At 41.1% G+C, this 286155-nt stretch overlaps 10 protein-coding genes and 1 long non-coding RNA gene across 18 annotated transcripts in view; 6 read left to right on the top strand and 5 right to left on the bottom strand.

Annotated features, from left to right (window-relative positions):
- The first annotated feature begins 24888 nt into the window (after positions 1-24888).
- cdc42ep3 (CDC42 effector protein (Rho GTPase binding) 3) lies at positions 24889-31483 on the top strand. Its single transcript, XM_082557978.1, has 2 exons — positions 24889-25580; positions 29640-31483. Exon 2 carries the CDS (start codon positions 29864-29866, stop codon positions 30935-30937), a length of 1074 nt encoding a protein of 357 aa, XP_082414104.1. The 5' UTR covers positions 24889-25580; positions 29640-29863; the 3' UTR covers positions 30938-31483.
- Positions 31484-80546: 49063 nt separating this feature from the next.
- Positions 80547-88867, bottom strand: LOC309720925 (E3 ubiquitin-protein ligase TRIM21-like). The gene is made up of 2 exons (XM_082558164.1): positions 88760-88867; positions 80547-84016 (listed from the first exon to the last, which is right to left on the bottom strand). The coding sequence occupies exon 2, from the start codon at positions 84013-84015 to the stop codon at positions 82360-82362; it is 1656 nt and encodes a 551-aa protein (XP_082414290.1). The 5' UTR covers position 84016; positions 88760-88867; the 3' UTR covers positions 80547-82359.
- Positions 88868-92482: 3615 nt separating this feature from the next.
- Positions 92483-94393, top strand: LOC309720599 (uncharacterized protein). Its single transcript, XM_082557657.1, has 2 exons — positions 92483-92940; positions 93827-94393. The coding sequence occupies exons 1-2, from the start codon at positions 92681-92683 to the stop codon at positions 94095-94097; spliced, it is 531 nt and encodes a 176-aa protein (XP_082413783.1). The 5' UTR covers positions 92483-92680; the 3' UTR covers positions 94098-94393.
- On the bottom strand, positions 93757-102906 carry LOC309720600. Its single transcript, XR_014280540.1, has 2 exons — positions 94845-102906; positions 93757-94701 (listed from the first exon to the last, which is right to left on the bottom strand). It is a non-coding gene; the product is annotated as an uncharacterized lncRNA (long non-coding RNA).
- A 10697-nt stretch (positions 102907-113603) lies between these two features.
- On the top strand, positions 113604-123093 carry opn3 (opsin 3). The gene is made up of 4 exons (XM_082557655.1): positions 113604-114063; positions 115942-116261; positions 121145-121396; positions 121930-123093. Exons 1-4 carry the CDS (start codon positions 113745-113747, stop codon positions 122203-122205), a joined length of 1167 nt encoding a protein of 388 aa, XP_082413781.1. The 5' UTR covers positions 113604-113744; the 3' UTR covers positions 122206-123093.
- A 106-nt stretch (positions 123094-123199) lies between these two features.
- kmo (kynurenine 3-monooxygenase) lies at positions 123200-149102 on the bottom strand. Of its 2 annotated transcripts, none has more exons than XM_082557653.1 (16): positions 149022-149102; positions 148540-148667; positions 148221-148290; positions 147980-148077; positions 147333-147422; positions 146543-146591; positions 145028-145115; positions 131937-132102; positions 131766-131837; positions 128887-129008; positions 128252-128399; positions 128121-128178; positions 127946-128028; positions 125867-125968; positions 125710-125769; positions 123200-124355 (listed from the first exon to the last, which is right to left on the bottom strand). In XM_082557653.1, the coding sequence occupies exons 2-16, from the start codon at positions 148600-148602 to the stop codon at positions 124209-124211; spliced, it is 1416 nt and encodes a 471-aa protein (XP_082413779.1). In that variant the 5' UTR covers positions 148603-148667; positions 149022-149102; the 3' UTR covers positions 123200-124208. The 2 variants fall into 2 exon arrangements, with proteins under 2 accessions (XP_082413779.1, XP_082413780.1); XM_082557654.1 differs by lacking the exon at positions 149022-149102 and adding an exon at positions 148899-149004.
- A 1970-nt stretch (positions 149103-151072) lies between these two features.
- Positions 151073-175147, top strand: LOC309720594 (insulin-degrading enzyme). 3 transcript variants are annotated; one of them, XM_082557650.1, is made up of 25 exons: positions 151073-151290; positions 153070-153254; positions 153832-154039; positions 154860-155029; positions 155800-155922; positions 157189-157301; positions 157489-157651; positions 157927-158019; positions 158159-158250; positions 158477-158557; positions 159428-159531; positions 160375-160477; positions 160574-160696; positions 161106-161188; positions 162781-162925; positions 163989-164099; positions 164188-164308; positions 165400-165491; positions 167603-167714; positions 169192-169359; positions 169584-169856; positions 170203-170264; positions 171956-172028; positions 172125-172192; positions 173088-175147. In XM_082557650.1, exons 1-25 carry the CDS (start codon positions 151205-151207, stop codon positions 173181-173183), a joined length of 3048 nt encoding a protein of 1015 aa, XP_082413776.1. In that variant the 5' UTR covers positions 151073-151204; the 3' UTR covers positions 173184-175147. The 3 variants fall into 3 exon arrangements, with proteins under 3 accessions (XP_082413776.1, XP_082413775.1, XP_082413777.1); XM_082557649.1 differs by lacking the exon at positions 162781-162925 and adding an exon at positions 162006-162150 and having other exon boundaries at positions 151076-151290; XM_082557651.1 differs by lacking the exon at positions 162781-162925 and adding an exon at positions 162006-162150 and having other exon boundaries at positions 151163-151304.
- Positions 175148-177309: 2162 nt separating this feature from the next.
- On the top strand, positions 177310-198151 carry LOC309720595 (insulin-degrading enzyme-like). The gene is made up of 25 exons (XM_082557652.1): positions 177310-177550; positions 178338-178522; positions 180411-180618; positions 181354-181523; positions 182358-182480; positions 183007-183119; positions 183228-183390; positions 183691-183783; positions 183941-184032; positions 184260-184340; positions 184479-184582; positions 185262-185364; positions 185461-185583; positions 185993-186075; positions 187267-187411; positions 189279-189389; positions 189478-189598; positions 190424-190515; positions 191127-191238; positions 192744-192911; positions 193349-193621; positions 194381-194442; positions 195809-195881; positions 195978-196045; positions 196716-198151. The coding sequence occupies exons 2-25, from the start codon at positions 178363-178365 to the stop codon at positions 196809-196811; spliced, it is 2937 nt and encodes a 978-aa protein (XP_082413778.1). The 5' UTR covers positions 177310-177550; positions 178338-178362; the 3' UTR covers positions 196812-198151.
- Positions 198152-198196: 45 nt separating this feature from the next.
- On the bottom strand, positions 198197-221269 carry marchf5 (membrane-associated ring finger (C3HC4) 5). Its single transcript, XM_082557656.1, has 6 exons — positions 220695-221269; positions 208321-208523; positions 202209-202339; positions 201945-202128; positions 201297-201463; positions 198197-199897 (listed from the first exon to the last, which is right to left on the bottom strand). The coding sequence occupies exons 1-6, from the start codon at positions 220736-220738 to the stop codon at positions 199781-199783; spliced, it is 846 nt and encodes a 281-aa protein (XP_082413782.1). The 5' UTR covers positions 220739-221269; the 3' UTR covers positions 198197-199780.
- A 426-nt stretch (positions 221270-221695) lies between these two features.
- On the top strand, positions 221696-263236 carry cpeb3 (cytoplasmic polyadenylation element binding protein 3). 5 transcript variants are annotated; one of them, XM_082557396.1, is made up of 12 exons: positions 221696-221849; positions 223196-223243; positions 223544-224451; positions 231230-231314; positions 240208-240264; positions 243496-243519; positions 244892-245059; positions 246599-246688; positions 254585-254703; positions 255773-255887; positions 256399-256580; positions 258746-263236. In XM_082557396.1, the coding sequence occupies exons 1-12, from the start codon at positions 221711-221713 to the stop codon at positions 258971-258973; spliced, it is 2163 nt and encodes a 720-aa protein (XP_082413522.1). In that variant the 5' UTR covers positions 221696-221710; the 3' UTR covers positions 258974-263236. The 5 variants fall into 5 exon arrangements, with proteins under 5 accessions (XP_082413522.1, XP_082413519.1, XP_082413521.1 ...); XM_082557393.1 differs by having other exon boundaries at positions 231230-231383; XM_082557395.1 differs by lacking the exon at positions 223196-223243 and having other exon boundaries at positions 231230-231383.
- An 8311-nt stretch (positions 263237-271547) lies between these two features.
- The window catches only part of btaf1 (BTAF1 RNA polymerase II, B-TFIID transcription factor-associated), an 18917-nt gene continuing 4309 nt past the window's right edge, over positions 271548-286155 (bottom strand). The window contains exons 5-38 of the mRNA XM_082556964.1: positions 285852-286051; positions 284617-284750; positions 284315-284444; positions 284166-284234; positions 283976-284065; positions 283773-283868; positions 283036-283212; positions 282662-282802; positions 282422-282546; positions 281901-282021; positions 281635-281739; positions 281276-281425; positions 280526-280668; positions 280213-280387; positions 279873-280076; positions 279198-279618; positions 278860-279044; positions 278605-278761; positions 278199-278308; positions 277870-278071; positions 277587-277735; positions 277034-277186; positions 276407-276528; positions 275824-275991; positions 275600-275677; positions 275364-275493; positions 275122-275263; positions 274878-275008; positions 274604-274726; positions 273973-274125; positions 273557-273768; positions 273294-273453; positions 272874-273044; positions 271548-272731 (exon numbers count right to left, since the gene is read on the bottom strand). Coding sequence (XP_082413090.1) covers positions 272585-272731; positions 272874-273044; positions 273294-273453; positions 273557-273768; positions 273973-274125; positions 274604-274726; positions 274878-275008; positions 275122-275263; positions 275364-275493; positions 275600-275677; positions 275824-275991; positions 276407-276528; positions 277034-277186; positions 277587-277735; positions 277870-278071; positions 278199-278308; positions 278605-278761; positions 278860-279044; positions 279198-279618; positions 279873-280076; positions 280213-280387; positions 280526-280668; positions 281276-281425; positions 281635-281739; positions 281901-282021; positions 282422-282546; positions 282662-282802; positions 283036-283212; positions 283773-283868; positions 283976-284065; positions 284166-284234; positions 284315-284444; positions 284617-284750; positions 285852-286051 — 5174 coding nt within the window. The 3' untranslated portion in view covers positions 271548-272584. The remainder of the gene's footprint in view (positions 272732-272873; positions 273045-273293; positions 273454-273556; positions 273769-273972; positions 274126-274603; positions 274727-274877; positions 275009-275121; positions 275264-275363; positions 275494-275599; positions 275678-275823; positions 275992-276406; positions 276529-277033; positions 277187-277586; positions 277736-277869; positions 278072-278198; positions 278309-278604; positions 278762-278859; positions 279045-279197; positions 279619-279872; positions 280077-280212; positions 280388-280525; positions 280669-281275; positions 281426-281634; positions 281740-281900; positions 282022-282421; positions 282547-282661; positions 282803-283035; positions 283213-283772; positions 283869-283975; positions 284066-284165; positions 284235-284314; positions 284445-284616; positions 284751-285851; positions 286052-286155) is intronic.

Below are 286155 nucleotides of genomic sequence, written 5' to 3'. Positions count from 1 at the left end.
GTAAGCACACTTTCTTGAAAACAGGGGTAATGAGAAGTTCCCTTGCATAATATGCCGTGGGAATCGCTACGTGCAGTTTCTTCCTTGCTCTCTGAAAGCTGTATTGTTCCTTAGCCCACAGCCTGCATCCAGTTACCACAGGGAACAAAAAGCCCACCTGAAACCCAGAGGCATGGTGGTGCAAAAAGGAGAAGAAAAAAAAAAAACAAAGCTTGGCCAGCAGCTCTGGGTTGGCCCCACAGATGAAGCTATGGCGATAAGAGAGGCGCACCCAGCCATGGCCTTGCTCCCGTCGGGTCAAAGCTTGGAGATGAGCAGATATTGTCAACGATTTTGTTTTATCCACTCAGCACGCATCTGCCAAAACTTTCATATCGCAGAATTGCCTTTGTGCACACACAGAAGCTCATCACAGCTGTCAAACAATATGTGGGAGAAATAAGGCATCGCTATCAGAACTGCACACACAAACCACAGTGTGAAGCCTCATTGTTCCCTGTCGGTCTTGTAGTAGGAGTGTTCATGTGCATGACATGCCTACCTCAGTGGGAGGAAAAACTTCTGTATCAGTTGCGTGCTGTGTTAACAGATAGTTTAAAGACTCATTCAGCCATGAAGATGTGGCTACTGTTGTGTAACAGAATGCACAACATCACGTTCGTGAGGAGCTGGGGAAGTCTAACTCACAGCACTACCTGATGACTATCTCAGCTGCAAGCACTCAGTGTTCTTATCCTCAGGTCTGCCAAGAGTCTCAGCTGTAGTGAATTAATGTGTACGTCCCCCAAGGTTAGAAAACCAACAAAAATCAACACAAACCTGTGAGTTGCATCCCAGTTAAACTGAAATTCTTCCTGCTGAAAGTCATGGTCCTGCTTGTGCGGGGGATTATGCTATGGTGTCTGGCAGGTTAACTGGGTTAACCAAAATTAGTTTTTCAGGCTTCATCTGTGGATGAAACATGAATATTTTTCCAAGACATGATCCCAGTTTAAAAGTATTCCCGTCAGTCTGCAATAGCGGCTTCCAACTGCGGTATTACTCAGCAGCATGAATAGCATTCCTGCATGTTTGCATGGCGAGCTGTCTTCCCTTTTCCCATTGCCAAATGAATCAGTGTCCGTTTCCTACATAATTTTGGCTTGAGCTGTAAAAGTATGCACAAATAATAACTATTTTTCTAACTGAATGCAGTCAAAGTATAGACGATAACAGAGATTAAGTGAACATTAAGTGGCCTTGAACTTCTGTCTCCTCATCATTTTCAAATTAATCATCTCTTCTTGCATTAATTTTTTTATGCTCTCTTTTTTTCTGTATGGCAGGTTAACCATAACCCCAGCATTTTTATGTTGATGTTGTATGGACATTTACATAAAATCCCAAGTCTGTTTTTTCTTTTGTTGTTTGATTGGATCCTTCATAAGCTGGTAAAATATGTAAAACTGCCACACAAGACATGACAAGCACAAAACCTTGTAATAAAGCAAATGTAAAAAGAAAATAAAAATGATAATAATAACAAAAAGATACCAAAAATAAGTAACTAGAAGTAATTTTTTTGTGTTAGTGATAAGTGACCTGCTCTTTTTAACTTAAAGCCTTGGAGGAGATTAAAGGACTGCAGCAGAGTTTAGTCTCAAGAGTCAACAGAAACACAATGTTTTAAAAACGTTAATTCATTGTATATTCAATTATCTTCAGACAAAATGAGTATTTCAGCTGTTTCCTGTTGTTTTCTTTCCTAAAAATATTTCTTGGTAGAAACAGGAAACATCATTTTCTCCCTTGTCTAATCAAACTCCCGTTCCCTTCTCTGACGGTCACTGCACCATGGTGTGGCAAACAGAAATAAATGAACTCTATGTTCTGAAACAAAAATTATTATAATTGCCATACCCAAAACTGTAAACATATTCTACCGAAGCCAGAATATATATTTGCATCCTCTTCCAGGTTCAGAAGCGAGATCCACCCAGGTCAAGTTTGGTAATGGCGACCCTGTTGGAGGATTAGCCTGTTAAAGCTTAAAATCTGAAATAATTGCCAGAAAATTTATTGAGCCATCTGACAAAATTATTTAAAATTTAAATTTACATACATGACTTTTAATTTGTAATTTATTTGTGATATCTGGCGGCTTGTTTTTTAATTGCTTAAAATGCAATTTATTCAGGTTTTCAGGGGGGGAAATCACACTGCTGATGTAGAAGTCTCAACAACTGAAAAAACCCTGTATTTATCAAATATGACACACTAGGCATTAAGGGGTTAGGGCACTGTCTTCACTTACCTGACTTGTCGGTGCTGTGCATGTCTTATATTAAGCGAAGTCACTTTCGATAGCACTCACCACACCATAATGTGTCAGATTGTTGCTTAAAGACTATACAAATCATCAATATGACATCAAAACTGCGTTTTAAAGGTAAACGTGTTACAGTTGTTTTATTAACTACACCAGTTTTCTAATTCATGCACAGTTTTGCAGCGTTTCATATTGGTTATAAAGTGAATTAGCTTGCGTTGCACAGATTTCCATCCTGGCCATTTATTTGGTCCAATGGCTTCTAATCTGATCGTTTCAAAATTCAACCAACAGCAGCTTTAAGGGGGATTTTGGGGTTAACAAGTTATGAATTCTAGGAAAACCTAAGACAGACCGATTGCATCGAGAGACCTCTCTGTGACTTTTGATTGCGTAGTTTAATGATTTCTTCCTTCCTTGTATCCTCCCCTGCAGTGACAATCAGTCATGCAATCGGACACTGAGCATTCCTCCAGAAGGAGATACACATCACTAGCAAATTTGTGGGCCAGATTTCTCTTGAGATTTTTGTCCACAACAATAAAAATGTTTATCTACTCAAAACATGGAGTACTTGGTAGGACTACATGATTGCCTAACAGCACAGCCAAATACAACAGCAGCACATAGCTGTCCTTGGACTTTGATCAAACCTCCCTGTCCTCTCCATTTACTATGTAAACACACAAGGTCATGACACTTATCTTCTGAGAGATTAATGCAGTCTATCAACAACATTTCAGCTGTCAGTATTTTAAATTTATGTATGAAGGTCATCCTGTGCTGTAAAGGGGAAAAATATGTTAATTATTTATCTCATTGAAATTACTCTGCATGTATGTAGTAAGCTAAAAGTCAGTGGTAAAATGAAAGTGAAAGTGCTTTTTTTTTCTTTCTTTTTTTATATGTAGGCAAGATGTGGCCAGAAGGTGGCGCCTAAAGAATTAGTGTTGAGATGCACCAGATGGACGAGCTGTGGATGAGGATCACTGTCAGGACTGGATATTTGATGCAACGGGACACATTGCTCAACCTCAGTATCCTCAGCAAGTCTTTATTTTAATAGAACAAACTAAGTTTCATCACTAGTCTCTGCTGACTGAGACACAACAGCCCTGTGTGGCTGAGAAGAGAATAAATCCAAGATCAAGATAATCTGCTCTTAAACACAGCCTGCACTTGATGTCGACAGCTCCAGACACATTATCCAGTCAGCATTTGTGCATGTCAAGGTGAGGACAGTATGAGTCATGTCTATCTGGTTACATTATGTCTGCTCTACTCAGGTAGACCAAAATAAGATAATTAGATATTATCAAGTGCAAATCAAGCTCCACTTACTGTCTGTACAAAACACCAAAGCCATAATGCCATGCAAGTCTGTAATGTGTTTTAAAATATCTTTTTTGAGCTTTTACGCCTATCATTACCAATATAGTAAAGAATATAGGAACAGATGTCAGTATAGCACTCTCCCAGATGACCAAATAATCCAAAATAATTCAGTGTCTAATAAAATCAACCACATCATAAAAAAATAAAAAGATATGTAGAACTTGAACATTTGGGTCGGCTGTGGATCAGGTGGAGCCATTTAGAAGGCCAGTAGTTTGATCCGAGATCCCATGTATCAAACACTCCTTGAGCAAGATGCTAAACCCTAGAGTTTAGCACCTTGCCCAAACTTGCCCAGACTTTAGCCTCTGTGCTTCTGTGTGAGAGAGCGGGAATCTTAGTTAAAAGTGTTTAGGTGGAAGTAAAAACACTGTATAAATATGTGAGTCTTTAGGTGAATAAGAATCACATTTATTCAATTGAGTAGAAAGTTGCTAAATAACCATGTTAGCTGCTAGTAAACATTACACTAACATCTAAGCTAATGTGAATGCTAATCTGCTAGCTGATGTTAACCTCGTTTGTATTACTAGCAAAAGCCCACCCAGGTTTTCACATTTTGTTTTAAAGAAGTTCCAAATTCCATATTTAGTGGTGACTTAAACATAATTCCATCATCGAAATTTTGGAGAACAATTTTTTTTGAAACACTTTAACTACAGTATACGCCAACGAGAACATAACATGAATGAATCCCAATTTTTTTGAACCACTAATGCGAGGCAGGATGGATCGAAGCATCCAAGCTTTTAGGTTGTTTACATCAAATCCTTAAACTAAGATCTGAATTTCACAGCAGAAATCACGACTCTTCAGACCAGGAAACATTTTCAAAAGCATATTGAAACTGTGATGTCTATGTTACCATGAGTCAGCTGGCCTCATAAAGTGTTTTGTCTCTATTACAATATCAGGGCTGAACATCTTAAAGCTTGCCCCTAAAAATACCCCCATAATTTAATAAAGGAAAAAACCCAGGTAAACTAGTAAAATAAAATAAAAAAGAAACTGTAAGATGTAATAATATAGCCTGACTTAAATAGCATTTAATTACACTGGAATCATGCCCTCAGTTGCAGACTGTACTATAGAGTGTGAACAATGAAATGAAGCCAAATACAGTGCGAAGCTAATAATTCAGCATGTGCAGTAGTCTCAGGAGACTCTGTTGCTTCAAAGAGCAACATAAGTTGTAGTGCTTCCTTGTTTTCTTTTAATCAATCTTTAATGATTTCATAAAAAATGGAATGGTCAATCTACTGAATTCACTATCACGGCAAGAAAGAGGTGAGTCGTACACAACATCACAGAGTTCACAGCTATTAATGTTGTCTGTCCTCAGTCGGTGTAAATCGTGCTTTCTATGCTGATGGGAATGTAGACACAGTATAAAAGGTAAGATTAAAGAAAGGAACTACAAAGAGCTTGTTTCATGTAGTTGCAAATGTTTTATTCATCTCACATTGAACTGCTGCACCATCCAACACTTTGTCTGAAATCTTTAAATCATTGTGTTTTCTTCTTTTTCCTAAAGTGCTGCTATCAGAGGACATAAAGGTTACATTCTAGTTCGCACTGGCCAAACCCATGTCAGACTTTCTCCAACATTGATCGTCACAACAATATCATTACACACTAGCAGCTAGGACAGTAAAAACTTTGATTCTTCTGTCTTGTGAGCTCATGTCCGGCCATAGTGAGATACTTTTAACCAGAGGATAGAAAATACATGAAAAGTGGCTCCCAGATGTGCACATATGTGGCCATCTGGGAGCAGTAGTCCAACCAGTAGTCCAACCAAGAGTTAAAGTAGCTCTATGAAGATTTTACTAGAGATCTGAACAAAGATTTAAAAATACAAATAATTCAATCAACCTCATCAAGAGAACTTAGAGAAAATAAGAAAGTGGCTATAGACAGAAAGAGAAGCAGGGTTTATCTGTACTTGTAGTCAGTGTTGACAGTGTTAGCCAGCAGCCAGAGGAAGCCCCCCACCCACCCACAAAAATTCCACAACAAGCAAAGACACTTCAGTCGGAGTCAGGACAAGCTGGACCCTAGCTGGAATGCTCAGTCACAGTGTTTCTTGTTTATTGGAATGCTAGCTGTGCTTCTGCCTGTTCTTTGTCACATATACTAAGCTGAGGGTCATCCTAACCTACAGTTAAGCTGGCAATTATTCATACGCCTTCCCTGTTTTTATGTATTGTGAAACAATGTCTATCCTTTATGTTTATCTGCAAAAATATATAAGTAATGGTGGTACAATAGGTATAAACACTTTTTTAGTTTTATTGACATCGATAATTATCCTCAAATTTTAAGGCAAAATACAAAAATTCTTATAAACGTCACAACTTCAAAACATTTTAGTTTTGATTAAATATCTAAATTTCCTGCACCATGATTCTAAAATCACATGTTGCCAATATATCAAATGTTACTGTGATAAAGACTGAGGAGCTCAGTGTTGACTTGAGGTCAAGATTTTGCTAGCCCCCATGACGCTACGTGGATTCTCTTTTATAATTATTTATTTATGTGTTGTGTTATGTTGGTCTGTTTTTGGTTGTCTGTGTTTGTTTTGAAAATGTGGATGAATGACTTATTTACTGCAGACCAAATATTCCTGTGAACTAAAGTAAGTAACCTGAACCTTGTGACTGCCCATAAAGAGGTTCAAAGCTAAAACACGGCTGCAAAACGATTCCAAGTTCACAAGGCTACTGTACAATCCATCATGGGAAGCTCAAGAACACTCAGACACTTTGAAAGTTCCAGGTTGGAAGTTCAAAGTGTCCCCAGTCTTGGCATGGAAGTCATTAGCAATCCAATAACCACTTCCAAGGCCATCCTGAAGAATCTGTCAAACTAGTGGATACAAATTTCAAGGGCTACACTTCAGTGAACTCTTCATTATGTTTGTGCTCAAGCCCATGCTTCTGAAAGCACATTTGGCATTTAGAAAACAGCGCTTGGAGAAGGGAGAAGCTTTCTGGTTATTTATTTTGTGGTCTTAGGAAACAAAACTTGAGCTTTCTGGACACATGGGCACAGCCTTTGTATGGAGGACAAAAGCAAGGAAGCATGATGGTGGGAACTGTGGTCAAGGTCGAATGGATCATGATCATGACCCTTGAAGAAAGTGCAAGATATTCAACCTCTAATCTGGGTTTATGCCGTAACTTCACAGCAGTAAATTCACCAATAATCGTGTGAAGGTTTAGAAGTGGGCATTTCAAAGTCCCGACCTCAGCGCCAATGAAAAGTTGCTGAAGGAGCTGAAATTCAAGGCCTTCAACCTAACTCAGCTGGAGGTCTACGGCAAGAAGGAGTGGTTTAGGATACAGGAAGTTAAATGCAGGATCATGGTTATGAACTACAATAACAAAGTAGAAGATGCAATTAAGCAAAAAGAATATTCTATTGATTGCTATGACGGGTATGTGTAATTATAAACACTGACATTTTGCATTATTCTTAACTGTCCATGTTAAAAGTTAAAAAGCATTAAATCGTACTATTCTACTATTATGTATTTGAGCCCTTTGGCAAATTAATTAGGTAAATGACAGACACTGCTTCACAAAAAACAAACAAGCAGGGTATGAATAACTGCGGGCTTAGCTGTATATTCTGCCACTCGCATCTCGCTTCTGTGAAATACTACTTTTTATGTTTGTTTATTGTACTTTAAAACATTAGACATGACCATATCTTGGCCCGAGACAGTTTTAATCCCAAGGATTTCACTTCCTCCTTAGGTAAACGTTAAAACAAATGCTTGTGTTGTGCGTCACTTTCAAATCCCACACATCTGCATCCAGATTTACTCATGTATTTACTACTAATTCCACATCCCCACGGATAAATCATTAAACACGAATGAGAAGAATCTCTGGCACCGCCTCTCAGTGGCTCTTGGTGACGCTGATTCATTGGCCACAGGTTTTTATATCACAATACGATGACTTAAGAGACTATTGTGAAATGATGAGTGTATTTTTATTGCATGACAAATATTCTGACGTGACTTTTTATACTCTTTTATCAAATTTAGTCCTTTAAGTTTAACAGGAATTAGTAATAACGTTTTTAAAAGAATCTTAAAAAAATAAACTCTATGCTCAGTGAATCTACTGATGGTAAAGTAGTCAGTTTTTACTGCTCACCCGCTACTATTGACTTGTGATAGCATCTGATTTGCTCATTTCCTGTGGGCAGACAAGTGACCGCGCCACATCCTAGAATTTTAGCTATGTTATCAGTATTTTAACAGCAGAGTAATGAAAATAAGACTCACATAATTTAACTGTAACTTGGGCGGTGCTTCCTTTTTAAAGGATCATTCCGAGTCTTACTTTCCATCCTTCGTAAAAGCTTTAATGACACCGTACTCGCCAAGTTGATAGCTGACACTGGGAATGTGGTGATACTGTTAGCAAAAACACGAGTGACATGAAACATGATCGCATAGGTTCAAAAACTAACCATCCGGTTAGACAACCGTATCTAAAAAGAAAGCAAGGGCCCAAGCTGATGATTGCCAATCACTGATTATCATCTAACTTTGAGTTTAACTTTGACCTCCCGTACTTACCTTCTCACTTACTGAGAACAACATCATGACAGAAAAAATAAGACTTCAGTTACATAAAGCAGATTTATCCTTTAAACCTTTGGGAGATGCTCGTGCCAGCTTATTGTAAACTCCGGCTAGATGACTTTGTTTTAGCGACGCCGCAGTCCCGTAAATCAGCTCCCTAACCATATGTTGGCAAGTGGAAATTAAAAAAAAAAACAAGATAAACAGTAAACAATGCATCTCCTCCCCCTCCTCTCCTCTACCTCCAGTTTCTCATGTTTTTCTTGCTCAGGCTTTATTTGTGTGGTTGCTGAGTGAAAGCCACCACAGTGGCAAAGAGGCCCAGAATAGCCGAGGGTGGGGAAGGCCAGTGGACTTGCATGTGGGCTGCTGAGCTGTGTGCTCTGTAGTGTCTCTAAACCATCCGCTGGCCTGTGGAATGGAGGCTGCTTCCTCATGCATGCCAGTGGTCAGAGCCGGGCCTACACACCCTCAACTATTTCTGTCCTCTTCTCTTACTCTTTTTTCACAGACTTACCTCCTCTTTCTTTTCTTCCTTTTCTGCCTTTAAGGCTTTTAAAATATGTGAAAATGCACTGGAAGCATGCACGAGGATGAAAGGTAGGAGGAAAATAGAGTCCGAGGGGGAAAATAACTAGATTGACTTTGCCCTCTACCCTAATTTCCACTTGATTTTGTGTCAGCCTGAACAGAAATAAATATAAATTTTCCTGTTCCTATTTTATAATTTATTATGAGCTAAATAACTTTCTGCCAAAGTTAGTTGGCTCATTTATTCCACATACTCTCCGTTTTCAACCAGTCCCATCTTATTTTTGGCAGCTGTGCTGTAATATAACACCAGTGACACAGGAATATTTATCTATTTTTTCCTCCTCCTGCTGTAAAATGCTCAGGAGAGGGAAACATTTAAATTTAAATGGAAGAAAAATATAGTCACCGAGTTAAATGCACAATGCTATTTCTAGATGTTAAAGAAACAGTAAGTGCTGCGAGGAAAAAGGATAAACACACCCCGTAGTGCCGTTAATCACAGCGTCGGTCATCAGCGTTAACGATAACACCGACATTCCTGGGGCGTTACTGCAGCTGATCACACAGTGATGTGGAGCTGATTAAGTCTAATTCAGTGACTAATGAATGTTTAGCTACCTCAGGGCAGCAAGAGAGAAATGCAAACCATTCCTTTTTGTTTGGTATCCGAATGTGTCGGCAAAGTGCGCCTCTGGAAAATATAAATTCTAAACAATGTAATGGCAGGCTGCTGGGGAATTTTTCATGCGTACAGAGAGAGGCATTGTTTCAGGGAGGCCTTAAGTTAACATTTGTTACTCTCAGGCTTTCTTTGCAGGCCTAAATGTGCACCGTTCAGCGACACAAAAGACCATACGAGTGAAATATTGCCTGTTTGCTTAGATGCATTCCAGACACCTGGTGAAGCAGAAACGCACACACATACTCGACACACAAGAACGTGTCGACTGAAAACCTGTACAGAACTTAAATTGCTGCTATATCTCCCACTCAAACACTCTCACTCCCTCTGTCATCCTCTTTATTCACAAATGTATGCACAGGCTTACTGTATTTTACTGGTCTGGATGCACGCCAGCCGGGCCCACCGTATTTCTAAAAGAGTGCATTACAGGCATGACAGACGGACCGTAGAGGCCCACTCATTGTGGGTTAGTAACCTGAATTGCCCCTGTTGTCAAACCCAACACATTTCAACCAAGAAATGAAAAGAAATCCTGTCAGAGAATAACTGAATGTCAGGCACCAATGCCATGCCCTCACATCTCACACAAACGCTGCTTTTATATTTTCATATATAAATGTGTAACTTTGAGAATGCTTTTTTTTTTTTTTCCATTCTTTTCTGCAAGAAACACACAAAGACAAAAAACAACCAACTGTTAACTCACATACTTGTGCACATAAGAATGTCCTTGGAGTAGGATCCTTTGAAGGCCAAGTGAGGTCAAGACTGAAATACAGGCTGATCATATAATACAGCGAAATAGTAATAACAAAAACATGTGCAATAAAATATTCTCTGTTCTCTAGAAAACTGGGGTGGGCACTGAACAGAGTCTAAAGTGACAGCCATGCAAAAAATGTAGTCTTATTGCAGTGCTCTGGGAAGAGTCAAAGGAGGAGTTTTTGGGAAACCAATATCACAGAGACTTCTGGGATTAGCTGTCAGCTCTGTGTGCTGCTGTACAAATGAAAACTGTCTTCCCAGAAAGTCATAAGTTTGCAGCAACAGCAGAGACTTTTCACAGGTAGCAGAACAAAAAGAGAAACATACGACACTGAGTTGAACCCAATCGTAGAACATAGTTTTATCCCTTATAGTCCTTTTGCCAAGAACTCATCCATAATCGCCTCACCAGTATCCTTAATCCACACTTCTTTAATGTGGGGAGAAGAGGCTGCCAAAGAAAAAAAGACCAAAGGACTGTGAGATTCTTCTTGTTTAGAGGGAAGCTGAATATTCAGAGACCAGCTGGGAGATCTTTTATGGTAGATAGGGCCTTACAACCAATGTAAAAGGTTTCTTCCTGTTAAAGTTTAGCTTTTCGTTCCCACTGTCACCAAAGCACTTTCTTATAGGGGGTTACATGAATGTTGGGGCTCTCTGCTTTCTTTGTATTATTGTAAGGTCTTTAACTGACAATATAAAACACCTTAAGGCCGCTCTTTTTGTGATTTGGCGCTATATAGATAAAAATGAATTGATTCTAAAAAAAATGATATTTTCAGAAAGATGTTGGATGTGAGCAACATACAAGGCAACATTTATTTGTTTGAGCTTCAGAATCTTTCCAACATGCTCTCCAAAAATATGTTTAAATCAATATTTTATTTTCTAAATAGCATTGAGGTCTTTTTTTGGATTGTTTTTGGACAATTTTTGTTTAAATGGGCCAAACATTTTGAATGACTCATAGTCACAAAAAGATTTCCATTTATAGCGACGTACAGAGCCGCCAAAATTGATTTTCACTGAGAGAAACACATGGTCAGTTCAGACACTTCTGTATATCAGTGGCCGTAGATTTGGATTTGATGACAAGCCCTGGCTCCAGAAACTTGGTGATAACCAAGCACAGATGGGGCAGGTCAGATATGTCTTCCCACATGATTCAGCCCTGATATTGGGATGGCGGGGACCAACACTGACCTTGCACCCCCCCCCCATGTCAAATACATACCACATGGGAGAAGTGTAGATATCCGTTTGATCAGCCCTGTGGGGGGATTTGATTCCCAGATGGGGATGGGGTGTTTCTCTGTCTTCAGCCTTTGTATGACCCAGCTACCATGGGCAGAAGAAAGCTGTTGGCTTGGACTTGAGCCTGACTCTCATCCTTTTAGAGTTTGGTTTTCCATGACTGATCTGACTTGTAAGGTTAGGAAGGTGCTGCAGTGGAACAAAGCAGGATGAAAAATCCCTGCTAATCATAGCAGAAGAACATAAAGAGTGGCTGAGCAATGGTAACAGATGCATGTGAAAATAAATGTTTCTCTCTGCCCTGGCTGAATAAAAGGTTACTTCATCATCATCCATTGTTTTGCAATAAACTGTAATAGATACAAAGTCACTGTCTGTCCGGAGACAGAAGACTGGAGTCTGATTTGATAAAAGAAATCCCAGACTGTACTGTATGCAGCTATCTCTAATATCACTATAATTTATTGCCTTCTAAATCAAAGCAACATTGTATAGGGCAAATGCTGTAGTACAGTATATTGCATAAGCCTTACCGATAAGCCTCACTCATCTATCATGTCTACCTCAAAAGCTCTTTAACAGAACAAAAGTCTTTACTTTTCCAGTAGCTTTCAGCCTAATTAGTCTTTAAGGTGTTCATGCCAAAAATCCTGTAAACTACTATTACAGTTTGAAGTGATTATGAGTCGTTTTAATGTGTGAGTCGCTCAAAGGTGGGAAAAGTACCAAAGAGGAAAAAGAAGTGCAATTTATCACCAAAGACAAACTTAGTAGTAAGTAAATAAGTCAGTAAGTGCTTTACATGACTAAGGCCAGGATTATACATCAAAGGCACGTCATAGTTCCCGTTGAATGAGGATATATGCATAACTGTTGTGAAACAATCTGCTCATCACCCATTGATTTGTAGCTGATGGCTGTTCATTGGTGGACAGTCCAGACAGCAGTTTCCTTTATAAGGCTTTGATCCTACAGCAACACTGGGAACCTCGGATTGCCAGGGACAAAGGTGTATTCTCTGACCGGTTAACCGACTGCAGGAGGTTACAAGCTGTTGCTGGGTGTAACTGGTCAGAACACTGACTTGTCTGCAAACACTTGCTAACTGACTGCTAAGCAGTACTGAAAGCTAAAAAAATCCAAGGAATTTGATATCAAAGTAAAATTGTCCCTTACCATGAATCCAAAAATTTGCAACTTTTATTTTGAAGGCAAATGGTCTCTATTTTCAGTTTATGTTATACTCTTTTTAGTTTCACTACAGCTGTAGTAGCTGGCAACAAACTATAGGCAACTGCAGAAATCTACCAGTGACCAAAGCAATCACAACTAGTTTCACTTACCAATAGCCAGCAACCACTCGCCAACCAGTTGGGGAATATATATTTTTCTCTAGTGACCAGTGATCACTAGCAGGACGCTGACTGGTCTCTAGGCCTGTAAAACTAGAGCTTTAGCAATACATTTCACACCACCAGTAACCTCAAGCAACAACTTGCAAGCAGTCAAGTAACACTTGTTTTTACCTAAATACCGGTCGTTGTCAGGTGGTTACCAAGCAGGCTCTAGGCCTGTATGGCTGGGGGCTAACCATCTGCTATCCTTCACTCTCATTGGCAGTTGTTTCAATCACTTGCTTCAAAGTTGAGAAAAACTGGGGACTCACCAACTTTATATCACCACTAATTCGCCCACTTTCACTTGAAGTCACTGAATGTCACTGCCACGTCTCTGCTAGTTGGTTCCATCAGGTTTGTTGCATTTTAAGGCCCAATGAGTGTTTTTATCTGGTGCTTGTTACTATGTTGCAACAACCCTTATCTTTTCCAACTTTTCTCCTCTGACATTATTCCAAAAGGTAAACTATTTTCAGCTGAGAGTCACGTGGTTTAAAGAGGGAAAAGAAATCTGCTCTGATGGCAAGTTTACTGAGGACTGTCAACCTCTAACCTCATCTGATTTGTTTTGAAAACAGATGCTACCAGCACAAAACTGCTGTTATAGTCAGATGTAGCAGCTAAATGCTAATGTTTCAGTGCTAACAGGCAGATCTTTAGCACATTAGCCAAAGTACACAGCAGAAAATCTTCTTTTTTTTTTGGATACCAAAGTTTAATCTTGATTAGTTCAGTTATATCAACCCTTCAAAAGAATCAAACAATTCAGTTATTATTTATATTTGATAAAAGAAATCCCAGACTGTACTGTATGCAGCTATCTCTAATATCACTATAATTTATTGCCTTCTAAATCAAAGCAACATTGTATAGGGCAAATGCTGTAGTACAGTATATTGCATAAGCCTTACCGATAAGCCTCACTCATCTATCATGTCTACCTCAAAAGCTCTTTAACAGAACAAAAGTCTTTACTTCTCCAGTAGCTTTCAGCCTAATTAGTCTTTAAGGTGTTCATGCCAAAAATCCTGTAAACTACTATTACAGTTTGAAGTGATTATGAGTCGTTTTAATGTGTGAGTCGCTCAAAGGTGGGAAAAGTACCAAAGAGGAAAAAGAAGTGCAATTTATCACCAAAGACAAACTTAGTAGTAAGTAAATAAGTCAGTAAGTGCTTTACATGACTAAGGCCAGGATTATACATCAAAGGCACGTCATAGTTCCCGTTGAATGAGGATATATGCATAACTGTTGTGAAACAATCTGCTCATCACCCATTGATTTGTAGCTGATGGCTGTTCATTGGTGGACAGTCCAGACAGCAGTTTCCTTTATAAGGCTTTGATCCTACAGCAACACTGGGAACCTCGGATTGCCAGGGACAAAGGTGTATTCTCTGACCGGTTAACCGACTGCAGGAGGTTACAAGCTGTTGCTGGGTGTAACTGGTCAGAACACTGACTTGTCTGCAAACACTTGCTAACTGACTGCTAAGCAGTACTGAAAGCTAAAAGAATCCAAGGAATTTGATATCAAAGTAAAATTATCCCTTACCATGAATCCAAAAATTTGCAACTTTTATTTTGAAGGCAAATGGTCTCTATTTTCAGTTTATGTTATACTCTTTTTAGTTTCACTACAGCTGTAGTAGCTGGCAACAAACTATAGGCAACTGCAGAAATCTACCAGTGACCAAAGCAATCACAACTAGTTTCACTTACCAATAGCCAGCAACCACTCGCCAACCAGTTGGGGAATATATATTTTTCTCTAGTGACCAGTGATCACTAGCAGGACGCTGACTGGTCTCTAGGCCTGTAAAACTAGAGCTTTAGCAATACATTTCACACCACCAGTAACCTCAAGCAACAACTTGCAAGCAGTCAAGTAACACTTGTTTTTACCTAAATACCGGTCGTTGTCAGGTGGTTACCAAGCAGTCTCTAGGCCTGTATGGCTGGGGGCTAACCATCTGCTATCCTTCACTCTCATTGGCAGTTGTTTCAATCACTTGCTTCAAAGTTGAGAAAAACTGGGGACTCACCAACTTTATATCATCACTAATTCGCCCACTTTCACTTGAAGTCACTGAATGTCACTGCCACGTCTCTGCTAGTTGGTTCCATCAGGTTTGTTGCATTTTAAGGCCCAATGAGTGTTTTTATCTGGTGCTTGTTACTATGTTGCAACAACCCTTATCTTTTCCAACTTTTCTCCTCTGACATTATTCCAAAAGGTAAACTATTTTCAGCTGAGAGTCACGTGGTTTAAAGAGGGAAAAGAAATCTGCTCTGATGGCAAGTTTACTGAGGACTGTCAACCTCTAACCTCATCTGATTTGTTTTGAAAACAGATGCTACCAGCACAAAACTGCTGTTATAGTCAGATGTAGCAGCTAAATGCTAATGTTTCAGTGCTAACAGGCAGATCTTTAGCACATTAGCCAAAGTACACAGCAGAAAATCTTCTTTTTTTTTTGGATACCAAAGTTTAATCTTGATTAGTTCAGTTATATCAAACCCTTCAAAAGAATCAAACAATTCAGTTATTATTAGCAGCTTTTCACTGAAATATGCTGTCCTGCTATGATCATTGCTAAATTACAGCAACATAAGGTCCTTTATTTCATTACTACAAGAACCGACTTTATGTTTAGGTATTCTTCTGGCTCTGAGCACTCAGATCATTCCAGGACATTCATTAACTAAACCTTTAATCGAGAATATTGGATGCTTACAGGCAACATTAGATCATAATTAGATCAGTCAAATGGGTCAGAAACTACTGATTTGTTAACTGGAAAGATGCAATTGTGAGTTAATTATCAGCGCACCTTCCAATCAGAGTCCTCTTTGATGGTCTCAGTTGATACCACACACGTTCCTGTATCCAAATGATCAAATGCCCTTCCAGCTCTTTTCTGGCCTCTGTGTCACGGCTGTTGGCACACACTCAGTTTGACTGCACACGCTCGGTGTCTCAAACCTTCTGCACACGCTCACTGGCTCTGAATACAATAAAGGCTGAGGTATCCCTGGCATTTGTGCAGCCCCCACATCAGCTCCCTCTCTGCCTCCTTTTGACACATACTAGAGTTTCTGAGGCGCGAGCCGTTATTACAGGCCTCCAGACAATCCTTTCTGAGCTAATTTCTGTCTTTAAGCTGAGAAACGCAGAGTATGATACTCTGTGCGGCATGTATTGTTACATAAAGTAAAGGGACACCTAAATAGAGGTGGAGTGGAATGTCAGTCAGAGGGATTCATTTGGTGTTTAGGTGTCAAGTTGAAATACCTGCGGTGTTCCTGCCTTCTGGCAACAGGTTTGGGCAGGCAGCCGCATCTATCACCAGACTCAGCGCTTAAACTACAGAGTCGACGTTACCTAAGAGTTACAGCAGGTAGCATTTCAGAAACACAGTTTGAACATAGACAAAATACTCATCACTGCATGTTTTCTCAATTCAACAAACAATCAATAAGATCAGCACCAACTACAATAACCACCGTCAGAGGTCAGGGGAGCAGACAAGGGGAACAAGATTATGTTAAGCTCACACCATCTCCTTCAACTAGGCTACCAAGAGCCCAAAAGAGATTTATCCTTGGCAAAGTAACATAAGGACAACTGTAACATCTCTAAAGTTGGAAGGAGAAAAATGAGAGAAGCCTGACTGCACAGGGTCACCATAACAAGCAACACTGCTTGAATCCAAAGTCCTGGGGGTTTAGTCATCCTTCTTCCTGTCATCTCTCTTTTCTTTGTTTAGCACCAGATTTTGTTGCTTTGACTTCTTAAACACAATTTATAATGATGATGTGCCGAGTAACTTGCTCATGGTATTTTCATGCTATGCTATTTATACAATGTGATTTTGTGGTTTCTTGGAATTCAGACATTTTCTTCCAGAGTTAAATGGAAACCAAGGAAAAGCTAAGAGGACAGTGGAATACTGGATCCATTATCAGATGACCAAACACGCCGTGACTCCACATCTTGATAAGAATATTCTGCTCTGTATAAATGTAAAGTAGTCTGCTAACATGTTAAGAATTACTGTAGCATGTGGCCATGACATGCAGTGAATGACTTTATCTGATGGGTTCTGAAAAAAATAAAAATAAACTACAGTGATAAATTAGGCCTATTAGGAGAGACAGGAGTTCCACGCTGACTTAAATTCGCTGTTTAAAAGAATGAAATTGTCAAATTAAACCTATTTAGATAATAAGTACAGCAGATGGAGTCCTGGCTCACATCTTCCCATGCCTTTCTGGCTTTCCGTGCTCAGCGCTAGTTTGGAGCCAGTCGTGTGCTTTGCTGCGGGATGTGCGCCGTATGCGGAGCTGCCGCTAAAATGATCACCAAATGCATCGCCCCCCCCTAAAAAATCTCACAGGAATGTGTTTCTTATTTTTAAATAACAATAAAGCAATTCTAAAAGAAGCATGGATGCAATCAGCGCAATCAAAGTGATTCTAAGTCGGCAGCTGGGAACCTCCAACGCCTGTAATGAACCGAGCTTTTGGAGATAATCTCACCAGATGTTACGAAGCACATTTCTGTTGCTGGAAATGAAACCACACATGCTTCTATGTAAAGCTGATGAAAAGTGGCCAACACACACACACACACACACACACACACACACACACACACATGCAGTTATTCTGATAATGTAAAGTTCAGAAGAAAGCTTTTAGACATCATAAAAACTCATTATAATCATCTGTGTTATAACTTTTGCTAAATGTAATGAAAAACATAATTATGGATCAGTGATTCATCTCATCAGTTGATGCTTCCAGTAGCAACAAATAAATTTAATGTGTCAGCTTTAAACCGAAGCATTTTCCTCTTCAATCAGGGAATGTTATTTACTGAGTGAGCAGATAAGAGTTTTATAAATCAAACTCAAGCGACAAATGGATTCCCAGCAGGCATCCGAAGAAGCGTGAAGAAAAACAGGAAGCAATCATTCCATCAGATCGGAGGTAGCCCAGCAATGTTGGGTTTCAGCTGAGGACACTCTCAAAGTCGATCATGTAATACACTCCAGGTTCAGAAACAGAACTAAGCAGCTATTCACTTGTTATCTTACAGAAATGCTGAAGTTTTTTCCTGTTTCCCTTGTGACCCATAACACTAAAGCTTCACTGTCTGGGTTGATGCCACATAATTGCATCCAAACATCAGTTTACTGATATTATTTAATCACATTAGAATTATATAACCACTGCTGAGAGCATGCTCCAAATTCCAAGACTTTCCCAGAATCTGCCAGGAGCAAAAGAATAAAGATCTGCTGAGGACATCGTGTCTCCTAACCTATCTAAAGATCTCTAACAACACAACATGAGACATACAGTGAGTTTTGTTAGTGCTGGCATACTCCTCCCAGCCCCTCACCAAAACAGGTCGGACCTTTGCTGGCCTCAGCTTGACTTTAGCTGGTATTCTATTCAGCTCAACCCTATATCATATGGGCGAGGGCAGCCTGCCAGTTCTCATAGACTTAATAGTCCTTTGGCTGTGGATGGACCAGGATGTATGGTGGTGGAAACGGACAACCACAATCTGATTGCAAGAGGGTTGCCTGTGGCACAGCTACTGGAATTCCAGTGGGAAGACTCACTCCTTGCCCTGTGATGTATCGCTTGCTCTCTTTCCACGGATTCGATCCAGACATCAACACGCTAGCGTGGACGCGGTCAGATAGCCTAATTGTAGAAGAGAGAATATGTCTCTGCAAAGTTAAGAGGAAAAAGAGGGAAAAAAAGCTCTTCAACTACTCCTACGCTATCATTAATCTGACATGTTCAGTGCATTCCTGGAGTTACTTTGTGATGAACTGTTACATGAAAGTAAAATTACTCGTACATTTTCCCCCAGAGTGTTTTCTTGTTTCCATCTCCTGAAAGCTATCCTTCACTCTGCTGCGGTTTGTAGGACATTGTGCTGGTGGAGAGATGCATAAAAGTAATGACCGGAGAAAATAACATTAATTTCAGAGTGTTGGCAACCCAGCTAGAAAATAAAACAGTCATGCCCTTTACTCCAAATGCAGCATGACTGAAGTTGCATTGTGCAGTGGTCTGTTTATGCGCTACTATTTTAGCACCAGTAGGCCAGAAAAAAAAATTCTGTAAACCTGGGGTGATGAGACTTAAATTGTTATCCATTTTAAAAATGCTTACCTTCACAACTTAAAAAAACATGTTACATATTAAAAACATTTTTGTCTCTATAAGTCATCAAAAATGTGACTGCTCTTCTATTTGTATGGTTTGTTTTTTTCCATAGATTACCTTTTTAATTGTTATTGCATTGCTAATTCCAGTCACTGATCTGGACCTCTGAACTACGCTGTTGTCTTCGTTGGACAAAGACAAAAATTATGGTCTGTTCAAAGGTTTTTTACCAGATACAAAGAAATAGTTACTGTAAGTACGTTTAGGTAGTGCATAGCTTCAGATATTTTACAGCAAAGAAGACACAGATTGCACTATTTTAAGTAGCGTGTAATTACCTCTTAATATGTGCCTCACCTTGCTAACCGAACCAAGGATTTGGCAGGTTTTTAAAAAGGGACCTTGGTGTAAACCACCACACTATGAAGCCTTATTAACCTTATTAAAGGTGCAGGGTGTAAAACCGAAGCAAGGAGCACCTAATTAGAGCTGTGGGGAAGATTGACTGAGACTCATTGTAGGCTAGTTGTTTGAGCCTTGACTTATTGGACATAGTCATTTCACTTATTGTTGAACCAAAAACATTGATTAGTATATTATTATAAAACACAAGATGATCGATAGAAATACAATGCCGCTTCTTATCACTGTTACCTTACCTTATCACTGTGATGAACATGAACGATGGTTTCTGTAGGTGTGTTTTACATCTACAGAAGGTTATTTTTTGAAAATAGCCTGAAAATGAGTCAGACACCTCCAGCTCTGACCTGTTGCATTCCACCTTTCACCTTAAGCAAAGTTTGTACAGTTGCTAAAATAGACACAAAAGCTACCTCTGGTGTGTGTGGTCTGCTGTAATTCAGGATTGCACGTCACCCACGCACACTCAGAAAAACATTTTGGGAGCTGGCCACAGAGCAAGACAGTGTTTAGACTACCCACAATCCCCTCCTCTCCTCCGCTCGACTGCACATCTTCTGCAGTTGGAACGCTGGCCAGTGCCCTCAGGACTGGGTCCCTCCCTGTGTCCTGCCTGTGAGGCCGAAAACATTGCGAAATGTTCTCTGTCAAGATGAAAATAATGAGGACATGAGCACCTCTGCACTTCTGAGGAAAACTATGATAAGTACATGTTTGGATTTGTTTGCAAAAGATTTTGCTCATAGTTCTGGTATTAACAGTTGTGAAATGTGTTGACAAATGCCTCTGAGACCCCCCTCGAGGACAGAAGGATGAATGATATTGTTCTAGAGAAATATTTCTGCTATTTCAGAGTTGTTCCTTTTGGAAACTATCTGAGTGCTCCTTATATTTAATCAGGAAAAAGCAGACTTTCAAGTTGGCCCTGGAAACCGTATATCATATGTCTCTCATGGTTTGGATTATTATCTTACCCACAATATATGTTTCCATTTCAAATAATATGTCAAGTTATCTGCACAAAAGGAGCAGAAACATATGTGAATAAACATGACCTAATGTGAACTACTTCATCAGCCCTGCAGATCAGAGCAGCTTCACCCCTTAAATGCTGGTGCTTTCTTGACATGAACTATTGGCCTTCATGAAGATTTTCACTTTGCCATTCTCAGTGTTAACTTTATGCTTTTTTTTTAAACTATTCTTTGATTGGTGGGCTGAAAAACATGTTCTTTAAATTCAGTACACCTGCAGGTGACTTGGTGAACCCTTTTGGCCTAGATTTAGCCAAACAAACAGTTACGCTACCACCACGCTTCACAGACGAGATAAAGTGCTGATGCTCAAATGCATTATTTTTCCCTTCTCTAAAGACAACACTTTGCATTTAAACCGAGACGTTCTACTTTGGACTATTTAGGCCTTTTGGCTTGTCCATGTGATCTTTAGCAAACTGCAGATGGGCAGCAGCATTGTTTCTCTATCTCCTGACCTTTGTGGCATTGTAAGGCAGTGCAAACCTTCAAACTCACAGCTAAATTGGACGATTATGATGCTAATAAGGTTTCTGTCCTATTTTACTGAAGTGCAGCCTTTGATATGACAGATCGTGAAAGACTCATTCACCATCTGGAGCACTGAGTTGTCCTTGAATTGTTTCAATCACATATCCTTGATGAAAATTCTTCACCCAAAACTCTGATGATCAATAAAGAAACTCATTCCCCTGTAATGCCACTCTCACCATATGCAAATCTTCTTCATTAATATTGCCCCTTTGCTTCTGTTACATCCAAGATTGTCATTTTTTTTCATCTTTCTCTGTTTGTGTTTCTGTATGATTTATTTTTACTTATGTATTATGTATATATCTGTAATGGGTTGCTTGTTTAAATAGTTTCTTGCCTTCTTAATGGGGAAGTCAGGTTGGTACACAGCCGAAAGCACTATTTGACAACTGTTAGAATTCATATTATGGCAAGAACCAATCAACTAAGTAAAGAGACACTACAGTCCATCATTGGTTTGAGAGCTAAAGATCAGTCAGTCCGGAAAATTGCTAAAAGTTGTCCCAAATGTCCCCAAGTGCAGCCAAACCCATCAAGCGCTACGACAAAACTGGCTCACATGAAGACTGCCCCAGGAAAGGAAGACCAAGAGTCACCTCTGCTGCTGAGGATAAATTCATCTGAGTCACCAGCCTCAGAGCTCCAGTAGCAGACACATATACTGTTCAGAGGAGACTGCGTGACTCAGGCCTTTATGGTCAAATAGCTGCTAAGAAAAGCAACAAACAGAAGAGATTCACTTGGGCCAAGAAACACAAGAAATGGACACTAGGCCAGTGGAAATCTGTGCTTTGTTCTGATGAGTTCAAATTTGAAATCCTTGGTTCCACCCGCCATGTCTTTGTGCGACAAAGAAAAGGTGACTGCATCGTCTCTGCATGCATGGTTCCCACTGTGAAGCATGTAGGAGGAGGTGTGATGGTGTGATGGTGTGGGGTGTTGACACTGTTGGGGATGTAGTCAAAACTGAAGGCACACTGAACCAGCATGGCTCCCATAGCATCCCGCAGCAACATGTCATCCCATCCAGTTTGTGTTTAATTAGACCATCATTAATTTTTCAACAGGACAATGACCCCAAACATGCCTCCAGGATGTGTAAGAGCTATTTGACCAAGAAGGAGAGTGATGGAGTGCAGTGCCAGGCTGCCTGGCCTCCACAGTCACCTGACCTAAACCCAGTCGAGATGGTTTGGGATGAGATGGACTTCAGTGTGAAGGCATATGTGATACTACGTTATACAGCTAAAATCAAATTAGAGAACAGTGGCTTTCTCCTTCCAATCCATGCCCACCATTGTAATTTACTATCCTCTTGATGGCATCTCAAAAGTTATTACACTCTCATTAAGTGATATTTGTATTGTCGTCCACTATTAAGGAGGTTTACTGTAATCTTCTGTGTCCCTTATTTAAACACAATCTGCCTAACTGCGTATTAATGGAATCCAAACTCATAGTTTTGTACTTTTTGTAGGCCAGTGGACATAAACAATTCTCATTTTAAGTCCTCAGAAACTCCATTTTTTTTCTCCCGTCCTTAAACACGTGCTCTTAAAAACCAGGTTGCCCACTTACACCTGATGCTGAAGAGCACCTGAATGTCACCTTCAGATATAATTCTGATCGTGATATTATAATATTTTTTCCTTAATAAATGTTTTATTGTATTAATTTTATTTAATTTGTTGAACTCTTAACCTTAGGGGTTGTGTTAAGACTTTATGTTTTCGATCATATTTAAATATAGAACATCTCAAAGGGTTCACACGCTTGTTTGGCAGCTGTAGCATCACTTTAGTGTCAGTGTTTCGAATTGCATGCCTTAGAAGCTTACCCTCCCTTATTAAGCAAGAGATAACGCTGTTGCATTTACCATAATGGGTGTGAAAACGAGTCACATAGCAGCTAGAGGAGGAAGGGTGAAGGCAGTGGATGTGTCAACAGAGTGATGTGTTAACAATCTTAAGCTGTAAGATGGAAGAAATTCATCAAACACACCCAGTGTTGAACGTCTTACTCCTTGTGAGGTACTACAAGCAGCAGAGCGGCAGATATGTTAATATTCTGTATTCGTCTTTAAACCTTCATTCGGCAGACAAGAACAGGCTTGTTTACCTGACTTACGATCAGTACGTGGTGTGTCCGTTGGAGGAAAGTGACATCAGTGTAACCGTTCAGAGAGGACAGCTAAACACAGACGGAGAAACCAAACAGGTTTCACCTCACAGAGCCTTCTTGTTGAAGAGGCCGAGACACGAGCCAAAGCAGACCGAGGAAAATTAGTCTTGAACTGGAATTTCTTAAAAGCCTAATTCCACCCACAGGGTAACCCAAAACATAACTTGTGATGGAAAAGCAAAAATAAAATGACATGCATCTTCCTGGCAAATGCTGTATACTCAACAGAGCACGCTGTAGAGCACACTGTGTGCTTGTGATGCTGCCACTGGTTTGGAAGAAGACTATTTGAGAAAGGTAGAGGGGTAGAATACAGCGTTGTGTTGTGCAGTCTTTTCAAGTCTCTTTGACCAATTGTTACAGTATCCTTGGACTATATATGAAAACTATATATTTGGCTACATTTATTTATCTGGTTAGGTTTATTGGTCCTGGTATTAACCATGGTTGCCTGTGTCCCACTGTCATGACTTGCAGGAAGAGGCATTTTAGTACACCGAAGCCTTTGTTGAAGTTTTAATGTCTGCTGTTGAAAAAAAAGTCTTTGGGATGTCTTGCCAGAGGCTGAATTTCCCATCTCTTTGCCAATAAGAAACTTATCTTTTATGGGAAATTACTTACTGTTTCCTTTTTCAGCATGGTTTAATGAAAAGACAGGGTTGTGTGTTCTACTTACAGATCATGTGCAGGCCACACGGATGCCGCGATGACATCACCCTGGGGCGACATGACAGCATGACGCTAACAGGGCTCCATTCACAACTGCGGTTTAACTGGTGCTAAATAACGCCTGTGTAAGTTAAATAGAGGGTGTCTTTCAAACCGTGAGCTGGTCGCAAGCAGACGCAACCCATCTGCATTTAGTTCAGTGTGAGACTTTGCAAAGAAGTATACAAGGCTAGTTATTAAAATGCTCCATCAATCATTTATAATATAGCAGCAGGGAGAAAGCAGATTAAGGAGTAATGAGCTACCCAAGTCAAATTAACCAGGAACCACAAGTGGACTGTTTGCAGAAGGATGTGCTGCTTTATATTCCAGACAAGACTGGAATTGTTTTTTAAGTGCTATGACGAGATTTGAAGACAACATCAGACACACACAAGCACTGTCTGAGCCTTCAGCACCCCTTCCCTCCTCTACCTTCACTCGTTTTTCTTTTGTAATACAAGCAGAGATGCACACCTCTCCACCTCTAAGCTGTGCCAGTTACCAAGGTGATAGGGGTTTTATCCCATACATGAGTAAAACCTAAAAGAAATGGAAGCACAGGCAACAATACCTTGACTTTAGGGCATAATGTTAGAAAATGATCATACACTGCCTCATGTCTCTGTCTATGCACATTTAAAACCTTTGTAGGGAAAAAGAGCTGTCCTTGTGCTTCCTGTAAGTCTGACTGTAAATGTCCCCTGGACGTGCTGCAGTGTTGCAGCACTCTGCAGTAATTAGTTCAGTCACACGGTGTTGCCTCAGCCTGCTGCAATTTTTTTTTCAAAATGTCTATGCACAACATAAACAAATTTTTTTTAAAAAGGCACTGGAGTGCAGGCTTTCAGCTTGAGAGAAAAAATTGGAGAGTATGGGTGTGCACATGTGATAGACAGATAAGGTTAGAGAGGCTCTGGAGACAGCCAGCGTGTCTGCCGGCTATGTTAACAGAGGAGTTCTTATCAGATATGGAGAGACAGAAAAGCAGTGAGGGGAACGCAAACTCCCAGCGTATATCACGGAGGACTAATTTAGAAAGGAGACAGCCAGACATCCCCTAAGGAATTTGCTCTTCTCCACGCAGTGCTAATTTTTTTGGGACTGCGAGACCAGAGCTTGCGCTCGCTCAGCACCGCAGCTCCACCAAGAAACAGGAAGCAAGGATGATCCTCAAACACCGCAGAGCAGCCTAAAAAATCCCAGCTCGGGGGAGGAGAGAGGACAGACATGCACAGGTGCTGCTAGAGGGAGAGAGACAGCGAGAGGAGAGAGAGAGAGAGGAAGAAGCAGTGGGAGTCAGGGGAGGAGACTTGACTTGTTTCAGTGAGAAATCGGAGAGCAATTCCAAAACAGCTGTCCGGCAGACGTCCCAGTCGACAGAAGTGCAGCCTCGAGGCAGAGACGTTAGGGCAGTGTCAACAAGCCACAGGAGCAGCACAGCAGCCGCTGAGCTCTCTCACACACACACATACAAGCACGCATATCAACCAGGAGCTGCAGCTTTCAGGAGAATCGCAGCGACATCAAGGAGACTCCAGATCTCCCCCGACAAAGCATCTGAGGTGAGTGACAGAAGGAACTTCAACTTTCATTTCTCACTCTCTTGCTGTACTGTAATCTGAATTGGAGAACAATAATGGGATGTAAGTGAGTTTTTTGGGGTCTGAGTGAGTAATTGTAGCAGAATGAAATATTGCTTGGTAACAGTAAAAGCGTGCATGGTAAGTTAAGCATTTGTCTGGCATACATGTAACACAAGAGCTGAACTGTTCAGAGCAACATGATACCCTTGCCGCTTTCCAAGAGAGACATTTTTAGTCCGACTACACGCTTAAGGCATGTTCCTGTGAAACGCAGAGCTGGCTTAGCCCTCATCTGTCTAGGGACGCAGATTCTTGAGGAGGTTTTTATGGTTATATTGAAGAGGAAGGGAAAAAAACACCTCTTCTTTGCCAGTATGTGTTTATTTTCTCTTCATGTTTCATACTTTTCCTGCTCATCTCTGCCAAGGATAACTCTAGCAAGTGTTGGCCATGCTTGCGGGTGGCACAAGGGGAGTGAAAAAGAGGGGCAGAGCAAATACTCCACCCTGCTATTCAGCCGACTCCCAGCACCACCACCAGGCCCCTCGAAAGTAAGGCCTTTGCCTATAATTGAGGGTGTTTTTTTTGGTGTTTTTTTTATGTAACAAAGAGTTCGGGCTATTTTGTAAGGCTACCATTACCCTGTGTGGTATGTGCATTTGCTTTTTATAACAGCCCCAAAATGAGGGTCTTTCTGCTATTCAAAGGCGTAATAGAAGTCAAGGCCATGGTTAGATGTCAGAGGAGTATGTGGAGACTTCAAACTTTCATGAAGTTGCTTTGTAGAGACAGTGGGAGGAACTGAGACCAGCTACAACTGCTAATAGCATGCTATTTATTTTTAAGCAGCACTGATGATATGCCAGCACAGTAATCCCATCACTGGAGGGATATTTTTGGGGATGCCAAGTTTCTATTTTAAAAACAGGTGAAGTCATATACCGGTCATATTTTAAGCAGCTGCACCCGCTTTTTTTAGAGCACCGGTGAACCCTAAAGTGTCATCAAACTGTAGCATTTATATAGGCCACAGTAAAGTTACGCAGCCTCTCTAAATATACTGGCCCAGTTATACTGCACGTGACTTTTAGATGTCCAGAAATAACCAGACAAATCACGAGCTGTTAGTTTAATTACCAGATGCCAACCCCATTTTCATCACCTCGCTCCTTCTGCTGCCCCCTTGTTTGTATCTAAGCCTCCGCGCTTGAACTGATGAGGCAAAGCTCTACTTTTAAAGAGGCTGGAGTGGCTCCAGATCACTTCATGCCCAGACAGATAGCTGTTGCTGACCCAATGACACAGTCGTTTTATCCAGCAGCTGAATGACCGGCTGCTGGGGCAAGCTATTCTGAAAGGAAGGTGCCATCGTAGCCTCACTTCCTGGGCAGTGCAAATGCTCTGGTCGGCATTCTGCAGCAGTGGCGCCAGAAGGTTGTCAGACCTCTCAGCACATGCTTGCCTTGCAGCCTGTTTTTGGAGTAGCTCCAAAATGAGGGTGCAAATCTAGACTTGGCTGTGAGATACACTAGAATATACCTGTTCAACTATTAACAGCCTGCAGATTCACAAATGGATTCATTAGGTTGGGAGCCCATGAGGGTCCATCCTGGAACACCCTGAGGAGCTGCAATTGATTGATTACCACTTGGGCCAACACAAGCTTAGCCTACCATTGCTGTGATTCCCCACATACACACAAATCAATAGTAAATTAGTCAATTTCTCATTAAGTTAACGTCCATATAGAGTTTCCACTGTAGGCATGCACAGGCAACCAATACTTGAAAGACCAACATGAGGACATTTTTTTCCTCGTACTTTGCTGGTGGCCTTTGAAATTCCAGTCATATTTGCCATATAAGCCAACTGAGCCACCAGCAGGATGACTGATGTGAAGGTCAGACCTTCAGGCTTTCACCGTACCAGCTGACTTCTTACCGGCCACAAGTGTTGACCTTGACTAGAATGTAAAGCATATGTCTCCTTGTGAGAGTTGCAAGTGTTGAGCCGCTCTGTGGCTAGACCGTTTCTGTCCATACTATTGATTTAGGCCGACATCATCATCTGCTGCAATGCACGGGCTGTCCAGAGAATAGCACAGCCAGGCATTTGGAATAATTTAATCAGAACAGTGCAATAATCAATAAGGATGTACGAGAGGAAGGTTTTCATCCAGGAGGGCAGCTGTGACCTCCTGCTCTTGGGAAGAGCAGTAAAAAAAATGTATAACACATGTGGATGTGCTGTGCACTTGGAGTGCACAGGAAGCCTTTTGGCTTGGTGCTGTATTTGTTCCGCTTCCTACCCGAGCCCAGCTTCCCACTGCAGTGAGCATCAGCTGTCAAGGTCAGAACGAACAGAGGAGAGATGCTTAAAAAAAACTGGAAAAAAGAGAAAAGGAAGAAAACAAGATACAGTATGAGAAATGCTTGAGCTAAACAAGTACAGGATTTTGCCATGCTCCCCCTACACCGACACCCCCATTAAATACTGCAGCACATCCTCTACTCCCTCCTCTCTTGTCCTTCCCTTTCTCCCCCTTCACTATTAGCAAACAAACACGCTCTTCAAACACATGGCATGCATTCAAAAATGCTATCTCAGGCACCTCGCGCAAACACTCACTCTCACACCGGCACTCAAATAAGACAAGAACCCTCAGAGAGCAGAGCTGCCATTTAACACACTCACACATGTCATAGCTGTGTATAGCTCACCAGCGTTTTGCAGATGATGATAGATATATTTGTCTTCCAATTACAGCTTCTACAGTAAGAAGATTTAAGCTTGTACTCCAAATACATTTTATTAAAGATGTAGTGGAAAGATTTTGATGCTGCACCCAGCAAAACAGGTTGGAGACACAGGAAGTCATGGTCAAAACGGGTGATTTCCAGGCTGCGGTTTGGATTCAAATTCACAGCAAGTGTCTGCCTCTCTGGCTGCACGCTGATTTGCCTCCTGAATAATCACAGCCTACTTAAAGTGGCTGTGATAAGGCTGTTGCAGGGTGTCTGTATGCGTCGGTAGCAGCAGGAATGTGGATGTTTTGTCAGTGAGACGTTTCTTTTTTTCTCTTTCTCTTTTTTTAGTGGGGGTGGACTTGACCGCCCAGGCACTTTTGTGCAGCGGTGCTCTCTGTCAGACAGTCACTGCTGACAGACCTCTCATAAGTAAATATGTCTATAAATGGGCAAGCTCTCTTCTCACTGGTGCTCCCTCCCACCCCCCTCATCACCCACGCACCCTTCCTTTATACTCCTTTCCCTTTCTCCTTGGTTCCTGCGTCATTTCAAATGTTCTTTTTACCTACACCAAACTACACGATAGGCAACGTGGTGATATTCTCGAAACGGCGGCATGCAATCAGGCAGTTTGTAACCAATCCAAAATCTCTTTAATAGTTTCTACTCAGTCTGATGTGCTGCAACCTAACTGCTATCTCCCACTTATTAATCAGAGCCAACCTCATCAAAGCCAAATCAATTCACAGTGTGCACCATCTTCTTTCTTAACATCCACTTACAGTGTAATCCCTCGCTCTCTCCCTCATTCACACAATCCCCCCTAAACCCCTTCATCGCCCCCCACTCCCTCTTCTGGGTCTCCACCTTCTCCCATCACTCTGTGCGTGTCTGAGCAGTAGCTCGCTCCTAAAAAAAGACTGTTATCCTTCTAAAGCCTTCCTTTGCCTCTTCTCTCTCAATCTGCGGTCCAGCTGTTCCACATTAGCACGTCCAGATCTGCGGAGGCCAAAGCTGGCTCACGTGTGGAAATGCAAATAGAGGAGTAAAAAAGCCTAGAGACCCAGCCCTCCTCTTCTTTGTGCTAGCTTGCTAGATGCAAAGTGTGGATGAGGGTCTTATTTTCTTGTAGTATTTGGTATTAGAGTTTATTTCTGGAACCGGTGTTGACTTCTTTTTCTTGAGTAGAGGTTTTGTATCAGCTGCAGTTCTCATCAAACAACTTCCTTTCATTGCTGAGGTCAAGTTTTAGAAAAATGCTGACGCATTCTGCTTTTGTCTCTGATTTCAGGAAAGCGCCCATTCGACCTTTCTATATTGCTGAACATCACCAGCCCTGCTCGCAAAGCCAGTTGCTGATCAATGCTGCGATCATTTTTGGAGTCCTGTGTGGAGGCGTGCAACTGAGAATGTAACTTGAGCTTCTCCCCTGGGGGAACTGCAACATCAAGAACTTATAGAGGACTTCCAACTGTTCTAACCTGCATATCTGAGATTTCCTCTTTAGAGACAGCCATGCCAGCGAAAGCACCTATATATCTTAAACCCACCAATAATAAGAAGGGAAAAAAATGTCGCCTGAGAGATATTTTGTCACCTGATATGATCAGTCCACCTCTCGGGGATTTTCGCCACACCATCCACATTGGCAAGGGCGGGGAAAGAGATGCCTTCGGAGACATGTCCTTCCTCCAGGGACAGTATGAGCTCCTACCGGGAAAAAGAGACGTCCACCCACAATACAGCGTCCAGAGTGAGTTTCTGCGAGCGAACAGCACAGGCGACGCTTCCTTCGTCGAGACTCCCTCACCAGTACTCAAGAACGCAATCTCCCTCCCAGCTATCGGTGGCTGCCAGGCCCTCACCCTTCCAGTGATCTCTTCTGCCGTGTTCTCCATGCAACCAGGGCCATTGGAGGACATCATGGGACCGGCACCTTCCACGAAACCTGACACAGCTGAAGATGTGGAGATCTTGCAGATGGATGCTCTGTTGCGCTCCATGAACATCTTCAACAATGAGCCCTCATCACCCTCCACAGATTTCCAGTCAAAGCCTGACGTGCTCTTGGATCTGCTTGAGAACACAGATAAGTCCCCTTCTAAGGAGGTTGCCAAAGCTAACAAAATAAACAAGAGTGAAAGCAGATTTGACAATCCATCATCCTATTATATCAATGGTCACAGCAACAGCATCTGTAAAGCTAATGGAAGCTTGAACAGCAACACAAGCAGCTTTGACAGCTTGAGCGGGAAAGGAGACTTCCAGGGCAAGAGCTACGATGGGAGCGGGAGTCTCATCGGCAACGGTAACTGCAACAGTTACGGACACTTTAACGATGACATTACAATTGGTTTTAAGCAGGAGCTTTCCAAGTACAATGGAGAGTGGGTGGACAGGGACAGTGGGGTGGAAGATGGCCGCATTTGTGATTTCGAGTTTGAGTTTACCAAAGAGAAGAGCACATCACAGGATTCCCTAGCCCAGATCACAGGGTCATTCCTCTCCCTCGAACTCGATCTGGGCCCATCCATCCTGGACGATGTGCTCAACATAATGGATAAACCCGCAGCAAAGAGCAGGCCTTGAGCTGCACTGAGTCCCCAAGAGGAGAATGGGAATTATTAAAATATAGCCACGCGGAGAGAAAGACTCATAAAGCAATCAAAATGGTGTCTGGATATATCATTGAGATGAAAACCAGCTACAATAGACAAAGCTGCTTATGTTTTTATTGTCAAAACATTTAAGCATTCTTAAATTCTAGCTTCTATGGAGTGTTGAGTCTTCTTCTTTGTTTTGTTTGCCATGCCATTAGCATGCTTAAGATGCATGTGCTTTTTGAGTTACAGCTAAAACAGCCATTCTGTCTTTGATTTTAAATGACTGTAACAACGCTACATGATAGACTGACGCTCTTATGTTGAAAATATGACAGCTTTTAGGTCCTTTTTTTACACTCACTCTCGATTCTCACACTCTCTAAGAACATACTGCATTTTGTGACTTCAAGTTTGTTAAACAAAGCACGGTTTCGTTTGTCACATAACTCATTTGCCACATTTCAAACAACCAAACACTATGCATATTTGTGTTTTTAAATCTTTAACACAAATAAATTCATTTTCCCCGTAATCTGGCTATCTTTTCTTACAGGGAATGTGTGCAGCAGCAGGAATAAGAGTAGAGTCCCAAGATGATTAGATAAGGTACATTTCATGATGTACTGACAAAACCTTTGTATCAAAAACCAAAAAAAAAACTATTCTAGAAAAATTATATTTCTCATGACTTAATGAGCAAAGACAGCTATGCCCATAAAACAAACAACAATTAAATATGGACTAATTAGAAACCACATGCAGTGCAATTAGATTCAGTATCATTAGGCAAAATTATTTGAGCCTTTATAATTATGACACAAAACACTGAGCTCAGAGGAGCATACATTTACTGGGGCCTTCTATAATATATAGTTTTATTTTATTACAAGGTAGTTTATCCCCATTGAGTAATGCCTTACTGTAAATTGAAGTTACTGGGTAAATTAAAGACAGGCAGGGCTGCCTCACAGCAAAGAGGTCCTAAGTTCAAATCCAGGCCTTTTATTTTTGGAGTATGCACTTCCACAACCCAAAGACATGGATGGGTTTAGGTTAACTGGTGATTCAGAATTGGTCATAGACGTGAACGTGAGTATGGATGGTTGCAACAGGCTGGCGACCTGTCCGACCCAAGTAGTCTAATATCATTAGACGTTCTTAGAGTATGTGACACATTATAACAGAACAGAACTGTTGTAATGTGGGTAGATCTGTTGTAGTACAGCTTCTTACGTCTTCTTTATCTTAAAATAAAGGTCAACTGATAAATCAAGTCTGAAAATCCAAGAAAAACAGGCAGACTGACTGAACCGAATGGATCTCTCTTCTTGCCTCTTCCATTCCTTACATTCTCCCTCCCTGCCCTGCTGTGGGAGCACTGGTGGGCTTTCATCTGCCCAGGCAGGCGCCTGCTCCATTTGTTTGCGTGAGGATGGGACAGGCAGAGGAGGGGGGTCTTTGAAATTCTTTGCATTCCAGCCAAAGAGCACAAGTGTCCAGGACCAGACATAAATCAGCTGTTCCGAGTAAAAAAGGGGGGGGGGGGGGGGGGGGGGGCACTGTCTATCAGCCAGAGTGTACAGAGATATAAGGCTGTGAAACACAATCTTACAACCTTCAGGCAAACCTTGAGCCAGCAGTGTTGAAGCAACAGCCTGAAAGAACAGGACATCAGTCATTACCTCTCCATGCAGTCCTTTGCAATTACCCATCGGCACTGGCCCCCACAGTTAAATTTGCTGTCTGCACAGGTCCTTGAGTGTAGACAAACAGGTCTAAGTCATAACAAGACCTATGGAGGGCAGGTTTCCCCCAACACCCACATATCCCCGTGCCATAATATTTTAGAGAAAAACAAGTCCACCTCAATTTGGTTTGTGTTAGCTCGCTAATTCCATATGTAAATAATTATCTGGCTCCAATTCTGCTTCTGTCATTTACTGAGGCAATGTGGCAAACCGTTCAGAATCCATCAAAGGCCTCAGAATGTCCACAAACAACCGCGAGCGGCTCAGCCGAGGCATCCGAAGCCGCTGCGAAACCAGATGTTGTAGGAGACATGAGCATTTCCCCACGCAAGAAAAACCCATGCCATGGCAGATATCCCAACCACTGGAAAATCCCAACGCTAGTGCTGGAGGATTTGCGTATACTTAGCTGGAGCGCACAACCTCTGAGGATGAGTAATGAAAACCTTAGCTGTCAAGGTAATTGCTATGCTCGTGTCTTCACTGGTCCAACGCTAACTTGATGACAGCCTTCATTTTGACAGGTGTGGACCCCAAGCAGGCTGTTTTTACAAAACAGCTTGTAACCACAGCCCTTCAGTGTGTTGTGTAACATATTAGACATATTTCCACGCACATTCCAAAGTTCTCTCATAAAAAAAATGCCAGGAAATACCAGCATTTGATGAAATCCAACACAAATACTCAACATATGTTACACTCTGTTTATTGCTGAGAGTTCAGCACCCTACACGAGATGAACATTTCTTTAGCTCACCACCTGGGGCTCTGCGTTTAAAGTTAGACAGGCGAGATTGATTTTATGTCATTTCAGAGCCTGAATAATAGTTACTGCATTTCAAGTATACAACTAGATCAGGAGTCTCTTGTGTCTTGTTTCTAGGCTTTAGAGGTCTCCTGGAGCCTGAGGGCAGATGAGAAAAAAGCAGGGAGGGAAGGTGGAAGTAGTCCTGGTGGACTGTTTCTCATTACCACAAGGCCAAGGTGGAAGGTTGACCTGAAGAAACCTCAACTCCAACTGCCTCTGATATTCCGTGATAACACCACACAGATGCTACGCAGCAGCACAATCAGGCAGCTCATTGTGCGACACCCACAGATGTAGTACAATATTCCACTTGTTTCGCTAGCAAGCCACTGCTTAGCATATCTTGATATCGTGTTTTTGTTTCAGTTAGTCAGACTCTCTCTTGGGCTTGATTCACAGCAATGTTCATTTTGTAAAACCTCCATACAAACATTTTTGTTCAGGCAAAACAGTGTTACAGGGAACGGAGGAGCAAATTAGCGATGTTTGTCGAGATAGGGAGGGCACGGGTGTAGCCACCTGCTGCCTTGTAATTTCCCCAACCACTTGGTGTCTCGACAAAAACAGAAACTGACTCTGATGCTGTGCTCTAGTAGAACGGTACACGACACAAGAAAGAAAAACAGGGCATATTCAGGAAATATACTTTGACTGAGTCTGCTGGGGCAAATATCGTCATATAAAAAGCAAGCAAAGCTTTTTTCCTCCAAACACCTGGCCTTACATTGCGTTCCTCCACAGCAATCCCGGGGATCCGACTTCTTAGTTTCCCGGGCTAAGGTGAAGCTGTCATTTCCTAGATGAACAGGCTTTGGCCCAGAGGCCACCAGTGCCAAAGAAAGCACAGCTAAGACCAAGCAAAATTTTCCACCCTACCTCTATAACAGAGCTGTATAATGCACGCACTGTCTTCTGAACATAGAGGTGTCCCTCATAGTCGGACTTGAGCTGCGTTCAGGCAGATGAGAGCGGAAAGTTAAATAAGATGTTTCCCTGTTCACGGTCCCTGGGGACATATGAGATGCAAGCATCAGGATAAAGCTTCTTATGTCTTCACCTGCTGTAACTGTCCTACAGCAGAGCCCAAACTCAAACAAAGTACTTTTCATGCAGCCCAGAGTCTGGGCAGGATAAAATATCTGAGTTATGAGCACAGCTTCTCACAGAGATATTATTGTTAAATATTTATTTTGCTTGCTGCAGAGATATCATTCAATGTTGATACACACTGTACACGTTCCAAAGCTGACTGCCATGATAATCGGGGCCGTGGTTATAGAAGTTTCTTGGGAACATTTTCTTTGGGATGCTGAACATAGCGCTTGGACTCAAGTGTTCTGTAGATCTGCTGATTTAGCAGCGTAGTGCCGCGGCGCCCTTCCAAAAGACAACAGGAGAGAGCAAAGAAAGTTTATTCTTGCGGCTGAATAAAATGAGCTTGAGCAGGAGTTGATGCAGTGCAGATATGAGCGAGCTCACATGCAGTTTGGTCTGGCAGGCAGCGTATACTTCAGGTTCACGGCACTGTTGACTATTGTTTGGCTGACGGTAACCATAGAGAGTTGAGTTTGTATCTTTAGCACGTGAGGGCCGAGCTGAAAGGAGGGCAGAAAGAGGAGGACAGTTAAACAGAACAGTGTCACCTCACAGGCACCAGAATGCCTCTTTGACAAACCCCAGGCAGGTTTGATTATGGTGCCAGGAGTGTACGACTCATTCATCTGCATCTTTTTTCTTCAGTGTGTAGTTACAGTAGATGCCTTCACAGGTGTGTTAATAGGACCGAGACCAAAACATACCAAGAACTGTCCAAATAACTTCAATCTGAGTTTTCATCTTTCAGTATAGATAGAAATGTAATCTTATTGACTTTTTACAGTTAGTGCTGAAAAAGGTAAGGCCTGATTTAAATTCTTACTTTGAAAGAAGTAACACAAGCTCCACACAAATGACACTTCCCTACTCGTGCCTCTCTATGAATGTGTTAGTTGTGTTATATTTGTGTAGTCTTGATAAGGGTACAGTGGTAATTTCACCATCTTCAAACTTCAATTTCTGAATACTTTGAATGAGTATTTTTAAAAGCTCTATATGAGGGGGGTTGTTTGCTAACTGAGACTTAGTGGTGACTTTGTGTCTCAAATTTTAAACCCTGCAATGTATTCTTTTTCTCTTTAGACACAACACAACAAGCATTAATCTACAAGGGTCACCATCCTTTGTCTTTGCTTAATTAGTGTATGGATACTCCAAGATATCTTCTCCATCCATCCATCTGTTTATCCTTTTTCAGGGTCGCCAGGCAGGCTGGGGCCTATCCCAGCTGTCCTAAGGCAAGAGACAGGGTACAGCCTGGACAGGTCGGCAGTCTGTCGCAGAGCTAACACATAGACAAAGACAACCATTCACACTTACATTTACTCCTGCATTCATACCTATGGGCAATTCAGAGTTTCCAACTGTACTCTCTGCGTACTCTGGCTTCCTCCCACAATCCAAAGACATGCAGTTAGTGGGGATAGGTTAAAGGGAAATTATAAACAAACACAGACAACATGCAAACTCCACACAGAAAGACCTTGGCCTGATGGTGGAATTGAAGTCAGGACCTTCTTTCTGTGAGGCACCAGTGCTAGCCACCGTGCCACCCATCTACTTTGCAAAAGTGTCTTCTTCTACTTTATAAAAGATATCTTCTACTACAAAAAGTCTGTGCTAACCCTACAGTACAAAGTCTCTGAGTTATTCATTTTTATTCATATTTATTCCTGTCTTGGGAGACAGAGAAGGAAACTGAGCCCAGACAGCAATGCACGTTGTCTTCTAAGGCTGCAAGGAAGCGAAACCAAATACAGCAAGTCTTTCTAAGATCACATGTGCCTCTATTTTTTCTCTTTTTTTATGGCATGTCCCTCAACCCAGGGCAGCAACGGCCCATAAGTGTGTTTTTCTGGGTCAGCGATCTATATTCACACATAGGTGGTATTTATATATTTGCTCTTTAATGCATATCATCCAAACAGCCCTCTGAAAAGTCCTTCAGTGTCATGTAGATGGAAGGTAGTGGGAGGGGAATGGGCTTAGAGTTATCTCCCCTTATAGATGTCAATGACATCACTTACCATCTTTTCCTATGGCAAGTCAACAACATCTGTCAGACAAATAAGACGACTGCCCCAAGTCACCATCTAGGATAATCGTGGCCTGGGAGTGGTGTTTACTGGGGAATACATAGCACTCCTAAGAATAGTTTGGAAGGTGTTTACAAGTTAGCAATTCACGTTACAGTTTGGTAATAAGTGTGCAATATCATGCCTATAAATGGTTAGTTTGAGGGACTGCACGCTGGCTAAATTTTGATCACACTGCCACTAACCTACAAATAAATTTTTGGCATGAGACAGTGTTTTTGGTTTACCGACTAGAAAAGGAGGCTTTAAATTTTGACAGTATTTAAACTGGCTAACTACTATCAATTGACCTACATAATACTGGCTAGCTACTTTTGAATACGTTGCTAATGTGGTGCCCAACTAATGATTCAATCTTAGTTTGTAAACAAATTTGACCTGTTTAGAACTTTTTTAGACAGGTAAGTGCATACTTACGTATGTTGTCAGGTTTCAAGATAATAGCTGATGTCCTGGTCTTTCCCATAGGCAGTATAAGCCACTGCAGAATGCATTACGTAAATCTGCATTTAGCTTCAAGTGGTCGTGGCTGTGGTCACAAAAAGACTGGCTCTGGAAGCCAATGGATAAAAATTTCCACCTTTTTATAATGTCTTCCCTCTTCTGCGGATCTACTTCCGGACATGGCCAAAACTCCTCACCTGGAAGGCAACCTACAAATTCCCAACTGTATGTCATAAAACACTAACAAATTGCCAATGTGAACTGGTTATGTCAATGAGATGCTACGTGCTTCTGACCAGATCAACAGTAACAATAGCTTCCTAACAGCTGCATGTTAATTGGGAATTTTTAAAATCTGGAGCTAAAAATTTCTTTTCATTCCTAGAATCTATGCTAAGTCAAGCTAACTGGCTGCTGACTGTAGCATCATATTTAAGAATAATATGTATCATCTAAATCTAAAAAATGAACAGAGTTTTATCTTTTAAAATTTTGACTGGTTGCTTCAGCTTTGCTGACACTGAACAGGGTGCTGACTGCGATGTTTCATGGTCGTTACGACCTGCCTGGCATGCATTAGCCTAGTGCCTTTAAGTCTCAGAAGACCACTGCAAAGCTCACAGCTCACAAAAAAGCAAATCTAAAACATTGTCAGAAAATTACATTGGGTTTATAAAGTTAGTTTGCTGTTTATTGTCTCTTAAAATATCTGAATTTCCAAAATCTTGCTTGTACATAAGGGATGAGTAAAGTGCTGATCTACTTTTTGGAACTGACAGTGGTTTGGTTTTATTTTATCACGTTTATGTAGCAAAAATAAAATGTGAGACAGAGTTACGGTTATAGAAAGAAGAGTGCATGAAATCACCAAGCCCTAAGTTTCAGGTCATAGAAACATTCCTCCCGGTATGGTCTACAGCCTTCAGGATTCTGCCTTTTAAGGTAAGATCCCTCTATGTTTTTCCTTGTCCCTGTGCAAGCTTGATCCCTCTGTCCCCCAAAGGCTCACTCGGTGCCCCCAGAGTTTCTTTTTTTTAATAAGTTGTCACCAGCCAGTCATGTGATCACATCTGCAGAAAATTTCCATGCAGGTTCCTTTCCTGCAGCCCTAAAAATAAACAGCAGCTGGTGGCCATTTGTTTTATGCTTTGTTTGCAGGAGCTTTTACACTTTGTCTTTGCACAGTTGAATTACTGCTGGGCCAGTAAATGGAACAACATGCAGGGAGAGATTAAAAAAAAAAGAAGAATTATGAATGAGTGTTGATCACATTCTCATGGTGTTGTGACCTCTGTCCTGCTCTCAAGAGCTGCATTGTGCTTCTACCTGAAACACACTGCGCCGTGTCTGTGAAATCCATCTCGTTTCTATTTGACTCCATGGGGAGCAAAGCAATATAACAGCTTATACTTCAGCCTTGTTTCATGGGATTGTCAATCATCTGAGCACTGGTTGTCCTCATAACCCCAGTCAGTGTTAAAAATGTCTTTGGCAGAGTCCCAGTTAGCATCAGGATCAACATTAAATGACTCGAAAGAGTCCAAAAACTGAACAATACCATAGGAGCCAGTGTCTGGATGTGTATGTCTCAGAAGATGTCTCAATAACTCAACTCTGAATAGTTTCTTCAAATATTTCCTCGTAAAAATAAACCTTAAAATCTCTTCCCCATAGGTCTGTAATTGAAGTCAATCCGTCATCGAGCTGTCAAAAGAAAAACAATAAATCTACCGGGCCAGCTTGTGCCACGGCAGTGAATTACACAGCATGTGGAATATCATTTTGAACATTTATGTTCCCACTTATCTCAGGTTTCCCACACATCACCTATAACATAGCTGACCTTTCTTAGGGATCACAGCTCAAAGGGTCTTCTCCTTTTGAAGGGGATCAGGTTCAGTGATGACCTCACCCAGTGGCAAGGTTGTTATTTGACTGGGTTTAAAGAATGTGGTATGTTTAAAGGAATGTCCATAGACTGTAAAAAAAATGTTTTTAATTGAACTGTGGAGCAGATCACTAATCAATAATCCTTAATGATTGTAGCATGTCTTTAAGGATGAGCCAGGGGCCAATAACCATGCATACGCATAAACAGATGAGTGCTTGCAGGTGTAGACGCTACTGCCTGCAGCCTTTCTTTCTTTTACTGTCTTCATGTGGATTACACCAGTTTGTACTCACGGTTCAGGTAAATGCTGGACTGTCATTTTTTTTCTGTTTATTAATTATACATTTAAAAAATATATTTTTAACATTATTAAAGGGGTGTGATTACCTTGATATGCTGTTTGCTAAATTGTGGGCTTGCAACAGCTTTTATCATAGGGAGAAAAATAAAGAAATGAATATAGATTATTACCCAAAACCTAATCTTTTAACAATGTTGCATTTATTTGCAGAGAGTGATCTTTATTAAATATTAATTGTTAATGTAATGTTAGAACATAATTTAAGACTACACAGGTTTTTTAATCTTTTTGTTTATAGCACTGTTTTTAGTGATTTCTGTATTGCTTAATGTTTTAATCCTCTTCCTCTCTCTTTCTATTGCTTTGGCTTGACTTCACTTTTGCTACTGATTTGATTTTAATTTGCAGACTAAAGTGTTGGACAGCAGGTGGGAGGTGCTCCCGTGCTGACAGCCTAAGGTGTGTTAAGAGGAAATGTGAAATGAGATAAAATGACTGCACTAAAATAAAGCTCCAAGTGAGTTTATAAGTTATTTGTTAAGCGAGTACAAAATAGTTGAAAATAGTTGTAGACGTGTCGTTATTTCTCTCTTCACCCTGTATCGACATCTGTTCTAACCTGTACAGCCCCAAATTTCTTCACCATGTGGTGAAACCTGTATGCAGTCTGCTACTCCAGCTGTCTAAAGGTGATGTTGTTTCTCATTCGGAGCGTATGAAAAATCATTCCAAAATAACAACAGTCGGGGGGAAGTGATGTTTTGAAATGAATCTATCCCATCAACCTGTCAACCTTTCTAATAACCTGAAGTTTTGCATTTTGCTGTGTTAAATACAAACTCTAAATTTAAAGTTCCTATTTTTCCTATAATCAAACACTGATGCTGTCATTTTACAAGTAGACTTTTATTCTGCGTCTGTATTGAAATCAGATGAAGGCTCTGATGTAAACAGATGAAGCTAAAAATTCAGCTGATATTCAACATTTAAAATTGCAGCATGTCAGAACTTCAATGGTCCCAGCAACGTCAGAATCAGAAAATGGCGAGCAGCGCCCTCTGCTGTTCTGTTTGTGTCGGATGCTCTCAATATCAAGCAAATAATCAGTGTCTAAGCACAGTCACATTCACAGACACAACTCAACCTTTAACAGAAGGGTCTCTTAGGGTGTTGACGTGAAGCCGATGGGATGTCCATGATCACCCTGACTGATCTCACTCGTCTAGACGGTCCAGTGCCGCCTTGGGACGAGTTGTTGCTGTTTCTTTTGGTTTGTTTTTTAGCTCTAGATAATTGTGTTTTTAAGGTTTTATCCTAAAATATCAACATTCGTTTTTTTGTCTCTTCACATCAGGTATTACACTTTACACTTAAAAAAAAAAAACTATATACTTAAAATACTTATTTAATTTCTTTTGGTTTATTTTGCAACATTTGTTTAATCACCAGTCAATAATATAACACATTTTTTTTCCTATTCCCAATATCTGCAGAACTCTTTATCCCAATAAAGAGGACACACAGAAGAACCTGCTCAAAGCATAATATAGGTATGACCACAAATGTGAGGCAAAAACAGAGAACTTTACAGAGATGATGGTGCCTCTGATTCCACTGTAAGCATGAGTTCATGTAGACATACTTTAAGCCCATTCGCCTCTCATGTTGTTACCTGTTGAAAATTAAGCTTTGGCTGTTTGGTTGGCATCTACATAATGATACTTGAGCATCAGCCTGGGTCCAGGGACCTCTCGCTGCTGACAGATTGTGTATAAAAGCATTATCTGCTTTTTATCATCACATTCTTGTCCCTTGGTCCAGTAAATTAGAATCAGAGTCCATCTATTCACTCTGCAAAAAACAAAAACAAACAAACAAAAAAACTCTCATGGGCTTGACAAAAACTCGTAAATACTGAGATTTCAGTAATTTCCATAATAAAAACATAGATGATGATACAGATAATACCTCCATAATTGAGCTGTGAGCCTGCTGGATGCTAAATTGGCCGTTGAGAGCAGGAAGATAAGCAACAAATAGAGCGTAAAGAACATAACAGGAAGATGATATAAGTTGATATATGCGAAGCGTGATATGTAGCACACCTCTGAGCTGCCAGTCAAGGGTTACTCTAAAGCTCCTTTTGAAAAAGTTATGTTTTACTAATGAGATTATCTGCATTTGCATTTCCCTCCGAGGGCAGGGAGAGAAAGAATGAAAACGACTCAACTACTTTGTGGTCTGGCCTGATCCCAAGTCCTTTGCATGCAACCTGCTAATTCGACCGCCTGGCTAATGACCCGTTTGCGTGCCACACGATCATTAGCGCCCCATCAAAATCGGTCACCAAACATGTCACATGGGCACAACAGCTTCACCTTCTCCCCACCCACCGAGTCACCCAAGGCCAACTGCTTGGGGGGGTGCTGTGTGTGAAGGAGTGGTGGCCATGACCCCCCCCCCCCACACACACACACACACAGGCAAAGAAAATGTTTTTAATGAATCTTTAATCTGAAATAACAAGACGAAACACGAGGCTAATAGAAACACCAAGAACTAATGTTTCTGGGCCGTTTCCTTCAGTTTATTTATTCCTATGTTAAACAAATTAGCGCTCTAGGAAAAAATGACCACTCATATGTGGTAATGCTAGTCAAAGAAACAGGTGGACTCCCCATTAAACTGATTAAAAGTCATTTTTATTGATATGTCAACCACTGACCCTTGTAAAAATGGGGTGAGGAATATTTCCTGTCCATCAGCGATCAAGTGAGGATCATAAATGACAGGAAGGCTTTTTAAACCTCATAATACCAAATACCAATATTGTGCCACTGTGTGTGACCTTATCAGAGTGTGGATACAAGTGTAAAATTATTTTACTCACTGTTTATAAAGTGAAAAAAACTAAGTGAAGAAACATAAATTACCAACATGGAGTCTTTCAGGTAACATAAAGTGGGATCACAGTAAATGCCTGAAGTCCTACACTGCAGTGAAAGGTAACCCAAGCAATCTAAACTCAGAATACTGTGATCTGTGCTGTGACTCTATCAGCTGGTGTGGAGCTGACAGATCAATAAGGTATTCAAAGCACGCTCTGAGTTGCACGCAGTCATATGAGTGTACACTGGTGCTGTATATTTATTTTGTGTGGTCTGTACATGTGGCTGTAATCTCGGCACATACAGACAACTGGAACACATTTTGCACATTTCTGCACACAGAACAAGAAGAGAAGGCGGCGGGCAGTCATGATCTGATGATCGCTACGGCGTGTGCAAATCTGCTCTGCGTCTCTGACGCAATGCAAAGCCGATGTCAAATATTCTGTTACTGGAAATCTCAGCAAGAGAGCCACAATGTAAGAATGTTTACAGGAAGATTAAAAAGAAAAAGAATAGGCTTGTCATGGTTCAGCAGCAACTATATCTAGTTGCTGCTGAACTAATTATTATGATAAATACATAATACTTTTATTCAGTAACAGCTGTTGGGTAACAGCCATTTTTACACAAAGTGCCCTTTTCTTGATGTGATGTCACTGTTACAATGGGTTATATTAAAGTTATATTAAACTTTAATGAGGTCAGTGTCAGTACAGTTCTTTCCTGTTCTTGGTTTGGAATTATGTCACAGAGAGAGGGGCACCCAATCAGAGGAGAGTTCTGTTAAAAGGACCGGATGAGAAAGAAAGCGTTTGTCTAAAACTTAGAGCCTGAAAAAATCATTTTGAACTGTGTATTAATTATAGCAAGATATTCCAGTAGAGTGTAGTGGGCAGACGTGGCAGCTGCTGGTAAAACTGTTTTTTTGAGTGGGGGAATCCACAGAATGGATTCTGGGAGGCACATGCAGGCAACCACACATGTTGTATGAGCAAACTGTACTTATGTGTCTTATTTTTGTAATTAAAGGTTCGTTATGGTTTTTCTTCCTATTGATGAGCCAAAACTGGTGCACAGTGTCAATCTAAAGTAACTAACCAAACAGATGAAAGACAAGTATGAGAGTAAATGGATGTTGCACTGACTGGGCTTTAACGCTATCTGTGGAACCACTGGGTGGCAGCCTGCTATCTTTGAATACTTACATGAAAGACCATCATTTCTCTGCCATTCATGGGAGCTATGACTTCCAAATAGTACATAATCCCAACTATTGTCTAAGTTTTCACAGGAATACTGGAAAATACTGGAAAAGAGCAATTTTATTCAGCATCATCCATCTTCCCATCATTTATGCAAAGCAATCCTGTGTGTTCTTCAAGAGTGCTTGGCTTTCCTCCTACGCTCTGGTAATCTAGCATATAAACTATGTTTAACTAGGATTTCAGTGTTTTGTAAATTATTGCAGAGTAATGTCTCAGTCAGAGGGTCAGTCAGCTGCTTTGGGTGCAACAGGAGAGGAGGCGTCAGGGTTTATTGAAAAAAACCTACCAGCGAACAGGTTAAGTTGACAGAGTTTGTAACCCTGGTTTCTGGAACAGGCCCCGACTCTCAATCAGAAGAATGCTGTGAATATGCTGCAGGAGTATAATTTTCAGGAGTGCAATACTCACCCATCTGTTTGGGAACGAGAACAATACAAATAACAAGATAGCATCTTGTGAAAGATGCTGTAAAAAAATGAAGCACTTATGGCCCTTCATCATAGTTCAGCTCCCAAGTGTAGATATGAACTGTAGCACCCCAACAGAGCACTTTAGAATAGGAGGTAGAGTCTTCAGCTTTCAGGCCCCTCTACTCTGGAACCAGACACCAGGAGATAGACACCCTCTCTACTAGGCTTTAAAGTTTCCTCTTTGATAAAGCTTATATTTAATGTTGGATGGCGTGACCCTGAATCCTCCCTTAGTTACACTGCAATTATTCCTAGGTTGCTGGGGAATTCCCACGATGCAATGAGTATTTCTTCTTCACTTGCCTCTTAACACTCTGTGTTATACACCACTCTGCATTTAATCATATATTATTATATATGATTATCATATATTATATGCATAATTGGTTATATATAGTTATATTATTCTCTCTTCACACTGTGTCTTTTCTTCTGTTTTCCTACTTTCACCCTCAACTGGTCGCAGTAGAGGTTTCTTCTTCAACATGGACATTGTGGAGGCCTATAAATACCTTTGAGCATACATAGACAATAAACTGGACTCGAGGTTTTAGATCTCACGCTGGGTCAACACACCTGAATCAAATGATTAGTTCATTAATAGGCTTCTGGAGAACTTCAAGACATGATGAGGAGGTAATTTAGCCATTTAAATCGGCTGTGTTTAATCAAGGACACATCTAAAACCTGTGCTTTATTCTGTTGCATGCTGGGGGAGCAGGTTGAGGGTCGCAGACACCAACAGACTTAATAAACTGATCCACACATGCTCTTTTCTACTCAGTAATGTTGCTGTCAATATTCTAGATATTTATTTATAATCACCTCTGCCAATCCTTGATATTTATTATTGAGTGATTTGTATATATTGTGCTATTTCTTAGAACTGTAAATCTTTAACATATTGTATTGTTAAATAGTGTAGTCTTTTTCTGTTTCTGTTATTGTACTGGAGCAACTGTAACCCACATAATTTCCTTAAGGATTAATAAAGTATGTTGATTCTGATTCCTGTTAAAAAGGGAATTTTTTCTTCTGTCACCAAGTGCTTGTTTATAGGGGAATAATCAGATTGTTGGGGTTTTCTCTTATTGCAGGGTTTTTACCTTACAGTATGAATGACCATTGTGATAAATAAATAAACAGGGACACAAAAGGTAATTTGTTACATTGTTTTTTGTTTGTTTTTTAAACTGTGACTTCTTTAGTTTGCTCCAAAGGAAACATCTCCATCATGTCTGCCTCCATCTTTCCTCTGAGACTGAAAACAGGGATAGAACCTAAAGCCGAGCGTGAGCAGAGTTGTGAACAACATAGTGCCATTTTAACGCCTTTTCATAATGAGCTGCCCTGTGTTTGTATTATGAAAAGCCTCCAGCTGACACTGAACATTACGAGGGAATATTTCAGCAGCTTAATCCTTGCATGCTAACTTATCCATTAAAACCCTAAAATGATCTGATCCAAGTCAGCTTTTCTAAATTACATAAACCTTATTAGAAGACTTTAACAACTCAGAAAGTGGAGCGGTCACAATACGCTCGCCATATGACTGAAATCTCACTTGTGAATGCAGTAAAAATGATGTTGTTTTCGAAATCTCTGCTGTAATCTCTTTGTTGAATTTGCACTGACTTAGCAAGCCATGTGGAAAGTTTTTGTTTGGTCTTAAGTGGTCAGAGTTCAGTTTTCTAGCCTGATTTCTGTTACACACTGAAGGACACCATTTTGTCACATACTCCTCGTAGCTTAATTGCTGTTCCTGTGAAGGCAGGTTGAACAAGATGTCTATAGGAAGTCTTGGTGTCACGGACCTGGCTCTGGAGGACTCGGGGGTCCGTGAGCAGGATGGACCATTATTATTATTATTATTATTATTATTATTATTATTATTATTATTATCATTATTAATGTTATTATTATTATTGTTGTTGTTATTTGGGGATGTGTGTTTTTCTGCGCTATGCTGTGTTCGGTGTTCCACTCATATGTAGAGGCAGGGTGTGTACATGTGTGGCTGGAGGACAGCCACATGCAGGCTTGATGGGTGTGGCCCTGCAGGAGGACTGGTCACACCTGAAGTTCCTGCCACACACCTGTTGGTGATCAGGGCCCTATTTCAGGAAGCCGGTTTAGAAAACTCAGAGTGAAAAACGATACTCAGGGTTGAGTAACCCCGAACTGTCCAACTCGGAATATTCGGTTTCAGAAAGGCTGATAACAATTAGTTCAGTCAACGCGGAGTTGCTTTAACCCCAAGTTAAACGCGCGCACGAGGATACATAAAGCCCTGATTAGTGGAGCACAGATTAAGCGAGTCACCATGGAGACGGAGGGAAAGAAGGCGCGGTCAATGTATTTTACAGCGCTTGAGGCCGAAATTCTGATGGCAGCATATGCCGATAACATGCAAATTTTGCGGAAAAAAAGTAACACGGCCTCAGCTGCAAAAGAAAGAGAGCATGCATGGCAAAACATAGCCGACAGAGTCAATGCGTGAGTGTTAATTTAAACATTGATCTAGGGATTTCCACCCATTTAACACGTTATTTTATTATATTTTATTTTATTTTTTATTTCATACATTTTATTTTGTGATGTGATTTGAGCGCAGGTGCAACCCAACAGGCCCCAAACGTTCCTGGCAGCAAGTAAAAATGAAATATAAAAATATAGTCCAAACAGGTAAGGTGTAATTGTATTATGAGCCATAGTGCTTGGTCTGTTTGTCCCATGTAAATCAATTGCAGTTAGAGGCTACATTAATTTTCTTTCTGTAAGCACTAATTGAAATTATCTGAGCACATTACAAGTACATATTTGCTTACTCTGTATGCTCAAATGTGACCCATTATAGCCAACAGAAAAAAAGCGGAGGCCCGAAAAACAGGTGGGGGTCCTCCACCACCACCACTCACAGAGGCTGAGCAGTTGGCTTCCACATTTGTGATAATGTTGGCAGCATCACATATGATCTTCACAGTGCAGAGAACACAAATTAGCATCCATTACTATAATGAAATAATTTGTTAGTTTGAAATGCTACAGGGAACTATGTACCTGTACATTAATGCTGTGGAAAGACTTCCTGTTCACATAGTCTCCTTCATTTACTGAAGGAGCAATGATTGGAATGTGAGTGCCATCTGTACAGCCAATCACGCCTGGGAACCGTGAGAATAAATGTAAAATTTAAGTAGTACAAGTATCACCACATCATGAATTAAGTTTTGTTCATCCTGATACCTGCAATTTTGTGGCATCCCTCTTTGATAAATCTTGTGGGTCTATGACCGGGGAACACCACAAACGAGTACAGGAGACGTTTCAGTGCAACTGTAACATTCCTGACTGCCCGACAGACGGTAGCCTTGGAAACGTGCTCAGCATCACCAATATTATACAGAAAGCTCCCGTTTGCAAAAAACCGAAGTGCAATACAAATAATATGTACAGAACTGAGAGAATGTCTGCGATGTGTCACATGAGCAATATTAGGCCTGAAGATGTTATTCAAATAAATTATAGATTGTGCTGAAAAACGGTAACGTTCACACAGGAAATCATCAGGAAATGATAAAATGTCCAAACGCGCTCTGATCACTCTCTCCCGGCGGAGAGCTCTGCGGAGAATTTGGGCTTCAACATCTACTGGCTCTTCAAGGAAGGGACACGCCATGTCTGACACTTCCTGCAGTCAGGTTTCTGACAAAGAGGCGGAGCACGTCAGGGTTAGTTGAAGTAAACCTGCTAGGGGGCAGGTTAGCTTCACGGAGTGTGTCGTCATAGTAACTCACTCAGAATTAATCTAAACTCGCTTTGTGAAACCGAAAACCCAGAGTTTTCGTTAACTCAGGGTGTACTTACTCAGAGTTTGCACTAAACCGGCTTCCTGAAATAGGGCCCAGGGCTCGTCGGGGGAGCTACTTAGGAGAGTGTTGGAGCTCCCACCGGCGCGGGATCATTAAGCTAAGACTTCAAGTCAGTGTGTGTAGTAGTAGGAAGTGCGGATCGTGTGTGCGCGCGGGTTCAGTGTTTAACGGTTGCTTCTGTTATTGTCCTGCAGGTGGAACGAGGGACCACAAGGACAGCACACACAGGGTGTGCAGAAACACAACTGCCGGGAGCACGAGCACAGACGTCGGAGGGGAACACACACATGGGAGTCTAGGGAGCAAAGGGGATTTATTGTGCATCTGTTACCTTCACTGTAAATAAAGTGCACTGTTTGCATCGCAGAACCATGCGTTTTGGGTCCTCATTCCCCCATATCCCCACGGTCTGCCAGCCAGACCGTGACACTTGGAGTACGACCAAACAACAAATAGTACGGGGAAAACCCAGTAGCCTCATTCCAAGTGCAGTTGTAGGCGTGCACCACCTTTGTCAGTGATTCCTTCCAGTCTGCTTTTTCCATGTCAGTTAGTGTTCTCAGTTAGTGTCCTCAACATGGACAATAAAGTCTCAAGGTGCAAAAGTATGGACACAAGCTCAAATGGGAATGTCGTTGTAATGGTGGTCAGTGGGGCCCTGGTAATCTTACTTGGCCGCTTCCTCTTGAGGCATTTGCAGGCATGGATTACAAAATGCTCCACATCGCTTTGCATTCGAGGTCAGTAGAACCTGTCCCTTATTAAACACAGAGTTCTTTCTGCCCCCAAATGTCCCATGTCTTTGTGCAGTTCCCTGAACACAGTATCACGATGCTCTTTAGGGAGAAGGAGCTGATCTCGGCCTTTCACTCTCCTATAGAGGACTCCATCATCATTTATGTGCACTCTGCTCCACAGCAAAATTCTGACATCAGGGGGTTCTGCTGTTAGGGCACGACCTTTTGGTAAGTAGTTGTTGATTTTGTGTTGTAAAAAGCGACCGATGATGGGATCTTTCTCCTGACTCACTCGGATTTCCTCTGGTGACAGAGACTTTCCAGCAGACAGTGTGACCGCGTCTTGCATTAAAATGACGGCACTCAGGCTGACAACAACAGTTTCATGCAGCAGATTCTCCCTCTGCAATACTGCACTTTCAACAGGAGCTCTAGTGACACCCTGTTTTACTTCTGATGTGCACTGTGCCATATACTGCTCAATGTTTAGTGGTAAGCAGGATAGGCCATCTGCATCAGCATTTTTCTTCCCTGGCCAGTATTTGATAGTAAAGTTGAAGTCAGCCAGTTCACTCACCCAGCGGTGGCCTGTGGCATTCAGCTTTGCTGTCGTGAGAACATATGTCAAAGGGTTATTGTCTGTGTAGACAACAAAATGTGGGGCGTAATATAGGTAGTCCCGAAAGCGTTCACAGACTGCCCATTTTAAGGCCAAGAATTCCAGCTGCTTTATCTGGAGGCAGTGTCAGCAACTGGTACAGGGGATTTGCCACTTTTGAAAAGTTTGGGATATAGGATCTATAGTAGGACAGGAATCCTAGGATCTGACACAGTTCCCCCACTGTGGATGGTGGTTTGTCTCTGAGAGCTTGTACAGGGACTATTTCCGCTGGGTCCATGGTATATCTCTCTTCGGACACCAGCCAACCAAGGAAACGTACCTTTCTCTTGAAGATGTCACATTTCTGTGGGCTGAGTTTGACACCATGTTTTTGGTATCTCTGAAGGACGACTCTGATGTGTTCAAGATGAGTATCAAATGAAGGAGAGTGGACTAAGTTGTCGTCCAAATATGGCTGACAGATTACATCCCGCAGTCCCCTTAAACCAGGGGTCTCGAACTCCAGGCCTCGAGGGCCGGTGTCCTGCAGGTTTTAGATCTCACCCTGGGTCAACACACCTGAATCAAATGATTAGGTCATTAACAGGCCTCTGGAGAACTTCAAGACATGTTGAGAAGGTAATTTAGCCATTTAAATCTGCTGTGTTGGATCAAGGACACATCTAAAACCTGCAGGACAGCGTCCCTCGAACCCTGGAGTTCGAGACCCCTTAAACAGTCCTCCATGCTCCGCTGAAACTCTGCTGGGGCTGAGCTGAGGCCAAAGAGTACGCGGTTCCACTGGTACAAGCCCAAGGTGTGATGAAGGCTGTCAGGGGACGACTTTCAGGGTCCAGGAACCCCTGATGGTATGCTTTCCCCTGATCAAGAACAGAGAACCAGGAGCTGCCATGAAGGGAATCTAGCATGTCCTGAATTCTGGGAATTGGGTGTCTGTCTGGTGCTGACTTCCGGTTGAGTTCCCTGTAATCACAGCACAATCTCAATTCACCTGACTTCTTCCGAACGCAGACGATTGGAGACGAGTAGGGTGACCTGGACTCTGAAATCCACCCACGGCTCAGCAGGTCTTGAAGATAGTCTTTCACCTCTTGGTGCAGAGGCTTTGGCACAGATATGTAGGTCTTTCGAACAGGTGTTGTGTCATGCAATGTAATGTGCATGTTTAAACTGGGGATGCACCCAACATCTTTATCATCATAAGCAAAAGCATGACATTCCTCTCTTAACAGCTGTCTCACCCTTTGTTGTTCATTTTCACTGAGATGGTCCAACTTAACTGGAGGGTCCCACTGAGGTGGCTTATGGCTGGAGGAGGGTGTGTTAATAACCTCATTCACATGTATAGGAGGCTGTGACGAAATCTGCTCCACTGAGTCTTGTGTCTTTTCAGGGGTGATGGGGTACACAGCTTTTATTTCTTCCAGATGTCCCAGAACAGTGTGAGGAATTAAGTTGACATCCCGCTTGTTGGTATTAGCTATCGCGACTGGGATGTACACTGACCTGCCCTCCATTATTGTGACCAGTCCCTCTTGAATGACAAGACCCTCAGGCAACTGTGATGGTTCATTCGGGACAAACAACAGACTCTGTCCTGAAAACTGGGCTCCAATGTGTACACGGACATATGTCGTGGTAATCTGTTCAGCAGCCAGACATAGTCCCCTCTTTCCTGCCAGTACTGTGCCCACACTTTGGTTTTGGTCTGGTGACTGCAATAGTTTTAGTACTGATTTAGCAGTGCTGATTTTTCGAACGTTGCGTGATCTTGGTTGTTGCTTGCTCCATTTACTCACAACTTCCTCTATTACATTAAATCCAATAATGGGCAGCTGTGCAACATTGGGGTCACGGATACAAGCATTGGGACTAGAAGACAATTTTCAGGGTTACAGTCCAAAAGGAATTCTGTCTCTACCCACTCATCATATGGGATTTCACTACCATTAGCTGCTAAAGCTACTAGAAGTTCTGTTCCCAACAGCTCAGCAAGTAGCCTGACAGTGCTGTGCGGTAGGTGTTGTTCTCGCCATCCATTGTTAATAAGACTTGCCTGAGCTCCGGTGTCCCACAGGGGCTCTACTGGTACCCTATCTAGGTGGCACCGAACTGTGCATCTTTTCCCAATGAGACTGATGAGCTTGGTTTGCCATCTATAACCATTAGATGTGTCACTTGCCAATTTGTTGCTGTTTGGCTCTTTGGGGCCAGTTTCAGTGCGTGTGGAGTCATTTTGTGGTGCTTGTTGATGCGAGGTGTTTTGCACATAGACAGGATTTACCTGGGACCTGGGTGATGAGTGGGCTACTGTGGGTAGCCCCCTCCCGTTTCCCTGGGTGATCCTAGCCTGCCTGCACCCTCGAGAAAGGAGACCTTCCTGACCACAGCGGTAGCAGTGTCTACACAGGTCACCAAGCTGAGCCTCTCTGCACATTTGACAACCTCTAGCACGTCTTGTTGTAGGAGAGAACCGACTGTCCATACTTGACCTTACCTTTGTTGCTTCTAAAGTCTCATTAAACATTTTCTTTACTTCAAGCACATCAGCTTTCCGGCCTTCAATCAGTTTAGCTGTCTCTGAATCCAGGCCCGTATTCTGTCCTTGCTTTTTATTTGTGCCACCTCTTTCACCCCCCTTTGTCTGAGTTTCATCCTTTCTGTCTGGTTCACTGTTCGAAGGTGGCTGAGTGTGGTTGTGCTGTGACTCTGTGTGTACCTCATTTATCCTTGGTGTTTTTACAGTAGTATTTCTCCTCAGTTTATTTTGTCACTCTAATTCAAGACTGGCTGCTTCATTTATCTTCTCAATCAGAACCTCATCTGTTACTTGGTAGTTGCTAAGATAAGGCTTTAACTGAAATTTCACGGCTTCACTGAGGAGGCCAGTCTCTAATGAGCGCAGGAACTTGCGCTGAATTAAGTCTGGGCTGAACTGCTCCCCTTCATCATCATCACCAGACTTCCAGAGCAATTTCTCTCTGAGTTCTATTGCCCTGAAGAGAAAGCACTGAGCAGATTCTTTGGGGTCTTGGGATTTGCTCATGAGTTGATGAAGCAGGTCAGCTGACGAGTCTACTTTGTAATGTCCCCTTAGTATAGTTCTTAGTGTGGGAAGTGTGAAGTCCCGCTTCACTTCCAGCAAGTCTCGAAGGTGAAGGCCAGGGCTTACTGCCTTGATCACAGCTTCAATGATTTCAGTCTCTGAGTAGCCTTTCTTAAGCTCGGAATCAATTTGGTTGGTCGAGCTAGTGAAAGATAATTTGTCTTTTTGTCCTGCTTCCCCAATCTGACCCCAGATCTGAAAGTCTTTTCTCAGAGTCACTTCTGGTGTAGTAAAGGGTGCAGGCTGACTTACTTGTTTTTCACTTATCCTAGCAGCACCTCTAAACTCTGTCCCCAACGCTTCAATTTTGTCTTCCAGAACACGTCGTGCTTCTGCTTGAGCTTGTTGGAGCTGACTGTACTCTTGTTTCAGTCTCTCTATCTCACTGAGCTCTGCACGTTGTATCTCCACTTCAGTCGCAGGATGTTCTTGTAATGACTGTACGAATGACTGGAGATCATGGATGAACTGCTGAAACACTTCAGATTCCTCTGCTTTTTCAATTTTGTCCAGAGTACTTTCTGCCAGCTGAATCAGAGCACTCTGGGACTGTCCTTTAAAACCCACCCCTGCTGGTTCGCTGCATTTAAGATGCTGGCTCACCTTGGTGAGTTCCGGTTTCCACAATGCTGTGCTGATCTCATCCTGTAGTTGTTCCATCTTCACCAGATGTTGATTTAACGTGTTCTAGGTTGTTGCCTGGAGCAGGAAATATACTTCTGGCTGGTTCGCCAAATTATGTTACACACTGAAGGACGACAGGGTTCTTTCAGGTGCACATGAAGGTTTATTGAGCTGAAACACAGCAAAACAGTCTCTTTGCTATGACTGTCGCCCGGCATAATTTGCAGATGATAATGGTTGTAGCCACTGCGATGCTTTCAACCAAAACAGGCGCAGCTTGATGACATCATCAACATGCACTATCGCGATAGAGCGGTATAGTCAAAATCGTTGGCCAAATTTATATCGTTTCTATCATATATCATTTATATCGCCCACCCCTAGCACACAAATACGTTACTAGCATTACCCACAGATAACGTGAAACAACTCCCTTATTCGCTCACATTAAACACCATATAAACAAGAATTACACTCCAAACATGTTAAATAAGCATCAACTTTGCATAAATGTATGTAGTGCTCGTATATTGCTCTCACCTGAAACACAGCAAAACAATTCAGTGTTACTGGCGGCTTCCATTGTAATAACTGGCCTGCGTTACTTTTGTGAAGGATTATTTTGCCTGTTACCCATTTGGCTGAGCCACCACTGCCACCTACTGGCGAAACTAAATATCACCCTAACATCACATCAGGTGGGACCAAATGAGCTTTTCGCTCTGTGTTATGATCAGAGATGGGCAGTAACGCGTTACTGTAATCCGATTACTTTTTTTAAAGTAACGAGTGAAGTAAGGGATTACTATTGCAAAAACGGTAATTAGATTACCGTTACTTTCCTGTAGGAACGCTGCGTTACTGCGTTACTAAAACCGTGATTTTTTTGCGAGAATGTCTCATGACAATGACGTAAGCGAGTGCGACGTTTGAGACAACAGCTGTGTGCAGATCAACAATGGATAATATATCGAGTATGGGAGAGAGTATGAGCATGCAGCGTTTAAAGCGTGGAAGTACTGACCTTACTTTGAGTTTGATTCCATAAAAAGTGACAAAAACATTAGTGTCCGTTGTGCGTGGGAAGAAAACTTCTTTTTACAGCGAAAAAAAACCCCTAAACAAGCACCAAGTGCACTACGACGTAATGGGAAATTCACAGAGAAATTCGCGGATTCTTCCACTGACCGCCGCAGCACAACTGCACCAGGGCACATCTCCGCCTACCCTACTCCTGCTTTACAGGTGAAAATAGAGCAAAAGGACCATTAGTCTTTGACTTCATTTATTTTCTGCTGTGTTTTACTTGCATCTATTTGAAAGAGTGAGTGTAAACACAAAAAATAAAATATTTTATGTGCTGGAATGTGCAGAAAATAGGTTTAAATGTTAAACTAATTTCTTCAAGTCAGAGAATGGTGCATATAATTTAATGTTTGCTTGATGCATAAAGTTAAAAGATTAAAACGGATAAAACAAGTTAAAAAAAAGAGACTTTTCCATTTGATTACATTTTGTATGATGGATTATGTAGAAAAAGTAGAATTGGGCTGAAAGATCTATCGCTTTATCACCTATTCAGGTTGTAAATCGTAACGAAGTAACTAAGTAATTAATTACTTTTGAAAATAAGTAATCAGTAAAGTAACGGGATTACTTTTTGGAGGAAGTAATCAGTAATTAGTTACTGATTACTTTTTTCAAGTAACTTGACCAACACTGGTTATGATGCAAACTATTGTCACAACAAGTAGCAAAAAAGATGATGGGGGGGCACGAACACATAAAGAACACATCTGAGACTTGTTCTTAATGCTCAAAATACTCAGGGTGCCACATTTCTTTTGGTGGGTTTATGCCAGGTTTATGCAGGTGCTAACTCTAAATAAATATTAACACGTGTATATTTACTGAGCTGAACGGTGTCTTGAGGTGATGGATCATAGAGGAGGTTGCTTATGTAACACAGAATTTAAATGTCCACCCATAAATGTGATGAACCCATAACTTGCTTTCCATCAGATAGCTTTTCTTCAAAAGAAAAAAAAACAGACACTTTGTAAATCCACAAGCTGAGCTGCCTCTTCCACAATGATGAGATCAAGGAAAACTCTTCAAAGCAGCCCAAAGTGTCAGACAGCCTTGGTGTTTGAAGTTGTAGGTGCCTACAGATTTTTCTGAGGCTAAAAAAGAGCCTGAAAATCAAAAGGAGTTAGTGATAATAAGAATTTTTTTTTAAATCATTTTACACTTTGAGATCGTCTTATTAGCTAACCTCATATGCCATCTAGTGTCCAGATCAACGTGGTGCAACTAGTCTATGTTACAGAGCAGCTCACAGGCAGTAAATATGACATCTGGCAGTTATTTCAGGGTGAGAAACACAAACCTTTCATTCAGCAGGAAAAATGATGAAAAAGCAACTAACTGTGACTGACATTTCAATTAAGGGCCCAGAGTTATGTACTTAATGTAATTTTTATTATGGACAACAGCTTCCATTCTCCCTGCACATTCTTTATTAAACGTCCCACTGCCACAGAATGGTTCAGAATGTTTTAGTCAACCTATAATTCATATCTGACTCCACAGTAAAACCTGAGCTCAGTAAACTTGTGTAACTAGAGGTACTGGACTTATCAAGGGGTGGTTGCTCTGTACGCTAAGCCTCAGTCCTTTGTCTCTTCCTATGACATGATTTACTCTGCTGATTGAGATTGGATCAGGTGTTTTGTGTCAGACTATCGTCTGGTGACTTGCATTCTAATTGGCATTGATCAATAATGACACAGAAAAGGTTGCATGGGCAGGAAAGGTAAGAGACGTGCAGCTTTGCATATAAAACAAGGGGCACTCCGACAGCACAAACCACCACAAAACAGCTCACTTACTTTTAAAGGAATGGTATTATATTTTGTATATATTCTTTTTTTTCTTTGTTGTTTTTAAGCAACAAAAATAACTTTAAGAATTTTATAGTGCAGCAAAACTCAAATACGTTTAGTGTGATACTCTGATTACACAAAGAGTACGTAGTAGGAGTAGGTCATGGATATTGAACTGCACATAATAATAACTTGAGCTTATTATATTTTATTCTACTAAGGTGTATTTCTAACTAACTTGGCAGCCCATTATCTTTTTCTGGACAATGCATTCTTTAAAGATATAACGCATTTTGGGGTCAACTCGAAGAAAAAGCAGATATAAAATGTAAAAGTGAGAGCAGAGGTCAAATGTGGCACGATATTTGGATGCAAACTAATGTGACATTTAGAATCCCCATTTATCATTCTCTATATCCCATAGCTTTAATAAATAGCTCTGTATAGCATTATTATTACTTTGACCTTCAGATCAATCAGTTGACCTTGAAGAATAGGCCAGATAAGACTCGTGTGTTGGTTCAAAAGAAGAACAGTTGATTTGAAAGACTTGCCAAACTGAAACATAAAAACATAAATGTAAAAATAAAGTAAAAGAAATAACATATAAGTAAACTGTGATATTCTGGATTAGGCTCTTAAAAGGATCAGGACAGAAGGACGTGGATAGGTGCCTTTATTGAACAGCAGGACATCACACACTAACTTGTTGTTTCTTAGCGGTGCAGAAAACTACCCTTTTTTGTTGTTATATATTGGTCAACCAAGAACTAGCCCTGTAACAGGCACTTCTGTATTTTACCACTGGGGGGCAACAATTCACTCTATTACATTCCTCCCCTTTTAGATTTGTAATTGAAGTAAGCAACCCTTTAAAGAATGTATTTCACTGCCCCCACCAAAAAGAAATATTCTGTGGCCCTTACGAACAATGAACAAATGTAGCCATTACTTCCATTATTAACTCTTCACTTCTAAAATAACTGGCAGTAAATAACTAAAACATAACTCTACATTTTCAAAGATTCAGTCTCTTTGGGGGAACTCTGCGTCTCTCTGGGTATCTGCGTTCCACAGATGGGCTTTGGGTGGTTTCTGGGTTGGATACTGGTGGTTCATCGGTTGTCTGTTTAGGTGGTTCAGGAGGTAAGGAGTGTGATGTTAAAATCCCAGGTGGACTTGGTGGTATCTCTGGAACAACACTGTCCATAATCACTTCTGGCCGTCCCTCTGAAACCGGTGAAAATATAACTGGGGGTTTCTCCACAGTCTGTCTCCATGGTAACAGGTGATCCACATGTATTGTGCGTGTTCTCTGTCCCTCTTGTATCAGGTAAGTAACACTTCCCATTTTCTTCAGAACTGTTCCCTGAGTCCATTTTGTTCCCCCCCCCCCCTGAAGTTTCAGATACGCACAGCGTCTCCCTCCGAAAAAACACGAACAGGTTGGGTTTTGTAATCATGGTGTCGCTTCTGCTCAGACTGTTTCTGTTCAATGTGTCTGCTTAGTTCAGGTTTCAGCAGGCTGAAGCGAGTCCGGATCTGACGTTTCAGGAACAACTCTGCTGGTGTACGACCCGTTACAGTGTGCGGTGTACTGCGATACATGATAAGGAAGTTTGCCAAACGATGACTGAGTGGCAATGTGGCCTTACCATCTGCTTCCAGCACATTTTTCATCAGGGATCGTTTCAGGATTTGTACTGACCTCTCTGCTGCCCCGTTTGATGCAGGATAATAGGCAGGAACAGCTGTGTGTCTGATCCCATTTAACTCCAGAAACTGATTGAATTCCTTTGACACAAGTTGAGGTCCATTGTCTGAAACAAGCTCTTCTGGAAGTCCATATGAAGCAAATAACCCTCTCAAAACCTCAATGGTGTTGTGTGAGGTAATGGATGGCATAGGGAACACTTCCAACCATTTTGAATGACTGTCAATGACAACTAAAAAGTACTGCTTGCCTTTTTCAGCGAAATCAATGTGAATCCGTTGCCAAACTCTCTCAGGCCACTTCCACGGATGGAGTGGTGCAACGGGTGGTGACTTCTGTACAGCCTGACAGACTGAGCAGCTTTGAACCAGTTCTTGTATATCACCATCACAGCCTGGCCACCACAGGTAACTGCGAGCGAGTGCTTTCATACGACAGATACCTGGATGTTCATGATGCAGGTCTTCCAGCACTTTCTGTTGGTAAACCGGTGGAATGATGACCCGTTGTCCCCAAAGAACACATCCTTGTTCTGCTGACAGCTCGTGTCTGCGTGTTAAGTAAGGCTTAAGTGATTCGTCTTGCATATAACTTGGCCACCCATTCATGGTGTAGCTCCAGACCTTGCTGAGGATTGGATCCTTCATGGTTGCTCTCTCAATGTCTTTAGCTACTATTGGTAGCTCTTCCACATGTGAGAAATAGAAGATACTTCCCTCAGCGGCAATGTTGTCTGGCGTATTCCGAGGTAGACGTGACAATGCATCTGCATTAGCATGTTCAGCTGATCTTCTATATTCAATGTCATAATTGTATGCCATTAGAATAAGAGCCCAGCATTGCATTCTTAGTGCAGCGAGTGTTGGGACAGCTGACTTTGGCCCTCGTATAGCCAGCAGTGGCTTATGATCTGTTATGAGGGTGAATTTCCTTCCATACAGATATTTATGGAATTTCTTTACTCCAAAAATTATGGCAAGGGCCTCTTTTTCTATCTGGGCATACTTTCGCTCAGCTTCAGTTAATGTTCTTGATGCGAAAGCCACAGGCCTTTCCTCTCCATTTTCCATGACATGAGAGATGACTGCGCCCAATCCATAAGGTGATGCATCGCAGGCTAACTTCAATGGCAGATTTGTGCTGTAGTGCACCAACACTTTGTTCTGCAGCAGTAGACTTTTTGCATCCCTGAATGCTTTTGCACATTCCATGGTCCAAATCCATTTAGCATCTTTTCTCAACAGGTTATGCAAAGGCTGAAGAATGGTGGATGGATTTTCCAAAAATCGACTGTAGTAATTTAGAAGACCAAGAAAGGACTTCAGTTCAGTGACGTTTGTTGGTTCTGGTGCATTTGCTATGGCTGCTACCTTTTCCTCTAAAGGATGCAGACCATCCCTGTCAATACGATGTCCCAGGTACTCCACACTGCTCTGAAGAAAGTGGCACTTGGAAAGCTTCACTCTGACACCATGCTTCTCCAGACGTGTGAGTACTTCCTCCAACCTCTTCAAACGATCCCTTTCAGATGAAGCAGTGATGAGGATGTCATCCAAAAAGCAGGTGACATGCTCCATCCCCTGAAGGATTTGATCCATCACAGACTGGAAAAGAGCCGGAGCACTGGAAACACCATAGCTGAGGCGATTGTACTTATAGAGACCTTTGTGTGTGTTAATGACCAGATACTTCTCTGATTCTTCATCTAACTGTAGCTGCTGATAGGCATGAGAAAGGTCAAGTTTACTGAAGGATATTCCTCCAGCTAAAGTGGCAAACAAATCTTCAGTATTTGGAAGTGGATATCTTTCCTCTTCAACACACTGGTTGACACTGACTTTGTAGTCACCACATATCCTAATTGTTTTGTCTGCCTTTGGCACAGTAACAATAGGGGATGCCCACTCACTTTTCTCAACCTTTGAAATAACCTTCACCTTTTCCAATCTGTCCAGCTCCTTTTCCACAGCTTCTTTTAGTGCATAAGGAACTGGGCGAGCTTTACAGAAAATTGGTGTGGTGTTTGGTTTAGTGTGGATTCTAGCTTTAAATCCCTTTATGCAGCCTTGGTCATCCGAAAACACTGCCTGATGGCGCTGAATCACTTCTAGTACTCCTGGCTTTGCTTCTTTCTGCACCAGTACCTTGTGTACTGTGAAAATCTGTTTCCAGTTCAGCTGTAGTTTCTTTAACCAGTTTCGTCCAATCAGAGCTGGTCTGTCTCCCTGAACAACGATCAGTGGTAGGGTGATGTTTTGAGTCCCATACTGTACTGGTAACATAATATATCCACGCACAGCAATGTGTTGGCCTGAGTAGGACTTGAGCTTTAGCCCACTGGCTGGTTTTATAGGGAAATGAGTGACATGCATCTGATAATACTTGTCTGATACTACCGACACTGCTGATCCTGTATCCAGCAGCATGGTGGTGTTCTTGCTCCCAAGCGCAACATCCACTGTGTATCCCTTCTCACTGGAGGTGATGGAGTACATTGAATAAACTCCAAAAAGTTCAGCTTCATCATTCCTACTTGAGCATTCATCCTCAGTTTCCAAATACTGAGTTTGCTGACTGAATTTTTTATTCCTGCAAGCACGTGCAATGTGTCCTATTTTTGCACAAACATGACACTTTTCGCTCTTAAATTTGCACTCACGTGCTGAATGCTTTCCACCACAACGATAACATGGTTGCTTCATTCCTGTGTCTTTTTTAGGTCCCTTCCAGTTCTTTGGCTTGTTATTGCCCTCTTGCCTGTTCTGTCCTTTCCATCCTTTGTTGAAAAAATTTGGAGCATTTGTCAAGGCATTTACGTGGTGAGGGTCCTGGCGTCCTGAGAACTCCATCGTATTTTTCGAAGCGAGTTCCATGGATACGGCAATCTCACATGCACGTGGAAATGTAAGATCCTTTTCCGATAGTAGCTTGCGCTGCACAGCATCAGAACGCAGCCCACTAACAAAACGATCCCTCAGGGCCTCATCCAAATATTGTCCAAAATCACATGTGGCTGACAACTGCCTCAGGGCGACAACATAGTCAGAAACTGCCTCCCCTTCTTTCTGGTTACGTTTCTGAAAACGAAAACGCTCAGCTATCACCACTGGAGTCGGCTTATAATGCGCACTTAACGCCCCAGTCAGCGCTGCATATCCCATGGTACTCGGTACCCTCGGAGACACAAGATTCTTTAGCAGCCTGTATGTATCTGCTCCGATCACAGAGAGAAACGTGCACACTTTCTTCTCATCGGAAACATCATTTGCCAACATCCATTGCTCCAACCGCTCCAAATATGACTCAAAATCTTCCTTCGATTCATTATACTCTTCAACACGACCCACATGCATCGCCATGTTAGCTCACCAAAAGCTGTTCCGCTGCAGCCGTGAAGAAAACGTCTTGATTTGTCTTTTTCTTTACATGTGAACACAACCCTCCTACAGCCTCTGTCACGCTGTGGAAATCTTTAGAATCCTCGTCGCCAGTTGTGATATTCTGGATTAGGCTCTTAAAAGGATCAGGACAGAAGGACGTGGATAGGTGCCTTTATTGAACAGCAGGACATCACACACTAACTTGTTGTTTCTTAGCGGTGCAGAAAACTACCCTTTTTTGTTGTTATATATTGGTCAACCAAGAACTAGCCCTGTAACAGGCACTTCTGTATTTTACCACTGGGGGGCAACAATTCACTCTATTACATAAACAAATAAAAAATTCTCAATGGGCTGTTGCTTTGTTGCTTGACTTGAGCATTGCACATTTATGAAATGAACATCAAAAACCCGAAATCAGCTGTGGAACCCCAGCTGGGTTCTGCGAGTAATGAGTAATTGTGATGCATGCAGTGAAAATGAACTGTTACACTGACTACACCCTTACACATGTACGGTTTATCTGAAGGAGGTCATTGTGAATTCATTCTGCATTACTCTAAAAAGGTCAGTAGACCTATAGCTACTTTCTTATGGGAAAAGGAGATAATGGGATGCACCATCATGTGGCTAAATTTAATTAAATGTTATGTTACAAGGCTGATAGGAGAAGGTAAAAAGCATGCCGAAACCTCGTCACTGCAAGGTCATCCATCAACATATCTGTAGCTCAAATGAGTCTGAGAAGATGTATGACTATGACCCCCAGCTACCATCTTCTCTGTTGCCCTGTGACTCAGCTTTCATAAATCACCGGTCATCAGAAATGATCCATGGCATCATTACTTTTCTTGAGGTCCTTGACCAATGAATTTATAACCGAGGATTATGCCGATTAAAAAAGACATTCTATTTCAAGGCTCTGATTCTCACAGTGGTGTCTATACTGACAGTGTGTCAGACCATTTTACAACTTGATTTAACATTATCCACTTCAGTATGTTTGTTTTTCCAACAGAATACGATGCCATAGAAGTAATTGGACACCTAATTAGCCACTGTACAGTAACCATGTTCATAATATAACAGAAAATTAAACATCCCCATCATATTTTATTCAGTGGCTTTCCCTGAGTTCAAGAGTTCTGGGCGCCGCGCAACTGCCAGACAGTCTCATTTTACTGACCAGAATTATTGCAGCTACATTTATCTGTTTGAGACTGATTGCAGACAGTCTAAGTTGAACTGTGATTGTTTGGAGACAGGTTGCCTCCCACTACGCAACCTATGCAGCCAGCTCTTGATCAAAAGTGGTCACCCAGAGGTTTAGCATATTGCTGGGAATCCAGATGGTCACAACTAATTGCAATCGACCACCAAATGTGAAAAATTAAATGCAAACACCAGACGACCGGAAATTTTTTCCAGTCACAAAGAGGTTGTGTCCTTTTTTTCCCTCCAGTGTGACTGAATCATAATCTTGCTAAAAGGCAAAATTATTTTTCTTCTTTTTAATATTTGCAGTGTTTCTGTTTAGTTTCAGTGTTTTTAGATTCAACCGAAAAGACTTTCCTTATAAAATCAGATGCTTGCATATTTGCATTTGGGTTCCCTGCCAATATGGCACAAAACAAAATGATGCATTCTGCACACAGCAAAGTAAACACAGCATTTCAGGCTAAACATATTTCTCATCTAGCTTCCCCCACTTGCTGTGATTTCTATCACTGACAGGTGGAAGTGGGAATGTGGGTGGAATTGCTGATATTCATATGCACCAGCACCTCTATGCATGCAATCACATGGCGACCAGCTGCCTACCCCAAAGGGAGTCCCGCAGTGCTGCGGTTCTGCCTCTGTGGTCAGCAGCTGAGATTCTCTACAGCAGAGATGAGTCAGAGAGGGGCAAATGAGGGGAAAGTTGCCCAAGTGTCTCAAACACTTTTTTTTTTTACCATATTCAATTATTCTTTTACAATTAGTTAAGAAACACTATTCTGACACGTTATGGTATTAAACACTCACATGACATTCCTAACAAGAATAAGGTAAAATAAAGAAAAACAAGACAAGTAGTTGATTAATTCAGTCTCTAACCCCCTTAATCCCCAGACATGTAAACAGACATGCAGCAGCTTTAACATGTGACCATCATGACGTCTGTTAAGCACTTCTGCTGAATTCTAATCCAAGCCAACCTCCTTTTGAGAAAATACCACTGAATCTTAATAGATGTTTAGTTGCCTGTGAAATAGCTGTTTGGAAAAGGAGTCAGATATGACTAACTGTAATTTCATGCAAAGCTAAGCAAACCCTGTGAATACCAGCCCCCGTCTAGTATGTATGTTTTACCTGCTTTCCTTCTACGTTTCGACTCAAGGCTGTTATTAGTGACTAACACTCAGCCCCTTCCATTACAAGAGGACAGCACAAAAGAGTAATTTGTGTGTTTCTCTTGCCCCCGACCTCTCGTCTTGTATTGTGGTATTGCTCCTGGTGTGCTCTTTTGGAAGCAGAGCAGCATGTAATAAGAACAAGCATTTTCAAAGTGTTCTCATATCTGGGGAGAGCTGTCAGGGATTTGAGAAGGAGTCTGCACCTGAGGGTCGCACTGACAGAAACACGGACAATCAATTATCTGAACTGCTTTTCAAAGCACGCAGCAGCTCCTCATCTATACACCTGAGGTTCACTTCTAGTACTTCTGCTGAGCTCTTGTAGTAGCAGGAAAGAAAATGGGCGATGACAGACGCAACCCTCTGGGAGAGTTTGCACAAAGTCAACGTGATGCATTTAAGAGTCGACCATTTTGGCCAAAAAGAACAGCTCAGGCACTTAAGGTCTGATTTAGAGTCATCAGATCATTTAAAGAACAGAAGCTTCTTGGCTTTGGTAACAGACTAAAAACGTACTAGAATAATTTTCCAAACATGAAGCTTTAAGTTCTTGGTTAGCCAATCCTACACAGTAGGGTGATTGTATTAAAATGCTCCAGAAGGCACCAACAGCAACACAAAGTCGTGCTGCTGATCAGCAGATGTTGATGAGCTGCAGCTCCCACTGTCACTATACTTCATCCTTAAAGTGGGATTTGCACATCTGCGTCAAATCAACAACTGCGTTTGGCCACTTCACAATATGTCTTCCAGTCACTTTGTCAAATTCATTCATTCATCCATTCATTCTTAACCAGTTCATACACCACATGTACAGCAAATATTGAAGCAATAGTTAACCAAACACCAAACATTATTGTCTTTGGACTATGGGAGGAATCTGTTGTACCCATGCAGACACAGGGAGAAAGTGCAAACTTATTATGAAGACATAACAAGAAAGTTTATAACAGGTGAAAAGTGACAAACAACCAGCTTTTGCACAGCTCTTCACCTCTGTGTAGCAGTTGTGAAGCGATGTCTCCAGCAACAGTGACATTTTATCATGGCCTCATTAAAGGTTAGTGTTGAGCACTGGCTCACACTGTCATTGCAAATCCTCCCCCCAGTCCTGACAGAGCTGCAAATGTCACAAGCATCATTTAGATGCAACACCAGCAACAGCAGAACATGCAGTTTTCATGTCCAATTTTCAAGCCAGAGAGAAAGAAAAACCCCTGTTATAACTCAAATGAATCCAGGGTCAGGTGGCTTTATCTGTCTCTGCCTTTGATCACACCGCCGCTTAGTTAAAAAGCTGAGAGAAGGCAATCAGTTCCTTTTTTTGTTTGTTTGTTTTTTATATATTTTTTTTTAAATCCCAAACTCTCGCATGGAAATTAGCTAATTCTGTTTTTCCTAAATAGTCAATTCAAATGACAGTCGGCATAACTTTCGAGTCATCGACTAACAGAGTATAATTCAAATGTTACAGAACAAAACTCCCAAGGAAAAGTATGTTTTTCAAAAATAAAAAAATTAAAATGCACTGTTCCAAATTATTACACACACACAGAGTTTCAAAAGATTTTGTAGGTTGTAGAGAATTCAAAATGGTCATTTGTTGAATTTGCAGCATTAGTAGATTAATTTCACTGAAATCAAAAGCTATTTCAATCAAAAACATCTTAACAGGCCAAGTTACATATTTGCGTCCATGGAACTTGTAAGTTTTGGAAAGTTTCTACTTGATTGGTTTGCAGGATGTCAGAATAGCCTCCCAGAGCTGCTGTTTCGATGTGAACTGCCTCCCACCCTCATATTTTTTTTGCTTGAGGATGTTCCAAAGGTTCTTAATAGGATTGAAGTCAGGGAAGAACGGGGGCCACACCATGAATTCCTCTCTTTTTGCATTATCTTGCATGAAGATGGTTGCTCCTTGCTGACGACGCAGCCTTGTTGGGACATGGTGGCCGTCCACCACTGCATCCATCTGGACCATCCAGGGTTGCACTGCACTCATCCGCGAACAAGACTGTTTGAAAATTAGTCTTCATTTAATTCTGGGCCCACTGCAGCCGTTTCTGCTTGTGAGCATTGGTTATGGGTGGCCAAATATAAGGTTTGTGCACAACTGCAAGTCTCTAGAGGATCCTACACCTTGATGTTCGCAGGGCTCCAGAGGCACCAGCAGCTTCAAATATCTGTTTGCTGCTTTGTAATGGCCTTTTAGCAGCTGCTCTTTTAATCTGATGTATTTGTCTGGCAGAAACCTTCATCATTGTGCCTTTATCTGCACAAACCCATGTGTGCTCTGACTCAGCCACAAATCTCTTAACATTAAGTGATCACACTTAAATTTTTATTACTTAAGGTTTTCATTACGTGCCCAAGGCATTCAGCTATTTCACGCTTTTCAGCAGCAGAGAGATCATTTTTCCTTCCTATATTGCTTGAAAATGGTGGTCTGCTTAATAATGTGGAACATCCTTCTTTAGTAGTTTTTCCTTTAATTGGGCTCACCTGGCAAACTAATGATCATAGGTGTCCGAGATTGTTTTCAGTGATACAAAGAGTCCTGAGACACAATTCCATCCATGGGTTTAATTGAAAAACAACTTATTTAATCTTTATGACACTTAAACACAATTTGCATAATAATTTGGAATGTTTTTAAGTTAGCTACAAAAAAAGAAAGAATGAAGGAAACTGCAGTAATACAATTTTTCATAAAAGAAGACTAAAATCAGGTTTTGTATTATAAAGGAACATGGCCTCCCTACAGTTGGAATTATTTACAGAAGTTCAGGAACTCTTTGATTATGTCTGTACAGTTTCTGCCTTCCAAACCAAAACAACACTGCTGAGGATACAGAGATACTACACTCTACTATACTGTTATACTGCAGATGGATTCTTGAGCTTCTTCTACAGAAGTGAATAAATTGTTATAAATATTGTAAAGTTTATTCTATATATAATATTCTGAACTACTTATGATGTCTTTGTGTAACGCATACAAATGGCGCATAGTCTTTGTGTTGGTTAATAGTTCTATCCTCAGTTTTTGCTTTGCTCCTATGTTGGTGGCTCCCATGTCCTTTCTGTGAGTCTGATGTCTGCTTTTTTGTTTTTCAGTTAATATCGGTTGTTTTTCCATTTTTTTTCCTGATGTGACATCCTGAGACTGAGATTTCTCCTTTTTTCACTTTTTTGTTATTGTCTTGCAAAATAGCCTTGCATATTGCACATTTCTTTTTCTTTTAGTTGATTGTATGAGCTATAGCACAATAGATGAAGCCAGGCTTTGAAGACAGGCACCAGGTCTGTCACCACTCACAATTCAATTCAGTTCAGTTCAGTTCCATGTTATTTATATAGCACCAAATCATAACAGCAGTTGCCTCGAGGCACTTTATATTGTAATGCAAAGACCCTCAGTAATACAGAGAACACTCAAAATCAGACGGCCGCCTGTGAGCAAAAACTTGGTGAAGAAAAACTCACTCTTAACAGGAAGAAACCTCCAGCAGAACCAGGCTCAGGGAGGGGCAGCCGTCTGTCCCAACCAGTTGGGGGTGAGTAGACAAAACAGGCCGTGAGCCACAGATTAATAATAACTAATGATTCAGTGCAGAGAGCTGTATAAGCACACAGAGAGTGAAATTGTTTAGTGAAGAAGAAACACAGTGCATCATGGGAGGCCACCAGCAGTCTAGGCCTAATGCAGCACAACTAATCAGGGTCTGATCCAGCCCTAACTATATGCTGTATATAAAAAAAAAAGTTGCATGCAATATTAAAAGTAGAGAGGGATTCTGTGTCCTGAATCCAAACTGAGAGCTGGTCCACAGAATAGAATAGAATAGAATAGAATAGAATAGAATAGAATAGACCTTTGTTGTACATGTACAAAGAAACTGTGGATAGGGACCTGAAAGCTGAAGGCTCTGCCTCTCATTCTACATTAAATATCCTGGGAGCCACATTTAAAACTGCAGTCTGAGAGCAAAGTGCTCCACGTATGTAAAATGATAATTTAACTGCAGAACGACATAGGTATTCAGCAACCTTGGTTTTGTATAGGAATACCTGAATCAATTCTCCTATTGTAACGAGACGCATTGCAGATGAGTCGCGCTCATTGTTGCTGAAATGTTTGCAGTTCTGTCCTCGTTTATAAATCACACAATTATCTCCAAACCTTTGCCTGTCTGAGAGTGGTTGCAGTCAGTCCAAGTCAGACTTTAGCTGGTTGGAGACAGGTTGCCTTCATTATCTTATCTAACTCCTGATAAGTAAGTAAGTAAGTGTAATTTTCAAAATGTTGAATTATCCTTTTAACTCAGCTCATTTTGGAATTGTTAAGGCGGCTGACAATGATCTATGAGCAACCCTCAACTGAACAGCAGGTAAGTCAGTGGGGTTTGAAGGATCACCTGAAACACTTGCTTCTCAATAGGCCTGGTAGCTTTGTATGTACATTTTTTATTCTTTTTTATGGAGAAATACATAAAACGTCCAACATGTGCTATCAAAGTGGGTCCTCAGAAAGGTGCATGCCATGTAAGATTATACACAGTGAACAGACGTGAGTGCTCAAGAGAAAAACAATATCCATCGAGGCTTCCATTAGAAAGGGCGTTTGGTTAAAACAAAAGAACCTTTAAGAGGCACGAATAACACATTTGATGGATTACTTTAAAGCAATTTTTATTCAGCGTTTAGCAGGAAAATGTCTCACTGAAAACAAAGAGTTTGAATATCAAGGTTACGTTAAATAGCTTACTTTCCAGCTATGTTAACATTCATTGTTATTCTTGCCGAGAATGTCTTTCTGCAAATCAAAGCTTTTCATACATCAAAGGGAAAAAAAATAATGTTAGACAGGATTGTAATTTTAAAGCGCTCAGAGATAAAAACGCAGTGTTTTCTCTTTTAATTTAGCAGGATTTCATCACAAAGATACGTGTCTTTTGCAGGCATATGCGGCTTTAAATCCCTGTAAGCTTAGAACCACATCACATCTTATTTGGTTTCTCTGAGACTTGTTAATTGTGATGAAGGGGAGAAAAATAGGTGATGAAAAAAGGGTAAAAGTGGCTCAAACAGTTTTCCAGTCAACTTTCAAAGGATAAAATATTACATTTAATGGTCTGTCACAGAAGGTCTGCCAAGGAGGAGATACGATCATTTAGAGGGAGACTATTTTCTCTCTGCAGAGGAGTTAAATGAAGACACGTAATTTAAGGTTCAGCAGCACAGGTCAAAGGTTTGCACATTTTATGGGACTAATTGGCAGCTTAAGAGGACATTTTAAGACCTCTAAGACATTCTGAATAGCAATGTAACATTGTAAATGTTAGAAAAAGATCAATATAATCTGAAATAACTTTAACAGTTAAATCTAAATATCACATTTATACTATATTGCCTTTCAGATTTCAGAACTCCCAAGACCATTCATGGTAGCTCAGTTTAAGGTGTCATGGATCCAGATCTTTAGCCGAGTGTTTTGTGTTTGTGGACTTTCTGAATTGTGTTTAGTTATCATTGTGTATTCCTGAAAAGTGATTTATGTTTCCTAGTTCAGTTTTCTTGTGCTGATGAGTTTCTGATTATGTTGTTTATCTCTGGTGATTCAGCTTTACTTTCCTTTCTTGTTTCCCTTTCTGTCTCATCCTCAGTGTCGTTTCTCCATGCTTATTTACCTCACCACGTCTCTCCCTCTCTCGCTGTGTTGTTCTCACCTCCTCTGTGTCTCTGCATCTCTCTTCCTCGTCTCAGTCATGCCTCTGTGTGTTGTCTCCTTTACTTGTTTCCACCTTCTTCTCTGTGTTTTATTCCCTGTCTCTCTAGTTTTTGTGCCTGTCCCCGTCTTGTGTCTTGGTCTGAGTCTCAGTCTTCGTACTACTTCCTGTCTCATGTGCATTGTGTGGAGCTTGAAAAGAAAATCGATTGGAATTTTCAAGACACCTAAAGAAATCAAGTCTTCAAGTTCCTTAGATCAATATGACCTGGATGACTCAGAATCGAAACAGACATGTACCGGTATGTTTAGTTTTGCTTCCCCGGTTTCATTATGTCTAATTTGTTCCTGCCGTGTTCCCATGTGTTTCCTTTCCTAATCACTCTCTTGTGTAAGTGTCAGTCTGCCTTTGTTGGATTGTCTGTGCTGTCCTTGGAGTTTCCTAGTGTCTGTGTGTTCCAGTTTCGTTTTCAGTTTTTAGTGTTCAATGTTCACCATTTTTTGCATCCAGTTATCAGCCTCATTAAACGACTCATCTTTTGTTAAGTCTTCTACCTCTAAGCATCTGAATGTAGGTCGTCACTCCATGCATCACTGAGTCTGCATATCTCACAGGCTGACATAGGATACTTAAAAATCAAGTGGGAGGCAGAGCCTTCAGATTTAAGGCCTCTCTTCTGTGAAACCAGCTCACAGTTTGGATTTGGGAGACAGGCACCTTCATTCTGGAGCTTTCCCATACTTTTGTTAGTGATTCTTTATGTGATGATGACAGACCTTCTGACCTTGTATAGAGGCCCCTACTGGCTACCTCTATGGGGCTGATTACTGCTGATAAAGTCCATTGACTGGACTGATAACACCTGGTTGCACCCTCTCTACCTTTTAGGTCTAAGATTAAGATTTAACATTTCTGTTTATTAAAGCTTGTTGTAATGGATGAAGTGCTTTTTGTCTTGTCTTCCTCCCCTCACCCCCAACCAGTCACAAAGATGGCTGCCTCTCCCTGAGCCTGAGGTTTTTTCCTGTTAAAAGAGTGTTTTTCCTTTCCACTGTCACCAAGTGCTTGCTCATATCAGGGTTGTCTGATTGTTGGGTATTTACAGTATAAAACACATATACTTATTCTGTAAAACTGAATTAAATTGAATTAGATTTATACATGTGCTCTTTTCCCAGTTTAACCATGTGAAATTCAGTTCATTTTTAGTTTGATACAAGAAATGTTTCTAACCAAGTGTCTCCAACTCAGCCTAATAATCAATAATAATGCCTTAATTTTACTCCACAGGCACAAAACTGCATATTGCAGCTGTTTGTTTTCAATGATACTTTGCAGTGTGACAAACTCTATGAGTATTTCACCTGCGTCAGCATTAAAATACCCTCTCTCTCCTGCATTGTGGGCGGCTGATTTGGTCACAGCAGAGAGTCACAATTCTCCTGAGGCACAGGACGGTTGGAAAATACATTGAGCATTTGCAGTGCAATTAGATACGCACTGTGAAGGCCATCTGCCATTAGTCAAGGCCACCCTGTCATAAAAGCAAGCGCATTTGCTGACACCTATACGGCATATCGGCAAGTGCAGCAGATCTCCCACAGCACTGTCCCACAGCAGTCTTGGGTCATTTTAATCGTTTGGAAAAGTCTTTAAAAGATAATAACATTACATGTAAAGCTAAAATTAAACAGTTTTTGATGACAGGCATAATTCTGAATTAACACCCAGTTTGAAATAGCTGAACCACTGTGGACCAAATGGATTACTGCAAAATCACTGTGTAATGGCTGGATATAAGTTTATGGACTGTTCTAGAAAAGAAGGGCTGTATGAGTGAGTGGATGTGCTCTAAACTCTAAAAGCACTGTGAGTTGTCAGTAAGACTATCAAAAATGCTGCATATTTACAAACATTTAGCTGATTTTAGCCAAAAACCTGTCCATTCATAAGCTAAACATGTATCTGCTTTCAGGAATCATTACTGTCAGGGTTTCTGTGTGTCTGCTGGATCACAAATAGTTTTATCAGCTTTAAAATATGTGCATGTTTTCATTACATGTTTCTTTTTGCAGCTTGTTTCTAGCAGATAAGCTAGGTTTAAATGTCCAAGCAGATTAAAAAACCCAGGATAGCATGAACATTTCTCACGTATAATTTGGCATTTAATTTAAAATAAGACATGCCACATATTAATATTAATTGGAAATAAAATTAATGAACTTAAAACCCACCACTAGTAAAATCTAAGTTTGGTGAGCCTTTGCTGAAATCCGCACAGGCGGCCAGGTAGCACCGGCCAAAACTGTGTGAGTGTTTGAGATGGACTGCAGCAGAGAGCCCTCATAGGATGTAGTGCTGTGCTCTTGTTATTTCAATGTGTTTCAAGTAGGTCACTGGTGGAAAAGTGCTCGGTATTGATCTGCAAACACGGTGGGAAACAGCGTGTGTCCTCCAATACAAATGCAGGCTGCCACCTCCAGCATCATCCCCCTCTTTCTGCTGCCCATTTGCTGTCTCCTTCTCGGTCTCTGTTTCTATCACCCGATTGCAGGCAGGCATTTTGAGGTTTGACTTCCTGTTTTTTTATGATTTCCGCTTAAACTAAAAAAAACCGCTCCAAGAAATACCTTTTCCTTTCTTCACCACGGCTTTGCCATATTATCAAGATATCTCGGGTAGCAGTGGTCAAAGACATCAGAAACAATTAACTTTAGACAGAGTGTGTGGGTGCGTGTCAGTGCGTGCGTCTCGCCCCATTAAAAGTGTGAAACAGGCAGCTGCAGGAGGAGTCTGTCTCTCGTTTGTCTCAGCAGTGCTTTCCCGTGCTTGTGCCAATAGCTACCTCCGACCAGAGTGTGATGGAGGAGGAGGATCACGGGAGAAGAAAGGAGGTGGCAAATGAGACAGAAAACTGGACTCAAAGGATAGAACGGGGGGTTGGGGGAGTAATGAATGCAGATGAAAAATCAATCTTGCCATTGCTGACTACTGTTACCCACCCACACCATCAGCACCAGTGTAAAAAAAAAGGGGCATATGAGAGTTTGCTTTTGCTGCACTGCAGTGTAAAAGTTAAGCTTCGGTGTTGAGATTGAACTTGTAAGGGGACTAAGGAATCTTAGAGAACTCTCAGCACAAGGCTGTTGGGTAAAAAATACGCCTGTGGGTAGATGTGTCAGCGCATGTACCACTTATGTTAAGCATACTGCAAGCCACTTTTCTCAATTTGACTATCTGTGCTCTGTCATCATCCTCCTCCTCCTGCAGCATCTTCTGCACTGACCTTGTCCTTGAGATACTGTACTCCCCTCACACAAGCAACCCCCTCCTAGCTGTAGCACCTCAATTCACATACACACCCATGTCTCCTTCCAGCCAAGAGGATCTGCCAGGACTCCTTCACATCCAATGAAGAGTAATAAATTTCATTTGCAGATAATCTGTCATGCCCCCACAGTTTAACACTCTTTTATTCTAACAGTCCAAGTTTACATGCATGTATTATGTTCAAGTGTGTGCATAAGAGGGTGTGTGTGTGTGTATGTCCTCAAAACATTGCAGCTGTTTAGTGTGTTAGATTTATGGTCATACATTCCCTTGGCTGTAACTGAACAGTGTTGTAGTTTCTCGTACAAATGGATTGCAGAGATTTAGTGTAGCAGTAATGTAATCCTCTCCTGAGATTACAACAGACAGTATTGTTTAGCGGCTGGGCACCATGAAAATGAGTGGGCTCCAATCAATGGCCTGTGTGATGAGAACAAACCCTTAGATAGGATTAACACAGAGGAAAGAAGACAGGGAGACACTTATTGATCAAAGGATCTGAACTTCTTTTGGCCAAAACATTAAACCACTGATACAAAATTCATTACAAATGCAATGTTTTCTCGGGAAGCCTTGGGTCCTGGCATTTAGATTGATTTGACTTTGACATGAATTACCATCTTAAACACTGTTGTAGGCCAAATGAACTCCCTTATGGCAGTCTCTACCTAAGACAACCTAATGAACATGCCACACTGCAAAAACTGCTCAGGAAGGGCTCAAAGAACATGTGAAAGAGCCCAAGGCATTCACACAGCCTTCAAACTCCCCTGCTCTTAATTCAGCCAAACATCAGCAGGGTGTGCTGGAATAAGCTTGATCCCTGCAACCTACAGAAACCAAAGGATGTCATCCCAGTGTTCTTGGACCAGCCTCCAGAGGAAACCCCCAGAGATCTCACGTTCTCACCCCAACAAAGCTGTTTGGGTATCACGAAGGTCACTTATAAAATATTAACCAGGTGGTATAAAAATTCTGGCTGAACGGTGTGTCCCGGTGTTATATTACCAAATGCAAAATCATTGTTTATCGGCTCCAAGTGCAATACAGCAGCATATTTTACTGCTTTTTCTTGTGATGAACAGTATTCAGGCACCAAATATTGATTTTTTTTGTTTTTAAATTAATGAATTAATGAATTAGCACTGATGTGTCGCAGGACTTCCACTTCAGCTGACTTTGAGGTCAGTTCATCACATGCAGCGAAAGAACATTTCAGCGTTTTATACCAACTTACAAAGGATATTTCAGTGTCATCACTTGATCTCCAAATTGACGAATCAATTGTTTAAAAGAAGAGAAAAAAGTGGAACTAAAAAGAAAAAGCTAGAGGAACAACAGCTTACCTAAGCAGAAACCGCTTAAGTTAACTGGCAACAGGTAAAAAACATGACTGGGTATAAAAACACCATCTTAGGCTATGTCCACACTAGCCCGGATAGATTTGAAAACTGCATTTTCGTCTGAAAACGCTCCGCGTCCAACTATCGTTTTCAGTCGTTTTCACAGAGTTGTGCGTCCAGATTGAAACGGACGAAAACGCTTATGCTCCAGTACTGCGCATGCATGAAACGCAAGACGATTCGACCTGACTGATTTCTGTCTGCCGCTTATTTACTTTCCGGCTCTTTGAAACGTCGCGGCAAAATGTCGAGGAAAAGCGCCGAGTTTTTCAAATGGACTAACAATGAGGTGGAGTTGTTGCTGCGAGTAACACAAAAGTACAAAGTTGCAAAAGCGAATGAGAATTAAAAAATCTGAAGAAAAGCTATCTGAAGCATGTACAGACTGATATTAATCTTTAATAGGGCTGTCAAAATTGAGAGCAAACAAAACAACTGCTGTATAATGGCCCTCCGCTATCTTTGTTTAATTGGTCACATGACTAAAATGTGTCATCGTTTTCGAAAAGGCTCCGGGTTCGTTGTCCACACTGCAACGTGAAAACAGCGTTTTCAAATGCATCTGCTTTGGAGAGCGTTTTCAAAACACTGTGTTTTCCTTGACCAAAACACCGTCCCGGTGTGGACGGAAGGCCAAAACAGAGAGAAAAAGATGCATTTTAATTTGAAAACGTTGAAATGTTCTGTCATGTAAATTGTTACATGGGCTCAGGAACAGTTCCAGAAATCATTATCTGTGAACATTTCACCATGCTATCCTCAAGTGCAGATTAAAGCTCTGTCATGCAAAGAAGAAGCCATATGTGAACATGATCCAGAAATGCTGCTGTTTATTCTGCCCTAAATTTAATTTCAAATAGACTAAGGCAAAATGGAAAATTGTTCCGTGGTCAAGCAACCTTAAAATCTGACATTATTTTTGGAAAACATGGAAACTGTTTTCAAAAAAGCATAAAGAGGGGAGCGTCCCTCAGTGCTTAGTTTAAAAGCCTGCCTCTGGTGTTATGGGGGTACATTAGGGAGTATTGAATTAGGAGCTTGCAGATCTGGAAACACACCACGAATGCTGTATCTACAGGTTTCAGAGCAACACCCAGATTACATCTTTTTCAGAGAAGGCCTTGCTTATTTTAGAAAGACAATGCCAAAACACATACTGCAGATATTACAACAGCATAGCTTTGTAGTAGAAGATACTGAACTGAACTCTGCAGACTTTACACCAATAGAACGAATGATACGCCAAACATATTCAATCAGTATCAGCTTCTATAGCAGCTGATAAATAAAAAAAAGTAATAAAGACAGGGGAAAACCATGTTATGAGTCTTGGCATTGCATTGTTTGTCTACCAGAGAGCACTCTGCGACTTCACTGTTGGAAACATAACCAATATTAGGGAAATCTGTTTATGTACTTACTTTGTAAGTATTGGCTGATATATAAGATAAGATAAGATAAGATAAGATAACCTTTATTAGTCCCACACGTGGGAAATTTGTTTTGTCACAGCAGGAAGTGGACAGTGCAAAAGTTATGACGCAAAAATTAGAATACAATAAGAATAAATACAGTACACAGCTGTACAGAATAGAATAAAATAATATACTATATACAGTAGAATAAAATAGAATAAAAATATACAATAAGATAAAAATAGAATACGAATGCTATATACAACTGAGTAAAAATACAACGATGCCAGAAAGGATTATTGCACTTAGTGTTATTGCACATGTATGGATGTGTGTGCTTGATCAGTTAAAGTCTTTATTATGGAGTCTGACAGCAGTGGGGAGGAAAGACCTGCGAAATCTCTCCGTCCCACACCGTGGGTGCCGCAGTCTCCCACTGAAGGAGCTGCTCAGTGCTGTCACAGTCTGCTGCATGGGGTGGGAGATGTTGTCCATCAGGGATGACAGCTTAGCCGCCGTTCTCCTGTCACTCACCACCTCCACTGGGTCCAGAGGGCATCCTAGAACAGAGCTGGCCCTTCGGATCACCCTGTTCAGTCTCTTCCTGTCCCCAGCAGAGATGCTGCCGCCCCAGCAGACCACACCATAAAAGATAGCAGAAGCCACAACAGAGTCATAGAAGGTCTTCAGGAGTGGGCCCTCCACCCCAAACGACCTGAGTCTCCGCAGCAGGTACAGCCTGCTCTGCCCTTTCCTGTAGAGGGCGTCTGAGTTATGAGTCCAGTCCAGTCTATTGTTCAGATGAACACCAAGGTACCTGTAGCTGTCCACAGCCTCAATGTCCATACCCTGGATGTTCAGTGGTTGCAGTGGAGAATGCTTGTGCCTGCGGAAGTCTACCAGTTCCTTGGTTTTACTGGCGTTGATCTGGAGGTAGTTCAGCTGGCACCAGTCCACAAAGTCTTGAGTCAGTCCTCTGTACTCCTTGTCGTCCCCATCAGTGATGAGGCCGACTATTGCAGAGTCATCAGAGAACTTCTGCAGGAAGCACTGGGTGGAATTGTGGGAGAAGTCTGCAGTGTAGATGGTGAAGAGGAACGGAGCCAGAACCGTTCCCTGTGGGGCCCCCGTACTGCAGACGACCCTGTCCGACACACAGCCCTGAGTCCTCACATACTGTGGTCGGTCGGTGAGGTAGTCCAGGATCCAGGTAGTGAGGTGATGGTCCACTCCAGAGTTCACCAGCTTGTCCTTTAGAACCGAGGGAAGAATAGTGTTGAAGGCACTGGAGAAATCAAAGAACATGATTCTCACAGTGCTTCCAGCGGTCTCCAGGTGAGCGAGAGAACGATGTAGGAGGTGAATGACGGCATCATCCGCTCCAATGCCAGGCTGGTAGGCAAACTGAAGTGGGTCCAGTGATGAGCTTATTAGGCGCCAAAGCTGAGCCAGGACCAACCGCTCCAGGGTCTTCATCAGGTGGGATGTCAGAGCCACCGGCCTGTAGCTGTTGAGGTCCTTGGGGCGTGAAGTCTTTGGCACTGGTACAACACAGGAGGTTTTCCAGAGCTGTGGGACTCTTCCCAACCTCAGGCTCAGGTTGAAGAGGTGCTCCATCACCCCACACAGTTGGTCCGCGCAGGACCTGACGACCCTCGAGCTGATGCCATCTGGACCCGCTGCCTTCTTGCCATTAATCCTCCTCAGTTCCCTCCTAACCTGGGTGGTTAGGAGGGAACTGGGTACTGGAACTTCAACATTATGCACTACATACTGTACAGTAATGCCACTGTTTTGCACATGTCTCAACTCTGTATATTTTTATATAATTTATTTATTGTTGACTCTATTTAATTTGTAAAATATGTGTATACACACACACACACACACACACACACACACACACACGTAGAAAAACATTTAGTATACACATCTAGAAATTTATTTATTTATTTATTTTTTTGCATATACTATTATATATTGTACATATATTTATTAGTTTCAGATGTAGCCATTCTTGTATTTTGCTTGTTTACATTATTGTATTTTGCACAACTCTGTTGCTTGTGAAGCTCGCACACAAGAATTTCACTCGCATGTGCTGTACCAATGTACCTGCACATGTGATGTGACAATAAAAGTGATTTGATTTGATTTGACTTGCTGATTTGTTTCTCTAGCAGCCTTGAAAATCATCAGTTCAACCACCTGCTCAGCCTAGACGATAGAGATCAGACACTGCCTACTGACCAATCAATTCTCAGGCTGATAGCTGTGAGGGGGTGGGGGGGGGGGGGGGGTTGTCTGTTTTGTTTTTATTATTTTAATTAATAAATTATTCTTTTTTCTTTTAGTTTTTTGATTCTAGATGAAACCTTTTTTTTCTTGAGGACACCTACTGTAGTTGTTACTAGTCAAATTCACACACACTTTCTCTGACTGTCAAATATAAAAAAATTATGCCCAAATTGCTGACTTTAATTTAATTGCATGTAAAGTTTCCGTGTCATTTTGTTGCATAAGTACAATGTAAAATATTACATTTAATGGAATTTGGTCAAATGAACTTGAAATTATTGCTTCATTTTTAGTAGTTATTTATTATTTATTTATTAATGGGAGTGAAAAATCTTTTTTTTATGTAATAATTGATTATAATCCATTAGATTTTCCAGTGTCTCAGTGATGGGGCTTCCTTCATTAAATAAGTCAATCTGAGATCTGTTATTTGAAAATAAACAAAGCTATGAAATTATAATAAATGAATAGCAGCTAAAATCAAGACCAATATGTGGATGTGAGACAAAGCCATTACTATAGGTTTATATATCCTTCTGGACTTCTGAGATGACACCATCAAAAATGTATAGGTGTTTATAAATCAAGTATGGAGTATAAATAATACGTTATACTTACAGGTGCTTTTTTTTGCTTAAAAAAAGAGAAACAGCTTGTTTCATAAAATTGAGACTGATATTCCTGTTTCCTTTCAACATGTTAATTACTGAGACTTTGAGGCACTGTCAGTTTTTAAAAAATGATATGACTATGATATGATGATATGAGACATTATCTTTAGAACCAAGACTGGGTCAGGCTCTAATCTTATACTAATCTTTAAAGGAAATGAGAAAAAACTTTTGTTAGGTATAGATGCTGTGAGTGCTTGATCTACTTGGACACCTTTCGTGGAAATATTGCTTCAGAGAAAAAGCAATTTTAAACACCTATTTTAAAAGACTGCTTGATCTGAACTACAAACAGACTGGAGACATTGTTGCAAAAAAAGCAAAAATGCACAAGAGGAGCTAATAGCATGCTAAGATCATGTCACCTGACATAGACATGTAACCCTGAAAGTTTAAAAACCATGTTGTACTCTGCACATTAAGTGTCTGATGTAAAAGCTCCAGTATTTCATGTGCACTGTTAACCTTTATAAACACATTAACATATTAAAAATTATAATAATAAAAAATCATGTAGACAAAATTTGAACTTGTTGAAAAGCTTTAAGAGCACAAACAGGTAGTAAGTACACTATTCTGATTTTTAATCAATATAAGGTTAATATATCTGGGGAGACTACTATAAGCTGACTTTAGCTGACACACTAAGAAATATAAATTTACTTGTCAGTTTGCACCTATCCCACTTGATGACGCCATTAAGGTCTTTAAAACCTCCAGCAAGCTGTAACAAACAGGTTTTTTATTTCACACATCGAAATCAGCCTACCGATCTCTCACTCTGCTAGACGGCACATTTTTCAACCATTCGTACGCAAAAGACAGGTTTCCATGCACTTTTAGCTAGTCATTTCACTGTTACTAATTTTAGAATAACGGGTGCTTCCCTCATTTACAGATGGATGGATGGCAGCAGGGAGGATTGTTAAGGTGTTGCTTACTCATTCAGATATAGCATGAAGACTGCTGTCAGGAGATGAGAGATTGATGAAGCACTGAGGTTACCTTCTTTAGCTCTGAAATTGACTTTGAACAACCATTAAACTCAAGGACTTTTGCCATGGTTATAACAGTAAATCTTTGCAAGAGAGACCGAAAAGATGTGCATTCAAAGCACCATGAGGCGAATCTAAATGAAGAGTAAAGAAAGATTGTTATCAGTTTAGTTTTATTAATGCTCAGTTTTTAACACTTTTAAGACTTATGAACCACATGAGCTATTACCATGTCCTAAAACCTGAAATAAACTAGTCTGCACCCCTCTTTAAAATAACTGGGTTTGCAAGGGGAAAAAAGCCATCTACTTTCATCCTTTTTCATTGCTTCAAGATTGCTCCTGTCACTATCGACATTCGTCTCTAACACAGAACTACACTACATGGGCAGGTCATTTCCAGCACAAACAACTATCCATAAAGAGAATTCATTATCCCATCAAAGACTTTTCCTCTGAGACTCATCACTATGACACTAAACAGGGAGAAAAATTCCATCCTGCACACAGTCTAGGCCTGTAATCCCAGCAAGATGGAAACACCTGCTGTTAGCGAGTATGTCATTACCAAAACAGACACTACATTTTAATCAAGATAACTGTTCACTGCTACATTACAATGTGCCAATTTAAGGGACTAGGCAACAAAGCCTGAAATAAAATGTAAAACTGCTGCTTCACCCTGGATTTTCAAATTAATAATCACAGAATATGTTGTTGATACTACTTATAAAACTGTGTGGTTTGAAAAAGATTCTGATATTTAGGTATATTGTTGTGCTTGTGTTTGCTCCTGTGAATGAGTTCAGAAGAGATGAGTTTCCACAGTGGATCAATCTCCTGGCAAGAAACACACAATCCCCTCGATGCGAACATCAAAGAAGCATCCAAACCCGCTCCTTTAGAGTCTTACTCCTCACAGGCAGGCACGAGAACAGACCCGATTCCCCAAAAGCAAGCCAGTTCCTAATGAGGTTGGGAGATTTCAAACAGGGCTCAGACTCAGCTCTGCCCCCACAAAGATGAGAAGCAATGCATAAAATATGAGATGAACTGATCTTCTTTAACCTGCCGCTGTCTTCCGTTGGCACTTCGAGACACATTCATTGCTCTATATTCACAAGTTTGACCTAGATCTTTTGTGGATGATGAAAATCCTTAGAGCAGATGTTTTAAAAGATGTGCGCTTAGATTTCTACAGCTACCTCTTCCTTTATCCAGAATTATAAAATTTGGAACATTGTCTAACAGACCCAAGCAGCTTCTTAATGGATTTTTCCTACTTCATTACTCATTAACATTAACTATAAATCAAGGTGTGTAATTCCCTTATGGCAATTGCCGTTTATTAACTGATTATCTGCTGTATTATTATTGACAGGCACATGCAATAATTAATCAACCCTGGTAAAACTTTGCATGCTTATTTAATAATGATGGGAAAAAACAGAAGACAAAAGTCTGTAGTTTTTGTGGGGGTACAACTAATGGTCTAGTCTACATACTCTCACCAACTTACTAGAAAAAAGGGTAGTAAACACATCAAACAAGTCTTGTGGTTATATATTTAACGTTTAAGAGACATTTTTAAAAACAGGAGGTTTGCAAGAAAATATTTAAACACCACACAGAAAATTTGTGCATTAAGCTTTTTTCGATCTATTCTATATTCTAGATTTACCTTTATACACTCAAATTAATGTTGAAAGTAATAATCATCTTAAGTTGGTTTCCACTAAGATGACTTTGAATGAATGTATTCACAATTAGCATGCAAATGGCACCATTCACTTATGGCTTCTTCTTTATATGATAGCACTTTAACCTGTATTTGTGAGTGACACAGAAACCTGTATTCACATACAGTGATTTCCATGAGCCCAATAACGTCAATGACAGAATCATCCCTGTTTTATTGCCATATTGTGCGAGGGCCCAAACATCCCCTGCTTCATCTGTGTGCCCTTGGTATCTGACTCGCTTGCTCCCCCTTGTATTTTAAAGAATCATTCTTTTTAGCATGACATTGTGGCGCAACCGCTTTAGTGTCTGCGTTACAGACATATGGTCAGAGAATAAGGCATCCTCGACATGTAAGTTACATACGGATAACCCATAAGATAACACCAAGTCCAATGTGTGGGACCTTTAACAGACTGAACAAGATTAAAAGAGTTTACTAAGTCCATGAAGTTCTTAACCAGTGGCTTCCCTGGGCAACAGATGTGAAAATTAAAATCACCGAGCAGCAGGATCTGGTCGTACCATGATGCACAGTCAGCAAGGAAGTCCGAAAACTCGTATTAAAAATCCTTATTATTTCTAGGAGGCCGGTAAACTATCGCATACAGCAACAAAGGCGAGTGGCTTAGTTCACTAGTTCACACAAAGTCCAAAACTGGTGTAGCGTGTTGGTGAGGATAGCTGCCTAAAATCAAAGTGTGCTTTAAAAACAACAGCTAACCCCCTTCTACCACCAGAAGCTCTCGGGGCGCTAAAATAAGCACAGCCAGCCGGCAGAAAAGGCACTTAACTCACCAGGTGAAGTCCAAGTTTCAGTCAGACGGAGGAAACCCAACGCATGGGAAGAAAAGAAATCCTTCAAAATGAAAGTTTTGTTTGCCACCGATCTGGCATTTATTAAACCCAACCTGAGGGGAGCTGGGTCATAGACTTCTGTGGGAGCAACTACCCAATCCACCGGTCGAAAGGTTTGATTGATCCGCTCCCCGCCAACGCAGATGTCGACGGGAAGGATTTAAGAGGGCTCCTCTCGATAGAGCCGACAACGGGAACCAACCAGGAGTCCACAGAGTCCAGAGCAAGCGATGGCACCAGGAGTCATGGAAAAGATTGACGAATGGAGTGAAGATCGTGGGGAAGGTAAGAAATCCAGATTCTCAGCTTAACGAGGCGACGTCCACGGGGACCCCGTATCCTGCGTCGCTTCCACGTAGCTGGTGGCGTTGGAATGGCACAACACTGGCACGATGGTATTGCTTCCAGATAGGGAGGCAAAGAACCCTGGCTTCATCAAGCTGAACTAAAACTTTGGTGGATGAACCTGTTTTCAATAACGTCAGGTGATCATAAGACAGCGTGGAACTGACATCTTGCACAACGTTGGCTAAAAATAATAAAATGAGACAAATAAGAAAGAGCGGTAGACGGTGTGCCAAACACACAGGTGCCACCTTTACTTCAATCAGTTCATCAAATAAAATCAGTCATTGATCGACTCAGTTTGACTGACAGGACATATGATCAGAGGTGAAGAGTTGTTACCACCCTGATTCAGATAGGGACTGAAGTATGGGTGGAGTTTGTGAGTGAAGGAGCAGCCAGTAAAGGAGTAGATCAGAGCTCCAGTACCTACATCATAAAAGGAGACCAGACCCTCCTCATAATCCACAAACACCCCCACCTTCTCAGGGCCAGAATAAAGACAGAGACGGAATGAAGGCCCTGCACAGGCTCTGTATTCATTTCCATTCCTCAGCACTACAGTCCAGAGACCATACTGAGGTCTCAGCATAACATTTCCCTTCCTGTTGATCGACTCTCTGGCCACTCCCAAGTCCCAGTCAGTCTTTCCTTTAACCTGAACCTCAAAGTAAAATCTGCCTGAAGAGAAACTCTGCGCTCCTAAAACACAAACACAAGCAGAAAATCTCTCTGGGTTGTCTGGAACATTCATCCTCACATCGCCACAGTATACTTGCTTCCCATCATCAGACAGGATGAGATTAGGATACGCTGTATCAGGATCCAGAGTCACATCCACTGCATACTGCTGGACCGTCTTCAGCTCAGCCTCAAACAGCTTCTTCAAGTCTTTCCTGAGTGTCTCCTCCAGCTGAGCCACAGCTCTCACCACAGTCCCCTCATATGATGGTGGATGGACTCTGACCTCTGTCCAGTCCTTGGTGGGTGGAGCAGCTTTCAGGGACGAGAAGCTTTGGAGGAGGTGGAGGTGGTCTTCAGAGTGTAAGAGCTGCTCCACCTCAAAGCTTCTCTTCATCAGCTCAGAGACTTCCCGTTCCAGATCTTTGATGAGACCTTCAGCCTGTTTCTCTGTAGTTTCCTGTTTGTCTTCGATCTCCTTTTTGAGCTCCTTCAGGCGTCTCTCAACAGACTCCTTCAGAGCAGTGAGGACCTGAACACCTTCTGCTTTCTGTCTGTCTGCAGCACCTTTACTCGTCTTCACTGACTCTTTGATCTCTTGAATTTTCAGTTGTCTCTTCTGGATCATCTGTTGAATCACAGCCTCTGTCTTCCCCAGCTCTGCCTTCTTTCCTTCATATTCTTCTCTCAGAGGAACAAACTCGTGGTTCTTGTGCTCTAAAACAGAGCAGAGCATGCAGACACATGTCTGGTCGGTCTTACAGAACAACTCCAGAGGTTTTTCATGCTTCTTACACATCTTGTCTTCCAGGTTCTCCACTGCATTAATCAGCTGATGTCCTCTCAGAGCTTTCTTTGTCAGATGAGGCTCCAGGTGAGTCTGACAGTAGGAAGTCTGACACACCAGGCAGGACTTCAGGGCCTTCAGTCTGGTTCCAGTACAGACGTCACAGTGAACTTCTCCTGGTTTAGCAGCTTGTTGCTCTGAGCTGCTGCTGCTGGCTTTCTGCTGAGCTTCACGTCTGAACTGAGCAACCATCTCAGAGAACAAAGTGTTGATGTCTAGTTCGGGTCGTCTCTTGAACACTCTGTTACACATAGGACATTTATGTCTGCCATTAGTGTTCCAGTGCTGAGTGATGCAGTTTTTGCAGAAGTTGTGTCCACATGGTGTGCTGACTGGATCAGTGAACACATCCAGACAGATGGAGCACAGAAACTGATCTTCAGATTGCAGGTTACTGGCAGCAGCCATTCTGAGGGAGAAGGAAAAGAAAAATAAGTTTTAATTTAATTGCATGTTTAAGAAGAAAGAAAAAGGAGTGTGTCAGTCTTTTAATCGTTTTGAGTTATTGCTGTGATGAGCAGATGAAGCACTTTAACCCTCTGAATTAACAAACCTCCAGGTGAGAGTGAAAAATGTGGAAATCACCAGAATGATGCCATTTGTCAAGGCCACAACAGACATGATTGGCAGAGTTTCTACTTTCTGATGGTTCTTGGACCATAACGTTCTTGAGCAAAGTAAAGCAGCAGCAAATGTTCTAAAAACAACAAAACGTGTTCTCAGTTAAAATTTGAGTAGAATTTGAGTAGAACTTGGAAACTCCAGAATATTGATCTATTGGTCCGGAGTCTGCGATTCAGTGTTTGATGTTCTGGTTAGGTTTCTATTCTTTGATGTTAGTCATGGTTCTGTTTCCTTGCTCTTCCCGGTTTAATCATTTGTGTTTCCTGTTCGCTTGTTTTATTAGTCTTTAGGTTCTTGTTACTGTGTCTCACCTGTGAAGTGTGCCACTTCCTGTTTTATTTTGACAGTCCCCTGTCTCACATGCTTTGTGTTCAGTTTGCTTTCCCTTTGCTCATTGTCAGGTTGTCTGTTCATCTTCCCCATGTTCCCAGTCTCTAGTTTTTTCCGCCTTCCTTGTGCGGTGCTCTGAGTTTAGCTTCTCCCAGTTTACATTAGTTATTAGTTTTTCTTATTTTTGTAGTCTTGTGTATTTTGCCTAAATAAACGGCCCGCCTTTTGTTTGTCTCCCTGTGTTGTCAGTACCTGGGTCCTCACCCTCATCTTTGATGACAGTCTACTGATATTGTTGGTGTAGTGGTAAACTTGTTCACAGTAGCTCAGTTCAGAATGAAATTTGAAAGGAAAAAGTATTTTCTTCATTTTTTCTAAGAAATCCATGTTAAAAGTGTTCAACATATGTTGTTTGCAATATTTTGAAATTCAACTATATACAATTAAGAAATTGTCATTTGTTGTCTTTTGCATTGTTCAGATTTTTATTAGTGCGTGTCCAAATGAGACTTTACAGGATGAGTTTGCTCAGCAGCATTAGACACGCAGTAGCCTGGCAACCTGTCCAGGGTGTATCCCGCCTCTCAACCTGTATCATCTGGGAGCCTGAATTTGATCAGTAGTCATGAAAATGGATAGATGAGGTTTGCTGATGGTGTTGCACCACCCTTTATTTAACTTCCTGTTCCTGTTTCAATTGTTCATGATGAAAATGGTGGTATGTGAGACAGCTCAGCTAACAAAACTCTCCTCACTCTGTGACAAACACTATTTCCTCTCAATGCTTCACAATAAAAGTTTGCCTGCGCTTTGCTTTTAATGTGAAAGAGCTAAAGGAAACAGAAGCACTAATAAGAAGAGGAAATGTGGAGTCAGCCTGAAGTCAAAAAGATAGGTGCGTTCCAAAGAAACAAGGTCATTGAGGCACGCAAACCCCCTGACTACGTTAACTGAAAAATAAAACAACAAAAAATTAAATAAAATATTTCTCATCAGATTCCGACAACTAAAAACATGACATTTACCTTAATTGGATGGCCTATATCAAATATAACAATAACATTTCTTGCTATTGCCAATATTAAGAAAACTAAAAAGGGTTGCCATGGTAATAAAAGAAATCACCATGTCTTTTCCTACAATTTTAAAATTAATGTGTAGAGCACAGCAGGTTCAGAACAGAACATTTGAACTTTTTTCTTGTTTTAAGCTTGTTTGTTTTGCAAGGAACTGAGCTCTCTTTGCAGCTGAACAGCTCCACTCTCCTTTCTCTTCAATCCACTCTACAACAACAATCTCCTGCTTCCCTTACAGATTCATCCATATCCAAGTTGTTTGTTTTGCTCTGCCCTGCCCTCTGAGAAACCTGACACTGGCTCATTTGCATACTAACAGTGATTGGATGTTTAGCTGCAGGGAGCAATCTCTGCGGAGTGCTGTGTGAGTCTGCGCACAAACTAGTGGTGGGAATTCTGGCTCTTTTTAGAGAGCCGACTCTTTTGGCTCCCAAGCGGTTCTTGAGGTTATTTTGTTGCTTTAATTAATTTATTATGAACAACAATATAAAATTATGCACAAAATGAATTACTAATGTAAAAAAAAACGTGTTTTTATTTATATATGTTTATTATATAAATAACACATATACTTTTATTTATTCACTCCACATAAAATGAAAAAGATTATAAAATATTATAATTATATTATATAAATTATAAAATACAAAAAGAAACTGTTTACAATTCAACTTTTAACTATTTAAATTTTCAGTTTTTTCCTTTTAAACAAATTTAAAGCGAAACAACACAAAACACTGCAAACCACAACACAATAAAATATAGATTAAAATATGCAAAACCAAAAGAAACAAAATGCACCTTCATTAATATCACACTCAGCTGTCTGTGTGTGATCTTCCCATTGCACTGATGGGCGGACAGTTCTCAGGTGCCTGTGCAGGTTGTTTGTGGAGCTGGCTCTCTGTGATATCCTTTTCTTGCAGACTCTACACTCTGCCTTTGCATTCTCTGTAAAATTGAAATGGTTTCAGATTTTGCTTCTTTTCTTGGCGTCACTCATTTTCCTTATGATACCTCTCTAATGTGTCGATGTTGTTGCCCCTGGCTCTCTTTCCCTCTCTTCCTCCTGCTCTGTTTGTGTGCTACTGCTGCTGCCAGTGTAACTACCGCCCCTTCCCCCAGACCGGGGTGAGAGAAAGAATAGAGATTGAAAATGTGACATTATTTCCAGGGCAAAGCCGCAAAGGATTGTAGGTACGAGTGGCAAGTGGTACTAGCCACTATCGCTGAAAACAGTCACACAGCGATAAAAAGAAACACAAAGAATGGCAAGAAGCTGTTGTATTATTAACTGCAATAGCCGGTCACATGACAGCCACAGAAAGCCGTCAGGTAATGAGATCAGTTTTAATTGGATTACGTCGTTGAAGAAAAATTGTTCAAGCCATGTTTCCGAAGTAACAAAAAGCCGACAGATGGCCTGGATTGCACTCATTCGAAGACCAAATATAACGTTCCAGAACACTCCAGCTCACATGTTAGTCTGCTCCAAGCATTTCCACAAAGGTAAGTCTTTTGTTGTAGTTATTACGTAATTTATCATAACATAATTGTTGATGTAGGTTACAAATAAGTCTTATATTGATTTGAATTGAATTCGTTGCACTATGCTGCTTTGTTTACTGTGGCTTTGCGAGCTAATGTTTGTTGTGTTTTGGAGGAAAACCAGCCTACAAAATGCTGGAATGCGATCCAGACTGGGCCCCCTCTATCAACCTGGGTCATACCGAGTTTAAGCCTGCTACCACAGCGAGATTTGCTCGGTTATGAGAGAGAGTGAGATCAAAACAGCCACAAAAAGTCCCGCATATATGTGCTCAAGTGTTGTATTGACGCAATCAAGTGATGAATAACTGTTTTCCAGTATGTTGTTTTGATATGTTTTTTTTTTGTTTTGTTTGCATTGTTGATTTGTTTTTCACCGAAGCAGCTAATAAAGCACAATGGAATATAATTTTGCCTCTTTCTTGTAAGATTCTATAATAGAATGAAACAATAATGCCAGTTATAAATCAAGACAACAAATTGAATGAATTACGAAACACTTATTTTATTTCTATTGGATCTGAAAATGTTGTGTAAAACTACAACCTGAAAAGACAAATAGATTGCGTTGGCCTGTACAGGAGATAAAGAAAAAAAGAATTAACAACAGCTGTGAAATGGAATAGTCCAAATCACCAAAGTAAACTGGACCAGGGCTTGTTGCAGGGATCTGAAGTTACTAAACATTTTATGAGTGTATGCACTCACACTTAGGACCATAAAATAATAAATATGTGCGTGATGCAAGTTGGGCAGCACACTAACGTCTCCTTCCGGATATCATCAGGTTCCCCCAGTTCTCCAGTTCTGCATGTTGTTTACGTGCCCCACCCTCCCTCCCTCCTTGTTTTCAATTCTGTAACTTCTTCATTTCTATTTAATACATGGGGATCTGCCAGGCCCGGGAGCCATCGCCAGTCTCCGTCGAGGTCTTCCCCAAACCGCAGCTCAATTCATGTCAAAGCATTCACTTTTAACTACTAAAACGCTGTCAAACCTAAAATGAGGATGTGGGCCCAGCTAGTGAAATGTTCTTTCTCAACTTCTAAAAGCTTGACTTAAGGGGCGTTGCCTCCTCTTGTATCAGTGTAGAGCCAGCCCCGTTCATATGACTCATTTAAATGTCCTCCTGAAAGTGAAACTCTTACACACATATGGTTTAAGGCCAGCTACAAAAATACGTCTGTGCACAATTTTCAGTCTCAAACTGACTCTGAGCCTCTTTCTTAGGTTTTTGTTTGTTTTTTATGACCTCCATAAAACACTGGTGTTTAAGTAAGATCAGTGTTTTCTAGTCTTCTGCAGTTCTCAGTGCACAGCTCTTCTCTTTTCCTAAGTCCTTATCATATCTCCTAACAACTTTTCCTTGACCTCAGTGTTTTCATTGAGGTCAAGGAAAGCAGGTTAGGAATATGAGATAGGAGGTACTTGTGGACACCCAGAGGTTTATTCTCCTGAGCAGTGCCACAGCGAGACTCTTTCAAACAGCAGCTCCATGTTTCTACAGTAGATCAGTGGCTATATGAGGACATTTCTATTGAACCAATGTGACTGTGATGAACAGAGTGACTCACCACTGTTGCTGAGAAAAACCTGATGGACTCGGCTGAATCTTCTTTCAGAGACAAAGAGGACGCAACTGCAGCTCTGCTCCCTCATACATTCCACTTCTTGCTCCGCCTCTGCATGTACATGTTTGCATTTCCTGCATTAGAGGATCAGCTGGTTTGTAGCCGCCAACTGGTTTAGCAGGGGGCAGATGTTAGAAATTCTCTCCTTTCAGCCTGCTACAGGTACAGGCGACATCAGGTTAAAAGTTGTTCATCTACATTTCTGTATTTTTATTACTTAAAATATGTAAATATACTTTTATGTTCATATATATTTGTATTTTCTAATTAGTGTTCTTAAATATATACAACAATAACATTAATTATGATTAATTACAGTATATTGTAATTAGCATTATAATGTTATCATTATTATTATCATTATTATTAGTAGTAGTAATCTGGATTAACCGACTAGCCTGGCTCTGGTCGTTGACGCTGTGAGGGGAAGTACGGTGTACTTCCAGCGCATCACTACCAGCGCGTTTCAGCCTGCCGGCCACCGTACTGGTGATGGGAATTCCGGCTCTTTCTAGAGAACCGAAAGAGCTCTTTCGACTCCCAACCAGCTCTTCAGGTTGTTTTGTTGCTTTAATGAATTTATCAACAACAATATAAAATTATGCACAAAAGGAATTACTAATGTAAAAAATGTGGTTTTATTTATATATGTTTATATATAAATATATTCAATTTAATTTTATTTATATACCACCAAATCACAACAACAGTCGCCTCAAGGCGAGGTTTGGAGTTTGTACGGTGGCCCCTAGAGACAAAGCACGTACAAACTCCAAAACACATATAAACTCTAAAAAGCACGTGCAAACTCCAAAGCACATTGCTAGCGTTAACTGAACTTCCAAAACAGAGCTACCTAGATCACTTAAATTACACAGTTGAAAGCATATGTGTATTCTTTGTTTATTTATACACAAACACTCATATATATTCAAATAGAAAAAAAAAAAAAGTTCATTTACGTGTTACTACCACACACCAAAACTGGGGTTGGTACTTCCTGGCTTGTGTAACAACTAAGTAACAAAAGCTCAACACTGCCCCTAGCACCCTGGAGCACTTCCGTTGTGCTCCAGGATGAGTTTGTACATGTTTTGGAGGTTTCACGTGTTTTGGAATTTGCATGTGTTTTGAGGTTTGTATGTGTTTTGGACTTGGTACGTGCTTTGTCTCTAGGGGCCTGTAGTAAATATACTTTTCTTTATTCACTCCTCATAAAATGTAATAAATAAATTATATAATACAAAAAACAACTATTTACATTTCAACTTTTAACTATTTAAATTTTCAGCTTTTTCCTTTTAAACAAATTTAAAGTGAAACAATACAAAACACTGCAAACCACAACACAATACAATATAAATTATAATATGAAAACAAATTCAAATTCAAATTCAAATTTTATTTGTCACGTACACAGTCATACACAGTACGATATGTAGTGAAATGCTTGGACAACTGCTCGTGACCTAAAGAGAACAAAAAAGGAAAAGGCTATGAATAAGATAGGAAATAAATATGAAAAATTAAAAAGGGTAAATTTAACTAAGAAGGAATAAAATATAAATTAAGGTTAAAAATGAAATAACTGTACAACACAAATTAGAATGAAGGGTAAATTTAACTGGGAAGAATAAGATAAAGATAAATATATAAATTAAAGTTGAAAATAAAATAACTGTACAACAAAATACAAAATACACAATATAGAACTATATAAGAATGTATGAAGAAATATAAATGTAAATAAATATATACACAATAACAGCAGCTGTACAAGTATTAACTGGAAATGAAGAATATAGTGACCAGTGTTGTGCAAAACCAAAGTCCAGAAAGTCCAGTGTGTGTGTAAGAACTGTATGTGTGGGTCAGTACTGTGTGGTGGTGTGATTGAGAGACCGTATCGCCTGCGGGAAGAAGCTCCTCCTCAGTCTCTCTGTGTTGGTCTTCAGGGAGCGGAATCGCTTTCCTGACCTCAACAGAGAGAACAGTCTGTTGTTGGGATGGCTGAGGTCCTTCACGATCTTCCTGGCCTTGGTCCAGCACCGCCTGCTGTAGATTGAGTGCAGGTCAGGGAGCTCGGAGCGGATGGTGCGCTCAGCTGACCGCACAACCCTCTGTAGAGCTCGTCTGTCCTGCATGGTGCTGTTCCCGAACCAGGTTAAGATGTTTCCCGCCAGGATGCTCTCTATGGTGCACGAGTAAAAGTTCCTGAGCACCTTGGAGGGCAGTTGGAAGTCTCTCAAGCGTCTGAGGTGGTAGAGACGCTGTCGGGCCTTTTTCACCACGGTGTTGATGTGACAGGACCATGACAGGTCCTGCGTGATGTGAACTCCGAGGTATTTGAAGCTGTCCACTCTCTCCACTGGGCACTCGTTGATGACGGGGGTCTGGTAGTTCCTCTCCTGCTTAGTGCTGAAGTCCACTATCAGCTCCTTTGTCTTACTGACGTTTAGAAGGAGGTTGTTCCTCTGGCACCAGTTCTCCAGATTCCTAATCTCCTTCAGGTAGGCCGTCTCGTTGTTATCAGAGATCAGGCCCACCACGACGGTGTCGTCAGCAAACTTGATGATGGTGGTGGAGCTGGTAGTGGCCACACAGTCATATGTGTACAAAGAGTACAGCAGGGGGCTCAGAACACACCCCTGGGGGGCTCCAGTGCTGAGAGTGGTGGAGGCTGAGACATGTCCGCCCATCCTTACTGCCTGTGGTCTGCCAGTTAGGAAGTTGGAGATCCACTGACACATAGATGAGCTGAGTCCCAGATGCTCCAGCTTGGTGGTGAGTGTGGAGGGAATTATGGTGTTAAATGCAGAGCTGTAGTCTATGAAGAGCATTTTAACATAATTCCCCCTTCTAGTGTCCAAGTGAGTGAGTGATGTGTGGAGGAGATGAGAGATGGCATCGTCTGTGGAACGATTTGGACGGTAAGCGAACTGTAGTGGGTCCAGTGTGTCTGGTAGTGAAGAAATGATGAAGTCTCTGACCAGGCGTTCAAAGCACTTCATCACTACTGAGGTGAGGGCTACAGGGCGATAGTCATTGAGAGAAGCAGGGTGGGGTTTCTTCGGGACAGGAACAATGATGGACTCTTTGAAGCATGTGGGGATCACCGACTGAGATAAAGAGATGTTGAATATCTCAGTGAACACAGGAGCTAGCTGGTATGCGCAGTCTCTTAGGATACGACCTGGGATGCCGTCTGGTCCTGCTGCTTTCCTGGTGTTCACTCTCTTGAAGGCTCTCCTTACTTCATGCTCGGAGATGACGAGCACGTTTCCAGTGCTGGCAGTATCTTCCTGTCTGCAGCCGTTAGCGCCGCTAACACTAGCATTGTTGGAGACCTTAGCACATGCACAGAACATGCACATTCTCTGTCATATGGGCCTGCATGAATAAACTTTCTGAATCCTTTATCATCCGCAACTGAAAATAGTTGTTTATGATTACTATACCTTTCTAATGTGACGTTGTTGTCCCTGGTTCTTTTTCTCCCTCTCTACCGCCCCTCCCCCCTCTTCCCAGCGCAAAGCACAAGGCTCGCATGCGGAGTGAAGCGGAAAAAAAGTGAGAGAGAGAGGGTGAGAGAAAGAAAAAAAAACCCCACGGCTCGCTATAACGGTGTGTTCACACCGAACGCGATGGACGCGAATAAAACGCCCCAAACGCCCCTAATTTGACACGTGTACATTCGCGTCTCAACGCGTGTCCAAGAAAAATCCATCGCGCGTCAAAATATGATATTTTGACGCGCGTGAACCGGAAATGTGGGAGGAATGTGGGAGGGAGTTGTGCCAGACCGGTATCTTTGCAAGATGGCAGCTATCGAGCTAGCGCTTGAAGAGAGAGTCTCCCTTCTCTATGTACTGTGGAGAGCAGAGCAGCAGCGTAAAAGACGTCCTCGCCGTACCTGGGTCCATCAGGTCCTCCAGAGGCATGAGCAGTTTGGTGAGTTTCACCACTTGCTCCAGGAGCTGCGCCTGGATGACGGCCGATTCCAGCGCTATCACCGTCGGCCAGTTTGAGGACCTGCTTTCCCTCGTCGGTCCCAGCATTGCCCGCCTAGACACCAACTACAGACGCTCAATCCCACCTGCAGAGCGCCTGTCCGTCTTCCTGAGGTTAGTAAAACTATTTAATACGGTAGTCCTTTATTGATATCTGTGCTAATATGCTAATCCATCCAGTTATACACTGCTAACATGGATGTGCTATGCTAACAGTGAATGCTGTCGGTGTTTACTGAAAGCAAACTGTGGTACAGAGACGACTCTTTATAATATTTCTAGTGATACTCAGAAGCTCTCATCAAGTCCCGATTTAATTCGATTTATGCTGTTATCAGTGTTTGCATGATAGCATGGCTGTGGTGTCACATCAATGTATGCGCTCGGTGTTTGCTGATATCAAACTGTAGCATTAGGACCACTGAGTTAACCTTTGTAGTGATACTCACTCCTTTTTATTTAAACCTGGTTTAATTCTGGGATAGTTGAATATTTGTATATAATCCCTGCAGCTGTCAGACTCTATAGCAGGGGTCACAGCCTTTATTAAAACAGAGTTAGATAAAACTGAACAGTTTGGTTCATCTCTAGTTACATGGTTCTATCTTGATAAGCTGTCTTATCACAGATTAATTTTTCAAAAATATTAATGATTTAAGCAAGGAAAGGGCTACATGTCAACACACAACTCTTTATTTCTATTAATGTCTTACTTCATTCCTACCTGATTGACATGTTTAGGAATTATGAGTGATTGGCTCACTGTAGTTGTGAAAGTTGCTACCAATCAAATTATGATATGTTAAAGTTAAAACAAAACACAACTGTTTTAGATATTATCTAATATACATTTTGTAATTATCCTTATAATTACAAAATGTTTTATGTAAGATTTAAGTTTTGTGATTTATATCTGACATCACAAAAGTATTTTGGAATTTGAATAATGTATTTTGTAACTGCAGTACACATAATACTGATTTTGAACAATTTTGTCCAGGTTCCTTGTCACCGGGGACTCCTTCAGGACCATCGCGTTCAGTTTCAGAGTCGGTGTGTCCACGGTGAGCCAGATCACCCCCCAGGCAGCGACGTCCATCTGGGACTGTCTAGTGGACGACTTCATGGCTGTGCCTTCACCTGGAGACTGGCGGTCCATCACAGAGGGATTCCAGGAGCGCTGGAACTTTCCTCTGTGCTGTGCAGCTCTGGATGGGAAGCACATCCAGACAAAGGCACCCCATATATCATATAGGAGACACACACATTGATATACACTAAATATTCATTTCATTTCTTTTTTGTGGTGCCCAAATTGATGCACCTGCTTGATTTTGTTTAAACAATTATTGCACACTTTCTGTAAATCCAGTAAACTTCTTTTCACTTCTCAAATATCACTGTGTGTGTCTCCTGTATGATATTTAACTGACATTTTTTATTGTAACAACCAACGATTTATACAGGAAAATAATGTCTATTAACAAGGTTGCCCAAACTTCTGCATCCCACTGTATCAGTATATTTTGTCATTAGTATAATATGAAATAAATTCTACATGTGTCAAGTCGTGTGCCAACATTTGCTGTGTAGTAGAACTGAGACATTAGTCATTATAAACATTTATTTGAAATAATATTAGAATTCTCAAACAGAAAAACATTAAACATAAATATATAAAATATAAGTATTTACAGAGAGACAGGAATAAAAAGGACCAGCTGCTCTCCAGAGCAGGAACAAGGCTGAGGAGGAAATGCTCCATTGGAGACTGGTGTGAACGCTTCAGGGACACCAGGATGGCCAGCTCCACCGCCGATGGACCGTCCTGGGACCCGTCCCTCATCTGCCTCGGAGCCGTCCTCCTCTGTGGGCCTGTAAAACAGCACAAAACACAAAGAAATGAGAAGGCTGCTACTAGATTTTAATTTCAACATTGAAAAAAAAAAAAAACAATAACAGGATATAATCAGATTGGTTGTAGATATTTAGTAAAGGTGATCACAAGGGAATCCCACCGACTAAAAAGGTATCAGTGCTTGCTGTACATATCTGTGGGTGCAGCAGCAGGAGCTCAGGGACTGGGGATGCTCTGCTGCAGAATCAGTTGGTTCTATCAATACAGTATTAAATGTTAACAGGTTGGATATAATAATCGTAGAGTAGACAGTGGTCCCTCATTTATTGCAGCAGGGGTTCTCAGAATAACTAGCCCCTGGTCACAGTTCTCACAATTGATTCTCAAAGTGCAAACCTTTGTAGATTGCAAAACGTAAAAGTATTATTATGCCGCGGTTTGTCTTCATCTGCCCGCCACTTTCGTGCGCCTTTTTCCCTCACGGTGCAGGTGTCTATTTCCGAATGAGGCTCATAGTTATGGGTGTTTTTGTGCTGTTTTTTCTATTGGACGCGATGGTTATCAAAACCAAACGTGATAAATTTGGCAAGCGCAGGAGATTTGTCAATCAGGCTGCAGAATGCAATGCTGTACTGTGCAATAAAAAATCAGCGAAAAAGCAAAGCAGTGACGGATGAACAGCGGGACCACTGTGTGCTGTTTATTAATAAACAATAAAATATATTCCTAAATGACAACATGCATAAAAGCAGAACGGTATTTGTACGTCAGTGGGAAAATAGCGGTGGCTTGCTAGCTTTTGTGCGGCTTCCCCGGGTCAGTGAAAACTTTCAAAAGAGAAATGAATGAACTTACCAGGTTGCCCGATCTCTTTACATATCTTCCTCCAAGCTCGGTCCTTTTTATTCCTGTCTCGGTACTGAAAGCAGCTGGTGTTGTACAGCTCCGAGTTGTTTGCTACCGCATTGATTAGCCTTCCCCTCCATTGAAGTATGAAAGGCTTTGGCTGGATCTGCCCCTTTGACCTAGGTAACAGCCACGTCACCAGGCTCCTGATTGGTTGTCGCGGCGCGATTTGACGCTGGAGTTCAGATTTTTCCAACTCGAGCGGTAGACGCGAAACGCGCGTATGCACAAAATGCAACACAAAAACTCACGCGCGTGGTTTTATTCGCGAGTCAAACGCGCCAGACGCGCTACACTGACGCGCGTTTCACGCGTTTTGGCGTTTTCGCGACGCAAATCTGCTTCCGAATTTTCGCGGGACCCGCAATCGCGCGTCATCGCGCCTTTCCATTGACTTTACATGTAAACCTGACGCTCTATTCGCGTCCATCGCGTTCGGTGTGAACACACCGTAAGGAGTCGGCTCGCGTCGTTCACGTCAAAGATCCGGCTCTAAGAGCCATTTCGTTCGCGACCGACACATCACTAATTGTTTGAGCCATGCTACCAGACAAATACCATAAAGCATTTGAAGAACCTTTACCCCAACTAATTTTTAAGATAATGGCATCCAACTTTCCTTTTAAGAAGCATATTTTTTTCCCTTTTTTTTTTTTCAGGATGATCTGAAATTGGTCAGGTTAGAGGCATTTGATGAAATAAACATGGGATGACCCAGTGAAGAGCTTCCAGCTGTGAATCATAGGCACAAAGTTAAGCCTTCAGATTCACAAAGAAATAACACTTTCCTTACGAATTTTTGTCAAATCTTTGTTCCACTGACCCAATTTTAGGCCCAAATTTAAGGCTGCTGTTGTTTTGTTTTTTTTACAAGAAAACTCAGTTGGCTGGACTTTGTGCTGCGTGGCACTGTTCTGCTTCAACTGTGCATCATGAAAACCAAAAATGAATTCTTGTATAGCTGTATGCATCTGGGTCACTCTGCTGCTATTTTACTTGAAAGCGCTCAAATAATCCTTTTCAGGACTTTGTTCCATATGTCCACTTCTCTATAAAATGAAGCTCACTGCTGAATAATTCACCACCTCTTGGAGTTGAGTTATAGAACCAGAGAGGGAATATTGTTTTCTCATAGCTGATACCCTAACAGAGCGATCTCTTCGAGGAAACAAAGTACTCACGCATATAATATTCCTAAAAACAGAATCATATTGAAATTTTAGTAATCTGACCAGCGTCTTAAAAATAATCGAAGCTATGGCTCCCATAATACATTAAAAGAATACTAACACACACACACACACACACACACACACACACACACACACACACAATGTAGCTCAACTTAATGTGCTTTGAGGCCACACAGCAAAAATGGTACATTCTTAATCTTCATGCCAGATAAGTCTACACACAGATTTCTGTATGCTGCAAAGTTGGTTTTTTTGGGTATAAAAACTCAGGGCTGATTTATCTCTACAGAAATATCAAATTAATTTGTCACTTTGAAATTTGATAGCAGGTGATTAGTACTTTAAAAATGTAGGCTAAATTATTTGCAAACCTTTACTATGGTTATCATGCAAGCAGTGGTTTCTAATCTCCTACTGAGGTCTTTACAGGTTTTTATATCGGGAATAGCTTACTGTAGTATTTATGCTAGGCGAGGCTATTAGCTACCACGCTCTCCATTTAAGTGCAACTGTCTTTGTAAAAGAGATAAAGACATTTATTTTTGAACAAAACACCAAATGTGGATTTAGACTATCCAGCTTTCTTCACCATGTTTGTGTTCAGGATATTTTTTTTAACACACTTAGCACAGCTACCTAATGCTAAAGCATGATAAAAACTACACATTAGCATCAGTGGTTCTTGACTGCAGCCTGCAGTGTACTAAGTAGCTACTTTCCCTTGATGTCATAATTTTACTGAATGGCTCCTTTTTAAGAATTGATGAGATTTAGCTGAATCAATTTGTTGAGAGATACAGTAATAGAGATCTGGGGGTGGGGGAATTGGCAAATTTCAATTACTTAATGTCCAAACAGCTTGCTAGTTGCAGCTGATAATTTAGAACTCCGGCTCCTGATTAAAAAGGGGGGGAAAGCAATGTAGCAGCAGCCAAAATGCTATTAGTGAGTTCAAAACTGAATGTTTGAAAGCTTACTAACCAGGTAAACATCATTTATTTAATATGTGTCAAAAAGTGACTGAATGATGCACCAAAATGTACGGTCACATCTAATATCGCACCAAGATACCCAGTTTGTAAAACTTTAGGTAAATAACTATAAATTTGATATAAATGACAGTGATTATTTAAAGCAGTGGGGTCTTAAATGACAGCATGACAGTGGGAGCTTTACATCCCAGAATGCTAAATGGCTGTTTAACTGCAGGTACTTGTCTCCCTCCGTCTCACCCACCTGCTCCAGATGGAGGTAAGAGATATCACAGTGTGTGGGCTTCATTGCTGGAAGCAATTAATTCCACTAAGCAATGGGATGGTTTGTCAGTCTAGCTTGCATGTCTTTTGTATTTGCCTCTCATATGGCTGCATTTAATTCAAACGTAAAAGGGGAGTGTGCGTCATTACAGAGGTCACATTTCTTCACACTGAGATTATCATTTTCTATATGTAGCGTAAACAAACAAGCCTTCAAATGTGAAAAATCAGTTCCCAATAAATTAGTTTTAATAATGACTTACTACAGTAACAATTTGCAAGTAATGAAGTGATTCTTTTTTTAAAGTATCAAAAGTAACTTTCCAGATGAGCTAGCCTAACCTTCATTCACCCCAAACCTGACCTGGACATAGCTGGAAGCCTAGTCTCATTATGAGGAGATTAGCTGTACAGCTAGGGTGACTCTAAGAGGATCGGATGGCCTCGAAATTCTCACTCTCTTCTGACTTTGTTATCTGGTTTCACCCCCACCTGTCTATCTAGGTTTTCCGACGCAGTGAGGGTCGGAAAACCTAGTTCTAGTTCTAATTTCTTTTCATTATCTATCATCAGTTTCACTGCAGGGGCCATGCTGTTATATCAACTGCCAGACTCTTCTTCTTTCTGGCTGTTGGAGGTAAATGCAATGTATTTGTCAACGGCAAAAGTTGCCTCAGTGTATCCCCCATTCTGTAATTCATTTGTATTTGAGCTGGTGTACATTTTTCTCTTGTGTCAGTGTTTCTCTGCATCAAGATTAACAAAGAAAATCCTTGAGCGTTCAAAGCTGGTTGTCTTTCAGGAGGTTATTTAACTGCAGCAATCAATCTGCAGTGCCAACATAATCAACCACAGGCACTGCACAGGCAAATATTGAATATACCATTCGCAGTAAAACCAGAACATCAATAGAAGTAATGAGATATTCTGCGGATAGCTCCTTTGTCAATACTTGTTGTATTCCAGTTGACGTGTGACATTTACCTGACTTTTAAATACTGAGTGTGTTTCTATCCACTTCCTGTCTGACTTCCTAGTCCTCCAGAACATGAACATGAAATACAGAGTTACTATATTATCTGCCACCAACTCGCACTAATCCAGGATTTTGCAGTCCCGTTGCTCGGATGGTTCTCACCTAGTCTGTTATGACCTTTTGTCTTAGAACTCCTCACTGTTAGTGTACTGTGTTCTTACTTTGTAGCTTTAAACTTCTAATTCTTGTCTCAGACTGTTTCTTTTAAATCTTTTGCTATTATTACTCAGCACACATTGTTACTTAATATTGTCTATTCATCTGAATGCTTCAGTGCATTTCACTCTGCTTGGTCAAAGCTGGTTTACTGACCCTGCAAACTGCTGAGCAGTAGTGCAGGACCACATTGCAGCAGTGTGATGATTTTTCAGACTGAGAGTTGTTTTCCATGTGCCTGTGGGTTTGTTTTTCCTTTCTCCCATAGTCCAAAAACATGCATGTCAATTGGTGATTCTAAAGTAGGTGTAGGTGTTAGTTTTGTGTGCACTATTAAACCAAATTAATTTCGTAGATGATGTAGCAACTTCTCCCTTCTTGAGTTAATGAATCCATTTGTGATTAACTTGAAGTGTTAGCGCCATTAAAGGTATAATTTCACAGTATATCTCCACTTGCCCATTAATGTTGTAGCATCCAAAGAAAAGTTTCTGAAGGTCTTCTAAATATTATATCATATTATAATAAGCTGTTCTGTGTTTCCTACAGTTCAGTTGCTAAGGAAACTTTTATTTATGAGAGGTTGTGTTGATTGCTGCACTGAGGTAGTACAGAGTGTGCAGAATTGTAACAACAACAAGCTCAAGCAGTATCCGGTTGTTCAGTCTGACATCACTAGTAGGGTTGCCAACTCCCTGAAAAATAAATAAGGGACACCTCGTGGCCAGGGCCGGGCAACCCAGTTGTCTTCACCCTTCCCAGTGTGGTAGCTCTTTTTTTTGTGTGTGAAATTATTTTTTAACCATTTGACTTGAATTTGATTTAAGCAGATGCATATTCTTTGTGATATGACCATATGGGAAACAAATGATCATTTAGCCATTTATTTTTAGCTCACAATGACAACATTAACACAGTAAAACAGGTCTCTTTCTTAAACAGAAGCCTGTCATGCTTAACTTTTGAGAATATAAGTAAATCTTTCTTTAAAAGAACTCTGTCCTACTTAACTTAAAATTATATAAATTAATAGAAAGCAATAGAACGAAAAATATTCTTGTAACAGTGCACATTTAGTGCATTTAGTACAGTTGGCTTCAGTTGAGGTATTATTTCAGCTTTTCTAATGCTAATCAGCTGCTCCTGTTTGTAAACCCACTTGTTCCCATGATTACGCATCTTAACTCATCATCATTATTCATCTATGTATTACTTTTATGTATTAGTGATCTATTTGTTGTAATCATCCATCCTTGCAGTTGTTTATTACACAAAATAAATTATATTATTACACTTCTGGCCACATAGCGCTGATATTCACTGCACATGCCCATATTAACCTTAACCAGAGGGTTTAAAAAAACAAACCAGTGTTTACATACCATATCTGCTTCTGCCGTGGCCTGGCGGACAAAAAATTGGTAAAGGGTTCCCCGAGCTTTCATGCCCCTCATGTTCTTCATGTGCCCACCAATAGAAGCATGCCTATGGAAAAAGTGCGCCAGCACACAGTGCAGTGCGCTTTATAGTGCACTTTTCCAGCCAGGTGTTTTCCTTTTCCCATTCCTCCCTGTACTTTTGCAGCCTTTTTTTTTTCTTTCTCTGAGCGAACAAACATTGCTGCTCTAATGCTGGGCTCACACTGTGCGATTTTTGGCCCATTTTGAGCCGATTTTTGAGTCGTGCGACCGATTTGGTGATCAGCCCGATTTTGGCCTTCATCGTGCGTCGTGTAGTATACGTGGGGTAACGAGAAGCGATTAACACCTCACGACCAGCTCCCGATCATCAATCGCTCGTGAGGGTGTCACCGCAGCTGCTCACGCGCAAACACGTAAACGTCGGTGAAAAAGACGTTGCAGCACAGCTGTGCAGCGTGTGATCTGGACACAAGCGATGGAGGCACAACTTGTAGAACTTTGGAAAGCTCATCCGAGCCTTTTCCATGTGGCATCACAAAATTATCACGACCACAACAACCGTGAAAATAGTTGGATTTACATTGCTGCTCAATCACAGCTGCCTGATCAATGTTTTTCATTAGCAATTTAGCAAAGTTGATGTGGTGGTGTGTGTCTGTGTGAGTGAAAGACAGAGAGAGCGAGCGACAGATTTTCTGTTATAACCTTCATTTTATGGACGCACAGTGTGCCGTCCGAGACTTGCACCGCAGTGTCGGCGTTTGTTTCCCTGTTGGCCATGCTTGTTGTTGTGGTCATCGGTTGTCTTCCGGTATTTTCTCCGTAAGCGACCTTTCCTCAACCAATGAGATGAGCGGTAATCTGACTTGTCATACTCGAATTTTCATAAGTGTGCTGTCAGCTCATTGGTCACAAAGCAGGAGAGGGGCTGGGAATTATGTTTTCAAACAAAGTGTTAATTCCATTAAAAGTTATAGACTACTTTTGATTCTCACTGTATTACGGGACAAAGTGCGTCCCTTATTAGCTCAATACGAGACGTGTACTTTTGTTTCTAAATACGGGACGATTCCGTTTTTTAAGGGACGGTTGGCAACCCTAATCACTAGCCGTGTCTGGACCTAAACTCCGCTGCAGGTCCATATATCAAATGATCACTATGGCATTACTGAGAGTTGAAAAACTGTCTAAAGTCTTTCATCTTTAATAAAATGATCAGCGTTCTGCTCTACCAGGTGTAACAATTGAGTTTAACATCCAGGCATCCATGAAAACGGAATTTATGACATTTAACGGAGTTAGAAGTTAGCAGGGAGTTAGCTCGCTAGCTTCTATCTAAATACAATATAGCATGTCCTGACTGCAGGGTTTTGGAAACAAATTAAAACGTACAGCTCTGTTATCACTTCCAGCATAAATGAAGACAGAAAACTAAACAGCAGTGACGTTTGTAGGGTTACTGAAGTTTGGTTAGCTGGTATATAATGATGTGCTACGTGACCGCTAGCAACACAGCTATAATAGCATAATATAAACAAGCTAACTTTTTTTCCACTCGATAAAAGTTAACGTGAGTGTTCTCGGTGGTCAGGAACAAATGTAATCGCATGGCAGGATGCTGTAAAAGGACCAAACTTCAGCCAGGAGAACAACTGAGATAATCCATCCACAATACGAGGTTAGTCATTCATATACTGCTGCATGGGCTGAGCTGTAGTTACATCCTAAGGTTTTAAAAACTGAGCTTAAATAAATGATTAGCGGTAATTCATGGGGCGATCGTGGCTCAAGAGGTAGGAGTTCGCCTTGTAATCGGAAGGTTGCCGGTTCGAGCCCCGGCTCGGACAGTCTCGGTCGTTGTGTCCTTGGGCAAGACACTTCACCCGTTGCCTACTGGTGGTGGTCAGAGGGCCCGGTGGCGCCAGTGTCCGGCAGCCTCGCCTCTGTCAGTGCGCCCCAGGGTGGCTGTGGCTACAATGTAGCTTGCCATCACCAGTGTGTGAATGGGTGGATGACTGGATATGTAAAGCGCTTTGGGGTCCTTAGGGACTAGTAAAAGCGCTATATAAATACAGGCCATTTACCATTTAATAAAAGCCGAGGGAGGTCAACAGTGATCACTGACTGTTTTAGGAGCTTTTTGAGATTAAATAGAAGAAAATACATAACATTAAACATGTTAACGACACAAAAGCCATATTAAACGCAGACTACTTTAGGCCCGGAAGTAGGATTCGTCACGTCATCACTTAACAATCGGATAGATCTACCAGTAGGTAATTATCATAAATGTTTCATGCAGCACAAAAGCACATGTATAAATGTATAAGATGTCATTTGAGAAAGTATGCTAACGTTACTTGTGGCAGTAATGGAATGTGTTTTGAATTACAGTACTTTTGTGTCAACAGAAAATGAAAACAAAAAAGTATATATGAAAATGACATTTTTTCAGGATTTTGGAAAGCAGGGCAGCACGGTAGTTAGCACTGTTTCCTTACAGCAACAAGGTCCTGGGTTTGAATCCAACAACTGGCTTTCTGTGTGGAGATTCCATGTTTTTCCCTGTGTCTGTGCTTGTTCTCTCTAGGTACTCAAACTTCTCCTCACAGTCCAAAGACATGCAGTTGGTGGGGTTAGGTTAATTGGTGACTCTAAATTCCCATAGGTGCGAATGATTGTCTGTCTCTCTGTGTTAACCCTCTGACAGACTGAGGTTGTACCCTACCGCTCATCCCATGGCACCTGGTATTCCGGCTTTCTTGGTGTGAGAAGGCAGACAATGGTAAACAGCAAGTATTACCGTGTGTGCTCGTTTGACATGTTTGTACTGGCTTATCTGGAGTTAGTTTGGTAGGGATTGGATCCTATTATTTAAAATATTGTTTTTTATGTATTTGTAATTCTGTGATTTTAATGCTAACATGTGTCTAGCTAACCTGCAGACTAAAAATCCAATCCACAGCACCATGCTGGTCTTGTCAGTGATACCAGATGTGATTGATCGAAAGTAACCAAGTCTAAATATGACACTTATTTCTTATTTTTTTCTTACATTTTGGAGGCTGATTAAAAGCAAAAATGAAAAGAAGCAGCGTTTTATATCAGTATAAATCAATAACCCAACACCAGGATTTCTTTCCTATGCACTCCTTTGTATAATATGTTAAAAGGTTTCAGTCTTTGAACAGAATGAAAAGTTTAAACAAATCTGACAAGGACACCTTACCCTGTCAGAGTAAGGACACTCTGGATATTATGAAAGAGAATCGTGCCCAAAATCATTTGAATATCTTAACTTTTTTATCCAAACTACAAAAAGCATATAAAAAGCAAATAAAATTAACACAATCATTCCAAAACATGCTTTATGTGTTGAAATGAGTCAAAATAAGTAAATTTGGGGTGGAAAAACACCAAATGGGGCATTCTATCGGAGCACTAGGAGGATGTTTTTGCAGGAAAAAGTGAATCCTGATAAATATGATGAAGATATCTCAGAAAGCATCCACTAGCTCAGATGTTGAGCTAAATTCAGTGATATATAATCACCATGTTTTTGCATTTTATCGCAGACACACCAAAGAATGGTGCACACCTCTTCCTCCTCATAGGCCATTGTTTCCTCTGACAACACATTTAACGTATGCCATTATTAATCATGAGCAACTATTAGCTTTTGATAAATTGCCACTCAACCTAGAACAGGCTCGCGGCCAGTAACAAAAGACCGTTGGTGTTTACTATACGTTCGCTTCACTTCGTGTTGTTTATCTGTGAGTGCACTTAACGTTCATTTGTACAAAGAAAATAAGAGTGTGCCAATCAGAAAGAAGAGTGTGTCCTTGGAGACAAGAGCAGCATATCCTCTGGCTAACGTGGCTTGTCACACAGCCAGCTGCACAGGCCAACGCCAGACGAGGAGGTGAAATGAGGAGCACGGTCACTGATAAAGAGAAGAGAAAGCAGCATGAGGAAGTTTGAAAATGTAGAAGCAATTTTCCAAAAAAGAAAACTGAAACTCAAAGTATCTTTGACATGTCTGATTTAGCACAAAGATTAGAGGCAGCTGATTCTGTATGGATTCAACAAATATTTAGCAATGTGCTGCAATTAGGTGATGGTGTGTGGTTTAGAGATTAACATATAATAATTAAAATATTATTTCTATAATTTCTTGCAACACTAGAACTACAATGTGCTTCACAAATTCACAAGAGAGCAGCTTCAAAGCACCAAACAGACAAAAAAAAAAACCCAAAACCGAGCAGCATTATTCATAGAGACCATTTTTTAAAATGCATTACACAAATGCCAGTGTGTACAAGTAGGCTTCAAATGCTTTTCAGACTGAGTCACAAGCTGATCTGATAGTGAAGGAACAGTTAGTGCCACAGTATTGAAAAGATAAAAAGCACAGTCCCTCATTAAATCAGCTTCTATCCTGTTATGTTGAATCAAACCTGATTGGCATACCAGTAACTAAATGAAGTTTAACTATCAATAACCAGGTCAGCTCCAGACCCTTTCACTTGTGCACATGACGTTCAGATCACTTCTGATCGTCTGGTGTAGAATCCACAGTGGCTGTGTACAGAGACAAATTTACAAACATACATAACCTTTTGCCTGATAAACTATAACAGGAGCTGCTGACCCGGAGCGGAATTAAAGCAGCAACTCAAACTGATGGCTTGTCCCGAAGCAATTAATTAAGCAATTACTTTTTATGATGTTTATTCTGGATTCTTGTTCATTTTTCTGCCTCTTCATCTGCAAACAGAGCCACGTGTAGTAAGTCACCTTGAGCGGGATGTGCCGCGCTGCTGGAAGCACTTACATAAATTATCACATCTAACCTACTGACGGGGGTGCCGTGATTTTCTGGCCTGTGAGACAGAGGGTAATTCAGATATTAATTATGCAAATCAAATGTGTGAAATTGCAGAAAATTGTTTTCAAGTAGCCATCATCTTCTCTGCGAAGCATCCTCCGGATTCCCCTGTGTGGAGTTTAGATGAAATTCTTTTTGGATGAGCACCAATCCTAAAGACGCGTTTATGATAATGACATGCACACGCCTGTGTGAGGCTGTGAACATCAATCCAATTAATGCGACGTGGACGAGCATCCTCAGCATTTCTCACATGACAGCGAAGGACATCAAAGATGACACTGAGGGGTTGCTTGCAGTGCATGTTTCAAAGTGAGGTGGTAAGACATTGTTGGCAAATATGATATTTATATAATGATGACCACTGCAGAGAAGTTAGCCGAGCATGAGCACTTATTCTAATGGCAGATTCAGAAAACAGAGTCCAAGTGGCATGAGATCACCCAGGGATGAGGTGAGGACAGAGGCTGATGGAGACAAGCAGAAAATAGACAGCTGACACTGGCAGGTCCCAGTGGGTGACTTTGTGTTTGAATGTATTTAATGTCCACAAGCTTTGAAGACAGCATCTGCAAAAAAAAAGAAGAAAAAAAAAAGAAAAAAAAATAATTACAAAGATAAATCTTTGACACTTCTAGCATGCAGTGAGTCAGGCAGCATCTGCATTTGTGCAGGAGTAGGTTTGTGCTGACGTCAAAGCTTTTGCAGGGAAGTTGAAAGAACCGTTGGGGAGTGACGGGGGCTCAGAAGAGAGATCGGCAGAAGAAACAGACGTGCACAAAAGCGAGTGCTGATGCACCGACATTATAGCTTCAAACTGCATCTGTGAAGAGAGATTTAGGTCAAGAGTGTGTGTGCGGGATCAGAAAAATGAAGCAACATCTATTCCAACACCTTGAAACACAAACATATTTAAATATCACTGAAAATACATAAAATTGAGGTGGAGAAAAGAAGCTGAGGATGTGTACACAAACAAGCAGAAATATTTGTGAAAATAAACCAAGAATCTCTGCAAACAAAATGATAAGAGAGGATTTTTCTTCTTCTACTTAAGCAAACAAACATTTTGGAAATAACTGAGAAAAATAAACTCTTCCATTTCCGCTGATTTTGCCTGAGTCGCTTTTATGCAATTAAAATGAAATGAATACTACATTTCACATTATCTCACCCTGTTGCCTGTGGAAGAGTCCAGCTCCTCTGCTGCTAAATTCCCCACTGTTAGCTCCGTCCCATTTAGGCACAGCCAATTCTGCCTCGGTGCCTTTTGAAAACCAGCATACGCTTTTACAGGTTAGAGAGTTGGGAGTAATGTGTTGTGATGGACCAAGTTGAAAAAACAGGAGGAGTCACGGGAATTGTTAGAAAAATAGGGTATTCATTTATTTAACCCAAAAATTATATTTACAAAAGTAATAAATGTTGAACTCATAAAAGAGGTCAAAGAAACAAACCTAGACTCAGTCAAACAACTGTGAACTCAACAAACAAAACTGACCTAAACAGGAAACGACACACAGGGGTATATATACTGCAGATCAGACCACTACGACACAACAGGGTAACTAAACAAAACACAATCATAAACAACAAAAGCGATGCAGAAGAGTCCAGTTTGTTAATAAACTAAACATCAAAGAAGAAACTCAAAACCACTAACCCGAAACTCAAATATTTAATTAAGTACAAAAGCGTTTTTTTAATTTTAATTAAAGAAAATACACATTCTCCCCTTCAGCAGGAAGTGGTGGTGCGGTCCAATTATCCTTCTTTGTATTTAAGGACTTTAAACCCTGGCCACCACCTTTTGTCTGGCAACTCCCAGGGTTCATGGCAGGTAAGAAACAGGTAAAAGAAACAAAGTAATCAACTGGTATGCTTACATAAGTAAACTAAATGTGCGTGCTTACAAACAGGACAAATGTACTTAAACCAATCAATAAACTTATTAGAAACTAAAGTGTGTTACTGTGTTCAAATGAAGAAATAAAAATACACAAGAGTTACAGACTTCAGAGTGTGGCCATGGTTTTGGCCATCACTGTGTTAAAGTGGGTGCAAACAACATTTTTGCCTCCTGATCTTTCTGATAACTACAGAGATTGTACAGGTAGTCCAGCTTCTCCAGGATGGCACATCATTAAAAGTCATCAACACATCAGCAGGACTGGTATTTGCTCCTTTGTGCAAGGAAGACACTGGTGTTGAATATCTCTTCCCAAACAATCAGAAACAGACTTCATGAGGATGGCCTGAGAATCCGATGTCCTACAGTGGGCCTTGTGCTCACTGCCTGCTGTTTGCCATAGAATACCAGAACTGGCAGGTCCACCGATGGCACCCTTTGCTTTTCACAGCAGGTTCTTTCTGAGCACATGTGACAGTCGTGAAAGGGTCAGGAGAAGTCGTGGAGAACATTATGCTGTGTGTAACATCATTCAGCATGACCTGAGTTGGCGGTGGGTCAGTAATGGTCTGGGGAGGCATATTCATGCAGAGATGAGCAATGGCACCCTGACTGCCATTAGGTATCAGCATAAAATCCTTAATAAAATATATTTTATTAATAGCCAGCCACCAGGTTTGGAAACATTGTGCAATATAACACAGGTGTGGCAGCTATCTGTGACTCAATGAGGACACAGAGCATCCAAGAACACTCTTACTCCTCCTCTGCGGCTCTGGGACTTGCAGACCACGGAATCAACAAAGGTGTTCTATCTCTCATAATGGCATGTTCTAATTTCCATTTCTGACAGCTCTGATGAAATGCTCATTCACACATGCACACATGTCTATCTTATCCAATTACTGTGAGGACAAGCTATGGTTTACTGTAATGAATTATTCATAGCGCAATAAGGATGCACCACAGAGGTTAGTGTGTCAGTCTAAAGTGTGCTCCTCAGAATCCCTTTAAAAGATTATTTCTCGAATTCAGCTGCCACAATTGCCCACCGTAATTAACTTGCTGTTTGCAGGGGCAGAATCGAGTCCACCAATCTGTGACTCGCTGCGATTAGAGTTTAATTCTGGCTGCCCTTGTAGCTGCACATGGACTTTGACTTGTGAAACGTTAAAATGAGATTTTAAAGGAGGAATACTCATGACGTGTTATCACCGTGTCGCCATGCACACGTGCACATCCCTGTTCTCCAGTGACGCTAACATTTTTATTTATTTCTGACAGAAGAGATTCTTTGGCAAATTTTCAAAGACGCTTAGCCGTGGCAGTGAAGAGGCACTGAACATAAGCGTGTCAATAATAATGACAGCCGCTATCCACAGAGAATTGTTTACGCAATTAAAAAGCTTATATCCAGCAGCGAGCTTGAAAATGAACAATTATTTTAGCTGTAAGAACGAGGCTGGAAACGTGAAAAAGCACACAGACAGCACACTTTTATAAACTTGAGAATGCGCTGCATCTACAGCAATGTATTAAAGCTGCAGTATGCTCTGTCCTCAACTTCCAAGTTCAAATCCTCTCCTCTGTTAATCCCTCGGAGAGGGCAGGGATGATGGGACACACGGCCTTTAGAGAGAACCTGGTTTTGGCCACATGCTTTATTCTGCTATTTAACAAAATGAGCAGACGCCAGCTGTTGCAGCAGTGGATGTGGGCCGAGTGTAAGTCAGGAGCCACGTCATACATGCCAGCTGTTTGTGGCATCAGACAATCTGAATTTGTGACTCGTCAAATTGCCCATCTGGGTCAAAGCAATAGTAAATAAATAATCAGTGGGTTTTAGTCATGTGGTGACTTATTATTAAAAAAATGAACATCATTAGTTGCAAAAGTACTGGGCTGTTTTTCTCCTCAATAATTTCACTAGATATTGTGCTCGGAGCTAAGAGCAGCCGAGGTAAATTGCTTGGCCCCACAAAACAATCTGTGTTAACAGGTCTGTAATCCATAAATTAACCTATCATCCTTTTCATAAATTCATGTCATGGTGAATTATTGTACTAAGCATGTCCACAGTTAGATAAAATGAAATAAGTATAGCTACAAGCAATCCCTATCCACCAAGGATTCAGGCTTCAACTTCTTCCAAATGCTCTGTTTAGGACAGTTTTTCTACTCTTAGCTCTGTATGATGTCATTTAGAACACATATCCTTAATATGATCACCTAAGACACACGCACTACTGTTCACTTATTATGTTTGAGTGTTTTAGCTCCGCTCATAAAGAGAGCGGAGCTAAAATGGTTTGTTTCAGGGAGGAACTGAGGGTCTGCACCAAGACCCAGAATAAGCTACACAAAGCTTAATAAAACTCTGAAGTATGCAAGGGAGAAAACAGGGGATTTAAAATGAGCACGTGTCTTCTTTGAATTATCTTTAAACGAGTTAATATTTGTGTGTAGATGCATATTCATCAGGGTTCCAATGTTTGCTTCCCCCTTTAGTGAAATCACATTTGGGAAGCCCAAGTAGGGGTGCAGCGAGTTCATTAAGCCAAGCTGTTTCACATTAATTTTACATTCAGTTGTTTAATAACTTCAAAGAAACCATACTTAATGGCTTTGAAATTAAAATTCTTTGAGGGAAAAAGTTAAAACATAATGAAAAAAAAGTTCTGTGTGAAAATGAACAAAGCAAAGAGTTTGAAATGTTTTTGAAGGGCTTTAACAGGTAAACAGGTCTGTATGACTTTAGTGACAAAAAGAGACAATAACATGTGAACTCACAGTTTCACATAGACGGAGCTTCTATGCTGTGGCTTTGATTATTGCATTTGTTTGACACTTTTATGGACAATTGTTTTTCTAGCTTACTTTGGCTGTCTTAACAATCCATCAAGCCTACCAGGTTTACACGCAATTAGGTTAATCGTCTGCCGGTTGATTCTTCATATATTTAATACAAACATGAGAGTATTCATTTTCTTTTTAAACTCATAGCAAGAAAGAGGAGCTTATAAGCTGCATTTCTTCTTGTTCGCCACTTCCCGCTACAGGACTTTGCTTTGTCCATTTCAGATAAGGACTGTAATTTTGAGTGAAGAATAGATTACTTGAATTGCCTTTCAGAAGGCCAAGAAGAAAAAGAAAAAGTCAGCAAGCAATCAGCTTTATTTCTGCCAAAAGCCGTGTGGTCATGCATGAAAGTAGTTGTAATGATTGAACGAGCTCATAGGGTCTGAATATCACCTCTGGAGCCCCACACGGGTTTCTCTAAAAGACACCGGAGGGTAGCCGGGTTCACCGCTGCAGCCTGACTGGAGAGAGTCAGGAAGCGTGTGTTGATGCTTATAGATGTCTGAGTGATGGTAGAACTGCCAGAGATAGAGCTCTGTCATGTTTGAAGTGCTAATGTTTGTGACGGAGAGGTGAAAAAAAGCTACTTTAAAGTTCATTATGGAGCTAATTCCCAGCACAGTGAGAGTAGCTTTACAATAATTGCATCTCCAGGGAGAAAAGCAGTGGGTGATTTTGTACATTCAAGCAGATGTGCATTGCTGAAATATGCTCAGAGATCACCTGTAGAGGGATTCCATTTAATTAAACATATGGCCTCTCGCTAAATTATGAGAGAAGGTCTGATCGGATAGAAAAAGAGGAGAAAAAACATTAAAGACTTGTCTAAATTTAAATACTTATGGATAGCAGTAAAAGCAATAAGATTAAACATAAAAAGGATGCCTACACAGAACAAAAACTTAACTAGATATCTATATCTGAATGCTGTTGACCTATTTATTGATAATAGTTTAATTTCAAGTGCTGCTGGTCTGAACAATATATTGATGGACCACTGTTTCCCAGCATAACAGCACAATTGCATCACAGATTATTACAGTTAGTAATAATCACAGGCTTACGACTTACCCTCCCTTACAATATCCTTGGCAAGAAAGGAGAACATATTTTATGAACGGCACGTGAGCAAGTGAGTCAGTGGGTGAACTGCACAATTTAAGCACTTCCAGTCTGTGCGACATCCCCGCGTCTTAAAGAGAATTCTGCTATTTTAAATCAACCTGTAGGCGCAGAGAAACGAGGTCAGACACAAACAACGTCGCCGTGGGAACCCTGCGCTTCAGCAGCACAATGACATTTCTCTGTGGAAAAAAACGAGGTGGAGGAAGACCACCTCAAAATGTCACAGGACCCACAGATACGCATTTGTTAAAAAAAAAAAAGGAAAATCAGAACAGTTAATGAACTGTCACCATTTGGTTTCGAGTGCACGTGAGACTCTGAGTGTGAGAAGTTTCCTACAGAGTTTTACAATACAGAATATAAGCATGTATGTGAAATCTCATCATTACCCCTTTTTACACTGGTAATATAAAAACAGTTGGAGAACATCCCCATCCTCTCTAATCTGTCAGGCATAAGATTACTGTTCAATCGATTACCAGCAGGTGTTAGGGACATGACTTCAGGTGTTCCTCATCAGCAAGGGTGTAGATTTGGTTGTGGCATTGGTGGGGACGGATGATTCAACCATCGAACCCTGCCCTGTTTCTTATTTTTTCCTTTTTGTTTTTGCTTCTTGATAAAGAAAGAGAAATATACTTGCCTACATATGCTATTCTACATGGTTTTAAACCATTTAAAATTACAATTCATAGTTTTATATGTGAATTATATAATGTTAAATTACTATTAAACAAATGACCGACTAAGTATTTTAGGCTTTAGTTTACTTCAGCCATATTCCATATAAATCAGGTATTATACAAAAATAAAAATAGCTTCAAATACAGTCATGACAATAAAAGAATATGACTTTAAGAAATTAACAACATTAGTTCAGTTACAGTACACCAACATCTCTTATACATTAGCACTAAGGGAACACTGAATGACCTGTTGGTTTTTGTCCATAAAACTACTCGTCTAAGATTACCACAAAGTAAAAGGTCTCTCAGCAACATTATGCACTACTGCCCTCTATCAGATCAGTGAGCTTGGATGTTTTATTCTCAACATGAACTACTGTTACAGCAACAGACATGGACTACATGCCCACACAACAAACACATGCCTGCTCCTCTCATTAGCTGAAATGAACTGCTGGCATATTGGTTTTACATCTGTACTGTCCAGTCTCTCCTGGTGGACATGGCATCACATTATTCATGGTTACATACAATTTTAGACTGATGTGGGCCAAGCTCCTACTTGGGGGGGGGGGGGGGGGGGGGGGGGGGGGTATACATGTACATATATATATACAAAAAACTTGAATCTTACAGTGTTTATTTATCGGATAAAATACCGTTATTATTAAACAGGCCGGGGGTGTCCAAATTCAGAGGCTGCGTCCACCTGAGGACCCGGCCTTTGTGGTCTAAGTGGGCCGGGTCCTCCAAAAGCCGGGTAGACCGGAAATGAGCGATTGTGAAATTGGACGGTCTAGCCTTCAGAATTACGTCACCTGCCGTCTGCTCCTTGCTGTCTAAAATATAACCGGACGCTGGCGTAGATGGTCGAATAAACTGCTGTCACACAGCTGAATAAGTGTGAGAACCCGGAGGAATCCTCCCGAGGGATTAATAAATCTAGTTTACAGTTTTTTCTGATTGCTTAAACCCTAACTCTGATTCCTGTAGCACAATCTCTAAAACTATTCAGACTTATAGCAAAACCACTCACTGAGTTTGCAAAACTAAAAGCACAAAAACTGCTTTGCACTCAGTTTGCAATTTTGTAACACACACTTTGCAAAACTGTAGGCACAATTCACTGCACAACACTCAATTACCAAATTTCCAACACACTCCTAGCAAAAGTATACACATGTATGGCTATCATTAACACTAATTTGCCAACTGTCTGGCACACTTTCACATGTGAAAACTTTTTTAGATAATTAGTTCACTTTGCAATCCCCACAAAGAAAGAACGCCTTTATTTCAACATGTATGTCTTTGTTTGACTTTTTATTTTATTTTTTGTTTTTTCGAAGTACAGCCAAACTCCTAATCTCAGTAGACCTAAATATAGACCTAAGAATACAAAAAGCCTTACTTTGAAAGTATAAACGGAAGCCTGACGTTCCTGTTGGGTCTGACTAGTCACTGGTATATTGACCTAGTTTCAGCAAACAGCAGTCTCAGGTTGGCTTTTGAATTAGCGGCGCGCGAGGAGCCGGTGTGGGAGCGCCGACGAGCGCACAGCCTCTCGTGCCCAGAGACGCGCGCAGCACAATGCTGGAAACCAAGTTTCCATCCGCGAAATGAATCTCCCTAACGAAACCAGAGCCGGGAGAAGTACAGAACATTACATTTTCGCACTTGGCACCTACAAACTTCTCGCTTTTACCATTGGGACTATCGGAGTATTCGGCTTTTGCAATAACGTCTTTGTCATAATACTCTACTGTAGGTTCAAAAGACTCCGGACGCCTACCAATTTGCTGCTGGTCAACATAAGTTTGAGTGATTTTCTAGTTTCTGTCATCGGAATAAACTTTACCTTCGCTTCGTGCGTTAAAGGCGGATGGATTTGGAGCCAGTCGACGTGCATCTGGGACGGCTTCAGCAACAGCTTATTTGGTGAGAGGAGAAAAAAATAAAGTAATTTAATCGTTTATGCTAGCATGTGTTAACATTTAATAATAGTTTTTATTAAAATAATTTACAAATATAATTCTTTAACCCTGTTACATTTTTGTGTGTCTCGCACTATATGCAAGGAAATAGCGGCTCAGTGTAAATAGGCAGAAGGCGGAGAGAAGCTCATTAATAACAAAGAATGCACTACGAAGGCATGAAGGACGTTATCAGTAACATAAATCTAAATATAATTGGGGGGTTTTTTTAAAATTTTTTTCAAATGACACATTATCTACGAGTTCTTGTGAAAATTTCCTCTCTTCAATTGTATTAAAATACAGAGTAATATCTAGCTGCTATGCTGAGCTTTATATTGTGTATTTTTTTCTTCCTGTATTTATACTTGCATCATACAGTGAGGAATCTTTTGACACCTCCCTGCGCCTGCCCTTCTATGTTAGCAAAAGTGTCCATTTATTTCCAGCATAAGTCTATTCATCTGGGAAGTGTGAATAAACATTGAGGGTCATTGTCTGGGTCCCACCAGCGTAGGAATTAGAGCTCAGAAGGACTCATGTGTGGTAATGAGCTCATTAGTGATAGCCTCCAAGTCTTCTTCTTTTATTTTTTTTTTCTCCCGCTTCAGCAAATGAAACCCAGCGAACCAGCTGGACTTCTGTCATCCTGCTGTCCTTTAAGTGACATTGTCTTCTTTCCACATATTCCAAAGGGCACACTTGCCCGCCTGTGTCCGGTGTGCAGCACTGCAGCAGTGGTTGTGGCTTGCAATGTACATGTCACAGGAGAATTCAGAACCAAAAGGCATACAAAGATAGTGTTGATATAACAGTTTATATAAGATGAAGTCTTTCGTGAATAAAGTGGCATTGAAGAGAGAAGATGCTGCGTTCTGTCTCTTTGGCCCTTAGATAACCTCCCTCCCCCCCTTGTCAAAAGGGGGGGGAAAGGATTCTGTGTGATATTTGATATGTGAAAAACTCAAGGTCATACAGGTTGTCATGGCTTGAGTGGGTGTGAGCACTGCAAATCCAGAGAACCTGCTTACACTGAGCATACTGTTACAATTGAGGTATATAAAGATAACCCCCTTGGCTTGACAGTACGTGTGCCCTCCAATAATCCATGCACAAATAAGATGTCTTCTTTGCACATTACTTTAAGTGTGACTCAGTAACTGACACACAAAGGGCCACAGGAGCTGCAGCAGTAAGCCCTGGCTGTTCTGTCCAAGCACATCCTTCCTTCAGCTGGTTTGCTGTGGCTCAAACTTAGCGCATACTATATAACGTCTCCCTTTGTAATCTGTGCATCCACCTATTGATGCTGTATCTGTCTCATTCGTATGTAACAAAAGAATAATAAACCTATCTGAGCTTACATAACTGGCTATACATGTATATAGGTTAGGGGAGGGTGTATGATGAAGTTTGAATAAAAATATTTTCCCTGGCATATTGACCTAATTTCAGCAAAGTTATCGTAGATGCTATACCAGGGCTTTAAGAGGTGCTCTTAAGATTGCATGCTTATAAGTAAAATGATGCACAGGAGGAACAAAAGAGCGACAGCTATGCACACAAGACACTTCAGTACGTGTGGTAAAAGCAGGCTGTGTAATGCAGATGCGGGTCCTAAAGGTGTGTGTGCGTAGGAGTCAAGAGCCTCTTTCTGTGCATCTTCACAGGGTTTTGCACCAAAATGATTGAATGTGATGTCCAGACACAAGATGTTCAGATTTGTGTTTACACTGAGTGCGATGTACACTCAACCCAGACACGCTGAGTAGCCACTGACCCAAATCCTGCAGTGCGCGGTCTGCATTACTCAGCGTGGTTGTCTCTCTCCCTTTGCTGCCAGGCATCGTTTCCATCATGACTCTGGCGGCCCTGGCTTATGAGCGCTATATCCGGGTGGTCCATGCACAGGTGGTGGACTTCCCCTGGGCATGGCGAGCCATCGCCCACATCTGGCTCTACTCCCTGGCCTGGACAGGTGCTCCCCTGCTCGGGTGGAACCGCTACACTCTAGAGATCCACAGGCTGGGCTGCTCTCTGGACTGGACCTCGAAGGACCCAAACGATGCCTCATTCATCCTCTTATTCCTCTTGGCATGTTTCTTTGTGCCTGTTGGTGTCATGATCTACTGCTATGGGAACATCCTGTATACAGTGCAAAGGGTAAGGAATAAAAAGGATTGTTTGGGGTTTTTTTATTGCTTGCTTCTCTTAGAAACAATAAGATTAATAAACTGAATGAACAACATGGGATTGTAAATGAAGGCTAGCCTATCAAAACATTAACCACGACGGTCAAAACTTATGGTACACATCCCCACAAAAATACATCTCTATTCAAATATTAACCCCCATTTCAGATGCTTATCGATTTATTGATGTAGAGTTTTGTACGTTGTTATTTCTCACTTCCAGAATAGTAGACTTCAGTTGTTTTAAGATTTTGCACAAAACACATTTTTAGTTTTGGGTCATACTCCTGAAACATCTTTTTTGTGCTGTAACTTGAATTTTCACTGCTGTTTTCTTCCCTTGTCTTATAACTGACAGCTCAACTGTGCAAGCATGTACAATAAAAGTGAGACATCAGAGAACAATACAAAAACAAAACTCCAGCTCTTATACCCGACAACAAATTCCAGTGTGTAAACACACTCCAGCTGCTTTGAGTGCTAACACCTCAGTTCATGTAACACTTGAAGTGTCGCTGTCTTTCAGCTTACACATGAATTAGCACTGATGTGTCGCAGGACTTCCACTTCAGCTGACTTTGAGGTCAGTTCATCACATGCAGCGAAAGAACATTTCAGCGTTTTATACCAACTTACAAAGGATATTTCAGTGTCATCACTTGATCTCCAAATTGACGAATCAATTGTTTAAAAGAAGAGAAAAAAGTGGAACTAAAAAGAAAAAGCTAGAGGAACAACAGCTTACCTAAGCAGAAACCGCTTAAGTTAACTGGCAACAGGTAAAAAACATGACTGGGTATAAAAACACCATCTTAGGCTATGTCCACACTAGCCCGGATAGATTTGAAAACGGCATTTTCGTCTGAAAACGCTCCGCGTCCAACTATCGTTTTCAGTCGTTTTCACAGAGTTGTGCGTCCAGATTGAAACGGACGAAAACGCTTATGCTCCAGTACTGCGCATGCATGAAACGCAAGACGATTCGACCTGACTGATTTCTGTCTGCCGCTTATTTACTTTCCGGCTCTTTGAAACGTCGCGGCAAAATGTCGAGGAAAAGCGCCGAGTTTTTTAAATGGACTAACAATGAGGTGGAGTTGTTGCTGCGAGTAACACAAAAGTACAAAGTTGCAAAAGCGAATGAGAATTAAAAAATCTGAAGAAAAGCTATCTGAAGCATGTACAGACTGATATTAATCTTTAATAGGGCTGTCAAAATTGAGAGCAAACAAAACAACTGCTGTATAATGGCCCTCCGCTATCTTTGTTTAATTGGTCACATGACTAAAATGTGTCATCGTTTTCAAAAAGGCTCCGGGTTCGTTGTCCACACTGCAACGTGAAAACGGCGTTTTCAAATGCATCTGCTTTGGAGAGCGTTTTCAAAACACTGTTTTCCTTGACCAAAACACCGTCCCGGTGTGGACGGAAGGCCAAAACAGAGAGAAAAAGATGCATTTTCATTTGAAAACTTTGAAATGTTCTGTCATGTAAATTGTTACATGGGCTCAGGAACAGTTCCAGAAATCATTATCTGTGAACATTTCACCATGCTATCCTCAAGTGCAGATTAAAGCTCTGTCATGCAAAGAAGAAGCCATATGTGAACATGATCCAGAAATGCTGCTGTTTATTCTGCCCTAAATTTAATTTCAAATAGACTAAGGCAAAATGGAAAATTGTTCCGTGGTCAAGCAACCTTAAAATCTGACATTATTTTTGGAAAACATGGAAACTGTTTTCAAAAAAGCATAAAGAGGGGAGCGTCCCTCAGTGCTTAGTTTAAAAGCCTGCCTCTGGTGTTATGGGGGTACATTAGGGAGTATTGAATTAGGAGCTTGCAGATCTGGAAACACACCACGAATGCTGTATCTACAGGTTTCAGAGCAACACCCAGATTACATCTTTTTCAGAGAAGGCCTTGCTTATTTTAGAAAGACAATGCCAAAACACATACTGCAGATATTACAACAGCATAGCTTTGTAGTAGAAGATACTGAACTGAACTCTGCAGACTTTACACCAATAGAACGAATGATACGCCAAACATATTCAATCAGTATCAGCTTCTATAGCAGCTGATAAATAAAAAAAAGTAATAAAGACAGGGGAAAACCATGTTATGAGTCTTGGCATTGCATTGTTTGTCTACCAGAGAGCACTCTGCGACTTCACTGTTGGAAACATAACCAATATTAGGGAAATCTGTTTATGTACTTACTTTGTAAGTATTGGCTGATATATTGGAATATCACTAAATATTTGTGTAGTTTCAGCTGAGGGGTTGCATTGAGTGAAATCTAATTTAAAAGACATCTGACAATTTAAAATTTTTAGTTTGTTTAAAACAGAACATCAGTCATGTGGCTCCACCTCACAGTCCATCACACTTCACAGGTTATTGTAATGTGTGGAATGGATTGTAGATTGACACTTTGCCATGGTATAAGCTCACTGGGCCTTTAGTCGAATGCTCTAAAAATGGTCGGCATTTACAAACTGATTGGCGAATGGAACAGGAAGTCTTAGTCAAGAAGCCACAACAAACAAGTCGTCACTTCCAGACGCTAAGTAAGCATACTAGTCAATAGCTTCTCAAATTGTTAGTAACTCAGTTACTGTTGCAAAAGTTTTGTTTTGTTTTTTTATCTCTTTGCATGATTATTTTATACCTTTAGCCAGAGATTGAAAATGCAGACTCTGCGACATTCATTTCACACCCTTTTCATTAACGGCTGTTTTATCATTACATTCCTCTGTGCCTTTGGGACCTGTCCTGTATGCTAGAACTCATCCAGAAAACTCACTATTGTGCTTCTCAGAAGCATTGCCTTAAATTCTTGTGGCAAAGGACAAGTGACATGAGTTCAGTTTATTTTAATAATGTCACGAAAAAATACTTTGTCTGTGAAGGAATCTGCAGTCATCATTCAAGAGATGACTGCTGAAGTGACACAGCACATTTTGTAATGAAACATGTAAATGAGAAAGGGACTAACTGATTTCCAAGCCTTCCTGCATCAGTTTCCTTTCTTAAATATGCACAATCATGCAGGAAGTGTGAGCTGCTGCGTTCTTGGAGCACCTCAGAGGCCTGGTTGGATTTGTCACATGTCACAGTATTTTGGGAACATCTTCAAAGAGGAATAACTCAGTACCCTGCAGACTATTTCTGGTTTGATACGAGAGCAGCTGGTCGGCTTTGCTACAGAAAGAAAATCTTATTATAGATATGTGAAGGCCTGGAGAAACAATAGAATTTAAGCTTGCAAAAGGTTGTGGATTAATAAGAAAAAGAGCATAAAGAGCACAAATTGTAAAGTCATAAGTATTGTATTCACGTCTACGTTCAGCTGCTGTGTTCTTTTTTGAGCGAGTCTAGAGAATAGCTATATTGTTTATCATCACATCTCTTTAGCTGAAGGGTAGGTTTGATCTGCAGTGTCGTGAACCCAGCCTGTTACCAAGGCATTATCATGTTTTCACAACTTTTACGATGTTACCAACATCTTAAGATACAACTCTCAAGAGGAGAAGAGAGATAAAACTGGAAATTAATGTAATCTATCTTATTGTAACCAGTAAACTAGCCTGACAGCTGTAGAGCTTTGGTGGGTTTAAATATAAAAAGAAATAAAACAAATAGAGAGAACTCCCAATGAAAATGAAAACTAACTTTCTGTTTTTTAACTATCCTTCCATCCATCCATGTGGCTGCTAAACCAATAAATTTACCACAAGAGACACAGAACCGGGATGTTCACTCCAAATAACAGCCGTCCTGACACAGAGCTTAAATTGATTTAATCTGAGTCGAGAGCTGGACTCGACAGCTGTCCAATCACCATCTTAGTGATGGCAGCCAGGAGAGAGAGTGTGTCATGTCTTAGAATCAGAGGCCAATCATAACATGGGGAGCACACACTGTGCTTGCACAAAAGCTAGTGGTTAAACTATAAAGTCACAAGCTAAAGTTGTACAATGATTAACAGGCAAAGAGCTCAAAATGACTACACATTTATTGATTTCTACTTAAATGCTGCCCAAACAGTAAATTACACTAAATATTTCAGTGCAGGGAAACTGGATTGAATGTGCACAGAATCGCAGTGTTAGAAAGAAAGACATTGCAAAGGTTTGATTCTGAGACGAGAATGAAATCCACATTGTCCACGTGCTCTGTGTCTGTCTAAAGGCAGTTGAAGATACTTCTTGGATAGCAAAATAACATCTTACCAATATTTGTTTCCCGAAGAATGTTAACTCCTGCAGATTAATTTGTTCTGGTATATGTTTTGACGTTGACTATATGGATGTACACAAGCAGTTCCTGCAAAGTTAGCAGGAGGGGAGGTTTGTTGTACAAATCCTACCAGCAAGAGGGTTAGGTTCACAAAGTCTGTTGCCATGGTAACTGACCGTCTCTTTGACTAAGCCTGCTTCCTGGAACAGGCCCCAAGATGAAACACAGGCAAAAGCCCTTAGGATGATAAAAAATAAAGCAAAGGAAAACGGAATAAAAACCACTGAAATGTGACTATGGAAGTAGAAGAGCTGCTGAGGGAACAAGACAGACAGGGGAGAATGGGGAGATCAATAATATAGCACAGGTTGATATATATCCCAGAGTTGAGAAATTACTTTGGTGTAGCAGGTAGAAATTAGGATTAATCCCCCCCCAAATAACATAAAATTGTCTTAGATAAGTAGAATAAACTAATGAGGCTAAGCAAAAAAACAAAATCAAAGACTGTGACATAAATTTACTTTATGACAAAGTGTCACTGTAACTTGTTTGCTTGATAAAGAAATATCCCATCATGTCAGCATCCTGCTCTGTCCTGTTTCTTATAGCTGCGCTCTCTCCAAGACCTCCAAACGGTTCAAATCATCAAGATTTTGCGTTATGAGAAGAAAGTCGCCGTGATGTTTCTCCTGATGATAACCTGCTTCCTGGTTTGTTGGACACCCTACGCTGTCGTCTCCATGATGGAGGCCTTCGGCAGGAAGAGCATGGTCTCGCCCACTCTGGCCATCATCCCATCATTCTTTGCCAAGTCGAGCACGGCGTACAACCCCCTCATTTACGTCTTTATGAGCAGAAAGGTTTGTAATCAAATTATTTTTCTTTTCTTTTTTTTAATGTTTGGGGTGAGGCTACCTCTCCAGCACCAATCTCTTTGTGTTGCTGCTCAAAAATCAGCCCAGGTTAGGCTTCTGTCTAGAATACATGATATATTTCACTTGAGAGTTCTGAATAGCCGCTTGCTGTGTAGTTTGTCATCCCTCCCCCGGAGTAACCACAGCTGACCCATAATTAAATATGGACAAACACAACAAATCAATAGCATCTCAATGTGAGGGGACGGTTTCGTCTCCTCTTGTGTAACTGCAGCTTTAAGTAGCAAATTGCAGGAATATCTTCCCACAAAATGTCACTATTTTAAAAATATTTTTCCATTCCTTAATATGGTGAGCATAAAAATTTATTTTATTTTGTATGTCAGAGTGAAATGGTCTGGACCACTAGTCTTGGTTTGCTGGCTAGAGGCTGATCTCTTGTGTGTTTGACATACTAATGAGTGAAGAAAGGAGGCTGTTGTTAAATACCAGCCTTTGCTTCTGTTTCTCTTCCACAGTTCCGCCGCTGTTTGCTGCAGCTGCTCTGCTCTCGGATCTCTTGGCTGCAGCGCAACCTCAAAGAGCGCCCCCTGGCTCCGACCGAGCGTCCCATCCGACCGATCGTTGTGTCCAGTATGTGCAGCAGCACCAAGGCGCGACCCAAGAAGAGGGTGACCTTCAATTCCTCCTCAATCGTCTTCATCATCACCAGCGATGACTTCCAGCACCTGGATGTGACCTCCAAGGCTGGAAACTCCACGCAGTTTAATGTTATCCAAGTGAGGCCACTGTGAGCCAAAAACACCGGACTTCTCACCCCACCACTCCGTATGCCTTAGAACCTAACATGCAACTCCAAGCCAAAACAATCCTGTCTGACCTCCCTGGCTGTTTCTGTGTCCACACGTGGTAACAGCCTGGTTACAGCTTCATGTATAAACCCAACTGTAAGCCCAAGTTCTCAAATAAACCAGTTTGAGTAGTATGAAAGTTTGACATCCTCATCTAACATCGGCTGTTGTGATATAAGTAACTTAATGTAGTAGTGGTGGTATTTTTCTCACACGCATTTGTCAGATATGCCATACAGTATATGTGACAGCTGTAGGACTTTGTTGAGTATATGAAAGGCAGTTGAGGACCTGAGTTTGGCTTAACATGTGGTAGCATTTTCATTTTTTGGTTGGTACCCAACTGTGTATAATGGAATACAAGCCTTAGATTCTTAGCCATAACCCATAATGCACAAACTGACATTACTGTGTATGGATTCAATAAAGAGACCCTATTTTAAGCTATCTAGCCTGTTTACTTAAGCTCATCTTATTTTAATGTAAATATCAAGTGTGACAAGATCAGTCACTGTGAAATTACACTTGGTAGATTTGTATGTATTAGGACGATGGGAGTAGCCCTACTTGAAGACTAAGAGGAAATGAGACTAAGACCTTAGTGACACACTCCTTTCATTTCCTCCTGAGCTGTCAGCTATGAATAGATTTAATGAATGGTTTTCCTTAGTTGATAAAAACCCTTTTAACTGTGGATGTGAGAACGAGTGAGAGGGATTTTGTCTTTTTAGACAGTTGGAAAACTGGGACTTGGTTGATTTCTTACTGTATTTTCACTATGAAGCATATCTTATAATAAAGACTGGAAACAGAAAAAAAACTTGCCTAGCTGTGTCCATAGGTGACAAAACTGGAAATTTAACATTTATGCTTTTTGCCAGAGAGTGAAAATGATCAATGAGTTTCATGAAGGGTAAATAAAAGTCCTTAAAACCAGTCATCTTCACTTGTTTTATATAGATTATAGCCTGGTGAGCATAGCAGCACATTCGAAGTGGACAAACCAGCCAAACTCCAAGCCCAAACAGAGGAAATACTACATTGGCGGTTGGTCAGAAGTACATATGTAAAATTGTATCTTTGTTACCAGCAGGCTGTTGTAAAAATTTCTTTAGTTAAATCTACAAAAAAGATAAACAGATAAAAATCAAAGATAACACAGTCTGACAGGCAGAAAATACCTATCACATCTCAGAGTGGTGTGAAGTGTCTTTAAAAAAGTGGAGGGCTGGCAGATCTAAACCTATACTGCAGGTGAACAGCGTTTGATAGTCATATCCTTAATAAATAGGAAACTTTCACCTTTCTTGAAGCAGTGTGACACGATCTTGACAGACCACAGAACAAAACATCCAAAGAGTTGTACACAATTCTGTCGTCTATATTTGCATTTATGTTTTAGCATGTTTCAATAAATCACTGCACCTATTTCCCTGCACCTATATAAAGAAATAAGGGTTGGCTCAATATATTTGCACAGTAATGTATGTATAAGTGAAACATTGCAAAAACATAATGCAGCTTTAAAAACAAAAACAAATCCCAGATTTTGCGTGAAGTAAATGTCACTGGGCCCAGTGGAGACAAAGAAAAATAGCTGACATCATTCTTGTGTAAAAACAGTAAAAACTTCTACACACACCTAAAACTGACCCTGTGTTCTTGAATTAAACTTGCTTAATAATTAAAACAGCAGTGTTCTGCTCACCGCTGCTGATCATTATCGGTTTAACACTAATGAAACGATGTAAGTCGTTCTGATCAATCACTAAGTCCTTGAAGTGAGGGCAGCCATTATTGGAGTAATTTGCCATTGCTGGAGTTATAGCTGTGAATTAGATAATTTAGTCAAAATCTAATTAATATTTGGGCGCCTCTAAATTCTTTTCTAGTGTTTAACTCTAAGTCTGTACACCTGTCTGTCAGATCAGTCATGATGCCTGTGCTCAGAGCGTCCTGAGAGCCACAAGCCTGTCCCACATTTTCTCAGCAGAGACGATGAGCTTGTTGATATCTGGAGGATTTTTAATGAGCAGGTAGGAACCACCAAGAACAGCCCCCACAGCACTGAGCAGCAGGCCACGGTTTATCACCTGTGAAGAAATGAATAGATAATTAGTTTGAATTCAGTTATTTGCTTCACAAATCACACAAAGGTTGGTAAATTGCTTCCAGTTTCATGAACATTAGTATCCCAAACATAGCTGCAAAGAAAACACCCAGGCTTTGTTTCCCTGGAGATCCATGGCAGTATGTGACAGGGGTGTGGTCTCTGGCTCTGCTGCAGTGGAGGGATGGTGCAGCGGGCTTGAGGGGCAGTGCCAGCGAGGCTGAGGGTGGAAGGGATTTAATTAATGAACGCTCCTCTTTTTATAGTGACGCTGAGGACCAGAGATGAGGTGCAGAGATGTGCGGAGACTGGAGTTATTGAGGTGCCAACCAGCAAACTCTGTGGCTGAGCTGCCCGGAGGAAAGCATCTAGCTTTTGAAACACCGTACAAATAAAACTGTTGCAATATATGCAAAATGCTCAGATTTCAGCCATTCTTACCTGGCCTGTTAGACAAACTGATAACATGACATTACATCTAAACATGGCACCATTGTATATGTACATACATAACTTAATGTCAACATGATCCCTGTTAGGTAGAGACATAACAATGGTTCCTTGAGTTATGTTATAACTGAATGATTTGTAGGTCATTTATTGTCATAGGGTTAATAAACAACATGTGTTTGTTTCAAAAATTTAAAGTAAATTAAATAATTTGACACCTTTTTAAAATCTTTTTTCTATGTAATTACAATATAATAAAACTTTATTGATCCTGAAGGTTGACCGCGAAGGAAATTGGGTAATTGTTGTAGTTCAGTTGCTTACCTAAAGTGAAGTAATCCCTTCACCCAATCAATGACCTTGCTGTTACTGACACTTTTATAATACATCCTTACACTTCACTGCCACCCTGTCTCTGACCTATATTTTTACCTGTCATTCCATATTCAGTATCACGCCATATTATCGTGTTAACTGTAATGCTTCAGAGATAATATTTCTTTTCTTTCTCCCATGAAGGTCATTTCACCCTTTGCCCAAACAGCCCTACGGGTTGAATCAATTTACAGGGGAGGCTGTGAAAATCCCGGCTGTCCAACTGTCTATTAGAGCAGAAGCCGCCAGCACAGGCAAATCAGACAGTTCAACACAGAGCCAAGGACTAACAGCCTTATCTACAGCCCAGCGAGAGAAACCACAAACGCGTACGGCCGTGATGTGTGTTAAATGGAGAACTGTTTACTCAAGAGTCGCAGCCACCTTTAGTGCTGCTTCTGATAACACTGTCACTTTGCTAATTACAGTGCTTAGCTGTTCAAAGGTACGAAAAGTCCCATCAAAATTAAATTGCATTCATGTGTAGTGCACATTTTTTCCAAGTATTTTACTTTGTTTTGCCAGTGCCACCGCTTGACTGCTTCGTGGTATCTGGTCCTAGTGAAAGTGACCTAGAGACAAGAAAACAGAAAGAATAGCAGATTTAGTTTTCAGACAAAATGATGTGGAAACAGTTACTATTCATTAGTGATACTGTATCCAACTTACCATTGTGTAAAGTGGAATTATTGTCTTTGGCATGAAGAAGTAGAGGATGTTGTCAACATATTTTCTGAAAAGGAACCATTTGGAGTTGACGTGTGCTCGCATCTATGAAACAATACAACAAATGTGTTTGTCAGCCATTTGTCCATTTTATGATATCATTAGGTAGATCTTTCAGCCATATGAGAAACTTTAGACTTCCTTCTTCCTGCCTTTCGATATAATTGCAGCAGTGGAAGATCAAGAGTATTGTTAAGCCAACACATAGTCCTGCTATTTTTTAATTGCTTTATCCATTACTTTTGAGAGAGAGACTTTAAATGCACAGAAGGTTAGAGAACTGTTCTGCTTCAGAAGTGATGAAGAGGATTTTCATCACTTATGCCCATCAACACCTTTTTGTTTTTCCGTTTTAAGGTCAGTGGAAATACATTTTATTGAGCAGTTGGTTCTCAAAATGTACTTCAAAATGGCTTTAGGATGGACGTTTCAAAAGTTTAATGGGTCACCCGGTCACCCTCAGATGAGAGGAAATTGGTTAGGATGTTTAGGAACAACCCAAGAACCACCAAGGATCAAGCCTGCCATGAACTGGAAACTGTTGGAACAGCAGTGTCACTGTCCACCCTTCAAGTGAGTTTTACATCACTGTGGTCTGAGACGTTGCTGACCAAGAAATAAGCCCCTGCCCCAACTCTGATACATTCAAGCTCACCTGCAATTCACAGGTTCCCAAATGGACAAGCAAAATGCCTTCTGGAGAAAATTTCTATGGTCAGATGAGACAATGATCAATGATCAAGTGGTATGTTTGAAGGTATAAAGGCGAGGCGTGCAAACCTAACAACACTGTAACAACTCTCATGCATAGTGGTGGTAGTAGGGCTGTTTTGCTGCCAGTGCTACTGGTACATTGCACAAAATGGATGGAGTAATGAAGAACAAGGGTTACTGACAAATTCTTCAACTTCACCTCAAGCAGCTCAACACCTGAAACTTGGACACAAGTGGATATTACAACGGGAGAATGTTTGGAAAAAGCAAACATCAAAACAGGATTTGGAACAGATAAAGCAGGCTTACATGAAGCCTTTTCTTCACAAAAACTGAAACTTCAACCCACTATGCTTAGAAGCTGTGCCGTGGCAAGAAACCAACCAATTTACGTGACATTTCACCAAATATTAGTGGGATCATATGTCACGGTACTGGGCCTGTGACCCAGTGTTTTGGGTTTTTGGATTAAGTTATATTCTTTGATTTGTTGTTTTTCACATTTTTGGTTCTCTTTATCGTTTTCTCCTTGTGCTATATTTTTAGTTTTCTGTCACTGTGCCTTCCATATTCCACGGTTAGTTACTCTTGTCTCTGTGTTTCTGGTTCCCTAGTTAGTCATGCCTCCATGTCACAGTGTCAAGTCACTTTCTTTGTGTAGGTCTCTTGTTTCCTGTTTTACTTTGACAGTCTCAGTGTTTTCAGTTTTGCTTCCTCCCCGTCTCATTTTGTCAGATTAGCCCCAGCTGTGTTTCCCTCCTGTTTCCTTCGTTACACCCTTGTGTATTTAAGTCCTGGGTTCTCCTCTCCCGGTTGTCGTGTCATTCCCATTTGCTGTGTATGTTTCTCCGTGCTCATCATTTCCCTGGTTTTCTTCAGAGTCTGCTCCTAGTTTCTTAGTTTTCTAGCTTTTCTGTTCTTGTTCCTAGTTTCCAGTTTTAGGTTTTGTTTCTTGTATTCTGTATGTTAGTTTTCTTCAGCACAATAAAGCTGCCTCCCTTAATTCATCCCTTTGTGTTTTGCGAGTCCTGCGTTTGGGTCCAATCCTGCCTGCCACACAGCGTGACATGGCAGTATAAGTATATATTTGACCATTTGTGGATTAGAGAAAATCAAAATAAAATAAAAAATTTGTGCACCCAATACTTTTTTTAAAATTCATTAAATATGTATGCTGTACAATCATCCCACTATGTAAAAAACAAAAACAAAAAACAGCTCAACAAATTCATACACTGTAAATCATACAGTGTATAAAATTTTGACCACAACTTCCTGCTTTCATATTAAAAAAAATATGTGGATTACTTCAATGTAGTTGTACATGGCCAAGTCAGCAATTGCGTGGTCGTCTGGAACCCGAACTCTGGTATACTCAGGCAGAACAGCACCTAGCGGGATACACAAAGGGCCGTATGGAAATTATTCTGTATGCTCAGCTTTTCTCTCTTCGTTAATCTTTGGTCATTTAAAAAGTGCTTACTGAAATCCTCATTGAATTGATCCATTATCTCGTCAAAGACAATGCAGTCCTCAAAGCCCTATAAAACATGAATAGATGAATTAGTCTCTGTCTAATTCTGCCTTTTCCTCCCCTCATTTAGTGCTACTTACAGCATTCATTCCTTGTCCATAGAAAGGCACTACTGCATGGGCTGCATCACCCATAAGGACGCACGCGTCACCAATGTGATATGGGTTGCATTTGACAGACACCATGGCCTGCGCAGGCAATCGGAAATAATCTCTCTGGAGAGTATCCCTGCAACACAAAAATTGAAATTCAAGAATTACAAACTCATTTTGCACAATTTAATCTGACAGTTGCAACAGACTGTTTTGTGTTTGCCAAAAGAGCATTTATCACAAGACACAAACACAGCTATGCTCTGTTTGTCTAACTAAGCAGCTAAACTGAGAAATTAAAGCAGGCACTTAGCCGTTTATGCCAAAGCACTCTGAATGAGTAACTGAATGAAAGCTTCAAGCGTTTCTGTGCCTCACACAGCCCCCCACCTCTGTCACCCGCAACATATGGTTCACCTCAAATTAGAACCTCACCTCACAAAATCCATATAACTGTAAGTCTGCAATTTCACACTTCACAGAACAGAGCTGTGGATGTGGCTGGAGCTGATGGGATGACGGGAAATAAAAGGCCTTTTGAAGACACTTTGGCAGGTCGGATGAAGAGATAAAGGCAGACGGGGGATTCAGGGAAATGGGTGGGGAGGGAGAAAGTCACTTACGCTCCTATTAGTGGTATGGTGTCAGGGAAGTATTTCTGGAAAAACTCGATGACTTCATCTCCTGTGGTGATCTTCTCAAAATCTTCAAAGGGCATGAAAAGGGTACAGGTGAATGTCTTGTCCTAAATCAGAAAGTAAACAGAGTACACAGAGACGTTAGCTCCCAAATCCATCGTGACACTCTTGATCACAGGATGCTTCACAGGATTAACCTTTTACTGCCTGTTGTTCCAGCAGAGATACATGAGAACTGAACTGTTAGCATCACGCCAAGTTATACATCCAAATGAAAGATTAGACTGTTGTGTGGTCTCACTCATTTTGGCACATTGAATCTTGTTTTTTTCCCCCAAACTATGCTAACTGCATACTAACAGGCCAAAATAAGTACACCTTTATTACAACATCAGTAAATGTAGGAGATTACCATAAAAACAAAGTACCCAAAGCACTTATTTTGCAGAATGGTCAGTTTCAGAATAATATCTAATTATCTTCTGTATTTATTATTTATGCTAATGCTGCTGTTAATGTGAGTTTAACTGCAGGTTTTACACTGCCAGCTATGTATTGCACTTTTTAATAATATGGCTTTAATCATCTAAATCTGGAAAATAGACCAGCTAAATAAACATAGATAATTATAGTATATTGATAGCAATAATAATGATTAACATTCAATTATCAAAAGATATTAAAGTTTTAAGCATTAGCATAATTTGTCTCCTTATGTAACAGTACAGTTAAGGACGAATGTTATTAGTTTTAGTTTTACTGATATTTGGTCATAAAGCATTAGTTAACATGCTTGTGTTTTAATCTGTGTTGTCCTCTGGGACATAGGAAGAGACGTTTCTATAAAGAAATACCATTAATCCATAAGGATTGTTCTTTCTTTTTTCATTCCCAGTACTCTTTCGTAGATTGCCACTGAATAGTAGTTTCAGGGATATTCTACTTAAAGTGATTGGCCAATGAACCTACAAACTCCCCAACAAGGATAAATTCTGCTACCATTTGGTGTCACCAGTTTGGTGGTGACGATTAAGTCATGCAACTGTGATATAGTTTTCTAATGTTAGCATTTTACTAATGATAATTTCATTTAGGCTTCAATAAAAGTTGAGCTATTTTTGAAGACTTTTCTGAACCAAAAGGTAAAAGTGTTGTTGCTGTTGACCCCTCTGTGACCCTGATAAGGATAAGCGGAAGAGGATGAATGGATGGACGGAATGCCAACTTCCCTGGCATGTACAAAAAAGAAAGAAAATCTTAAGTTAATGCAGGAACTGTGTAATGGGGAAAGGTAACAGCCATTGTGATTTACATGTGATGTACATGTACATATTAGTGGGTCTCGATAAAGTTCCTGTTCCTTTTTGGAAGCAAGTTCAAGTAAAAGTAAGATCAAGAAAAACTGAAGGCCACTGTGTTTATTCCTCCTTCATCATTATCGTTCTGGTTGAAGTAAACAAAATCACTCACACATTGCATACCACACAGTACACAAATGACAATATAATCAACACAGTTTGATTATTAAAAGCCTTAAAGACATTCACCTTAAATCCATCACAAATGTTTAATGAAAAAAAATTAATTAGGCAGATGACATTAAAACGTCAGGCAGTTAAACAGGTACCTCACACACTAAACACTTGCATAAAGTGAATCAAATCGCTTTCTAGATTGCAAGTGTCAGCAACTTTGTCTAATTGCTTCAGTGGGTTTCCAGAGATGCACGGCCATTCCAAAGCTTCAGTACCCAAAGCGTTACCAAAAAATTAGCATCCTGGTGCATATAAGGCAGCAGGATGCAGCATTTATAGTTTAAATAGATTTTTTTACTTGATTTTATATGTTTGATTCACACTCACATCTATGGGCAATTTAGAGTTTCCAATTAACCTATCCCCACTAACTAACTGCATGTCTTTGGACAGTGAGAGTAAGCCGGAATACCCAACGAGAATCCACGCAAACATGGGGTGAACATGCAAACTCCACACAGAAAGAGCTCAGCCTGATGGTGGAAATAAACTCAGGACCTTATTGCTGTGAGGCAACAGTGCTAACCACCGTGCCAAAGTGCTGTACCCCGCCGCTCGCCCTAAGACAGCTGGGATAAGCGCCAGCAACCCCCCACCCCCCACGACCCTGAAAAAGGATAAACAGAAGAGAATGGAAGGATGAATTTATATGTTTGAGAAATCTTCCCTGCTGATCATAGTTTAGAATTTTCCATCCTCAATGTAAACGGAATGCCAGACACCACTGGATGGAAGTTCACTAAGGTTGTGTTTATTTTTGCATTCTGAGCAGGTGTCATCTATCAACATCACAAAGTCCTCCCCGTGGACATTTTAGCACTGTTACCATGGTATCCACAGCAAGGAAGACAATTTTTTTTTCACAGCCGTGTGAAATGTGTTTCTGGGAAATGGGGAGTGAGTGACAGTGTGAAGGCACTCAAAAGTCAGTTGCCTTAACCTAGTCTCCTTTAGGCGAGGAAAAGAGTTGTGCTGATTCAGCCACGCAGACAAATCATTATGGGATTAACCAGATAAAGGAACGACAGAGAGTTGAGTCAGAGAAAAAGATGCAGAGGCACAGGTGGGAAGGAGTGCAACACTGCTGTGTGAAAAGTAGGGTGAACCTCAGGGTGCCAAGATACTTCTGATGAGTAAGCCTCACTTCATAGTTATGAAGTGAGCCTAATTAACTCCATGAGGACATCCCAGAGGTCAGTCAAGCTCTGAAAGGTGCTAGTGTTTGTTTCCTTTAGCTTGCCACATAATATGCAGTAGTAACTTTACAAATAAACAAATCTTGAATTGCTTAATTTCACTGATATAGTTTAGAAATCAGTTCACACTTACCAAGTTGGGCAGGGCGATCATCATAAATGTGTTTCGTGGCCAGATGTGTAGATAATTAGGCTTCATAGCAAACTGGGGATAATGAAGACAGCCAGCAGAAATTAAATGAGCAGAAAGATAACTACCACTGCAGATGAATTTTGCTGAGCCAAATACTAGAAGCGTGCTGACCTCTCCATTAATGGGTAGCATGGTGAGCTCCATGTAGCCATGAGGGATGTAGGTCTGGCTATAGTCGAAGCGGCTACGCCGAAGGAACTGCTTACGTACGGCAGAGAAAGCCCCATCACACCCCACAATCAAGTCTGCCTTGACCTGCTCCTTGGACCCGTCCAACCTGAGAAACACATTAGCAACATGACAAGTTAACTTCATTAAAAACTAAGTAACATGGAGGTTATTTTTAAGAATTAACTGCTTTAATGATTAAACCACAGAGTTCCTAATTACACAAAAAATACCCATAAGAATTGAATCGTGTAATGAGCAAAGGCTTACTGGAAGCAGTGTCCTATCGCGTACAGAGCTGTCACTGCTTGGCTTTATAGAAAGCCTCTCTTTTCTGATACTTGAGAAAATAAGGTAACTGCTCAGCCTCGAGGCTATTAGCTTAAGGTCTGAATGAGACACAAATGAACTACTGACTCAAAGCCCGAGTTGACTTAAACTGTATCTTCTTGAATGTTCCATTAGATACAGCAGATTTCTATTAAATTTACAATGTCAGAATGTCACTATTATTAGAATCAAAAGCCACATGATGATCATTTAGTGGTCATTAAAACTTTTACTTAGCTACCCATTAACCTTAATCTAGTTAAAGTTTAGCAAGTTCAACTTAATGATAACACTTTATAATATATATAGCCTGGTTTGATTTGAATAGATTCCTTTGTCTGTAACTACATCTTAGAAAATCTTTCTGGCAGAAAGTTCTGAAGACAACATTTCAGTTTTTGTCCATCTATTCAGAAAAAAACAGTTAGCTTATTACTTTATTATTAACAACACACAAATATTTCATTTCATGTTAGATGCGTTTTCTCAAGAATTAAAGTGCTTGACCAATCAAAGCTGAGGTGGAGTACATAAAACCTCAAAACCCAAAAAATCTTGATAATACAAGATGTCACGGTTCTGGGTCCGTTGGACCCAGTATTTTGAGTTTATTATGTTTTGGTTTATTTTTGCATTATGGATTGTTTTCTGATGTTCTGGTGCTCTGTTTATTATTATCATTATGGATCTGTTTCTGTTATTCTTGGTGAGGGATCAGTTCTTAGGTTTTGGGTTCTCATGTGTATTGCAGTTTCTGTTCAGTGTCTAGTCTGTCTCTCAGCGTCATGTCTGCATCTGGTTTAGTACTTCCTGTCTTGTTGTGAAAGTCTTTGTCTTTTGTTAGTGTGTGCAGCTTAGCTCCCCCGTCTCGTTAGCCCTGATCTCCCCCAGCTGTGTCTCCCTTCTGTGGCCCATTTCCTCATTACTACCCTGTGTATATTAGCCCTGTGTTTTCCCATGCTCGGTGTCGCGTCGTACCCTCAGAATTATGCCTGTGTGTTCAGTTCTCGGTGTCATTGTTCTGTTCACGTTTTCGTTTGTCGCCAGCAATAAAGCTAAGGTTCTCAGTTTCAATTCAATTCCAGAGTCTCAGAGTCTCGCATTTGGATCCTCCTCTCCATCCGCCTGCAGACAGAGCCCTGACACAAATTTCTTTTAGATATTAACAACGCTATTTTTTTGGAAATTCATTCTTGACCATGAATGTCAACACAATATTCAGAGTGTGTGTGTGTGTGTGTGTGTGTGTGTGTGTGTGTGTGTGTGTGTGTGTGTGTGTGTGTGTGTGTGTGTGTGTGTATCCCTCTACTGCATAGCGTTGCCCTGAGGCAACAAACCACATTTTCATGCCTCACACTGGCCCTTCAAAAAAAAAAAAAAAAACACCTTTTTGATTCAGGACATACATATGAGGTGATACTGGATATGCTCAAGTGTAATCGTGACATTTCAATTAGTATGCGTACACTGAAAACGCAATTAAAAGAATCTGGACTGTACAGACGAGGCAACTATTCTCCACTTCCTGAGGTGAGGCGTGCCATTTTGGCCGAGCTTCGAGGACCAGGACAATTGTTTGGATATCGGACCATGTGGCAAGTTCTCAAACAAAAACACAAGCTGTGTGTCAAGCGTGATGTAGTTATGAGGCTGTTGAGACAACTAAATCCTCAAGGAATCGCTTTGAGAACTCGAAGGAGGTTCACAAGACACACGTATCACTCCATGGGGCCCAATTAGATATGGCATGTAGATGGCTATGATAAACTGAAACCCTTTGGCTTGGCCCTGTCAGGATGTATAGATGGCTTTTCAAGAAGACTTGTTGAGTATTGCAGCACCGACAGCGATCAACTCGAAGGAAAATGACGACGGAGGCAAAAATGTCCTTAATATTTTGGGAACTTTATTCCTCATCAACATGCGGCAAAACTTTTCGCATGGGTGCCATTTTCGTTGTGGTATACTTTTTTTTTTTTTCTTAGGGGCGTGATGACGCAGCATCCGTGCTCTTACAATGAAACAGTGCCTCCTTGTGGTGGCAACTAAAATACTGTCTCTGTTAAACCACAGTAACCATAATGCAGTTAAACACTGTACAACATGAGTACACACAATGAATATCTTAACACCCCCTCTTGTACTCAGGTTGCTGGAATCAAAGAAAAGTTGTACAATAAACGATAAACAGTTGTACAATCTCTACCACACTTCCTTTTTTCTTTTTCTCTCCTTTTTTCTTTTAAGCACCAAACATAACGTTAGCAAACTTAGCAAGTTTTAGCTTAGAAACAGGTTTGGTCATAACATCTGCAACCATTTCTTCAGTGGTGCAATATAACAGACACATTTTCTCTTCATTTACAATGGACCTTACAAAATGATATTTAATGTCCACATGTTTGCACCTCTGTCGGCTCACAGGGTTTTTAGCCAGGGCAATTGTTCCCTGGTTGTCCTCGTACACTATTGTTTGAGTGTAGCTGTAGTCATCTATACCTTTCAAAAGCTGTTCTAAATATATACACTCTTGCATTGTGGAAGCCAGAGCCATATACTCTGCTTCACAGGTAGAGAGCGCCACAGTGGGCTGTTTCTTGGTCTTCCATGAAACTAAAGAACTGTTGTTACATAGACGTACACAGTAACCAGTAGTGCTGCGTCTGTCGGCAGTGTCACCTGCCCAGTCAGCATCACTGTAGGCCACTAGACCCAAATTTTCATCTGTGTTTCTTCTAAAACACAACTTCTTATCTTTGGACCCTTTGAGATATCTCAACACATGTTTCACAGTTCCCCACTGTTCTTCTGTAGGCTCATGGAAATGTTGCGATAACTTGCTTACCACAAAACTCAGGTCAGGACGGGTACCTGATGCAAGGTATATAAGACTGCCTACAGCCTCTCTATACATCCTCACATCTCTTATCTTAGTAGCACCTTCTGTGTAACACAACTTCTGATCACAGGGAGTTCCTCTGGGTTTACAGTTCTGCATGTTAGACCTCATCAGTATCTTGTTGACATAGGTTTCTTGTGACATTGTTACACATCCATCAGACTGAGTGAAATCAATACCCAGAAAATGCTTAAGTCTGCCCAAGTCTTTCATCTTAAATTTGACTGAAAGCATTTCTTTCGCATCCTTCATTACCTTTTCATTGCCAGCAGCAATTATCAGGTCGTCCACCCAGATGATCATAATCACCTTACCATCTTTTGTCTCTTTGGTATAAACACAGTGGTCTGCTGGGTTTTGCCTGAAACTGTTCGCTGTTAGGTATTCATGCAAGATCCTATTCCAGATACCACCACATTCTTTTAACCCATACAAGGATTTTTGTAATCTACAGACTAGCCCTTCTCCCTCTTCATAACCTTCTGGCTGATCAATGTAGATTTCATAATCAATACTGTCTCTGTTAAACCACAGTAACCATAATGCAGTTAAACACTGTACAACATGAGTACACACAATGAATATCTTAACAAGACTGATGTGGCTTGTGTGTGGAGCAACAAACAACAACCCGGCTGTTATAGCTCACAATTATATAAACTGTGTAAAGAGTCTTGGTGTGATACCAATGAGATTACGAACATACTTCGGGACTGAGAATGGGACTATGGCAGCAATACAGTGTACCCTCCGTCACGCGCACACGGACTATTATGCTGGATCGTCAAGCCACAGTTACGGATCATCTACTGGGAATCAGCGCATAGAGTCATGGTGGTCTTATTTCAGAAGAGGAAGGTGGGTACATTTGTGTCTGGTAGGTGTAAGCTACAGTGAAAGCTGATCAGATCGTTTTTGGGTTTTTTTTACATGCATTTAAGAAAATAGAGTAGCGTCCTGCTGGACGTGTTGAAAAGTTGGATGAGATAGACATTAACAGCCATCACTTTATTGCAGGAACTCAAAATGGTCACCGTCAGCTGTTGTGCCGAAATGAGTATGCTTGCCTAGATTTAACGACGCCAATACAAATTGAAAAACTCAGACCAAACTCTCCACTCCTCACAATCAACACACAGAACAGAGTGAAAAGAATACAGCATTTTTAACAAGAACATTACTGCAGGGTCGCTTCAATATTTATGGAAAACTAATATGCATTACTTTGTTTGACATCCATTTGTGGCATGTTTTAAATGGGACCAAAATGTAACAAACCCTATAAAATGACCAAGAACAAAGCTAAATTGATTCTTAAATATTAATTATATACCCAGGTCTCAGTTTTGGATGGACTTGTTTGGAGACCTAAGAGACTCTGGAAACTTAAATGGAAGCCACGAACACCAATGCTTGCTGAGATTCTGCTTCAGAGGGGTTCTACAGAAAGGCCTGGATGAATGCATAGACCTCTGGAACAAACACAGGATCCGGCCAAGCAGACTTGCATCGTGTCCAGGGGGGATTCCAAACGAACTCTCTCTTGCCTGAATTAACCTTGAAAATGAATTAACCTTTTGCATCAAACTAAATGCAAGGTGTTGTTATTGCTTAAGTTGGTTAATATATATTCATAATTTTACACATAAGTATGATAGAGCAGTTTATAACATGTCACTGCATGCGTTGATTTATATAGTTCCATATTGTCAGCAAAAATCCTTCACTGTTCTATTTTCATTTTGCAGATATGGTTCAAGAGACTGTGGATTTGCTGTTGAGGAGAGGGAACTGGATGTGTTTCCCAAGGAGGGGCTACTGGTTGGATTGTGTGGTGATCCAAACATTTAGGAATATTTACAACAGGCTGTACAACAAAACACACTGCAGCAGCCACAAGACTGGGAATCAGCCACAGAACTGTATTTGGCCCTGAAGGACATAGCTGGGTTTTAGATACCAACTGAACTTCAGTTTGTAATGACATTTGTCAGAGTTACTCTGACGAAGACACACACTGTGTCGAAACGTTAGTTTCTTTCCTTTTTTTTGCACCTAATAAAACCTTTGGACTTACTTGAGTGCTCCAGCCCTTCTGTTTTTCCTTCATTTTTTAATGTTAGTAGTGTTTCCTTTCCCTCTTGCTAAATTGAATATAATATTGTTCATAATATACAGCAACTGGCATGGATTTAAATATTAACATTTAACCAAAAGGAAACATTAAAAATTTTCTTTAATAAAACCATTTACAAATAGTGTCCAGCATTTCTGTCACTTTTCCAACATACACAATATTCAGTGATTCAAAAATCAGTGATGTCTCCTGTTGCCGACTGGTACCTACCCTTTCCGGTTTTCTTAATGTAATTGTGCTTCTCAATTTGTTTTTGTGATTCTTCTTTTGTTTTTGTGCTTCTTGATTTGATTTTGCCTCCCCGGGAAAGTCTATGCCAGGGTGCTGGAGAGGAGGGTTCGTCCGCTAGTCGAACCTCGGATACAGGAGGAATAATGCGGTTTTCGTCCTGGTCGCGGAACACTGGACCAGCTCTTTGTCCTCTCGAGGATACTTGAGGGTGCATGGGAGTTTGCCCAACCAGTCTACATGTGTTTTGTGGACCTGGAGAAGGCATTCGACCGTGTCCCTCGGGGCGTCCTGTGGGAGGTGTTGCGCGAGTATGGGGTGTCTGGCCCATTGCTACGGGCCATTCAATCCCTATACAACCGTTGCAAGAGCTTGGTTCGCATTGCCGGCAATAAGTCGGACTCGTTCCCGGTGGGTGATGGGCTCCGCCAGGGCTGCCCTTTGTCTCCGGTTCTGTTCATAATTTTTATGGACAGGATTTCTAGGCGCAGCCAAGTGGCGGAGGGCTTTCGCTTTGGTGGCCTCAGAATCTCATCTCTGATTTTTGCGGATGATGTGGTTCTGTTGGCTTCATCGGGTGAGGGCCTCCAGCTCGCACTGGAGCGGTTCGCAGCCGAGTGTAACGCAGCGGGAATGAGGATCAGCACCTCCAAATCTGAGGCCATGGTTCTCAGCCGGAAAAGGGTGGAGTGCCCACTCCGGGTCGGGGATGAGTTCCTGCCCCAAGTGGAGGAGTTCAAGTATCTCGGGGTCTTGTTCGCGAGTGATGGGAGAAGGGAGCTGGAGATCGACAGACGGATTGGGGCTGCGGCTGCAGTAATGCGGACGCTGCACCGGTCAGTCGTGGTGAAGAGGGAGCTGAGTGTAAAAGCAAAGCTCTCAATTTACCGGTCGATCTACGTCCCTACCCTCACCTATGGCCACGAGCTGTGGGTAGTGACCGAAAGAACGAGATCGCGGATACAAGCGGCGGAAATGAGCTTCCTCCGAAGGGTGGCTGGCCTCTCCCTTAGAGATAGGGTGAGAAGTTCGGCCATCCGGGAGGGGCTTAGAGTAGAGCAGCTGCTGCTCCACATCGAAAGGAGCCAGCTGAGGTGGTTCGGGCATCTGGCAAGGATGCCCCCTGGGCGCCTCCTGGGCGAGGTGTTCCAGGCATGTCCCACCGGGAGGAGGCCCCGGGGCAGACCCAGGACACGCTGGAGAGATTATATCTCTCGGCTGGCCTGGGAACGCCTTGGTATTCCCCCGGACAAGCTGGAGGAGGTGGCTGGGGAGAGGGAGGTCTGGACCTCTTTGCTTAGGCTGCTACCCCCGCGACCCGACTTCGGATAAGCGGATGAAGATGGATGGATGGATGGATTTGATTTTGTGATTCTCAATTTTGTTTTTGTGCTTCTCAATTTTGTTTTTGTGATTCTCAGTTTTGTTTTTGTGATTTTTAATTTGTATTTGTGCTTCTCAATTTTGTTTTTGTGCTTCTTAATTTGTATTTGTGCTTCTCAATTTTGTTTTTGTGATTCTCAATTTTGTTTTTGTGATTCTCAATTTTGTTTTTGTGCTTCTCAATTTTGTTTTTGTGATTCTCAGTTTTGTTTTTGTGCTTCTCAATTTTGTTTTTCCATCCATCCATCCATCCATCCATTCGCTTCCGCTTATCCTTTTCAGGGTCGCGGGGGGTGCTGGAGCCTATCCCAGCTGTCATAGGGCGAGAGGCGGGGTACACCCTGGACAGGTCGCCAGTCTGTCGCAGGGCCAACACACAGGGACAGACAACCATTCGCACTCACATTCACTCGCACATTCACACAATGGCAATTTGGATTTTCCAATTAACCTATCCCCTCAAGCTGCATGTCTTTGGACAATTTTGTTTTTGTGCTTCTTAATTTGATTTTGTGATTCTCCATTTGTTTTTGTGCTTCTCAATTTTGTTTTTGTGTTTCTCAATTTTGTTGTTGTGTTTAGCAATTTGTTGGTGTGATTTGCACTTCAGGGCCACCGTAGTGGACCCCTTTCCACAAGCTACACTACATGAGAGACATTTCCATTAGGAGGCAAGATAAAGATCACTCTTTTACATGTTTATAGTAAAATAAATGTATATTAAAAATACTTGTATGTGCATGAATACGTTAAGAAGCATATTAGCAGCAAATTTATTTATGCAGTAAAACTGTTAATTTTCATTTTCATTCATTGCCTCAAGGCAACACTGCGTAGTTAGCCCAGTTTCTTTCAGGCAATATAATGCATTAGCATGTGTGTAGAGATGTGTTTGTGTGCATTTATATGATCATAGTCAATGTTTTTTACTTTACAATCTGCTCATAATTACAGGACATGGATGTAAATACCTTTTATGGAAGGAAACCAAGGGAATGTGCACTTTCTGTCCTCAGAAAGTGAGCTTTCAGGAAGTGACAGTGAAGTAGAGGAGTGGATCCTTGAATGAGGTTTGAAGGACACTTAGGAGCTCAGGGGTCAGTTGGTAAAGTAACTGTGTCTGTGTTAGTGCCCACATAGCAAGCAGGTCTGGCCAGGATCTGGTATCAAGTCGGCACTGCTGGCTGACTTCTGGCATGATAAGACGTATGTCATCCAGATATGGGCCAGGCCTGGCATAGATGGCACTGTCTATGTGATGGCTTGCCATAAATGGCTTGATTGTGGCTTGGTTTATGTGGCCCAGGCCTACAGAAAACAGGTCTGGCCCAGATCTGGCATCAAGCTGGCACTTCTGACTGACTGGTGTTTTGGCAGAGTGTATGTCAACCAGATGTGTGCTAGGTCTGGCAATGACGCCACCGTTTATGCGATGGCATGCCATATCTCAGGTGGTAGAGCAGGTTACAAACTGATCGGAAGGTTAGTGGTTTGATCCCTGGCTCCTCCAGTCTGCATGTCAAGAATGTGAATGTGTATGAATGTAGTTAGGAAGCACTCAGTTAAGCTAAAGTGGGTGAATGTGGCATGTTACACATTAGGCTGACATCTGGGGCCAGAGCTGAAACTGTTCTGGGCCAGCACATGGCCAGCAGTTTGTCTACAACTGGCCCGTGGCTGCACATCCCCTACAGATGGCCCACATACCGCAATGAATGACGGCCCTTTGGTGTCCCAGATCAGGTTTGCCAGAGTTAATCCAAACATGGGCCAGCACAGGGCCACCAGTGTGTCTGAAACTGGCCTTGTGCTGGCCCATGTGTGGGCCACCTCTGGCAAACCAGGTCTGGGCCACCAAAGGGCCGTCATTCTTTGTGGTATGTGGGCCATGTGTAAGCACATTGTGTGAGCCTGATCCGGGCCATACCAATTTTGCTGTGTGTGCGTGTGTGTGTGTGTGTGTGTGCGCGTGTGTGTGTGTGTGTGTGCGTGTGTGTGTGGTCGTGTATTACTTATTGTTGTGGGGACACAAATTTGTGTACACACTCACATTGTGAGGTCTCGCCTACTTTATGGGGACAAATTGCAGGTTAAATCATTCAATTTTAGGCTAGGGTTAGGGTAAGGTTCAGGCAGGGACTTGTGATGGGTAAGTCTCCAGGAAATGTATGTAAGTTAATGTAATGTCCCCAAAAGTGATGGAAACACAAGGTATGCATGTGCGTGTGCGTGGTTAGGGTCAAATGTTGGATGCATTTTGGTGTTTTATTGTTCTGTGAAATGTTTACATTGTTTATTTGTTGTTTATTTATTTGTTCATTCTTGTTGTACTAATACAACTTATTATAGAATAACTTGGCATTTTACTACCGTTATCGCACAGTGTTGCCTTGAAGCAACAAACCAATATCTGTTTGGGGGGGGTCAAATTTTATGATTGATATATTATTAGGAACCCTAAAGCTCCCCCAAAATAGGGAGAAATATTTTTTCCCCAAAAAATTAAAAAGTCATGCAGTAGAGGGATATGGTAGTATTACTTCCATTAGCCAACATCCTAAGTCAAGAAGAGTGAGGAGTCAGGGCTCCACTTTAGTCCTGATGCAGATGGAGTTAAAATGATAACACTCCTGATAAAAGATCATTAAATCTTTCATTTGGTTGCCATACATACTTTGAATGCAGTTTCCAGTCTACACAGTAATGAGAGTTTAGGTCACAGGAACATCTGAATACAGATAGTTGCTTAAATACCATTACAACAATATTAGCTAAGTGGATTTATTATTGTTAATGACCAGCTATAAAGCCGTGCATAATTACCCAGTGCATAGTAAATCTAACAGCATCTGGTTTTGTAATGATGAGAGTCTGGCTTCAGATTGTTTTTAATTTACATTTGCAGCACTGCATGGATTTAAGGGAGTCACACTCTGTGACTAGAGGTCATCTGCATTTACGCATTTCATGCCGATGGCTTTCTGTTGTACATTTCCCACCTAGTATGGGATGATGCAACTACAGACAGGACCAGCAGATTATTCGTGTGCTTTAAATTATATACACTTGAGAGAGCAAATACATCCTGCTGCAGTTCAGCCACAGCAGAACAGGAGAGACGTGCCCTGGATGCATAAGGTGTGTGAGACTGGGTGGCATTTGAAGCCTACAAAAGACTTCTTTTAATCAAAGTGGGGGTTTTTTAAGTGCAGTAACTTCACAGTGACTCATTCAAGCAGATAGGGCAGCATACACATCAAATGTTTGTTGTTGTTGTTGTTGTTGTTGTTGTTGTTGTTGTTGTTGTTGTTAAACACATTATAGATAAGGCTCCTTTCAATTTAGGACCCTCTGATCAGACTGAGCGGAGTTTGTGCTCGTGCATCCTGTGTTAATATTTTACGGCATGGATATGTTGATCATGTCTAAAAAGATTCTGTGTCAGAGGCCAATAGGCAGATATGTGGAAGTGGACCCAAAAGCAGACTGAAGAGACAACTGACTAGCAGTTAACAGTGCTTTATTGAACACAGGGAAACTGCTGCAGGTGAGTTGAGGAAAATATAGCATGAGTCTCTGACGTGAAATGCAGGTGAAGTGAAATGAGCTCCGTGGAGGGAGGGAGTGTCCCAGCTGAGAAGCGGGATGAGAGAGGTGGTTGATCCAATCCTTTATTTCCAGTAATTCACAAGGACAGGCAGGTGACGTGGATGCTGCCGTAGCGTGTAGACTGAGTGATGGCAGATAGCCAGCAATGATTGTGCAGCCACAGTAGTGGCAGAGGATGTGCAAAGCGAGCTGCAGGTGAGTTGAGTATTGTTCCAGGAACGGCAAAACTAAACATAGGAGTAGCTGACAGACAGGCAATGAGTGGAAGGCTGAGCTGGTCTTAAATTAGCCAGTCTGCTGATTGCCACTGATGGACCACAGGTGTAGAAATGAACCTCCACCCCAATGTGTGGATGCTGGAACCAGCATGGCAAAAAAAAAAAAAAACAGCAGAAACTCACTTGGATCATGAAACTGAGGGAGTGGGGGTCAATGGCACAATCACAGGGCCTGTGGGGAGGAGGAGACACAGCTTTATCTTTACTTCCTGTAGGTTATGGTACTCCTTCAGAGCAGAGGATAGCACCGATGGTTGGTTGGCAGGTGGCAATGAGTCAAAGGAACCGGTAGGTAGGGCCGATTGTAAGCAATCTGCCAAACAGAAGAGACTCCAAAAAGCTACTTTATTGCCGGCCCAATCAATGATAATTTTTCTTTTCCAACCATGAATAGCCGAGGATCAAAGAGGTGTCGGGTGAAGCGAATTTGAATAATGAAATGGATTCCCAATGATTTCCGGAGGAGAATAAACAAATGGGCTTGGTTTGGTGTGAATGTGAGCAAAAACTTGGCTGTTTAGTCCAGTGGCCGGTAGGGGGGGATGAGTGGGAGGTCCAACTGCTTGACTAACTCAAGATCGATGAGGTTTTGTTCAGCACCAAAATCTATAAGAGTATGGAGGGAACTGGAGACCTGGTTGAAGCGAAGGGTGACTGGTAGCGGGAGACAGGGTTTGGAAGTAATCGACGAGCCTTCCACCTGTATCCCTGAAATTACGGGGGTGGGTAAGTTTTTGGCCGAAGAAGGAATGCAGCAAGAAAATGATCTGGATTCCCATAATAGAAACATTCACGGGCATAAAAGCACCTCTCTCTTTCCTCCTAAGTGAGCCAAGATCGCCCGATCTGCATAGGTTCGGGTGGAGGATAAGGAGGAGAGAGAGGTGGATGGTGGAGCTTATGGTGGATGTTTTTTCCAGAGATGGCAAAATGGACACAGGGAAGGATTGGAACATTGTTTTATGAGATTAATGGTCTTGTTCAGCCTCTCTCCCTCAGATGATTATCAATCGAGAGAGAGAAAGAGAGACTAAATCCTCAAACGAACCAGGCTTGTCCCGTGATGCCAGTTGATGATTCATTTGATCGTATAAGGCGTGCAAAGGGCTCCTGTGCAAAAATCGACAACAAATTCGGCCACACTACGCTTAGCTCGACACAGATTTATTAATTTCTTCCCTCAGAGGCTGAATGAGCAAAAGTTTTCTTTAGCTCTTGAAGGCTGGAGGCTGGTGAGCAGCAGGTGTGACCTCAGAACAGAGCTCCTGAACTGCAGAAAGAATCTCCCCCTCCTTGTCATGGGTTTACATCACAGAAACTGGAGGCCCACTCAGGCCAACCGATAATGGCAACTTGTTTGGATATTGTGGTCAGAATTAGATCTGCTGGGTTGATTCTTTTAGGCCATTCTGTACTGTCAGTGGACAGAAGGCCGATACGTCAGAGTGGACCCAAAAACAGACCCTAGAGACAACTGACGAGCAGTTGACAGTGCTTTATTGAACACAGGGAAACAAAACTGGAAACAAGGAAAATGTAATGCGAGTCTCTGACATGTGGACCACTGGCTAAAAGTGAGTTAGGAGCAATGGCTTACTTTTCAGCTGAAGGGAAATTAACTCTTTGAAGGGAGTGTCCTGGCTGCGAAGCGGGATGAGAGAGGTGGTTGATCCAATCCTTATTCCCAGTGATTGACAATGGCAGGCAGGTGACGTGGATGCGGCTGTAGCGTGTAGCCTGAGTGGATGAGTGATGGCAGATAGCCAACGATGATTGTGCAGCCACAGTAGTGGCAGAGGACGTGCAAAGCGAGCTGCAGGTGAGTTGAGTATTGTTTCACGAACGGCAAAACTAAACATAAGAGTAGCTGACAGGCAGCCAACACACACCAAAACAGCAGACACTCACTCGGATTATGACACCCAGAGGTCTTTCAGTGTTAATTGAGTTGTCACATTTACTTCAAGCAGAACCAGTTACAGAGCAACTAGAAAGTCCCACCACAAGGTTTCAAGTACAGCTTGTTTTTCACCAACTCCAGCCTTAGGCGTTTAACATGTACAGGCCCATAGTCAATAAATCCAGAGTTAAAACAAAGAATCCCAAAGTGCAGACCCTCTCCTTAGGTGACTGTCTGCATGTGGCATGTATAAGATTAGTGACTGTTTACCTGGCAAAGGTCATCAGGCCCGTTTCAGCATTCCAGTCCTGCAGTTTGTGGTCGAAGTTCATCTTTGTGTTTGGATATGTCTCTGCCGCTGTGAGGGGAAAAATGTTACAAAAACTGTTTTTTTAGCACTGATGCAAGCATGACACAACAGCATCAGTTTAATATGACCACTCTATACTTCATTAAAACAATCAGGAAATGTTCAGCCACTGAGGGAATATGGCCTCATGGCAATTAGGACGAATCTCATGAACAACACAGCACAGCTGACAGTGGTTTTATGAAAACCTATGTTTAGGCTGTCACACTTTCCAAAATCTCTTTATCTCGGCGTTCGCTCCAGAAGCCTGGATGGACCCTGATAAGAGTGACGGCTTTGTAATCAGCCTCTCTTTCAGCACGAGCAGGCAATCTAATTAAATGTAGACCCATGCTGTCGCACATTATCTCCAAACGTACACTGAGGCTCTTCATTAAATATTAGGCAAAATCCTTTTTAGCTGAAACACTAACATATCCTCTGACGTCACGTGACGCACTCAGCCGGTTCGAAGGCGTGCATAAAGCTACTGCACAGCGGGCATCTGCGGTGGTCGAGGCTCAGCTCAATAACAATCAAACAAAATTAGGACAACTGCTGAAAGAGAGTATCCTTTAACATGAACGAATCCACTTGTTTATTTCTGCATCACTTTTCATCATCAAAGCTCATTAGCCAGCACAAAGCACTTAATGACAAGACATATAGTTGGGACTCTTGTTAAATGCTGATTAATTCATGTGCTCTACTTTAAGTTTGATCTGAAATTTTTGTGTCTTTTGGGATTTGCAGGTCAGGTGTGGCAAACATGTCATTGTAACATTTATGTCTTATTTCAGTGCCTCATTTTACATCGTGGGTTGCATGCAGCCCACTTTGATCTTAAGTGGGGTGGACCGGTGAAACACGCCTTTCTGTCATTGTAGAAAAGATTAAGTACACATTAAATCCCTGAGATGCATAAATACATGATGAAAAAGTGCTGCTGTAATAACTGAAAAATGTGTCAGTATGACTGGGCTTAAATTCAGAAAGAATGTCCCTTTTTTTCCTCCAGTAATTTATTTTCATTTAATTATTTATCAATTAATCACTTTGACGTTGTGTTAATAGCTACAAGGGAGCAATTGATCATGAGGAACGGCTGTAAAACTTATGAAAATGCTATTAAAAGTCCAAAGTTTGTCCCATCCAAGTCATCCAGTCGACTGGATTGGAGTCTTTTGTGGTGTCGATTCTGGCCCTCGGGCCTTATGTTTGACACCCCTGTATTATTTGAACCCCAACAAGTTAAACTGCCCATATAGGCTGTATGTCGGAAAGAAGGAAAACCTATGCCAAAAAAAAAACAAAAAACATTTTGACTCATTTCCTTGTAACAAAGACTCAGCGTTTGGCTGATAAAAATTCCATTTTGGTGTGACAGTTGCTTGGTAATGTCATCTCACTTCCAGAGACACTATTTATGTTCTTACCTGTTAGCAGCTCTTTGTTCAAATTGGCTCGGTCTACCGACAGGATGTACTGAAAGGAGAACAATCTGTAATGTAGTGCAATTGTACAGGTACAGCTTATCAACTCTGCTCATTTTCATATGGAAACAGGAAGTCTCTAGGGTTTAGAATGCCTGCCTCTGCTTTCACTATCTTCACTGTATAATTTTGTTTTTTTTTCCCCAACCACGAGGTGAAGAATCCTTGCCATACTGTCAGCACTCTAATCGAACAACAGCTTCCAAACACCCTAAAAGTCTGCAGTCTGTAAAGGCAAACAAACTCTATACTGTCGTGTGACAAAAACTCAAGTCTCACTGCACAGCCTGTCACTTGTAGTTGTCATCCTTTGGTGAATTCTTGTGTTACTTCACCAAACAACTACCAGTGTGTGTGTGTGTGTGGGGGGGGGGGGGGTACGCGTTTTAACACAGGGGAGATTTAGCAAGCAAAGTAAATTATTCATCTGCAGGCTGTATCTGTACACATGAGGCAATTCTTACAGTATGTTTAGCAAAAAACAGACTATTATGTAACATTATTTTTCAGCAAACTAATGATAGAAAATGGATGTGCAGTCAGTTAAACAGCCCTCAAAAAGAAACAGTAATGAGCAGCATATCATATAAGTAACATATTTTCTGCTCATTAATCAGTCTTCACAGTGTAATCTGGTTCATTTAGACTTTTTGGTTTTGTGTAAGTGTGAGACATCACAGAATTAGAAAATTCTGTACTATCTGACAGCAGTCATGCACTTGGTAAGGCTTACCTGGCCTTTCCTGCCATAAGGGATTGGGGACTGTTTCCCATTCAGCGAATGGATCATTCTTGCATGCATCGGGATTCCTTTGGCAACAATCTAAGAAAGAAAAAAATTGCAGAACATCTTAAATGTTAAAACTGGACCATTGGGGATAAATAACGGCAGACATTTCTGCACAAAAGTTAAACAAGGGCAATCTATGGACAGCCAGCTTGTGACTCAGTGTCTGCCCTTTATAGTATATGTGAAAATGTGGCGGAGCGGGCCTTATTCTGTCAACCTGAAAAGTCATGCATGTGTAAAAATAAGGGACTGATGCAGAGTTCGCTCATGACGTGATCAGCGCAGCAAATTTGGAGCACCAAAAAAAAGGGCCAGTGACCTTAGATGCTATTATAAAGCATCCTGAGTGGACTCAAGCAAAAAAAAAGAAAGAAAAATAGGAGAGTGGGAGATTTCCCGGGGAATGGCTTCATGCTATTTTGTTGCTAGAAATCAAAAGGAGGTTTGCCTCCATGCACTTTGGTCTTTCATTTGGTCCAATAAACAAGTGGGAGGGGTGGGGAGTTGTGGCAGGGGGTCACCAAGCCCCCCTCCTGTAAACTTTGCCTTACCTCTGCTTTACTACTTAAACAGTGAATAAATCGGCATACCTTCTCCTCCAGTCCAACATGTTTCAGTGCTTGCCGGCCTCGATGAGACAAGGCCAGGTTGATGCTTCTCCCCTTCACAATCTTAGCACGTCGGATATCTGACCAGAGACCACATGCACAGGTTTTACACGTTAGTGTAATGTTCTTTAGTGTGTGGGTATATTTGTCAGAGAGTAGTGTGTGATGATAGCAATTACAGAGAAAACCAAAGTTTAAAGGAAAAAAATGCTTTGACTGCTACCTTCCCGACTTTCAAAGAGTTCCACATCAAAGCCTCTTTTTGCAAAGAAGCAGGCATTCAGTGCCCCAACCTAAAGGATAGATTGTAGAAACTTTGTGCAATCCCATTCTGCATGGTCTTGTATACATAATTATCTTATGGTCAAACAAGTAACAATATTAATATGTAAGCTGCATATACCCACTGCTAAACAATCTTTCCCCTTAAATGAAGCCTTTAAAATGCAAATACACTTTCTAAAGTGTGAAAGTCAAAGGCCACACGGCGTGAAAAAAAAAAAGCACATTAATAATACTTCACTTTGAGTTTCTTGTCTTACCAAACCACCTCCCACCACTGCTACAACTTTTTTCCTGCTCTGTCTGCTTGTTGATTTCTCCATTGTGCTCAGGGTGCTCCAGCTCTCTGACCCACACGGTGTCCAGTCCAAAGGGACTGGCGGGATAGCTGAGTTAAGATTTAAAAGAGGAGGAGCGTTTTACTTTCATAATCAGTTCCCCTTTTGAAAGCAAATACGTGCAACGGATAACAGGATTGTCCAAACAGTGTTGGGCATCTCTGCTGACACAAAGCATCTGATGTCCCTCGGTTAAACTTATGCATGAGTTGCATAAGTTTAACTTTATGACAACTTCTACCTTATTGCGCAATATTAATCCTGAAAGTGAAAACATTCACCTTCCTCACGTCCAAAACCCCCTTAGACTAGACTTTGCAGATTTTCCTGAGTTCAGAGAGTTCATTCGTAATAGGAGTGACCACAAATTCACAACAGACATATGTTTTTGGGGAGGACGTTACCTGAATCTTTAACGGAAAAGGTGCCTAGTGTGACGGATTAGAGCTCCCGATCAGAACAGATGCAATTATAGATATATGAGGAAAGAAATCTGCTGCCATCTAGTGGCTACAGGTTCCTATATCGCTTTGGCGAAATTACCACACCAACCAGCAGGGGGCCCCCGAGCGCACGGAAATGTCAAAATCAGACCGGCGATATATATATATATATATATATATATATATATATATATATATATATATATATATATATATATATATATATATATATATATATATAAGCTGAACAGAAAAAAAGAAAAAACGGAGTAGAAACAGAAGCGTCATATCAGTCGTGGCCAACTTATGGGATAAGTAAGGTGTGGTATGGAAACAACAAGCATTTTGGATTGGTAACCTACTGCTAGCTGTATAGCCGGTTAGTTTCTTTTTAATACATTTAATGCTGCCTGTTTTATATATATATGCATTTGCCTTGTGATGTAAAAACTAATATTTTAGGCCTGTCTTGAATTCTTTGTGACTGCTCTGACCTTCTTTTTAAAATGTGAATTGTCTCCTTGTTTGTTTTCTTGCAAGCAGGTTAGTAAGTCATGATAATGCACAACTGATCAACTATGGGCAATACAGAGTTAATATTGGCAGTGCTGAGATGGGTGGTTGCAATGCCTTGCATGTGGCAGAACATCATTGGTTAGCACTGCTGCTTCACAGTAAGAAGCACATGCATAGGGTCAGGTTCCCTGGTGATTCTAAGTTGGCCATATGTGTGGATGGACATCTGTTTCTCTGTATTTACACTGCAGTAGACTGTAAACCTGTCTAGGGTATTCACTGCCTTTCCCCCTGTGACATGGTATATGTCATATAAAAACATGGCAAATTTTTAAACTGAGTAAAAAAAAAAAACTGCAATAACAAGCTTGAAAAGCAAGTCATACTAAAAAGAAATAGCTGGAAGAACACTGTGCAACTAATTAGGTAACCGGCAATAAGTCAGTAACATGACTGGATATGAAATGAGATTCTTAGAAAGGCAGAGTTTATCAGTAAAGACGGGCAAAAGCTCAACCACCGTAAAAACCTGTGTTACCAACTGTGTAACAATTTCATATTAATATTCCTTAATGTAAAATGTGTTGTGCATTCAGACATGCTCTTCTACATACCTTAATGATGTCTTCCTATCAGAAGGTATCAGCAAAGCATTTTCAACCAAAGAACTGCTACTCAGTGGATGTTTTCTCTTTTTGGACCATTCTCTATAAACCCTACAGATTGTTTTGTGGACAAAATCAGTAATTTTAGAAATACTCAGACAGCGTGCCACATTCAAAGTCACTTAATTTCACCTTTCTTTCAAATTCTGATGCTCAGTTTGAAATTTCGCAGGTTGTCTTGATCATGTCTACATGCCTAAATGTACTGAATTGTTTCCATGTTGTTGGCTGATTAGATATATATTTATCTGAACGGGTTGACCTAAAGAAGTGGCCAGTGAGTGTAGAAAGGATAATGCAGAGAGCGACCCAAAGCACAGTACAGAGCAGCAATTTTTGGTTATTTAAATTCATTCTTAACGACTGAGTCATATTTTCTTACACACAACAACCATAATATTATGCACACTTATAGTCATACACAGTTTTCAAATGTAGATAGGCTAATATAGTAATTTCTTTTGAGACTTTAAAATAAAATATTAACTACCGATTGCTTGTATTATACATTTAGAGGAGATGGAGGACCACGGACAAGCCTTGTGATTTTTAAAAAAATTATTATTAATAATAATATTTTTTTAGGAAAACCAAATTATAAAATTTCCTGTTTTTCCATAGCAGCTTTATTCATTTTTCACTCTGACAAAGGGCTGGAAACTTGATCTGTCATGCTTAACGTAAAAGGAAATCTACACGCAGACTGTCTAATCGGTTTCCGAATCAATGACAGTGCTCAATATTCTGAACTACTCTAGCCAGTTTGGCGCTTCGTTGCCATTATAATCTTGAGTATTTGGCTTTACGACGGACGCTGTCGTGGTCTAAGGCGTCAGTGGCAGAATCTATTAAATATTTGACAACCTGCCTCTATGAGGTGCGCTCTGCTCTTCTATCGATTGTTTGTGTCTAGTCAAAGATGGCGCCGTAACAGCCCAGGTTTGTTTTTCATGGGTGCAAAGTATGTTTAAGTGCATTAACCGAACGGCCCAGTTTACGAGATATCTTCAGTCAGCAGGCTACGTTTTCTGTCTTAACCGACCTTTTAGGTGAGCTCTTTTAGGTAAGTGTTGTAACTGAAAAATAGGAGAGTTATTTTTACACCGAGCAGCGAGCTGGCTAAACACCAAACTAATCTTAGCGGCTCGAGCCGGTTTTTTGACCCAGCTAACCTCACTAGCTAAAGCGAAATGTTAGCTGATCCTACATTGTGTATTTGTGTCCTGCGCTTCCGTGATCGCTTACAATACACTTTTTAGCTTTGCGGAACCAAATGTTTGCCAGCGAGTTAGACAAGACATCCCGTTTCTCACATGGTTGCTTGGTAACTTTTCTGAAGCTTTTATCCCTCATTAAATAAGCTAGCGCGACTTTGCTTTCTGCGTAATGGATTAATTTGTGTCCTCTACTGAGTCACTGTAGCACACTGTAATCCCCGTTGTGCTCAGTACCAGAGAGGTGTAATGTTTCCACATCTACGTCGTGGCTGTCTTTTAACTGTCATTGCTGTTTAGCTTACTGTACGTAAGTAGCAATTACACCAAGGCAGTAATAATAGTTGGTTATCTAAACTGTGTTGCTGGTTTCGTTTGATTTTTTTGTTGTTCAAAAACAGTGTTCCCGAAAATCATTAAAGATTTCATGTAATATTTCAGTAAAACTGCAGTAAACGAGCCATGTGTTGCTTAACAGCTCTTACAGTGATGTGTGGAAACTACGTGAGTCACGGCACCTGTTAAAACACAGCTAAATCCTTATGGGTGTTTTTTTTTTTTTTTTTTCCTTCTTATTCATTCAGACAGATCATTTCTATATACACAACTATCTAGAAACGCTTTACTTCTTTATGCTTCCAAGGACCCAGACTTTCTTTCATTTATTTATTTATTTATTTATTTTTATTGGTCTTGAGCAGTAGTTCTCCAGGCTTTCTTACATTTTTCTGACACAAGTTTTTATTTGGACTCTGGCAGCTTTTTGAGTCGGTTTTAGCCATTGTACATGATCATTTTCACAATAATCTTTTTGATGTTGGTTTTTAAATTTTGTTAAGACACTTAACACTAACCAGGTGATTCCCATAGAGCTATTAGCTGAAAATGTATGACATATGTTAACATCTTGTGCAGTGTATCCTGCAATTTGAGGAAATTGGTTAAAAGAAGTTTTAGACCTGTCACTTTTATCTGCAACAGACGAACCATATCTTAAAGTCATGTCTTTAAGGAATAGAGGAAAAAGACATCCTGTCAATACTTGAAAGATGCATCTGGGACCTTCAGATGATCCAGCTGCTCATCGCTGCACTCTCATTAGAAACGTTCTCAGTTGAAGAATGGATGTCACCATGTTTCACTTCTTAAAGAATGCAAAATTACACAAGAACAGGACTTAAAACCAGTGGAAGAACAAAATATTCTTACACAGTGATGAATCCAAATTTGAACATTTCAGTTCAAGTCGTCAGCAGTATATATGGAGGTGGTTGGGAGAGGTCCAACTGTGAGTTTCTACAGTCATCTGTGAAACATGTTGGAGGCTATGTCATGGTTTGGGACTGATGTTGGCAATCATGTAAAAACTGATGAATTATTACTAACCTATTTAACAAACTATGCAGTACTATCTGGAAGGTGTCTGATTGGTTCATTTTTAGCATGACAGTGTGTTTAAGAATAAAGGTGGTCATACCAAATATAGACTTCTAAGCTCACTTGCATTTAGAGGCATCTATTGTCCTAAAATCTCCTTTGGCCATTATGTCACGTTAAATCAAAACATATTACAATTTTAATTGTAAGTGTCCATTTGGTTTTCTTTGCTTGCAGACTGGTGTCATCCTTGTCAGTCAGAATGACCGACCCGGCTGTGAGGAGGGTGGTTAGTGATGTTATTCGCTCACCTGAGGATAAGCGGGAGTACAGGGGCCTGGAGTTTATCAATGGCCTGAAGGCAGTGCTCATCAGTGACCCGACCACAGACAAATCTTCAGCTGCTTTGGATGTCCACATAGGTAAATAGGTTTTAATTTTCTTTGTCCTGGCCAGGTGACCATGATTTTTTTCCGTGTTCTATCACACCATTTGGAAAAGCAGAGCAATTTTCCCACATCATAATATAACTGTGCCTTGCTGACCAATATACTTTCATGCATAGAGTTGCCTCATTAGTTGCCAGACGTCTTTTAAGCTTTGGATGGGTATTTCTGATGTCTATTATCTAGTATTTCTGTTTGCAAACTAGATATGACATTATGTACTTATCGGGTTTCTCTATTATAGCTTTTCACCAGCAAATAACATGTAACTGTTGGGACTCACAGCTTAAAGTTCTCACTGACTAAGCATTAGATAGTTGTTTTGAATGTCTGAGGAAGTTGTGAAATTCCTGTGACATTCTTTTTATATGTTGAATAAAAATGATAAAGAATTTAGTCATGTACATCTCATTGTTTATAAATCTACCTGTTGTGGTGCCGTTACAGATCTGTTTTTCTCACCTGGCAAACATTAAGTCACAACTGTTGCATGGATGAAAGAGAAGCAGCACCATTAACTACATTTCTCTGGGAATTTCTTTTCAATTTGCAGGTTCTCTGTCTGACCCACCAAACATCTCAGGGCTGGCACACTTTTGTGAACACATGCTGTTCCTGGGAACAGAGAAGTACCCCAAGGAGAACGAGTACAGCCAGTTCCTCAGTGAGCACGCAGGCAGCTCCAATGCCTTCACCAGCGGAGAACATACCAACTATTATTTTGATGTTTCCCATGAGCACTTGCAAGGAGCATTAGATAGGTATGTTGGTGTTCATTTGATGGTATTAATTTTGGCAGAAACATCAAAGTGATACATGATACACATTTAAAAGCTCAGTGGTCTTACATTTCTAGTAGATAGATTAAAAAAAAATTATATATATATTTTTGGTGACATTGTCTAATTGTTCCCTTGTGCTGTTCAAGCCACCTGGACTTCAGTGGTAGGAAAGAACTGTGAGGAGTGATCTGAATTATTGATGATGATTCCTTTGTGGAAAATGAAAGGATCGTATAATTCAGTTAGTCAGCCTAATTTTCCTATTCTTATTAAAAATATATACAAACTAGATATCTGAATATTATGGTTTTTCTTTTAAAATTATAGTTACTTAATTAAACCAACATTTCTAGGTTTTAGGAGGTAAACGGTGAAAGATTATTAGTATTTTGGAGTTTGTATGTTAAGAATACAACATCTATTAAAAGAAGTTCATGGTCCATTTCCTTTGCAATAATGTTGATTTTTTTTTTAAAGCAGTCTTATGATGTGACAGAACTACAGTGATTACTTTTTACAGTATAATGTTTGCTGTGTACATCTTTAGATGCACACTATGAATTTTAGTGTGCTTAGCATTTCCTCATTTGCATGGCAGTTGCTCTGACTTTGTACTCTTGCAAAGCTTTTGTTCATTTTCCAAACAGTCATAACGTATAATCTGTATTTAATATAAACAAGATTGTACACACCAGAAAATGCTGAAAATCTGAAATCTAGTAGTATTATCACACACCTCTGTTGTTATTCTACATGCTGAAATGTACTCCTTGATAACAGCAACTTCTGACCTTTGTAGGTTTGCCCAGTTCTTTCTGTGCCCATTGTTTGACGAGAGCTGCAAGGACCGCGAGGTGAACGCTGTGGACTCTGAGCATGAGAAAAACCTGATGAATGATGCCTGGAGGCTGTTTCAGTTGGAAAAGGCCACTGGCAACCCAAAACACCCTTTCAGTAAATTTGGAACAGGTAGAGACTGTTCTTGCCACACTTCACTTTAAAACTATATCATTACATCATTCATTCTGACTGCTTAGTGCATCACATTTCAGTTGTTATAGCAGAATATTTTGACTGGAGAGCAAAACCGCCCTGCACAGAATATTTAAGCAAGAATTCCCTTCATAGGGTCGATATGATGTGTTTTAGATTTTGTATTAGACTACTAATCTAGAGCAGAATCCAGTCACATATGTTAACTGTGGCTAATATTTGATTAAATGAGGTTTACATTCATGCAGCCTACTTATTATAAGAGACGGCTGTTTTAGCCCAGAAATACTTCTCAATGGCTTTGTTTTTTATTTTAAACATGAACAAATTTCAGTTTGTTTTTTGAGAAAGCAGTTTAGGAGTTTTCTGATAGTCATTCCAGATCAGAGTGACGTATACTCAGAGCAGCTCTGAGCTCAAAATAGCCACCTGATGGCAGTCTTGAATTATACCGTCTGTATTCCCATTAAGAACAGGAGAGGATCAGACGTATCTGAAAGCAGTGCACTCAGCAGACTAACATAGCTTCTCCTGTCTGCTGCTTTGATGGTGTCTCTTTTAAAAAACAAAAAACCCCCACTTAATTTGCCTTAGAAGTGCTTCATGTAGACTGTAGCACTTGTTTTAGGGGGTTGATTTTATAATATAGAAATTGATTATGGAATGTAATTTCACTGAATTTCACTACGGGAGTGTGTTGCCTTTTCTTAATTACATTAAAATGTACATTGCTGATCTTTTTATAGGAAATAAATTGACACTAGAGACCAGACCATCTAAAGAGGGGGTTGATGTCCGTCAGGAGCTTCTGAAATTCCACTCTACATATTACTCTTCTAACCTCATGGGACTGTGTGTGTTAGGAAGAGGTAAGATGACATTGCTCACGCATGTGATGTTTAAATGTTGCAAAATAATCATCTGACCTGAACAATGTGCAAGTCATGCATGAATGTCGCCTGAATTCTAGTATTTCACATTTCATTGTAGAGCAAAACGATGTGTTGTTCTCAAATCAGCTGTGATAATGTGCCTTGGTGTCACTGCCAAAAACGAGAGACTTTCAAGATAACATATCTGTTTCGTTCCATCGAATAACGTGAAAGTGATGAGAGACTTGAGTTACTGGCTTTTAGGGACATTAAACCTGTTGTCGAACATTTTTGACTTAGTGGTACCATGGACAAGTGCTGCTGCCATGCCTTAAAAAAAAGAGCTAATTTTGTATAAAGTAAGCTATATTAATGTATTTTCATTTATTAATAGATTTATATAAGTAATCTAAAGTTGCAAAATAACTTGAAATTAAAGCTTTAAAATGAATAAATGAATGCTGGACTTGTAGACTCACCATCCTTCCAGTCCATACAGGACACATGATCCTGCATACCACAGTTCACCCACGCATGTAGTTAGTAATTAGAAGTAAAGATGTGTTATAAGTCATGTGGGTGTGGTGTCATACAGATTTATTTTTCTTTTCTTGTCCTCCTGTACTAAGCTGTATTAATCAGTGAGCGTTCTTAATATTTAAAACTTCAAGACTCAGTTTGAAATCAAAGTTGTTAGCTTCACTTTGTGGAGAAATATTTTGTAGCATTAAATCCTACTAAAAAATTGTGTTGGTTTGATAGAGTTTATATTACCTAGGAACACCTTGGGTTAATTATAAATATGACTCAAACACTACTAAAATGTATTACCTATCCAAATTAATACATTTTAGTAAGCTGAACTATTACTTCAAATACTCTTAGACAAAGAGCACGTAGATTTAAAAAAACAAAACAAAATACAAATGTTAAGTGCCAAATGTTCAGCAATGTACTTTTAAATTAAAACTTAACAGTGTCTAATTTCAAACCAGGATACACACAGTTCTTTGTGGCATTTGTTTTCCATTCCATTATAGGCCTTTAAGAATGGCCTATAATCTGCTTTAGTGTTAAAATACAGACTGCAAGCAAGGTTTACTTGAGCCAGTTTGTTTGACAGCTAAAAGTTACAGGCTTGAAATGCTAATAGCTAGCCAATCAACTGTTTTGGGGTTTTGTTTTATTTTTTTAAGGGGGGGAACTTTATTGTAAATTCAGTATCTGTGATTTTTTTTTTTTTTTAAAACCCTTTGTTGGCAGAATCACTGGATGAGTTGACGGCCATGGTGGTTAAATTATTTGGAGAAGTGGAAAACAAAAACGTGCCTGTTCCAGAATTTCCCGAACACCCCTTCCAGGAACAACACCTTAAAGTGAGCTGTTTACTTCTCACTCCTTTACATTTTTACTGCATTGCAAAATGTCTGTAAACATTTTTTCCCCTAACATGTTACTTTGGGATTCATAAATTCTTCTGTTTACTACAGTCATTGAAGTGTCAGATGAAAGAGCCCTTAGTAACACATTTCTGGTTGGTGTTCTTCTTTTTTCCTGTTACAGCAATTCTACAAAGTGGTTCCCATCAAAGACATTAGAAATCTTTATGTGACTTTCCCCATCCCAGACCTACAGAAGTACTACAAATCTAACCCAGGACATTATCTGGGACATCTGATTGGTCACGAAGGACCTGGAAGTTTGTTATCTGAGCTGAAATCTAAAGGTAGCAGACTGCAAGCTGGTGACAAATATTATTAGAGCAAGTGATACACTTAGTAAAACCATATCCTAAAATATATGATTGGCTCCGAGGTTACTTATGTGTTAAAATGTATAAAAACATAAAATGTAACACCAGGAGACCTGTGTTCGTCTTATTTAGTGATTGGAATAGAAGTCAGTTTTCTTTTAGGACAGAAACATTCACAGTAACAGTTTCTTTTATCATAAAAATGAAAGAAACACCTTACTAAATTTTCACAATAATTACTTTCTAAGGCTGGGTGAACACACTTGTTGGAGGTCAGAAAGAGGGAGCCAGAGGATTCATGTTCTTCATCATCAATGTGGACTTGACTGAGGAGGGCCTCTGTAAGTCATGCATCTCACTACTTTACATGAATTGTACCTAGTTTGTGTGTTTTGCATGTGATTATGATCAATCACAGTATGTGTAGGGAAAAGAAATGTAAATATTAAATCTTGGGGCATGATCTGTGTGTCACTGCAGTGCACGTTGAGGACATAATCTTCCACATGTTCCAGTACATCCAGAAACTACGTACTGAAGGGCCTCAAGAGTGGGTGTTTGAGGAGTGCAAGGTGATTTATGTTGTTAGTTCAGTGATACTTTCTAAGAGTCAGTATAAGCGGATTTCCTATTCCTCACTGTAAAAGCTAGTTTTAAAAAAGAAATTAGAATAGCATATGGATTCCATTATGTGCATCACAGTTAATAGATCTGGATCAATAAGCTAAATGAATGTAGTCATTGTATGTTTGGTGATTTCAGCTGTTATACCTTCAACCTTTTTGTCTCTCTCTATAGGATTTAAACAATGTTGCCTTCAGGTTCAAAGACAAGGAGCGTCCCCGTGGCTACACTTCCAAAATTGCAGGTTTACTACATGTAGGTCCTTCTTTTATCTGCAGTCATTGTTTCCAGGCAGCCTTGTCAGAATCAAGCTAGTTTTTATTTGTATCAAAATGCACAGTATGTGATTGTTGCAGCAGGTGGAGTAAGGTACCAAATGTTTAATTTACTTTTTGGGTTCTGGGGACAGCAGTCTAAGGAGGAAACCCAAGACTTATCTCACATTAGACAGTTTTTCCTGTGAATCCAGGGAGATAAAGAGTCCTTCTCTTGTCAGACAGGAGATCTCCAGTGAGTCTTGGGTAAGGGCATGCGGTCAAATGCATGCAAAATACCCACCCCTGCCGCTGTTTCTCACCTAGTGCAGCTCCAAAGTGGAACAGAGTCCAGCCCTTCCCCAGGAGCTTTGTTCCAGAGCCCAAGCTATGTGTTGAGGCGAGCCCACTATATCCAGTTCATGTACCACAAGCAAGTACATGGAAGCCAGGGATTGTGTTGGGACCTTCACCTTTGAAGGTCCCACTCAACATGGGCCCCTACAGCCCTTTTAGACCCATGTAGGCTTCTTTGGGCAAAGGCCAGCTGGATCCCATGGGCTAAAGCACATGGCTCCAAAGTGGGGCCTTGGTCCTTTATTTTATTTTTAATACAAAGGGTTGTGTAAGCATATTTAAGATGGAATACATGCACATCTCCATACATTTGAGAGCTTGCAGTCATTGTAAGATATTATGTGACAACTTTGTATAGCTACTGTGCTTCCAAAAACACAGCGAGGTTTTAATAGTAAATGAGATTCATCGTCGGTCCTTTTAAGTAGAAGTTTAGAATTTACTTTATGGAGGCCTTTTACACATTTGTGTTTTCAAACGGTGCAATGCCAACAGCTTTCTTTGTGTGTCGTAGTACTACCCTCTCGAAGAAGTTCTAGCAGCAGAGTACCTCTTGGAAGAGTTCAGGCCAGATCTGATCGAGATGGTGCTGGATAAGCTGAGACCAGAACACGTCAGGTCAGTGTGACTTTGCAATGTGTAGTGAGGCTCACTTTACCTTTTCTGTTACCAAGTAATAAACTGCACAAAACTAGAAGTAGATTAAGGCAATAACAACAGTTGTAAAAGAAGACTGAGTTTTGTGTTTATCAAGCAAAAAATAACCTGCTGATTAGATCATTTCTGCAGCAGTGAACTTGTTGGGCAAATTTCTGTTTGCTTCTTTTACTTTAATCTGAGTGTATAACCTCTCAGAGGAAGATGTGGGCACATGGTGTGATAAACTTTAAGCTAAACTTTACAGCTGCAGTCCCACTTGGATAACTGGACTGAAATAAAAGTGGGCCTGGTGTAGCTTTAATTCATTTACTGGGTTGCAGCTGCTGTGCCAAGCAAAGTCCAGACTTGTAACCGGTCCAATTCTTAATGTGTATTAAGGAGACGACAGCATGCAGTCATTGGTTGACCCTGACAGTTTGCATGCCAGTCTCTTCCTTTACTGAAGTGGCCATTTAATTCTGGGCTTCTGCCAAAACTGCTTTAAATTAATGAACGAATGCTTCTTTATTTATCCATCTCATTCCAGCTACAAGAGAACTTACAGAGAAACACCATTTCCTTTTACACTGAGTCCTTGAACTTTGTTTAACTAAAACATACTGATGGGATAAATGTTCAAACTTAGGAAAAACCTGCACTCTGACAGCTCCAGCCAAACGATGTGTCAATGGCTGTGCACCACCTGAAACATGATCGAAATGGAAAAGCACTCACATCTTGTGCAGCTAACAGGCACTAAGTAGCACAGAGGGCTTTTTGTATAGATCTATAATGTGACCTGTTGTCTTCTTACTTTTCCAGAGTTGCAGTGGTATCAAAATCATTTGAAGGACAAACAGACATAACAGAAGAGTGGTACGGCACGCAGTACAAACAGGAGGCCATCTCTGAGGAGACCATCAAGGTGAATGATTGTGTCCAGTTTTTCTGCTGTGTAATCAGCATATAACCACTACATCAGTTATATAAGGCTCTGATTGTTTATCTTTTTCTGTTGTAGAAATGGGCAAATGCAGACCTCAACGGCAAATTCAAATTGCCAATGAAAAATGAGTTCATCCCTACCAACTTCGAGATCTACCCTCTTGAGAAAGACTCTCCGTCAGTTCCCACTTTAATCAAGGCAAGTGTTTTCTCTGCACAGCTCCATCAAAGTGTTGTCACTTTTCATTGTCTGACTGCGTTGGACGGTCCCTGCTTACCTGCTTCTTCTTAAGTCTCTTATGCTTTCATATGGAAATGTGGTATTGTGATTTAGACATCAAGCATTAGTTGTTGTTGTGTCAGGATCAGAGGAACTAAGCAGCTAATAAAAGCTTACATTTCCCATCTCTGTTGGAACAACTGAATAAAAGTTAGTATGGCTTTTGTTGTTTGTTGCTAAGAGACCTATCAAAGTAACACTGTTAGATTTCTGTGATTAAATGAGCGTCGTCTGCTTGTACAGTTTACCTTCTGCTTGCATTTCAATGCTTTACTTTGTTAAGACTTCCCATGAATATGAAATTAAGTTTGGTTTTCATTTCTTCCAGGACACTGCTATGAGCAAGGTGTGGTTCAAGCAGGATGACAAATTCTTCCTCCCCAAGGCTTGCCTGAACTTTGAGTTCTTCAGGTGAGTAGTAAATATAGAGGATTTGTTCTGCAGCTGGAGTGTGGACACAAATTCTTACCAAGTAAATTGTGACTCTTAAGATTAACTCAATAATAAGAAATCATAAATGTACTGCTGCTACAACAGTGCATAATAAGTTTTAAAGTAATCAGATAACAAAGTGCAAAAAATAATTATCAAAATATTCATTTATTAGTGTCATCAGGTTTCCCAATGTGATATGGAGACACACATTTTCTTTGAAGTTGTGTAAGATGTAAAATTGCCAAAGTTACCTACTTTGGTGACCCATTGTGACAAGGGAGCAACTAAAAGTAGCTTTTACGACTGTACCGGAGAGTAAATCTCATATTGGTTACACTTAAAATGCAGATCTTCTGGAAAATAAGTCCAGGTTTGACTGTGGATGGTCACAGGTCAGCATGTTAAAAGCAACAAAGTTAAATAAGTGCCATGTGTAACTCCACATAAATGGACACACCATTCTACTGGTTGTCTTCTTTATTCAAGGTAGGTGGCTGTTCCCTTGTTCAGTGTTGATTTAATTTAGTAGGATTAAATGCTTCTGGAATTAGCTACTGTGTAATATAGGATCGTTTGGATTAACTTGGATCAGCTTCTTGACAAACACTGCCAAACCCTTCTAGGTGGGACTACAATTAGACAGTATTAGTCTGTAAGTAATTCCACTGTTACACTCCTGATAGCTACAGTTAATTATATGTTCATAAATTGTGAAACATGCTACACAGTAGTTGCAGTTTGCATCAGCTCGTGCAGCTTTATTTGTATGCTTTGTGTGACATTTTCTCTACAGCCCGTTTGCGTACGTGGACCCATTGCATTGTAACATGGCATATTTATACCTGGAGCTCCTCAAGGACTCCCTCAACGAGTATGCATATGCAGCCGAGCTAGCTGGCTTGAACTATGACCTCCAAAATACCGTCTATGGGATGTATGTAAGTATTCACAATCCCTCCCATCGCCGACCTCATGCCGCCTTCCCTTTATTATCCTCAAACTGGGCTACAGTGGCTCAGGCAGGCCTGGGTCAATAGCTGACGTTAACCTTCCAATCTGACCGCGTCTGTGGCCAGACTGCAAGTTACAATAACAGGAAACTGTCGTATATTGAACGTTTTTTATTGTTTGACATGCTTGATCATTTGAGACGGTTTTGTAGAGATTTTGAACCTGCGTGTGTTTTACATCACCTTCTAACCTGTACCCGGCTGGCATAGTATCTGTTTTATTTACAACTCCCTCTTTTATAACTGCTCATCAACCTCCTGTTAAAACACCATGCCTACCTGCGAGGGCTTTTATTCTCTCCATATCAAATCATCCTTTAGGTGTGCTGGGGTTAAACACACACCTGTAATTAAGGCATCAGGTTTGAAAGTCAGCCACTATTCTTCCATCAAAAAGTTTTTGTCAGTCAGTGCAGAACAGAAAGCCGGTCATGTGGCTGCATATACATACTCTTCATTATCATTCTTCTCATATGTGTTTTTATTTAGTGTTGGGCAACACTTGATTCCCAACAAACATTTATTTGTTTCATTTCTTTCTTTTTTTCCTTCCATTAGTCGCTACCTTTACGCAGACCCCCTGCACTGCAACATGACCTACTTGTTGCTCAGGTTACTGAAGGATGATTTAAAAGAGTATACATATGCAGCCCGCCTGGCTGGGCTGGTGTATGGTGTAGCCTCAGGGATGAATGCCATCCTCGTAAGTAAGCCGTTTGAAGTCTGGAGGGAAGATGGGGTGCCAGTGAAGGCTGCACTTTGAGGCTTTAACAGAGTGAAAATAACTTGGCGGTTGTGGTTTCTACACTCTTGATTGTGTGAAATCCTGCTTGTTCAATCTGAGAGAGAAGTCTAATATGCATTTTCTTGCAAATAACAAAACTGGGAGTGACATCACTCCTTTGTTCTTAGGTATGTAGAATGCGGCATTAAATTTAAAGATCTGTGCAGGTTTATCTAGGAGGTTTAACATCATTAGGAGTGTATCACTAAATCAGGTGTTTTTCTGTTTCCTTGATTTATGAATGAGCAATTTGCTTGTGTGCGTATGTGTGAGATTTAATGTTGTACATCAAAGTAATGGCCTGAATCAATCTGGTTTGCTGTGGTGTTGTCTGTCCACTGTTCTTTAAAACCTGCTGACTTCTAACAACTCTTCAGCTGTCATAATGACCAACTAACCTGCATTCATTAGCTCCCTTCTCACCTGTGAATTCATGACTGTGGTGTGTCCTTACAGAGGACTGTATAGCTGTGTGATGGGCTGCAAGTAATTGATCTGAGTCAGCAGTGTTAGTGTGGATGCTGGCCGTTTGTCAAGGTTAACGATGTTTGGAGAGATTACTTTTAACAAGTGTCACTGCAGGGGCTTGGCCACAAGGTGAGGTGAGCTGTGACAGCGAAGCCCTGGGAGGTTATGCTGAATCCTGAAGGGCCATTAGGTGTGCGTGATGCAGGAAAATTCATTTATGCCCAAGCACGTGCAGTGAACTCAGGCAGAACATTGACATTCTTTTTGTTTTTGAGTCTCTAGAGATTCAGATTATTCTTCACCATGAGGAGTCGGTCTAATCTGGAAAGATTTTCTTCACAATAGTTTGGCCAGCCCACGATTGAATTAAATGGAGAACACATTCATGTATTCATGGTAGCAAATGAATGCAAAACCTTCATAACAACAAATGTTAACTGTTATGCTAATAAGCTTAATGTATCCTTTTGTTTGTGATGATGTGCCGCCTGTCTCCTGTCACTGTGTGCTGCAGCTGTCTGTTAAAGGCTACAGTGACAAACAGCACATCCTGCTGAAGAAGATCATCGAGAAGATGGCCACTTTTGAGATAGACGAGAAGCGCTTTGACATCATCAAGGAAGCTGTAAGTTCAGACTCACTGACTCAGTAATAGTTTAGCTTCCAGTCTCAGTTTTAATGGTGATCTGATTCTGCCTTCTTTCTTTCTGCAGTACATGAGGTCTTTGAATAACTTCAGAGCTGAGCAGCCTCACCAGCATGCCATGTACTACCTCCGTCTTCTAATGACCGAGGTCGCTTGGACCAAAGATGAGCTCAGAGAGGCTCTAGATGGTGAGACTCTTGTTTCTCTTCTGTCTCAGCAGGAATGCTTACTGGCTGCTTTTTCATCTGTGAACTAAACAGAGTTAATTAAAACACATAATACAGAGCATTTCTTACATTAAAAAAAACAACTTGTTTTTGGAGTGGTAGAAAACCAAGCATGTGTGGAACTTCCACAGGCATTTTCCACACTCACTGAAAGGTCAGTTCAGGTCCCAGGATGGTGCAGTAGTTGGCGCCACCCCCTCGCAGGGAGGTTCCTGGGAAGAAGGTTCCAACTCCTTTCTGTGTGGAGTTAGCATGTTTTCCCTGTGCTCCCTGACTTCTTCTCACAGTCCAAAGATATGCATTTTTGGTAAAGTGGTGACTCTAAATTGGCCATGAATGTGAAGTACTTGAAGCGTGTGGACTAAACCCAGTAAAGCAATCAAATTGACCTGAATTATTGTAGTCAAGTCTCAGAACAGGTCAAATTTAACCCAGACACTGTAAAGGTTAAATCACATAGCTGCAGTGAAAAATGTAAAACTATCACTGAAGTTTTCAGGTTTCTGCACACAGTAGAGGCCTCTCCTCTCGCCTTGGGTCTTTTCTTTTCAGTTTTTCTCCTTTAAATGCTGAAGCTGTCCTCTAGCAGTTGCTTCCCTAGCTGCAGTCTTTCCCGTGCACAGTGCCAGTCTGGAGCCTGCAGGGCAGCTTGTTATATTTTTAACCACAGAGCTTACACAGAGTATCCTCAGATTCACACGAGACTCAATTAACCTGCTGGGTCAGGACCTGGAGCTCAGTCACCTGGGCTTCCAATTAGCACAGCTCGGTTTTGTTATCAGTCTCTTTAGCCCGCCGTCCTCCTCTGTCTGTGGTCTCTGAGACGCTGTGAGTGTCATGACTTAAATTTAAACTTTTATGCACATCTAACTCAGTCTTTAGGTATTATTTTTACTACTGCAATATGACGTGCTGCTTTGCTGCTTTGTTCATGGCAGGAAGACTGCCCGATGAAATCACCACACTCAACAGTTATTCTTTGAATCAGTCTGTTACCAGCCTTGGAAAATTACTCTTTGATTGATTGCTTTTGCCTGTGATCTGTATTGCAGATGTAACTCTCCCACGCCTTAAGGCCTTCATACCTCAGCTGTTGTCACGGTTACATATTGAAGCACTTCTTCATGGCAACATCACCAAGGAGGTTTGTTTGGAGTCACTACTTATTATTACTTATTTATCCATATCTCAGAGGTTTATTGTCTCATCAGATCCTGCACTTCAACCTGCTCGTCGGAGAATAACACTCTTAAAATGGAGGAATGATCCCTTTTGTGATCATCAAATTATAATAATGACCAGCTTCTCTAACAGCAGAAGATGAACTAACTGAGGGGTTTATGTGAGAGAACAAAACTGATTTAGTTATATCAGTGGAAAAATTTATAGATAAACATAAACTACTCACTGAGAGTCAGTATGGATTCAGATCAAGCAGATCAACATCATCGGCACTATTAGATTCAATAGAATACATCACAAATTCCATAGACAAAAAGCAATATGTGGCTGGGTTATTCATAGACTTGACAAAGGCATTTGACACTATAGATCATGATATATTAATAAGAAAACTGGAACGTTATGGTGTCAGAGGGGTAGCTTTAGATTGGGTCCGGAGTTATTTAGGTGACAGGAAGCAGTTTGTGAAATTAAATGGTGGTTGCTCCTAATGTATGGACATTGCTTGTGGTGTACCCCAAGGGTCAGTTTTGGGTCTAAAATTCTTCAACTTGTACATTAACGACATCTGTAAAGTGTCCAAAGTATTAAAAATGGTTCTCTTTGCTGACGATACAAACATTTTTTGCTCTGGTGATGATCTGCAGAATTTATTGGAGGATATGACTAATGAAATAAGTAAAGTGAAGTTCTGGCTTGATAAAAACAAATTATCACTAAATTTGAATAAATCTTAACTTATGTTATTTGGAAATAGTAGTTTAAATACAAATGCAAAGATTCTAATAAATGGTGTTGATATTGAAAGAGTCAGTGAAAATAAATTTCTGGGGGTAATAATAGATGAAAAACTTAACTGGAGAGCTCACGTAAGATATATTCATTCCAAAGTATCACGTAGCATTGCAATACTAAGCAAGGCAAAGCAAATATTCGACAGAACATCACTTCATATTCTATACTGATCACTGGTTTCACCATACTTAAGCTATTGTGCAGAGGTCTGGGGCAACAACTATAAAACCACATTACATTCACTTTTTACTCTTTAAAAAAAAGCAATTCGAATCATCCACAATGCAGGTTATAGGGAACATACAAACTCACTATTTTTGCAGTCTGAAATATTGAAAAGTTGACGATCTAGTGAAATTCCAAACAGCACAAATTCTATTCAAAGCAAAAAATAAAGAACTGCCAGGTAATATTCTGAGTATGTGTTTTTTTTGAACGAAGGAAGTTATAATTTAAGGGGTTTTTGTAACTTCAAAACAGGGACGTACTACAAGAAAAGGCTTTTGTGTTTCTGTTCATGGAGTGAAACTATGGAACAAACTGAATATGGAATTAAAGCAATGTCCGAACATAAAACGGTTCAAAAAGAGTTATAAAAATATGATCTTCTCGAACTATAAAGAAAAGGAAAATATTGAAATTAAGTGAATGTCTCCATTTAAAAACAAACAAACAAACAAACAAAAAACTCATGATGTGATATTATAGTATATAGTATATCAGAAATCTGTTCACTATTTTTATTACAAGTTATATCAGTAAGGAAGCTGACTAAATATTAACTGATAATTTATGGCAAAGGGGTGGGATTAAATAAGTGTTTACTTCTTCCCACCCCCTTTCAACATGTAAATTAGAACATTTTGTATGTATTTTGTATAGTATTTTTTCTTTTCTTTTCTTTTCTAAATGTACCTGTATATTGTTCACATGTTGAAATAAATTACCAATCATATCACAATTAATGTTATAAAATATACAATGTTTAATTTTTTATGGAAATTAAAAATGCCTTTGGCAAAATGTCTACACTGTATATCAGTGAAGTCAAGATGCTTACCACGCATATTGAGAATAACTTCTATCACAGTTCACTATACAAGTGCTCTTAAAAAGCACCTGCTGGTTATTTTGAGTAATGTAGTAAATGTTGGTAGGTACAATAAATGTAAAATTCTTGAATCTCTACAAAATGTTTTTCTGAGAGTTCAGCTGGTGTTACTCAAGAGTTTGTGGACTGAAATGTTTGAATTTCATTTCCATCTGTCACTCCTCTAGTCTGCTCTTGGCATGATGCAAATGGTGGAGGACACGCTCATTGAGCATGCTCACACAAAGCCTCTCCTCCCGAGCCAGCTGATTCGCTACAGAGAGGTGCAGGTTCCAGACGGTAGGTCCTCTACTCCTCCAAACCACAAACACAGACGCACAGACACACACACGCACACACATACAGATTAAGCACTGTAAATCTTCATCTGCCAGTCATGACTGTCTCCACGGCGACCACGCAGATGGGTTCTTGTCCAACACTCTCGCCCTCGTCATCAGTGACGCCATCGTGTGTTTGTTGAAAAAAGACCTGATTGAATTCAGCATCCCACATTTACCTCAAAGGAACATAATGGTCACTGAGTGGAAATGGACGTCATTGGCTACAATACATACACACCTCACTGTCAGCAGCTCAGACAATGAACACACACAGGCAAACCTGCACTGCCTTTCAGATCACATTAGGAAAGCTGAATGATGTGGAGGCGAAAAGCAGAGCTATAAATTATACAGAAAATTATCAACGGTTTCCCTGTGACTCAAAGTCTACAATGAGAAACTCACATTTTCACACATCACATCAGTATTTTGAGTATTCAAAGGATGCGTCCGACAGCAATGTTGAGCTATTGCTTGCTTCAGTGTGTGTGGAACTTTTGACATGTTAAGAACAATGTGAGAGGAGCTGTGGCTCGGTGCTCAGGGAGTGTCAGGTCCAGAGTGCTCAGTCAGCATGTGCATAAAGACACCTGCATTACTCAGCCTGCACTCGTCCTGCATTCAGAGCAGACTTGATCACAGTGGATTTAAACAAACTAGAGTTATTGCTGTTGGCATTCAACGGGCTGTTTCTGTCTTATTGAAGTGTCCCCTGTCCTCTATCTGAACTGTGCTGGTTTTACTGTACAGTACTTATCTATGGCTCAAGCAATGTACTGAAGTTCAGCTGTAAAACTACAATGAAACAGCTCATGTGCTTTTTGTAGGAATTGCTTGTGAAAGTTTCTAATGCAGCACTGAAAGACCTGATTAAGTGTGCAGGGATGGATTGTATTAAGTTGTACAGCACAGCTGGTGAAATTCATTTCTAAGCTTATCAGAGTTCATGAGTCAGTGGATTTTGGGTTAATGAAAAGGATTGTGCTTTAAATGACTTCAGATGGTTTTGCTCACTCACATGCCAAGTTTAGTTCTCAGCGTATCTCAGTGAGGTCCTGTTGAACCTTCACAGACCAAAAAGCAAAGCCAGAAGAATTACAGGTGCTCATATTTTTACATCTAGTCTTTCTCTTTCCTGTTTTTAGTCTTTTTAATATTACATATAACTGCACAAGTACAAAAACAAGGTGAGTACATGGGGTTAAAGTTGAAAAAAATATATTAAAAAAAAAAAACTAATAAAATACATTGATGTGAAGTGTCATTCAGTTTTCCCCATAAAATGAAATGGTTTTATCGCCACATGAATGAAGGCGGTCCAGTTATTTTGCTTTGCGGGGATTATTTTGGTGATGTTTGTTTGTGGTCATCTTTTCATAGCGATTTGTCTTCCATGATTACAGCATAAATGTATGTTCTTATGTTCCTCTCAGGTGGCTGGTATGTTTACCAGCAAAGGAATGAGGTACACAACAATTGTGGCATCGAAATCTACTACCAAACAGACATGCAGACCACCCACGACAACATGCTGCTAGAGCTGTTCTGTCAGATCATCTCTGAGCCCTGCTTCAACACACTGAGAACCAAAGAACAGCTGGGTGAGGTTGCAAAACACACATGATAGGGCATGACACAGAACGTGGGTACCTTTTTCCAGACCATTTCAAGTTTATACAAACAGTGTCAGCTTTATCAAGTTTATTATTTATATTATTCATGCATCTAGTTGGTCCATAGTGGAATGGTTTACAAAAACCTTTCTGGAACAGTGTTTACAGCAGTCTGGAGCTCTTACCTACTTCCTCTCTTAATCCCCCAAAAGGCTACATTGTCTTTAGCGGGCCACGGCGGGCTAATGGAGTGCAAGGGCTGCGTTTCATCATCCAGTCAGAGAAGGCGCCCCACTACCTGGAGAGCCGAGTGGAAGCTTTCCTGTGTACTATGGAGAAAGCTGTGGAGGAGATGAGCGAGGAAGCCTTCCAGAAACACATCCAAGCCCTGGCCATCCGCCGCCTGGACAAACCGAAGAAGCTGTCTGCTGAGTGTGCTAAATACTGGGGAGAGATCATCTCTCAGCAGTACAATTTTGATAGAGGTGAGGCTTCCCAGCAGTCCAGTCCACCTCTCTGATAACTCTTAATTATGTTTAGTTTAGTTTGCAGGCCAAATGGGTTTTTCCTGATCTACCAGCTTGTGTAACACAAAAAGACAGCAATCCGCCCAGTTGTGGCAAATGGCTGCCCCTCCCTGGGCCTGGTTCAGCCAGAGGTTTCTTCCTTTAATCATATATAAAAGGATAATAGCCTACCTTATTTAATCATGGATTCACTCTTGAGTCCATCTCTTAAGCATTGCAAACGGGAACTATTGTCTTTTTCTTTTTTTCTATTTTTTTTTTTAAATTTAATTAATTTACTTCTGTTTTTCCTGCTGTTTTGCAGACAACATTGAAGTGGCGTATCTGAAGACGTTGACAAAAGAAAACGTAATGGAGTTTTACAGAGTAAGTAGTATAGCTTTATGTCTCATGATGCCTCTTCCTTGGAAGACTTTTAACAGCATGAGACATGTCCTTGTGTCATGCTGGATTGCTCAGTCTGACACCTGTTTGAGACAAAACTGTTTGTAGCTATTTTTTATTTTATTTTTTTTAGGGTAACTGTAGCAACTCCTAATCATAGTTTAGACACTGGCAGGTTCGTTAAGCAGGATCAATTTGTGCACTAGATGAGGTTCAGTTCATTTACTCAGCTGCTACCTGCAGGTCCCTGGTCAGCATACCTGTCAAAGTGGCCACGCCCCTCACTGTAAGCCTGATGAAGTTTCAAAGGATACATTATGAAAAGACTTCACTGAACTTACAGATGTTCTCAACAGGCTTTTTAATGCTGTGAAGTTGAGGCTGTTAGTATGGGACTCTGTGGGAGTTTGGCCACTCAAAGAACTACAGTTTTTCATCAGCATCTTTATTTTCAAAGGTCACATATCCTCGCCCCCACGTTTTGCACTGCTGAAAGAATATATGTCAGACAAAACTCAATTAGTATCTACTCAGGTTGACTCGGCTCGACATGTTTTGAGGGTATTCCATCAGGTGGTAGTACCTGGTACTAGGTACTTTTTTTAGTACCTTTTCAACCGGAGTTCATAGCGATCAGAGGCGATCTGAAAATGTGGCGTCAATAGACTGCATGTCATCGATTGGGCAGTCAGTGGCATCACTCGATGAGTCACGAGAGTGTCTCCTGTACGAAAACCATATTTACCATTTCTGAAACCCGGCATAAGAGAAATGGCTACACAGAAACAACACTGTGGTCCCCATGTCTGACAGAAAGCCACAGACCTAGCAGCAGGTATAACATCGCCTCCAGGTCCACCTCTGTTGTAGCGTTCGTGGCACATACGTGACGTCACGGGATGTTCGATTGCGTTGCTAATAATGACCCCACACACATTAGGTGGTACTCGATTGTAATGGAAAACGAGTCGAGCTGAGTTGCGAGAAGGTACTAATGGGAAAAAAGGACTTTATTCAGCACCACCTACTCTGTTTGTGTGTCCACACATACACAGATCCGCTGCATTCATTCTGCCCTCCTAGCTTTCATCTCATCCAGCCTCCTGCTTCTATTCATAGCTGTGGAGGTGACACTGACACAGGACGCTCACAGCATATCAGCGGCAATAATGACAGCCAGCCGGCTTGTTTCGGGGGGATAAAGAGCCCAAGGACACCTGGCCCCAGAAAGAATTGGCATTATCGGAGCCCTGCAGAAACCATTACAGCCCCCATGCAGAATAAACCTAATGCATTTCTAATGTCATATCAGCAGCAATCGCACAAGCTGCGTCTTTTCTTTTTCTTTTTTTATTATTTAATTTCTGGTTGCCACAGTTGACGCCGTCTGACTGCAGATGAGCCAAATGTTCAGTCTAATATAATCCTCCATCCAGAGTCGGAGATGAAGCCCGACTGTGTCGCTAAATCTCCACAGGGCTGTCACAACTGATCACACACTCAGTGGGGAAACACACACAGCCATCCTGTCTGTGCTGGGTTTCTTTTCTGTGGTAGCAAAGCTCTTTCCCAAAAGTGATGAGTCATTCCATTAATGGAGGGAATAGTTTCTGGTGATGATGTTCCCTGACAACCTCCATGTATCATCCTCACCTGTCTGTCTGTCTATCCAGGAGCGACTGACGGTCGAAGCCCCAAAGAGACACAAAGTGTCGGTGCACGTGCTGTCCAGGGAGATGGACACCTGTGAGTATCTGTAGACACAAGATGATAACATGGGCTTCATTTAGACACCCACTGAGGTCGCTCACTGACAGTCTGACCTGTCTGTGTGTACATCAGGTCCAGTAGTGGGAGAGTTCCCCGCTCAGAATGATGTCAACCTGGCTCCTGCTCCTTCCCTGCCACAGGTAAGGATCAAACTTTTTTATTTTTATTTGTAAACCTGACAGATTCCCCAGCTGCTGATATTCAGTCAGATTTTAACATTACTATAAATGCGCAGCTTAAATGTGAAACGGTGAACGGTGATCAAACTTTTTATTTTTTCTTGATATGCACTGACGAGGACATTATACTACCACTGTTCTATTGAAATATAAAACAAATGTCCTCATATGTGGATCTCATTTTTCTCAGAAACAAAAATTGGGTTAAAAAAAAAATCTGGTAATTCTTTGTTTCCAAGCAAAGAGAAATTAAAAATGCATGCCATGAAAGAGTTCGGGTCTTAGGAGGTTAAATGTGAAAAGGTGACAATAACCAGGACATCCCAATACATCTCGTTAACCAATAACTGAAGGGTAGAACTGCCACACCATTAACCTGGGTGGATTTGTAGCTTGTCACTGTCTCACACACCGAATTGCTCAAATAGATGTTATTATCTCTTTTTTTTTTTCTTTTTTTTTAATATAAATTAAAATTCTTCACGCTGACATTTTTTTTTTTTTTTTTTTTTTTTTGTTAATCATCAGCTTGTGTCAAATGAGGTGGACATACCTTTCAATTGCATCTTCTTCTTGCTATTCTAGCCATGCTCAGTGAAGACATTCAGGCAGCTCCTTTAATGTCCTGGAGGCCTCTTGGCAGCCTCTTTTGATCAGTTTTTCCTTTTCTCCATTTGTTGATGACAGTGTTCATTGTGTTCTGTAGTGTCTAACACTTTGTCAAAGCCTGCTTTTAGGCTCCAAATTATAACATGTCATTTAGAAAGAGAATAGCATTTGTTTGTTTCTGGACTATTTCTGGAGTTTATGGAGGGGGTCGTTTTTCAGCCGCCCTTTGATCTGATCTTTCTTGCAGCCCACAGTGATTCAGGACATGACGGAGTTCAAGAGGAGTCTGCCTCTGTTCCCCCTGGTCAAACCTCACATCAACTTCATGGCAGCCAAACTGTGAGCAAGGCCGGCAGGTCGACACAGCAGGGAGGCACGGAGGGCGGCCCTGCTCTGTTTCACATCTAACCACTTCACCTCCTCCTGCCACTAGGAAGACCTTCATCTGACGGAGCCTGCATGAGTGTGTGTTTGTTTGCGTGGATGCATGTTGAATGCAGGTGTGTGCATGTGTAGCAGGGAGGAGCCACTCAAAGAGGAAACAAAAGAATCACAAAGTTGTTGACGTAGCTGTGATAATTATAGAGGTAACACCAGAATCACCTCATGTAACGTCTCTAATAGGAGACGTAAGCTCACGCTTCACAGCACTGTGTAGGCTGCTGTAGACGAAAAAGAAGTAAAACGACAAAAAAAAGAAAAAAGCTGAGGGCCAGGACCCTTTAATGAGTTCAAGTGTACTGCAGAAGCTTCACAGTAGGAGGCTTTTTATTTGGATTATTCAGAGACATCCTGCTTTGAGGATGGATTGTGGGTTTATTGTGATGAGCTGTTGAGGTTAAAGACAGTAGCTCCATGAAGGTCTTTGCTTTTATTTGTTTGGACTGGTGTGTTTGTAACTCTCTGAGAGGAACCACAGCTCTCCTGGGGGGGAGAAATCCCAGAAGATGCACTCGGGAAAATGAAATCTTTTAAGTCAAATTTCTGAATTTTAACGTGTTTGCCTGTAAACTGCTAAAATATTGGGATCCTATGAGGAGCTGTTTTTAAATTGCTAACCACTAAACCATGCCCGTACATTTCTTCTTTTTTAATGCGTTTCACAGTAGTATGTCACTCAGACATCTCAGGGGTATGTCCATGCTGTTTTGCCTTTTATTATTATTCAATTTTATTAGTAATTAAAATAAAAACATTTAGTCTGTCATCTACATCAGTATGTTATTCAATTTACAGTGTGATCGGTTTCTGAAAACTGAAAAGTAACGGCTGTAGAGACATTTTTGTTTCTCTCCCAAAGCTTTGGGGAGGTCGTCAGGATCCGTTCACTCTGCATGAGAGACTTTCTGCAGCTGCTACCTTTCAGATTAGTTTGTAACCTGGTCTGATTTGAGGCACAATCCTGGAGGATCCATTCTGTCCCCAGCATAATTCTGGGTGAGCATTAGCTCTTAAAGCATAGATGTCAAACAAAGCAGCTCGAACTTTTTCTCTAAAAACAAGAAAACATTTCATATTGATGTCTGAAGGCGAGAGTTTGGTAAAACGCTCCAGTCTGGATCCTTTTACCGAAATATATGCACTTCTCTCACTAAGCAATAAACTCAGTGCTGTGCAGAGGAAACAGCGTGGGCCTAAACCCCAGAGAGGACCGCCTCCAGCCTGATTGCTTTGTTGGCCCTGCTTGGTGCAGTGCTAACGTGACCTGCTCTCTTGGTGCTAACCAGTTTCACAGTGTAAAAACTACTGCTGGTGGAGCCGCAAATCTTAATTTATGTTTTCCCATTCCCCTAACATATCTGCTCTCAGGTAGAGTTCATGAATAGTCCTGCTTTTTCAAAAGTTTCTTAAATATGTCCCGGCATTTTACTGTCTCAATTAGATCCAAACTATTTCGTTTTTTTAATTTCAAACAAGTCCATTATCAACTTCTACTGCTTTAAAAGGCACTATATTACCTTGTGGTGAAAACCCAAAGAACCAGCAGCAGAAGCATGCCTTAGTCTATTATTTACACAGCATGTAGCTCCACAGCGTCTCAGGAGAGCCGGTGATAAAGCAGTTTTCACACAGCGTTCTAGATGAAACCAATGTTACATATCAGGCTTGGGCGGGCCGTGCACTGTTTGACGTGAATTACCTAGTGAGTGGTTTTCATTTAGAAAATCAAATTTTTAATTTCTGGATGTATTTAGCAACTCAGAATGACTGTGATTGGCTGGTGGGGGTCATGGGCAGGTGAAGAGTGCTGAGTTTGGTCTTTTTATGTTTCTTGTGTGTTTCTAATTAATAAACAGCTGAATGGAAGCTCGTCTGTCCCACTTTTCCAGTCTCAACACGTGCACGTCAACATTTGGAAAATACATTTATTTACAGAGCTCATACTGTAGAAGTCTAACGTTAGAAGCATCATGTGCACAACAGTTCAGCCTCTCGGCAGAGAGGAGATCTGATGGGAAAGGTTTAGTCTGCAGATCTCAGAACACCTGTACAGAAGTTGACATGTGCAGGTTAAATATTCCAGGTGGTTGGTTATACAGTGTGTTAAACAGGCTCTCTCACTCAGATTCTCATCTCAGCAATAACTTGTTAATTCAAAGCCACGTTATTTACACATGAACAAAGGAGTTTGATACATTAGGCTTCACGTCTTATAAATCAAACTGTTTTGGTCAGTTCACTCAAATCAGAGCTCTATATTCATCCGTCCTAATATCTCAACATTTCAATACATTTGCCAGAAATTGTGGATAAACTTGAGCATTACCTCACAGTATTTAACTGAAACAGGAGCACTGTGATGGATTTTGAAAATTGGAGATGACTTAGGTACCAGGGTTTTATCCTGCTCATCAAAGCCATGTGCAAAACAATTTTGATCATGCTTGTTGACCGTGTAAGTGTATTTGGACCCACCAGGTCCTCTGCAGGTTTGAGTTGACGCCGCTGAACATGAGTTTTCCCTACGATGGTGGTGATGGTGGGGAAGACCAGGGCGCCACACAGGATCCGTGTGGCCCACATATGGTCTTCCAATATCCTCTGCAGGGATCCGAGGAACTGGACAGCCGATCCCTGCAGACACACGAGTATTAGTTTTATTCCTGCATAAACCTGAGGGCGCAGCTGCTGACACAGTTGAGTTTCAGAGGCTGAGGATTGATTTATTTATCTGTTTGTGGCTGTGATGAAGTGAACACCGACCAGCTGCAGTGAGGATTTCTGTGATGGATGAGGAGACGGTGTTTGAGGTGTTAGTAACTCTCCATATTATTTGTTTTTGTCTGAAACTTGTCTGCTATCATCAGGTTATGATAATCAAGTTTCTGACTAAGCTCCTTACATGGATTTATATTATTGTCTGTTTATTATTTATTATTGGCTGTTCTTTAGCAGCAGCAGACATTAGAGCATCATCGTTTCACACTGACAGCTACACCTGAGTACGGTTAGACTCACACAGTGCAGTATACAGCTAATGAACAAAAGTATGAAGATATAAATGTAGATACACATTTTCAGGATCAAATGTAAAGAGTGTGTCCTGAGGAGATGGAAAACAGCTGCACACAAGTCCAACTAGTTGAACTGTGAATTCAACATCACTACATCTAAAAATAGAAACAGAAAGCAGGCCTGATGCATGAAACTGCTTTGTGCACTGTGAATTCAGTTGCCTTTACTCAACTTAACTTAAGTAGACACTTATGTGACAGCGGTCCAGTAGATGGAGCCCACCATGATCCCTTTATCAATGCTGAAGTTCACGGATTTTACTCAGAAGACGGAGTTGTGTTTTTGTCCATCAGTGAGTCATTCTGCATGGTTTGCTGAGCTACGATTTGGGGGAAAGGATAGCTATTATTATCGCTATTGTGGTATTTCAGGAACTCGTGCACCGGGATTCCTGGACTGCTGTAGTATCTGATGAACTTGGATATGATGTTAGAGGGACCAGCCAGCTGCAAAGCGATTGCGTGATCACAGATAAGAATGATTCCAAAATCCCGGAACATTAAACATAATTATTATTATTATTATTATTATTATTATTATTATTATTATGTTTAAAAAACAAAGTAACAGTGCTCATTATGTATTAACCTTAACGGGTTACAGAAAATGGGCCACCTGAGTTCTGTTCTCGGCTATTTGTTTGTGCCTGCTGGTGTGCCTTTCTGTATGTGCACAAGCATGCATATAAACACAAACAAAGTTGTGCGCACATGAGCTCACAATCACTGAAAAGAGAGTGGTTGTTTGTTTGTTTGTTTTCCCGTTATTTTTCCGCAACTTTTCATTTTCACCCATACAAAACGCTGAACTCCTCACCCCGGCAGTGTAATCGATGTCAGATTCACTGACAGTGCGCAATATTATGAACTACTACTCTGTAGGATCTGATGCTTCCCGTCTGTTTCACCTTCAACTATACCAGGATGTAAGTGTCAGAATTTACTGAAGACACATTTACAGAAATGTGACATCCTGCCCTAGTGAGGCGCTCGCTCTTCTGCTATCGATTGCTTGCGTCTGTTAAACGATGACGCTACAGACATTAAGGTTTCGTTTTCTATATGCATAAATCCAAACAGTTCAAAACTGTTTTCATACTGTCTCAGGCTTCAAAGTGTGTATAGGTGCATTTACCAAAAGCGCCAGTCAACAAGAGTCAGCAGGCTACCTCTTCTGTTTTAACCGAACTGTTAGGTAAGCCCTATCAGATAATAATTGTTACTTTTATTTAAAAATAAGCGGGTTGGTTGTTTTTTTTTTACACCAAACTAATCCTAGCAGCTCGTGCGGTTAGCCGGCTAACCTCGCTAAAGCGATACTGTTAGCCGTGCCTACCTTATGTGGAGGCTAGAAGCTCACATTAACAATTACACTTTTCAACATTGCGAACCTTTCTGAAGCTTTTGTCTTTAATACGATAAAATAAAGTTTCTTTGTTGAATTAATTAATGTCCCCTAGTCAGTTACTGTAGCTAATCGCTGGCAGGTGTGTTGTTTTTCTTGTTCAGCCGGACAGTTGTCTTCATCTTCCTACGGGACTTTTTCCCCTCGTCTTGACTGCCTTTACCTGTTTTTGCGGTTTCAATTACTGTACTTAGATTTTTTTTTTAAGTAGCATCTACACCCGGGGAGCCGTGATAATATAATAACTGCTTTTTAAATTACTTTGTAGGCTGTATAGAAAGACTGTGCTTCAGTTCACGTTTTATAAAGCACTACAGGTGTTAGACCTTGATCATATTATTACGGTTAGCTGGACGGCAAAGTAAATAATTTCTATTCAATAAACTGAGAGGCACACGGAAGTCCGCGAGGACTACTACTTGAAAAAATAATAGGAAAGAGTTGGCTGATAATGTGCTTCCACAGTGTAGTATGCCAGCATTTCGAGGCATGTTTAGTACTAAAATCCCCTTTGGCCATTATGTCACGTTAAATCAGAATATAATAAACTCCAAGTGTTGGTTTTCTTTGCTTGCAGGCTGGTGTCATCCTTGTCACTCAGAATGACCGGCCAGGTTGTGAGGAGGGTAGTTAGTGATGTCATTCGCTCACCTGAGGACAAGCGGGAGTACAGGGGCCTGGAGTTTACCAATGGCCTGAAGGCAATGCTCATCAGTGACCCGACCACAGACAAATCTTCAGCTGCTTTGGATGTCCATATAGGTAATTAGGCATTCATTGCTGTTGTCCTGCCAGGTGATCATGACTTCCTTTTTTTATGTTGCTTTCTACACAAAGAACATCTGGAAAACAAATGGAAAAGGAAGAAATTTTCCCCATCATACTCTAACTGTGCTTTGCCGAACAGGATAATTCCATTCATAGAGATGCTCAGTTGCCAAACTTCCTTTAAGCTTTGGATGGGTATTTTTTTTGTATTATCTGGTATTTCTGTTTATAATAGCAAGTATATTATTATATGCTCATACTTAAATCTGCAAACTGCACTTCTCAAACAGTGAGTCCCTACCAGTTTGGAAACCTTATTTCATTACAGTGTGTAAATGTAACATAGTTCAGTTCTAGTTTCAGATACTAGTAAACAGCAGGTACAAACAACACCACATGTAATGCAGTAACTTTAATAATAACAGATGAGGAGCATTATGGAAAAGTTACCAGTGAATACCTGTGGTATTTGCCTAAAGTAAAGAAGGTATAAAAAGCACTGTGAAGCAGATTGAATCAGTCATTGGCTACATTTTAAAACTGCCCTCACACTTTGCTAAAGCAAATAAGAAACACATTTTAAGAAGTTTATAATTGAGGCGACTTTTGTTGTGATTTGGCGCTATATAAATAAAATTGAATTGAATTGAATACATCATCATCTCCTCCATTTCACCAAACCTTCAGCCTCACAGCTCTGCCTCAGTCTGCAGGGCCTCTCCTCAGATCTGAGACTGTCTGAATCACTTGTTCTCCTCCAGTTTTCATTCGTTATTTGCTTGAAATAGGACACTACACTCTTCAGTTCAGCCGCTCAGCACAGCCAGAAACCTGTCCAATTCACTCGTCTGGTCTCATAGTCTGCCCCGAGGGCAAAGCTCAACACAGTCAGGCTTTCTTTGGCTTAGCTGGTTTAACTCCAGGTTTAACTTCCCTAAAACTCCAGTTCAAGATAACTGGTTTCTTGACTGATTATCATCTTTCTCTGTTGAGCAGGGCTTTGTGCTTTGGGCTTCAGGTTTTATGACTCTTCTTTTGCACAAAATGATCCATATGCCTGCAAAAAAGAAATTTGGAACATAACCTGCCACTGACCAGATTATGTTCAGCATAAGTTATTGTGGTGAAAAGAGAGCAAGTTTGGTGAATGCAGAAAACTGCCTGACATAGCTCACTAAGCCATTGATCTCATTTTGCAATAAAACTGTCTGATCATCTCTGATCTGCTGTGGCTCAACATACCATCTCTGAGCCATTCAGCTCTGCAGTACTTATTCTTTTATCAAACCACAGTCTCCTATATATTTATCAGTTGATCACATCTAGCTAGCGCTTGGTCGTGTTATAGCAGTCTTCATATCAAAATGTTTGTAAACAATACATGCTGCGAAGCAACCAGCTATGCTAGAAATGTTTTACATTGATTTCTATGGGATTGAAATGACTCCCTCAGCAGTTCTGTGGTACAAGTCTTGTTTTGTTTATTTTTTAAATTTTTTTTTATTCCTCGTGCTGCAAAATTCACTGTCTAATGAATAAACCAGATTTAGGAAAATTCATCAATATTAGATGGCGGGATGGGATTAGGGGTCAAAAATAACCTCCTTGGCAGTTCTAGTGTTAAGCATTAGACAGATACTTTGAGTGCGTGAAGAATGTGAATTCGTGTGAAATAGTTTCTGTGTTTAATTGAAAATGATGAACAGCTTACCAGCGTGCATCTCATTGCTTATAAATCCTCCTGTTCTGGTGCCGTTACAGATCTGTTTTTCTCACCTGGCAAACTTTAAAAGTCACAACTGTTGCATTGAACAAATTTCTCTGATCAAAGAGAAGCAGCACCATTAACTACATTTCTCTGGGAATTTCTCTTAATTTGCAGGTTCTCTGTCTGACCCACCAAACATCTCAGGGCTGGCACACTTTTGTGAACACATGCTGTTCCTGGGAACAGAGAAGTACCCCAAGGAGAACGAGTACAGCCAGTTCCTCAGTGAGCACGCAGGCAGTTCCAATGCCTTCACCAGCAGAGAACATACCAACTATTACTTTGATGTTTCCCATGAGCACTTGAAAGGAGCATTAGATAGGTACTTTGATGTTCATTTGATAGTATTAATTTTGGCAGAAACTTCAAAGTGATAGAGAATGCACTATTAAAAGCTCAGGGTTGTTTGTGTTTAGGTTGCCTTTTCACCCCTTAGCTGTAAAAAGCTGATGGGGTATTATGTTGTTGCAATGCCGGACAGGGGGGTGAGTGCCGTGGACATCTACATTTGTGAATGTGATAACTTGAGAACGAGGCGATGTAGGTGTTTTAAATTGATACTGTAGGTATCAATCTCAGATGAATCTACTAAAAATCTCAGAGTAATTTGAATCTGAGTTACCTCAGCCTCAATGTCAAGGTCAAGTTTTCTAAAAAATCTTGTGAATGCGATAACTCAAGAAGAAAGTCACTTAGGATTTTCAAATTGGTACCATAGCTGCATCTACTAAAAATCTCAGATGAGTTTGAATCTCAGTGACAAAATAATTTTTCTGAAAATCATCTGAATGTGATAACTTGAGAATAAGGCAACACAGGATTTGTAAAGTGATACCACAGGTGTGTCTACTTAAAGGCTGAGGGATAGCACTGATAGTTACCTGTGTTTTTCAAATTATACACTATGTTTGTAGTGTATAATCTTTATTTAAAATAAACAAGATTATGCATTTTACAATACTGAGCCACCGGCTAGGTCATAACTATTATCACACCCTGTGGTTTTTCTACATGCTGAAATGTACTCCTTGATAACAGCAACTTCTGACCTTTGTAGGTTTGCCCAGTTCTTTCTGTGCCCATTGTTTGACGAGAGCTGCAAGGACCGCGAGGTGAACGCTGTGGACTCTGAGTACGAGAAGAACCTGAAGAATGATACCTGGAGGCTGTTTCAGTTGGAAAAGGCCACTGGCAACCCAAAACACCCTTTCAGTAAATTTGGAACAGGTAGAAACTGTTCTTGCCAGACTTCACTTTGAAACTATATCATTACATCATTCATTCTGACTGCTTAGTGCATCACATTTCAGTTGTTATAGCAGAATATTTTGACTGGAGAGCAAAACCGCCCTGCACAGAATATTTAAGCAAGGATTCCCTTCATAGGGTCGATATGATGTGTTTTAGATTTTGTATTAGACTACTAATCTAGAGCAGAATCCAGTCACATATGTTAATGTTAAGGGGTCAGAGAAATTACTGGAGCAGGCTAATATTTGATTAAATGAGGTTTACATTCATGCAGCCTACTTATTATGAGACAGCTGTTTTAGCCCAGAAAGACTTCTTAATGGCTTTGGTTTTAAAAACATGAACATGCCATTAGTCAAGTTTTTTTGAGAAAAGAGTTTATTCTGTTAAAGTCATCCCAGATTAAAGTGAGGTATACTCAGAGCAGCTGTGAGCTCAAAATAGCCACCTGATGGCAGTCTTGAATTATACCGTCTGTATTCCCATTAAGAACAGGAGAGGATCAAACAGACCTGAAAGCAGTGCACTCAGCAGACTAACATAAGCTTCTTCTGACTGCTGCTTTGATGGTGTCTGTGTTAACAAATACAGTGCTACATGTAGACTGTAATCAAGTTTATTTACATACGCTTTAGCTTGTAGTTAATAAGCAATTTTTACTACAACTTTGAAGAATTTAACACAAATATTTGTTTGCTGGCAATTTCATTTAGACTCTTTGAAAAACTATAACAACAGAAAATGATCATTAGTTAACTGTACAATTGGAAAATGTGTGTGCTTAATAAAAGGGATAACTTTTTCTTATAGGTAATAAAATGACACTAGAGACAAGACCATTTAAAGAGGGGATTGATATCCGTCAGGAGCTCCTGAAGTTCCACTCCACGTATTACTCATCCAACCTCATGGGACTGTGTGTGTTAGGAAGAGGTAAGATGTCATTGTTCACATGGGTGATGGTTACACCCAACCTATGCAGCGAGTAACTGGATACTATTAAAGAGGATGTTGTTATGGGTGAGGTCCTGGCTTCTTAATGCCTACCATACTAACCAATGAATTGATAAATGGTAAATGAGTTAAAAATGTTGTTGCCTCCACTCGGTAGAGTAACGGTGATTAGTATTAAAACCTACTAAGAAACGGCGTAATGTAATTTACTGCCAGAAACAACTCTTTTAAAAATTCTTAAAACACTTTAAACGAATAGTAAATATGACTCAAAATTGCTTTTGGACAATATAATAAATAAAAATAATACATTTTAAGTTTTAATTTTATTTTAAATAAGATTTTACAGATTCTTAGTAGCATCACAACATGTTTTATATATTTACTAGCTTGCTTACCAGCCAAGGACCAGGGCACTGTGGGTAATTATGATGAGTACTGACATCCTTAAAGCTTTTCTTTGAACAGCACATCCTTACTGCTTTTTTTAACCCTTTGCTGACAGAGTCGTTGGATGAGTTGACGGCCATGGTGGTTAAGTTATTTGGAGAAGTGGAAAACAAGAATGTGCCTATTCCAGAATTCCCTGAACACCCTTTACAAGAAGAACACCTTAAAGTGAGCTGCTTACCTATCACTCCTTTACATTTTTTTGCATTGCAAAATGACTGTCAACGTTTTTTATCATGTTACTGTGGGAATCACACACGCTTCTGTTTATTACAGAAATTCTACAAAGTGGTTCCTGTCAAAGACATTAGGAAACTTTATGTGACTTTCCCCATCCCAGATCTACAGAAGTACTACAAATCGAAGCCAGGACGTTATCTGGGACATCTGATTGGTCATGAAGGACCTGGAAGTTTGTTTTCTGAGCTAAAATCTAAAGGTAGCAGACTGCAAGCTGGTGACAAATATTATAAGGAGAAAGAGATACACATAGTAAAACCATATCCTAAAATATATAATTGACTCAGTGTTGTTTATTGCCTCAGAGGTTACTTAATTATGTGTTTTGCGACCATAAAATGTAACACAACATTACCCAGCAGAGCGGTGTGCCTCTAATTTAGTGATTGGGATAGAAGTTAATTTTCTTTTAGTACAGAAACATTCACAGTAATGGTTTCTGTCATCATAAAAATAAAAGAAACACATTACTAAATTGTAACGGTAATTACTTTCTAAGGCTGGGTGGACACAATCCTTGGAGGACACAAAGAGGGAGCCAGAGGATTCATGTTCTTCAACATCAAGATGGACTTGACTGAGGAGGGCCTCTGTAAGTCATGCATCCCACTACTTTACATGTATTGTATCTAGTTTGTGTGTTTTGCATGTGATTATGATCATTCCTCACTATGCACAAGTAAAAGAAATAAAGCAACAAGAAATACGTGAATATTAAATCTTGGGGCATGATCTGTGTGTCATTGCAGTGAACATTGAGGACATAATCTTCCACATGTTCCAGTACATCCAGAAACTCCGTTCTGAAGGGCCTCAAGAGTGGGTGTTTAACGAGTACAAGGTGATTTATGTTGTCAGTTCAGTAATACTGTTTCTGGAGGGCAGTATAAACTTATTTTCTATTCCTCACTGTAAAAACTAGTTTAAAAAGTCATAAAAATTAGAATAGAATATAGATGGATTATTGATTGAGTTCTATTAAGGGTACATAGTTCAAACTGAATGTAACAATTGTATGTTTTGTTACTTCAGCTGTTATACCATCAACCGTTCTGCCTCTCTCTGCAGGATTTAAAAAAAGTTGCTTTCAGGTTTAAAGACAAGGAGCGCCCTCGTGACTACACTTCCAAAATAGCAGGTTTACTACAGGTAGGTCCAACAGCCAATTTATCAGGTGTCCAGTTGAAACTGAAGATTCGATTTATGGAGGTCTTTAGAAAAATTTCAGAATTGAAGATTTCTGTTTTCAAGCAGTACAGTGCTAACAAGTTTCTTTGGGTGTTGCAGCACTACCCTCTTGAAGAAGTTCTATCAGCAGAGTACTTCTTGGAAGACTTCAAGCCAGATCTAATCGAGATGGTGCTGGATAAGCTGAGACCAGAACACGTCAGGTCAGTGTGACTTGGTGATGTGTAGTCAGGCTCACCTTGCTTTTTCTGTTACCAAGTATGAAGTACCTCTCAGAGGAAGATGTGGGCACATGGTGTGATAAACTTTAAGCTAAACTTTACAGCTGCAGTCCCACTTGGATAACTGGACTGAAATAAAAGTGGGCCTGGTGTAGCTTTAATTCATTTACTGGGTTGCAGCTGCTGTGCCAAGCAAAGTCCAGACTTGTAACCGGTCCATTTCTTAATGTGTATTAAGGAGACGACAGCATGCAGTCATTGGTTGACCCTGACAGTTTGCATGCCAGTCTCTTCCTTTACTGAAGTGGCCATTTAATTCTGGGCTTCTGCCAAAACTGCTTTAAATTAATGAACGAATGCTTCTTTATTTATCCATCTCATTCCAGCTACAAGAGAACTTACAGAGAAACACCATTTCCTTTTACACTGAGTCCTTGAACTTTGTTTAACTAAAACATACTGATGGGATAAATGTTCAAACTTAGGAAAAACCTGCACTCTGACAGCTCCAGCCAAACGATGTGTCAATGGCTGTGCACCACCTGAAACATGATCGAAATGGAAAAGCACTCACATCTTGTGCAGCTAACAGGCACTAAGTAGCACAGAGGGCTTTTTGTATAGATCTATAATGTGACCTGTTGTCTTCTTACTTTTCCAGAGTTATAGTTGTGTCAAAATCATTTGAAGGACAAACAGACATAACAGAAGAGTGGTACGGCACGCAGTACAAACAGGAGGCCATCTCTGAGGAGACCATCAAGGTGAATGATTGTGTCCAGTTTTTCTGCTGTGTAATCAGCGTATAACCACTACATCAGTTATATAAGGCTCTGATTGTTTATCTTTTTCTGTTGTAGAAATGGGCAAATGCAGACCTCAACGGCAAATTCAAATTGCCAATGAAAAATGAGTTCATCCCTACCAACTTCGAGATCTACCCTCTTGAGAAAGACTCTCCGTCAGTTCCCACTTTAATCAAGGCAAGTGTTTTCTCTGCACAGCTCCATCAAAGTGTTGTCACTTTTCATTGTCTGACTGCGTTGGACGGTCCCTGCTTACCTGCTTCTTCTTAAGTCTCTTATGCTTTCATATGGAAATGTGGTATTGTGATTTAGACATCAAGCATTAGTTGTTGTTATGTCAGGATCAGAGGAACTAAGCAGCTAAGAAAAGCTTACATTTCCCATCTCTGTTGGAACAACTGAATAAAAGTTAGTATGGCTTTTGTTGTTTGTTGCTAAGAGACCTATCAAAGTAACACTGTTAGATTTCTGTGATTAAATGAGCGTCGTCTGCTTGTACAGTTTACCTTCTGCTTGCATTTCAATGCTTTACTTTGTTAAGACTTCCCATGAATATGAAATTAAGTTTGGTTTTCATTTCTTCCAGGACACTGCTATGAGCAAGGTGTGGTTCAAGCAGGATGACAAATTCTTCCTCCCCAAGGCTTGCCTGAACTTTGAGTTCTTCAGGTGAGTAGTAAATATAGAGGATTTGTTCTGCAGCTGGAGTGTGGACACAAATTCTTACCAAGTAAATTGTGACTCTTAAGATTAACTCAATAATGAGAAATCATAAATGTACTGCTGCTACAACAGTGCATAATAAGTTTTAAAGTAATCAGATAACAAAGTGCAAAAATAAATATCGAATTATGCATGAGTGTTATCGGGTTTGTAAGTCAGCAACCCCTGTAGCTGATATGAATCCAATTCAAACCTAAATGGAATAATAACCAGTGCCAGTGCTTGTTACACATGAAGAGATGAAATATGCAAAAAGCCTCTAATAATTGTGCATGTACAGCTGTTCTATTTCCCAGAGAGAGAAGATACTGATAGATAACTTTAGATGTGGAGAAAGGCATAGGAAGTAAAGAAGAAAGCGAGGAAGAAGAGAGATTTCGTTTTGTTTTGTTTTACAGATGTTTAATCTATACATGAAGTGTTGAAGTTATATTTTTTTCGTATTGTGAAATATCTCGCAAAACATACTGGTTACTGGTTTGATGAAAGTACTCAACAACTAGGTGCAGGCTACACTGGTCAGTTTGCGGTGCTGTGGTGACGATTACAGTAATGCACTGTGTTGGACTGGTCCAGAGTGGCTGTGGTGTTAATAGTGAATGTTAGTTTACATCAGGGGTAGCAGACATCAAAGTAATTCAAGGTGATAATGCTAATTAGACATTTGAAACCTAGTGGTGGGAAATCTGGCATGATTGCTTGTTTGATATCCGCTTATATTTGGTGCAAGCATTTCTTTTCCCCACACTGCCCCACTACAGCCAATTTTAGGGTTACCCCAAGAGCTGAATCCCACTTTAGCCCTTGGCTATACTCATTTATCTGTTTGGTGTAGAGGCAAAGCCCCCCATCTAAAATTTAGGCAACAGCAAATAGAGTTGTACTGTTGTACTTTTGCCACCTCAGAGGATAGGTTGGATTAGCTTAGATCAGCTTTTAGCCATATTTTCCAACATTTTACAGCCAATCCCTGCTGAAATTAGACAGTATTAGTCTATAAGTAATTCCACTGTTACACTCCTGATAGCTACAATTAATTATATGTTCATAAATTGTGAAACATGCTATACAGTAGTTGCAGTTTGCATCAGCTCATGCAGCTTTATTTGTATGCTTTGTGTGGCATTTTCTCTACAGCCCGTTTGCGTACGTGGACCCATTGCATTGTAACATGGCATATTTATACCTGGAGCTCCTCAAGGACTCCCTCAACGAGTATGCATATGCAGCTGAGCTAGCTGGCTTGAACTATGAACTCCAAAATACCGCCTATGGAATGCATGTAAGTATTCATAACCCCTTCCCGTCTCCGACCTCATGCTCTCTTCCCTTTATTATCCTCAGACGGGGCTACAATGGCTCAGGCAGGCCTGGGTTGATGGGCGACTTTAACCTTCCAATCTGACCGCGTCTGTGGCCAGACTGCAAGTTACAATAACAGGAAACTGCCGTATATTGAACGTCTTTTATTGTTTGACATACTTGATCATTAGAGACTGTTCTGTAGAGATTTTGAACCTGCGTGTGTTTTATATCACTTCAGAAAACCTTTTAACCCAGCGGTCCCCAACCCCTGGGCCACGGACCGGTATCGGTCAGTGAGTCGTTTGGTACCGGGCCGCAAGAGTTGAGGCTCCGCTGTGAAATTTATGGTTTTCTGGGATTTTATTGTTAACTCGGTTTCCCTGGGTCTTTTCCCGTGTTGTAGTTGTGTGTCTTATATTTATGCGTTACCATAGCAACCAGAGAGCATTAAGGGGCAGAGAGGAGGATGTTACTCTAATTGTTGTTGGGGCATTTCAGGAGGACGCTGCTAATAAAGTTACACAATTACACAGTGAATTCTCGTTTATTATTATATTTACAAAAGTACCACAGTTTTTGTCTTGGCCGTATCATTTTATTTTGTTGTATTTATCTGCGATACCTTAAAGGCCGGTCCGTGAAAATATTGTCTGACATTAAACCGATCCGTGGTGCAAAAAAGGTTGGGGGCCGCTGCTGTAAAGCCCCGTACTGGCATATTATCTTCATATTATCATCTAAGGATAAATCTTTGACTTCTTTCTTTTCATTTTTTAACATTTCTATGGCGTGCCAACATCTTTATTTTAAAAAAGTATACTGATAATAAAATGTCAAGTTTTGTGCAGACTTTAATAGTACGCAAAACTCTGCCTATGTAATTCTGTTTAGTGTCTTTTGCTGCCATTATTACGGTTATCTACACGTTTGCCTAACAAGCAAAAGTTCCCTAAATGAAACGGAGGTACCCAGAGGGAGGCCCCTTGTGAATAACAGAGCAGGCAAAAGTAGCCATCTATTTTTATTTCTTATTTTTTGGCACTTTTATTGTAAATGTAATACCAGACAGTGAATGAGAAGGCATCTGTGCCACAGGATATAAGGGATAAGGTCAGTTGATGCAGATACCCTGTTTGTTTGTTTGTTTGTTGTTGTTTTTTCAAGTGATATTTGCTGGTTTGTTGTGGTGTTGTCTGTCCACTGTTCTTTAAAACCTGCTGACTTCTAACAACTCTTCAGCTGTCATAATGACCAACTAACCTGCATTCATTAGCTCCCTTCTCACCTGTGAATTCATGACTGTGGTGTGTCCTTACAGAGGGCTGTATAGCTGTGTGATGGGCTGCAAGTAATTGATCTGAGTCAGCAGTGTTAGTGTGGATGCTGGCCGTTTGTCAAGGTTAACGATGTTTGGAGAGATTACTTTTAACAGGTGTCACTGCAGGGGCTTGGCCACAAGGTGAGGTGAGCTGTGGCAGCGAAGCCCTGGGAGGTTATGCTGAATCCTGAAGGGCCATTAGGTGTGCGTGATGCAGGAAAATTCATTTATGCCCAAGCACGTGCAGTGAACTCAGGCAGAACATTGACATTCTTTTTGTTTTTGAGTCTCTAGAGATTCAGATTATTCTTCACCATGAGGAGTCGGTCTAATCTGGAAAGATTTTCTTCACAATAGTTTGGCCAGCCCACGATTGAATTAAATGGAGAACACATTCATGTATTCATGGTAGCAAATGAATGCAAAACCTTCATAACAACAAATGTTAACTGTTATGCTAATAAGCTTAATGTATCCTTTTGTTTGTGATGATGTGCCGCCTGTCTCCTGTCACTGTGTGCTGCAGCTGTCTGTTAAAGGCTACAGTGACAAACAGCACATCCTGCTGAAGAAGATCATCGAGAAGATGGCCACTTTTGAGATAGACGAGAAGCGCTTTGACATCATCAAGGAAGCTGTAAGTTCAGACTCACTGACTCAGTAATAGTTTAGCTTCCAGTCTCAGTTTTAATGGTGATCTGATTCTGCCTTCTTTCTTTCTGCAGTACATGAGGTCTTTGAATAACTTCAGAGCTGAGAGGCCTAACTATCATGCTATGTACTACCTCCATCTTCTAATGACCGAGGTTGTTTGGACCAAAGATGAGCTCAGAGAGGCTCTAGATGGTGAGACTCTTAATGTTTCTCTTCTGTCTCAGCAGGAATGCTTACTGGCTGCTTTTTCATCTGTGGACCAAACAGAGTTAATTAAAACACAGAATAAACACATAGCTAAGCTTTACTTCAGGCCAGAGCTGAGGAAATGAAAAGTGAGGCTTGAATTAATTGCATGAGGTTAACATAATAGCTGCAGTGAAAAATGTAAAACTATCACTGAAGTTTTCAGGTTTCTGCACACAGTAGAGGCCTCTCCTCTCGCCTTGGGTCTTTTCTTTTCAGTTTTTCTCCTTTAAATGCTGAAGCTGTCCTCTAGCAGTTGCTTCCCTAGCTGCAGTCTTTCCCGTGCACAGTGCCAGTCTGGAGCCTGCAGGGCAGCTTGTTATATTTTTAACCACAGAGCTTACACAGAGTATCCTCAGATTCACACGAGACTCAATTACCCTGCTGGGTCAGGACCTGGAGCTCAGTCACCTGGGCCTCCAATTAGCACAGCTCGTTTTTGTTATCAGTCCCTTTAGCCCGCCGTCCTCCTCTCATCTCTGAGACGCTGCGAGTCTCCTGCTTCCTGCTGTGTTGGTGCTGCTACAGGCAAATAATCAGTGTTTGTGTGCTGATTTAGCCCATCCACCAGTTGCTTAAACTTTTATGCACATGTAACTGAATCTTTAAGTATGATTTTTACCACCATGAAATGTGATGTGCTGATTTCTTAGTGGCAGGAAGACTGTCCAACTGTCACCACACTCAGCAGTCATTCTTTTAATCAGTCTGTTACCAGCTTTGGAAAATTACTCTTTGATTGATTGCTTTTGCCTGTGATCTGTATTGCAGATGTAACTCCCCCACGCCTTAACATCTTCATACCTCAGCTGTTGTCGCGGTTACATATCAAAGTCCTTCTTCATGGCAACATCACCAAGGAGGTTAGTTGGTGTTTGGAGTCACTACTTTATTATTTTACTACCAGTTTAAAGTTAAAAGTTTCCTAAATCTGTGGCGTCTACGTTTGTAATAATGCAGCTTTCCTTTCATGCCTGCTTTAGTGATGTGTAAGAATTTGTCTCTGTGGGACAAACTACACTTTTTATGCCTTCGCAACATTTATTTGGTCCTCTGTTCATATCTCAGAGGATTTTTGTCTCATATAAGATCCTGTGATCCAGTTGCACTTTTTGTTATACAGCTCCAACATTATCATGTAATGACAGTGTCACAGTCTGCTGGAGGGAGAATTAGACTCATAAAATAGACCAATGATCCCTTCGACTAATGATCATCATCGAACTACAGTACTGACTGGTTCGGGGGTGGTCATGGAAAAATCAATGTTATATACATCTGCCATCACTGGAAATTGGTTGTATAAATGGGTCCAGTTTGGACAGAGCCAGTTGGGTTATTCTAAGTAATGTACATAGAAAAATTTTAAATTCTTAGATCTCTACAAAATGTTTTTCTGAGAGTTCAGCTGGTGTTACTCAAGAGTTTGTGGACTGAAATGTTTGAATTTCATTTCCATCTGTCACTCCTCTAGTCTGCTCTTGGCATGATGCAAATGGTGGAGGACACGCTCATTGAGCATGCTCACACAAAGCCTCTCCTCCCGAGCCAGCTGATTCGCTACAGACAGGTGCAGGTTCCAGACGGTAGGTCCTCTCTACTCCTCCAAACCACACACACGAATACAGACACACACACACACACACAGGTTAAGCTCTCTAAATCTTCATCTGCCAGTCATGACTGTCTCCACGGCGACCGTGCAGATGGGTTTTTGTCCAACGCTCTCGCCCTCGTCATCAGTGGCACCATCATGCGTTTGTTGAGAAAAGACCTGATTGAATTCAGCATCCCACATTTACCTCAAAGGAACATAATGGTCACTGAGTGGAAACGGACGTCATTGGCTACAATACATACACACCTCACTGTCAGCAGCTCAGACAATGAACACACACAGGCAAACCTGCACTGCCTTTCAGATCACATTAGGAAAGCTGAATGATGTGGAGGCGAAAAGCAGAGCTGTGCGAGGCCACCTGGAGAAATCCTGTGTCTCTCTGAGGGACTTTCCAGGCTGGGCTCCAGACTGCCATTAAGACGCAGAGCAAGAGGACATACAGGCTTCAAACAAAGCTTCAAACAGAAAGTTGTCATAAATGTGGCCAGTCAGACATCCATCACTGGTAGTGGTACTGTGTAATTTAAATGCAGATAAGCAAAGATAGCACATTGTTTAAAATTCAGACAGCTGTCACTTTTACACTGATGGACTAAGACTAGAAAACAGCTAAATATACACATATTCTGTTTGGAGTTTTCACATTCCCTCTGGGGGGCACTCTTAACCTTGCGCATATGGGTTGCCTGCTCAACCCAGTGAGTTACACTAGTGCTGCTGAGTAGAACTTTTGACAGGGAGTGTCAGGTCCAGAGTGCTCAGTCAGCATGTGCATAAAGACACCTGCATTACTCAGCCTGCACTCGTCCTGCATTCAGAGCAGACTTGATCACAGTGGATTTAAACAAACTAGAGTTATTGCTGTTGGCATTCAACGGGCTGTTTCTGTCTTATTGAAGTGTCCCCTGTCCTCTATCTGAACTGTGCTGGTTTTACTGTACAGTACTTATCTATGGCTCAAGCAATGTACTGAAGTTCAGCTGTAAAACTACAATGAAACAGCTCATGTGCTTTTTGTAGGAATTGCTTGTGCAAGTTTCTAATGCAGCACTGAAAGACCTGATTAAGTGTGCAGGGATGGATTGTATTAAGTTGTACAGCACAGCTGGTGAAATTCATTTCTAAGCTTATCAGAGTTCATGAGTCAGTGGATTTTGGGTTAATGAAAAGGATTGTGCTTTAAATGACTTCAGATGGTTTTGCTCACTCACATGCCAAGTTTAGTTCTCAGCGTATCTCAGTGAGGTCCTGTTGAACCTTCACAGACCAAAAAGCAAAGCCAGAAGAATTACAGGTGCTCATATTTTTACATCTAGTCTTTCTCTTTCCTGTTTTTAGTCTTTTTAATATTACATATAACTGCACAAGTACAAAAACAAGGTGAGTACATGGGGTTAAAGGCCACATGAAGCAACCCGGCCCTTTCTTCCTCTCTCACTGTGGATGTGCTTCTGTTTTTCATGATTGCAGGTGGCTGGTATGTTTACCAGCAAAAGAACGAGGTGCACAATGATTGTGGCATCGATATCTACTACCAAATAGACATGCAGAGTACACACGACAACATGCTGCTGGAGCTGTTCGCTCAGATCATCTCTGAGCCCTGCTATAGTACACTGAGAACCAAAGAACAGCTGGGTGAGGCTGCAAAACACAGACAATAAGGCAATATTGCCATTATATAACATGGGTACCATTTTCCAGAGATGGAGTGTTTATACAGACAGAAAAAATGTGGCAGCTGTATTAAGTTTGCTAAATTAGATGTTTTATTCCTTTTAATATTTATGCATTTTATTGAGAATTACAGTGCAATGAAATTTGCAAAGTGCTGTCAGCTGTGGGAATGTTTATTAACTTTGAGAATGAATGGGTTGCACCTCTTAACCACATCTTAAGTATCACTGTAATGAGAGTTATAAAAAGCAATAAAAAAGTAGACCTATTGTACTCATCCTTATTCGTGTTTTTGTGTGCATGCGTATTATTATTAATGATAATATAAATGTAGTTTTTCTGCACTGTGACTCCATTTCCTAAGCTCTTACATACTTTTTCTCTTAATCCCCTAAAAGGCTACAGCGTGCATAGTGGGCCACGTCGGGCTAACGGAGTGCAAGGTCTCTACTTCCTCATCCAGTCGGAGAAGGCGCCCCACTACCTGGAGAGCCGAGTGGAAGCCTTCCTGTGTACTATGGAGAAAGCTGTGGAGGAGATGAGCGAGGAAGCCTTCCAGAAACACATCCAAGCCCTGGCCATCCGCCGCCTGGACAAACCGAAGAAGCTGTCTGCTGAGTGTGCTAAATACTGGGGAGAGATCATCTCTCAGCAGTACAATTTTGATAGAGGTGAGGCTTCCCAGCAGTCCTCTTCACCTCCTGAATAACTCTTAATTATGTTTAGTTTGCAGGCCAAATGGGTTTTTCCTGATTGCTTGCCTAAGTGTTTAAGTACAAGTTCTTATATTTCAGTATATTTCAGACACTCCCCGAGGTGAGTGGGATGTTACTTCGACAAGCACAACCTGAGATCGATTAAAGCCTGAAATAATCTGCAGCCACAGCACACCTCTCCCATCCAGCACTCTGCTGAGTGTAATGGATTGTAATGGGCCTGATTCACTAGTAATCTGCCTAAAGCCCCGAGTGACGGCAACACTGTAGTGCTGCCAAGGGAGTGGTGATACTAGCTGTGTTAGAGGAGACGGGGGTGTCGGGAGAACATGCTAACAGGCTTAATACCAAGAGCTCAGAGAAACATGCAACACAATTTATGAATAAGAGCTTACACAAGGTCTGCTTCATGGAAGCGCAGAAGAGTGGCTGTTAGTTTCATGTTTCCAGTGAAATGTAATCATGAACATTTGGGCCAAAAGTTGCTCATTTGAGTTTCATTATGTTTGATATCAATATGTTGCACAGGCAAAAGACTGAACTCAATTTTAAACATCCAAGTGCTGTAGTAATAACTGACACAAGTAGCTGACTTTCACCGTGATGGGTCACTCTTGAATTTTTGGTTTGGTGCTGCAGTATTTAGGATGCTGGCTGCACTCTTTAAAAAGTTTCTAAATAATTTACTAAATAATTTTTCCTGCTGTTTTGCAGACAACATTGAAGTGGCGTATCTGAAGACTCTGACAAAAGAAAACATAATGGAGTTTTACAGAGTAAGTAGTACAGCTTTATGTCTCATGATGCCTCTTCACTGGAATACGTTTCGTAGACGCTTAACAGCACAAGACAATGGTAACTATGGAAACTCATAATCAAAGACTATATGTAAAAGATAGACTTGAACATTTTGAACTTTAGCAATTTGGCTGCTGACATTTTTTTTGGGGGGGGGGAGCCATAAGTGACCACTTTCGTAGGAGCCTATGTTATGGCTAATTCTAGCAGGCTTGTTTAGCTGGAAGCATTTGTGCACTGTATGAGTGCATCACGCAGACTTGGATCTCTAAATTGCAACATGCTAATAAAATATTAGACCTCGACTTCTTGGATGGGCCGTACCTCACTGCAGACCAAAAGCTCAAAAGCACAAACACAGATGAGGATCACTTCAGATCAAGGAGCTTCTATCTGCAGTTCCTCGATCAGCATACCTGTCACTCACTGTAAGCCTTGATCAAGAAAGTGTCATGAAAAAATTCACCCTACCCATCCTGTTCTCAACGGGCTTTTTTAACATGGGACTGTATGGGGGATTGAGATGCCTCAAGTGGCAGGAACTTGCAGTGTTTCTAGTAAAACTGGATATACTCGACCCCGCATGTTGCAGCGCTGAAATGATAAATGTCAGACAAATCTGAATTTGTGAGGTTATCTTATCTAACAAGAAAATTATGGTGTAAAATAAGGATAAAAATTGCTCTCAGCACCACCTACTCTGTTTGTGTGTCCACACATACACAGATCTGCTGCATTCATTCTGCCCTCCTAGCTTTCATCTCATCCAGCCTCCTGCTTCTATTCATAGCTGTGGAGGTGACACTGACACAGGACGCTCACAGCATATCAGCGGCAATAATGACAGCCAGCCGGCTTGTTTCGGGGGGATAAAGAGCCCAAGGACACCTGGCCCCAGAAAGAATTGGCATTATCGGAGCCCTGCAGAAACCATTACAGCCCCCATGCAGAATAAACCTAATGCATTTCTAATGTCATATCAGCAGCAATCGCACAAGCTGCGTCTTTTCTTTTTCTTTTTTTATTATTTAATTTCTGGTTGCCACAGTTGACGCCGTCTGACTGCAGATGAGCCAAATGTTCAGTCTAATATAATCCTCCATCCAGAGTCGGAGATGAAGCCCGACTGTGTCGCTAAATCTCCACAGGGCTGTCACAACTGATCACACACTCAGTGGGGAAACACACACAGCCATCCTGTCTGTGCTGGGTTTCTTTTCTGTGGTAGCAAAGCTCTTTCCCAAAAGTGATGAGTCATTCCATTAATGGAGGGAATAGTTTCTGGTGATGATGTTCCCTGACAACCTCCATGTATCATCCTCACCTGTCTGTCTGTCTATCCAGGAGCGACTGACGGTCGAAGCCCCAAAGAGACACAAAGTGTCGGTGCACGTGCTGTCCAGGGAGATGGACACCTGTGAGTATCTGTAGACACAAGATGATAACATGGGCTTCATTTAGACACCCACTGAGGTCGCTCACTGACAGTCTGACCTGTCTGTGTGTACATCAGGTCCAGTAGTGGGAGAGTTCCCCGCTCAGAATGATGTCAACCTGGCTCCTGCTCCTTCCCTGCCACAGGTAAGGATCAAACTTTTTTATTTTTATTTGTAAACCTGACAGATTCCCCAGCTGCTGATATTCAGTCAGATTTTAACATTACTATAAATGCGCAGCTTAAATGTGAAACGGTGAAGGTGAAAACCCAAAGGACCTGAAACGGTGACAATAACCAGGATATCCCAATACGTCTAACCAATAACTGACTGGAATGGCAGGCCTGTTTCTCATACAAACAAAACAACAAATAATGAACCTGTCACTCAACTCAAAAACCTTAAAAATATGTTTGTGAATCAAACCTTTAAAGTGAGTTTATGTGTAATTTCTTCAGTGTCACACACACCATCCTGCTTTTTTGGCTCATGTGCAGTGTGTGTGTGTTACATTTGACTTTCATAATTCTATGCTCTTATAATTTTCTATGATCTGTTCATGTGACCAAAGTAGGCAGCTCCTAATTGGTTCATTTTGTTTTGAAAACGATGTGTTAAAAGCCCCAGTTATGTGAAGGCATACAGAAGAAGCCTGGGTTAAATAAGAACGTTCAACCCACTCTCAGACGTTCATATCCATTACGCTGTGATAGGTTGAGCCAGCTAACTTATACAAAGTCCAGCTATGTTGAACTTGATTTGTAGAGGGGTCTTTACATTTGTCAGCCTCCCTCTGATCTTTTTCTTCTTTGCAGCCCACAGTGATTCAGGACATGACGGAGTTCAAGAGGAGTCTGCCTCTGTTCCCTCTGGTCAAACCTCACATCAACCTCAGGGCAGCCAAACTGTGAGCAAGGCCGGCAGGTCGACACAGCAGGGAGGCACGGAGGGTGGCTCCTGCCATCAGGAAGACCTACATGAGTGTGTTTGTTTGCGTGGATGCATGTTGAATGCGGGTGTGTGCATGTGTAGCAGGGAGGAGCCACTCAAAGAGGAAACAAAAGAATCACAAAGTTGTTGACGTAGCTGTGATAATTATAGAGGTTACATGAGGTGATTCTGGTGTTACGTCTCTAATAGGAGACGTAAGCTCACGCTTCACAGCACTGTGTAGGCTGCTGTAGACGAAAAAGAAGTAAAACGACAAAAAAAAGAAAAAAGCTGAGGGCCAGGACCCTTTAATGAGTTCAAGTGTACTGCAGAAGCTTCACAGTAGGAGGCTTTTTATTTGGATTATTCAGAGACATCCTGCTTTGAGGATGGATTGTGGGTTTATTGTGATGAGCTGTTGAGGTTACAGACAGTAGCTCCATGAAGGTCTTTGCTTTTATTTGTTTGGACTGGTGTGTTTGTAACTCTCTGAGAGGAACCACAGCTCTCCTGGGGGGGAGAAATCCCAGAAGATGCACTCGGGAAAATGAAATCTTTTAAGTCAAATTTCTGAATTTTAACGTGTTTGCCTGTAAACTGCTAAAATATTGGGATCCTATGAGGAGCTGTTTTTAAATCGCTAACCACTAAACCATGCCCGTACATTTCTTCTTTTTTAATGCGTTTCACAGTAGTATGTCACTCAGACATCTCAGGGGTATGTCCATGCTGTTTTGCCTTTTATTATTATTCAATTTTATTAGTAATTAAAATAAAAACATTTAGTCTGTCATCTACATCAGTATGTTATTCAATTTACAGTGTGATCGGTTTCTGAAAACTGAAAAGTAACGGCTGTAGAGACATTTTTGTTTCTCTCCCAAAGCTTTGGGGAGGTCGTCAGGATCCGTTCACTCTGCATGAGAGACTTTCTGCAGCTGCTGCCTTCACATTAGTTTGCAACCTGGTCTGATGTGAGGCACAACCCTGGAAGATCCAAAGAACCAGCAGCAGAAGCATGCCTTAGTCTATTATTTACACAGCATATAGCTCCACAGCGTCTCAGGAGAGCCGGTGATAAAGCAGTTTTCACACAGCGTTCTAGATGAAACCAATGTTACATATCAGGCTTGGGCGGGCCGTGCACTGTTTAACTTCAAGTACCTAGTGAGTGGTTTTCATTTAGAAAATCAAATTTTTAATTTCTGGATGTATTGAATGACTGTGATTGGCTGGTGGGGGTCATGGGCAGGTGAAGAGTGCTGAGTTTGGTCTTTTTATGTTTCTTGTGTGTTTCTAATTAATAAACAGCTGAATGGAAGCTCGTCTGTCCCACTTTTCCAGTCTCAACACGTGCACGTCAACATTTGGAAAATACATTTATTTACAGAGCTCATACTGTAGAAGTCTAACGTTAGAAGCATCGTGTGCACAACAGTTCAGCCTCTCGGCAGAGAGGAGATCTGATGGGAAAGGTTTAGTCTGCAGATCTCAGAACACCTGTACAGAAGTTGACATGTGCAGGTTAAATATTCCAGGTGGTTGGTTATACAGTGTGTTAAACAGGCTCTCTCACTCAGATTCTCATCTCAGCAATAACTTGTTAATTCAAAGCCACGTTATTTACACATGAACAAAGGAGTTTGATACATTAGGCTTCACGTCTTATAAACCAAACTGTTTTGGTCGGTTCACTCAAATCAGAGCTCTATATTCATCCGTCCTAATATCTCAACATTTCAATACATTTGCCAGAAATTGTGGATAAACTTGAACATCTCCCTATATTTTTTCCACCGTTTCAAACCAATAAAATCCTACTTGAAGACTAAAAATCAAAGTGTCTGTACACCACTTGGGCAGGACAATAGGGCTCGGTATTTGAGTGAACTGACCCTTTAATTTCCATTCAGAAGTGCTGGCTGCTGCAGTGAGTCATCTTTAGTTACCAGTGTCCGAGGTCATTCAGAGAGAAGTACCTGAGTCTGACCTGAGCTGGTCCAAGCTCAGGCAACTGAAGTCCCATCATGGCAGGCCGAGGGGGTGGAGGGTATGAACTGCCTCTAAAATCTGGAGGCAACGGCTTTAACTCAAGTGTCCGTCTCCTGTAAGCGCTGCACTGAATGTTGAGTCAGGCACCAAGGTTTTCTAATATATGTATTATCCACACATCACGGCACAGTGCTCACCTGCACTGTGACGGGTGACAAGGCTTCAAGACACATCACATGACAGCGTTTTGAAAAGTAGAGATGAGGAATACTGGACGAAGCACGTGAACAAAGTAAACAGCTGTGTATCAGCTTCTGATCTGCGCTCGGCGTGTTCGCCGTTAGATAATCAGCTGCAGTGGCACAATGACGTGGCGAGGCTAGTTTTCTGTTCTGCGTCAGGATTCACATCATTTTACTGTTTGCTCACGAGTACATTCCTTATGCTCAACATTAGTCTTCTTTGAACATAAGCCACTATCATCAGCCAATGGGGTGCTGCGAAATAAACAATATAAAACAATTTGCATTTTTATAAAACTAATTACACATGCCCCACGTTTTAATTGTTTAAAATATAGTAGGTTTACAATAGTTAACGTGATTGCTGAAGCTCATCCACCCTGCAGTCGTACTCAGGAAACAGGTGTGTGTGTGTGTGTGTAGGTGTGTGTGTGTAGGTGTGTGTGACTGTAACTGCACATCAACTGCTAACATGCTCCAGTCCGCACGTCTCCATCTTCACTTTAAGCCAGCGTCACAAAATGTCAGTGAAGAGTCACACCGGGGCGGTGAGAGGGGCGAGGTGTGGGGAGGAGGAAGAGGTGGTAATGAGGATGACACGATCAAAAGTCTGTTTCACCAGCACTTCCTGCTCACTGAGCTTTCATCCCACCCACCCCCTCAAGCGGAGGCGTGTAGTTCCTCCATCCATCTGTCCTCCCTTCTGACGGCCTCCTTTAGGCCTCTTCCTGCTCGGGGAAGTTGAGGATCTTGCGGTGAGCTTGCCTCAGGTACTGCTGCTGTTTGAAGTACACCTTAAACGCCCCCTTGATGGCCACAAAGGCGATACCTCCCTGTAGGTGGAGGAAAGCAAAATGGTGTTGAAAGTGGACTTAAAGACAGATTCAGCTCAACACATCAAAGCTCTCCCCCCACAGCGGACTCTAGGAGGATTTACTTTAATTTCACACCGACTATCACACACACGACTGCATCTCATAAACAAACATGCAGATGATTCCTGTCTGTTTCCTGCTCAGCTGTGACCAGGAATGCTAGAGCACTTACAGATATTTTGGTTAAAAAGGATCATTCAAGAGTAAAGGTGGAGGTTTCTGGAGAGTGAAGCCTTCCAACCCAAACAGGAAACTGGCTCATTTATGGCAGTCTGTCTGAACAAAGGTGTGTGGATGTCTGAACGGCCAACCTGAATGAATATTACAGTGTATCTAAATAATATTCAAGCCGGGGCTGTTCTTCCAGTATGTGCCTTTGAGCGCAAACAAAAAATGAATCCATTCAATCAGCAAATGTGATGACTCATTAATCGTCACAGGAAGCCTGAAAATCTTCCTTCACTTTGTTTTATATTAGTTGTGATCTTATGGCTGGACTGCTAGGGGCACTTTCACAATTTCTCGAGTACACGGTTAATAACAGACTAAAAAGCAATAAAAATGAATGCTTATAGTGATCGTTTACTCTAAATAAACAGTATTTACTGTTGAAAATTTAAAAGCTAAGACTGAATTTAAACTACAAAAATCTATTTAGAAGAAGAAAAGTGGAAACAATTTTTTGAATCCTGACCTCAATACTAACCATCCAAACCCGCCGAGCTGAGGGCCTTTAGATTAGGCAGGAGTGTCCAAGCTGTCAGTGGTTGTGATTGTGTAAAACTAAACAAACATGGGCTAACTTACTAACTCAAGTGTGTCGGAAAAGTAAACAGAGGCGTCCACACTGGCACTTTGACTAATACAGCATGTGATAAATACTGATGTGAAGTTTCAGTCGTCGCCACTCTGGCTCAACACAAAAGGAACGAAGCACCATCTTGTGGGAATATTCATTAATTGCGCTTTAAAAGTTAATTATTTACAGTGGTGTGTTTTTCTTTTTTGTCTCACAGTGATCGATCACGCCGAGAACAAATAAAGGTTTGACTGATGATGCAGCTCATCTGTTCGCTCTCCTTCCTGCAGGTTTGCTAGGTGAGGACAGAGTGTTCAGCAGTATCAGTGCAGCCCAGATCGCATGAGCCGCTCTGGTTACCTTTCTGTCCTCCCATTTAAGGTTTCTCTTATGTCTAAATGGCTCATACGATGCACAATTAGGCCAAATTAGAGGACTCAATAGTAGGGCTAAAACAAGGGGGTGGATATACTAGTTGTTTGTACTCTGCTCATCGAATCCCCTGCAGAACTATTGCTACCGTCAGGTGAGTCATACGGCGAGTCTGGTTGGACCCACCAGGATGGTCCTCTGCAGGTTCGAGTTGACGCTGCTGAACATGAGCTTCCCCACGATGGTGGCAATGGTGGGGAAGACCAGGGCGCCGCACAGGATCCGTGTGGCTGACACATGGTCTGCCAAGGGGCTGGCCTCTGCGGGGATCCGAGGAACTGGACAGCCGATCCCTGCAGACACACGAGTATTAGTTTTATTCCTGCATAAACCTGAGGGCGCAGCTGCTGACACAGTTGAGTTTCAGAGGCTGAGGATTGATTTATTTATCTGTTTTGTGGCTGTGATGAAGTGAACACCGACCAGCTGCAGTGAGGATTTCTGTGATGGATGAGGAGACGGTGTTTGAGGTGTTAGTAACTCTCCATATTATTTGTTTTTGTCTGAAACTTTTCTGCTATCATCAGGTTATGATAATCAAGTTTCTGACTCAGCTCCTTACATGGTTTTATATTATTGTCCTTGAAAAGACATCCTGTCTGTCCAGCAGTGATGGCTGTTCTTTAGCAGCAGCAGACATTAGAGCATCATCGTTTCATACTGACAGTTACACCTGAGTAAGGTTAGACTCACACAGTGCAGCATACACGTAACAAACACAATATAAACACAGATCCACATTCTCAGGATCAAACGTAAGGAGTGTGTCCTGACCGGGGAAGATGCTGTTGAGGATCTGCAGTTTGTTAGAGTACTTCCTCCACAGGCGCAGGACGTAGTCTTCCCAGCGGATCATCTTGCCGAGGATCAGCATGACAGGAATGGTGGGCAGCCCGATGAGAAGGAACAGAGGATCAGCCCGCTCCATAACATCCAGGCCCTCCTTATGGCCGACGACCTGGAGGAGGCACAGGAGATGGTCAGAGTGGCAAACAGCTGCACACAAGTATATACTAGATTTATCTAGTATATCTTTACCTGCATGACAGTGACTGCTCCATATGTGACAGCGGTCCAGTAGATGGAGCCCACCATGATGCCAGCTGCAGCAAAGGGGCCAGCCTTGGAGATGAGGCGGTCAGCCAGGTCCAGCACATAAACCACAGGACCTGATGGAGGCATCACCAGACTTAAGTCACAACTAAGAGAAATATATTTACCTATAACACGTAAAACTGTTGGCTAACATAAATATAACTGTTATCCGTAGTTTTAGAGAGCTACTTCAACCATTTATGCGTACTTCTGACTGAGAATCTGAACTTCAGGGATTATTATCCACTGATCTGATAATCCTCCTAATGTAATGATCATTTTGTGCATCAAAGGTCAGGAAAATGTCCCTCATTATTTTCCCTGACAGCTCAAGTTGTCAAAATATCCTCATTTCCAACCAATTAGATGCATCTCTCTCCCCTCTACAGAAACAGGGTTACTGGGTGTGCTATGCTTGGAGGCACATTACGACAGTGCAGTGACATCAAAAGCAAACTTTCTTCCTCAGACTTTTCCTAAGTTTAAAGCAGGCTGTGTAAGGTGCACGCCTTGTTTTGCAGGTTTATTGACACTTAAGGAGGAGCTTCAAGGGCAGGGCCCACTGAGATTAAAAAGAACTGGGATGCCTCTCGACCAGCATGTAATAAGAAATTAATCTGAAGTTCAAACTTGCCTTTGGAGTAGTGACATCCCTGTCTGACACCAGGAGCAGGACCTTAAAAAACATCTCTGCTGCATTCCCGTCTCTTGCATTCTGGGCCCACTCGAGGGAAATCATGAAATATTTACAGGAAGGCAACCTGATTTCCTCACCCAGACAGAGCCATCCACATCCTATTAATAACTAGCCCAGGAGTCAGTGGGAGGGGAGCGGGGAGGCTGCCAGAGGGACTGAGCGCAAGACAGTGCTGGGCCTCTGTGTGCGTGCTGCTTTGGCACTTGGTAAACTGCAAAATTAGATCCACAGAGCACAGCAGTTTGGGCTTCCAGGCTCTGAAAAACCTACACTCTCAAACACCTTACTATAATATCAGTGTTACACATGCACGGTTCTCATTTCCAGCAGACGGTGACTGAAATCCTACTTCAGACAGAGATACCACTGCATCTCTTCTCTAGTTTAGAAATGAAGCAGTCAAGTTGTTTCAGAAACAGTGCTGAGTCACTGCTCATTATGAAAGCAGGACTTTGTTCAAGAACACCTTTCCTCAGGCCATGTCAGCAGCTCACTGATAAATATATTGCACAGCAAGTAAAAAGAGCCTGATTGACCTTATAGCACAGAAAGCTGCCATCACTTAGTTAAGGACAGCTGGGGCGGTGGGTTACAGGCCGTTACTGGGAAAAGGATTACTGCCAGGGCCCAGTCAGGCACAAGGACAGATTTCAAACAAACACCTGAGCAGATACATTTTTGAAGGAAGGGAAAGTGGTGACACATCTCTAACTACAACCTTAACAACATGAGCTTAGAGTAAAAGGACTCGGCTTCCTGAAATAACTCCAGGGGTGCCGTGAGGAGTTCTACAGTTTCTGGACTGGCTTCATTAAATTGTTTGTGCAGCCTGGCCACTATGAGGCTGGTGCCCGTAAGTACCTGCCACACGCGGCATACAATCCATCCACTGTTAGCAGTGCACGTATTTCTACAGCTGAGTGCATTCACTGTGCTGGTCTGTGCTAAATGTCTTTACTGCAGCGCTGCAGTCCACTTGTTGAGGAAAGAGCTCAAAGTGAGCGAGGTGCATTTATCACTTCTAAAGAGTATCTGAGTCTGAGACAGTTTTTAATGCAGCAGCTGTCTCTTATCTGCCAGCAGCCATTTGATGCTTTCAGGCCTCCTGTTACTGCACCCGTGTTTGCCTTTGGGACTGACCTCACAATGCTCGAGAGCATTAATATGCCATATTTTGATGACAGCACTGGGATCTCTTCCGCTTTCTCCGTGCCTAAGCATTACGCCATCCCGGGCAAAGGGGACTAGACTGCCCTTAATGGCTGCTGGTAGCAGATTCCATAATTAAGATTATTAAAAAAGGAGGGAGGGAGAGGAAAGTTAGGAGGGGGCCCCGTGCAACTGCAATACCTCGGTAGTGGGCACGCACATTGGCACGCTGTTCCAGCTCACTTGTTTACTCTCTGGGCTGAGTGTCAGAAAAGGAGCAGCAAGGACACGCCGTCCTCAGGAGTTATATAGCGAGCCAAATTAGCATGATGGGCTAGCTTTGGCTCTGCAGCAGCTGCTGGTGGGAGTGCAGCCAGAACAGCATATAGCTGCCCTGCTCTTTGAAGGCTGAAAAATGACTCTGCCCCCCCCCTCCGGGGCTGTAAGCAAGTGAAAAACAATCAAGACCTGAGTTAAGAGAAAAAAATGATGTGTATCTCAGAATCCACCCACTCATTTGCTCCAAGAGCAGGCAGGGGTCCCCGCGCAGAGAGCAATACTGTGACCAAACCCTATCCAGCCTCTAGAAATGAGCTGGCCTCAGTGACCGGTCAGTGCTCCCCATCTCTACCCGTCCACAGATTTAACTCCATCCGCCCAGACTGAATGCTGTTATTGCTGGGCTGGAAAACTGATAGTATTCATTGGGTTCATTAAAACCAGAGCAAACACCGCAAAAAAGGAGTGCATCTAAGCTTTAACAGTTTTTGTGCATTAGGTGACCAAAGATACTGGGTCTCTGTATTAGACATGGCGTTGTATAATAAAGAGAACGAGGCTAGAATAAAAATTATGTGAGAGGAACACTGCAGCAATGATGCAGCAAAACCAAAAGCGCTGTACTCCTCCGCCTTGCTTTGAAGTGGACTAATGCCCAGCGTATCCTGCAGCCAGCGTCTCAAGTCCTCAGTCAGAACAAAGAAAAATCTCATGGAAATTCAAACCCTGACAAAGCAGTCGTGTCAGTAAAAACCCTGCGTAACAAATCCAAATGCTTTGCAAATTCAGTCTGACCCAAGTCTGACGTCACGCGGTGCCACGAATGCAAATCCGTGAATCGCCACTTAATGTTTGCATGTGCTGCCCTGCTGGAAAGGACAACACGGAGGTACATCCTCTCCTCATCACCTAGAAACGCTGTGATTTCATGAATCCATCAGCAGCTCTGCTCATCTCCTCTGTCGCTGTGGGCCTTTGATGAGCTGCTCTGTTTGCTCTTTCCGTGACCCAATTTCACTCCCACTCCTCTCATCCAGACACATCCAACATCCCCGCACACCACCTCCGTCTGACCCTCACTAAAGGGATTTGGGGGTCGGTGGGTGGGTGGGGGTGAGGTAAACTCAACAAACACTGTGCACATAACCAACCACTACTCTACTATCCATTTCCTATTCAAACACTTTCAGCATTTAAAAAAATGCAAAAGTGAAAAAACAAAACCCCTAAAAACACATTTGCCTGCTGCTATAGTACATTGCAGGAAAAAAACGTCTTATGACACACACACACACACACACACAGTCCACCACAGCTTGTGTGTGTGTGTAACTGCAGCCTATTAATTCACTTCCAACTCTCAACCAGAAATTGGAATAAGTGGCAAAACAAAGTTTAGGCTACTTCGTCTGCAGAAATCTTCCCAAAACATCCTGAGGCTAAAACTCCACCACACATCCTCACAGTCTGTCATCTAAACTGAAGGGAAACCAAAGAAAGTTACATCAAAGGCAACACCAACCTCAGCAAATGAAGAGTGATGGTGGCACGCTGTTTCTGTGTCATTCTCCGAGGGCAACGTCACCCAGCAGATCAGAAACGAGGAAGCTCTTTCAAAATAAACCGCTGGCCTATCCATCACCATGCTCTAAACCACTTCAGTATTTGAACACATGACTAAAAAACAAACTGTGGAGTGGGCATCAGGAGACTGAGGGTAAACATTTAGCCACAAGTCACTTCTATGACTGACTTTTTTATAAAGAGCCGTCCAAAAATAACAAGCCGCAAAGCCATCATAATAATACGGCAGTGTGAGAAACACTGATGCAGTCAGTCTAAAGTGTAAATTCCACTGGCGCACTGTACAACAGAGGCTCAATTCATAAAGTGCCTCAAAGCCAGAACATGTGAGACACTAACATTAGATAACAAACATACTTATATATACAAAATTTCAATAAACAGCAAATTCAGATCAAACAGATCCATTAGGACAATTCTGATTTCACAAACAGAACGAGCAGGGCCTGTTACAGCCAACAATCCTAAAGATTGTTTAAAGAGAACTGAAACACTATGAGAAGTTGACTTTATAACTTACTGTATGGATATTTTGTTTCACTTTAACTCAGCTGCTACACATGCTGCACATGGACAAGACGTTACCACGTCAGAGCCCCAGTGAAAGCTAAACTATGATATCCATTTCTATCTGTATTCTTTTTATGCTTTGGGGCAGGGGTCTCAAACCTGTGGCGATTTCCTCCTCTGTCTAATGTGGCTCCCCATAAATCTAGTAACAGGAAAATGAACAATTTCCAACTGAACCTCAACAGCAGTGGCCAAGAAGCTGCAAAAAGGATTGAGAATTTAACTGGTTTAACAATGGTTTTGCAAAGATGCCATTCTTGGCCATTCTTTCCCCGTTCACATATTTTACAAAAATAAATATTCCTGAGGGAAGGGGATCAAACTTGTTTGTTATCCACTGATTATTTTGTCACAATTTCTACCAATTTCACAACCAACCTTGGTAGAAATTGCCCCATATTGGCTGCATGCTTTTGTTGTCTGCAGAAATGTTTCAAATTTGTGAATAAATAAAACTTGGTCCATAAAACTTTGCGCTACTGAATGTTTTTGGGGTTTTTTTTACTTCCAAGTACTGATTAACTGTGCTTCTAGGAATTGAGTCAATACAAATACAAAAGGGCTGTAGACACATTCACATATACCCAGCAACCACATTCCAATAATGAGCTCGTAGATAGAGGTCAGACAAACACTTGAGGTTGGAGAAGCATGCACAGAAGCTCAGCTTAAAGCACCAAAGTGAGTGACAGCACAGCATTGGTCACTATAAATATACATGAACCTGTTTACCAGTTGGGCCCAACCTGTTGCAGGCTAACACCATGTTTGCTTCTGTCTCAAATTTCAACGTCTCACTCTCTATGAAATGGCAATGGGCCAGGGGCTGATGGGTAACCAAGTGACAAGTATACAACTTCAAATATGCCCAAGTCTTCACATCCAGCAGCAAAACATCTAACAGATAAAACCAACTTTCCTGTGATGCAACTGCAGTGTGTTCTGTGAGAGTCATTCACTGTCTTAGAAAGTTATGAAGAGATCTGAGAAAGTGAGCTGTGAGCAGCTTGTGTCCAAATAAGCACAGCTCTGCGTGCTGTATCTTCACTGGTTGAGTCATAGCTTTTGAGAACAATCGAAGCCCTCGCCACTCTGACGTGTCGAGCTAATTGAGGCAGCCGCTGCTGGTCAGTCAGCGAGCACGCCCCTGTTCGTTGTCACAATGAAATGAAACATTTACCCAGATCGCCACAGAACTTATGCTGGATCTCGAGTAAATAAACTGAGGCAAGACAAACTCAACAGTTCCCAAAGTTTGGATACAGTTGCAGGCAGTGACTCAAACAGGAGTTTATTTACATGGAAATTTTCTCTGTAATTCTGCTTTGATGTTGACAACTGCCAGAAAGGCTGTATGAGAGCTCAGCAATACACTATATTAAATTTAGATTTGTGAACAAGAAATTTATCTCAGCTTCTCAGCATGGCGTGGGGCTATAAGTTAACAATCCTTATATTTTAACCATGCTGTACATCACACACTACTCTATAGGATCTAAAGCCTTTCAATTTTAAATGATCCTGAATATACCTGATCCTCATTTTGAAAATCTATGCCACAGACATAAATCACACATAGCTTCAAAGACTGGAGTACTGCAATCACTCAAAGTTTTGCAGTAGACCTTGAAAAACATAGCTGAAGGAATAATTATCCTCTTAATTTCCTCAAGCACAGAATCCTCTCAGCCCAACAAGACAACAAAAGCTAGTGACATTTCGAGGCCATCTCATCACGCTTCCACAAGGTTTTATTTTCAGAGAAATGCAACCCACCCAGTTTGGGAAAGACAATGAGGTATTCTGCATTGCACTGTGGGCAGGCTACGCGTGCTGTGCTGTTGCCTCGCTGTTTCTCGTCCACCCAGCGTTGCAGGCAGGTCTGGTGAACCCACTTGGTGGAGCCGCGGCAGCGACACGGGCGAACCCACTCTGCCGTGCGGTCATCTTCGTCCGTGGCAAAGCACACCCAGCAGCTCCTAAAACAAACACACATGCCCAAATTCAGGATGAGACACTGAAACAAACATGGCTGCAAAAAATAAATAAAAATACTAGCAGCCACCAGCTGTACCCCTCAGTCTCCTAGTAGACACACTTATGCCATTAATTTCAAAATCGTACGTCACCTTGTTCTGAAGTTATCGCATTCACAAGATTTTCAGAAAACTTACTCTGACCTTGAGGTGAAGGTCACTGAGGTTTGAACTCGTGTGAGATTTTTAGTAGATACACCTATGGTATCAATTCGAATCTCCTACATCACCTCATTCTCTGCGCCCCATCAGCCTTGTACAGCTGAAGGGTAAAAGAAAGACATGGTTGTAAATAGAGCTGCAAATATTGATTATTTTAGTAATCGAGTAATCTTATAATCTAATAATTCAGTGTCCAATCTAACAACCCTCAGGTCAGTGGCTCAGAGTTTAATGGCTAATGGTTTGGGGGTTTTTTGGCTTGTGAAAAAAACGTTGGTGTTTTTATATTTTTAAATATTAATGCAATTTAATGAATATAATGTTTTATAATATTTCATTTTTAATCTGAAAAATGTTACAAAAGTCTTGAAATTAATATAGTCTAGTACACCCTGTGCCCCCCTTTAGACTCACCCCTGTTTGCTGCAGGTATCTCATGTAAAATAGGATGGCTGCTGTCAGCCTTCATTAAGCTGTATCATTTAAACATGCTATCAGACCAAGTTATCAGTTCATCTGCATATTTTAATACAGCTTCTGGAGACTTGGTGCAGATTTTTCTCTGTGTAAAACAAACGGCAGATGATGGAGCAGCTACAAAGTGCTTTGATGAAGGACTCCTGCTAGCTCTTTACCAGTAATCAGAAATCAGCCGATCAATACATAAACCCTATAGGCAAACAAGCTGCAATGCTGACTGAATCAAGCATATCTGACAAGAAGTGTTCAATGGACACACAGCAGCTCAAACAAACAGGCCCTTCACCCTGCCATTAGAATACAAGACAATTTCCAAAGGATTGCATTTCAGATCACATCAGTGTCAGCTCCCTTTTCTAACAAGCATTGGTAAAAGAAGCAACCTATGCTCCACATATACCGATTCTCTACTTCCGTTGATCCTAGCCATAGCTACACATTTCTGACTTTGACGCCAGTATTATTCACAATGCTACTCATACACTGAATCAACAGGTCAGTGTTCATTTTGACAGCTGATTTTATTTGAATTCTTTTTAGTTTTACTCAAACTATAGTATTATTATCCTAAATCTAAAGTGATTCAGTTGACTAAAATATAAAGTGTGAAAGCTTGTTGTGTTTTTACTGGTGAGAGTGAATCCACACAGTTTACAAAGCATCTTATTTTCCTTGACTTCAAATGTGAAATGTGGGTATATCTCCACTCTTCTCTTCCTCCCCAAGCTTGTCTTGTTGTTGTTGTGAGAAAAAAAAAGTAATTGATGAAAACTATGACAACGTAATTCAAGCCAAACCACATTTTATACCGTGACATCTTCCTTCTCTGTTCCCTTACATACAGAGATGGGAGTAAACCTTCTCTTTACCTCTTAGGAAGGTTCTGCCGGTCTTTTACAACCTTACCCTCCTCCACTGCAAAGCAACGCAACATGTGCAAGACAATTTGATATCGAACTTCCCTGACCTTAACAAAGCACATCACCTAGTGTGACATATTGCATTTCCATAATTAATCAGCAACGTGCGACTGGCTGGATGGGTCACCACCAGGGTGTCTCACTGCATATAGCTCAGTTTGAGAATCCGCAGAACCTTACTTCAGCTGCCATCAACTCATGAAAACCTTCACAGGTTAGATCTGAATAATTGATGTAAGTAAATCAACAGCATGTCTAGAGTCTCGACTCCGCCAAGCTCAAGGGAGTTCTACTGGTTCTCCGGTTGCAACAGTATACTGGTTTTCAAGTATTAACATGATATGAAACTTGATGGCTATCATACCATGAACATTTGCCTATGAACAGTATCTTGCTGTGCGCATCTCCTTTCCTCATTGAAAACCTGTCAAACAACTTGCGCCACACATGCACATCCGGAGGAGAAATGTCAGCAAGAAACAAGGCTGATGCCACCGATCTGCGCTGTCCGCCTGAAAAGAACCTAAAAGCAGAGTGCAATTACTTTAGATATCCCAAAATAATCAGCTCTCGTGGATTTGTTTATCGGAGAGAGGGGGGGTCCTTCCAAATTATTCCTCTGTGTAATACTGTGATACTGTCTGGGGTACATATCATATCATCAAAATATACCGATTATGGTTTTCTAATCATCCATCCATCCACTTCCGCTTATCCTTTTCAGGGTCGCAGGAGGCCTGAGTCTATTCCAGCTGTCTTAGGGCGAGAGGCAGGGTACATCCAGGACAGGTTGCCAGTCTGTCGCAGAGCTAACAGATAGACAAAGACTTCTATTTGGCAGTTTGCAGAAATGAATGAAAACCACTTAAAATGTGGTTTTAAAAACTGGAAAATGTTTAGTTTTTTTTTTAAACTAGCCTGTTGCCAGGCGATCCACTGGTTTGGTAGCTGACTGCTGCCTGTGACCCATTTGTGTGTGAGATTTATGATCTCATTTTCATAATTACTCTGAACCTTGAACAGCTGGCATTTCACTGGATGAATGAAAAAATGATTAGTCTACACACACCTCCCATAAATCTCTGGCATACAAAACACTGATTAAGAACGCCCCCTTCCCACCCATAGTTTGTGATGATCTAATTTTGGTATCATTCACATTATGAATTATTTGTGCTCAGAATTCTAGCAGATTACTTTCCAAAGGTCAACCCAACAGTAAGACACCTAACCAAAGCACACTGCAAAAGAAGGTGCCTGTGTCTGACCTGATAAGCTGTAGCTGCAGTTTACTCTTCCATTTCCTGTTTTTAAACCACAGGTATAACAGGAACAGGGAAAACCTGTTTACTCTCACAATGAAGTAAAAAATGTTTCTTACACCAGGAATTTTAGAAACACCCCCCCCCACCTCAGCTCCATTTGTTGAATCCCTTCATGGCATGCAGAAGTACTATTTGAATTATTTGCTCAGGTAGCTACCTCCAATGAATTATTTGTCAATACCCCCCTGGTGTTGAATAAAATATGACAACGCAGGAGAGGACAGTCCAGGTCGAGGTGATCAGATGACATGTCAGTGAGAATGTGTGGTGTGATGGAAACATCACCCCCCATTCAAGATCATATCTACAGTCTTTACTGCGGTTCACCCTATAGCTGACCCCTCCCTATGTATGTGTACTGGCATCACACTACTCAATTTAATTCAAATAGGGTTCTCGCATTGATCTGCAATGCAAAACTGAAAAAAACAAATATAAAAAATGCATCATAGGAATTTATGTGCGACACCACGGGATCTTCAAAGACACTGCAGACTGAAAATGAGGCTGCCGTTTAAAAAAAAAAAAAAAAAAAAAAAAAAAGCGATGATGAGACGCCAAGTAGAACGGTGGACAGACGTCTCCACAGAAACACGACAGCGGAGAACAAAACCCATCTCTACCTTAGATTCACTGGCTCTTGTTCCTGTAACCCAGCCCCAGAGCATGACAGAACCTATTACAACAGCAGTGAAACACTATCTTCTGTGCGAAACCTTAATCTCTGGCTTGCCGTCGCCTCAGCCCTGTTTAACAGAACAGTCAGCCAGATAAGCCAAAATGACGACTGCATACTGAGAAATCCTGTGCAGTCTGATATATTAAAAAAAACAAAACAAAAAAACAAAACAGGCTTGTATATCAGAATGCAACAATTTTCTAAATATGTTAACCCGATATGCAATGAAAAGATCAATTTTAAATGTTGAAACGATGATGTAAAATCTGCAGATTGACATGCTGAATTATTGCTAATAAAGTTGCTGAAGGACTTTCAAGAACATAGAGACTCGATGATGGCGACGTGCCTGAAATCCACTGAAGGAAGGTGACCTCCTGTATCACCAAGTTATTTACATGTTAAACAGGCAAACTCATGTGGGTCTCTGCTGTTTTTACAATAAAGCTTTAATCCACCTAATGCACAGAGACTGCTTTGAAACTTCAAGGGCAGGCAAGCAGCAATGCATATTATCATTTTTATTTCGGCAGTTATTTTGAAAACCCTTCAAGCTCGCGGGATCAAAAGAATGTGCAGCACAGAGGCACTGTGGACACTGTCACGCGTTTCACCTCAGCTGTGGATTTTATTCTGATAATAGAAGAAAGCTCCAAGATGACACAGACATGGCCATGATGTGATTGACACTGAGATATTAAGGCCACTCTTAATATTAGTATTAAGTGTGACTTTCTCATCGTCTCACAAGCCAGGCTCCTGTCCTCAAGAAGAGCATAAGCCACCCCACAAAGGCTCCTTTAACTCAGCAATGATCATGTGGCTGTGGGAAATCACAATGTTGTCTTGTCCAAGCTGGTCAAATAACAGCTCAAAGTGTTAGTATTGCATTAAACTTTGTGTGTCAGTATCAAGTTAACCCTCTGGGGTCAATAGACGAGCCAGTATGTCCAAATCACATACCCAATTTAAAATTCCATAGCAACAAGATGCACGCCAAGTCTCCATTTCAACTTGTGTTGAAAGTGCAGACTTCAAACTACATGCTAGTTTTTAAATTCTGTATGTATAAAATGCTTTTTTCTGAATACTATCGCAACGGTAAATACGGCATTTTGTAAGGACAGCGAGTTCTTGCAAGAAAAACAAAACAAAAACACACATGACGCCTCTTTTCCATTTGTGGAAAAATTTACAATGTCAACCAATCAAAAAAATAATAAGGTGACACGTGACATTTGGTTGTTTAGGAAGAGTGATGGCAGTGAGAGAGCGAGTGAGAGAGTGAGGGATTTGGATAGCGATTTTTAAGACGAGAGAGATTTGTGACGTTTGGTGTGTTTGGAATATTGCTTGTGTGTTTTGTTGTCTTGTGTATTCAGTGTATTGCGGTTGTTTGAGTGTCAAAACAATGAGGGCACTACTTTCCAGCCAAAAAGCCACCAAAGGCAGATCGCAATGTAAACGCTGTTTCCAGGAGAAAAAACACGAGGTGTGTTGTCAGGTCTTCAGGTTTTAGGCCTTTCATGTGCTCTTAAATTTATCTTTTAAATTTATATTTGCATTCCAAGTTATGAAAACGATATGTTAAACATGTTTGTGGTTGAGTTCTTTGCGATTTTAGACCAACTGTGTTAATGCAGTATACCAAAACGAAAAAAACATAAGGGTAACTTCACACATGTAAGGTTGTGCTGAAAAGAATAATATCAAACAAGGCCGCGTAAATACTTTTAAAGGTGAAATATAAATGTACTATCAAAAGTAGTGAAAAACAGCCAATTAAACCCTGGACGCCAGAGGGTTAAACAAGTCATTAGCTGGAATAATGACTCTAAAAGTCTCCATGGTTTTAGAGTGATGGGTCTTTAATAAACAAGTCTGATAACATAACACAGTGTCCTCCTTTCAATATTGTGCAACTGAATGTAGCAACTTCAGCTTCTAAAAATACCAATACCAATCAACACTTCAATGACAGTCTCTGGAAAAACATTTCAATCATTACAGATATTTTATTAGTCTGGGGCTTATTTATATTAATGTCCAGTGTGTAAGAGTCTGACCTGAAACACAGCAGAATCTCAAATTTAAGCAAAGTTCACTTCAATGAAATATCAAACAAAGAAACTATTACAACATGAGGGCACTACCTAAGAAAAAAATGCATGTGCTTTTAGTATCGCCACAAAGCACTGTGATCTGTGGTGTACGACAAAGCAAAAGGACTTCATGCTTTAAATAGCCTTTGAGTGGCTTAAAGTTAACACACACACACAAAAAAAAAAAAAGCCAAGTGGTGAATTACTCCACTTTATTAATAAAAACCTTTTGCAGTGACGTGCCACAGATTCAATGTTTAAATGTAATTTTTGATGGTACATAAAAAGCTATGAAGGCTCAAACAGCACTGAGAAAGCATTGCTTTGGGGCAAACAACATATACAGGATATTCTCGTTAGTTTGTGATAGAGCTGGGCGATAGAACGATAACGATATGTATTGCGAAATAAATTTTTCTTGATAGAAAAATTAAACTATTGCGATAGACCTCGCCGCTCTTGTCCTCTTTAAAAAAAAAAAAAAAAAAAAACAGCCAATCCAAATTAAGTAGTGCAAAGCCGAACCAATCACAGCCGCAGTGTCACGTCACGTAACTTGTTACGTACAGCACAAGTGCCATGCCGCACATGTGTATTTGTTTTGGGAAGCAGCCAGCTGCCGTGCCGCCCGGGTAATGGAGGAAATGAGTGTGCCGACTAGAGAAAAATCAACCGAGCGTGACTGAAGAGAAAACAGATGATGGTTCCAATGCTGGAGAGATTGTCGAACGGGAGAGCCATAGAAGTTCTGTAGTGTGAAGGTATTTCGGCTATTTCAAGTCTGACAAAAACAGAGTAGCGTTCACTGTAAATTGTGCTGAAAGCAAGTCTGGAAATACAATAAACCGGTGCATGCTCAGTCTCTGACTGGAAGCGCTAATTCGTCATTTGGCTTTTGTCAGACTAAAGTAACTGTTAAAACGGTTTGAAAAGCTCAGCTATACAACTAGGGCTGCCACGATTAGTCGACTAGTCACGATTATGTCGACTATTAAAATCGTCGACGACTAATTTAATAGTCGACGCATCGTTTGAAGCTTTGTAAGATCACAAAGGACGCAGGAATGAGTAGTAGGATTTAAGAGTGTAATAACGGACTGAAACAGAAGATGGCAGCACTGCATGTACAAGGATGCCAGCTGCCGTTAAACCCCGAAGAAGAAGAAGCTGTGTCCCAGAATTCATAGCGCGGCCCAGCGCAGTTGTCAACAATGGCGGCAGCTAGTTAGTTTTAACTTTACTCTTATTATTCTTTCTGGGTCACAAAATAAACCTTTAACATATTTTCAGGCGAGAATGTAGCTGTGTAAACCTCAAATATCTGCTCAGTTTATCAAGACACCACATATTTTCAAAAGCGCTCCGACGTTTTCGGAGACGTCTGTTACCCACTAGCTCGTTAGCTAGGCGAGGGCAAGGCTAACTAGAGCCATGAGAGCACCGGACTCCCGGCAAATCGTTTTCAAACCCACCGCCGTCTTTCGCTAGTCAGGTTAAACATATATATAAGTCACTTAGATAACTTAAAAATGTTATTGTTTGGCTTTCTTTAGTATTTTATTTGTTCCTGAGTAAATCGGTTTGGCTGAGATTAAAGTTATAGTTTTTGCACAGCTAAAACTGTCAAGCAGACAGCTGATTATCAGAAGTGTGACACGCTGGAGAATATACTCCGGTGTCCTGTTATATTTTAGAAAGCAAGGAGTTTATTAAACTTCACCGAAACAATCTGCAAATTTCATTAAAAATTAATAAACTACCATCTTGTCTTTATTTTTAGTTAGCACAGACCTTAAACACTTAAAGCTGTAAGCTAATGATAGTTATATAAGACCAGATGCTGCTGGTGCAATAAGCTGTACGCTGTACGTCCAATGGATGATGATCTGATTAGTCGACTAATCGCAAAAATAATCGGTGACTAGTCGACTATCAAAATAATCGTTTGTGGCAGCCCTATATACAACAAGGAGAGATTGAGAATTTCCTTTTAGTTCTCAGTTTATTTGATATTGACAAAAGTTAGTCAGTTTTGTCTGTTCTTCTGTAAAACAAACTAAGATTTATTTTTAGAATTAATATTTTGTTTCTAAGTGGAACTGACAATTTAGTACCGGTAGTCTGTTTTGTTTGTTCTATTTTGAAACTTAAACGCTTTAGCGGCTGCCTTTTGTGTAGTTTGCAATATTTGCCTTTATTTATCTGAAAAAGTCTCATGTTCCTTAAGTACAGCTACCCTGTTGAACTTATTATGGGAAATAAATATTTAAATCAAAACAAGCTGCTGATTATTTCACATTTTACTTGTGAGCAACGGCACATTTAAATCTTACAAATATAGTTATTTGGCTTATATCGTGATATATATCGTTATCGCCTGAAATGAAAAAAACATATCGTGATATGAAAAAAATCTCATATCGCCCAGCTCTAGTTTGTGATTTAAATAACTCTGCCTGTTATCTAAACCAGCTATCTTAAAATGTGGCATGAGCTTCCACTGGCATTAATGCTGGCTAATACAGCTTATTTATGCAAACTGTGGGTTACCAAGGAAAGACATGCTGACCAGCCACTGATTTGTTTCTTGGAACATGTCATTAATCTACTCCATGCAAACAAAATAACAAAGTCTCTGCAGTTGTTTTCCATTAAAAGGAAAAAAAAATCAAATCATCACTCAACCGTTTGAAAAGGTCGAAAAAGAGCCTGCAGAAGCTGACAATGTTCCATATTAAAACTGCAAAATCATGACTGTAAGGTCAGTTGTTCTTAGCGCACGCACAGCACATATTTATCGACCCATTCACGCAGAGATCAATGGGGTCAGCAAGAAAAGAATAAAACATGTAGGTTCTGTATAAATAAATAAATGTGGATTAAAATGTGCTTCCTACTTCCATTTGTGAAACACTGCATTGCAGAGGCAGCTGGCTGTTTGTGGCAGGTCCAGATAAGAGCCTCTGGAGCCTCATGTTTGTCAGTGATAGAGGCTGGGTACACAACTGTCTAGGAGTAAGCAGACATGACATACATCTTCCTGCCTTTGGCTACTCAAACATTGCACGGGTTATTGCCTCTGCTACGCACCAGCAGCACACAGCTAAAGCACGTTTCACAATGATCATGGGCCCTTCCTTTCTTTCTGCCACTGTACTATGTTCCTGGGAAATGATTTCAAAGTCCAATGTTCAATATTGACTCAATATTGCTGCGTTACTTGTGTGCCAAGTCTTTTACAGACAGCATACGCTATTTTAAAGGAAATGGCACGCATCACCTCACCCCCAACAATCAAAGATTCAGGTCACACATGCCGCATGAGAAGACTTGGAAAGCGTGTCATGTCACTGTGACATAAACAAAGAAGTTAATCATACCCATGAACGCCTGTTGTGTTTTTACATACTGAAGAAAAAAAAAAAAAAAAAAACACAGGCAGTCTGATTAGTAATAAAAAACATTTAAGATTCACCAACATCCAATTTAAAAACATAACTCCCTCCTTTCTTGAACGATAAGATTTTATCACAACTAACAATATATAGCACTCAAGAATTTGTCTGTGTCCTTTACTTTTGTGTATTGCCAATATAAGCAGAGGTAAGATGATAACTTGCATGACTTGGCCTTTTTCACAGACATTTTGTAACCCTAACAAAACACTCCTACAAATCTCTGACTTGGATTACTTTGTATTTCAAAACATATCACAAAGCAAGTGCTGTTGTTGACCGATCTTTCTGGGCAGATGAGATCCCAACTCTGAAAAGGTGATTTAACTGATGGCCGCGAGACGCCAACTACCCACTCAGGTTTGTTCAGCTGATTAAATTTTTACTTGAATTGTTGAATTGAGTACAGTACGAATAAAGGCCACCAAGTCAGTAAACTAAAATAGAGTTTTCCCTATTGTACATATGCAGGGGTTTTTAACTAAAAACTTGGTGATGTAAGAAATCACTGCAAATGAGAAAGTTTATCTGGCAGCAGGAGCCAAACCTACACGACATCACATCAACCCACGGCCACCAACACAATGCTCCAAACACATGCAAAATTTATACTTCTTTTGTGTCTCATTAAATGTCTCTTAGGCTACGTTCACACTGCAGGTGAAAACGCATCAAATCCGACTTTTTTGACCCTATGCGATCCATATCCGATCATCAGCACAAATCCGATATTTTCAAATCCGACCTGGGTCACTTTTGTATGTGGTACTGAATCCGATACATAGCTGGTGTTTTAGAAAGCGACTGCTGTTTGAATGGTCATGTCGCATGAAATCCGTCTTTTACGTCACTGACACAAGACAGACGCCAATTATCAGCGCCCAAGAAGACATCGTGAACGCTTCCTGGCCATCCAGTGTAGATGTCAGTGAAACTGTTGGGAAGACAATGTTGGAGAAACGTGAACATTTTATTTGTACTGTATAATCTGCAGATTCTGACAGAAATCTGCAACTATCCTTTGAAGCACTACTCCTCTCTAAAACAGCAATAACGATAATTATTAGGCCATATGTAAATACCAAAATAACTTTATAACTTAAAGCAAAATTGGGAAACGTAAAGTCCGAAACAAGTCTTTATATTAAGGGCCATCAGTCAATACTGTTTGCTCTGGGTCTAAACAGAGTGTGACGTCTTCTTTTGCGCATGCGGGCCGCTTTGAGGGTTCACACTAGAGCGTGTTTGCTGTTACATTTTATTTGTAGTGTGAACAAGCAGACAAAAAAAATAAATAAAAAAATCGGATTTGATCAAAAAATCGGAACTGAGCATTAAGACCTGCAGTGTGAAGGTAGTCTTACAGTATATAAACCTGTTAGGCGAGTTAAGCTTTAACCTCATTACTTAAACTACAATATGGTAGGTATTTGCAAAGCAAAAGTATAGCTGCTTTGACAGGGAAATTGTTTAACTTCTGTTTTAAGAATTGCATCATGAATTACACTTTGCCACGTAAAGTTATCTTTTCTCTTAATCCTTTATAAGCAATGACTAAAAGCAATTCGAAATGCTGAAAGTAAGATAAAAAAAACAAAACAAAGTTGAACACAAGCTGATTAATTCTTTCCTGAAAAGGAATTAACTTGTCGTTGCAGGAGTTTGGCAGATCACAAATATTGAAAATGCCTTCAAGGTGAGGATCTGAAGGCAAACTATAGGGAAGCTGTGTCTATACTAGAGAATAAAAGTACCTTTGATAAAGTGTAGACCTCATACAGCTTCAAGTGAACTAAAAGCTTTCTATTCTGTGGCTTTACACTCCATAATGCCACTGAAGTTCGGCCTGTTGATAAACTTCGACTCTGTCATGATGAAAGTGAAAGGAGACCCTTTTTGACCAGAATGCTGCCTGACAGAATCCATGGTTGAACTTCTTCTTTCTGTTGTGAAATATCCCAGCTATGACATGGCGATAAAGCATTGATGAAAATATGTTTAAGCAGACTTGCTTTGCTGCTGGCTACAGAAACAGCTTCTCATCAGTGCCCCCAGGGTGGCTGTGGCTACAATGTAGCTTACCATCACCAGTGTGTGAATGTGTGTGTGAATGGGTGGATGACTGGATATGTAAAGCGCTTTGGGGTCCTTAGGGACTAGTAAAGCGCTATATAAATACAGGCCATTTACCGTTTACCATTTATATCCGCTTCCAATTACATTTGCGTCTGTTGACGCTGATTGTACAACATAAAATGATTCCCCATGATGTAAGTGTTTTGTATTCTTTTCTTTTATATGAGTGTATATAGTATATGAACTTGTGGAGTTCTGATCTTGCTCCTCAGTTACATTCACGTGTTCTCCTTTTGTTCTACTTGACCACAAACATTTTAGAGCACCCTGTATCTGATTTTCGCTTTTGTACAAGTACGAAAAAACAAACTTTGTTCAGACATCTTACTAAAGAAAAGATTCTCCTCGAAATTAATCAACGTTTCAGCTGCCACAGAAATTACATTCAGTGTCTGATGTAACACAGATAAGCAGGTTTGTTCTGAACTATGAACGTGACATTTTCAGGTATTTTACTGGACGCGGGGTCCTGCCTAAGGGTCAATAGTTAATAAGCCAAATATTTGGACATTTCTCCATGGCCTTATGAATTGTATCCAGTTTGAGAACACAAAAGAACTGGCCATAGAAAGTTAGAGTGATTACTTAACACAATATCCACCAATTCATTGGCAGAGCTAGGAGTCCAGGACTTCCTTTGTAAACTAAAAATACCCTGGCCAGGCAAACTTAATGATATCCAGAGCTGAGTTGAAAGTTCGTGTCCTGTTAAAAAATGATAGTGTCTCACTTAAAGCCTAAATTGGGGGACGGTATTCTGACAATACCGTCCCACAATTTTTCTTGACGACTGTTTTGTTTTGAAGTTTAGCTATGTGGCTGCCATTAGCATGCTAGCCCCAAACTTGAACTCACCTGTCCAAATTCTGCTGCATGCCAACTGCGTTCTGTTCCGCCATTGTCGTAGAGGCCAAAAAGGTTCAGATGCTGTCTTCTTGGAGGAAATTAATTGCGTTACAGGTAAAACATTCGAAATTTAGTACTCGTTAATTTGTTGCAGCTAAAGTCGACGTAGAAACCCCCCCACAAAAAAACAAAAAACACCTGCTAGCAAGTTAGCTGTTGAACTAATGCTAACAAGCTACATAGGCCTTCGTCGAGATGCGGCGCAACACCCACAAACGAACCGGTATTTTTTTTAATCAAAAAGATATTCCTCCTCCGCCGCCGCAGTCTACGTAACACTTATATGCGTTCGATAGGCTATTTCGGGCAAAATTCTTCTTTACATCTGCCACGGCCTCGTTTGGCGTGACCGTTTGACTCCATTGACAGGCTGTCTCTGAGGTAACGCAAAGACACCACGTCGGTGCGCATCTACGTAATCAAAACAAAGCAAGCGCCGCAAAGGCGAGCATGGGAAATGTAGTTTCACAATGTCCCTCTCTCTCTCTCTCCTCTCGCTTTCTTTATCTCTTCGCCGAATGCCCAAATAAAAGCTCTGAATCATCTCCAGAGTTGTCAAGAAAGACTATTAGAGGTGTATAGCCATCACTAGTACGCACTGCGAATGTAGTTATTCCCGTACGCACATGCGTGTACGCGAGTGTGAACCACGACAAATGCAATAATGTGACAAATACGGTCCAATAATCTCAGAGAGGAAACCTCATCCATAATGTGATTGCGTGAGAACTGATTATACATATTTAGAAGACAATCTGTGAATGTGAGAACATATTTTTAAAATATAATGTTTTTCTATCCTTTGTGCTCGTTTGTTTTCCTATAATGTGCCTGTTTAAAAAAAGTATACAGTATAAGTTACACTAAATTCAATGGAACTGACAGACAGAAAGACAGACACCTTTGCTTACCGGCCACTTTATCGTTTGAAACTACAACTCCCAGCAGGCTACTCGCCAGCGTCCATGCGCCGCAGTCAATCAGCTGTTCAAGCAACTGCTGACTACCTCGGCACAAGGGTAGCTCGTTTGTCATATCTAAACCCAGACGAGGCAAACAAGAAATATCTTTATTTACAGAGTCCCCAAAAGGTGAACGATAAAGGTAAATTCAAACTTCATGTTAGGCAAAGAGAAAACCAGGCTGTGTGTGCATGCTGTTTTGTCGTTTTTGTGGAGGGAGGGGGAGCATGTGGATTATACAGAGGGATTTCAAGACAAGACAGCTTGATGAAATGTATATCGGGTGCCTCGATCAGCGCGATAAACAGGCAGCTGAAGGGTCAGGTTTTGCCTTGTGTGTGTGGTAAAGAGCCGGTGAGGTGAGCCACTGTACAGCCTACTGATTGTGCTTCTTTGATGACCTTGGAATCGGGAGATCCTGGAGGAGAAAACACGGATTAACTGGTGGGGTGGGTGAGAGTGTATGTGTAACGAATGCTGTTGCGATTAAATATGAAATTCTTACTTGTGTTGCTGTCATTATAGCACTGAAATGATCTGTTATGTCAGTCTAGAGACTACTATTGAAAGGCCTGTGTGTAGGTTGTATGTTAGCTCTCTGGAGACAGTTTCCGATCAACAGACCAGATGAGTCTGACAATGATTTGACACCAAAGTGTCATATCTCATAGTTGTGCCTTTTGCTCCAGCTGGCAGAATATATACTCAGCTGCTTAATTTCGTTTCCCTGATCAGAGTATCTTGCTGTGTTTGACATTTCTGCTTGCCCTGCCTGCTCATTGTTGAGATTACCAGGCGTGTTTGGCACTTAATGTAATTCTAAATGTAAATTTGCTGACGGGATAATAGTGCAGGTCGTGTATGTTAATTGGGCTTTTCCAAGGCGTTGTCTCCAAATGCAAAGAGGGGATGATTTTGCATGAAAGGTAAAGCCTCTTACTTTAGACAGAGTAGACTTTCAGTTAAATTCCAGCCCTAGTTTAAAAGTTATTGACTGCAAATGCAAGGTACATATTGTACTATGTAAATGCCAACCCGTGGCTGTGTCAATGCGGACCTCGGGCAGAGTCTCTCTTTGCGCTCTATTAAATCCCTTCTAGGAGTCTAAAGCAGAAGCTATTATTTCTTTATGATCGAATTTGCTCAGTAAACTTCGTCGTCTTTATTAAATTATTGTATATCCACTTTGTTTTTTATTCTAGGGACATTTTATTTTTTATGACAACCGATTCAATTGGTTCAGGTGCGTCACCTAATTTCTGATGCGTAAAAAAGACCGTGTGCGTCTTTTTGGATATTATTTAAAAAATAAATTAAAAATAAAAACCCTCTGTGGTCGTGTGTGTGTGTGTGTAGGTCAAGGTAGAAGTGGCTTTAACCTTGCTGAAGGACAGCTGTATTTACTGACGTATGTAAATGAATATAGGGGAGGTTCTTGGGCAAAAACACGCACACAGGCACACACACTGAATCAGTTTCACGTTGCAGCTCCGGAGTTCCTGTGTGGAAGGGAAAAACGAGACGTGGCGAAATCTGGTGAATATCTGCTGCCATACTATGCTCCGTGTATAATTTGCGGGATTTCTGAATCATTCTGGTCTTGGGAAGTGGGGCTTTTTCCTCGTCCTCGTCTTCTTCTCCTTCTTCTCCTTTTCGTCTAAATGGGTGATCACGCATTCGCTTTGCAGCTGGCTGGTCCCTCTAACATCATATCCTTCTCGGAGTTGTCCCAGTTCATCAGATTCTACAGAAGCCCGGCAAGCCCGGTGCATGAGCTCCTGAGTTACAACAACAATAATAATAATAACTCCTCGTATCTTTTTCCCCCTGTTGCAGCTCAGCAAACCATGCAGGATGATTTACTGATGGACAAAAACAAAGCCCAGCCTCACCATCAGCAAGATCCGACACAAGCAGACCCTCCTCCCTCCACACCGACCCCGTCATCGGAGCACGCTTCTTCTTCATCCGAGTCGGAGAGTCCGTCGACCGGGAACAACCAAGCGGCTTCAGCGCTGAGCAGCGGCAGCAAGGACAAAGCGCCGATGGAGTCGCCGATCCTACCCGGCTTGAGCTTCCACCACCAGCCGCAGGAGACCGGCGGCCCCCTTTCCTCCCCTCCGTCATCGTTTGGGAGCACTTGGTCCACTGGAACCACAAATGCCGTGGACGATAGCTTTTTCCAGGGAATACCCTCGGTGAACGGGACGATGCTTTTCCAGAACTTCCCCCACCACGTCAACCCGGTATTCGGGGGTAATTTCTCTCCGCAGATCGGTCTGGCTCCCCAGTCGCAACAGCATCAGCAGCAAGCCCAGCAGCAGCAGCAGCAGCCCCAGCAGAGGAGATCCCCCGTCAGCCCCAACCAAGGGCCGTTCCCACAGAGAAACGCTTATCAGACCATCATGAATAACAGCAAGGGGACCTCGTCGTCGTCTTCTCCTTCGTCGTCCGCTTGGAATAATCACCAAAACGCGGCGTGGAGCACAGCCTCGAACCCCTGGAGCGGGCTGCAGCCAGGCAGGGACCCACGCAGAGCGGTGGGTGTCGGGGTAGGGGTCGGGGTTGGAGTTGGTGTCGGAGTGCCGTCACCCCTGAACCCAATCTCCCCAATGAAAAAGCCCTATAGCAGCAATGTTATAGCACCCCCAAAATTCCCACGACCCGGTCCACTCGGCCCCAAACCCTGGGTGGAGGACGGCGCATTCAGGACTGACAACAGCAACAGCATACTGCCTTTCCAGGTAAACACTTCCCCTGGTGTAAGAGAAGGCCCAGTATAGGCCCAGGCTTTATGTTTCAGTCTGATTGCTCTCCCTGGCACTATAAGTGCCATGTGAGGGTCAATTTATATATATAAATATATGTCTATGTAAATAAGCCACCAGTGCCTGAGATAGAACTACAGAAAAGTTAGATCACCCTGAGCTCAGCAGCACCACGAAGTCCTTACAGGTCTATTTATCAGCGTACGGTGAATGTTTTTTAGTTATTCAAATTACTTCCCCACATGCATCATAAACGTGGTCAAATGTCTGTGGGTTTTGTTGTTGTTGGTTTAAAAAAAACTGACTCCCATATCAATTTCAACGTTTACGTTAAATGCGGACAGTTTCTAAGCAGCGACTTAATGCGGTTTACTTGAAAGTCGGGTTTTGCCGGTAGCTGTCAGCGTTATGTGGCTTGTATGTGCCGGGAGATTGTGTTTGTTTAGGTCAATTCACAGTCAAATACAACAGTGACCTTTAAGTATTAATCACGGATTGTTTATGCAGTCGAAAAGAAACATGCCAAATCAGTGCTAGAAATAGACACGATTCATTGGACTTAATAGTTAATTTTCCTGCGCCAGCTCACGCTCAGTGGGGTTTAAAGGACCCACGATGCATTCAAGTGCTCCTCGTTATCCTCTATATTCTCATATTTACGGCAGCGCTATAGACTTTCAGTGCGGCGGGGTCGTGTCCGCTTGATCACTGAATAAGTGACATGTTGTGTTTAAGTCAGTAAATAATATGTCGTAACTAATGCTGGCAACTGAAGGCTGCATTATGTTTGAGAAAATATGTATCAGTACCGTCTTCGTTTTAATGTAAGCTTTCGTCATTATTGCAAACATTTTTCACAGTACTTGAAAGTAACATACAAGGATTTGATTGGCCTGTGATGGAAAAGTAGGCGGTATGAAAATGACTCACAGGTCCAACCCGGAAGATAGCAAGAGTGTTATTCAGGGTCAAAAAATCCGCACGGGCGGGGCGGGTTAAACAAATGAATTAGTTCTTATGTTAAGACAGAAAACTGTCAGTAATTGTTATTTTAAAAAGTCCAAATACAACGTACCACTACTACTTGAGGCTGTAGATTAATACCACCAGCATCAGCCACAGTAACGGTAACAGATAAACGGGTAAAGGTATCAGGGGCATAAACATCCACATAAAGACTGTATATCTGGCTTTAAAGTGAAATGTTCCGCACTGGCATGTTAGCAGTGTTATTTCCCGTCGCTTGGCCCATACTTAAGATTGTATGTGTGAAAACTAGAGAGCAGGGTCTCTTTGAGCCGTCCTTCATTAACTTGTCTGTTGGAAGACGAGACATTGCCAAATACTGCATTACCTTCTCAAATGGGTAATCACGTGTCTGCCTTGTTTGTTCTTTTCCAAGTAAGCCAACTTAAAATGTGATCAGATATTGTCTGTAAGGACCCTACAGCTCCCAGGCCTCTGGTAGAGGACCCGAGCTTGAAGGACCCAAGCTCAATTTGTGTATATATATTACATTGTTTTGGCTTAAGCTGCATCAATATAACTGTAACTGGACTCACTGTGCATATTTCCCAGTCATCCAATTTCTATATTACACTTCTACGACTCACATCTTTCATAAAATGTGGGATATTTGGAGATTCTCACAGACTGTACACAAGAGTTAGCTTAACAGGAGGTCTATACATCCTCAATCACGTAACCAATTTGTACTGAAGCTGTTTAAAATAAACAAAAAACACCTACCTGGGTAGGTTTAACATACGATCATGGTTTGGATAGGAGACAGTTTCAGTAATGTTAACCATGTATTATAAAACCTGCAAACTCCTGTATGTAAATACCAGAGCAATTAATACAGTGTGACAACTATGCCGGAGTTTGCACACTTGTATAAATTGTGTGTCTGGTAATGATGCAGATGGTGCACGCTAAGGAGTCGTGAAACATTAATTCATTACACCCTAGTTTTTAAATCCAGGCAAGGATATTAAACACGGGAAAAGACAGATAAACGCCGGAAACTACCGGTACTACAGTCCGGCCTGTGATCAAATAAATGACATGCCTAATTATGAGCAGCAAACATTTATTTGGTCTCTGTTATAGGGTTACAAAAGATTTGAAATTTTACTCAAGTTGCAACTTGGCAATAAGCTCAAAGACACAAAGTCGTGAGTCATGAGTATTTGCACATTATGACCGCTTATTTCAGATAAGTAGCCGCAGATGCATGTGACCTGAGTGGTACATGCAGATGAACAGAGAGGACAGATGAAATGTGACTCGACACGGGGTGAAATTCCAGCCGGCTTGAAATGTATAGGCCTTTCAGGAGATAGTGATTGTGTTTGTCAGTCCGACTCTTTAGGCTTTTTTACTCGGTTCCCTTGACCGAGAGCCTCTGCCTGAGCTTTCTTGACTTGGCTGGATTACAGCTGGACTTATCACCAGGAGACAAGGTCAGGGGGCCACATGTCACGCTGTATGGAGTGGTCTGTTTACTGAAGTGAAACTCAGGCAGACCGCAGAGATGAAGTACAGCAGCCTTGTGCTTTCATGTGGTGCCAGATGAATAATTAGGGTAGTGACTTATATACAGTCAGCTGATTCTAGTTCGTTTTTTGTTATATTATGTATTGTGATATCTGGTCATTATGATCAAGGTTTCTCTTCAGGAAACAAAACAAAAAATGTTTACAACTCACAGCTCCTGTGGCAGTGACTTTTATTGCACCAGTAATGTTGTTTTTAAGCTATTTTAAGAATTTCTTAGTCAGACAGGCTCATTGCTCTTTCGTGTGTTTTGTTCACACTTAGCTGTTTGGCAATAACGTCATAATTGGAGAGGAGTTATCACCAGGATGCAAGGTCAGAATGCCACATGTCGACTGGCCTGTTTACCGAAGTGAAACTCAGGGAAATTGCTGCATGAGCAGCAGGCAGGGTACACACCCTGTGGTAACCACGCGGACAGCTGGTGACAGGTGTGCTTGCTGTCATAGTTTAGCTCTCCCTCGGTATTACTCACATGCTCCCGATGTAGCGCAGGCTGAAGGTTCAGTCACATGTGCGCCTGACACTGGCTGCTGCTCGGAAGGCAGAAGAATGTGTGGAATTCACTTTAATATGTCAGTGTGAACCCTGACACACACATTCACATGATCTTCCAGGGCGATACCCTGGCCTTCTGTGATTGTAATCACATACAGATTCAGAAGGGTGTTAGTAGACAGACGGACAGGTGGACTCTTGTATTCAAATGCATCTAAAAAGGTATAGCTGGCATGGAGTTTTCCTTTTTTTTCTTTTTTTTTTTCTTTTCCCCATGGCAGCTTGAGCCAGATAAAAGGTTCATGCCGTTTGTTAACTGACAACTCCAAGGCCTCCACCCTAGGAACTTTCCTCCGAGATTAAGAACCTTTAAAGCAACTTTGTGCTTCGACCAAAAGGACTAGGGTCTAAATTTCTGGGGGAAATCAAAGTATCTTCTCAAAACTTCATTCTTTTGAGTAATCAAACGTTTTGATAGATCGGTATTTGCTTGATTTTATTTTATTCTGTCTTAAATTCAACAATCAAATCAAAAGAATTGTAGAACAAACCGCACAACAGATTAATTTATGATGGGGTATAGCTGTGCGCACACATGGCATGTAAAAACAAGTGTTCCCTTTTCATATGCCAGACAGACTTGTGAAAGAATGGCTCATCCTAAAAGACTCATCGAATTTTGAGCAGCATGGTGTAACAGGATGCCATGACTGCAACAAGTCAGTTCTTGATATTTCTTCCCTGCTTGACATTCTGTGATCGTCTGTAAGTGGTGTTATTGTAAAGTGGAAGCATTTAGGAACCACAGCAGCTCAGCCACGAAGTGTCTGACCACGTAAAGTTACAGAGTGGGGTCACCGAGTGCTGCGGCGCACAGTGCATTAAAGTCACCAACGCTCTGCTGACTCAATAACTGCAGAGCTCCAAACCACCCCTGTCAATAACATCAGCACAAAAACTGCACTGGGAGCTTCATGGTATTGGTTTCCACAGCCAAGCAGCTCCTACAGGTGTAATGTGTACACTTCACTTTAGTTTTGTCTATTATAGCGCGTGTGTGTGTATACTTGTATACAGTATACTTACAGTGTACCAAGTATATATACACAGTAAAGTTTTGCTGAAAAGGGGAAATATTTGAGTCATTGTTTAACTTTCCAGTGGTGTATTGCATAAACTAGAAAGCTGCTTATCATGATGACATCATGACTCAGCAGATCCACTTGCATAAATGTGATGCTACTCTGCTGCATGTGCTGCAGACATTTAGTTCATGAATTTATTGTGCCTATGTAAAATATGTTGCTCAGTGGAAAGCACATATTGAATTTAATCATTCTTAATTCAGTATTAGGAAGGCTCATTATAATGCTGTTCAAGAGAAACAGGAGCCTGTAATTTAATCATAACGATTATGCTCTCTTGTTACCTTTGGGACTTTTCTCATCGATCGCTTTCTTGCGCTATAGAGAAGACGTTGTGAAGGTCACAATAATGCATAACTTATAAAAAATATATTAATGATAAATCTGCCAGCCCTCTACCTTATGAGCACCCTTCATTTATTACAAACAGATACTCATGCTTGGCTTTTTTCTTATCTTGATCTCCCCGATAAATGCTCTTATGTCTTATGTGTGGATCACAAGGAAAGATGAGCTGCAGCATAGTCAAGCTAGATGAAGTCGACCCTGCATTCCACGCTCTGGGAACTCGCATAAAGAGTTCAAGAATGAGCTCTGTCTGCGATTTATAGTGCATAATATCTCACTGTTGCGAGTTCTCCGACCTGCTACCCATCACCGCGTCCATCCATATGTGTCAGAAAGGAGGGGTGGGAGAGGAAACTAAAAGCTCAGCGTTTTAAGTGTTTACGGTTTGTACCAAGTGGGCAGATTTTTATCTGTGTGGCGCTGTCAGGTCCAGAGTGAGGGGAATAACACTTTTGAATGCTCAGCCGAATGGGCAACAATAGCTGTGGTTTGCAAACAATGTAGGCCCAGCTCAGGCGGCGGACACAGGACACAGCTGCCAAGGCCGCGCCACTCTAGCTCCGGTTGGGCGCTTTCAGGCCTTACCTTTGGCACACATGTTGTTCTCATGAATTCATTCACACCTAACAGGAATACATGCACTTCATCAGCAGGGAGCTGTTTAACCTTGAGGTGTCTGATATAGTACTAATCCGACTGTTTGGGATGTAGTAGAACGACCTGCCTTACAAGATCTGAAAGTTTGAGAGGTTTCGTGAACAGTCAGGCAGAAATGCATACCAAAGGACACACAAACAAAAGTTCTCAGTACCTCATGACAGCTGCAGCATCTAACTTTAACTATTGAGGGAGGTTTCAAAACCAGTTTTCTCAAGTGAAGCTGAGTTCCTGTCTGATTGACTTGACGAGAAGGGACAGCTTTTATAACCTTTACATAATAATCTGGGGTTCAGTTTTAGACTGTTTTAAATCCTTGTATGCTTGATTTATTATTTAGATTTATTGGCTTCATTAGCTTCATAAACAGAGAAACAACTTCACAGTTCTTCAGTATATGGTATCCAAAAAAGTGTCACTCTAGTATGAAAGTGAAAGGTTGAAAGTTGGATCTTATCCCAGCACCAGGTCTGAATCTGTTCACGGATGATCCTGTTTGTTGAATCAAGAGCTGAGTCAAGTGTTGACTGATTTCCTAATTGGTTGTGAAAGTGAAAAAGACTAGAAGATGTGCATGTGTCACCTTGTGCAAACAAGCAATAGACTATTAAAATGAAGGAACATCTCAACAACACAATAGTGACATTTTATTTTTCTACACTGGAAACCATAGGCTGAAAACAGTAAATGTGAAATACTAAAATGCTTTCAGGATAGCCCAGCAACTGACTCATAGATCATTGCTTAGTATCACCTGTTTACTGGCATCTCCAGGGCCTACTTCACCTACTTAAGTTCAAGTCTGGATCCCTTATTTCCATTAGTCCTGTGACTCAGAAGACACGCTGCATTTGAATGGGGAAAGCAAGAATGTTCTTTCTTTTTAACACACAAAAAAGGGAGTTGCCGACAGATGCAAGTCGTTGCTAGCGATGTGCCCTTGAGCAGGGTACCTAACCAGAAATTCAACAGCTAAACATGCCAGTTAAAGTTTGCCACGTTTTGAAGAAGGTAAAGCAGATCACGACTGGAATGCAGGGCTGTTCCCACAATGATGACGAGGCAGAAATAGAAACCTATCGTCCCTCTTCAGTGTGTGTGTGTGTGTGTATATATATATGTGTGTGTGTGTATGTGTGTGTGTGTATGTATGTATATGTGTGTGTGTATATATATATATATATATATATATATATATATATATATATATATATATATATATATATATATATATATATATATATATATATATATATATATATATATATATATATTTCAAGTTTTATTCTAAATAACTATCTGCAAGATCTAAATCTTCTCTACATTTTTAAAAATTGTCACCTCAAATCATAGTTTTTTGATTTGTCCTTTTTTTTCAGGTTTATAATTTTACTGTCTTATCATTTTCAAATGTGTGTTAAACAGGTAGTACAGTACCGGTTCTGCTCCCATTGTAGCATTACAGGATACTTTCCCATCTTTGTTTTGCGTGCGATCTACTGTGATGACTCTAATGCGAACGCTCTTCCTGTTTTACTGTGTTGCAGGACCGGAATCGGCCCTTTGATGCTTTTAGCTTGCACTCTTTGGAGAATTCCTTAATGGATATGATAAGGACTGACCATGACAAAGGTAAACCACACCCTGCCGGTGGCCCACCAATGACTATCGCTGATATTATATGGAGGAATCATTTTGCAGGTTAGGAATATTCATACGTCCATGCTTGCAGTTTTTAGGTTGCTTAATTTTTTTTTTTAATTTTAATTTTTGCGCTTGGGCATATGTCATCTCTGGATACATCTGTTTTTCATTTGCTCTATTTGCCGATCTCTTAACCAATCCAGTATGAATCATTACACTCTGTTTAAAATTAAAGTGAATCTGAATCATTATGAACCTTACCTGCAAAACCTCACATATGTTTTGTGTGTCTGTGTCTGTGTGTGCACTCTAAACCAGAGGTGAACCTAGTGGTCCTTTGTACAAATGTTTTGTTGTTTTCTTTTACTTCCTCTTTTTGTCTTTGTTACCTCCTGTATATGGTGATAACAATCAATGGATAAAGAGATAATGTCACAAGACTCGTATTTTGTTTGGTAAACGTGTTGCGCAATTGAGTGTATTTGTGGTTAATGTTTTATTTGCCTGTAATTTTGGACTTACATGTGTCATAGATGAAATAGAGACATAGCATATCAGATGATTTGAAACACAACACAAAGATGAATTTAGACTAACATGTATTTTTTTAAAAATACAATTGCATTTCTCAAAAGTGTTGTCAGATTGTGAAATCAAGGTTAAAAATTCCTCTTCGTAGAATTCTTGGGCCGTGTGGTGTAGGTCAGGTCTTCTGAGTCAATATTTTTGTAGCACCAGTCACGTGTCAATTGTAAAAACTCCTGTTTCCCAGATGGGGCCCTGTCAGGTTGGGTGTAGGTTTTTTTTTTTTTAATTTTTTTTTTATACCCTCTCTGTCCTCCTATCTTAACAATGGAAAGGTTGGTGGGAGGGGTACATAATGAGCGGAGAATGTCATTTTCCCATGCATAAAGTCTGTTTTCCTAATCTTGTGCTGAGCGAGCATTGTTGCGCGCTCATCACATCCCCGGCTTAACTTTACTGGAAAGGTGTCGTAATGTCCTGCAGGGCTTCTCTTGGGATTGTTTGTGAAAGCACAACGGACACGTAGGAGATATGAGCAAAGTAGGGCGGGTGGATCATGAAAATGGGTGTGTGTGTGTTCCTGATTCTCTCCTGGCTTGTTTACCCCTCACTTTGTCATGTAGACAGCACGGGGCTGTAGTAAACTGCGGTGCCAACCACAGAGCAGCTCCACCCTGCTAGCGTACCTTCTCACTGTTTGAAAAGGGCCCTGTGCCCCGGCCCTGTCTGCTGAATAATCTGTTGCTGGTGCTTTTTTTTTTTTTTTTCTGGCTCAGAAGGTATTTTAACTCCAATTATCTGACCCGTGTAATCCTAGATTGAAATCTTCCTGACAATGCTGAATTAGTATTGAAGTAACACTAATACAACCACATTATGTAAAGAAACCTTTTTGCAATATAATGTGTTGATAATTCAGGGCCATTTAGTTGTGTAAATCTTTCAGTTGTGACATTTTCAAAAGTAATTCATTAAGAAATTCTGCGTCTGTGGTCATGTGCAGCATTTGTTGCAAGCAGAAGTGTAAGGTCCAGAGGGAACAGGGTAAGAGGCAGGATTTCCCAAATGGGTTGACGAGCAAAATTCCAGTAATTGAAGAAATGTTGCAAAAATGTAACTTTGGCTCATAAATTTTGAAAGCATCACTTGGTACGTGCTCCAAATATGGGGTCATGTTCAGGTTAGCGTGACAAGTTGACAGATTGCAGTTTTGTTTTTCCTCTGTTTAAAAACCTCATGTTAGCTGATTTTCTGTTTTTGTTCTGTTTTTTGTTTGGTTTTGACTGGTTGGTTGCAAGAAAATGTATCTAGCCCAGAAATATCATTTTTAGTTAACAATGAAGTTGTAACGAAATTTTCTAAATTTTGCTACAACTTTAAGGTTTTGCATATCTTTTCTGGACACCAGCCAACAAAGATGTACTCATGTCAGACATTAGCTAGTTGTTAACTTCCTGGCTCACATGTTAAAATCTGCATGTAATACTTTCTGTTTGGTTAGCTTGCAGAGTTTGGCTAATCTTACCAGTGTTAGCAGCAATAGCCTTGGTTTATTTCGTGTCAGCACAAAATATGTTTACACAGTTGCTTGGTTTTATTCCAATTTATTCTGACAAAGCTAACCTACACAATGTTTGTGCAATGTTTCATTCAGATTGGCCTACCTGTTAAGGAGGAAATGGGGAAATACATTTAACAGACTACTCTTCTGTCACTGACTATTAAGGGCAGCAACATTTAAACATGTAGTAGACTAGTCCCGCAGATCCTTATTGGCAAGTGGGCAAAATGTGGGCTGCCTTCCATGGCTGAAACCATACTGAATATTTTAAATGGCAAACTTGTTTGTTTTCTGCTGAGTGCAATATGTGATCAAGAATAACGTTGAGAAAATACCCCAACTAGACATTACTAGAAATTAAAAGCAGCTTATGCCTTGATTAAGGCTACCTAGAAAATTAGCCATGTAGGTAGAAGATCCTAACCCTGACTGTTCAAATCTGATTGGTTGATCATTTCTGAGTGGAGGAAGAAAATTTCATTTTTATATGTAACTTTCTAAATTTGTGAAAGTTTGTGTGTTTGTGCGCTGTAAACGGTGCAGTTGCTTTTTTTTTTTTTTTTTTTAAGTTTTATTAGTCTGTGGATTAAGATCATCTTTCACATTTGGGTAGTGCCAGGCTAGCATGAATGGCAATAGGAACAGGAGGTTTTGTTCCAGAGGCACTGAGGCCTGACCTGTCGAACCTGATCAAACTTTCTGACACTCAGAACGAGAGTATCTCTGAAAAACTAGAAAAAAATATCCACGACAACATTGTCATTACTTAAGAATCCACATATCTGATCAGTAAATCTTAACTGAATGTACACTTATTGTTGTTTCACAGGCAAGTTACTGCTGTAGCGACTCCAACATCTTACTTTAGGGAGACTCTTCACCAGCTGAAAGCCACCAGTCAAAACAAATTAACCCAGTAGGCTCAGTTTTGCATTCCCAACCGAGTGGGTACCGCCCACATCAATCCCATCAAAGACATTTCTCACATAGTTCTCATTGTGCCTGGAATAGCTGTTTTTCCTTGAGTGTTTTATGAGTCCCTGCGCCGCCTTCTCTTTCTTAAGAAGAAAAAGTACTCAGTATTGTGATGTGTGAATCAGTGAGGTGTGAGGTGACCTCATCCACACACCCTTTAAAGACAGGGGTGGGACCACCTCATTTTGTTTCTTCTGAGCTCTTGTTTTGAGAAGTTTCTGCTTCAAAGACACGCTCCATTACAGTCAATGTTTTAAACTTTCTAAAAGCTCTTTACTCCTGGTTGAGGGGAGCAGGGCCACAGGGACATCTGAAAAAACGAACCCTTTTTGCAGACACACACACACACACACACACACAGGTCAGCTGAGCTCATGTGTGGAGGACTAAAGACTCACACAAACACACACACATGTGCTGGAAAAACACCACCACTCTGACAACAACCACTACCTCTGCTGCCAGTGGTAGCATTTGATGCACACATGCACACACACGTGCATGCACACACGAAGGAAACACACTTTCAAATTCTTGCTGACATGTAAATCAGCTCTGGCATTCCATGCAAAGCACTCTCACCTCATATACTCTTCTGTTGAGCTGTCACTTATTCCTGTCTATGGATCAGACAGCTCAAGAGGTGTGATGGTGTGACTGCAGCCACTCCTTAAAAACACACACAGACACACACTTCTAGATGTTGTCACTAATGAGTTGAGATGCTCGAAAGTCCTTATAACCCTCGTGGAAGCGCTGTGTAGATCCCACCCCACCCACAATGTGTCTCTCCTAATGCACACGCACACATTGCCTCAGCTGGTCTGAATCACACGATCTTGCATCAGTTACAATTTGCATCAGTTTCAGTGTGTGAGAGCAGCCTTTAGAAGACTGGAAGTAGTTTATTTTCATAACGAGGTACTATTTCAGTTGTGTATTTAAAGGGTTGGTTCAGCATTTGCTAAATGTGCTGGCTTTATTCACCTCTGAGACTTCAATAAGAAGATAGGCTCTGCTATCGAAACAGCTGCTGTAGTTTGCTCTAGTTTATCATTAGGGTTACAAATCTATCACCTTATGACGGGGGAGAACTGTTCAGAATCCCAAATTTGTGGTGTTTCTATAGTTTTGAAGAGTTTAAAAAAAAATACTTATATTTATGAAAACATAAAACCGTGCTTTCTGATTTCTCAAAAACAACCCTCAAAAAAGCCCCTGACCTCTGCCCTGGTACAAAAAACTGAAGAGGGCCATCTCTGAAAGGTCAGTTTCTGAGGTTTGTTGAGTTTTTTTGATTTAATAAATGGTAGCGAACATAACTTAGATGTATCTTTAGGTGCTTGAAGTTAGACTAAACTGCGTTCAAAGGAAAGATCCCTATGGGGGCATGCATTACAAGCAAACACAGACAGTGACTGTGGGGTGGGTGGGGGTAAAAGTATCACATTGTCGGTTTAGCATTATTTCCACAGAGTTTAAGATAAGCTAGCTCTGGGATTATGCTACATTACAGCTACGATTTTTGCCAATAACTATAAGGTCCTGGGTGAATGTGATTTCACTGCTTAAGGTTAACTCTGATGCCCCTAATAGTTTGGTTTTCTTCATCCTCGGAAGGCTAATGCTATCGATACCACAATTAATTTAAAAAAATTGCTTTTGCATTGTTGTAGGCATTTAAAGCATCGTGTCTAAGCCCAGTCTTGCAGTTGCAATAGCTGTAAAGAGCATAGACCATAAGGTTGTTCATGCATACCGATAAAATGATAAGATTAGTCAGTTTTTGTGTTTGTGTTCTTGTTTTGTTTGAACTCTATTGAATAGCCGATACAATGTACGTTCTGGGTCCATTTCGGCACTCTTTGTTGCCATATCCTGAACAGATCCCCCTTATTATACATGTGTAGTGTGGCTTGGAATAGAAGAGACAGGAGATCAATCACTACCCCTGTAGTTAGTCGCTTACATTAGTTATAGGGAGAGGAGGGTGATCCTGGGCTACGTTAGTAAGGTCCAGTCTGTGTCACCATTTTCACCCCTGATGAGTCTGGGCTTTGGAAACGTAAAAACTACCAGCTATATTATCAGGTAATTGTGATTTTGCATAGAGTGGGAGGTGGGGTTACGTGTTGCTACAGTATGTTTGGATGTTCTTAGACTATTTAAATGATCAGCTAATTTGCACATTTGAAATGTTTTCTTGAGCATTTGTCCTAAAGAAAAAACTAGTTTAGACTGTGAGCAGTTTGCCACTGAGGTTTTATAGACAGTTTTGTGTTTTAGTACTGTCTATGTTATGATGGTTGATTGATTATAAACCGGATAGTAAACAATCACTGGAACGATGTTCAGTCAACATCGCTGTGTCAACTTTAACTTCACTGAATCAACGTTGAACCCTAATGCTGGTCCTTCATTATTTTGGCACCATTTCGTTGAAATCTTGACTTAAGACTTAGTCAAGTGGAGAAAGTAATCGAGGGATAGCAAACACTAGTGCTGTTTGACTTTGTGGGCTGTGTAATGGAAAACACAAAGTGGAAACATAATACAAATGAGATGACTAACAATCTAATTGTGCACTTCTTCACTTAACTGAAGAAAAGCAGGAGACCCACCCACCCTTTCTCCTACTTTTCTTGAAAGCCTCTAAAGGTTGAGCCTAAATGTTGGACTTTGTTTCCTATATAAGGGGAAAATTTACTTTGAAGGACCCCAGGAAAGATAAAAGTTTGTTCTTACTTAATATCACACTGGTATGAAACCGTCATGTATGAGAATCTTCCTTTGGTTTGGGTTCGGAGGTAGGGGTTGAACCACATTAACCCAAGGTTAAAGGACTTTGCTTTGTTGGGCAACTGTTTGTTCTGACCCCTTAAACTTTCAACCCTTCGTAACACACCAGATGATTTCAACTTAAAAGGCACAACCCTGTACTTTAAACAGACAGTGGTGACTCTATAGAGATAAGATGATGTATTTATTGGTTGTGTTAAAGGTTAGATCACACCTTGCTTCCAATAAATTGCACTGTCAGAGTGTTATGTTTTGTTGTGGTGGAAAATTCATGACTCCAGCAAGCATGACTGAGCTAATCCTGCCTAGGCAACAAAACAAGCCTGGGCTTGTTTAGTTTATTAAAATCATGGTTTGCCCAGATCTCACAAACTATGAAATGGTGTTGAAAGCTTTAATTCCTCAGACAAGTAGAGCATCATAGTTAACTGGATTCTGGAAATCCTCTGTTATTGCTGGAAAGGTATATCATGGTTTTATGGCTATTAATTTTATGAGACATTAATGACAGTGGGGAGCAGTTTTGACTCACTGGGTTTAACCACTAGAAACACGTTCTCACCATTTTCTTTTTGAACATTATGGCGTGATAGTTAAAGGAACTTTGACCCTGTTGCAATCATCTTGTGGATTGTTAGTGTCAGCTTGAGCTGGTGTGAAGGGGAAGAAGTAGGTTATTCTGACAGAGACACAAAATAACTCTGACTAGGTTTTCTAAGAAAAACATCCACTCCTCTCGTCTTTTGAGTCATCTGTTAAGTCAATGCATTTTTTTCCCCTTTTCCCCCAAAGTGTTTTACTCCCTTTTTAGTACTGGTAATTGTATTTTTTTGGCATTAGTCAGCAAGAAGTGTAGATTTGGGGCACCCTCCTGCTAAGTAAATGTCTTGGCAACTGGGGGAAAAACATATCGCTTACACACAGTTAAAAATGTGCTATAAGGTAGACGAACAAGCAAAACATTAGCAAAGCAGTTGACATGTGAGACATGTGGTGATGAGCCACGTGGACTCTAGTGAAAACTTGCAGAACAGGATTCTTGTAGTTTCAGCAATGATAGCTGTTACTTTACTGTTAACCAAAATTTTCTAGGTTTCTCACCGACTTTAAACACGATGGCTCTGCTTAGACAGAGATGCCATATACTAAATTGATGCCAACTTGCTTTTTGATGATCTATCCACAGCCCACTCTTTATCCATTTCTACCTAAGTGGTCGATGTGAGGTAATTTTCCATTTTGCGGATCAGGTCAGGCGAGGGAATTGGAGGTGCTTTTGGAGCCGTGCCTAATGTAGTGGATCTCTCCCGAGCGGCTGGGAGAGACGGATCGAGAATAGCTCTCTGTGAGGAAATGTCACCAGAACAGCAGTGGCAGCAGCAGCAACTCAGGGGCCCCTCTGGCCCTGCCACTCTTCTCCTAGGGGAAACAGATGGCACCTGCCCAGAGTTATTTTAAGGCTTCAGAAGGGTAACTGTACCCCCATGTCACCCAAAATGACTAATCTCGGCAGAAAGGCAAGAGCCCTCAGGACCTGTTGCAACATTTGCCCTCCAATCAGCAACATTTTATTGTTTCTGTATTCTGTGTGTGTGTGTGCGCGCGCTCTAGTCTCCAGTATCTAGTGTGTATTTTTTGATCTTCTTGGCAGTATTACTAGGTTAAAGTGCACGGCCTGCTAGAAAGTAGAACTGGATCCTCTCAAGCACACTTTAGTCAGCGAGACATTTGGGTTTAAACCCTGTAATTTGGTCGAAGAACTAACAAATAGACCACCCACACGTTTACCGATACATGATTCTGTGCAGCTATCCCTTGGGGCTGTTGAACTTTGATGACAGCCTGACTTGACTGTGGGTAGGGAGATAGAGAACGTAGTGGATGAACTTTGTCAAGAGTTGGAAAACAAAAACACCCCCCACTGTAGGGACACATACTAGTTTTTTTTAGTGTTTACCTCTTCATGATCATTGGTTACTGACACTTGAATGTGAATGCACTGGCTTTGTTTGTCTCCAAGCTCCTAATGTCTGCTGGATTCTGACTGGGTTTGAGGAGTTTGGAAATGCACATCTGTGAAGCTACAGGGTGGCCTCCCCCTTATCCTTCCCTCCAGCCTGCCTCTCTGGTTTTCAACCAGGTCTATCTGCGTCTTCCACTCTTCTTCACGAGCCAGGAAAAGTCCCCCCTCGCTGTCCCCAGTATCTGTCTTTTGTGGGCACATTTTGAAGCGTTTAAGAGACTGGCTATGGTGTAAGCAAGTCAAAGTTCACTTAACCTATAGGGACATAGTTGTTCCCTCCAACCCCAGCACTTTGCAAATTGTCGCTGAAGTGACTGAAATAACACTTTGCATAGGTGAACAATAAAGGACCAAAAGGGTATTTTCTTAATATTAATGTGTGAAATGTAAGTTTGTGAATATGTTGCTTTATTTTTCCCTTTTTCTTTAGTTGTTGCTAAAATATAGAGCTGATATTTTTGAGTTTCTGTGGCTGTCACTGTGAATGACATTGGCTGTAAGGTAACATTTTATTATTTAAAATGGGTAGGTTCTTTAGGTAGTGCATTTTGTCGTTTGTTTTTTGTACAAGAAGGACGATAACCAGGAAGTCTTTAATTTAGACACCTTACTTCCAAGAAAGCAAAGATAGATGGTTCTTGTAACATGCGCACACTGTAACCATAGCAGCTTTGATGAATTCTTAGCCTTGTAGCTGGTTTTGTTTGCTCGAGCATGTGTGCATATGAGATATGTGACAACAAAAGGATGTGTGTCTCAACCTCGTTTTCCCGCATCTGTTGTCTGTGTTTGTCTTTTATGCCATTCTACCAAGTTGTGTAAATGTGTCTGCTGTTTGTGTCATGCTCATCCTGGCTGGCATTTTCCCATTGCACACAGTACAGTGGAAGATCAAAATGAATGTCTGTCGACAGGCTGACTTTTTATCAGAAAATTCCACGTTTTCCCTTCTTTGTAAAAAGCGTGCTTTTTTTTTTTTTTCTTTTTTTCTTTGGCAGGACGTATGGGCCTCAACTTTCATCATCCTGGGGCGGACCACATAATGTCATTGAACAGTAAGTCACATTTTCATTGTAGGGGCTGATCATTATTGCTCAAGATAAATGTCACCATTGCTTTTTTTGTCCTCTGTGCTCAAAAATAACCAACAGTGGGAGGCACGCTGTTTGATACCTCCATGTTAAACATATGACCTCGCCACAGGGGCCACTGACAGTATGAGCTGGGTACACCTGCCCACCCTCTACGAAGCCCTGGATTCCCTGACACCATAAACCTAAGACAAACCTTTTAACACTGTAGGAAGTGCTATTTACTAACCACTCAAAACACATCCAAAAATACCCCAAAAGGCTAGATTCAGTGTCCCAACAGATGGCAGATGACCCAACAGTGACGGGAGATGAGACAGTGAGGAAAATCAACTCTTTATCTCATATGCAGCTACTTGAATACCACAGAATTTTTCAGCCGAGGTCTTTCCTTCTAAATGGTCTTTGTTTGATGGGATCTGGGATGAGATTTCCTGGATTATTAAAGATATATTTCTTTATCATTATCATTAGTATCTATTTTTTTTTCCATTTTTGGGTACAAACCTCAGTAAAAAAAATAAAAATACAGGATCTCTCTCATGACTGGTAATCAGAACAAATCCGAGAAGCCTTGGTTTCCTCTCTGGATATTTTCAGTCAGCCTACAGGGTGCAGAAATGGGCAAAGGCAGAAGGAAATTTCTCAGCTAAGCAGTTTTTACTGTCGCATCTTGACAACGCCGATGCTCCTTCCCCATTTTCTTCTTTTCATCATCTCTATTCTCGGAGAACATGCCTCGGTTTGATGTTAAACTGTTGTGTCATGGGATAACGCTCAGGCGAGCACAGATCTGTCCATATCTTCCTCGTCTGTCAGCTGACTCCGCAGCCTGTGATCGGTGTAGACAGGGGAAGCTTTGGTTTCAACTTTGAGAGTTTCACTCTGTGTTTCTCCTTCATTTCATCCCATTAGCTTTGAGGCTTCAGGCTGTAAAAACCTGCAAGGGTTCTGCTTTCTGCAGATGGCGTTGGAACTTGAAGTGAAAAACAAAAGATGGGAAAGTGATGACTGTAGGTCCTCCTTCCGGATTTATTGGTGTTGTTCACTTGACAGCTTAGCAGAAGTGTCTCTGAGGCTTTTGAAGCAGAGTAGAGAAGGACGCATCAAACTCATCATGCCCAGAGGAAACAAAGAGTTTCCTGTCAAGCATTTGCTCTCTCTCTCTCAGATACCACACATTTTGAAGTTTGTACGTATTCTTAACCCCTCACTCTTCTCCTTCCTCCTCTCCCTCCTTGGCTGTATTCTCTCTCAGAGAGGCATCTGACGGTTTCCCAGCACAACGTTTTTTTCATTTTGCCCTGGTTGCTAGGTGACTTTGTTTCTGCCAAGGCCAGACGGTGAGAGGGCAAAGCTGTAGAGACACTGCCCAGGTTTTTTGGATTGGTGAGCCAGATCTTTTCTTAATGAAAACATAGCGAGGAAGAAGAGGCTCAGAGACAATATATACTCCCTGAGAGGAGCCAGAGGGGCAAGTCGCATAATGGGGCTCTCACAATGCAAAGGCCCATATTGGTTTTTGAGGTCTGCTTTGTGACTGATGAGTTTAGAGGGGCAGGAGGGTGTCCTGCTGTTTGTTGGCATTTGCACCGCATTTTGCCTACTTTGTGCTTTGTGGCTTCAGTTTGGATCACAGCGAGATTGAAAGCTAAATTGTTTGTGGGAACTTTTCAGAGATTAAGTCCTGAAATGATATTTTTTTTCTTGCATTCAAAACTTATGAAGCATATGAAGCATGAAAGTTAATTTTTGGCCTCAGATACAGTATTATAAGTCAGTGGCTCTCCTCCCTTAGATCTACTCGGTAGCTTTATTGTCACTGTGTCTCAGCATCTTTATCTTCAGTATGGCCAGTATGTAAACTACAGACTTGTATGGTGAATGAAAATCAAACACAGCAGGTTGTAGACTTAGAAGCAACACTGTTAAGTGGCATTTGTACCAATGCCAAAATTTTTTCACATTTTCAAATGTCTGACAACATATAATAGAAAATGCTACAAATGTCTACAAACTCAACCACAGAACACACGTAAAGACAACGACTGTTTCATTAAAAGTTAGTTAGTTCCACATTTAATAGGTTTGGTTGATGGAGACATTATCACATGACCTCTGATCAGTAAAGAATTTTAAAATGGTTAGAAGTAGGACAGAAGATGCCAATTTTGTTACAGTCTTGGTGTTTTAAAACTCTGTGACGAACGACGGGTGGCTGTCAAATCAAAGACTGAAAACACTCACAGGCTGACCATTTGTGATTGACATTAGTGAGTGAACATATCCTGAATACCCCTCCCTTCTGACTCTAATAATGAATTTATTCTTAATTCAGTTTGTTAAAGGCTAAACGTGAGCAAATTCTGTTAATATCCTCCATTATCTATATTTTTACAGCTTATCATTTCATGGCAGTAAAATGAGCAGTAAAATGTAAAAAAACAATAACTGAGGTCAGTTTAAAAGCTGGCGCACGTGTCTAGCTGGGGATCTAGCTGATCACAGTGCTGTACTTTGGCCTCTGTATATTTGGATCAATTGAGCTGTGACATCACAGCCTGCTTTCCACTGCTCCCGTCTGCATGCCATCCTTTTCAGAACCCCAACGCTGCCGACCTCGTCCGTACACTCTTCTTATCCTGTGGGAAGTTTCCACTTGGACCTGGTCTGCAAGCCCAGACCTAAGAACACCTTTTAATATTTTACCAAGGCCATGATAATGACTAACCTGCTTTACCTGCTGTTCTGCATGCACTCCACTTTATGGCCTCATTTGTGAATATTCACAGAAGATTAGGACGGACTCACGCCACTGCGGGTTTATTAAGCCAAGATTACAATCGCCAGCTCTGGGGCGTTACATTATGCTGTCGGGTATCTCGGTCATTTCCGTAGCCAAACCTCACCTATCGCCTTCCCTGCCTGCCGTGCAGTATCTGTCTGTTGCAAAGGCAGGTGCAGCAGGTTTACCGAAGGCTGGTGCCAGGCTGTAATAATCACTCCCGTCCCATTGCTGAAGCTTAGGTGTGGCCATCTGTGGTTTCACTGTTGCCTTAGAGATGTTCCTAGTTTTTTTTTTCCTTCTTCTTTTACAATACCCATGTCTCTATATCTCTTTCCTATCCTTGTTCCTGCCCCAACCCTCTGTCTCTCCTTGTGTTTCTCCCCTTCCCCCACTGTGCTGACAAGCAGCCCGGAGCTATGGCCGAAGAAGAGGTAACGTGTGGCATTTTCTCTGGGGGTTCTGCTTGCCATGTCGGCCGTGTTCTTTCTCCGAGGCTGAGGGGGGTCTTAGTGTGGTGTCACTATCTGCTTTTCACCTGTGCTGTGATGGAATGAAATCATATTAATTTCAACACAGTGTTTTCCATGTTGTGCATTTAATTAGGAAGGGGTGCAGGGGTCCATCAAATCTCTCTGTATGACTCTTATTTTGCTTGATGGTGAGAGGAAAAAAAAAAATCTATCCGACAATTTTCTTTTCTCTCTCTATTCTGAGTCAGATTTCCATCTTTAATATTTACGATATGATCTGTAGTGAAATTATTGGTGTTGTATGCAAATGCATTCAAATCTTAAAAGAAAAGTATCAGCAGTTTTTGCTTTGGTATCATTCAAATCAAACAATCTTCCAGCATGTTTGGCTGAAGTGCTTCCAAAATCGATTTTAAGGGTTTCCTTACAGAGTACGCTGACTCAGAAGTAACCCAATCATCGTGATGGCAAAGATGGGTGCTTTCAGCAGGGTTCATTTCTGATTTGATGTGCATTTTAACCAATTCTGTCTTTCTTCTAGAGTAAAAAGGAAAGCTACTGTGTGACATTTGTAAGGTCACTGCAGCACAGGGCTTGGGGATTATAGGTTATAGCATTAGCATGGTGAAGCCAGTGACATGCAGTGAATCATGCCTGAATAAAATTGCTTTGTAATTGTTCCCTAAGTACAGACATGGACGCAAATAAAGGTCTGATAATGCGCTGCGAACGGTTCTCCTGAATGCCACAATTTAAAACAATACTCTAAAGTAATGCACCAGTTCCAGCTCCACCTATTCTCATTATCAGCCGTGCAGTGTGGTGTCTGAACGCTAGCAAACCTGATTGTAATAATGATTAGCATAACATTGTGACAACATGATTTGGAAACTGTTTCCAAAAGTATGTGGACACAGACATTATAACCATATGGTGATGTTGAAGACCATTAGCATGGTTGTCCATATATGTCTGCCTAAATTCTCCAAAAAGCTACAATTAGCCTTTTAGGTAACACTACAGCAGAATCTGAGACTTTTGCAGAATTTCTGATAGTTCAGATATAAATCTGCATGTTTATATAACGTCTTTATCACATAAGAGTCAGAGTGGACGTAATAAGAGGTGGAAGAAAACTGCCCGGCAGACAGAGCTTATAGTCAGAATTATGGTGGTAATCTCCAATATTAAAATTGGTGCTGCTACTACAAACCACATCTCTCACATCCTCCCTCTGTTTTTTCGTATTTAACACTCTCTCTTACGTTTCCATCTTCCTGTGTTTTCCCCCGTCCGTCTTCCTGGTGTCCTTCTTCTCTTCCTCTTCTCCCAGGTCGTTCCTGTCTTTTTCCCTATGAAGATGGCTTTCTTGATGACGGCCATGGTGATCCCTCCTTAACTCCAGGCCTGAACTCGCCAACCCGTGGTCAGAACGGAGAGAGGATGGAGCGCTACTCCAGGAAGGTCTTTGTTGGAGGCCTCCCTCCTGACATAGACGAAGGTAGAGGAAGAATTATTTTTCATTTATACATTTGGAGAAACACAATCCTTTAATGACAGGTTCTTTTTTTTTTTTTCTTTGTGTGTCAGCACCACTCTGTGATATATTAAAACTTCCAAGTTTCACAAACTGCAGACTGTGTTTTTGGCTGTTTGCCACTGAAAGTTAAACTGGCATATGCGAGTCGTACTTGAGGGCAATTTGACACTCCTTGTTGAGGATTATAATTTACACACCGCCAGTTTGAACTTCTACTATTAAAACTTTTACAATTTCTACAATTTGACACTGTCACACTTAACCATTCCCTAATCATAGCACATACCGAGAAATGCTCTTATTGTTTTGGTTTTTTATAAAAACATATAAAGTGCTCAGAAAATATTAAGCGAACGCCAGCAGTTTGTAAAACTAGTTTAGCAAAGAGACTAGAAAGACAATGAATTCAGCAAGGCTAACATTTGTCATTTGTTTTTAGTCTTTGTGCTAAGCTAAGCTAACTAGCTTCCAGTCATATCATCATATTTATTGTACACACACTCTTTCTATCAAGCTCCCTGTGAGAAAATGAATGAATGCATTTCCCGCAATGTATTATTTTATGGACCTGTAGAAAGTACCTGCTAAGTGTATGAATTTTAGCCCCTGTTCAGTAAAAATGCAGAATTAAATTTGCCGTATATTTAGACCCAATAAATCACTTTTTTTTTTTTTTTTTTTTTTTTTTTAGAAAAAAGGAAAAAAAAAAGAAAAGGAATCTTACCAATTTATCAAAGTCGAAGTGAAAATATTGTTTCATGATCAAATGCTAAACATTAGTGAAGCTAGTTTAGCCTCTAGCATTTAACAGGTTTAGCATGAGTCTCACCACTTGGCAGCTATCTTGGTTAAAGGCTTTGGGCTTTTACCAAGAAAAACAGCAGGTGCACTTACCTTTATGTTTACCATAATAAAACCTAGATACCCTTGTCACCATCAGCCTCGGTTGTGCACATGCATCACTGCAACAAAACGACTAGTTATGTTTTGCAGTTCGGCTACAGATTGGCTCTATAGGGAAGAGGTGGGGGACACTGCAATCCTTATCATATTTGAGCTAATCTACTTTTGATTTTGATTTCATTTTTTTAGTCTCTTAGTCCCAAGTTTCTCTTTTAATGATGGTGATTTCTATGTTTTAACATCTATGACCTAACAACAACCTGTCATTAATTTGGGATATTTACTTATATGTATCCATTTTGTGTCTTTTTTTTTTTTCCTTTCGTCTGTGTCCATATAGTGAACAAGCATATGTGCTACTGAGTTGTTGCACAATACTTTGCCCTAACCAGAATGAAAAATGCATGAGTTTCCAGTGCACACTGGATGTGCTCGGCTTCTGTTCCCGTTTAATGCAGTAGCGACTACTGCAGAAGGAATAGCGCAAAAAATAGAAAGCAGCTCTGCATACACTCCTTTACATACATTTTACATGAACAACCATGAGAGAATCTTTCAATTTCATGTTTCCTTCTTGTCTTTTCTTTATTTTCGCAGATGAAATCACCAACAGTTTCCGTCGCTATGGGCACCTGGTGGTAGACTGGCCCCACAAAGCTGAGAGCAAATCCTACTTCCCCCCTAAAGGTAATAGTAGGTTCTCATGCCATAATCTCTATTTTCCCATCAGACATCAAAGTGTAGACCAATAAATATCACCTCAGGTGCATCGCCATTTTGGAGTTTTGCAAAGATTCGTATTACGCAGAATCCACAGATCATGCTGGGCAACCTCAGAGGTGTTTGTTTATGTTAGCAACCACCTTTAGGCATCGCACAGAGAGACACATACAGCGTGTAATGACTCTATAACTGGCCACCAAGAGTTTTAACCCCAGAAGTGTTTGCTCGAGTGAGCACCTGAGGAGTGTGAAAGTTTTTCGCCTTTCTGCACAGGCTCTCGGGTGTCATTTTCTGGCAGCGGATCAGAGTCGCGCCTCCCTCCTCAAAGCCTCTACATCACTCCCTCTGGCCTGGGAGCTACAGTGTGTCATATTAGGGAAGCTATTAAAGACGCTCTGGAAATAACTGACATTCCATAGGCAGATGGTAATACACTGCATCTGGAGGACCTGCAAAAATCTCTGCCAATTTATCCCCCACTCCCATTTTTCAACATCCCCCTCTCTTTTTTAGCTTGGGAGGATTATTTTGAATAGGCTTGGGTCTACTAATATCCAAAACCACGGGGGGAAAAAATGCAGCATCCTTTTAGGGGAATGAATGAGCTTAGGATGCCGCCATGTAAGGGGAGGAGACATGTAGGACTGGGGATCTGTGTAGAATTCATCAGTAAGTAGAGGGAATTCATCTCTTGCTCTAATTTTAAACCACACTCCCAAAACTCAGAGAGAAACCGCTAAAATATTCTGTTTATATCACACTCTCTGTATTAACTGGCAGAGGGAGCTTGGACACATGCCTGGTGACAGAGATTTTAGCACTAATAGCTCCGGGCGTGAGAGTAAGAACACACACTTGTGTATGTGTGTGTGCGTGCATCTCGCTGTGCGACGAATGATTTACAAATGTGGGATTGGCATCAAGAGGTCATCTGCCTTTTTCCCCGTGTTAAACGTCCTTCCAAGCTTGACCGAATGGAAGATGGCTGTCACTTTCCGCCTTGATTCACATTTAACTGCCGGGAGTATGTGACTACAGTTATGAAAGCGTTTTGGTTCAGGGATGACTCATATTGTGGCCGAGACTGAATTTAGGGGCTGGGTAATACTCTCTTGGTGCAAGGAGAGGGTTGGAGTAAGGACAAACATGAACTAGCTGTGCTCTTTGTTCCTATGCTGTAACGGGTCTATTATTGGCCTCTCTGTTTTTGATTTTAGAGTTTAATTTAATTTTTAGTTTCTTTGGTCACCAGAGAAAAAAAAAACAAACGAACTGCATGTATAGAATCAAATCTGATCCAAAATGCTTAAAGAGTTTGAAATTACTTTGACTGCCATGTTATTCTCATGGCACTTTTATGGAGAAGGAATATTGTTGTAGTTACAGTGGATTCAAAGACTCACCGTATTTTTTGGACGATAAGGCGCACCGGATTATAAGGTGCATTAAGGGAAACAAAACTTGCTTCCTCCACTTCCGTACCATTGATTCATTAACGTTGAATTCTCTTGCAGCTGCTCTATTGCCATGTTGTTGCAGTATATTAATGACTAACCTCGTATTGTGGATGGATTATCTCAGTTGTTCTCGTAACTGAAGCTTGGTCCGTTTACAGCATCCTGCCATGCGATTGCATTTGTCCCTAACCATCGGGAACCCTCACGCTAACTTTTATCGCGTCGAAAAACGTTAGCATTCATCCTCTAGCTTCACTGTTTATGTTATGTCGCTAGCGATCACGTATCACATCACTCTATACCAGCTAGCCCAACTTCAGTAACCCTACAAACGTCACTGCTGTTTAATTTTCTGTCTTTATTTATTTTGGGAGTGATAGCAGAGCCGTATGTTTTAATTTTTTCAGAAATCTCTCAGTCAGAACATGCTATATCATGTTTAGGTGGAAACTAGCGAGCTAACTTCCTGCTAACTTCTAACTCCGTTAAATTTAATAAATTCTGTTTTCATGGATGCCTGGATGTTAAACGTAATTATTACACATGGTAAAGCAGCAACGCTGATCATAAAGGATTTTAAGTGCGCCTTACAGTGCAGAAAATACGGTATGTTAAAGAGGCCTTTTTAGTTTGTTCAATTATCACCTTATTCTGGAGATCATTTATACACTGATCTCTAGGATGCTATCCTCAGTACCAGAGGACACATTTACCTACTGGTTACTATAGTGCAGTATCTGGTTCTTTAAAGACAGACATACCTTCCTTAACAGTTACACTTGCATTTATCAGGTGGCCAGACACAAGACCCCAAACCATCGCAAATGGTGCACTGAGTTAGCTGCATGCCTGATGTTCCACATAACAGTTTTAAATAGATAAAAGGTAGATGTTTGTGTTTCTGATGCCCTTAAGCGTGCAAGCTCTTACAGCTTTATATGATACTGGTATTTTGCTTTTATGAACTAAATGGAACATCCCTATTTGATGTTTGTGGGAGGGGGTGTGAACAGTAAGCTCTGGTCAGTGCGGGGCTGCCGCTCACACCCTCTCCTGTCGCCTAAACACTGTCATCACTATTGTTGGCAATGAGCGTCAAACGTTAGGGAGCTATTTCTGTCTGTGACCAGGGAGGAGGAGGAGGAGGAAGGTGGTTGTTGTTTGCATGGCATAGCCTGAGCACTGCAAACATACTGCTCTGCATCCTGTAGTTACCTTGTGCCAGACTTGTTTGAATGTCATCTACATCCCCCTCTTTATCTAAATGCTGAAAGGCTGAAATAATGGCAGCAGAGAAGTGCTGCAGAGGCACGCCAATACTCAGGGCTTGATTTATCTTCTCGCACTCGTGTGGGGATTATATCCAGTGAGTGACTTCCTCAAATTGAGATGATTAGTGACGCTTCACTTCGCCGCTCCTCTGCTCTACCGCCGACTACTCTGCAATTGCTTCAGAGCCTCAGGGGCCTGTATTTGTTTTTAGGAGAGCAGATGTTTGTGTCCCCCTTCATCCATCCAGCCAAGCCCTCCTCCTCCTCCTCTCCCTACTTATTCTTCTCCTCCTCCTCCTGCTGTCAGCGGCCTGTCTCGTTACATTTTGTGTCAGAGTCGCAGCCTTTCCTCTCTCACAGCACATATAGCATACATGGAGGTTTAGTATCTTCTATCCTTTGCATCTCATACAGGTCTTTGAAGTATGTGCACAAGAGCACTGTTTGTGAGAGTATTAATGATAAGCTCTGGATTTAAATGTCCCCATTAAAGCCAGAGAGGTGCACACTGTGACCACGCTCGCTCAGCTTATCTAGCCATTGCGGATTGGATTTCAGCAAAGTCAACATAACTTTGAATTGATGAGATAATGGGCAGAATAGGATTGCACTGTATGACTTTGATGTAGCAGTGGAAAGATGTTGGCGCACTGCTTAAAGTCCAAGCTCACGCTATCAAATTCAAAGATACGAAAGCAGATCGAGTAGAAACTAGTTCAGAGAGCAGTCATTATGGAGCCGTTCTTTAAAAATAAGAGAGATGTCGGCATTCGTTTTCTATCGACGGCTGAAAACAACGACTGTTGTGACTTTACTAAAGGTTCCAACTACTTCTCAGCACTTTAGTGTATTCATATTAGCTGTGCAGACATGAAATTGTTATCAGTCTTCCCACCTGATCTTCCAAAAAGGTCAAACTAGCAGCTCACGTCTTTTGTTTTACTCCACAAAATGTCATCCTGTTGCCACTGACGTGACACTTTCTCTCCACATGAGTCAATCAGCTGGCCTCCTTTGCTGGAAAGACTCGGTCCTGCGTGAAGTCATCGGTTTGTCCAAGAGGGGGCCTTTTGTTTGTCTGTTAACTGCGCTCTATAGGAGGAAAGAAATACTGCTGGTGTACATATTCTCACCCCCCACCCACCCCCAGCCCGCTCGCTAGACAGTGCTCGGAGCTCAGCAGCAAAGCCCTATAAATCTCAGGCACGAGCCAATGCAGATCTGTGCTCTCCTCCCGCGGCATAAGCCTCTGCACTGCGCAAGGATGATGGAAAAAGAGAAATCCTCAGCACCATTCAGATGTCTGAGCGTTGGAGGGGGACAGAGTGGCCAGAGGAATCTGCGCAGGCCACTTTAACAAGCAGCCTTGGCTGAAGTATTATTTTGATCGTGACATGTAGAATTATGAGGCTCTTATTCTGGTGAAGCTGTCCAACCACGGAAGTCTAGTTTAGGACTGTATAAAGTTTTTTTTTGTTTGTATTAACGGGATGTTTGCTGAGAGATTTTCCCCTCCGACAGGTGTAATGCTGTGACAGGAGTTCACGTATTGGTTGCAGTGCAAAGTGGGGTGTAGCAAATAGAAATGACTGCATCACTTTTAGGTCTTTTGCATCAACTCTACAACTTCCTAACCGGGCACATTAAAGCAGGAGCTTCCCATTCGCCTCAGCCGCCTCTGCTATTTTAAAACTCCGTTTGTAAGGCAGCCATTCATGCACCCTCTCTCCCTTCTCTTCCTACCTTTTCTCACTTTTAAAAAAAAAAAACCTCTCTCTTGCTCCTCTCCCCCTCCTCCTTCTCCCTCTCCGCCTCTCTCTTCTGTCCTGGGTCATGGAACACGTTGTTCCCTCCTTCAGACTGTATGAGCTGCTGGCTAGCTCTGCCTTTTCATGCCTCCCCCCCTCTTGTGCACGACTGCAGTTGCCTTTTTTTTCTCTCTCTTCCGAGGGGGAATGTCAGCACTAAGCCACATGATTTCTCCCAATGACAAACCCTCTTTATGTAAGCCTGCAACCCAGAGACAGGGGGTCTTATGTCGGGTGATGATGAGGCACGTGCAGGAAGATGGTGATGCACAAAAATCCTCTTTATGTCATGTCTGATTGTGCATTTCCTGTGTGTGGTGCGGACGGGGGTTAGCTCTGTAAGGACCAGTTACAAAAAAGACAGAGATTAGTTGGTCGCTTCAAGCAGCTGATTTTAATTAGTTTTGCATTGTGGATATTATTGTTTTGCTCACAGTGGTACAGTTTGTTGTTGGGGAACACATCATAGCCCCGCTGAGCTTATTAGCCTGCAAAACCAACAGCTAAAACCCTTTAATTAGTGAGGTCCCCTGGGGTTATTTGCATAAAGCTTAGATGCATACAGAGACTTAATGTTGTGTACTGCTGCTGTGCTAGCAAAATCTGATATTTATCTAATTGACATACTGTTAATACATATCTCATTTTTAAGAATTTGTCAGAAGACGAAATGAAAAAAAAATCATCTGGGGTGTCTTGGAAAACTCTCCCCCCCACCTACCATCATTTAGTGATGAATTTCAAAGTGAAATGAACCTGGAATTGAACAAATAAATCTTAATGGATTCATCTGATTTACTTTGTAAATCCCTAAATAAGATGCAATGCCAACAAGTTAACTTCAGAGGTCACGTGGATTAGTAGTATAAACCGGAGCCAAATGACTCTTTTATTAAAAGAACATGGAAAGAATATCTCACCCATATCTCAGAGATTTAACGTGGATACGAAAGGTAATACTGATATAGTGGCAAAGTTCCACAGTGGAGATGGGAGTATCGGTCCATAGATCAGCATTAAACTGTCCATTTCATGGAGTGGATCTATATGGAAAGGTTGCCAGTACGTAAAAAACATTTGGAGTTGGAAAGGGTAAGTGGCAGATTTTCCAAAAAAGTTTGCTGATCAGACAAAACTAAGAGCTGATTTAGACTCGTGTGGGGAGGTGCACATCAAATAGCTGTAGATCATAGCGTAGGGTTTCAGGTGGGTCTGACGTTACGTTGTAGCCACTGATTCATAAATCCCCAATAAAGCATAACTTTTCAGTTTCAGTCTGCCAGAAAGGCCAAGAGTGTCTGTTATCAGCAGGACAATGGCCTTAAACACAACTCTAATCCCACATTGGAGTGGTTTAAAGGTAAAGCTCAAACTTTAGTGCAATTGAGAATCTGTGGCATTACTTGAAGATGCTGCTTTACACCAGTACGACTCATCTGACTTGAAAGAGTCGGAGCAGTTTCACCTTGGAGAACCGGCGAAAATCCCAGTTGCCAGATGTTTTAAACTGAAAGAGACGTGCCCGGAGAACCTTGCAAGTCTAACTGCTTCAAAAGGTAGCTCTACAAAGTACGAGGTGAATTCTTAAACACACTCAGGTTTTCACCACGAAAGTGGTAGACATGCTGTATTGCAGATCCTGAGTGTGGCGTTCAGGGAAGGACTACTTTTCTTCCCATCTACTGACCAGTTTAAGTTCCAACACAGTTTTGTGTTTGGTGGCTTCTGCAAAAATGCTGCTTTTGGGTTCTTTTCAGTATTTTCTGCGCAGTCGCAGTTTTCTCGCTCTTCAGAGTCATCAGATCACAATCCCGAAGCTTCATACACTGCATGGAAATCTGCTGCAGTGTTTTCTGCTGCTGTAGATGCCGATGTCAGGAAGATGCAGTAGTCATCACTGCTAGAGGGAGAGCAGTGCCACATCACTGCGATGGCGAGACGCGTCACATGCATCAGGGCACATGCCTCACGTTCAGTCGCAGTCGGACAAAAACCCTTTCTCCTAAGGACAAACCCGCATCTGCTTACGCACCTGCTTTTTTTTTCAGCTTACCTTTGAGACTGGCAGCAGTTTTCTTTCTTGCATTGCTTTTATCCCCCCTTCCCTAATACATGCACGCAGATGCATCTACACACCACGGGGTCTGCTGAGTCAGACCTTTTTTTTTTTTTTTTGCTCCTCCAGTTTCTGCTTATCTAAACTGTAGCAACTCTACTCAGAAATGTTAAAACATCAAAGTCGCATTGCCACTCGTGCATTTGTCCATGTCAGTGTGTGTCACTGGGTTTTGCATTTGTTAGGGTGATACGATGTCAAAGATAATTGGGTTCTCACTGGAACAAATGGCCTTTAGAGATACGCAATAGGTGACGTGACTGGAGTCGGAGTGTCCTCCGGTAGAAACCCACTCAAACTCCTCAGACAGCAGCTCGTAATCCTCTGACTCATGGGTGCCACAGGTGTTGCCGGGTCCTTTCTGGCATAAATAGAGCAATAAATGAATAGGTTAGTGTTATTCAGAGCTGACTGTGTGGCATTATCTCCTGCCTTTTTTTGACTGATGTGCTGCACTGGATATTTACCTTTATCAGTTTCAGACATGCATCCTGTATTCATTATCCATCTGTCAAAAAAGTTTTCTTTTTTTGTCTTTTCTCAATATATGGCGCTCATGATGCTCAGCCTATAAATCAGATCTTTGTTGCTCGTTATCCCCGTAGCACCGCGTGATGGATGTACCCTATTGAATTGGGTGCCTGAAGTGGCTTAATAGCTCTGACCTTGGATGAGGTCTCTGCTCTCCGTGCTAAATAATTCAGTAGTACAGAGTGACTGTCTGAATTGCTCATTCTTTCTTTCTGCCTCTCAAAGACATCACCAAACTCTCTCTACCTGACTCTGGAAGATCTGCAGTGCGTTAGGCTGATCAATTTTGCATGGTTCCTTTAGGAGTGAAGCACTCCGTGCCATTTAATCTGAGGCTGTGCAGGCGGCAAGGTGCCTGGAACATCTGAATGTCTCGTATATGAATGCAAGGCTGATGAGTATGGAAGAACAGGCTGCAAGGTCATCTGTGCACTTGGAGCCCTGCTTGTCTGAATCTATGAATAGTTCAAAGGAAAACAGTGTGGGGCTTAGTCATGGGATTGTGACACTGTATTTAAAAAATAAAGTCTGATATCCATGAATTCTTGCCTTGAAGACAGACTTTAAAGTGTCATGGTCACAAGGTTGTGACTATTAAACACAGGAAATGTAGTTTCTGTGGAAACTCTTTTTTTCTCTCTTCCTGTAAAATCCCTGTTTTTGTTTTTCCTTTTTAGGCTATGCCTTCCTGCTTTTCCAGGAAGAATCTTCTGTTCAGGCCCTGATTGATGCCTGCATTGAGGAAGATGGAAAACTCTACCTGTGTGTATCCAGTCCCACAATCAAAGACAAACCAGTAAGTTTAAGACAAAGTTCTTGAAATGGTGCAACATACTTTGACATGGCTACCACATTTCCCTCCATATTTTCTTGGGGTACATGTGTTTTCTTGAATTAATGAGAGTTCACTTATTTAAATTGCCCAGACAGTATGCCCACGGTTCTTAAAAAAAAAAGTTGATTCTGTTTTATTCATATAGTGCCAAATCACAAGAACAAGTGTGTAACGGTGCTTTATATTGTAAGGTAAAGACTCTAAAATATACAAAAAGCCTGAACAATCAAATGATGCCTTAGACCCTGTTAGAAAGCTCTTGGTGACAGTGGCAAGGAAAAACTCCCTTTACAGAATAAAAGACACACTGTCTTTTATTCAAATTCAGAGAGTGAAAAGAATAAATAACTAAGGGAATGTTCAGGGTCACCTGATGCAGCCCTCTTTTTTCTTTTTTTTTCTTTTTTTTTAATATTTATAAAATTTCAGCACAACCTTAAAAGTAGAGAGGGTGTTTGTCTCCTGAATCCAAATTTGGTGCTGGGTCCAGTTGATCACCAAAAAAAAATTCAAGTGCCATGCTAGTGGCCTGTGAGGTTAACAGTAGTGCTTTGAGCCAACTGCTAAAATTAGCATGCTGTCTGGCTCTCAGTGCCAATTCCAGCATGTTTATGTGTTTAAGTTTAGCTGGTTAACCTTCTTATTTTAGCACAGACTCTAAGGCTTCTAACATTAAGTTGTGTACATTCTATATGGAAATCATATAAGTTGTGTAACATTAAGATAGAGATATATATCTATCCATCTATACATCTACATATATATGAGAGAGAGAGATGGAGATATATGTAGATATAGTTTACTTGTATTGAGATAAACTGTGTGGTGTGTTGTTCAGACAATGTCTGTGGACCATTGATTTGTAGAAGATTGTGGGCTACTATCTTTCTAATTTACTCTGGATTAAACTAATGTATAGTTAACATAATTGATTGATACCACACTGCTATCTAGTTAAAACCAAATGCACAACCAGCTTACCACACAATGACTTCTAAGTGGGAACATTTCATTTTTCTTTTACACAAAGGTCCAGATCCGTCCCTGGAACCTGAGCGACAGTGACTTTGTCATGGATGGCTCCCAGCCTCTGGATCCCCGCAAAACCATCTTTGTTGGGGGGGTGCCACGGCCCCTGCGTGCAGGTAAGTCAGAAATATGAATGAGAGGACATCTTTTTTTTTTCTTTTTTTTCCCCCAGCAAGCTCCCAGAGCCTCTAAATTGCCTTTATAACATTGGCTGGCATGGAGCTCAGAGGCTGGAGGCTATAATGAAAGTTCTTCCTGTGAGAAAACAATCCTCTACTTGGGTTTCCAGGACGGAGGCCAAGTGGTCATCACGTTAAGAATTCATGGTGTAATGGAAGGCTCAGTCTTTCTTTTCTTGGGCTAAACATTGCTGGCTTGTCTGCAATGTGACCCCCTGCTAATTACACCAGCAGTTTGAGTTGAGACTGCTGCTCTGATGCGTAGTGTAGCAGGGCAGATTTTTATGTCGGACACTTCTTTTGCTTTTTCAAGCGTAACTGAAGGCTTTCAATTTGAAGAACAAACTAAACTCAGAACTTGCAAACTCACAGAAACTCCCGAGAGGAGTTTGTGGCACTAATCATCTCTCTCCCCACCCCCACCTCTCTTCCCTTCCTTTCTCCGCAGTGGAGCTGGCTATGATCATGGACAGGCTGTACGGAGGTGTTTGCTATGCTGGCATCGACACGGACCCAGAGCTCAAATACCCAAAGGGAGCCGGCCGCGTGGCCTTCTCCAATCAGCAGAGCTACATCGCTGCCATCAGCGCTCGCTTCGTTCAGCTGCAGCACAATGACATCGACAAAAGGGTGAGTGAGTTTGTGAGCTTCGTGAGCTTCGTTCACAGCGATCCCTCTTCTGAAAGAGAGCAGCGTCTCGACCACAAGTGAGGTTTTCACAGTCATTCCTATGGCGAGCTGTGGAGCTGAACTCTGCTTGAGTCCTCCATGTATCAGAGTTTTCATTATAGCAGGGATTTCAGCCAGCTACCCAACATAGCCTACAATAACGAAAGGCCATGCCTGGATGTGTAATGACTATGGCCTTTGGCTGAGTCCCGACACATAGGGATGGTTTAATTATAGTAGTTCCCTATACATGTATATTCACTGGAGCTGTGCTGCTGGGTGGTTATTTTAGGCACGCCGGCCAATTGCAGCGGGACAGATCGTGACCGAGGGAGACTGGTTGTCAGCCAGGAAGCTGAGCCTCTGCAGGGCGGGGCTGTCCAACCCACCTCAGCTATCACCATCTATCTTCAGTCGGGGGTTTATGGTGTCTTTATTATGACTTGGACTGTTTGCCGAAAACACCACTTTACAGCATCAAAAACATTCACACAACAAAATATTTATTTTCATGTCTTTGAACTTCCTTTTATGCGGTAAATAGATGTCCATCTTACATTTGTTTTGTTGTTTTAGGCATTAGGCTGCAACAAAAGGATTCAAGTTGAAAGAATTAAGAGTTTTGAAAGGATTTATATTCACTGCAGACCACAGACAGTGGAGCGCATTCTTGAAATTCATGTTCAGTTGTGGTGAGAAACTAGGATGCCAGCTGGTGCCATTTTCTCTTCGTCCTTCTTCTCGCCTTCATTGTCTGTGACTCACTTAACTGTAAATGGCTCTTGATGATAGCACATGTGAGCTAATTACCTCTGGTCAGCTCTGTGTCCACCGAGATGAAATTGGTGTTTAATGGCCTGGCAGCTTGGCCGTTTCTTTCTGGCTTTCTTGCTTTTTTGTCTTCCGTGAGCTCGTTGCTCTCAGCAGTGGATATTCCACTGTAGCTGCTGCAGAGTTTGGCTAAGCACAGTCTCCCACTGCTGAAGGATTTGATAACCTTTCATTTTGTGGCCACACTATAACAAGGTTAACATCCACCTCTGCCTGCTTGTATGCTGAGGCGTCTCCATGGTGACTGAGCTCTCATTTCTTGTCTCCTGGCTTCATTATATTGGTGGATGGGTGGATACCTGTCCTGTTTTATTTTAGAAATTGTCAAACGGATCACAATGAACGGGGGTTCTGGACTATGACTTAAATGGGCAACACATCTGGAGAAAACCAGCTGTTATTCTAGCACAGTTACTGTGCAAATCACATATATACACAACAACAACAAAAAACTGGAGGAAATGGGGAAAAAAAACCTGCAGCTCGCATACTTTATTTTTAATGGCCAGTAGAGGGCGCCTTCTTTGGTTGCAAAAAGACCTGATAGTACAGCAGTCCATGCTAAAATGGCCCTTGAATCTTTGCTCTGTTACCTTGGTAAACATTTTCCTGACTTTATGGACTCAATCACTACTTTTACTGAATCACTGAATAAAACACGACATTAATTAACTGATCCACCTTTCATTAGTCTCATGTGGTTTCATGAACCAGTGGGAGATGCCATGATGGATACACCCATCTTTTATACTGGGAATCGATGCAGACTGTTTAATGGCAACGGTAGATCTGTACCAATTGTTTGACCCCACACCTGTGGAAAGGATCGTGGATGTAGCCTGGAGTTATTTATTGATTGCTTAAAATCCATCAGTGACTCATAGCAGCCCTATTTTTTGATTATCATGCAATGACACCCAGAGGACATGGTAGTTTCACTGAACTGGGCTTCCGTTTCTCGTTGCTCGTTGACGGGGAGGCAGCTGCAGCTGATCTGTTTTATCAGGTTTCCTTGATTTGTCTGTCATTTCATATCTAAAAATATCTGTTCTCATTCGCAGTGAACACGATTGCATTAGCTGGTTTCTTTTTCTTTAAAACATTGTTGAGGCTGACAGATTATGGCAGCAGTCGCCGTGAATACAGTATTACTGAGCCCTTTGTTTCAAAGACTGTTTACTTGAACAGGAAGTGAATTTTTTATGAATCTGAGCATACGCCACTTCAATCTGTGTTTTTTGGATATGATAACCTAAAATGCGGTTTTGTTTAGATTTTTTTTTTTTTTTTGCCAGGTGGAGGTCAAGCCGTACGTCTTGGACGACCAGATGTGCGACGAGTGCCAGGGGGCACGCTGTGGGGGCAAGTTCGCCCCCTTCTTCTGTGCCAACGTCACCTGCCTGCAGTACTACTGCGAGTACTGCTGGGCCAGCATCCACTCACGAGCCGGCCGAGAGTTTCACAAGCCACTGGTGAAGGAAGGGGGCGACCGCCCTCGACACGTGTCCTTCCGCTGGAGCTGAGGGAGTTGGTTGAGTCCAAGAGCCAGCCCTGCCTAACCCCCCCGCCCCTCCTCCCCAGTGAACCCACGCCAACCTGCCCCCAAAAAATCCTCCTGCAGCCTGGGACAGCGCTGGAACCCTCCTCCCCAAAGCCCCATCCATCCACCCTGCATCCCACAAACACCTCATGATTAAAAAAAAGGCAGAAGTGATACCATCAAACACATGGGACTTTCTTCACAGCACACAGCTCTGAACTCATCGTCTAGTGTTCCCCCCGACGATGAAGCTTTGTGGGGGAATTGAAATGCGAAAATCCATGAGCTTAGAATTTGCACTTTGGCACAAAATCTTACTAAACACACACACAAACACACACGCACACAGGATGGTATGTTAGGCCCCTGGCTACTTTTAGTTCCCTGTTCTGTTGACTAGGTGGTGCGGTACGTCCTGTTGGACCTCCCTCCCCTTTACTAAGACAGAGGTGGGACCATGCAAATATTTAAAATATACATATATAAATATATATAAATATATATATTTTGTTTTGTACCTATCTATACATCTATAGATAATTTAAATTTTACGTAAAAGGAGCATGCACTTATTTTCAAAACCTGTAGTTATATTGCCCCTGATTTAAGAAGAAAAAAGAACTACCAAAGGCAAATGAAATTAATGCATACTGAGGAGCAAAATAGGTGACATAAGATGTAGCAAGATTCAACAGCTATCCAGTAGTGTGGAGTTAAAAAGAGAAAAAATAACACGGCTATATTCGCTCTCCATTTTGACTCTGAAAATATTAATACCTCATATGCGCAATCAGATCAGTTTGCTTTCTAGGTCTTTATTTTTGATAATAACATTATTTTTTAGTGTTATGTAAATGTAATGCTGCAATAGCTTTGCTGCTAAATCCATGGTATAAACAGATACCATAACTTTATTCAGGCTAGGGTGTAAAATAACAGCAGATGTAGAGAGAAGCACCTGGTGGGTTTTTTTACGTTTTCTTTTTTTTTCCTCCTAAATTAAATGAGAGCCGTGGCAGGGGGAGGGGGCGCCCCCAGGCAGAGACGGCTAACTTTGTGTGTGTGTGTGTGTGTGTGTGTGTGTGTGTGTGTGTGTGCTTGTGTGTGCGTGTGTGGGGACCGGGCGGGGGGGATGGGGAGGGTCGCCCCCTAACTGCATGTTTATTTCAATCAGGTTGCTGCATGCAATAGACTTTTTCAATATCACGTCTATTCGATTCTGCCCATGTTTGCACAGCACACTACAGACGTAGGTTTGACTCACACCAAACTGGACAGATACAGGGAAAAGCTGGTCAGAGGAACCAGAGGGTTCCTGCACAAACAGGCATCCAGATAATATGATAAAGACAAAACCTTAATAATCACAAATCCCAAAAAAAAAATGTAGGATTACCATTAAAACAAAAAAACTGTCTGATAGGTGAAGTACTTTTTTCCCTTTTTTGCAGTGATTGTTGATAGAATTGTGCAATTTTTTATACAGTACGTAGTTAGGTCTGAGTATGCCTAGAACTGTGATTCGCTTTAACTGTCGTCAGTGTCCGACATAGAAGTCCTGTGAAATGTCATAACTAGTGTATGCACACGTATATATGTTCTCTTGTACACACACCTACTTGCACACACGTACACACACACACACACACTCTTGCACCAGTACACACAGAAGTCTCTCACATGTGTACTCGGACGGCTGTCGATCTTTTTTTTTTTTTTTTAAATGCACATTAACTGGGTCCGAGGAGACGCAACCAATGTGAGCTTAGACTGAGAACTGAGTTGAAATTATCCTTTTATTTTTCCACCATTGAGAAAAAGCGCACGTTTACGTCCCAGAGTGCAACCAAAGAGCTCACGTGTTCGACTTTGTTTAACAGAGACCACCTGACACACGGGATGAGGAAACTGGACGGTACGTGGGCGCAGCAGATCGGATGAGGAAAAAAAAAAAAAAGAGAGAGAGGCGTTTAGGGGCGAGGAGTCAAACTTAACACTGAAGCTACTGGACACTTGATAAACTGAGCCCTGCACATGCTCTCGCTAAATGGGAAGGGGTAGGGATGGGTGGGAAGGAGGAGCGTTGCCGGAACATGCAGATGTGCAAACTGGGATTACCACATTTATCCAGATTTTTATTTTCCTGCAAAGCTTGAAGTAATGGACCTGCTTAAAAAAAGAAAAAAAAGGTGGACATATAGATATATATTTTTGTTTTTATCAAAAGGTTATGGTGCAGTTTAAACAGGAATGGGCGGGTAGGTGGATGCAATGCATAGAAACTTTAAGTATTGACTGCTGAAGACGGGGAGGGTATGCTTTTTTTTTTTTTTTGGGAGGCTGGGCCACATTACACTGGTTTTAGCAGTTTTGTGGACAATCTGAATGGGATCCTGCATCATTGCGAGTTATCGCGTGTTACCCCTTCCCCTTTTCCTTAATTCCGTGAGTTGTGATTGGCGCCCCTGCAGTCCCTCTCCTCTCTTTCCATTTTACTCAGTTAAACTGTGTGTTTGTTTGTTTTTTCACCAAGAAATCGAAACTAAGCAACAATACGTTTTTTCTTCTTAACTGAGGCTAACCATGAGTAATAATAAGCATCCCTATGAAAGTGAATTCTGGGTATTTTTTGTGACATTTCTTTCCCCACCCAGAAAAAAAAAGGTTTTCTATGTTTGTTCCTTCTCTATAATAGCTATTTGTTATGCACTACTCTTTGTATCTGACCAGTTTTCAACAGTCAGCTGTTCTTTTTGTTAAAAGACAAAAAAAAGAGAGATAAAGTGTGCTTTCTGACTGACAAGATCTTTTGCAATACCTCAATTTTGAAATATATTAGGAGAGAAAAAGATATTTTCTAAGTAAGTTTATTCAGATGAGAAATATATATTAATTTAATTCTTCAAGAGAAATGATTTAACAGATGGTTGATTTTTCTTTTTTAAATCTTATCATGCTTTTTTTAAAGTTTGCTTTTATTTTAAGAATTAATTATTTTATTTTTTTGGAAAAAGACAACAACTGAAGGAGCTAGAGCTTTATACTAATAATATGTAGTTAGTGAGAGTCTACTTTATTACAGTGGCAGCGAGGGTGAGCGCCCCACTGGTCGAAACATCGGAGGGAGGAGAGCTCTTTAAGGAAATCGAATATAAGGTGCTCAAAGAGGAAAACGACACATATTTCCCACCTTTTTGTATATTTATAATCAATCATTTACTATGCTGACCAGAGTTGTGAAAGAGATCTTCTGTTCGTTATTTTTTTAAGAGAAGTTTTTTATGTTTCCTAAACGTTTGTGCTCCCTTTTTTGTTTTTGTAAGAAAAAAAGAGGGAAAAAAGAGCAACCCCGATTCGTTAGCCCGACGAGAAAGACTTGTGAGAGTCACGGCTGGAGGTAGAGTGAAAAGAATGTTATTTTTACCACAAAACAAACACAAGTGTTTTCACCTGTAACTTGATCTGAAGCCCCCAAGGTGCATCAATAGACTGGTGGCCTTCTATTCTAGCAAGACTTGAATTAGTCCCTTTTTTTTAAAGGCTAACAACCTTGATTCTTTGTCGTAATGTGCAATACTGTTTGTACTGTTTGTAGAAAAGAAGAAAACAAGAAAAAAGAGGCATAAATCTTTACTGCAGAATTATTTTCATTGCAAGCATTGTGATTCACTAAAAATCATTTTCTACTGTGTATTTACCTACTCTACCTGCTAGTACCTTCCAGTAGTAATGTAGCCTTTGTACTGAGAAATTTTCATTATTTTTAGAAAGTTTTGCTAAAAAACAAAAGAAGAATTTAAACATATTTGCATATTTTCATTTTTATTTCATGTTTTTTCTTTACAGACTTATTTCTCAACCATTAATAGTTATTTCTGGGGGAGACTTTCATATCTGGTCAATGTCATTAATATTATTTTGTATTTTTACTTGGAATAAATTAATTTTTATTATGCTAATTCTTTAAAAGTTTATTTTTTTTCCCATTTGTTCACTTTTTCATTTTTTTGGAAGCTATGAAAAAACCCCTTTGTAATATTGTTACTAAAGTGTCTCGTTTCTTGAAATGCTAAGCTTTATGTGTTATAACTTGCTGATGTTGCTTACATTAGTGTGAAAATGATCTAAAGATGAAAAAAAAAAAACCTACTCACAAAGAAACAGATTGGTGGTTGGTGATGTTTAAGTGATTCGCAATGTAAACAGATGAATGGGCAATAAAATAAAAATGGCAGAATGGAGCATACATGTAGTATGTTGTGATGTAATTGTGGAAGATGGGTGACACCACTGACCGTTTACTGCTGTTGCTACTCAGTGCTATGTTCCAGTAATTGCTACTCATTAGCTCACATACTTTATTCTACTCAGCAGATCCTTCTAAAAACACCAGTGACACATGCTGTACGTGGTTCAGTCCCCACAGAGCACACCGGTGTGACTGTATTTAAGTATGAATGTAAACGTAGCTGCACTGTATGATACATATAGAAATTGGAAGGAGCATGTGTGACCTGTACAATATTAATCATTTATAGCAGGCATGGGCCTAATGTGGCTGCTCTATATATATCTGTACTTTCACCCTTTTTCCTGCCTTCAAGGAAAGAACGGTTTGACGTTTGAATATTTTATTTGAGAAAAACTGACTCCTGTCTCTCCTGCTGTATTCATCAATAAACATGGAGGCTGTTAGCTGAACCAAGCATTGAACATAGCTGCAGAAATGAATTTGTAAAACTGCATCTCGTTCGATTTTGTTCTTTACAGATTTGTTAAGGAGATAGTATTGTAGCTTGGTGAGCTTTAGTGGTCTGAGGTGAGAGGTTTTTTTGGGGGGCCAGTTTGCTTTAAGCTGTAGTCATTATGTAGGGCGAATCAAAAAGTTGCTTTTTTTCCAGAATACAAAGAGGAAAAAGTAAGAAGTAAGAATTTTGAGATTTAAAAAAAAAAAGATTTTTCAGAATTTTGCATTCTGAGAATTCAGAATTTTTCCGCCAAGGATGTGGATTCATGAAATCTAAAAAAACAAAACAAAAACATAATTCTCAAAATGCAGAATTCTAAGAAAAGTCAGAATTCTCCCCTTTCTTTTTTTCTTCAAAAATTCTGAATTCTCAGACTTCATATTAAACATTCTCACTAAATTCTCAGGATTCTGAGATTTCAAAGATTCACAATTATGAGAAAACTCTGAACTGTATAAATGTTCTTTATTTCCTTCACTGGCCCTAATCTTCCTCCTTACAGTTACGATAAGTTAACTTTAGCTCAAAAAAAGACTGGAAGCTCAGAAATGGCAACCTTTATGTTGTCCAGAGCTAGCAGAGGCTGCATGTCTAAAGCTCACCAACATCGAGATTACGTTTTATCTCAATAAACGGCAGAAATTAAACATTACAGTGCCACGAGTACTTTCATGAACTGCTTTCTTGGCCTGAGGTATTGAGTTCCTGCAGTTGTGTGCAGGAAGTAGTCCTCCAACACGATAACAGCTCATCACTGTGTCGGTTTAAGCATTGTAGCTTTTTAAGAGTCAAACAGGTATGGTAGCTTTCCTTAATAAGGCTCAATGTCATTGATTTAGAAATTTCTAAAAGCGATAACTCCAAAAATGATGGACTGTTATGTATGACGCCCATTTTTATGAACACAATGATGCTTAAAAGGTTGTTTTAGGTCTGCCTACTGTACAGAAAGTGGATTACAGTCAGAAACACCTAAATTTGTATCAGTATTGAGCAATCAAGCATGATTAACTATCATCAGAATCACATTTCAGTTATGTTTGTGTACAACATAATTAAAACCGTTATTTAGAATCATGTGTAATGATGGGTTGGTCACATGTTTCTTATCTTTCCACATTCCTGCAGCCTACACCCAATGTCCATACTGCATTTAATTATCTTTTCTAAAATGTTTACAAAAGTATAGTCCATACACATAAAAGAACACCAACAATCAAATAATGAGCAAGCATGTGGACACAGTGGGGTGGAAAAAGTCCCTCTTAACAGGATAAACCAGACCCAGTGAGGGTCAGCCACATGCCACATCGTTGGGGACACACTGGGGTGAGGGAAAAGAGAAAGTAAGAACAAAACAACCAAAGAAAGTATGGTGAATTTACAGGAAATCAAATGTGATCTTTTTAAAAAAATTAAAAACAAGGACCGCTCAACCTGACCCAAACACTTGAGCAGTGGTGTATATTGTATATTGTATGTTGTATGTAGTTGTATCCAGTGTTGGTCAAGTTACTTGAAAAAAGTAATCAGTAACTAATTACTGATTACTTCCCTAAAAAAGTAATCCCGTTACTTTACTGATTACTTATTTTCAAAAGTAATTAATTACTTAGTTACTTAGTTACTTTTTAAAAACACGATTTACAACCTGAATAGGTGATAAAGCGATAGATCTTTCAGCCCAATTCTACTTTTTCTGCATAATCCATCATACAAAATGTAATCAAATGGAAAAGTCTCTTTTTAAAACTTGTTTTATAACCTTTTAACGTTACAAGTAACGCGTTACTGCCCATCTCTGGTTGTATCTGATCAGAATTTTGTCACCAGTTTTAAACAAAGTCGCAACATTTTAGCTCTGTCTGCAAACAAAATTGAGTTGAACAGTTCCGAGACTGATAGCAAACTCTCCCTAACTCATTCATTTTCTCATATTAGTGGCTCCTATGTGTTTACCAAATCTACATTATGCATGTTTATTAGTTTGTCACACAGTGGCTCATGGTTGCTTACAGCCTGTATCTGTACTTCACCAAAGAGGCGTCATTCAATCCTGCCAGCTGCCTATCGTAGGAGCATTTTAAGGATGACAGACTCCACCTTTGCTCATATCTATTTAACAGTCTCTTCAGTGTCCTGATACTCCTATATGATCTGCTGTAATCAATAACCATGCACTATCATTAAAAACAGCTCAAACGTTTGAAGTCAGTTAGGAAAATCTTGCTCATAGATCTGTAGATTCAGGCCTTTCTTCTTCTTGAAGACGTGCAGACTCCAGGTGGAAAACAGGAGTGATACACCTGCTGTCAGGCCTGCAGCTATCAGGCTTGTGATGTTCTCGTCTGTCTTAAAGTGGACAAAAATTATTTTTTAAACTGGCACAAATAATTTGCGTGGCATCTTATTTGATGCAGAACACCTGATTGTTCTGTAAATAGCTGGAAATGGTTATTTAAAAAAAAACAAAAAACAAAACAAAACTTGGCTGCATTTTTACAGTGGGGCAAAAGTATTTAGTCAGCCACCGATTGTGCAAGTTCCCCCACCTAAAATGATGACAGAGGTCAGTAATTTGCACCAGAGGTACACTTCAACTGTGAGAGACAGAATGTGAAAAAAAAATCCATGAATCCACATGGTAGGATTTGTAAAGAATTTATTAGTAAATCAGGGTGGAAAATAAGTATTTGGTCAATAACAAAAATACAACTCAATACTTTGTAACATAACCTTTGTTGGCAATAACAGAGGTCAAACGTTTACTATAGGTCTTTACCAGGTTTGCACACACAGTAGCTGGTATTTTGGCCCATTCCTCCATGCAGATCTTCTCGAGAGCAGTGATGTTTTGGGGCTGTCACCAAGCAACACGGACTTTCAACTCCCGCCACAGATTTTCTATGGGGTTGAGGTCTGGAGACTGGCTAGGCCACTCCAGGACTTTCAAATGCTTCTTACGGAGCCACTCCTTTGTTGCCCGGGCGGTGTGTTTTGGATCATTGTCGTGTTGGAAGACCCAGCCTCGTTTCATCTTCAAAGTTCTCACTGATGGAAGGAGGTTTTGGCTCAAAATCTCACGATACATGGCCCCATTCATTCTGTCCTTAACACGGATCAGTCGTCCTGTCCCCTTGGCAGAAAAACAGCCCCATAGCATGATGTTTCCACCCCCATGCTTCACAGTAGGTATGGTGTTCTTGGGATGCAACTCAGTATTCTTCTTCCTCCAAACACGACGAGTTGAGTTTATACCAAAAAGTTCTACTTTGGTTTCATCTGACCACATGACATTCTCCCAATCCTCTGCTGTATCATCCATGTGCTCTCTGGCAAACTTCAGACGGGCCTGGACATGCACTGGCTTCAGCAGCGGAACACGTCTGGCACTGCGGGATTTGATTCCCTGCCGTTGTAGTGTGTTACTGATGGTGACCTTTGTTACTTTGGTCCCAGCTCTCTTCAGGTCATTCACCAGGTCCCCCCGTGTGGTTCTGGGATCTTTGCTCACCGTTCTCATGATCATTTTGACCCCACGGGATGAGATCTTGCGTGGAGCCCCAGATCGAGGGAGATTATCAGTGGTCTTGTATGTCTTCCATTTTCTGATGATTGCTCCCACAGTTGATTTTTTCACACCAAGCTGCTTGCCTATTGTAGATTCACTCTTCCCAGTCTGGTGCAGGTCTACAATACTTTTCCTGGTGTCCTTCGAAAGCTCTTTGGTCTTGGCCATGGCGGAGTTTGGAGTCTGACTGTTTGAGGCTGTGGACAGGTGTCTTTTATACAGATGATGAGTTCAAACAGGTGCCATTCATACAGGTAACGAGTGGGGGACAGAAAAGCTTCTTACAGAAGACGTTACAGGTCTGTGAGAGCCAGAGATTTTCCTTGTTTGAGCTGACCAAATACTTATTTTCCACCCTGATTTACGAATAAATTCTTTACAAATCCTACCATGTGAATTCATGGATTTTTTTTTTCACATTCTGTCTCTCACAGTTGAAGTGTACCTCTGGTGCAAATTACTGACCTCTGTCATCATTTTAAGTGGGGGAACTTGCACAATCGGTGGCTGACTAAATACTTTTTTGCCCCACTGTAGATAAATAGCTGCAAATAACTTTCTTGTTTACAAAACTTGTGCATAGGTTTTTAAAATTTACAATTTATAGTTGCATTTCAAGTTAATGATTCATGAAACATGTTTGTGGTTGTTACTTTTTTTTTGTCTGATTTTAGATCATTTGTGTTAATACAATATGACATGTGAGGTTGTGCTACTTTTTTTTTTTTTTTTTAAAAAGTAACAAGTAACTATAACTAATTGCTTTTCCAAAGTAACTTGCCCAACACTGTCCATCACATCATGACATTTCCATAAATTGGCAAAAATATTACATTACAAAATGCATAGAAAGAAAATAAAGTGGATTCTTTATTTAATACTTCTTGAGGTCAGCTCAAGTTATATTATGAAAAAGAAAAAAAAGGAGAAGAAAAGAAAAAAGAAAAATAAAAGGAAAAAAAGAGACGTTATATTGTGAATTATTGGAAGGTTATTCAGATTAACACAATAATAATCTAGAACAATGTGCTTGAGTGTTCACTGTGTTTGTTTGGCTCATAATGAACTTTTAAAAGATGAAAAGTAAGTAAACACCCAACAGCTTTCAGTCATCAATTTGCTTTACAGTCAGTTTATCTTGTGACAGCTTCATGTGATGTTTAACAGGTGATTGAGTGAAGTGTAAATGTGCAAAACTAACCTATAGGCGGCAGCAAATGGCTTGCCTTGTGCCTTCTTGCTGGGATGACTGTCAGTTATCCCATTAAAACAGAATAATCCAGGACAGAGAAACTGACACTTTTTACACTTACTCACGACATTTTTAAACAAATGTTATCTCTAATTTCTGCTTCTTACATTTTCACAACAGACTCATTACTTCAGGTTCAGCAGTACAATTTATAGCAGTTATACAAAGTTGTAGTCACTGTACGTGAGAATCTAGCTAGCGCTAAAGAGGAGGAATCAAGAAGGGTAAGTATCAGATAATTTCACATATCTGTCAGTTCAGAGAAAGAGAGGGAGACAGAGGGAAGGTGGTGCACTAACATAACAAGACAAGAACTATAACCAAACTAAGTACACGAAAATAACATACACAGCAAATGACAGAAATGTAACTAAAAACAAGGCACTGACAAAATCAGACTGGAAGTGCACACTACAGAGATGTGCTGGAAAATATTATACTGAAAGGATGAAACACTGAAGAGCAAGAACATAAATAACTTCATAAACCCAAGGTAAATCATGAACTCACAAAACTCAAAATACTGGGTCAGTGAACCAGGAATCACGACAAGGGTGTGTTAAAGCTAAATGGACTAAAACTGAGCACTCAAAGTGCTTTTTATACAACTTGCCTCATTCACCCAGGCACTTTTTTCTATGTAAGTGCTTTCTATCTATCATTCACACACATTCATAGTCCTACGGATCCATCCATCAAAGAGCAACTTGGAGTTAGTATCTTGCTCAAGGATCTTTGGCATGCAGACTGAAGCAGACGGGGACTGAACCACCAACCGTCTAATTAGCAGGTGGCCTGCTCTACCTTTTGTTCCATCTCTCTGAGTTTTGTGAGTCAAGTGTAGAACACAAACAGTTTCCTGTTGTGGAAAAATAAATTGAGCATCAAAACCAAACTGATTTTCTGAGATATACTGTATTGAAAGAAAGTTATTGAGATTTATTGAAAGGGATCAATCCAGCCAGAGCAGGGTTCATACCAGCAATGACAAACAGGCAAAATAATAACGGCTCCTTTATGTACAATCTTTGTGTTTATCATTATAAACACAGTTTATAATTAGTTTATTACAGCTAAATAACAACAGTACACTGAGGTTTAATAAGGTGAAACACACATTTTTCTACTATATTTCCACCCTTTTAATTATTTCTAATCACTCTTGTAGTATAAAATTTGTATGCAAAATATAGCAGTAATAAGAAATCCTCTTGTTGGAGGAGGGCGCTCTTTCACCCCTCACTCTTTCGTTCCAGCATAGCTGTAGGTTGAAAGGGGAGAGCACATTGTACACCCTTGTTGTCTTCTTCATCGTCAATATGGAATTTTTTTTAACCCTTTGGGTTATTACTGTGGTTCTGTAATCCTCTTGCAATGGCTGACAGGGACCCAAGTGGCACAGCCTTCAACTTTGACTCCTGTCTGGATTGTCAGCAGTACCTGAAATGGGCCATTCCACCATTTCTCATTCCAGCTGGTTCTCTGGAGATCTCCGATAAGCACCCAGTCTCCTGGTCTGAAAAGGTGTAACTTTGTTTTAGGTGGAAGGGCTGCTTGAACCATATGAATATGTATATGAATGGCTCACAGGCCCATGTGATGCTAGAATGCCTTTTCAGCTGCTGCTACTGCTTGCAGTTAAAGGAAGGCCTGCTGGTCTTTGTCCTTCCCCACGTTCCTGCAACAAAACATCCACCCTTTTCATCCGCTGTCTGGGTGAATAGGTTTATCAGGATAGGGTGATCCCAAAGTAGGTGCAGTCTGCAGTGTCAGTCAAAGCTTTGTCTTCACAGCATGCTTAGGTGTCCACTGGCAGCAATATGAGCCAAAGCAGAATCAAATAATAGTAACAATAATAATCAAACAATCAGGTCACTATGATTAATGAACCTACTCTGAGCTAATGCTGAGTTTGTTTGGATGTTTTGGGAGGAGAAAGGTTGGAGAAATGTCTGTATTGGTCTGGTTGGCCTTTTTTTTTAAAACCAGTTTATACTAATGCTTTTCACAACCCCTCTAAGTTAACTGCCCCCCCTGCCAGTTTCTTTGGCACTAAAAAAAAAAAACCCTAATGACAACATTTTATATCTGTTTAATCAAGTGTGCCTACAAATAAAAAAGATCATGATTCTGATGATGCCAACCATTTTATATCTATACATCTACCATCTACATTCCTGTCTACGGATACGCGTTTCATGTCGATCTGGATAGCGTACCGCATTGTCCCTGCTGTTTCATGGGCGCTCCCTGGGTAGACGAACACTGGAGGTCTCATGTTGTGATCTTATCACATGAAGGAATATGCTCCTTTCCCCCACAAAAAACATCCCACTGCTTTTAATGACTTTTAGTTTTAAAGTTTTTATTACCCGACTGGAGCACTGGTTCCACCTCTGTGAGGATTTGATGATTATTGACTTGGACCTCTGTTGTCTTGATTATTTGCAGTATGACTGTGACTCAAAAACATGGAGCTCTAATGCTGCTACTGCTTACTACCGCTTCTGAGTTTGTTGCTGCAACCCCCCCCAAACATGAAAAATAAAAATCTGTCAATACTAACTTTCATTACGCTCTTTGGCCCCCGCAGTAACATTTAAAGGTCTGTGCTCTTGGGCCACTTACAAATTACACTGGAAAATGTAAAGGTCAAGCTGTGAGAATGAAAAACACACTGTAACGTTAGCTTAAAAGAAACAAAACATAGCACAATCTCCTTCCTCTGATAAAATTCCCACTTTTCTGAGCACTTTTTGTACAAGATGTCTTTAGAAAGTTACAAATTAGCATCAGACAAATTAAATTTACCCACCGATCCATTTGAACCATGCTTTCCTGTGGAGTGGTAAATTTTGCATTTACCTAGGTTCAAATTAGACCAATGTGGAAATGTGTTACATGTATTCACTTCTAGTTTTTATTTTCCCTGGATGTACAACCACACCATCTACTGGCCATTGATGTCCAAAGAAAAATACATGACTCAAAGGTTTGTAGAATTTATTACAATCCCAAGATCATAAACAAAAAGCAGCAATTAGACAATTATGTACAAGTCTATTCATTTTTTAAAAATACTTATGACAAGTTTCAGGTACCAGCCACAGCTTGGCCTCCTCAGTTCCATCTCTGTAAACTTGCTTTGACGCGCAGTGCTTTCCCGGGTCAGTCTCTTTACAGTACATGTGGAGAAGGTGGACACAGAATATAGTTTCTCAAACAGGGCCTCCTGATGACCACATTTTTTTGTGAACAGACTCTTCCAGGGCATGGTCTGAAGAACGGGAGTCGTCTTGACATAGCACAACCCGCTCCTGAGCTCAGCGTTGTGCTATAAAAAGCCAGCACTGTGTGACGGCATCCTGTGGCTTCTTGTTACTCTCTCCCGGTTTCCTTTTCTCATACAAAAACATGTTTGTATCCATCAGGCAGAGAGGTGGGTATAACGGTGTTTTAAGACTTTGTGAGAGGTGGCGGCGGTAGTAGAAGAGGGCGCACATGAGGAAGGTGCATCTAGGTAGTAACATCTGAAGCAGTTAACACTGTTTACTCTGGCAATGTGATATGAGCAGAGGGTAGAAGGCTGTAAAAGTAGCGCCTGCTGCTGTAACTATAAATGATAACTTTACTTATGAAACACTGTGCACTTGAAAGAGTGGAAAACGTTCCGCTACTGTAGACGACGTCTTTCACAGTTGTTACATCATCACATGGTTTTATTCTCTCAGGTTTGCAAAGGACCTGGGTAACTTACCTCATGAGAATAAGTTTGAGTGATGTTGCTGCATACCTATCGACTGTAGAACGACAACGATTCAGGTCTTTGGCTGTGGGTAAGTAATCGCAGTGGGAAATGTACTGAGAGTATTATCCTTCAGGGACTCCTTAACGTTACTCTATTTAAGGTGGCGGTGTTAGGCATGTGGCTGCAGCAATAGGGGTCTCCTCGCGCTCTGACCGGGTCCTGCTCGGCCAGAGGGCGAGACGCCTGATGGATGCTGGGTGGACTTGCACACAGTGCTACTGCAGAGAGTGCATGAAGCTGTCCAGGTTGTACTCTGAATCATACTGCTGCTGGTCCCACAGCTCTCCCAAGCTGTCCAGCACTGACTTCATGGAAGTCTTTCCTGAGGTTGATGACTGCTCGCCCTTCTCACCTTTATCCTCCTGAAACACATTTACAGACAAGGGAGTTCAGCCAAACACAGGGGAAAGATGCGTGCATGTGTTAGTGGAGAACATAAAAATTTGACTGTTATTAGAAATCAGTAACAATAGTACAAACACTAGAGGACAGAGCTGCTCTCACCTTGTCGAGTGTGAAGAGGTTGAGGAGCTGGTCTGTGCCCATGCTCTGCAGGCTGGCGTTCTCTTGGCTTATAACAGTGTTAGCGATGCTCATCTTGAACTTCTGCAGTCCCATGATCTTCTCCTCCAGCGTACCTCGTGTGATCAGCCTGTACACGTTCACCACCCGTTTCTGCAAAAGACAAATGGAACGTACTAAATGCTTTCATGCCAATCTAATTTCAACTGCTTCTCTTTGCATCACTAGCTTTAGACAGCAGCAGCCTCTTGATACAATCCAAGGCTGATCCAATGTGAAACTAAAAGAAAGTCAATTCTTTACGCGGGATTTGATTGTGCAGAGTCATCAAAACAACCTGGACTGCCTAAAATCTGTCTACACACTGATATTCTGCTGAGCAAGTGTGTTCAACAACAGTACCTGTCCTATCCTATGGGCACGGTCCATGGCCTGCAGGTCCCTCATTGGGTTCCAGTCATGCTCCACAAACACCACGGTATCTGCACCAGTCAGGTTCAAACCCAGACCACCAACATGGGTGGTCAGCAACAGCACATCTATTGATGGGTCATTGTTAAACCTGAGGCACAGAAAGAAGAAATCCTAGTCTTGCATTCATTTAGCAAACTTGCATTGAGCAGACTTCTGTGTTTGACAGCGAGCAACTGTACAGATGAGCTAACCTGGAAACTATAGAGTGACGTTGGCCGGCCTGCACGCTGCCATCCAGCCTCAGGTATGTGACGGTGGGCAGTCTGGGTTTCAGCAGGTCATGTTCAACGATATCCAGCATACTCTTCAGCTGACAGAAGATTAGCACACGATGTTGGGCCACCACTGCCTCAGTGGCCCCCTCTGATCCTCCACCACCACCAAGTCCGCAGTCCAACAGCAGCTGAGAGCAGAAACGTGTTAGACTGAAGGCATGGGGCATCTTTGAAATCAGATACAAGTGAACGGTTGGATAACTGAATACAACAAACATCCTTATAGAATCTCTTCTTCCTACATATCTTTGTGTAAAATCAAAAAGTTATCAGGATCAAACACTTGGTCCACGGAAGACGTGAGAAAGATGACCTGAAGAGTGATATCTCACCTGTTTGAGAGCAGATAGTTTTGGCGCGTGCTGAATGTCTCGCAAGCTTGAGTTCTGTCCTGCCAGCTGCTCAGTGATGCGTTTGTACTCTGGATGCTGAGGGGTCAAGACCAAGCTGGGGTGGTTACACAGCTTCCGCAGGTACTGCAGCGCCTTAAAGAATGAAGACATAAACCCAACTATTAACACGGCGAACCATCAGCAAAGGAAAGACTGTGAAAAACCTCACGTAAGGTTTTATAAGATGCAAATAATAAAAAACATTGATACAGATTTTAAGATGTCAGTCATCAGGAGGACAAATGAGGAAACCGTGTGACACTGACAAGCAAGAATTTCCTCACTGACGAGTCAAATCTCCAAATGTCAAATTTTAAGGGTAAAAGGCAAAAGAGAGATTATAAGCCTACAGTTTTCATGAGCAGGCCACTGTTTTGTCTGTCTTATATTCTGCCATGGTGTGGAAAATATGTGGGGGGTATGCAGACACCATATTCTACTGCATAAATATTTAAGAAACATTTGCTTTTCCATTTACCAGAAAGGAACAATTCAAAGCTACACATTATGGTCAGGACAAACTTTCTTCACATATGAACCGCAAAGACCACATTTATCAAACCACACATACCTGGAAGACATGGCCTGTGGCCTTCAGCTTGGGCTTTTCCTCCTCCTCTGTAGAAGCTACAGAGATGCTGTCATCCACACTGGCCTTGGCTCTAGACTTTGCAAAGTCTTCATACAGCTGAACCTGCAGGCAGTGACGAAGCCAAAATCAATAAAACTGTGCCACTAACAAGTTTTACCAGCATGGATTCCAACCAAGACTTTGCAAACACACATTCCAACTACTGTTCATCATACTAATGTGGAATGTCTCCAAGGTCATTATGGGTCAATACCTGTAGAGGGCTCAGGTTGCAGTAATAGTCCTGAATTATTTTAGGAGGAAGATCCTGGAGGACATCCTCCTTCATCCTCCTCAGAAGGAAGGGTAGTACCTGTCGATGCAGGGCCTCCATTGCCAGGACTCCTACATGGAGAAGGCAACATTAATGGTAGGCCACATTCAGTAAGAGTAACCAGATAGAATGAGAGAAAATCTAATATCTGAAAAAACAAACAAAAACTAGGGGGTTCACATACCTGCCTCCTGCTCCCTCGATGAGCTTTTGGCGTCTCGGCTGGCTAGGATTGGTTTACCGTAGCGTGCAGCAAACTGCCTTTCTGTTCCGAGGAAGCCCGGCATTAGGAAGTCGAACAACGACCAGAGCTCCAAGACATTATTCTGAAGTTAGAGCATTAAACATTATTCCACTCTGAGCTGCAGAAAACATGGAAAGAATGGAAATCTCCATTTCCTTTTCAGATCACAAAGGAAGCCTCACCTGAATGGGCGTTCCTGACAAAATGACTCGGAAGTTGGCAGCCAATTGTTTTATGGCTTTGGACAGTTTGGTTTTCCCATTCTTGATCACATGACCCTCATCGAGGATACAGTAATTAAATTTTATATTTCTAGAAAAGTAAAAAGAAATAAAATCACTTTAAAATGCAGAACAGAAAACACAAAAACAAACAGAAAAACAAACAAAAAACAAAAAACCTTTGGAGTAGCACTCACCTAAAAAAATCTATGTCATTTCGGACAACATCGTAAGAGGCTACAACAAGATTGTGTTTTTTCACTTGGTGTTGCAGCCTGAAAAGAAGTACATGTTTACTTAGCTTCAAATAAATGCATTTATCTCTACCCACACACAAACTGTTCTTCCTCACTTATTCAATTTTACAAAAAAAATGAGAGCATGAATCATTCTCCTGCAGTCAACTCTGACTAATCCTTACCGCATCCGCTCTGTAGGAGGCCCAGTGTAGTGCAGCGGGTTGAGGTACTCTTTGGCGCAGAACTTGCCCACTTCGTCCACCCAGTGGCCAGTCAGCGTGGGAGGACACACCACCAGAGAGGGCAGGGGGCTGCAGTCTGCTGCTTTAGTCTTGGCATATTCCTGTGCCCTGAAGCGCGCGCGCACACACACACACACACACACACACACACACCCACACACTGAGTCACAATTTCTAACACAGCGCTTCAAACATGAGACTGGATCAGAGTTTTAAAGGTCAAAGATCAAAGGCAGCTTTAAGAATGCACCGAGCCTGGACAGACCACCGCTGGTATTCAAGCTGTCAAACCATATTCTGTCTTTTATAGGGCAATAAGGCATGTGGACGAGTAATACCTATAAAAATTATTCTCGTGGAGGTTACTCGTGTTTTGTCTGCATTTAAACCACATTAAAAATGGGCGTAAAACAACTCACACTTATTAAGCCTCTGACAATGACTGCATAGAGTAGCATAGCACTGTTTAAACAGATAATATATTTGAGCACGTACTCCATCTCTGTAACAGTGCTGTTAGTACCTGAGGTAGTGATCGCCTGCCAGAATGCAGATGGACTGCAGCGTCTTGCCGAGACCCATGTCGTCACACAGGATCCCATGCAGCTTGTATTTGTTCAGGAATGCTAACCAGTTCACTCCATCCTGCAAGATTAAACACACCAACGCTCAAATACCACAACACTGAATATCAAGGTTTCACTGGTTAATCATACTAATGATTAGACTAAAGTCATCAAAACAATCTCTTTAATGACACCCATCAGTTTCAGTGCCTATGAGTCAGTTACATTAGTGATGCTGAGGATGTGGCAGCGATTTCAGCAACATTTCAAACAGGATGTCTTCACTTCTGTATTACAGAGATAGATTCGTTCTCAGTAGAGCTGCTAGAAGCCAGTTCAAAGAAGAGCCAGCACATTTACTTAACCTCCATTTGACTGCTTTAAAATTTACTGTAAAGTAAACCATTTGTTGTCAGCATCTCTATCTATGTTGCCAGCCTTCCGCATTTAAGGGAACCTCAGTCTTTAATGTGGCAGAAATACGGTCACACTGGAGGTGATGAGACTAAAGCACTAAACTGTTCCAGAAGTTGTTTGTGTGTCAAAATATCCACAGGGTGGGCATCCTTAAACGTGACACAAACCTGCTGGTACTTCCGGAGCTCTGCTTTAATGGGCACCGGGATTTTGTAGTTCTCCAACTTTCTGCCATCTAGCAGCTGCTCCAGGAAGTGACGTTCTCTAGCTTTCTGCCGGATCAGGTCAGCAGACATGGCAGGAGGGTCTGGTATACCCGCCTGGTAGAAAAGAGGAAAATACATTACTCAGAGTCCAAACCAGAGGTGTCAAACATAAGGCTCGGGGCCAAAATTTGCCCAGCAAAGACTCCAATCCTGTCCACTGTACAGCTGTGGAAAATGTAAAGGTAGGTATAAATTCTGGACTTTCACAAGTTTTACAGCTTTCTTACTGATCAGGATTCATGGCGACAGATTTACTAAAGTACTATTTCTCAGCAGAAATCTTGAGGCAATTGTACTTCTTTTTCTAATATACAGCTACCCCAGGGATCAAGTTTGTACTTAAACTTCTATACCCTGTATGTAGGTCACAGTGTAAAAGGAGTTTGACATCCCTGATGTAAACATTAAATAATTATTAAAACTGCACTTTAGCCTGCTGTCTGGGTGCTCGTACCTCTAGTGGCAGCAGGCGGATGAGTGTAGCAAAGCACTGTGTGGCCATGAAACGAATGCTGTCGCTGGGGTCGCTCATGCGGCCTAGCACTGGTACTACCAGCAGCACGATGTAGGGCACAATGTCCACATCCAGCTGCTCCATGACACCTGCAGGAGTCTTGGTCAAGGACAGTAAAATACAGCACAGGAATACACTAAATAAAGGCACAAATAAATCAGTTCTGGAGTGCTCTTATATCAGAAAGGTAAAAAAACTGAAAGGTAATGTCACTGAAGGATACAGGCTAAAGCCTCGATGGCGCCTTCTTGTTTGGTGCAGTCATCAATAGCAGCTAACCAGGGTAATACACACTCAAGGAAACTGTTCATGGTCTCCAGTGTGGCTATCTTGCTAAGCACACCAACACAGCGTGCTGCCATGTGACGTACTGCTGTGTATGGGTGCTGGAGGCAGGTGAACAAATGGGGCAGGTGTTCCAATAACTGCAGGAAAAGGAAAAAAAAAAAGAAAAAAAAAGTCCAACAATCTCCATAAAATGTCACGGATTCCAAATCCATGATAATCATAAAAAGTGATCAAAGTAAATCAGTCAAAATGGATCAAACTTACCAAAGGCTTGAGTTCGGCAGCCATGGCTCCTGCCATGACTTCCAGTACTTGTAGAGAGTTGACCAATTCCTGAGCTGCAGCGTCGCCCCTCTCCAGCTGGGCCTGCCTATCTACAACACATGAAACACAATGATTCAGAGTAACAACTCTGTACATCTTAACGATGTGAAAACACGGAAGGATATAGAGAATCGGTTCGGTGAAAGGAGGCCTTTCATTCCACTGATCACTGAATCGTGAGACTCTATACAGCTTTTCGTTTCTAAGATATCTACAATTAAATCTAAAATAGCACAGTTTATGTTCCTAAGTGACAGTTACAGGTCTATATTGGTGAAAATCAAGGTGACGATATTTTCACCAGTGTCTATCAAAGATCAAAACCTGATCAACATAATCAACATACCAATGCACTGATTTTCTGTTGCCACTGACGTCAGTGGTCCCACCGTATTCTCCCAAAGGTATGGCAGAGACTTTGTGAGGTCTGCACCAAAGTGCCGTGCAATAGTTGTTAGGGCGAACTCTGCACCTCGTCTCTGAATAAGAAATGGCTTCCTGCTCTGAAATGAAAGAAAAAAAGACCAAGAACAGTAAAGACAACATGGCGTTGTTGGTTTTAAGCTCAATGTGTTGAAAATGTACTTTAGTTCTTCTGTACCTCATCATTCTCTGAGCTGATGGTGCTGCCAGGAGGAAGCTCTGTGGTTGGGTTTTTTGGCGCTTTAGGAGCTGGACCCCTCTTACTGGTGATGGCAAACGCAGCTCTTTGGTGGCGATACAGAGTGATGATACCTCGAGATTTATTGACCATGTGATGCATGCCGTCTTTCTCCAAGCCACCCCCTGAAAGCATGACAATTAAGAAAACCATCAGTGTTAACACATGATTTTTATATTCACGAGTCAAACCTTTTAAAACATCACTGAAACCCCAAATTTAAAATCCTGTTTGTAGCTGACAGACTGAAAATAGAGCCAAGCTTCAAAAGGTCTCACCTTTGGCATTTTCCTGTGTCGGAGGTACGGGGCAAGCAGATGAGGGCGTGGTTGCAGAGTCCACACAGGCTGAGGCACAGAGGTTTTTGATGATCTTAGGGTTGGGGCACGGCGAGCGTCCGGCACACTGTTGAAGCAGCTTGGCTATAAAAGAGGCAGCATAACCTTGGATCAGGGTGTTCTCCTCCCTCTTGATGGCCTCCATCAGAGGCCTGACGAGTGGGTTCAGTTTGTCGGGGAGCACCTGCAGGTTAATCACGGCACAGGCTGCGATCATGTGCACACGCAGATGCAGCTGCTGCCATTCTGTGCTGGTCTCCATCACAGTCGCTTGAGCCTGCTGCCGTTTGCTGTCCAGGGCTGGCCACTGTTTGGACTTTACATTAAACCCGGCTGTTGACTCTGCAAAGATGGTGGTTACCTAGGGAACAAGCAGGAGGGGGATAAAGGGTGTGATTGAAAAAGAGTCTGATGTGTTACAGAGTGCAATATCCATTAACCTTCGAAGCCAAGAATTGTTACAGTTTTTGATCAAAAATCATTCATGGTTTTGTTGAGACACCATACCTAGATGACAAACATGCTGCAAAATCCTAATAAAGATCACGGTGCTTCACCAATCTGATAATCGTGTGTCAAAGGTTTATCAGTGCACATGTGTGTGTATTGACTTACCAGCTCACTGGCTTGATCAATGGTGAAAACGTTACAATTGAGGCGGTCCTTGAGGTCTATGTTGGCATCAGCAAGCAGTGCAATCAGCTGCTTGCACTCATTCTGCATGCGTGTGAAGGGGATGGCGATCTCATCATAATACAGCTGCTCAGACAGAATGGCCAGAAGACGAGGCAGCACGGTGGATGACACCGACTGACAATCCTGAAAAGATACGAGAGAAAACCTTTCAGCTTCTGAAAGCCCGATTCTGCTTTGCTGCCAAGTCAATAAATCTTAATCTTATTTAACAAAAAAACAAAAAAAACAAAAAAAAAAAATCTCAACAACTGAATTTTACCTTCTGCAGTGCAGCCCAGTCACAAAGCACTAATGCCACTGCGATTCGCTGCAGGGCAGACTTGGAGTTGAGATGGAAGAGCAATAGCTGAGCCAAAGATTCTGCTGGTCTGATCTCCTGGGATGCAGCATTGAGTTGAGGGTCACAAATACACCGACACAAAGCCCCCAGCAATCTGGATTACACAGGTACAAAGAGAGCAGTCAGTGCAAACGCAACCTCGATCACTTAGTCAGCAATTCCAGTTATTTCTTGAGAGTTAAAGATCATTAAGTTAAAGAGTTTTCTTCCCATTATAACTATGAAAACTTACTTGGCAGCCATAAGTCGAGCACGAACTACTACATAGTCCCTCGTAACTGGGTCATCTGTCACCGTCTCTGCACCCGCTATATATTCCTGAACAGTTTCCTTCACCTGACTGCTTGCTTGACGTCCCTTTGTGCCACATTTATCCTGTTTGAACAACATGATATTAGTTAAAGTTTGTTTTATTTCAGAAGATGCCAAATCTACATGTTTGACGTGGTTTTAAGAGTGGAAAGACACCTTCTGTAGACATTTGTCCGCTTCCCTTCTTTTAACACTATTAGTTCATTACATGCAAAGCAAACCTGTCCATCCCAAGTTCTTTTTATTGTTCCTCAGTTACGCCACACCTCGTTAAACCGGCATTTAAGCCACTTGGTGGGTGGGTGCACGCTTCTGTGTGCCAGTGCATCCCCTGTCTCTTATTTCCTCCTCCAGACGGTTAAGGTTTAAGCTCCACTGGCTCAAAAATGCAGAACATGGCTGTAAGACTCTTATTGTCTGCCAGTCTGTAACCTAGCAACCACAGCAAGGTGCACTGACTTGTGTGATAGGGAATCTGCATTATTTGCATGAACCCATTGATAAAAATAGAAGTGGAAACACTGAATCATTCCAAATTATGTCATGCTGACCTTTTGTTTAAATGTATCATATTAATTCCTGTCACTGTAAAATTGCTCCTTCCTACTTCTAAAACAAAAGATACGCTGAAAATAAAAGTTTTTATGTGTATAAAGATAAAGTATACAACCTTGGAGCGGGCTTTTACTTCCAGCAGCATGTTCAGGTCTATTGGAATGTGGGAAGCTTGCATCATGAGACAGAGCCAGGCACCCATCCATGGACAGCTGGCTGCTACCACATACTGTTGGGGGGCCTGAGACAGCAGCTCCATCCACACCTGCACATAAAAGACGCAGATTAACAATGCAAAAAAATCAAAGTCTCCCATATGTGCTATCCAAGTATAAAAAAAAATAAAAAATTTAACATTTACATTAAAAATCGACAATACAGCATCGTCTGTATCGTTCCAGCTGTGTTTTATAACCAAAGTTGGACAGAGTTTGTCATTTAACCCAAAGTAGTTAGGTGAGTCATGTAACAAACCTTTAGGATCAGTTCAAGGATTTCCTCATTGCTCTCTAGTATGCAAGACTGGAAGATATGCCGCAGCATGTCTTGTAGGATGGGATTTATCCACGCTGCACAGCTCTGGAACAGCAAAACCACAAAAACGCCACCTTATTATTAGGGATGCAATTCAGTTTAAAGCTGGATTAAGAGCTAAAAAAACAAAACAAAAGAAATATTTTGCTCATATTTTTGTAAATACATGTAGATGTACTATCCGATTATTATTGTTAGATCTTTACCTGGTCAGCTTTAGACAGTAGTGTGTAAAGCGTTTCCAGTGCTGCTCGTCTTACTGATGATATAGTGTGTCTCAAGAATGGCCATACCCGAGGAACCAGAACAGTTAGTGACTGCTGCATGCTGGGATGAGAAAAAAAAAAAGGGTCATAGCTAAAGAGTTGGCGCTCGTCTAATTTTGTGCTTGTGGTTCTGTGGGGTGTATTGTCTGTTTGTGCCCTTTTATGGAAAATTAGGTCATTTAAAAAGTGTTTAACACAAAGTACTGTTGTGAGTTGGCTTTCACCCCAAGTTACTAATAATGTCAGTTAATGTCAGGTCACTGACAAAATTCTATGACAGCACTTAATGCTCTTATGAAGACACCCTGCAAAAGCTGTGTATGGTTTGGAGTCAAGGTTTGAAATATGGAATCGCTGGAACCAATTTCTGGTATTGTGAGTCTCCTATTATTCAATAAATCAACAGTATTTTTTGATATATTACTTTATTAGTCTCTTTTTTGCATAAGCTTGAAACTGACCTGCATTGTCGAACCTGTGGATAGGTTAGCAGCGAGGACAGCAAAGTCATAATACTATTGGTGGAAGCAGTCAGATCGTCCAGGTCTAAAAGTGCATCCCATAGTGTGTTCACTATGAAGGGTACCTGAGAGACATTAAGTTTTCAGACTAAATTAATAAGCAACAAGGACAGCAGAAAGTTTAACTACTAACAGAATGCACATTTCACCACAGAAATTGAAACTGGTTTTGTTTCACACCTTATTGGGCAGTAGCTGCACCAAGCCCCTGACCACAGGGATGAGGGCTGCAGCTGCCACGGCCCTGACATCGTCATCCAAGTCCTGTAGGCCGTCTGTGATTGCAGGGAGCACACGGGGAAGTAAAACAGCAATCAAGTCCTTTGACACAAAAGAGAAGATGAAAATCAGCATGTGTGTATACAGCATCAGAAAGCGAGATAACAACGAGAACATATGCGTCCAGTCTGAAAAAAGCTTTTTGTCCAAGTATAACACCTCCTGTTCCCCACAATTCACATTCATGGCCACACGCTACTCGAATCAAATACAATGTCGAATCTTGCTATTCTTATTCAAAACTCATCATATGCACAGTGATAGAGATGGTGTACCTGACGAACAGCCAAGGTATACTTGATTCCCAGCAGGCCTCCATGACGCACCTCCCACTGGTCCTCTTTCAGCAGCTTCAGTAGGACATCTACCGTCCTCGAAACACCAGATTCATTCATGTGGCGAAGGGCCACACCCAGTGTCTGAGCACACGTCTCCCTAACAGGAGCCACTACCTGTCAAAAGGAAGAGAGCAAGATTGTGATAGAAAGAGTTAAATCAAAGCCAAAGACACAGATTGAGCTGAGTGACACACATCTGACAAACATAAGTAAAAAGTTTGGCTTCCTCCTACAGGCTAAACATGGTAACACACTGTCACAATCAGACCTCAATTCCCTGCATCTGTGAAGTCCTAGTTTATCTAGTTTATGCTAAATTAATAATTTACTGAGAATTTACTTTAATTTCTTTGAAAACAGTGATTTTGGAAGGAATTTTATAAAGAAATGTAGCACCCAATCAAAAAAAAAAAAAAAGTTTATTATATACATGTGTCACACTTAAAAAACAAAACAAAACAACCCCCCCCCCCCCCCCCCCAAAAAAAAAACAAAAAACAAAACAAACAAAAAAAAACAGTAACCTTTAGCATTGTCCCTACACAGCCTGCAAATTCCTGGAATGGAGAGTGCTGAACCTTTCAGTAAGGCGCGTAAGGGAATGTACAAAGGAGTGGAAAAACTCTAGGACAAATATGTTCAAAAAACATTTGTTGATAAACAAACAAACCTACCTCATCAGATACAAAATCGCCAAAGCGGTCCAAAGCAAAGACACACAGCAGCCGGATGACCACGTCTTCTATCCATTCCTGATGCTGCCGTAACATCTGCATCAAAATATCAGTACAGTCTGGGTCATGTCCGATTCTCACTCAGCTGTTTAAAAAAAAAAAGCAAAAAAAAAAAAAAGCCTGAAGATGTGGTTGAGACCTACCTGTTCTGCAGTGCTTCCCACCACCTTCCCTCCCTCAGCACCATGGGACTTGAGGATTTCTCTAAGACCGGTGCCTGCACCATGACGAACCTGAGAAACAAAAACAACACATGTGGTTATTCTTTGAGCCCACTCTACCCCCTCTCATTCAACTTACATTATCAAGTGAAAATAAGTATTGTGTTTTTACCTCCCACGAGGGATTGAAGAGGTCATTGCAAAGCTCCTCACAGAAGCTCTCCAGAGGCCACTCGTTCGTCTAAGGAGAAAACAATAACGCATCAGCTATCTGACACTGTCATCTATACCAGCTTCACCGACTTGTTTCTGATTGCTTACCTCCTCGAATAGACTGGAGTTATCCGGAACGTTGTCGACTAGGATCTTATGCTCTGTTGCTGGTTGCTCAGTGACTACGTTGGTGGTTTTTCTTCGTTTCTCCTCAGGTTCACCTTCAAAACTGTCGTTACTAAAGGTTAAAGACAAATGAAAGTCACAGGATATGATAACTCTCGAATCTTAAAAAACTGTAAGTACGCTGACAAAAAAAACAAAAACAAAAAACCCATGTAAAATACAACACATGCACTCTTCCAAACATACAGTTTTGATTAGAATCCAGAATATATAGATAGTCCTACCTCTTTTCATTAGGATCCATGTCTCTGGATCTTTGCTTTGCTACCAACTTGGCCATCCTCTTAGCCTTATTTTTCTGACGACTGCTCATGCCTGGTCGGAACTCTGAGTCGATCAATTCAGCTGCCTGAATGGTCTAAAAAACAAAAGAGTGGTGTTAATTAAGAAATTCCTCCTCTAGTGAATCTCAAAGTGGGGATACTGTTTCAAGAAAACTTTCCAATTATAATAAACAGCAACTCTAAGCTGACAGCTGTTGAGTCTGTTTCCACAGGCCCCGCTAGTTTAGAGACTTATTCCTCATGAAGAACGAAAAACAAGACAGAACATCTTCAACCGGTCTTTAACTCGCTAACGAGGGAGAGCTTTGGTCAGAACCAGGTGGTGGAGCATAATGCTCATCACCTGTCTCTAGCCCAAATCCTTCAAAGAGCAGCTCTCTATTGACAAACTGTTACAATACACATCACAGCACAAGCACCTCCCACTGTAAAACCCCCCCCAATGGTGCTAAGACAAGGCACTGTGTATGTGTGTGTGTTCCTGCTCACCAAAAGGATCATAAAAGCAGGAAGTGTACAACACAAGAAACAGATCTTTCAGATACAATGTATCTACAATAAAACCCACGTCAGCCTCACCCAGCACCAAATTGGCTGGACAGGTGGTCAGAGACAAAGGAATGTCTTTGATTCTATAGTTTGAACTAAGACTTTACAAATTTAAGAAACACAATGACAACATTCAACAATTTGACTTAACAACAGCATTCCCTCTGCCTATTCACACACAAACCATTTTAATTTCCTCATCCTGTGCTTGACTTTCTGCAAACAAGTGTTCCAGCAAATGAAGAACCATAGTGACAGTTTCAACAACTGGAAGCTGCCACAAATATTGATGAGGCAGAAATAAAAAAAGATGATGAATCTACTCTATTGCTATGCCGTGCATACTCACAGGAAGCGTGCAGAACTTCACAAAAAGGGCCCACGACATGAAAATCAAACTACATGACCCATTTACAAACAAAACAAAAACAAATCTGGCACAGACAAGTTTTTAATACTGCAGTGCAACAGGTATAGGTATAAACTGCAATAGCATCTTTTAAGCCTAAAAAGTTCTGGCTACACTGAGAGGTATGTTTAAGACTTCCCTTTGACAATTCATTAAACTCAAAGAGACAAAATGTGTGCTAACATATGGTGACTCGAGAGGTCCGAGTGAGACTCACCAAGTGGTTTCCGGAGCTGGATCCAGCTGTGGCTTTGCTTCCGTGTGCTCTGAGGGCATTGGGTTGACAGGTATAGTCCAGGTCCTCGTCGTTGAACAGCTCATCTGTGTTCATCCCAATAGCAGCACCCATATCTAGACCCAACTTCTTCTGAAGAAGCTTTCTCTGGCATGCAAGACGTTCTTTGGGGTCCATCTCACCTGAGAACAAATGACAGGAAGTTGGCTGGAAACTTTAGAAACTTTGGCTCAAAGTGCATGTAGCTGACAAAAAAACCCCCAAACAAACAAAAGATTTACGTTAA

The sequence above is a fragment of the Aulonocara stuartgranti genome (assembly GCF_965226115.1).
Source record: "Aulonocara stuartgranti genome assembly, chromosome: 13".
In the NCBI taxonomy this organism is placed as follows: Eukaryota; Metazoa; Chordata; class Actinopteri; order Cichliformes; family Cichlidae; genus Aulonocara; species Aulonocara stuartgranti.
This window is presented reverse-complemented; position numbering and strand designations above follow the sequence as displayed.

Excerpts from the sequence above, each read along its gene's own strand:
- cdc42ep3 (XM_082557978.1), top strand. The coding sequence starts at position 29,864 with ATGCCAGCGAAAGCACCTATATATCTTAAACCCACCAATAATAAGAAG.
- LOC309720925 (XM_082558164.1), bottom strand. The coding sequence starts at position 84,015 with ATGGCTGCTGCCAGTAACCTGCAATCTGAAGATCAGTTTCTGTGCTCC.
- LOC309720599 (XM_082557657.1), top strand. The coding sequence starts at position 92,681 with ATGTACTGTGGAGAGCAGAGCAGCAGCGTAAAAGACGTCCTCGCCGTA. Across the intron at positions 92,941-93,826 it reads CGCCTGTCCGTCTTCCTGAG|GTTCCTTGTCACCGGGGACT; the intron begins GTTAGTAAAACT and ends AATTTTGTCCAG.
- opn3 (XM_082557655.1), top strand. The coding sequence starts at position 113,745 with ATGAATCTCCCTAACGAAACCAGAGCCGGGAGAAGTACAGAACATTAC. Across the intron at positions 114,064-115,941 it reads CTTCAGCAACAGCTTATTTG|GCATCGTTTCCATCATGACT; the intron begins GTGAGAGGAGAA and ends CTTTGCTGCCAG. Across the intron at positions 121,397-121,929 it reads ACGTCTTTATGAGCAGAAAG|TTCCGCCGCTGTTTGCTGCA; the intron begins GTTTGTAATCAA and ends TCTCTTCCACAG.
- kmo (XM_082557653.1), bottom strand. The coding sequence starts at position 148,602 with ATGGAGAAATCAACAAGCAGACAGAGCAGGAAAAAAGTTGTAGCAGTG. Across the intron at positions 145,116-146,542 it reads GAACAAAGAGCTGCTAACAG|CGGCAGAGACATATCCAAAC; the intron begins GTAAGAACATAA and ends TTCCCCTCACAG. Across the intron at positions 128,029-128,120 it reads TCAATTCAATGAGGATTTCA|GTGCTGTTCTGCCTGAGTAT; the intron begins GTAAGCACTTTT and ends GTATCCCGCTAG.
- LOC309720594 (XM_082557650.1), top strand. The coding sequence starts at position 151,205 with ATGTTTAAGTGCATTAACCGAACGGCCCAGTTTACGAGATATCTTCAG. Across the intron at positions 155,030-155,799 it reads TTTCAGTAAATTTGGAACAG|GAAATAAATTGACACTAGAG; the intron begins GTAGAGACTGTT and ends ATCTTTTTATAG. Across the intron at positions 167,715-169,191 it reads AGAGGTGCAGGTTCCAGACG|GTGGCTGGTATGTTTACCAG; the intron begins GTAGGTCCTCTA and ends TGTTCCTCTCAG.
- LOC309720595 (XM_082557652.1), top strand. The coding sequence starts at position 178,363 with ATGACCGGCCAGGTTGTGAGGAGGGTAGTTAGTGATGTCATTCGCTCA. Across the intron at positions 185,584-185,992 it reads CAGTTCCCACTTTAATCAAG|GACACTGCTATGAGCAAGGT; the intron begins GCAAGTGTTTTC and ends CATTTCTTCCAG. Across the intron at positions 192,912-193,348 it reads GAGAACCAAAGAACAGCTGG|GCTACAGCGTGCATAGTGGG; the intron begins GTGAGGCTGCAA and ends ATCCCCTAAAAG.
- marchf5 (XM_082557656.1), bottom strand. The coding sequence starts at position 220,738 with ATGGCGGAACAGAACGCAGTTGGCATGCAGCAGAATTTGGACAG. Across the intron at positions 208,524-220,694 it reads ATGCAGCAGAATTTGGACAG|GAGCTGCTGGGTGTGCTTTG; the intron begins GTGAGTTCAAGT and ends TGTTTGTTTTAG. Across the intron at positions 199,898-201,296 it reads ACCTGCAGAGGACCATCCTG|GGAGGTATCGCCTTTGTGGC; the intron begins GTGGGTCCAACC and ends CTCCACCTACAG.
- cpeb3 (XM_082557393.1), top strand. The coding sequence starts at position 221,711 with ATGCGCCGCAGTCAATCAGCTGTTCAAGCAACTGCTGACTACCTCGGC. Across the intron at positions 255,888-256,398 it reads GCCACGGCCCCTGCGTGCAG|TGGAGCTGGCTATGATCATG; the intron begins GTAAGTCAGAAA and ends CTTTCTCCGCAG. Across the intron at positions 256,581-258,745 it reads ACAATGACATCGACAAAAGG|GTGGAGGTCAAGCCGTACGT; the intron begins GTGAGTGAGTTT and ends TTTTTTTGCCAG.